This window comes from Grampus griseus, assembly GCF_964374135.1.
Source record: "Grampus griseus genome assembly, chromosome: 3".
Classification (NCBI taxonomy): domain Eukaryota; kingdom Metazoa; phylum Chordata; class Mammalia; order Artiodactyla; family Delphinidae; genus Grampus; species Grampus griseus.
In genome coordinates this window covers 26360402-26648759 of record NC_139019.1, presented here as the reverse complement: position 1 = coordinate 26648759, position 288358 = coordinate 26360402, and the positions used below count along the sequence as shown (strand labels likewise).

Sequence of the window (288358 nt, the reverse complement as noted above, 5' to 3'; positions counted from 1 at the left end):
TAAGGCCAGACACTATAAAACTCTTAAAGGAAAACACAGGAAGAACACTCTGACATAAATCACAGCAATATCTTTTTTCACCCACCTCCTAGAAAAATGGAAATAAAAACAAAAATAAACAAACGGGACCTAATGAAACTTAAAAGCTTTTGCACAGCAAAGGAAACCATGAACACGATGAAAAGACAACGCTCAGAAGGGGAGAAAGTATTTGCGAATGAAGCAACTGACAAAGGATTAATGTCTAAAATATACAAGCAGCTCATGCAGCTCAATATCAGTAAAGCAAGCCAATCCAAAAATGGGCAGAAGACCTAAACAATCTCCAAAGAAGATATAGATTGCCAACGAACACATGAAAGGATGCTCAACATCACTAATCATTAGAGAAATGCCAATCAAAACTACAATGAGGTATCACCTCACACCAGTCAGAATGGCCATCATCAAAAAATCTACAAACAATAAATGCTGGAGAGGGTGTGGAGAAAAGGGAACCTTGTTGCACTGTTGGTGGGAATGTAAATTGATACAGCCACTATGGAGAACAGTATGGAGGTTCCTTAAAAAACTAAAAATAGAACTACCACATGACCCAGCAATCCCACTACTGGGCACACACCCTGAGAAAAGCATAATTCAAGGAGAGTCATGTACCACAATGTCCTTTGCAGCACTATTTACAATACCCAGGACATGGAAGCAACCTAAGTGTCCATCGACAGATGAATGGATAAAGAAGATGTGGCATATATATACAATGGAATATTACTCAGCCATAAAAAGAAAAGAAACTGAATTATTTGTAGTGAGGTGGATGGACCCAGAGCCTGTCATACAGAGTGAAATAAGTCAGAAAGAAAAACAAATACCATATGCTAATACATATATGGCATCTAAAAAAGGTTCTCATGAACCCAGGGGCAGGACGGGAATAAAGACGCAGATGTAGAGAGTGGACTTGAGGGCACGGGGAGGGGGAAGGGTAAGCTGGGACGAAGTGAGAGAGTAGCACTGACATATATAGCTAGCGGGAAGCAGCTGCATAACACAGGGAGATCAGCTCAGTCCTTTATGACCACCTAGAGGGGTGGGATAGGGAGGGTGGGAGGGAGATGCAAGAGGGAGGGGATATGGGGATATATGTATACATATAACTGATTCACTTTGTTATAAAGAAGAAACTAACACAACATTGTAAAGCAATTATACTCCAATTAAATGTTGAAAAAAAATTATTAAAAGTACTCACAGTTCAGGTGACACTTAGAAAAAGTCACCAGAAAACAAAAGTGGGAAGTGATTGAAATTGTAGCTGACATCAAAGGTCAATTTAAACATGTACTGAACGCAGCCAACTCTGCATGTCACAGATGTTGCACACACTGTGTTTCTTTCAATCAGACACCCGCCCTTGATCCCACATGCTTCCACAGCTGCCATCCCACTTTTCATTCACAACCCAGCTAAGTCTCCAACTCCACAGTCAACCAGCTTCTAGGCCTTGTCCACCCTTGTCAACATCGCTCGTGACCTTCGAACCTCCAAGACACCAGAAACGTCAGTGTTGTAAAAGCAAGGGAAAAAGTGAAGAACTGTGTCAGAGTGAAGACTAACAACAAAATTGGTTGGAAGCTTTTTGTTATAAAGACATTACTGGAACAACTGGCAAAATCTGAATGGAATCTCTGGGTGAAGGGATATATGGGAATTCTCTGTATCATTCTTGCAATAACTCATTTGAGAAACAAAGCCAGAGCGGGAGCTATCAGTACACTGGGCTTAATTAGAAGAGGGCCAAACTGGAACTTCACACCACTTTCCAAAACACACAATTTTAGTTAAGTTCTGGCTTGGCTGGTAGGAGAAGCCCCTTGCATACAGCATTCTGTTACCAAGGTAGGTTTTAGTATCCAACTGTTGAGATTCAAGATAAGTGCTTTTTTTTTCTAGCAGAGTTTAGAAAAAGGAAGCGGCCTAAATCATTTCCATGCTAAAATAAGTTATCTAGCAGAAAGATATACTATTTAAACTCTATCAAGAGCCAAAGGGTGAAATAAGAGGAGTGCTTCACTTTAGGCAGAAACAGGAGGTCGTTGTTAGTCCAGGACTAAATGGCTGTAAAAGGAGGTCTGGGAAGGTCTGAACTCTGTGATGAATTTACACGAAGTGAGTGGGGGAAGAGGGGAATGCCTGTGTAGCAAGATCTTTGACACAGATGGCCATAAGTCTTGAATAAAATGTTATAGAGTAAATAATTTCACATCATTTTTTTAATGTTTCACACTTTTCAAACTCCTTTTCCATCCCGTAACCCCTTTGAACCATACAACAAAATTGGAAAAGTCAGTGATTAACTGTATAAATTCCAGTACTATTTTCTTCTTGACTAGATTTTTAAGTCAATGTCTTTCACTAAAATTCAAAGTGAAACAAGAGCTATAAGTAACCTTCCATGGATCTCTCTATCCCTGTGTAAATTTCCCTAAATAGAAATTTAAACAATGAGAGATCTCAATATTAACTAATAAGCAAAACTACTAATCAAGAAGGGAAAAATAGAGACTTTATACATTAATTTTAACAAGGAATAATCAGACCACAAAGCACTCATACAGGTAAAGTAAAAGAGGCCACGTACAGCTTAATATCTGCATTTTTTCATTTGGATCAAGTAGATGAAAAAAATGAGGCCACAGCACCCAGTCCCAGAGGTCCTCAGAAGATTTAACACTCAAAGGCTAATTCACATTCCAAAGCATTCACAAAGAAAGGTATCCTATTTGTTAATAAAACCCATTCAACAGATAACTTAGCGATTCATCTTTGGGTTTGTGAAACTGGGATGACACACAGGGCACATTTCTTGTTTTTATTTCAACATTTAAAATATTCACAGATGCAGTATATTCATTGACATCTCCATGGAAGATGTACCAAACAGAGCAGACAGGTATTCCACAATTACAGAATTACATATTTGTTACTATGTGAATGTTTACCCCTAGAGTTTATCTGGAAAAACACCACTTTAAAGAAAAAAAGCAAAAACTTTTGAGTGTTTCACTGGATTTTCCATAAAAAGTGAGTTGCAAAGAATTTAAGGAGAGATACCTAAATATTAGCACTTTTTTAAAATTTCAAACTTTTATAGTTCTCTTCTAACATACCGCCATCAGGAACATTTAAATAATTAATACTCAGTTCTTTCTCTTTCCCCTCAATAGCCAAGCCAGAACGAACTTACTTTTCCTGTCTTTTTTCCTAAACACATTATGAAGAATAGGCTGACCATCAGAGCATCTTGACTAGCTAATGAGGTAGGAATATTCTTCTTTCAAAAGAAGTTCTTAAGCATTTATGAAGCAAAATAAAAAAGAATAAAATTATGAGTTTTTCTTTAGTGGTTGTTCTTTAAACGCCAAGAGCATTAGAAATTGGTCAAATGCTGCTTGTACTTTAAAAAGACAAAAATCCACTAGAAAGGCCCTGCTACTGCACAGATTCGTGGGCTGGCGTGAATTAAATTCATTTTGGCATTACCAGGCTAAGAAACCATTGCCTGAAAATGTCACACTTTCTTCCTGGAAGAAATCTTACCAAGAAGGTAAAGTTTAAATAGAAAACAATATACCCTATCTTTTCTTTCCAGCACAAGTTATTTTAAAAAGTCTCTTCTTTTAACCCAGTTCTCATCCTTTTCTACACACACACAAGATTAATAATTTCTGTATATTACATATCCAGTAATGTACTGAAATGAATTAACCAAGAACATTACCAAAGTCTGCCAGAGAAACACTCCTTATTTCAAAGTTTGAATGACATAATACTAAACAGCTAGAAAATGCCTAGGTAACAGATTGCAGCACATCTCTGTATTAGCATATTGTTTCAAAATGCATACACCTTGTAATTTCACATAAACCTAGGAAATTTACCCATTACTCCCTCTTCATCTACACCAAAATCAGAGTTCTGTGTTCTAACTACCCTTTCTGTACATACAATAAGGAATACTTTACAAATCTACCCAATTCAGTTAATATGTTCCCAAATAAGGGGAAAGTTTTCAAACAAGTATGATTTGTCTAGAATACGTATTCTGAACACTTTAATATCTATTATGTGATGAAGGCTAAAATACCAGAAAAGAGGATTTATTTCCCCAATTATGCACATATTAGGGTTACTGCTAAAAAAACACTTTTTAAAAATCTTAAAAATGTAAAAGAAACACTTAGAACAGCTGCCAGAAAAAAAACTGATAACTCTGTGGCCTGGCAGATGGTTTCGAAATCAAGTCCTTGACAACTCTGCTATAAAATGTTTTAGACATAGTAATCAAACTTGTTATAATAGTGCAACTCTCTGATATGGTAGCAACCATTTGAGATTAGCTACCAAATGTCAGCAAGAATTTTTTACATGTCTTTAAACCTTTCTTTTCACTATTCTATCTAGAACTGTGTCCTATCAATGTGATCAAGATATCATGTGTTATCATTTAGTGTGAAGAGAATTCCTTCCTCTTCACGGCCACCTTTTGTAATTTCAGTTATAGTTTCTTTACATTCTTCTCCTAAGGCACACCATGTCCTATTTATTGCTGCAAAGCCCCTGAAATCTGTGCCTCAACCTATGTCTGCTTCATCATTATGGTTCAATGAAAATCACTTCAGAGTGCCTGCTAAAACTTAGTAACATTAAGTCTAGAATGCCATTGTCCCATACATGAACTGCAAAAGAACCAAGTCTACTGAAGCAAAGGCTAAAAAACACAAGTATGTGCTCTTTGTGCTCTTTCCCCTAAAAATTGACCACATTATCTACTATGACATTTAAGCTCAGTGACATCTCTGGCTATATATAATCCATACTCAATGTTATAAAATAAAATGTTAGGCCAGTAAGCTTTCACAATTTTTATTAAATCCTAGTCTAATTTAACAATATCTGATTTTATAGACATCATCCCATGGTGAATATGTTTAATAAGTGAAAGCAAATCAGACATCTAAGTCATTATTTTCTGCAGACTAAGCAATAAGATAACAACTACACAGAACACTACAGGTAATGACATACATACATTTACTTGCTCGGAGTTTTCATACAAGCCATGTTGTTTATCAAACTATATCTCCTAATATTTAATACAGTAGAATTAGTGATTGTAGTTCTCATATAATATTTTACTTACAGGTACCTTATTGAGATAAGTAACATTTTGACAGTTTCAGACTTTCCAAATTAGCATAATATACTCAAGAAAAAGCAAAAAGCGAAACGAAAACTGAACATAACAAGTTATTAAAAGGAAAATGAAGTGAAGGAAAAAAGGGGAAAGTGAAATATCATTGGGGTGGGGGGAAAAGAAAAAAAATCAAACAAGTCCAGATATTTGACTAGAAGGAAACAGATTAACCATGAATTTCACAAATTTTCTAAATTCAATGCGATGCTAATCCTTTTGAACGTAAAAGCTGAGTTGAAACTAAAAGGTCGATAAACTGTTACTTTTGGCCTTAAATAGTACCAACTTTTCTGATCAAAGAAGGCCACAACAGTTAAGATTGTATTACTTGATTTTATTTTACACTAGGTGGTGGACACAAAAGCAATCCTCCTTAATAAAACTGACAATTAGCTTCACTCAGAACATTTTTAATAATGCGCATTTAAAAAGAAGTATTCATCTTACAAATTGTTCTGCAATCCAAATATACAATAGCTTGGAAAACAATGTTTAGAAAACAAAAGCCAATGTAAAAAGACAGATTAAAACAACTAAAACAGTACAGGTTTTACATTGCTCTGATTTTACAGTTTTCTTACTGCATCATCAATGTCAGAAATCTGTTCCTTCAGCTGGCTCCACTGCTCAGGATTTAAAGAAATACCTAAAAAAAAAGTTTAAAAATCAAAAATTGAATATCTACTTAAGCTCTCTTGAGGATTTGCATACTTCCAAATAAAATACTGTTTTATCTAAATTGTCATTTTGAATGGCACAATAGTACATTAAGAATCAAATCCCTTACGTTTGTTAATTACACATTCATCACAATTACCTTAGCAGGTAAATCTTATACCCAGTTTTACTTTCAACACTGCATCCTGCATAATGCCTATTATACCCAGTGAGCGCAAATGATGATTTGAAGATTTATCTCACAAGTGCTTGCAAACTAGCAGGCTATGTGGCCAGACCCAGATTCGGTATGTGACACCCCATTTCTACAACCAGTTGTTTCCAACATTTGCTCAAAATTTCCACAGGAACTCAGCATGAATGACTGTGCTGAGCTCTTCCAGAAGCACTCACTTCACTTTGGAAAAATCCCTGAGACACGATCCAAAGAGGACTTCTTAGACTGTGCATACTGGTTAAGAGTGCACTCTGGGGCTTCCCTGGTGGTGCAGTGGTTGAGAGTCTGCCTGCCAATGCAGGGGACGTGGGTTCGAGCCCTGGTCTGGGAAGATCTCACATGCCGCGGAGCAACTGGGCCCGTGAGCCACAATTACCGAGCCTAGGCATCTGGAGCCTGTGCTCCGCAACAAGAGAGGCCGCGATAGTGAGAGGCCCGTGCACCGCGATGAAGAGTGGCCCCCGCTTGCCACAACTAGAGAAAGCCCTCGCACAGAAAGGAAGACCCAACACAGCCATAAAGAAATAAAGAAATAAATTTAAATCATATGGGCTTCTCAGACCTCTGCTTAAAAAAAAAAGAGTGCACTCTGGAGTCATGCTGCCAGGGTTCAAATCCCAGCCTGTCACTAACTCTATGGCCTTTAAAAAATTAATTACCTCTAAACCTCAGTTTCCTCATCAGTAAAATGCTGCTTATAACTCAAAGGGTTGTTGTGAATAATTAATTAGCTAATGTGAATAAAATCTCAGCCTATCACCAGACACATAAACATTTAAAACATTAGCTAATGACATGTTCCTATTTAAGACATAAAAGTATGAACAGAAAGTACTTTGTGCTTTAAACTTACAATGTTCTAATGCCTGACCCTTATAAGCACAGAAATAAACTAGAATTGGAAGATTAATGAATTTCTCAGAAAACTGCGGGGAGGTCATGAAGTTGAGAGGAAAGAGGAGAATATATTAGGGCAATACTTAGGAAGGGCTAATCAAATCATTTTAGTAAATGTTTGCAGGAAAAAGAAAAGAAATCTGGCATTGGCTACACTGGGACAACTTGAATGATCAATCCAGAAGTAGCCTGAAGAAGAAAAGGGTACGAAAGCATATAAAGGTTAAGTTTAATACAGTCAAAAATTACATGAAGCAAACAAGTGGTACTTTTCAAAATGACATGCAGGCAGAGTAGAAGAAAATAAGGAGGCATTTTTTTCATTAACTAAGGATCCATCTAAAGCAGCTAACCAGCCAAATATATGAATTTCTGTTGGTACACAAATGTTCTGTAGCTATTTGGTGAATGAATAAAGCATGCTTCTGTGATGATGACATGCTTGGGACTGGATGAAGCAAAAATGGAAGGAGGACAAAGACCCACTTAAAGGATACCACCCTAAAGAATATCTGTTTGGAGATGAACCAAAAGGAAACACTGTAAACCAGGATTTTCCATTCCTGATTTTACACCTTCCCAGTGCCCCCATTCTACTTCAGAATTGATGTAATCTTTTTAAAGGTATATTCAAGTAAATTAGCAGCCAACTGAAGTGATATTAGGGGTATTATTGGGGGGAGGGAGGGAGATATTTCAACAAGCTTTTGTTTAAGACATTTCATTAAAATAAGTTAAGTGTCTTGTCCAAAAAGGCTACAGGGACTTCCCTGGTGGTCCAGTGGTTAAGACTCCGCACTTCCACTGTAGGGGGCATAGGTTCCATCCCTGGTCAGGGAACTAAGATCCTGCATGCCGCACAGTGTAGCCAAAAAAAAAAAAAAACCAAAAAAAAAACAAAAAAGGCTACAGAAGATAAAGAGAATCAACTCAAGGAGGATCTCCCATGCCCTACGCACCATCAACATTATTTCAATTTCAAATAAAGTCCAAACAATTTCAAGCTTAGATAATTTTAAATTTAGTCCCAACATTAGGACCAAATTCAGGAAATTAAATCTTACCTTTCCTTCCTGGTTTCATTTCACCTTCCGGATCCATCCAGTATTCTCTAATATCAATTAAGACTTTCCCTTTAAAGTCCCGAACACTGACATACCTCATTTTCCCAATCTGCAAAAGAAACAAAACATAAAAAGGTGTTCAACAATGGCATCCATATTTATATTCACACTTGCTGCACACTCACTCTACTTTTAATCACAAAAATAATTACTATTCTCAATATCAAAACTACACCAAAGGAACTATCACTGTTAAAATCTTTCTAAAAAGATGAAAAAAGCCCATCTCACGTTTCCAATCACTTTTACATTAAATTGGGACATACATAACAAAGTATTATTCAGCTTTAAAAAAGCAGGAAATTCTGTCACGTGCTATTTACAACAAGGATGAACCCTGAGGACATTATGCAATGTGAAATAAGCTCATCACGAAAAGATACATACTGGATGATTCCAGTACTTAATATGAGGTACCTAGGGACTTCCCTGGTGGCCCAGTGGTCAAGAATCCACCTGCCAATGCAGGGGACATGGGTTTGATCCCTGGTCCAGGAAGATCCCACATGCCACGGAGCAACTAAGCCCTTGTGCCACAACTACTGAGCCCACACACTGCAACTACTGAAGCCCGTGTGCCTAGATCCCGTGCTTTGCACCAAGAGAAGCCAACGCAGTGAGAAGTCCACACACTGCAACAAAGAGTAGCCCCCACTCGCTGCAACTAGAGAAAGCCCCCGCTCAGCAACAAAGACCCAACGCAGCCAAAAAATAGATAAATTTTTTAAAATTTCATATACTTTAAAAAAAAAAATACGAGGTACCTAGAATAGTCAGATTAAGATAGAAAGTAGAATGATTACCAGGGGCTGGGGGGAGATCGGGAGAAAAGGGGAGTTGTTATGTAACAGTTTTACAAGATGAAAATATTCTGGAGCTCTGTTTTACAATAAAGTGAACATACTTAACATTACTGTATGCTTAAAAATGGTTAAGATGATAAGTTTTATGTTAAGTGTTTTTTTTTTACCATAAAGATCATTACAAAGCAAAATCTTGCACAAACCACAACCGTAGGAATCCATACTCAGCTAGCTACATTGCTTTAGCAACCATTCTGAATATAAGAATCCAAAGTTCCAGTCAACAGTAACATGAGATGACTTTTCCTTTTAGACATTCATTTCAAATAACATCTTTAATACACTCCACTTACAGTCGCAAACTGAAAACTTAAAACTGTCCACAGAAAACTATTTTTCAAAAACCTTCTACTGCTGTTAACACAAACTACAGATTGCACAGGGAAGGAAAAGGCTTACTCAACCAAGTGTCTATAAGCACTTTCCAGTATAGCTGATCAAAACCTCTACCTCTACCTATCTGACTCACTTTAAATCTACTCTTCAATCTTCCTGACTTAAATACTAGCTGTGATGTTGTGCTTGAAACACATCATCATGTAAAAGTTGCTTTCCCTATAAACCTGGGTCCCTTAATGATTAAATAATCCCTTTTATTGGGATATCAAGTATTGCTATAGTAGAAGGACAGTTGTGCTGATACAAGTACACATTTACGGCTTCCATCTTGCCTATGTCCTCTCAGGCTGCTTTTTCTTGTCTCAGGTCTTGTTCATTTTCGTTCTCAAATTTCTCATCCCACTGGTGTGCCCCCTATTTGCTGGGTATGCCTCATGCTTTATGGAGAAAATACAGTCCATCAGGTATGGTTAAGTGCCTTCAAATCTCTCTTCTCAGTACTTACCCACATCTTCATCAATTCTTAAGTTCTTTACCTTTTGTATCCCATTTCTTGCGTATACAGCTGACCCCTGAACAACTCAGAGGTTAATTCAAGTATAATTTATACCTCGGCCCTCCACATCCGAGGATTAACCAACCACAAACCATGCAGTATTTAGTATTGAAAAATATCTGTGTATAAGTGGACCCAGGCAGTTCAAACCTGCATTATTTGAGGGTCAACTGTACATTCTTTCCCTTTCTGTTGGTTTCTTATCTACCATTTCCAAACATGCTCATTCTCCTCTTTCTATAAGGCATTTTCCCTAATCAGCATTGTATAACTTTCCTCATGTTTCCTTCCTCCCTTTATTGCTAATCTTTGAAAGGCAAGAATTGCTGTTTCCATTGATTAAACTCCCAATGCCTATGCTAAAGTCACCAGTGATCTTACTGTCATTTTTAACGGCTTATTTTTTACAGTCCTTTGTGTCCCCTAGCAAGCAAACTGTTTTAATGGATGAACTAAATAAATAAGACCAAAATAATTATCACAGTGAAACTCCCAATAGTGATTTATAACACTGATTTAATACCTGACAGATTTTTAAGTATCTTAGGCACCTACAGCACTGAACTGAACATTGTTTCATTTTGGTTTTTTTTTTTGCGGTACGCGGGCCTCTCACTGTTGTGGCCTCTCCCGTTGCGGAGCACAGGCTCCAGACGCACAGGCTCAGCGGCCATGGCTCACGGGCCCAGCCGCTCCGCGGCATGTGGGATCTTCCCAGACCGGGGCATGAACCCGCGTCCCCTGCATCGGCAGGCGGACTCAACCACTGCGCCACCAGGGAAGCCCCATTTTGGTTTTTAAGGTAAGCCCATGTGACAGATGAATAGATAAAATTAAAATACACTGAAAACCTACTAGAGTAATACTGATTAGGTAAGTCAAGTAAGCATTCAGTGTGGGCTTGAGTACTGCAAGAGACTTCGGGTGGTGGAATTTGACCTTGAAAAATGACAGCCCATTAATTAAGCAAAAGGGAGAAAAAAGTGATGACATAGACCAAGGAAAGCAGAAAGATACAATACTGATGAGATTCAAAAGGCTGAATAGATGGAGCTATACTGAAAAGGACTTGAAAAGCCAGGAAGAGAATTCTGAAGCCTTTATAGGTCCCTGAACTATGGACAAAAAAGAAAAAAAGAAAACCAGAAGCAGAAAAACAGGGTTACAACTTTAAAATTTCACTAGAAAAAAAGTTAAAGATCAAGACTGAAAGCAACCTTTTTTAAAAAAACAGTATATGAACGGCATTTTATCAGTCTTAAATTAGTAATAACAAGTACTCAGTTATTTTATGTAAAAAGCATGGTACAATACAGTTAACACAACACATTGTTAGCTAGCTTCACTTCTACCCTCGATCCCTAGAAACTTCTAACAAGCTTCTTCACCCACAATTTCAATGAGGTGTGTATAAATGTTTGTTTGCTACAGAGGAACTTAAAAAGAGGCATGTTCTTTCTCCCAAACGTGACTGACCATCCACATACTTAAAACTTTGTGAATTTACAATTTGAAGTCCCTAATCACTCTTCAAATAACTTGTGTTTGACTATTATAAATAAGAAATTATACAAAGTAGGGAAAAGTTATAGGTCAATAAACTGACTCTCTTAAAATCTGGCAATAATGATTCAGGGAACACCAGCACCAAAGAACTGTGGGGGTGAAAGGACGGGAAGCCTGAGGACGCAGACCGATGCTGCTCTACCAACATCTGAACCCCTTATTGTAACCAAAAACTTACTGTGCGTTTTCTTTTGTATACTGCCCCTTAATATATTCAGTGTTCACTTTATTTTTTTTTAATTTTTTTCTCCAGTGTTCATTTTAGCATAAAAAGCTTTAACGTGAATTTTCAAATAAAGATGGGCCCTACAGAAAACGGCACCATGTTTATCCCATGACTTTTCATTCTCCCAGCCCAAAGCACCAAATCCACAGTATGCACATTCATTCCAGAGTTTAAGCAATAGAGGCACTAGAGGAAAAAGAAGAGTCAGAAGGATACTTTGCCCCTAACATCGGGAATAAAGCAAGGATGTCTGCTCTCACCACTTCTTTTCAATATTTCAATATTGTACTGGAAATACTAGCAATAAAGCAAGAAAAAGAATGAAAAGGATGATGTAAAAACAAAAATCATCATCAACAGAGAAATCTAAGAAGTCCTAAAAAATACATATATAACATGTAAATATATAAAATATAGAATATATATTATATGTATACTTACATATATTATGTAATATCGTACATATTGTTTAGCAATGAACAACTGGAAAATGAAGTTAAGAAACAACACATTTTAAAAAAGTGGTTCTGAAGAACCTAGGGGCAGGACAGGAGTAAAGACGTAGACATAGAGAATGGACTTGAGGACACAGGGAGGGGGAAGGGTAAGCTGGGACGAAGTGAGAGAGTGGCATGGACATATATATACTACCAAATGTAAAACAGATAGCTAGCGGAAAGCAGCTCAGTGCTCTGTAACCACCTACAGGGGTGGGATTGGGAAGGTGGGAGAGAGGGAGTCGCAAGGGGGAGGAGATATGGGGATATATGTATAGCTGGTTGACTTTATTATACAGCAGAAACTCACACACCATTGTAAAGCAACTATACTCCAATAAAGATGTTAAAAAAAATAAAATAAAATAAATCAAAAAAAAAGAAACAATACATTTGCGATAGAATCAAAACACAAAATACTTCGGAATAAATTTAGCAAAAGACATACCAGAAGAATCACAAAACAGAGAAATCAAAAAAGATCTAAATAAATGGACAGAGATACCATATTCATGAACAGGAACTTCAATATTGTCAAGTTCCGACTCTTCCCAAATTGATCTTCAGATTTACCCAATCCCAATCAAAATCCCAGTAGACTTTTTGATAAAAATTGACAAGCTGGTTATAAAATGTGTATGAAAATACAAAATACATAGAATAGCAAAAATAATTTTGAAAGTGAAGAACAGTGTTAAAGGGCTTACACTACCTGATTTCAAGACTCACCATAAAATCATAATTAAGAAAGTGTGGTACTAAAGACAGACATAGAGATCAATGGACTACAACAGAGTTTAGAAATAGATAAATATTTTGTATATTTACTGATTTTCTTTAAACATCCAAGGTGATTCAACAGGAAAAGAATAGTCTTTTGAACAAATGGTACTGGAATAACTCGATTATCTGTACAGGGGTGAAAAATGAGTCTCAAGCCCTATCTCACATTATACACAGAAGAAACTAATTCTACATGGATTAGAGACCTAAACATGAAAGTTAAAACTATAAAAAGTGCAGCAAAAAAAACACTGGCAAAATTTTTGTTTTTGGCATTGGGGTAGAGAACTATATCTTAAACAGGAAACAAAAAGCATTAACCAAAAAAGCGAAAAATTGATGAAAATGGACATTTTCAAAATCAAAGCTTTTTAAAGATACTTAAATAAAATAAGTAAACCACAGACTCAGAAAATATTCACAATACTTGTATCTGACAAAGGACTTGTATTTAAAATATTTTTTTAAAATCCCTCAAATTCAATAAATCAAATGACCTTTTAATATGCAAAAGATCTGAACAGAATCTTCAAACAAAAATATCAGACATTAGGGAAATACAAAGTAAAACTACACATCCATTAATTAAAGTGGATAAAATTTTTAAGACTGGTAATACCCAGTGACGATGTGCAGCAATTGGAATCTCATACACTGCTGGTGGGTCTGTAAAACGGTACAGCTACTTTGGAAAAGTCTGACAGCTTCTTAAAGTTAAACATACACTTGGCCTATGACCCAGCAAATACATCTGGTGTTTACCCAAAAGGCGAAAATGTCCACAAAAAGACTTGTACAAGAATATTCACAGCAGCTTTATTCCTAATATCCCCAAACTAGAAACAACCCAAATGTCCACCTAAAATGAATGGATAAACGAACTGTAGTACAATCATACAATGGAATACCAATCAGCAATAAAAAAGAACAAACCACTGATACTTGAAACAAGGAATGATCTCAAAACATTATGGTGAGCAAAGGATGTCAGACACAAAACAATACAGACTGTATGATTCCATTTATATGAGGCTCTAGAACAGACAAAATAAATCTCTAGGGACAGAAATTACATCAGTGCTTACCTGGAGAAAGGGAATGGACTATAAAGGGAGGTCTAGAGGGAACTTTCCAAGGTGATGGAAACGGCCTCACTACAAAAGCATGTACGTTTAGAGAAAGACAAATATCATATGATACTGCTTATATGTGGAATCTAAAAAAATGGTACGAATGAACATATTTACGAAACAGAAATAGAGTCACAGATGTAGAAAACAAACTTATGGTTACCAAGTGGGGGGGAGGGAGGGAAGGGATAAATTGGGAGATTGGGATTGACATATACACACTACTATATATAAAATAGATAACTAATAAGACCCTACTGTATATGTATAGCACAGGGAACTCTACTCAGTAGTCTGTAATGACCTATAGGGGAACAGAATCTATTTGGGCTGGCCAAAAAGTTCGTTCGGGTTTTTCTGTAAGATGTTAGGAAAACCCCGAAAGAACTTCTTGGCCAACCCAGTAAACAGAGTGGAGATATATATATGTACAACTGATCCACTATGCTGTACAGCAGAAACTAACACAACACTGTAAATCAACCATATTCCAATAAAAATTAAAACAAAAATAAAATTTTAAAAAGCATGTACGTTTTTTACAGCTCACCAAATTATGCTTTAAATGTGTGCATGGATTATATCTCAATAAAGTTTATTTTTAAAAAAAGAAAAGAACTTGCCCAATAGTCACCTCTTCCTTGAGGAGAAATAAAGCTGACAAATTCTTACCAAAAAAAAAAAAAAAAAACCAAAAAAACTATCACAGAAAAATGAGGAGGTAGTAGTATAGATATAATTAAAAGTAGAAAGAATAAAGATCACTGCACTTACATGTCATAGGAGAAAACAATGACACAACAGAATGCATGTATTTTCACACACACATAATCTGGAGATTAACAAGAGAAAAATAATATGTACGTCATACAGAAGAGTGATTTTTAAATTTTTTTGATTTCCTGTCCCCTTTGGGGTACTGATGGTTATAAATAATCCCTTCAATACAAAAAATCCAAAAAAAAATATTAATTTCATGGACTCCCAAAATAAACCCCCAGGTTAAGAACACCTGGCTCTGTAATAACATAATTTAAAAGTAACAGGTTTATCCTTAAAATCATCAAATCAACTAAAGCAGTATTACTGATCCTTTGTGCTGAATTTTGAAGACGAATAGGGATCCCTCTGAAGAAGAATAGGGATCAAAGTCCCCTGCCTCAATCGTTCTGACCTTTTAAGACACAGGTAGTAAGTAATTACAAGACAGTTCTCCAATCCACATCACATAAGTCATCTCAGGTAAATTATATCCCTTCGGAACCAAATTCTCAAAATTCAGAGCTGAAGAAACCAGACAAAAGCAAGCATCTAGTAGTATCCCCTCTCTACTCAGGAATCTGCCCAAATCATTCCACAGCTTAAAAGATTAGCATAGTGACTTTCCTTGGGCACAATTCTCTTCAAATTTTACATTTAGAGAGCTGCTTATGTTTGATCCACATTGCTTTACCAAAATTTAAGATCATTTCCTCCAGTTCTATTCTCAAGAGATGGGTATTTAGGTTAAAGAAAAAAAAAAAAAAAACCCTGTCTTATGGCTGCTAAGCAATACTCAAACAACTTTAAATTAGATTTGATTTGTCTTTGGTAAAGTATACCTGATAACCCAGGTCCTTAAAGATACTAGCAATGTCTAAAAAAGTTCCACTCTGGGAGCTGTCTTCAAGGCATTTTCTTGGTAAATAAAAAATATAGGAAATACATATCTCTATTTTTTTAATTAAATAAATAGATTTTTTAAAAACTTTACAGAACACAATGAGCATAACTGACTTTCCTTCCAAAAACCCCATCCTTCACCTGTCTTTCCTAAATTATCAAACCATTATTACTAATAAAAATGAAATCCTCATTTTAAATTACATAACCAATATATTCACTAGGTCCGTGAAAAGTCACTCTGAAAATCAGGCCTATATGATCCTCCTAAAGGCACTTTCAAAAGGGTGAGGAGTCTAACAGCTTTTGAGGCTTGGGAACCTCCCAAATGAGGGCTTAAGAACTGAACTCACTTCTTTTGGTGAGATAACCTCCCTATAAAAAAAGAACTGGTTTCCCAAAACTGCTCTAATAGAATAAAATCTCTAAATGTGGGCCCTAGTTTCTTTATCTGTACAATCAGGAGTAAGGGAGACAAGATGAAATCCATTAATAGACCACAGATGCTCTATTATCCAAGTACAAGCAGGCATACAGTGAACAGAATTGATCAGAGAAAAGCCCAAGATAACTGCCAAGCAAATACTTGAAAGTTTTTACCTTTAGTACAAACATTAAGTTGAAATATTCCAAAGCAGTCCTTCATTCTATATAGGAGAAAAGTCTATGAAAGGAAGGGATACTTTCTTGCAGATTTTACATTTCATTCTGCCCCTTAAAATAGCTTCCCACTGCACTTAGAATAAAACTAAAACTCCTAAAACTGGTCTCCCAACAGGAAAGCCCTGAAAGATCTGGCCTTCACCTTCCTCATCAACTAGACCTCCTACCTACACTCTCAGCCAATCTTCTAGGCTCCAGGCACAAGGGCTTCATAATTCCTGCACAATCCAAGCTCTTTCGCACTTCAAGGCATCTGCACATTCTCTGTCAAATTAATCTAATCTGCTCCTAGTTCCTCTAAAATATTCAGAAGACCAAAACCCATAAAAATCCATCTGCATTTTGTCACTTTTTTTACATAATTTTTAATTAAAAAATGTATGTATTTAAGATTTATAACATGATTCAATATACATATTCCGAGTGAAAGACTACTACACTCAAGCCAACATATCATCTCCTTATCCTTACCATTTTTTGTATGATCAGTGTGCCTGAAAATCTACTTAGTACATCTCCAATGTTCAATACAGTATTAAGCATAGCTAGCATGTGTCTATTTCTTTATCTAGAGTTATAACAAGACAAAATTGAGTAAAACTTCTATTTTCCCATTCTCACATTAATCCTGGTACTGTCTTTCAAGGACATCAGTAAGCTTTAAAAAAAAAAAAATAAGTGCACACACACACAAGCCTTACTTTCTAGTCAAGTAAATGTTTGCAGTTTCATTTTGTCCAACCTTCTGACTTCGACTAATACTAATGTCTCCTTGAAACGCTTATCTTGTTTATGCTCCCACAAAGCACTTATTTTTTTCTTCCTCCCATTACTGTACTCTTCCTATTTTCCTTCACCTTCTCTAACCTATATCCTTTTTTCCTTCCATCCTGAATATCACAAGGCATGTCCTCAGTCACCTCCTCTTCTCCCTCTGGTTTATACTTACTTCAGTGGAAGGTTCCAGTCAACCATACTAATGACCCACATGAACAGTTCCCAACTAAGCCTTCTAGGTTCTAAAGCAGAGACTCTTTTTTTTTTTTTTTTTTTTTTTTTTTGTGGTACGCGGCCCTCTCACTGTCGTGGCCTCTCTCTTTGCGGAGCACAGGCTCCGGACGCGCAGGCTCAGCGGCCATGGCTCACGGGCCCAGCCGCTCTGCAGCATGTGGGATCCTCCCGGACTGGGGCACGAACCCGTGTCCCCCGCATCGGCAGGCGGACTCTCAACCACTGCGCCACCAGAGAAGCCCCAGAGACTCTTTATCACACTTACAATCAGATCCAAAAGGCCAAACTTAACCACTTCTGCCATTAAAACTAACTTATTTTCCTCTTATCTATCAATGAAACCTTCATCTCTATTGTCTCTCAAATTTAAAACCAGTCTTCATTGATTGCTTCATTCCTCTAGTCCATTCTTCCTCACCAGCGATCTTAATCATCACTATTTCATCTTCTGGGAAAACCACCTAAGCCCTTACCACCTCACATAATTTATCCCCACTGCCTCTCCCATAAATCCTTCTTGTACCATGATGCCAATAACAAGTCTCCCTAAAACAAGATAAGAAACCCAAGGAAAGAAGCTATGCCAGTCCTGAGTAATTTCATCAAAGCCCTCTAATGAACTTCCCTCACTTTACCTCACTACTCAACCTTAATCCCCACAACAAATAAACTGAGGGCCCATTTTAGTAAACCCATTCACCCTTTCTGTTATCAAGCCAAAACTGGGCAGGTCATACTGCTGTTTCCCCTCCAGTAACATCCTATCCATACTTCACAGCCCAATACTAGACCTATCTCCTCCAAGCTGCTCTCTAAACGTGCAGTTCTCAATCTTTTTTTGCATTTCTCTAACTTTTAAATTCCCATTGTTTTAAATACAGCAAAACTACAGAATTCTAGATTTTAACAATCATCTAGCATCATATAAATTGCTTTCATTTCTACTAACTTGTTCTTATATTTCAAGGAATATCCTTAGTCAAGAGAATTGTAACATACATAAAAGATTATTATGCATTATCAGATTAAGGTACTTTTAACATTCTTTAGATCAAGCCAGGTAATAATCCCTCTGGAACTAAGGAAATAACCCACTTTACCTGAAACATGTTATCATCTCTGCTGCTGCTGCTCTGCTTAGAAGATGACAGGGCTCTTGAAGTTTCACCAGTCTTTTGCTTTTTTACAGGTTTTTCTGGAGCAACTTGCTTTTTCCTCTTTAACTTGAAAGAAAAACAAGAATATGGTTAAAATCTGCATAAGAACAAAACACATCTCAGGTTCAAAAGATTCCATTACTTTTCAAGACTTAAAGGATCAAAACACTCCATTTATTAATAAAAAAATCATAAATATATACACAAGCAAGTTTCACTTGACAACAGAACTATGAAACTAACCTAGCACTGCTATCTAGTGCAGTGTTTTCAAACTGCTCTCAGAAACCCAAAAGATACTTCAGGCATTAGAGTGGTATTCAGCAGAGAAGCAGTTATTTATAGACTGGGATCCCTCATAAAATTCCTTTGGGAGAGAAAAAAGATGGAGGTATGGGGGCTGCTGCTTTTGAATAAACTTAAACTTTTGGAAACCACTCTAGTAAATTAGTCAGTTACTTATTTTTACAAAGAAAATGTACTAATTAGGAAGAATACAACCAACTTATGATTATTTATGCCTGCTTATTCCAAAAAGGACTTAAGTTGTCTTAGCAAGTTTATGAGTAGGCAAAGCTAAGAAAGGTATTTTGTACTGGGCACCAGAGGTCAACAACTCATCACAAAACTTCCTCATCACAAAAAAATCACTTAAGATAAACAGTAATGTGTTACACTAGCATTCAAAATCAAAACAATGTTTTAAAAGCAGCATTACTCTAAAAGTTTTTCATATAGCTTCATTCTCAAAATGAGCTAACAGGGACTTCTCTGGTGGTGCAGTGGATAAGACTGCGCTCCCAATGCAGGGGGCCTGGGTTTCATCCCTGGTCAGGGAACCAGATCCCGCATACATGCTGCAACTAAGAAGCCCTGGAACCACAACTAAGGAGCCCATCTGCCACAACTAAGACCCGGTGTAACCAAATTAATTAATTAATTTTATTTATTTATTTAAAAAATGAGCCAACAGTCCATGAAATCCAGTAGAGTTCCCAATCCAAACAGTAGAGGGCAGTCATGTTCCTCAGTGGAAGGTATATAAACTATTAATGTTTTACCAAATTATGTGATGCTAGGTAAATACTGATATAATGTATGTATTTACGTACACAAACTGAAAGACTGGATTCATTTAACATAAGTCCTTACAGGATTAACAGTATTATTTGGGATAAATAGCAAAAATTACCTCAGCTCAATAAGCAGAAAGCAATTATTCTTTTTATCAGGGTCTATATAGTCCTTGTGGAATGGCACATACCTGGCACATAAAAGCTCAATAAAAAACTTGTTAAATCAATGTATTCAAATGCTATACTATGTGCAAGTTAAAAAACTAAGAGACATTCCCTTCTTGAATATAGCTATGCATGCTCTTTGAAGTTTTTGTTCAACCTTCCAGGTGATATACTACGTACTTTCCTATAAAAGTCCATCTCCTCCAAGACTCTCATATAAGCTCTCTTTTCTTTTAACTAACACTGCTAACTGAGCTCAGAGACACAACTATGTAAGGTTTTAGGAGATAAAGGACAATTCTGCGTGGAAGAAGCCCTGACTACAGTGTGAGATGCTCAGTTAAGCAGAATGCACAGTTAAGCTTATAGCACAATTATCACCTAACGCAGAAAAACCCTCTTCTATCAAAATGGGTACTTTCATGTTAGCTTTGCTGGGTGCTGATTTAATTAAAAGGAGGGGACCAGAGTAAGTAACATTCTAATTTAAAATGTACCAAGCCAAATTTTATGTAATCCTTGAAGGCTAGATAAACAACAAGGCTGAGAAGACTGTCAAACTGACATCTGCTTTCAAGGAGTTCAGATAACTTGGCTCAACAACTACACAGATACCTACAGATTAGGAAGATTACTAAATAATGGCAAATAGTGGCTTTGGCCTAAATCTAGTGCTATTCCCCTAGGAAGCCTTACAGAGTCCTAAAAAGCCACAACAGGAAGCTTGTTAATGTCAGAAGACTTGCTCAAGTCTGACGTCGGGGCTTGGCGTGTGCGTGTACAACAAGCACCCTAGGCACTTTAGTCAAGTGGTTCAGGGGCCATCTGCACTTTCAGAAACATCCATCCAGGCTCTCATTTTAAGATTCTGATATGCTGTGCAGTCCTTCAGAACTGGATGTGGGCAATACTGCTGAATTAAGTATCACAAAAATCACATGGTGTATATCACCTTTTTGTCAACTTCACTGTCAGAATCACTGCCAGAAGAGCTTGAAGAAACAAGTTCCTTTGACTTCGGCATTCTGAAAGAAAAATACATTATGTAAATAATTCATAATTTGCTCTACTACCTTCAAATTAACTCTCCCCCAATCAAAGATTCAAGAAGTTCCACAGTTCTTTCTACCATTTTTGGTACTGGAGTTGTTACACTGAGCACAGAAGTTATGCTCTTAATCTATGCTCTTCCAAGTTGAAAATAACATGCAAAGTGAAGAGTTCTGAACCCAGCAAGAAGAACTAAATGTCATACACATCTCATACTCCTACACCTCTCTCTTTCTCAAAGTCAATGGGGTTTTTTATACTTCATTTTAGCAGGGTTAGATGTTTATGTTTAGGGTAAACTGCAAAAAGGCAGCTGACAGCAATCCCTGTTAAAACCAAGAAGAAATATGAATTAATTCTCAGTACTGCTTTATACTTGCCACTGAGGAGACTTATGTACAATTATTCACTGCCGGAACTGATATCAACTTACACACAGCATGGTGAACAACTGTACTATACAGATGTCGATATTTAATTAATTTTACCATTATAATCCTATTTTTCATATTTTGTATATGTTCTTAATTTTTTTGGCTTTTTGACCATGCCAATCAAAGGAGCAAGTACTGAATCAAAGTTATACATAATTCACAGTTCATTTACATTTTACACTGATTTTCTACTCTGGAATACAACTAAAATTTGAAGAATCTGCTTATGGGAGGGGCAAAACCTTTCCTCCAACTCCTACTATGACCCTAGTTCCCCAGGTCCCCCCAGACAGAGGTACATAGGCCAGTACCTTGCTTTCCCTGTGGATGTTTACAGAGTGCCTGAGGGCAAGGCAGAGTCTTGTGCTTCTATGTTTCCCAAAATTCAAGGACTTTCACGCTGTACCTCTTTTCAAAGCACTTATAATACCAAGTGGTAAAATGCTTATTTTCAAAACAAGTATCTTTTGCTCTCTCCACCTCCATCTCAGAAGAGACTTGAGTCCTATTAACTTCTGTATGCCCTAAAGGATCCAATATACACAACATACACTATAATGTTTGCTGAAAAAAGCGGAAAAAAAGACTTCAAAAAACCCATAAACAATCCAGATCTCGACTAAACTTGCCATTAACAAGGGCACTGAATGCATCCCGAAACAGGAAGTCAAGGTAAAAGAAATGGGCCATCCCTAGCCTAGCCACTAAATTCAAAAAGCTCAAACCATGCCCAAGCCAGCCATGTTGATTTTATCTGGCACTTTCTTGATGCCAAGAGTAGTAAATTCAGAGGGGAGCAAGCAACATTTATAGCCACGTTTTATACATTAATCCTGTTACTGCTCCGCTTTCCAACCTTATCTCCAAAATCAATTTAGTTGTTTTTCATGCTAGCTAATAATGCCAAGAAGCATTTTTTTTTTAAAGGTAATCCAACTGAACGTACCCTGTTTTTCACTTTGAAACGGTCAGGCATAACTATACCATCTGTTCATGAAAGGTTCCTGGGGGCCTAAGATCATTTCAAAGAACCACCTCATGTTTAACCCACATAAGTCCATCCGACACGAAAACAAGGTAACGGTAACTAAAGCCAGCTTGTTTGAACTTGTAACAAAATATATTTTCACTTTTACTTAATGAGCCTTTACCGTTCAAGGGGAAAAAAGCGGGGGGGGGGAGGGCGGCAGGCTCGCAATTCTGGCGAGGCGCTACTAAGCGCTGGTGTGGAATATATACAAAACACAACTTAAAAATCTCCGATCTCTGATGAAGGCATGGGGAAGGAGGGATTAGAAAACAAGAGGTGAAAATAAACTAGGACTAAAAGGCACGCGAATTCGGTACAACACGAGGGTGATAAGCACCAAAACGGAGGAAGGGGGCCGCGCGACGCCAGGCAGCCGCCAGAACCCCGGGGCTGACAACGCCTTGGGCGGTGGGAGACAGGTCGGTCGGAGGGGGCGTGGGAGGCGGCGAAATGCGGAGGAGACGGCGTGGGAGAGGAGGGACTTGCACCAAGCGCCATTTTCTTCCCTCGAAGAGCTCACTGACCCCCAGCAAAGCAGCCATTCACTACCCCAGCGCCAGTCGCCCCCGCCGCACCGCCTGCCTTCCTCTGACCGGGTCCCCGCTCCTGGCGGCAGGGATGAGGACCCCGGAAAGACCTTGGGTAGACGCAGGCCCCGCACGCGCCCCCGCCCGGGCCGCCGCTGCATTGTCCCGGGGGCGCCCCGGCCCCCTTCCCGCGGCTCCTCGCCCCCGCCCGGCGCCGCCTCCCCCGCCGCCCCTGGGCCGTTCCCGGGGGCCAGCTTCGGGGGCCGAGAGGCCTGAAGCGCGTGGGGCGCGGGGTCGGGGATGAGGAGGGGTCCGGGAAGGCCGAGGAAGCATGGGGGAGATCAGGCAGCGCCGCCATTTCCCGCGGCCGTCGTCGATGAGAGGGACCGGGGCTGCAGGCGCGCAGCGGCCAGGCTGGCAAGGTGAGGGCCGAACGAGGGCGATTTCGAGGGGGTGGGGGCGGGGTCCGCGCACTCACGCTCCGCTCCGATAGCCGAACTGCCTCCAGCTCGCCCGCTCGCTACTGACAGAGAAACGGAAGTGACGGCAGCAAAGAGACGCCTGCCCCGCCCCGCTGAGACCACGCGCACGTGATGGGGCGTGGCCTCCCCGCGGAAACCAACACCGAGACCCTTTCCAGGGCCTTAAAGGGACCGCCCCTCATCCTGAACCGATGTCACGAAAGTGAGATGCAGCGAAGATTGGATTTGACTTGTGAGTGAGTGAGGGAACGAATAAAACATGAATGACAAGCACGGAGCTTTGCACTTGCTCCATAAATGTTTCTTGTAATAAAGTGAAATGTCTGAAAAAGATCAACACTTCTGGCCCATTTTCCGAGAAAGGATCCTTGCCCGCCACCCCCTACTCTGGTATTTGACCCTGGCTAACAAAATCCGAAGGAAGGAAGCCAAAGTCATAACGTTTAATGCCAGAAAGTGCGAAGAAAAGTCTTTGCAGAAGTCCTTGGCCACACACCCACACACATTCCTAAACTGAAGTCCTGGGAAATTCCCTGGCGGTCCAGTGGTTAAGACTCGGCACTTCCGCTGCCAGGGCTGGGTTCAATCCCTGGTCAGGGAACAAAGATCCGGAAAGCCGCTGGGCAAAAAAAAAAGGTACCTAAACTGAAGTCCTGGAGGTGTAAGGTAGTTCACAGAAGGCAAGAGAAATCCATACTACAAACAGGAATATGGCTAATAGAGTCTTTGAAACTATATTTAATGAATGCCGACTATAGCCAAGAATATATATTCAACACACATTTATCAGGCACTCACTATGTTCCAGGTACTGCAGTGAGGCACTTTACATATAATTTTCATCCTAACAAGCACTTTCCAACGTAGGAATGATTATTCTCTCCATCTTCTAGATGAAGAAACCAAGGGTCAAAAAGTTTAAATAAACTCTGCTCTAGGTTATACAGGGAGTGAATCATGATTCAAACCCTGCACTGCCGGAGTCACACTGCTGCAGACTGAGGCAGATTGCAAATGCTCTAGGCCACTTCTATTCATTCAGTGTCAGGTTAGATGACCACTTTTTAAAAATGAAACACTTGCTGTTTAATTCCTTTTATACAACATTCCCCAAAAAGGCAAAAATAATCCATGGGGATCTAGGTCAGGTTACCCTTGGGGGATAGCACTTGGAGTGAGTATGACAGAACCTGTGGGGATGTTGAATACATCTTGGTCTGGGTGGTGGTTAGGCATGTACGGATGTAAAAATTTCACTTAATATTCGTGCATTTTACATGATACACTTCAATGAGAAAGATGAAAGAGTCAAAAATAAAAATATGAAAATTAGACTGTAAAAAGATGAAACTCACTCAGGAACCACTGTTCCAGCATGGTAGCTTGCCAGCCTGAAGTTTACACACCCAAATGCAGTTAAGGAAGCACCTTCAATGACTATGGCCAGCTGACCTAAGTTCCCTTGGACTTTGTAGGGGGTGTCTGATTGGATGAGCTCATGCAGTGGGGTAACTAGAAGATCAGCAGGTGGCCTGGGCCCTGGTAGCCATGGATATGGTTCTTTCTCGAAATCTGGATGCTGGATGAGAAAAGACAGAGTTCAGGGCACTGGTTGGAGTCATGTGACTCACAACCTCCTCTCCCTATCTTCCAAGAAAGAGCTACAACTCTCTTTACTCAAGTGTAGGAAACTGCCCGAAGGTCCTTCCCCAGTTTATTCACTCATTTCATAAACAATGTATTCAGCACCTACTCTATGCCAGTGCTGTTCTAAGTGCTGGGAATTCAGGAATTAACAAGACTGACAGGGTCACTGTCAGTGGAGCTGACAATAAGCAAGTAAAGAATTAAATAGAGTTGGTAATTTCAGATAAGTGCTATAAGAAATAGAAGAAAAACAGGATGATGCAGAGTATTGGGATGAGGTTAATTGAGATCTGAAAGGGATGAAGTGGGAGTATTCGGGCAGGGATCCTAATGAAAAGAGCAGCCAGGGTAAAATTTGGGTGCTGGGGGTTCCAAGCAGAGAAAGCAGCTGTGCAAAGACCCCAGGGTTTAGGTGAGTCTAAAGAATGGAAAATTCTCTTGACGTAGAACTCCACTGGAGACCACGGGCTGTACAGAGGTGGAGCCCACACAGCAGCTCCCTAGGCTCAGTGCCAGGGCTGCCCAGGCCCCAAGAAGCGCTGGCTCTGCAGAGTTACAGGAGCCCAGTTCTGGCCTTTCTCCAAGATCCAAGACAGCGCCTCCTCACCTATCACTACCTGTTCCTCCTCACCTATTACTACTACTAATTAGCACCAAGGAATCCCGCAGCTTCCCTCTAGCTGGATCTGTGCTCAGAAGAATAGATCTGTGTCAGCCGAGAATTTGGTTTTTGAGGTATCACTATACATGAAATAGTGCAAGACTCTGTATAATTGTCAACTGAAAGCTACAACCATAAATGCTATCAAATGCTTCACAGAGAGCTGGACCTCTGAATTGGAATAGACTGAGGATGCTCTGAAGAGAACAGCCTTAAGCTTGACCTAGGGAGATGAGAGAGAACATTTGAAGTGGGAAAAGAGGAAAACTCTGAGCTAGGTATGACCACAAAATGAGTAAGGCACATTGAGAGTCCATGAGCAGTCAATTCTGTCAGTGTAGAGTTCGCATAGAGGAAGAGTAGGAGATTCATCTGAAAAAGTGGGGTGAAGCCAGATGGCGAAGGGCCCTAAATGAAGTCCAAGGAGTTTGGATTTTATCCCATGTGAAAAAGAAGAGAGTGAGTGTGGAATGTCTTGGGTGATATAAAGATTGCAGGCAGCCCCAAAATATGCCACTTTGGCCCATCGATTATTTTGAATTAAAATTACTTAAGAAACAGCAGATATAAGAAGGACATTCAGGGACTTCCCTGGTGGCACAGTGGTTAGGAATCCACCTGCCAATGCAGGGGACACGGGTTCGAGCCCCGGTCCAGGAAGATCCCACATGCCGCGGAGCAGCTGGGCCCGTGAGCCATGGTCGCTGAGCCTGCGCGTCCGGAGCCTGTGCTCCGCAACGGGAGAGGCTGCAACAGTGAGAGGCCCGCGTACGGCAAAAAAAAAAAAAAAGAAAAGAAAGAAAAGAAAGGCAAAGAAAGATCTGTTCTTCTAAACTTAAACCACTAGGTCCAAGTAACTCTGCTTTGAAACCCATTGGCCTGAATGCAGAGAGGAGCGAGGCAACCTTCCTTCTTTGCCACTGCTTACTGCACAGCTGTAGAATTGTGTGGGCTCAAGGCGGCCACCAAAAATAAATTCCTAGGCCCCAGTGTGCAACAAGAGAGGACTCCATACCCAGGAGAGAGAGGAGGCCGTGGACCCCAGCAGGACAACACTTGGTCAAAACAGTGTTCAGTGGTGACCACCACGCCCTGGATCAATCTCACTCCCAGCAGTGGGAGATACAAGAAGAGCCTTCTCATGGCCGCTATAGCAGTAAATGTATGTGGTGCAGAAGCCCAAAATATGAAGAGAAACAGCAGGTAGAGGGATGGTTAGGGATTTGGCAAAGTAGAAGCAGAATCCTGAGAAGCTCAGAATACAAACACGAGATGCTGTGGAAGTCTGGGAGGTGCAGGGGATGTGGGTGAATAAAGAGGTGAACAACTGAGTCTACATATGGAGCAATTATATCCATGGTGCCCATCCACCCCACCCTCATAGGAGAAAGGGAGTTGTATCTTTTCTGGAAAAGTCGGAGAGGGGATGGTATGTGTGAAGAGATAGAGGGGCAAATAGACTTGCAGGAGACTGAGTCGAAGTCTGAATATTAATGTGAAAACATCCCTCCCCAGACTCTTTCCCCTTCTAGAGCTATTTGACTTTCAAAAGAATAAATGCAGACAAAAATACAAATTAATTCCTTAAAAAATATATTTTGCGAAACTCTGAATCATAATGAAATAAAGTAACCATAAGCAGATGTAAACTATTATATATAAGATGGATAAACAGCAAGGTTCTACTGTATAGCACAGGGAACTATATTCAATATCCTGTGATAAACCATAATGGAAAAGCATATAAAAAAAAGAATGTCTATATGTGTATAACTGAGTCATTTGCTGCTGTAGAGCAGAGACTGGCCCAATGTCGTAAATCAACTATACTTCAATTAAAAAATGAAGGAAAGAAAGAAAGAAATAGGGAAGAAAAAGACCATGAAAATAAACATTGAGCTGGTCTGCTGGCTCGGGCCCCTGCACACCTTCACCCCTCTCTCACACACGCACTTACCTAAAGAAATTGTAGGAGAGGCAAAAGTTTACCTCCACCCTCCTAGGATCTTCACTGGGCCAGAGAATTAAATAAAGATAAATAAACTGGAGGGAAGCATACACATTTATTTAGCATACGATTTACATGACACAGAACCCCTCAAAAGGAAATGAAGACCCAAGGAAGTGGCAAGATCTAGATGCTTTTATACGAGGTTGAATTAGGGGTAATTGTGGCAAAATAACTAAATTACGCGGAGAGGCTAAAGGAAGATAAGAATTATTTGAACAAGTTCTATTTGTATGAATTTTCTCAGTCTCAATTTCCAGGCTTGATGACAGGTAGGCTACTTTCCTTCTGGTATAGGAAAGACACCTTCCATATGAGGGTTTTATCCCCTGCTTTTAGAAAGAAAAAGCGGAGGGAGGATCAGAGTATCCTTCTTGTACCTGCTGGTTTTTAAAGTGCCTTTAGCTCAAAATAACGTTGATATCAATTTTAAGGCATATTTTAGGGTGACATATCTGGCCCACTTCAAAATCATGGTTAACATTCGAGGTAAACCAAGAACACGTAAATGAATATAACGTCCTCGGCGCCTCCGTCTCTTGCCCCTTTAACAGCAGTTTTCATTCAGTTTCTGTGTCACTGAGGGAACTGGGCGGAGTGCCTGTGGTAGGTTTGGGTTTCAATTCTCTGAGCCCCAGGAGGTGGAGAACCGTTAAGGAAGTATGAATTTTTAGAAGCAGGGAGATGTGTTGCTTTGCATGCAAATTTAGTTGGCTCCGTTTTCCTGGGCTGTGGTTCCTGGTGAAACTATTAGCAAATCTTTGTTCAGAAGTGATTGCCATTACTTTTAAGTAAATATAATTCAAAAACTAAACAAAAATAAATGTTTACATTTGAGTGAAAGAGAAAGGGGAAATTTTATTTACAGCAAAATAGAACTGCAGTTGCTTTCAAATAAGAGGAAGGCGTAATTCACGTGCATTTGCAGAGGATGAGGGTGGGGAGTTGCTCCTTTTACAGAAAATTCCTAGAGGGAATCTTTGGATGTGAAAGGACTCCCCTCCGTCCCCACCCCATCCAGGACTGGGTCTGGAAGCAGTGAATAATACAAAAAGGAGGCTAAGTAAATGAATTGAACTTGGAGTATCTGTAGGTAGACCAGAAAGGGAGGCGGCTTGGAGAGATGGGAGGAGAAGAAAAAGAGTGAGGGCAACAGCTCAGGAACTGTGAAAGAGCAGAACTTGAGGAAGAGACAGCTAGCGAGAAATTCCTGGAGACCTGGAGAGGTTGGGGGGACTTTTAAGTGGTTCCCTGCCCTTCACTGTGCCGTTAACACCCTCCATTACTCATTTCTCCCAAAAGTTCAGAAAAAGATTTATACAAGCAGCAGGATATTGTTTTGAAACCTTACCCATTGTGGCTCCATTTCCAGCACTTCCTCCTTTCTGACCTTCCTCCTCCCACATCCCCACATTCTCAGCTCCAGCATTACACAAAGAGGAGGATGTCGGAGCAGAGCAAAGGGGTCAGATTCTTGGCTTTTGGCGTTTAAAATCTTAGGATTCCAGGCATAAATTATAGATTTTAAATAACATGTAATTAGTCAAATTCTATTCCTTCTGCCCCTACTCCCACTTCGAGATTTTCCCTATTCTCTGGACTAGGGAAAGGGAAAGTCAGAGAGAAGAGAAATGAAACTTTTCTTTAGTGCCTTTGTAAAGCAGCTCTGGACTTCCCTGGTGACTCAGTGGTTAAGAATCCTCCTGCCAATGCAGAGGATACAGGTTCGAGCCCTGGTCCGGGAAGATCCCACATGCTGCGGAGCAAATAAGCCTGTGCACCACAACTACTGAGACTACGCTCTAGAGCCCACGTGCCACAGCTACTGAGACCACATGCTGCAACTGCCGAAGGGTGTGCACATAGAGCCCGTGCTCCACAACAAGAGAAGCCACCGCGATGAGAAGCCCGCACACCGCAATGAAGAGTAGCCCCCGCTCGCCGCAACTAGAGAAAGCCCACGCGCAGCAATGAAGACGCAATACAGCTAAAAATAAATAAATATTTTAAAAAAGAAAAGAAAAACATCTCTGCTCCCTGTTCCCAGACCAGCTCTGGGGAAGATCCCCGCAGAGCTTGGGGATTGGGAGCAAAGCGAACCAGTGCCTTGCTTTCCAGATGGGCACCCTCTTAGAGGTCCTCTGCACCCCCAGGGTGTGGGTAGAGATGTCTATGTGACACATCAAGGATGCCAAGCCTAAGGCAGCCTCACTGAATCCTGGGACTCCTCGCTGCAGGACTCAGCAGAATTATCTTCCTCACTGGCCAAGAGTAGCAAAGTTGTGGCACCGACAAGCAGCAGACCTGGAAGCTTTGCAGTCAGGGCAAGGAGATCTCACCAGCTTTGATCTGAAGAGAGTGAACAGAACAAAGAACATCTCAACGAATGCCAGGGTGAAGAAGTAAGAAGGACAAAACCAGACAAGATAAGCTCAAGTGAAGACCAGTGTGAACAGATGGGGGAAGAAAGGCCACACCCCACCACCACCCTCGAAGCTCTGACACCATCTAAGCCCACCCCACCCCTGCCCAGAATTTAAAGGGGAGAAAGACAGAAGGGGATAAATCATGAGTTTAACCTGAAATGGGCTAAGATGAAGCTTCTGACTAGATAGAATGGTGATCACGAGACTCAATCGTAGAAAAATTAAGAAAGTCACCTTTCTCTTCAGCCTGAGTTTGTAACATGAGAGCCACACCTGAAACCTACAAAGAGGAGAGAACAAGAAATAAAGGAAGAGGGGCAGTGTTGTGTGCGAGGGATGGTGTGGGCACAGGGGGAGGCCAGTAGCCCCTCACTTAGGCTAAAACAGGGAAGCAGACCATAGCACCAAATGACCAGATCTTAACTCTCTCCAAAATTTTTTGGAAAACTAAGGGAGAATGCTGGAGGTCCCATGGGACACGAGGTGGAAACAACAATCATTCCGTTTGAATATTAAAGGATTGGTGGCTCTGGAAGTCTAGAGGCCTTGGGAACACCTAGGATGGGGCCAACTGGATCTTACATGCAAATGGGAAAACAAACGACAGGGAGCCCTGGGCATCCCTCCAGTGCAGTGATTCTCAAGAGTTGGGAAGGGAGAGGTACAATGTAAAGGGGTTGGTAAAAAGGAAGCATCTATCTTTGCAGGGTATGATTTACATTCCTCAGACACAGTGAAGTGAGCAAAAGCTAAGGGAAAAAAGTCATGTTTCACAGGCTTTAAAGGAGATGGGAGATCTCCCTTTCCTATCCTGCTAAAAGTCTGGAGAGTTAGGCCTAGAGACCAAATGGGAAGGAGGAACCAGCAAGAATACTTACCTGGTGTTATGTGGGCTTGGCTTCAATGGGACATAACAATTCAACTCAATGGGCCATAGCAATCAAAAGCAAAGAGAGGGCTTCCCTGGTGGCGCAGTGGTTGAGAGTCCACCTGCCGATGCAGGGGACATGGGTTCATGCCCCGGTCTGGGAAGATTCCACATGCTGCGGAGCAGCTAGGCCCGTGAGCCATGGCCGCTGAACCTGCGCGTCCGGAGCCTGTGCTCCGCAACGGGAGAGGCCGTAACAGTGAGAGGCCCGCGTACCGCAATAAAAAAAAATTAAAAAAAAAAAAAAGCAAAGAGAGCAAAATTCCTCTGTCAGCAGCTATACGTAATGCTGGTCATCTGAAGACCAAAATGAACAAGATGATATGAATGAGACAGGAGAAGGAAGGGCTGTATTTGCTCCTAAATGGGCAGGGCTAAGACCTACTCACTAAAATTCCCTTCTTATCAAACAAGCTGCTGCAGGCCTTCTATGTATCTGCTGAAATTAACTTTCATAATACACTATTAAAGTTAATAATTTGTAATTCCAAAAGTTTAATACTCCTTCTTACTCAAGTAATTATAAAGAAACATGAATTATATGTAAGGTCATATGCAACGAGTAACAGGAATATATTTAAGAAAGCTACTTAAATACAAACTGCTAAGCATTTTTCCCCTAGGGTGACTTTTCTGAACTTGGTAGTAGAGCTATCCTTAGATCCAACTTTCATTAGATCCAACTTTCATTGTCACCTTTTATAGAAGAATGCATTGTATAATGGCAAAAATAAACATACCAGTTTTACTAGGTGAATAGCATAACTCATCTTACTATCTATACCTGACTTCTTTAATGTTCAATAAAACAATATAATTAGTTTCTAGAACATATGCCATAACTTACATCCAGCTGAGTGTTTTCCTCTTCAAAAGTCATCTTCTTGGAAGCTATATAGTCATCGCAATGACTCTGAAATTGGTCAAAGTTAATTTTAGAACTCTGTTTTAAGAATAGCTGTCAGAGCTTGAGGCATGGTTTTGATTTTTTGTTGTTTTTTGTTTTGTTTTGTTTTTTCAAACATCTTTATTGGAGTATAATTGCTTTACAATGGTGTGTTAGTTTCTGCTTTATAACAAAGTGAATCAGTTATACATATACATATGTTCCCACGTGGTTTGTTTTGTTTTTTGGGGGTTTTTTGCGGCACGCGGGCGTCTCACTGTTGTGGCCTCTCCCATTGCAGAGAACAGGCTCCGGACGCGCAGGCTCAGCGGCCATGGCTCATGGGCCCAGCCGCTCTGCGGCATGTGGGATCTTCCCGGACCGGGGCACGAACCCGTGTCCCTTGCATCGGCAGGCGGACTCTCAACCACTGCACCACCAGGGAAGCCCCCCACATGGTTTTTTATATGTCACTTGTGACAGGAAATCTTTAGCTTTTGAGGTCAATTTATATTTGTAAAAAGCAAAAAAAATTTCTCAGATCCATGATCAGTAATACAAGTAATTAAGACATTCATAAAATGATATTTTTATATGGATCATTAATGGCCCTGCTGGCAATTCAAAAAAAAAATGGTGATTGTAAATGTGTTATCAGTGTTTCAACAACCTCCCAAGAGTTTACCGTGGAGGACAGTCCATTTAGATGTCATCTTGCTTAGGTAAACTTTTTGGAGTGCTCAAAACTTAACATACATCCTATGTTGCTATGCCTGTGACAGTCAATGAAACCAATATGAAAATCGAATCCAAGCATTCTCCTCTTTAGCTGGGGCCCAATGCTAGGATTTACGTGGTTGGGTAACCATCATATCCCTAGGGAGACTGTCCAGAAGCACAGCATGAACTATATCAGCCAACAAGTTAGGCACAGTGATTAAAAAGACAATCAAATACTGTCGTGGTCTCTGCTGAAACAAGAACTCAATCCACCAACAGCCCTGCAAAGGCACGTAACCCGAGACCTCAGGGCTGAATGATGCCTGTGCTGAGAAAACTCAAAAAAACCCAATCTGACAACACCTCAGAATACTGGAGTTCAGGATAGCTACATAAGATATCTGACTCTGGACCATCACAGAAACCAACAGCCCAGGGTCAAGATGACAATGCCACTTTATCTCATTCAGAACTGTGGTCTTTTCACATCACTATTTAGTAAACATGTGTTGTTCGAAAAAGTCAGCTTATTACTTTCAGTTTCAAAAATTTAGCTATGTTTAATCAAGCAAGATAAGTGTATAGCTTCTCGTGTCTGTTTTTTAAAAGGCCTACTTTTTAGTGACACCTTACAGGGACATCCTTATCCCTCAGAGACTTCTGCTAGATTACCAGGCCTAGACTGCAAGACCTAAATAGTTTTGTTCTTCCACAGTAGGATCTAGGCTTTATATCCCCAATGATGCTGAATTTGCAAAGTCAAGTATAAGTATGTCTAAGTCAGACTGGGATATAGAACCAATTAGGAAAACATGGACCTACACACAGAGGGACATAGCAAGGTGAAGAAATCAACACCATCATCTCTGTTTTAATTATTTTTGATGAAAAACGTGAATGATTTTTCTCACCCTATTTAAAAGGCTATTTTAGAAATAATGCCATTTGCAGCAACACGGATGGACCTAGAGATTATCATACTAAATGAAGTAAGTCAGAAAGAGAAAGACAAATACCATAAGATATCACTTATATGTGGAATCTAAAATATGACACAAATGAAGTTATCTACAAAACAGAAACAGACTCACAGACATAGAGAACAGACTTTGTGGTTGCCAAGGGGGAGGAGGGGTGGGGGAGGGATGTATTGGGGGTTTGGGGTTAGCAGATGCAAACTATTATATATAGAATGGATAAACAACAATGTCCTACTGTATAGCACAAGGAACTATATTCAGTATCCTCGGATGAACCATAATGGAAAAGAATACGAAAAAGAATGTATATATGTATAACTGAATCAGTTTACTGTGCAGTAGAAATTAACGCAGCACTGTAAATCAACTATACTTCAATAAAATAAATTTTAAATTTTTTAAAATTTTAGGTAAGGGCTTCCCTGGTGGCGCAGTGGTTGGGAGTCCGCCTGCCGATGCAGAGGACACAGGTTCGTGCCCTGGTCCGGGAGGGTCCCACATGCCGCGGAGCGGCTGGGCCCGTGAGCCAGGGCCGCTGAGCCTGTGCGTCTGGAGCCTGTGCTCCGCAACGGGAGAGGCCACAGCAGTGAGAGGCCCGCGTACTGCAAAAAAATAAATAAATAAATAAATAAAATTTAAAAAAATAAAATTTTAGGTAAATAATAATAAATAAAAAGCTATTTTAAATGGTTTAAAAAACATTGGTAAATAATTTCTCCCCAGATAATTTTTCAAATGTATTCTCTAAAAGAACATCAACTGTCATAATTCTGAAACAAATTCTTCAACAATTCTCCTTTCTATTAATCTACTGTTTACTTTTCTGCTTTTCCTTGTTTTTAGTTGCTGCTTAAAATTTGCCTCCAAACGAACTTCTAGAGACATCTTACCATATTAGATTCTGCTAAAATATTAGCAGATTACTCATTACTCAGACTACTAATTTCTTTGCTCTGAAAATCTAGATCATTTTTTTAAATGAGATATTTCATCTATGAATTTGAACAGTTCTTCTCCAGGAAAGTTCTCTAATAAAATTTGCCCATTTTAAACACTATACTAATTCACATTTCTTTAGGTCATTTATGCAATTTTAAAATTTATGCAATTTAAATTAATTCTTTAGTATTCTGAACCTAGACTCACCTATAAAGCCAAATTAGGAGCCCTAACTCAATAGTGCAAATGTCTTTGTGTCAGCTCTACACAGAAAGTGGAGATTTCTTCCTCATAATATAATATCAAAGTGTTGTTGCCAAATCCAAGCAGAACCTTAGATTTGCAAAAAGGATCTTATTCCATTGTGATCTGATGTAGAAAGGATGTAGAACCAGAAAATGTGTCTCAACAGCAATTCTCCAAGAGGGACTAGGAGAGTCATGCTTTGTGAAGAGACACTTAGAGAATGAATGGCTGGTCCTTCTTCAGGCCCTCTGGTGCCTAGTCTACCAGGAATTAACCATTCTGATCTGAAAAACCAAACACTAGTAAACTTACTGAGTACCTTCTATGTGTTAGTCATGGAGCTTGACTCTAGGAACAAAGAGGCCTTTGTTCCTAGAGTCAAGGGAAGTTGGTGTCATGGATAAAGGACCTACTATGTGCCAGGCACATTACACATGTTATCTCATTGAGTGTTCACATCAGCCCCTGGAAGGATGGTATTTTATCCCCTTATCCCTTCCTTACAAAGAAAGGAAAGGCAGCCAGGTTGGCAAAAGGAGTTACCCAAGTTTGTGGGTTGAGTTGTGTCCCCAAAAAGCACATGTTCAAGTCCTAACTCCCAGTACCTGTTAATGTGTCCTCATCTGGAAATAGGGTGTGTGCACATGTAACCAAGTTAAGATTAAATCATCCTAAATTAGGTAAGTCCAATGACTGGTGCCTTTATACTAAAAAGGAGGAGGAAATGTGTATATAGAGACATGGGGAAGAAAGCCTGTGACAACCGAGGCAGAGATTGAAATAAAACATCTACAAGTCAAGGAGCACCAAGGATTGCTAGAAGTAACCAGAAGCTGGAAGAGGCAAGGAATGATTCTTCCCTGAAGGAAGAGGCCTTCCCTGAAGGCTTCAGAGGTAGCATGGCTCTGCCGACACCTTGATTTTGGCTTTCAGCCTTCTAGCCTCCAGAACTGTGAGAGAATAAGTGTTTGTTATTTTAAGACACGCAGTTTGTGTCATTTGTTTTTGGCAACTCTAGGACACGTAAACACCAGCATCACGCAGCTGGTGAACAAAGGTGCTGGAATTAGATCTCAATTGCCTCTACCCAAATATCAAGCATAACCCATAGTCCATGATACCAAGAAGGGTTTTTATTGCCACCTGATTCCCAACCCTACTCAGGGCTGCTCCAGGCTTCATCAGCTGAACATAAGTACTAAGCTAGCTGAATTCAAGGTAAGAAGGCTTACAGGTACCCAAACTCTGTGTTATTGGCACTCAGAATTGATACATGGGGAGCTGTATAGAGTGACAGAAAAATGCTAAAGAGCCCAGTCCAGAGGCCAAAAGTGATATTGACCAGAAAAGGGATAGGGCAAGTCATTTCACCCCTTTGAGCCTCAATTTCCTGCTCTGTCAACAGTCAGACGACATATTCCGTGTGATTCCAGACAACTGTGTAACCAGTTGGCTGGATCCACCATGGGCTGTTTTTATTTTCACTTTTGCTTCTTTGTTTGGTGTGTAAGTTTTATTTTGATTGTACCTTTTTTTTTAATGTTTTGCCATTAGATTGGTCACATCCACAATTAAAGTTTTCTTTGTTGTATCTGTTCATTCTCAGGCACCAGGTGTTAAGATAATGGAACTACGGGCGTAACCAGTTTAATTGTACTTTGCTTTATTGTGCTTTGCCCATATTGCATTTCTTACAAATTGAAGGTTTGTGGTAACCCTGCATTGAGCAAGTCTATTGGTGCCATTTTCTAGCAACATTTGCTCACTTTACGTCTTTGTGTCACATTTTGGTAATTCTCACAATATTTCAAACCCTCCAACAGCAAAAAGATTACGACTTGCTGAAGGTTCAGATGGTTAGCACTTTTTAGCAATAAAGTATTTTAAATTAAGGTATGTACATTCTTATTTTAGACATAGTGCTATTGCACACTTAATAGACTACAGTATAGTGTAAATATAACTTTTATATGCACTGGGAAACCAAAATATTCACACGACTCGCTTTATTGCTATGGTCTGGAACTGAACCCGAAATCTCTCTGAGGTATGCTTATATTTCAATTTTCATGCAGTGCACAGTATTTCCTGCTCCTTCTAGGGTGACAGCAGCTCGCACTTTTAAGGAAGGACCCAAGCCGGAACGATGCCCTGGTAGCCACAGCAGGTGCAAAAGAGAACTGGGCTGTTTCGAAATAAGAGCAATGAACCGTCTCCAAAATAAGTATAGGACAGTGATTAACCTTTTGGAACCATCACCAGAGCAGAGTAGCATAAATACTAAAGCGGGCTGTTTTCCAGGATGACCTTTCTTTAAGAATGTAAATTGGCAAAAATGCATCTGCTTCTGCAGCTGTCACTCTGAACAGAATCAGGCAAACTCCCCCAGTGACACATCCTGTCCAGTCTGACAGGTGTGGAAAGTAAGCATTCTTAGCTAAGAAGAAGAAGTAGGCTATTTTCACTTTGACTTGCCCTTCTTTGTGTGTGCCCAAAACAGAGCTATTTATAAAATGTTCTGAAGTGAAAGATTAATACAGTTGAGGAGCTTTCGAGGTACCCTCCTGAATACTGGTTCCGTTTCTTCTCTTGCAGCCACAAGAGCTGCAGTGACTGCCAGCGGGAGAATAAGAAGGAGGTCAGTGCAGGTGAGAAGAATCTAGAAACTGGAGCTCTTCCTTCCAACCTCCCTGGGGAATTGTCTCCCCGACGTGGAGGAGGAGAGTCCCGAAGCCTCACAGCATCACAACAGCTTCCTCATGTAGTCTTCAATCCACAGCCAGGATTACTATCAATATTATTATGGCTGTTTTTACTATTTTGTCTTTTTATTATTCTGGTGTGGGAGAATCTGATTTCCTGAGCTTAAATGTGGGATGCTTGTGATTATACACACACACACACACACACACACACACAAAATTAGGTTACCCAATTGTTGAATAAACAAGGACTGTTCTTTAACCCTATAGTAGGTGCCAATAAAATCAATAAATATTGAGTGAGTCCTATGAGCCAGATATTCTCAGCCATTTTGAGACAAAGGTTATTCATTCAAGAGATAATTAAAGTGACTGCTAACTGGCTAAAATGTTTCTTTGGGGGATGATGAAAATGTCCTGGAGTTAGTGATGATTTCTGTATAACTTTATGAATAAATTAAAAACCACTGAACTGTACACTTTGAAAGGGTGAATTTTATGGTATGTGAATTATATCTCAATTTTTAAAAAGGTAATTAAGGAGTAGCTAGTATGTGCCAGAGATCCTGTGCTAGGCACAGGGTAAAAAATAATTAATCCTTTGAGCCTCCTACTGTGTGTCCTTTGCATTCACCCTCTTATTTAATCTTTATAACCTCCCTAGAGGAAGGGAGTATTAGTGCCTCATTTTACAGCTAAAGAAATGGATGTAGAGAGTCTTTTGCTTAAAATCACACATGTAAAATTGGGTAGAATCATATGAAACTGCCATTTGTAGGCTACTTTTGTGTTCAAATGTCAGTTTCTTACAACTCAATCTAATAAGTAGCTCTATCTATCCAAGTTCTTAATCGCACACATCAGAAAACCACTCTAACAAGATTAGGCATTTGTAAAGAGCTACAAGACAGTAAGGGCCTAGTTCCCTGAGTGACAGTGTGTACCACAAAGGGCTTCATAGGACCAAGAAGTGAGCTTCTATTGTTGAGGCCACAAAGACTTTGAGTTTCACCTGTTGTGGCACCTAGCACCACTCATCCTATCTGATACACCAGGTCTACAGGACCCCAGAGCCTGTGCTCCTACCCACTGGGAATTTGCCTCCTCCAAGTTGTTTAGAACCTGGTGAGAGACCCCTGCACAATGTACTAGAATACTAGAATCAGAGATAGAAATGAATAAGTTCCGCAAGAGTGGAAGAAATAATGAATCATAGAGTTAATGAAACAGAGAACATGGAAACAGGGGCTTAACCAAAGAAGGAGCTTATTCTTCTCAGGAAGCAAGACGCCTGGAGGTAAGAAGACCAGGGCTGGAACACTGTCTCCATGATTCCATTCGGGACCCAAGATATGTCTACCTTTCCACTCCACCATCTTTAGCATGTGACATTCTAAGAAGGATAAGGACAAAGGAGCATGCCAGATACATCAACCCGCAACCCCTTATTAAAGAGCTTTCTCTGAAATCCCTCCCAGAGATGACCATTGGCAAGAAGCTGCTTGTAGCCTCAGGGGAGACTGTGAAACGTGATTATTTTTAAAAGAGTCACACTTACCACCATATACAAAATTAGAGCTCTGTTTGTAATGAAAAGTGGAAAATGAACAACTAACACTGTCTGCCTTATTTAGGAAGAAAGTTAAAGCCTGGTAGACCAAACATTGGCAAAAGTCTACTACAGGGGTCAGCCAGAATTTAAACCCAGGTTTGATTGCCTCCAAACCAGTACTTTTAACCCTGGACTATGCTGATTCCTTCACTGAGTTCACGGTCTAGTAAAACCATTTACTAAAATACAAGGAGAGCATATTAGTTTCCTGTTGCTGCTGTAACAAATTTCCATAAACTTGGTGGCTTCAAACAACGCAGATTTATTTTCTTCCAGCTCTGCAGTCCAGAAGTCTGAAATCATTCTCACTGAGCTAAAGTCAAGGTGTTGGCAGGGCAGTTTCCTTCTGGAGGCTCTGAGGAGAGAATCTGTTTCCTTGTTTTCCTCACTTCTAGCTTCCGGAAGCTGCCCACATTCCTTGGCTCAAACCCCTTCCTCAAGTCACTCCAACCTCTGGCTTCTACCATCACATCTCCTACTTCTGCAGTCAAATCTCCCTCTGCCTTCCTTTTATATGGACACCTGTGATCATATTTAGAGCCCATCCGGATAATCCAGGATAACCTCCCATCTCAAGGTCCATAACTTAATCACACCCACAAAGTCCCTTCCTTTGCTACGTAAGGTAGAATGCGCAGGTTCAAGGGATTAGGACACAGATTTTTTTTTTTGTGGCCATTATTTAGCCTACTACAAACAGTAAGTTAGAAATGAATAAGTGCCAGAAAAAAAGGATGACAACATTGGCAAATGCCTTGAATAAGGAACAAACTGAGAACCACAGGGATTCAGAAGATCAAAAGAGAAATACTGCTTGGATAGTCAGAAAGAGGAGTATAAACAATTTGGAAATGGAAAGATAATACAGACATCTTAGGGAACCAAGTAAAATAATCCTGGACAAAGAATAGGATGTGTCAGAGCTGGAAGGAAGAATTTGAGAGCCGTGTTAGGGTTTATCTCCAAAGCTGGACAAAAGGAATTTTGAGATCACTCACAGTCGTGGGGAAGTCTGCTTATAAGCACCTCTGATGTTCTGCCAATGGCATAAGGCAGCTCCAGCCCCTTGTGAAGGTGGGGAACCTCAGGGTCAGGACTAGAATGAAACAAGAGAGGTGCCTGGGGCACTCTCAGGTTGGTGCTGCCCTGAACCTGAACTTGCAGGACCCTGAGACTGAGTGCCTCCATTAATTTTGTGCCCTAGACACCTCACTTTCTCTTACCCTGGTCCCAGCCCTGGGAACTTCTAGATAAGCAAGGCTTGCTTAGGCTTTGAGGAGTATACCCAGGCCTGAGCAATGTCGAGAAAGATATTTTAAGCTGTATACTTTATCAACCTCCCCCCCATCATGACTCCTGACACACGCCTTTATTTCTGAGTCTAGACAATTTAATGAGGCAAGGCATCCCCTCACCCAGGGGAGCCCTCAAACAAAAGCTGGATGTCTCCTGCCATTTGCTTTAAGTTAACTTTCCTCAAAGTTCAAATGCCTTCATAAAACGTAAAAGGGGGACTTCCCTAGTGGTGCGGTGGTTAAGAACCCACCTGCCAATGCAGGGTACATGGGTTCGAGCCCTGGTCCTGGAAGATCCCACATACCGCGGAGCAACAGAGCCCGTGACACAGCTACTGAGCCTGCGCTCTAGATCCCACGAGCCACAACTACTGAGCCCACGTGCTGCAACTACTGAAGTCCACGTGCCTAGAGCCCATGCTCCGCAACAAGAGAAACCACCGCGATGAGAAGCCTGAACAACGCAACGAAGTGTAGCCCCCGCTCACCGCAACTTGAGAAAGCCCGCGTGCAGCAACGAAGACCCAACGCAGCCCAAAAAAAGGTAAAAGGAAGCCCCAGCCTGATGGATTCCTCCCTGCACTGGGGCCTGCAGGACCCTTGCACACTTCTCTTTGAGGACCCAGGGAGGCACGTAGGAAGCCTGGCTGCTCACACCCCCACGTGACCTTGATCCCGCGGACTGCCTGTGCACGGCTCATTTGTTGATTCAGTGGCAAAACAAAGCAAGTTGAAAAAGACATAAGGGTTAAAGGTATCAAAGTCTACATAGGAGTATTTGTTTATATTCCTTTTAAAAACTGGCAGTTTCTGCTAAGGAGGCTGTCCTGGAGAAAGGAGAAGAGAGGCCAAAAATGCAGGAGAAAGAGAGAAGCCAGGGAAGTTTGTAATTACACTTTAAGTTCATGTTTCCCACAAGGACTGGGAAGAGGGACCACTATGAAGGACTGATGATTTGTTCTTGGGAAGGTTTTCTCAGCCCTGGCAGTGTTGCATGTGGAGCGGGATGAATCTTTGCTGTGGAGGCTGTCCTGTGCACTGCAGGATGTTCAGCAATGTCCCGGGTCTCTACTCCCTGGACGCTGATGGCTTCCCTCCCCAGTCACGACAACCAAAGTCTCCAAACATTGCCAAATATCCCCCCGCCAGGAGTGGGAGGGCAAAATAGTCCCTGCTTGAGAATTCCAGTTTTAGGGGGTTGTCAGGGCTTCAGCTGACTTAAGCAAAGTGACTTTCCCATTATAGGACGTTCCTGTGAATTCTGGATGCGAAGAAAGGAGATAGCATTCTTGACGATGACATATCACTGAACAGTAACTCATCATTCTAGTCATTCTAAAATGATATCCAGAAGAGTATTACAAGTGTTTATTTTACATATTATATGGGATCTTTGACCGAGTGGAGGAGGAAAGAGTAAGGGGCCCTGCTAGCCCCTCAGAGAGACCTCCAAACACCACATACTGCTCCATGCACAAAAACGCACCACAAACGTTCCCTCATCCTACACTTCTTGTCTGAAAAATGATGTCAACGGCTACAACTAATAATCTTTCAAAATTTATAAATCAGAGAATTTCAATGGAAATCATCAGCTAAGTGGTAATTTTTTAAAGTACTGAACTTTATAGATACATTAGTACATATCTATATTTATAGTATTAGATAGATAGATAGTATTGTTTGTATGTTGCTATAGCAATCCGGCGACAGGAGCTAGTTTTCCTCGGGGTACCAAAGGTAATAGTAAAATGGATGGCGTTGGTATAGCTTCGGGTGCTTCGACACAGTCATTTCACTAGATGCTCACAGTAAGGCAGGAAAGTGACACAGAAAGTGTCACTTCTGTGCACCTGGCATCCATGATGGTACAGGGATAATGGCTCCTTAACCGCCTCTATCCCCAGAAAGGATGTGCAGGGGGAGAGATTGCCTGTCAGATTTTCCCCCTCTGCAGCCCCTGTGTCTTGTCTCACGGCTTTCAACGTAATCACATTGCTCAAAAAGAGGCCCAGGCCTGCCAGGCCCACCTTCTCCCTCCCGCCCCCTGTGCCAGCCCAGTCTCCTCCCTCCCTAATTCTGCCTGCAGCTGCCACTCTGCAGCTCTCCTCTCAGGAACATCAATTTAAGTTGTTTTAAGCCAGGCGTCTGAGCATCCTTAAAGCACTTCCCCTGCTGCCTCCTATACAGCTGGCCTGGTGATGAGCTCTAGCAGAGAACAGAGATGGACCGTTGTTGCCTTGACACTCTACCCCATGAATAAGCCTGGGAGGGGGGGCTGTTATATGGCGGATTCCCCACAAGAGTGGGAAAAACAGCATCAGAAGGATGAATAGACAGAAAGCTATAATGGGGAAAAAGACTTTTAAAAAAAGGTTCTTTCAAAGCAGGCTGCTGCAGGCTGCTGTAAACATTCCTGGTACTGTTTAAATTGAGCTGTCAATGTGCATTGTATTTCTTTCCATGCCTCCTGTTGGTTTTTCCTGCAGGCTTGTCACCAGTGAGACCAGGGCTGAGAGCTAAGCCACTCCCACCAGCTGTAAATATCCTCCCTAACACCGTGTTATAGGGAGCACAAAAGCCATATATCCTTGGACTTTAGGGTAGTTGTGTTAGTCAGGGTTCTCCAAAGGAAACAGAATCAATAGTGTGTGTGGCGGGGGGGGGGGGGGGGGGGGGGGGGGGGGGAGTGGGAGGGAAAGAGTAGTGAGAGAGAGACAGAGAGAGATTGATTTATTTTAAGGAGTTGGCGCATGCAATTCTGGGGGCTGGCAAGTCTGAAAACTGCAAGGCAGGCTGGAGACCCAGGGAAGAGCTGATGCTGCAGTCTTGAGTACAACGGCAGATTGCAGGCAGAATCCCCTCTTCCTCGGGGAATTTCTGTCTTTGCCCTTAAGGCCTTCAATTGATTGGGTGAGGCCCACCCACATTATGAAGGGTAATCTGCTGTACTCAAAGTCTACTGATTTAAATGTTAATCACATCTTTAAAAAGCCTTGGGACTTCCCTGGTGGCGCAGTGGTTGAGAGTCCGCCTGCCGATGCAGCAGATACGGGTCTGTGCCCCGGGTCCGGGAAGATCCCACATGCCGCGGAGCGGCTGGGCCCATGAGCCATGGCCGCTGAGCCTGCGCGTCCGGAGCCTGTGCTCCGCAGTGGGAGAGGCCACAACAGAGAGAGGCCCGCGTACCCCCCCCCCCAAAAAAAAAAAAAAAAAGCCTTGGGACTTCTCTGGTGGTGCAGTGGTTGAGAATCTGCCTGCCAATGCAGGGGACACAGGTTCGAGCCCTGGTCTGGGAAGATCCCACATGCCACGGAGCAACTAAGCCCATGGGCCACAACTACTGAGCCTGCACTCTAGAGCCCACGAGCCACAACTACTGAGCCTGAGTGCCACAACTACTGAAGCCTGTGTGCCTAGAGCCTGAGCTCTGCAACAAGAGAAGCCACCGCGATGAGAAGCCTGCACACCACAACGAAGAGTAGACCCCACTTGCCACAACTAGAGAAAGCCTGTGTGCAGCAATGAAGACCTAACAACGAAGACCCAATGCAGCCAAAAATAAATAAATTCATTCATTCATTTTAAAAAAGCCTTTACAGCAACATCTAGACTGGTGTTTGACCTAGACATGGCCTAGTCAGGTTGACACATAAAACTGACCATCACGGCAGTCCTACAATCCTACCTAGTGGAATGGGACTAGATTCAATAGGACTTGAATTGGAGCTGAGGTACAGGCAACTGCCTCTAGGGAGCCTCTCTGTAATGGTCTGGGTTTGGGGAACCCATGGGTAAATGGGAGATTCTGCCTTCCACATGCCTTCTCCATTGCCATCTTTTTAATTTCTTTTTATAAATTTATTTATTTATTTATTTTGGACTGCGTTGGATTTTTGTTGCTGCACACGGGTTTTCTCTAGTTGCCCCAAGCAGGTCTATTCTTTGTTGTGATGTGCGAGCTTCTCATTATGGTGGCTTCTCTTGTTGCAGAGCACAGGCTCTAGGCGTGCGGGCTTCTGTAGTTGCAACACGTGGGCTCAGTATTTGTGGCTCGCAGGCTCTAGAGCACAGGCTCAGTAGTTGTGGCGCATGGGCTTAGTTGCTGCACGGCATGTGGGATCTTCCCAGACCAGGGCTTGAACCCGTGTCCCCTGCATTGGCAGGAGGATTCTTAACCACTGTGCCACCAGGGAAGTCCCTCCACTGCCATTTTGTTCAAGCCGGCTCTACAACTTAAGTCCTACTGGAGCCCCCCATTTCCTTCCCAAGTGCTCACAAAGCCTGCATAAACCCCTCCTGCATGTGGGCTTGCTAGCCTTTTCACTTGTTCAAAGTCAGGAGGGTCAGCTACAGCCTTCAAGTGATTCTAGGCCAAAAATTACTGCAGTGCTACTGTGAGGAGCCTGGAGTTATTCTGGGGTGAAGGGGTCTGGGTTGGGCTCACCAGCCAAGATAAGAAATACAGTGGAACAGAAAGACCGCTATTCTGGGAGCAGGGCAACCTAGCCCCATATTTGTCACTGACAAATGTCAGTTAAGCATTTTACATCTTTAGGCCTCAGTTTCCTTGTTTGTAAAATGATAGGGGTAGGCCCAGTGATCTGTAGCTCTAAGATTCTTTGATTCCATTAGCGCGTTGGCACGTGGCCTCTGACTACAGGATGCCCCACCCAATCCATGCCCAACCTGACCCATATTTTAGGAGGGAGCATTTTCGATAGCTATTATTTATTCTTCTGTCTATTCATGTATTAATTCAATACATTTGTGCCTACCCTATGGATGAAAACCTTCCATAGTATTATGACAGATACAAAGAAATTTAAAACAGTATCCCTGCTTCAAGGAACTTAAAACCCAGCTGGGGAATAATTCAGTTAGGATATATTTGGCTGCAAGTAACAGAATTCCTGAGCAACGGTGGCTTAAGCCTTGTAGACCTTGGTTTATCTGCAGTAACAAGAAGTCTGGAAGTCCGCAGTCCTGGAGCTGGTTTTGGGGCTCAGTGATCTCTGCTGTCATCAAGACACATCCTCTTTCTAACATCCTTTAGGCTTCTTGTCCTTAGGTTTGTCACCTCATTGTCATGCAGTGGCTGCTACAACTCCAATCTCTACATCTTCACGCTAGTGCTCTGAGAAGGAAAGTAGAGGCATGAGGAAAAAAAAGAGTTTTGCAAGATAGGCTCCAATATTTTTCTTAAAGGAAAATTTTTTTATTATTATTATTTATTATATTTTATTATATATATTTATTTAATTATATATTAATTTATTTATTAATATATATATTTATATTATATTTTATTATTATTTATTATATTATTTATTATTAATTATCAACAGACTTCCCCTTTATCTTCTCAGCTGGAATTGGGTCACACTCCCATCCCTAGTCTAATCCTGAGAAAGGGAAATGGGTTCCATCATGATTCACCTCTGGGTACCTCTGTGATAGCTGACCAAAGAAGGAAGGAAAGGGCTCACAGGGTAAATACATATATATCAGTAGAAGCGTGAATCAACAATACAATCCTAGATTAAGCAAGAATCAGCCTTGTCAATAGGCCAACGTTTAGGTCCTGGTTCCCCACCTCTCCTTGTGTGTATCTATATGACATTGGTTAAGACACAAGCTAGAGACCTGGGGTCCTTTTCCCTCCTCTGCAAAAATAGCAATGGAGAGAATGGAGGGCATCTAGGTGAATTCTCCATCCCTACCTACTTACAAATAAATTCTGCTCTAGTTCTAGATAGTGGGATGAAAGTGTATTACAGCAGACAATTAATGTGTCGAATGTGGGCCCTGGCACTGTCTGTCCTTCACCTCTGAAGGCCAGGCCAGTCCCTCCAGCCCTGCAAGATCAGGCTAACCTCATCCTCTGGTTAACAAAGAGGCTCCAGAGTGAGAGGTAGCTCACCTAGGCTTTGAACTCTGGCCTGGAAACATTTGTCAAATCACTGCGGTGTCCCAGTTTCCTGCCCTCTTAGACGGCAGCAATCGTATCTACCTCACAGGGCTGTTGAAAGGACTAAATGAGAGAAAACACATTAAGAACTTAGCACAGTGTCTGGCACATAGTAATTCATTTAAAGGGTCTCTTTCTGGATCCACTGGCATTACAGTCCACTGGCCACTGCTGGCTTCACTCCAACCATTAGATCTTTCAATGCAACTGATGATTCTCCATGTCTGGAGAGCCCCACAAGTCAGTCTTTTCCTATCCCTCTACTTTAGACTTGCTTTCTTATTATTAAGTAACAGAGATTAAAGCCATGCTACGTTGAACACCACAAGTTCCCCATGGCTGCAGAAAAGAATCTCACCACTTATATTCTATAACTCTCCCCACTACTCCCCAAGGACTTGAGGGACAAACACAGGCCATGCGAGCACGTATGGGGTCAGTTCTCTTTTCCCTCCACCTATCAGAATGGGGCAGGAGTCCCTACAGGCTCAGTTCTTCTCTCAAAGCCAAGGCTAGCGTAGAAAGTTGTAATTTTTTTTCCACTGACAGTGGACCTAGAGAGAAAAAAAGAACTCCTGACTCACCTTTACTTGCGTGCTCAAGTTTCACTTCCCCTTTTCTCCCAGAAAGAAGAAGGACTTTATCGTGTTAGCACATTTAAAGATTCTCTGGAGCTGTTCAGTTATTTATCTACAGTCAGAGGAGGCCCACAGAGTGAGGAAGACCAGGGTGTAGCAGTAGAGTTGGCCCTAAAGGCAGCGCAGGGGAAGCAGTGAGGGTGGGAGTAGGGCGTGGGTGAGGGGAGGGGAGGGTGAAGCAAGGAGGCAGCGTGGGTCTAGATGACCAGTCGGTAAAGCCCAGTCCACAGAGCACAGTATCCGTGAGGGTGTAGCAATGTCCAATCCCAGCGCAAGCAAACCACCGCCGCCGGGGACTTGAGGCGTGTCACAGAGGAGCCACGCAGACTCACACACGAGCTCTCCACGCTAGCACTTTGCCACTCAAAGTGTGGTCCTCCGACCACCAGCAGTATTTGTTAAAAATGCAGAATCTCAGGTCCCATCACCCAACTGAACAAGACCCCCGCGTGATCTGAACACATTAAATGGTGCTCAGAACCAGCTTGAGAAAAAGTACAACTCGGGAATAGGTGATTCTGACTCCAGAGGTTCCAACTGGTTTAGTCCTGGGATGAGGACATGAGGTTCCCACCTCCATGTGTGCAGAATAATACTTTGAAGCCTTAACTAATTTTTCCACATATTTTTCTCTTTTGCCCCTTCCCCATTTCCAGCAGATAATTTATTTCATGCCCATGGCCATCTGGCAGGGATATGAGAGGATGGAAAGCTATAGACAATGAGAGACAGACAGACTTCTTCCTGACAGTGGCTTCTGAAAGCCTAAAGCCCATGGTGATGCTGAATGTTTGGAAGTGGGTTTGGGGGAGAAGGGGACGCTCCACACCAGAAAGAATTTGCTTCATGCTGGGGGAAAGGAGGGACAAGCAGTTGTCACTGGACAGATGTCCCTGAGGCCCAGAGACTGAGGCTCTGTGTCCTGATTGCTGCAGAGAGGAAGCTCCTGTGTTGGGGGATTCCTATTCCTTCACAGAATAGCATAGAAAAGGCCCTGGGACTTGAAGGAACCAAGTGGACAGAAACGAGGAGCATCCCAGGGGCAACCTGCATGAACCTGCATGTTGGAGGGACAGTCCGGGCAGACACCTACCGGACAGAGACCTTGAAGATCACACAGGCCTTCGCTGCCACCATCAAAAGTCCTGCAGGGGCTTCCCTGGTGGCGCAGTGGTTGAGAGTCCGCCTGCCGATGCAGGGGACACGGGTTCGTGCCCCGGTCCGGGAAGATCCCACATGCCGCGGAGCGGCTGGGCCCGTGAGCCATGGCCGCTGAGCCTGTGCGTCCGGAGCCTGTGCTCCCCAACGGGAGAGGCCATAATGGTGAGAGGCCTGTCAACCACAAAAACAAAACAAAACAAAACAAGTCCTGCAGATGCAGATTTAAATAAATAATCAAAACAATGGCGGGCGCCAGTAGAAGCGGAGGGGTATTAAGTGTGAAGCCCCAGAGGATTAGGCACTTAGAATTAAGTTGTTATAGAAAATAAAGGAAGCCAGAATGTGTGGTGAAAACTGTATGAGCTACATGGAAGGCTGGCAAGACTTGAACTCAAGAACAGCCTCCAAATGGCCCTTTTCTGGGGGCCCCTCACGTGACACCTCTTAACAGCCACTCCTCTCACCACTACCTCCAGATTTTCTCCTCCGAATCCCCAGCTCTGCCCCCTGAACATCTTATTTTCTTTCTCTCTTCCTTTCTTTCCTTCTTTTAAAAAATTTTTTTAAATTGAAGTATAGTTGATTTACGATGTTGGGCCAATCTCTGCTGTACAACAAAGTGACTCAGTTATACACATAGAGACATTCTTTCTTTCTATTTCCTTCTTTCCTTCCTCCCTCTCTCTCTCCCTTTCTTCCTTCCTTCCTTCCTTCCATCCTTTCTTTCTTTCCTTCTTTCATTCTCCTCAAAATTGCCTTTAACACCCCAGCAGGAACGACCTCCATAACCCTTTCAAATAAAGATCCTAAACAACAGCAAGAAACAGCGCTTCCCCCCGCAGGGCAGGGAGAAGCCAGTTTTTAAAAACACAGGGCTTCACCTTCCCTCCCTGGAGGGGAAAGGAGACCCTGTGAATTCCCTCCCAGGTAAGGCGGGCCTGAGATGCTCCTGACAGCCGAGAAAGGGGGCAATGTTTCCATGTTAAAACAAAATAAGTTTTCTCATCTACTCTACCCAAGTATTCTTACCAACATCATTTTTAATGAAGTTGAGGTGAAATACATGTTAGCTTTTGGGAGAAATGCCAGCTAATCACAGCTAAGATGGTGTCCCCATTTCTACCCCTCTCACCTTCTCCAATGACAAAGGTCAGCTTTCCTAAAGATTCAGGGCCTTTGCAACCTGAAATGTCTACCCACAAAAGACTAATTCCTACTAAAAGCATTTGCCTTGTAATTGGTCCTGGAAGTGAAACTTGTACACAAGCTCCAGAAATAACAGTGGCCTGCTAGCAGCAACAGTACTGCAACCTCCTCCTTCCTGAAGTGAGGCCAGGGTGGAGGTAGAGACGTGCTGAGGGTAAGAGAAAATCCCACACACACTCTCCAGTCTCTCTTATTTCTGGGCAGGAACTTTTCCTACTGGATCCAAAAAAAAACCACAGGCTCTGGCTTTGTGCCAGCCCCCATCTCTACACTGGCCCTGAGCCTCCACATGGCAGCCTCTGTTGGTGCCCCCTAGAGAGAGCAGTGGGCGGCTCCCTCCTCCTCCAAACCCAGCAAGGTCTTTTTTCACTCTTTTCCAGGCTCAAAGAAGTGAAGTGAGCTGCCTGAAAGTGGGTACAGACAGCTAACTTAAGTGGCTCAGCTTACAACCCCTGCCTCTGCCTGTCCTCCACTTCCTCTTCCCCTTTCATCATCTCTGAGAGGTACCTGTGGGTGCCTTTCAAGCCTCCTGCTTTGGCTGTAGCATCTGTAGTATAGTATGACCTCACCACACTATAGTGGGACAGCCCACTGTAGGGGGGCCCATTAGTTGTAAGGCGGCTGGACAGAGAAAGAGAAAGGGAAAGAAGGCATGGAGGGAAGAAACCATGAAATGGGAAAGTGAGAAATGACCCTCCAGTCCTGGTTCCTGATACTTCATTTCCTGCTTCCATACTTCTTGAAGTTTGACAACACTTGGGTTCCACAAATCATCATTGTGCATCACCCCAGCGTCTTCTGTCTCCATCAGAGCTGTGCTCTTCCTTCACTTAGATCGTCTGTCTCTCTCACAATGATCCAGGACCTCCTTGACACCAGGGATCTTTTCTTATTCATATTTGTAACTTCAGCCCTTGAGGAGAAGTCTGGCACAGAGAAGGTGATTCAAATGCTGGTTGAATCAATAAAAGGACAACTTGATTGTCACACTTTATCCTTGTGTTTAGTGACCAAAATTGTTAGACTTTATGTTTGTGCTTTGCATATATGCACACACACACACACACACACACACACACACACACCAATATTAAACATCTTTTCTTCCATTCATCGTTGACGGTTAAATAGAATATTCTTTTGTAAATACAGTAAACGTGATTATCTTCTGGGCACATGTGCTTTTCATGGCTGTCCAGAGACAAGGGCTCTTTGGTGATGCTCATGCTTGTGGAAACTCGTGCAGGACTTTCAGGAGTGAGTAGTTACCTCTCCAGCTGTTATTCTCCCTCTTGGAAGCAGCACCCATGTCCTGCTGTAGATGTTAAACATGCCAGGCCAGCAAATTGTCAGGCTCATTTGCAGCTAGATCACAGGCAGGTGACCTAGTCTTGGGACCTGCTGTGGCTTCTGCTGAGAAGCTCTGAGAAAGCAGGTCCTCCTTAATAATGGAAGAGGCAGGATGGGAATGCCTTGCTGCTGGAGACAAGGCCTGGTGAGGATGTGATGCTTGGAACCCAAAGTGATTTTAAAACCACGAAGGGAGATAGCACCAAAACACTGAGAATGGCAGAGTCGGAAAATGAGAAGAGCCTGGGTGCTTAACAACTGTGGCAGACTGAGTGTTCAAGTAAGATACCTTAAAGATATCCATGATCTGATCCCTAGAACTTGTAAATCTTACCTTACATAAGGAAAAGGACTTTGCAGGTGTGATTAAGTTACGGATCTTGAGATGAAGAGGTTATCCTGAATTATCTGGGCGGGTCCTAAAGGTAATCACAAGGGTCCATAGAAGAGGAATGCAGAGGGAGATTTGAGTACAGAAATAGAAAGCAAGAGGTGGAGTGATTCAAGGAAGGGGCCATGAGCTGAGGAAAGCAGAAGGCCTCCAGAAGCTAAGGAAGATAAGGAAACAGATTCTCCCCTAAAGCCTCCAGAAAAAAACCAGCCCTGCCAACTGACCTTAATCCAGTGAAACTGATTTCAGACGTCTGGCCTCCAGAGCTGTAAGAGAATAAATTTGGTTGCTTTAAGCCACCAAGTGTGTGATAATTTGTCATAGCAGCAGTTTGTCAACAGCAACCTAACAGTGAACCAACCCTGGGAACTCCCTACCTCAGGATTTCTTGTGAAATGACATCATTTTTTTTTTTTTTTTTTTTTTTTGCGGTACGCGGGCCTCTCACTGCTGTGGCCTCTCCCGTTGCGGAGCACAGGCTCCGGACGCGCAGGCTCAGCGGCCATGGCTCACGGGCCTAGCCGCTCCGCGGCATGTGGGATCTTCCCAGACCGGGGCACGAACCCGTGTCCCCTGCATCGGCAGGCGGACTCTCAACCACTGCGCCACCAGGGAAGCCCCGACATCATTTTTTAAATTCCTATGTTCTTAAGCTACTTTTCAGCACGACTGGATGTTAGCGATACTTATAGCCCAAAGCATCCTAAATAATACTTTTAGCACGAGCATTGGCAGTTTGGGTAAGGGCGTTATAGGATATTGGTTCTGCTGCTAACACAGAATGAATTTAAGTACCTATATAGAGAGAGGGCTGGCAGGGCAGTTCAGGTTCAAGAGCTTTGCCCAGAACCAAGCTTCACCTACCTAGCACATTGGGTACCTCCCACTTAATTTTTTTTTTTAGTAGTGATCAAATAAGTAGCTTTTTGAATTATCATTAGAGTATGTCTGATTGCTCCGCCATTCTTGTGGGGTTGCCCTCATCCTCATGGCCCACGTGCCTTGTCACCACTGCAATGCAAAACCAGCCAAAGAGAAGAGGGGCGGGTCCCAGGATGAGGGACCTGGAAAGCTACACCTCCACTCACAGAGCAATAGTCAGAACTGGTCACAGGGCCATGCTTACGTGTCAGCGAAGCTGGAAGTCTTTATTCCAATGTGCCCAATTAGAAACTCAGAAAAAGAAGGGAGATCATATATTGGGGGATGCCAAATGACCTGTTTCAGGAGTTCCACTGACAGACTACATGAGCATTCAAGTTAAAATCAAGAAGGAGGTGTCAGCATCTCAGTACTATGGCCTATATAATCAATCGTACTGGTGAAGTTTAACTCAGTCCAGACCTCTCCTGGTCTGCTGCTCTGGTTCATGATTTTTTTTTGGGGGGAGGGGGTAGCAGCAGAACCTTCAGTGTGTAAGGAAGATACCAGCGGTGGTGTCCCTCCCCCTTACCTGTCCCTCATCATCTAGGGCATGTCTTTGGAACATTGTTGTTCCAGGAACACACTTTGAAATTGTCTCTAAAAGGAAACAAAACCATACTGCCAGACACAGTGATTCCTGGGGATTCCCAAGGCTGCTGAGTTTATTTCTTCTGTGAGAAACCCCCCAACCCTTGGTAAAGAAGCTGGACGGGTCCTGTTTCTGAACTCAGCACTTGGTCTATTTTAGAGTCACTCACTGCAGGAGAAACAGAACCTTGAGCATGCGCTCCTCTCAGCACGTGAGAAGCCATTTTCAATTACACTCCAGAGCACACAGTGCTGTCTGGGGCCAGAGTGAATGCTGGTTGCCATGGCACTGCTTTAAATTATGTCTGTGCTGACACACTGTCACATGCTGTTCCCATACACGGGGGCCACGTCTATCTCTTCCCACTGTTTGTTGCTCGATGCTTGAGCTCTGCACCAGGAATAGAGATATATGAGCAAGAAAGCAAATGCATGTGGTCGCCACACCTTCTACCTAAATAATATATAAGATACCATGGATTGGAAATACTTTAACTATGAAACAAAAGATCCAGGTTCTGTTCACAGTTCTCTGCTGTGTAGCTTTGGGCAAATCCTTTACTCTCTCTGTGCCTTGGTTTCCTTACCTGTACAATGAAAGAGATGCAATAGCAGGTCTCCAAGGTCTCCTCCTGATGTAACTGGCTTTGCTTCCTGTGCGCTGTTGTGAAGCCACAGAGATGAGCAGAGCTCTGCAGAGGATGAACATCAAAGCGTGAGTGAGGCAGTTCCTATAAGCTGTTGCACAGTCGTCTCCATGCTGACTGTTTCTGAAACTCTCCTCCAGCACCTCTGGGCCGCTAGGGATTTGTTTTGAGTCAATTTCCTGGCAAGATGCCACTTGCCAAAAGGTCCCTTCTGAGCTACTAAGGGGACTGTTTTCAGCTTACGTTGAGTCATTATTTGCCTTGGAGTTGATAGTCCCTGGTTCAATGCTCAGGACTTTGGTCCCTAAAATTGTTAGACCACCTCCCCCCCAATAAAGTCAATTCTAAAACCAGAGAAAGATACACGTGTGAGGCTAGGCTCTGGACCTGTTTCACAGAGTAGCATCTCATGGGACCGAGAGAGTTGTGAGGAAACAGCTCTGATACTTGTCTAACCAGTGTGCAGCTGGTTTCATTGGGTGGGATATGAACGAGGTTATCTTTACATTTCTGCTTACATTGTCCTGACCCCTGCCCAGCCCTCACCTGTTGATGGCAGGGATGGGACTCCCACCTTCAAAGTCTCCTCTCTACCCCACCTCAATTATTTCTGGGACTCCCCAGAGAGCGTCTCATGTATATCCACAAAACAAAAGTACGAGCTGGGAAACCAGGATTACAACGGGAGCAGGGTGTCTTGCCATAAACCAGGGCTAAATGTGTCATAGGAAAAAAATCTAGGGCCTCGATAACAACCACCGTCTTAATAGCAAGGATTGAGTACCTTAGTTTGCCTGACAGGGGATGAGAGAAAACTTTAGGCAGACTTCACAGAGAATGTGAAACACTGGCTGACTCTTAAAATGGATGCTAGATCAAATGATGATGGCTTGCGGGAGGATATGATGAAACAGATGTTTAGTTCCTTGCTCTCCAACTGACTGAGCCCTCCCCCTTTCAATTGCAACATTTGTTCATTCATTTGGTGGGCGTTTTTTTACATTGTCCAAAACTTAGAATAAAGGAAAAAAGATAATTGCATATCTTTTCAATGTCATGCTGGAGTGTTGCCTAACTGACCTACCTAAGCAGTATTTCTCTAAAGAATGTACCTTTGGGACTTTCCTGGAGATCCAATGGTTAAGACTCGGCGCTTCCTCTGCAGGGACACAGGTTCTATCCCTGGTCAGGGAATTAACATCCTGCCTGCCACGAGGCCAAAAAAAAAAAAAAAAAAAATAGTGTAAAAGAAAAAAAAAAGAATGTATTTTTGTTTGACTTGTTAATTATTATTATTAAGGTCCAGATTCAGTGAAGTTACCTGTTAATTTATAGGTTTTCTTCTGTTAGAGATCCAAATGATTCCTATTCAGTAGAAAAGACAACCCCAAAGATGACAGTTTATTGCCCCGTAGGATATTAACCAGATTTACCTCTAACCAAGCTAACTTATCTCAGCACACTTCCTGACTCTATAAAAACCTCTGTTCTTAGAGTATTCCTTGGACCAGTTTTGTTATTTTGCTGCTTCCTTCACTGAGTGAGTTAAATAAATATTTGACACGAGCTCACTATATGTTTAATGAGAGTCAGATTTTTAACTTTTAGAAAATTATCCTTCGGCATTCATTTAACAAGTATTTGTTGAACAACTGTTACAGGAAAGGCACCATGCTAGGGGCAGGGAATGTAACAGACAGCAAGACAGACAAGGTCTCTGCCCTCATGAAGCAAACATTCTGGAGGGGAGTAAACCAGTAACAAATCAATACCTTATAGATTGTGATTAGGGCAATGAAGAAAAATGCATAAAGTGCCGTGACAGAGATTAATGGAACAGGTGGTTCAAGGAGACCTCTCCTTCCTTGAGGACATTAAGCTGAGGTGACATTAAGCTGGGACTTGGAGGAGAGGAGCCAGCCGTGCAAAGAGGCAGAGGAAGCGTTCCAAGACAAAGGAAATGACAAGCACAAGGACGCTGCTGTAGGGCCAGGTCAGCGTGTCCTGAGAACTGGAAGAAGGCCACGGTGGCTGTGGTAGAGTGCACCAAAGGAAAGATGGCGCGAGATAAGATCAAAGGACTAGTACCAGGGCTTCCTTGGTGGCGCAGTGGTTGAGAGTCCGCCTGCCGATGCAAGGGACATGGGTTCGTGCCCCAGTCCGGGAAGATCCCACATGCCGCGGAGCAGTTGGGCCCGTGAGCCATGGCTGCTGAGCCTGCACGTCCGGAGCCTGTGCTCCGCAACGGGAGAGGCCACAGCAGTGAGAGGCCCACGTACTGCAAAAAAAAAAAAAAAAAGGACTAGTACCAGAACCTGGGTGACCCCCGTATCTTAATTATTTTAATATATCAAATTATGGGTTTTATTTTCACTTTCTCAGTGTTAACATCTTACATACTGTGGTACAGGTCTCAAAAATAAGAAATTAACATTGGGACAGTACTATTAATTCAATTACCGTTTATTTGGATGTTCATGGTTTCCTACTAAATCATTTCTTCCGTTCCAGGATCCAATCCAGGATCCCCTTTTGCATCATCTATGTCCCCTTAGTCTCCTCCAGTCTGTAACAGTTCCTCAGTCTTTCTTTGTTTCTTTGCTTGTTTCTCTTGATTTTGACAGTGTCCGAGTCCCAGGTATTTGGTAGAATGGTTCTGAATTTGGGTCTGACCGATGTCTTCTCAGGATTAGACTGAGGTTACGGGTCTGGGAGAAGAAAACAGCAGGGATGATCTGACACGATTTCTTTTAACATAGATACAACTTAAGAACCTGGTTGCAAATTGTCCTGTGAAACTCAGGGGAAGAGGGATTTTGTGACATTTCGGCAAAGAAGGGGAAGTTTCATGCAACTGGTGACTTCATTCTGGACCTTGGTCCCAAACCCAGCCTATCCAATTATCTTGCAAGTTCAAGTCACTGATTGTACGGAATCATCAGGCAAATGAGTAGGTAAAATGCTGCAAATTCATCATCTGCTCGACGACACTCCTTATCACTGTCAAGAGTATTAGCTAATGTGTTATGAAGAATAGCACATTATTGCCATTAGGTCAGCCATCTCCAATATTTAATTTGTTTGCCCTATTGAAAGGAGTGATTGTGTGGCTCAGACATCCTCCCTCGTCTCCCTATACTAACTGTGTGGTAACCATGTTCACTTTTCCTTTAGATCTACCTGTTCTTTTATCGTTGCTTTGTTACCTTCCACCATTAAATGTTGCTTCTGTCTCAGGCCCTATTCTCACCCTATGCTCTTTCTCTCTGCTATCCATATCCTGAAAACTCCAAAATCTATACCACCTGAATTGTCACCTGATCTCCAGACTATATTTCCACTGTCTCTTGGCCTCTGACCTTTCCATGATACATGCATCCCAAACTCAGCACATCAGAAACAAAACCCTTTGGGTGTTCCCTTGCGGCCAAGTGGTTAGGATTCCTTAATTTCACTGCCAAGGCCCGGGTTTAATCCCTGGTCGGGGAACTGAGATGCCACGTGCCACACTGAACAGCAAAGAAAAGGAAAAAAAACCCTTTATCTTCCTCTCTCCCACCAAAATCTGCTCTTCCTTTTGTGTTCCTTACTACAGTTATTGGGACCATCATCCGCCTAATCCCCTGAACTAGAAGTCATCTTTGACTTTTCCTTTTTTGTCACTTCCCACGTCTAATCTGCTGCTAGATCTTGTCCATTTTTGAACAATTTTAAATCATTTTTCTTCCATTTGCCTCAAGTACTTCATGTCTTCCTATCAGCCCAAACTAACACTATATTCTATCATCCTTGTTTAACCATCCTCCAATTCATTCTAAGAAACATCACCGGGACTTTTTTTTTTTTTTTGCGGTACGCGGGCCTCTCACTCTTGTGGGCCTCTCCCGTTGCGGAGCACAGGCTCCGGACGTGCAGGCTCAGCGGCCATGGCTCACGGGCCCAGCCGCTCTGCGGCATGTGGGATCTTCCCAGACCGGGGCACGAACCCGCGTCCCCTGCATCGGCAGGCGGAATCTCAACCACTGCGCCACCAGGGAAGCCCACTGGGACTTTTTAAAATGTAAATAAGCAATGGATTACCCCATGTGTAGAGCTACTGTTCCCCTCATTGCTGCGGTGTTTGGGTGGGTGAATGGAGCCCTTACACTGGTCACCTCCAGCTAGAAGCAATCTCATCTGTGTAAATCTCATCATCTTCTATTATCATTTCCTGGCTCATTTTACACCCTCTCTGCCCCACCGTGCTCTACTCCAGGCCAAGCTGTATTTAGATTGTAGTTACTGGCATAGTAAAGTAAGAAGCAAGGCATGAAACAATTCCGACTCCAAAAGAGGAACTGCCTCAGGTACCTCTCTGGAGGCAGGGAAGGCTCAGAGTGTTGGGTTTCAGAAGACTTTGAGGCTTGGGATATTACCCTCTCCACCCCTTTTCTTTTTTTTGGTTGATCTAATTGTTGATTTTTTTCTTTCTAATTTAATCCATTGCTTTTCAACTTTTGTTTTTGAATTTTATTTTATTTATTGTTTTATACAGCAGGTTCAACTTTTTTTATATCATGGCACAGTCTAACCCGTACTGCCTCTAGGTCATGATACCAAAGTATGTGCTCTTACCCAGAGGCGCCAAACTCTGTCATGTCCTTGGACTACCGTCTGTGCCATTTCCTCCGGATGATGTGTTCTTAAGATCAGTTAAGCCCCACAAACGTATGGGTACACACTATACACCAGGCTCTAGCCCAACACTTTCCCCCCACCCAGTATCAGCTCCAAGTGGCCTGGCCCAAACATCACTTCCTACACAAATTTTTCCTTAACTTCACCCAGGTAGTTAATGGTTTCTTCATTCTCTGTTCCCATGCAGTATTTTATACATGAAACTAGTTTAGCTAGTTCAAAAGTTACTCTATAAAATGAGTCCATAAAGTGTCATCATCTGTCATTTTGCCAAAGCACAAATGGGAACCATTCTCCCTGAAGAACTGGGGAGCAAGAATGAGACACTTCCTCTTGGAAGCCTTTCCTGATACTCCATCCCACTCAGGCTCAGACTGGTGGCCTCTGAATCAGTTGGGATACTTCCAGCTCTAAGTGAAATAGGAATAACAGCATTTAATCACTTCACACAACAAAGAGTCTGAAGGTGAGTGGTTACAGGGTTTGCTTAACTCCTCAACAATGTCACAGCTCTGGGTCAGGATTTCTGTAAGTCGTTCTGCCATGTCCACACAGTGACAATATGATAACAGCAGCTCCGCACAGCAGCTCCTCACATAACTCCACTCGAAGTGGGATCAAAGGGCAGGGCTCCTGCCACTGTACTTTTCCCGAGGAAGCAAACATTCTTCCTGGGAGTCCTCCATAGCCTTCCTCTTTTACTTCGTTGGCCAGAATTTGGTGGTGTGGCCAACTGTAAACCAAACACCAGAACAGATGAACCAAGTAATCATGTTTGATTTAGATAAGTGGTCCTCAGGCCAAGAGCATCTACATCACCCAGGAACTTGTTAGAAATATAAATTCTAGGGCCTCACCTAGACCTGCTGAATCAGAAACTTTGGGGATGAGGTCCAGGATTCTGAGTTTTGAATGCCCTCAGTGATTCTGACGCATACCAAAATTTTAGAATCACTGGCTTAGGACGAAACGTGGTTCGTCCTCAGCCTGGGGAAGGGTTCACCTGCCTGAGCATCTTGCTTCCTAGAACAAAATCAGGATTCTGTGAACTAAGGAAGAAGAGAAGGACGCTGCTGAGCTGGCATCACCCTTCTATTATTTCCATTTAAAGTACCATGAATTACATTACTAATCCATCGATTTTTTTTTTCCTGACTCCCTGACCCACCTGCAACCTTCCTGAGAGTATGAACTTTGTCTTTTATTAGTGTTTCTATCCCTAGAACAATAGAAGTCACTCCATTAATGTTTGCAGGGCAAACAAATAAATATTAAAGTGGCCTCTCCTTTCTAATTGCCCATCCCCTTCACAGCTGCTTCCTGCTGCCTTCCACTCAAGGAACATTTTCACATCAGCTCATGTCAGTGAGCCAAGAGCAGTCTCTTCCAGAGGATCTGAGAACAATTATTCCTTTGCACATGGGTGTAAGTGGAGCCTCTGGCTTTCCGAACACACGTTGGACCTTTATGACATTCATTTCTGTTCAGGAGTGTCCTCAGAGAACACCGCTGTACAACGGCACAGAATTGAACATGTTGATTGTTCAGCTGAGTTCTGGCGGCCGAATCCTGACTGGCAATCTTTCCCAGAGGCAGTTGTGTCCTCCAAGTCGAATATGACCTGGAAATAAGCCTGCAAGCTTCATCCTCTGCAAGAGCTGCATAACAAGAGGCAACGGCACAGCAATAACACTCATTTTGTTGTGCCCCACAGTAACCTCGACAAGCCGCTTTCCTGAGCTTTCTGAAGCCACTTGTATTAGGTAGGACTCTTTTGGCTGCAAGTGACAGAAACCCAAGCGCAGAATGGCGAAAACAGAGGGGTAAGGAGAAAACTACAGGTGCACGTAACTACAAAGTCTTGGGGTAGCTCAGTTTCCAGCTGCAGTTGGCTGCAGATGCTCAGACAACATCCTCAGAGCTTTCTCTCTTCATCCCACAACTGGATGTCTTCTACTTGACCCCTTTCTCAGGCAAGCTTTCACCAAACCAGCCAGGAGCCACTTCAGAATTATATCCCAGCCATTTAGCGCCTGCAGCAGAAAGCAAGCCCCTCTTTCACGAAAGTGATAGCAAAAGTCCTGGGGTTGACTCTCATCCTAACAAGTCACGTGGACCTTCCATTACAATCACGGTGACCACTTGCTTACAGTAGGGGCCCTGGGGCGAGTGAGGGGCGTGGACTGGGAATGAGGAAAGATGCTCCCACACACAATCACGGGGCTGTTACCAGAGGAGGGGGAATGGCTGCAGAAGAGACAAAATCTACACCAGCCCCATCTACTTCTTTTCCTTACTTTGAGTCTCCCAGTAACACTTCATGGAAAAGGCACCCACAGACATGCAGAGCTGGGTGTCGTTTTCCAAAGCAAGGAAGAAAATTAAGTGTCTCCTTAAGACAAATAGTGCAGACTCTTTCTCTTTCCCACTGGCTTGAAACACCTCGCAGCCCTACTGAGCAGGGCTGGGGGCATGGCACCAACAACCTCCTTCTCTGTAATTTTATCTCCCTAGCACCTGCCCTGAACATGCACTCAGCCTGCACCCCGCCCCCCATAATATTCTTGGCCTGCTTTGTCGTCTTTTGTAATCATCACTTAGCATCTGCGATATTTTTTATGCAGCAGGAAAGACTTTTCTCCTTTACCCTTCTTCCTCCTGGGGTTGAATACAAAATAGATCAGAATAACAAAATGAGGCAGATGTGCTTCTTAATGTAATAGCCTAAAGCCCCCTTAAGCTCAGAAGTGTCAGTGGTTGGGATCCCTCCCTCCAGTCCCGAGGGCAGGACTTGTAGAGGCCTCTCCGTTCCTTTCCCCAGCACTCTCCTGGCCCAAAGCCCTGGATCCACCCAGGAAAGAACCAGAGGAAGCTGAGGGACTGAATTCAAACTGAGGGAGAGGGCAAAGGCGGGAAGGGAAGAAAGAGCCATGGTGCAGAGGTAGAGGAGATAAGAAATCCAACGGGGGAGAAAGTGAAGGCAAAGATTTATTTATCATCTTCTAAGGGACTTATAGTTTTCCACCTGCAAGTAGCCAATGCTGTTGTATGTGGAGACACAGTCTTTAGATCAATGACAAAATCAAGGACTTAGCCCCTCTCCCCACCTAGTTTTGACCGGAAGTGTGAGAACCAAAAGATGACTTAGAGGGTGGCTAGCAAATGAAGATGAGGCAATCTGGCTCAGACATTTCTAAATTGAGGTTTTTCACGACAGGAAGGAAAACCAGCAGAGAAGCTGGTAAAGAGAGGAAAGAAGCCACCCCCAGATCTCCAACCCGCACCCCCAGGGGGCCCTCTAACGGACATTCTTCCAGACTCCGCATCTGTGCTTCATCAGCACATATCCTTTTGTGGCGTGGATCAGACAGCTACTTCCTTTCCAACACAGGGGTAAACCGGTGGGATCACATGTTTATTTATGTCAAAAGCGTTCAACTAGTACATTGCAAAGTATGATACATCTGAAGAAGGGATATTTTGCTGATTTTAAAATCTCTAGTGAATTCATTTCTCAAATAAATACACTTCTTCTCCTGTATTGAACCGATAACCCTTTCCTATATGTGTATATTATGAGTTCTTTTCAAGGAATTCACTGCATTCCTAGCAGTTAAGTGGAAGTTGACTTCTCCATTTTTGGTTTTCTTCCTAAGAGGCCCTTCTTCTCCCTACAGACCCCAAAGACTCCTTTGATTTTCTTCTTCCCTTCCTCACAGCTGGTAGCTTCTCTGTCTTTTGTGTATGCCTTGATCAGTGTTAGTGGCCGACAAGAACCCTCTCTAGCTAGTTTATGCAGAAAGGGATTCATTAAAGGGTATTAGCTAGACTTATATACACTCCCTAGGGAGAAAAGCCACCTTGGCCGAGGGAACCACCCCTGTAAATAACCTCACTGTTGCCACCACAGGCCACTAAGCATCTCTAACCGGGATTCTGTTTATAATCCCCAGGGCTTGCTACTCACATTACAGACATCTTAGATTTGTTTACTACAATTTTCAGCAGATGGTAAAATCAGCAGGTGTCTGATTCTAATATATTAGTATACTAGTGACAATTTTTAAGCATTTCTTATTGAGGTATAATTGACGTATAACATTATGTTAGTTCCAGGTGTATAACATAATGATTCGATGTTCGCATGTACTGCCAACTGATCATCACAATAAGTCTAGTTAACATCCATCACCATACATAGTTACAGAATTTTTTTCAGTATACTAATGACAATTTTTTTACTGAAGGAATGAAAGTGCTTTAGGAGCAATAGGTATCTTTTTCTAATACCAAGATGCTATATGGGTGAGCAGTAACCATGCCCATGACATCAGATATTAAACAACAGAAACCCCATCACAGCTGTTCCAGAAGAACCGAAAATGTCCACAGGGGTGCTTTCCGAAAGACGCAGTCCTCTCGCCCTCAGCCAGGGTCTCACTTGCACCCTGAAATGTCACCCAGGTGACCTGTCTGAGGAACCTTAGCTGCACAGGAGTCTAGTAATTGTAGGCTTCTCCTGCTCCTGTGTACAAGAACATGTGGAATGGTGTTCTATGAACCAATCCACCAGGCCACCTCCAAGGTTCACCGTGGAGCGCATCACTCCCTGCTTTCCCGTCTTTGCTGCTGCTGAAAACACCACTTAGCCTCTGATCTGTAAAAGGTTCTGTTGATCCCTATGGTGAAAATCTGAGAAGCCATGCAGGAGGGAGGGATTTGGAATCAGCAAAAACATCCCTCTTTATGGTTGCATTATGCTTTGCAATTTACAAGTAGAATGTTGTACGATATTTACAAAGCTACTGACATCTCAGAAAGCTTTCTCCATATTCTTTCTTCAGTCTATATAGAAATGCAAATAGAGTTTTTATTCCAATTAGGTAATCTGAGCACACACATAAATAATCTACCACCCCCCAAACCTGACACCTCATCTGAATGACAGTCAGAGGCATCCACTGTGAAGAGGTTTTGGAGGTGTGAGAACAGAGGAAGACTCTCCCTTGAATAAATGGGGAGGCTCTGACTCCCAGGAGGAAGCCCGCAGCTCCATAGAGGGTCTGTATCCAGGTGGACAAGCCTAAACAGCAATGACTGCACAGCTGCTAGTCTACTGCCTTGTCTCATTTCACAGACGGCAAGGAAACAACCAGTCCAAAGAGCTTTAGATAGTTTATTACTCATGGCGCGGTGGCAGCCCTGTTTGCATCAGATTCGCCTGTCCCCCAAACCTCAGGGCGCGATGCAGAGCTGGCCAGGGTGAATGCTGCCCACACAGAGCTGAGGAAACCGCCGATGCTGCCCACGTCACAGCTGAGGAAACCTCCCAACCCTTTAAGGAAACCACTAGCGAACCTGCCCTGCCCCGCCTATGCCCCAGGGGAAGCCAGTACCTTTATTACACTGGTCGGAAACAAAACTGTCCTCCAACCCAGACAGAGACATTATCTCTAGCTTCCAAGGATGTTTGCAAACAATCTTGAAACGGTTGTCTGGACAAAAGCGGTCATAAAATGTGTAGAAATGCCATGGAGACTGGCCTCCCAGCAAGGAGGCAGCTGCAGGCCAGGGGGGGAGGGGCAATGGCTAAAGCAGGTGGGGAGCGGGGAGTCTGAAGCTGGTACCTGGGCACTCCCTCAAATTCCAGGGCCAATGCAGGGGGTTTCCCCTGATGAGTTTTAAGCCTCCTTTGGGGGACTTATTGATGTCCCAGGATGTTATGAAATGAGGGTGAGCCATATAGGATAAGTCACATAGGGGCTGCACAAAGGTTTAGGGATGGACCGGAGTCATCAGGCTGCAGGTAAGGTGCTGCTTACTGTGGAAGAGAAGTTCTCAAAGCACAGCCCCCTGTGCTGGTAATGACCACCGCCCGGCAGGTGATGACTCAGCTCCCACTCACTTCCTGGGTCCTCGAATAAAGCCCTTTAATGAAAAGCCCCTTATTCCTGTGCAGGTGGCCCCTTCAGGTCAGACCCTGTCTCAAGGGAACTACTAAACCTCTCTCCTCACTCCTCTCCATTCCCCCCCGCCCCCCGCCCCACCCCACGCTGAGATTTTCACCTTTTAGATTCAAGCTAGATAGGGTATGTAAGAACAAATTATGGTTACAACACAGAATGTAAACCTTACCAGCCTTGACAATGGGAAAGTAAAATTACAATGTCAGAAATTGGGAAGTAGGGCATGGAGAGAAGAGTTTAAGGGAAAGGCAAGTGTTTGGGGGTTTTAATAAAGGGAGTAGTCAAGAAGGTATTGCTTACTATTTACAATAGCCAGGACATGGATGCAACCTAAGTGTCCATCGACAGATGAATGGATAAAGAAGATGTGGCGCATATATACAATGGAATATTAGCCATAAAAAGGAACGATACTGGGTTATTTGTAGAGATGTGGTGGATGGACCTAGAGTCTGTCATACAGAGTGAAGTAAGTCAGAAAGAGAAAAACAAATGTCGGTTATTAACACATATATGTGGAATCTAGAAAAATGGTACAGATGAACCTATTTACAGGGCAGAGATAGACACACAGATGTAGAGAACAGATGTGTGGACACGGGGCGGGGAGGAGAGAGATGAACTGGGTGGTTGGGATTGACATATATACACTACTATGTGTAAAACAGATAGCTAGTGGGAACCTGCTGTATAGGGCAGGGAGCTCAACTCAGCGCTCTGGGGTGACCTAGATGGGTGGGAAGGGACGGGTGGCAGGGAGGTTCAAGAGGGAGGAGATATATGTATACATATAGCTGATTCACTTCATTGTATAGCAGAAACTAACGCAACATTGTAAAGCAACTATACCCCAATTAAAGAAAAAAAAAGGTATTGCTTAAAGTCATTAGAACAAAAAAGAGAGATTTAAGTCCATTAGTTAATGTTAAAACAGCAAGAGATAATGTCTAAAGTTGATAAATCAAGAAATAGCACTGTAAGCATAGTATTTAGACACATAGAGGTAACTACCTAAAATGGAAACCAAGTAGCTGCCTCTGGGTAGCAGAGAATATTCCTGGTGGGAATGTAAATTGGTGCAACCAGATGGAGAACAGTATGGAGGTTCATTTAAAAACTAAAAATAGAGTTACCATATGATCCTGCAATCCCACTCCTGGGCAGATACCTGGAGAAAACCATAATTCGAAAAGATCATGTACCACAATGTTCATTGCAGCACAGTTTACAATAGCCAAGATAGGAAGCAACCTAAATGTCCACCAATATAGGAATGGATAAAGAAGATGTAGTACATATATATACAATGGAATATTACTCAGCCATAAAAAAGAATGAAATAATGCCATTTGCAGGAACATGGGTGGATCTAGAGATTATCATACTAAGTGAAGTAAGCCAAAGACAAATATCATATGATATTGCTTATATGTGGAATCTAAAAAAAAACAAACAAAAAAGATACAAATGAACTTATTTACAAAACAGAAATAGACCCACAGACATAGAAAACAAACTTATGGTTACCAAAGGGAAAAGAGGAGGGGAGGGATAAATTAGGAGGTTGGGATTAACATCTACACACTAGTATATATAATATAAAGTAGATAACAAACAAGGACCTACTATGTAGTACAGGGAACTATAACTGATTCACTGTGCTGTACATCTGAAACTAACACAACATTGTAAATCAACTGTAATTCAATTTAAAAAAAAACAACTGAATTTGCAACAGGGCTGGTTGGTAGGTATTTTTTTCCTGATACAACTTAAAAAAAAATTTAAGAACTATAAATGGGACCATATGTGTCTTCCCTTTCCTCCTCTGTGGTTCCATGAATAAAATGTTTCTTAAGCTTCTTTTCTTCTTTTATTTTTGGGAAGACTCATCAATCTTCTTTCTAGTTCCACAGCACTGATTTTAAGGATGTTCAGTGTATCAAACACTTTTAAGGCTGAACTAAATGCCTGAGACCCAAATGAGGAATTTCCATCTTATTTGTTTATGTACATATTCGTTCATTCATACATTCATTCATTCAATATGTTCCCTGTGACTGCGTCACATGTGCCAGGCACTGGGGATATTATAGTGAATTTCACAGATTAATAGAGTCCCTTCAAGGAGATTACACTTTATTAGGAGAAGCCTGATTAATTAATTATACACATATATTTACTGTGGTATCATGACGTAAAAACAAAAGAGTAGGGAGCCATGAAAGGTAGAGGCAGGGGGAGATGTTAGGTGGGCAATGAATTCTAAATCATTTAAACCGCTGTTTCTGTACTTTGGGGCACTCACAGATCAACCTGATCTTTAACACAACTGCCTCAGGTACACCTCTATCTGTGTAGCACACCTTGTAACATGTCTTTCTCTCTGGGCCTTGACACATCCCTGGGGCTGAATCTGGGAAGAAAGGCAGATTTCCCTCTGCTCCCAGGGTTTGTGTCTCCTGTCACCCACCCCCATCCCTGCGGAGCCCAAGGTCCTCTTACTTGGGAATCCATCAACCTCCGTGCACCCAGGGCATCTACTCCACCTACTCCAGTGGAGGAATCTTTATCGAGTCCAGAGAGGTGTAGCATTGCTTTTATATCGGATTATTTCTTAGTCCTTTCTGCTCCTTCAGTACTAGACTGCTCCAACTCAAAAGCTGAACTGAATGTGGAAGAGGATGGCAAAAACATTACAGGAAATACAGGATAAATAAATTACTATTACCCTGCCCTATATTTTAAGGGTGATAATTCACCACTGATAATAAATGCTTGTAATATTAAATAGTTCTTTTTTGCTGCTCTTACAGTTTAATATTTTTAAACAATGTTTTTTGTTTTTTAATAATTTTATTTATTTATTTGTTTATTTATTTATTTATTTATTTTTGGCTGCGTTGGGTCTTCCCTATGGTGCGCCGGCTCCTCATTGCGGTGGCTTCTCTTGTTGTGGAGCACAGGCTCTAGGCACATGGGCTTCAGTAGTTGTGGCTCGCGGGCTCAGTAGTTGTGGCTCACAGGCTCTAGAGCGCAGGCTCAGTAGTTGTGGTGCATGGGCTTAGTTGCTCTGCGGCATGTGGGATCTTCCCGGACCAGGGCTCGAACCTGTGTCCCCTGCATTGGCAGGCGGATTCTTAACCACTGTGCCACCAGGGAAGCCCCAGTTTAATTTTTTATATCAGCTACATGTTTATTTTACACAATTTAAAAAATACCTTTAATCACAATAGAAAAGAAAAACCTTTAACACTTTGGTATAATGATGATGACCCTCTAATGTTGCCAGGATCCAGTCTGAGTAACCTGAGTCCCTCCTCCCTACCCCATTAGGCTTAGGGCCAACTCATCCCAAACACAGAGTTGGCAAAGCACGCCGTTAATGGCTTCCCGCCCCTGCTGACATCATTCCATTTTTTCCCTTCTAGATTCTGATGTCTAACCCAGGCGTCAATCCCATTAGTCTCTGTTAACTGTTTTTTTTTTTTAATTAATTAATTTATTTTATTTTTGGCCGCGTTGGGTCTTCGTTGCTGCGCGCGGGCTTTCTCTACTTGCGGCGAGCAGGGGCTACTCTTCCTTGTGGTGCGCAGGCTTCTCATTGCGGTGGCTTCTCGTTGTGGAGCCCGGGCTCTAGGCGCGCAGGCTTCAGTAGTTGTAGCATGTGGGCTCAGTAGTTGTGGCTCGCAGGCTCTAGAGAACAGGCTCAGTAGTTGTGGCACACGGGCTTAGTTGCTCCACAGCTTGTGGGATCTTCCTGGACCAGGGCTCGAACCCATGTCCCCTGCATTGGCAGAAGGATTCTTAACTACTGTGCCACCAGGGAAGCCCTCTGTTAACTGTTTTTGTTTTTTGTTTTTTGTTTTTTAATTTTTAAGCCCTTTCTTTAGAATATAAAAATGTATATAGTTGGATATACATTATATGTAACAGAAGTTCATGACATACTGAACAATCTTAAACAAAAGAGCATATTTTCTTAGCACTCAGACTTATAATGGTACAAAGGAGTTAATATAGGAACTTAGCATTCCTCTAAAGCAGTGGTTCGAAATCAGGGGCATTTTTTTTGCCCCACAAGGAGCATTTTGCAATGTCTGAAGACATTCCTTGTTGTCACATCTGGAGGAGTGGGTGCTACTGACATATAATGGTAGAGGCCGAGGATGCTGCTAGACATCCTGCAATGTAGAGGACAGACTCCACGACGAAGCCTCAAATGTCAGTAACACTGAAATTGAGAAACCCTGTTTGACAGTTTTAAAAAATTGTTTTAATAAATGAGTCATAAGGATGTAATGTATACCATGAAGCCTATAGTAAACAGTATTTTATTGCAAATTTGAATGTTACTAAGAAAGTAAGTCTTAAAAGTTCTCATCACAAGAAAAAAAATTATATAAAAAAATTTGGGGACTTCCCTGGTGGCGCAGTGGTTAAGAATCCACCTGCCAATGCAGGGGACACGGGTTCGAGCCCTGGTCAGGGAAGATTCCACATGCCGCGGAGCAAGTAAGCCCATGTGCCACAACTACTGAGCCTGCGCTCTAGAGCCCGCGTGCCTAGACCCTGTGCTCCACAACAAGAGAAGCCACCCCAATGAGAAGCCCATGCACCGCAACAAAGAATAGTCCCCGCTCACCACAACTAGAGAAAGCCCACGTGCAGCAATGAAGACCCAGTACAGCCAAAAATAAAATAAATTTATTTTTTAACAACATTTGTATGGTGACCGATGGTAACTATACTTATTGTAGTGATCATTTAGCAATGTACACAAATGTCAAATCACTACGTAGTATACCTGAAACTAATAGAATGTCATAGGTCAATTACACTTCAGTTAAAAAATTGTTTTATAACATTATATTCGTTTCATACTGTAAAATTTATCCTTTTTGGTACACTATTCTGTGAATTTTTATCATTTAAGTTTGTGATTATCTGGCATGTTTAGTAGATAAGGAATGCTGTGGTTTTCAGGTTTTTATTTTTGTGTTTGGTTTTGTTTTGTTTGCATTGTCCCTGTAAGTCAGGGAGAGTCCTGCTCCCTTGGGAAAATCAGATTTAGAAGTGAGCTTATAGGAATGACTTAATGTGACTTTTGCCAGATAAATTATGAGAGGGGAGGAGCTCAGTATCTGAAAGGGCCTAACAGTCCCTGACACATGGGAGAAATTCATTAACTATGGATCTCAGGTGTGAACGACAGAAGCGATGTTCTGTTCATGCTGGAAATCCAGACGTCCTTCTCCATACGCTCCTGGATTTCCCTATTCAAGTCATCACCCAATCCTACTGAGTTTACATGTTCTCTCTCTCGTATCAGCCCTTCTGTGTCTCTAACACTCCCCCCAACCCAGACACCATTATTTCCCGTGTGGACTATGTAGTAGCCCACGGCCAGGATTGCTGTAGGCCTGATGTGGACAACACTACACTTAACTGGGAACAAGACCCAAAGATGACAAGAAAAAAGGAGCTGGGGAGCTAAAGAGCAACCTATGAATGTGTAAAAAATTAATAAAGAGGGCTTTCCTGGTGGCACAGTGGTTGAGAGTCCGCCTGCCGATGCAGGGCACACGGGTTCGTGCCCCGGTCCAGGAAGCTCCCACATGCCGCGGAGCGGCTGGGCCCGTGAGCCATGGCCGCTGAGCCTGCATGTCCGGAGCCTGTGCTCCGCAACGGGAGAGGCCACAACGGTGAGAGGCCCGCGTACCGAAAAACAAAAATTAATAAAGAGAAACCTCAAATAAGTAGAGTGGGGCGATCAGAAGGGGGGCTCTCGCGTCCTACGCCGATAGCAGAGCCTGATAGGAGGAAGAAAGACTTCCTCTTCCTGCCTGGCAAGAGCTCAGCCAGTGAGAGAATGTCACAACCCAGCCAAAGAAAATCCTTGGACTCTGTTTCCCGTAGCCCTCCAACCTCCTTTCCCCTTTATAAAAGAGTTCTCCTTCCCATTTTTGCTGAGGACTTGTACATGGCTCACCATGTTGTGGACCCCAAATTGCAATTCTTCGCTGCTCAAAAAAAAAAAAAAAAATTTTTTTTTTTTTTGGTGAGAAAATAACTGGCAGTCTATTTGTTTTAGGTCAACAAGTGCATTGCCACTAAGGAATACACGGTCTTCAACCTTCGCCATGTTGCATGACTTCCTGCAATTATGTAGCATCAAGCTCATCCAAGAATGGGGCCATTTCATGGGAATTCCCTGGTGGTCCAGTGGTTAGGACTCCACGCTCTCACTGCCGAGGGCCTGGGTTCAATCCCTGGTCGGGGAACTAAGGTCCCACAAGCCACATGGCCAAAAAACAAAAACAAAAGCAAGAATGGGTCCATTTCACCTTAAAAACAGAAGGGCTCTCAGGCACTTCAGAGAGAAACAGCTCTAATTTTCTTGAAGCATCAGGAGTCAGAGGGAGGATAAAACCCAGAAAAAAAGCAGGGGGAGGAAAATAAAATCTGAGTTAGAAACTTTGAACTTGGACTAACAGAGCTTCCAAGGAAGCCTACAACTTACAAAGTATTGTGAAACTCCAGTGAGTCCAATGCATCGTTGCCTAGGCTCCCACGCACAGAAGGGTCCAGTGCTCAGTTAAGGCTCTGCTATCACCACCTTGACCTTCTTAATAATTTTTAAACAAGAACTCTGCATTTTTATTTTGCATGAGGCCACATATTATGCAGCTTGTCCTGACCAGGGCAATTGACTGTATGGAACCTGAAAAACAGAAGTTCTAAGTAGTTATTTCAATTCAAGCAGGGGGTATAGCTCAGGGGTAGAACATTTGACTGTAATGGAAGTAAATTCCTTTCTTAAAGGAGAGATTCTCTTTTTCCTTTCTGAGGTAATGTGACTTCACAGTGGGGAATGTGATGGAGGAGAGTCGGAGCGGACACGAGTGCCCGCCCACCTCCCCTGGGCATGTTCCACTGTACTCTGAGGGCTGCATACTGCTAACACCCACCTGGAGACTCTTCTGGCCACAGGAGGCTGCTTGGGCTGCCCGTGGGGCAATCCTGAGTGCTGGGGAATAGCGAGTTAGTGGGTATGGCCCTCACCTTCCTCGCCCCTCAGGAACAGGGATGTTTGGGATCCTTCGGAGGCATGTTCCACTCTACTCCCAGCGTCCCCTCGGGGAGTCAGCGCCAGCTGCCCATGGGAGAGACTTGCTTGCTGATGCACACTTTATCGCTCCCTTCCTCTCCCCATCTCAAATCTCCATTCCCCTGTTGGAGTTTCCTGGAATTACCTCCTGAATAAACTACATGCACCCGAATCCTCATATCGGGGATACTTCCAGGGGAACTCAAAGACAGCAAGTCATTTCATGAAAATCCAGGACAGGTTCAAAGAGTGACGTGAATGACAACTTATACACAGTTTGGGGGCTGCTTTCTCTTCACTTTGCCTCTAAGCCAGCAAATAAGACTGCGAAGGATACATACTAGGTAAGGATTCAAGCGGGTGAGTGGATGGCTCCTGAGCTCCTCTCTGAGCAGTGGCTTTAGAGTTGGGAACCTGCCAGGTCAGAGAGGTCTGGAGCTGCAGACTCACTACCTGTTAGGCCATTAAGTTGAAAGAGAGGCCTCATCAGTCTCAAGGACCTACCTCTTGCCATGTAAAGAAATTCTTGCTATGCTGTCATTACTTCACGTTCTTCAAGGGACGGAAAACCTAGGAATGTAGCTTAAACAAGTAAGAGGTTAATTTGTCTTTCACATAGCAGATTGATGGGAGGTGGTCGAGGGTTGGAATGATACGCCTAAGTTTTTCTTCACTCTGTGAGACCTCCATCCTCAAAGTCTCCTCATTCTCCAAAATGGCTGCTCACAGTACAGCCATCTCATCCACGTCCCAGACAGCACACCGTTTCCCTTTAAATCTCCTTGGCAGATGTTGTACATATTCTCTTCTGCCTATATCCCAATGGCCAGAATCTAGTCTCATGACTCTACCAAGGTGCACAGAATTCTGGGAAACATGTGTCCAGCTGAAATATAGGTGTTCTATAGAAGAGCAGACTTTGAGGGGCAACTAATAGGCCCTAACACCCGAGCCTCGAAGAGTTTCTTGGGACCTAGTTTAGCCCAGAAAGTACAGAATAATTCCCATTTGCTCCAGAGAGGCACAGATGTGGCCAAAAAGTCACTGGCTCTGATGGAGTCAGGCAAACTAGAATGAGGTGGGCAGACAACTACAGACCAGATGAGTGCCTCAGGACATGCCAACCGGAATAGATGATGACTGAGGTTCAGATGTTCTCCACTGTGGTGGCATATGTAAGTTCCCCATAGATGGAACCCAGGAAAAGAGAGGAACTCCAAGGTGGCTTAGATCAGGTTTCTACTCCCTTAATGAAATGAGGATTATGGTGACCATTAGAGCTACTTACAGATATCCTGGTTCTCCTCCTCCTGGGTAGATGATAGGATTTGCCTTTCCCTGCCCCTTTGAAGTTAGCTGCGGTCATGTGATATACATGGGCACAAGTGATACTTGAGCACAAGTGAGAGGTATCCTGTCTTGGCTGAAGGGTAAGAGTCGGTGATGGTTAATTTTGTGTGTCAACTCGGCTGGGCCATGGACCCCAGTTTTTGGTCAAACACCAGTCTAGATGTTGCTGTGAAAGTATTTTTTTTGTGATTAACATTTAAATAAGTAGACTTTGAGCAAAATAGATTACCCTTCATAATGTGAGTGGGCCTCATCCAATCAGCTGAAGGCTTTAAGAGAAAAAGGCTAAGATCCCCAAGAAAAAAGGAATTCCGCCTCCAGAATGCCTTTGGACTCAAGCTATAACATTATCTCTTCCCTGGGTCTCCAGTCTGCCCTGCAGATTTTGGATTTTCCAGCCCCTGCAATTGTGTGAACCAATTCCTTAAGGAAAATCTCTGTGTGTCTGTCTCTGTCTCTATCTCTCTCTGTACACACACACACACACACACACACACACATTCTATTAGCTTTGTTTCTCTGGGGAACCCGGACCAATGCAGAGCCTATGTGCAATTTGTCACATTTTCTTTTTTTCTCTGCCACAGTGACCTTGAAACACGTGTGGAGATGAGGTCCCCAGCCTGGATCCATAAGTGACAGTAGCAACTAGGGGTCCCTCTGCTGATGGTGGACAGGGAACATAAGCAAGAAATAGCCTCCAATGTGTTAAACCACTGAGATGTGGGGACCGTTTGTTGTCACAGCATAATCTATTCTACAGACCGGTACAGGGAGGCGAAATAGAAATTAGGGTGACATAGAATCATACGGAAAGTTCTATGTCTTCTATTCTAGAATTACAGGCTAAGATTTCATTTCCAAGTACTCACTATTTCTTATTTCTTCTGGCCAAGATTACCACAGGGCTTGAAGCCCTGCAAGGCCATAAGAAGCTCTTGGAGTTTTCCCTGTTTAGAATGTCCCTATTCCCACTCTTCTGTCCTTCATTTAAGCTTCCCTGGTGCTAAAATTCTTTTTCCTCTCAATTCAATAAAAATGTTTCCTTTTCTTCTCAGTGCGAGAGATCACAATTAGGCAACAAGAGGTAATAAGCAAATTCCCTCCAATGTGTGAATAGAAGCTTCATTTTCCCAAGGGAATTTGCATTTGAAAAAGAGATTTAAAAACAAAACAAAAATCCCACACAAATGAAGCTATACTTGGTGAAATTCCAGGAAGCACAACTGAGTGAGATTTCCTGTAGTAAGGGAGACATTTGGGAACAAGAAAAGTCTTTCACAGGTGCTCTGCAGAAGGTACCAATATGGTTGAATTTTATTTCTTGGGATTTCTGGGTGCTTCTGAGTGATGGAGAACAGGGATTCCTCAGCAATGCTTCAGAGCAGCTTCCTGTACTGTCCAATAATCCCCATTTCTCCTTCCAAATGCTTCCCAATGACTAGCACTGTCCAGCTCTTACAGCCTCACAGCCTTTCCCGGCATCCTCAGGCCAAGCTGCCAGCCAATTTGTTTTCCACAGGGAGCAGCTTCCTGGGATATGTGACCTTTACCCCAGGGTAAGGTCCTTGAAATCTGATACAGAAATACCCCCCGGGTGTCACATCTCCCTCTCTTATTTCACCCCAGGAGGCTTACCTCTAATCTCAAATGTAATGTATATTCATACGAAATCAAGGAGGCAACTCGTTTAAAAATGTAGATTCAGAGATCCAGATTCTGATTCAATCGCTTGGGATGCAGCCCAGAAAGCCGGATTTTTACAAGCCTCCTTCCCCCAGGTGGTTCAAATGTACGTGGTAGGCGGACTATAGGTGGCGAAGTAGTGCCCAAGGGAGATGGGGTGAGTTCTGAGCACAGCCTGCCCTCCTGAATCCCCTGCTAACTCTTTTCTAGTAAGCTCTGAGTTTGTGTGCATTTGATGTATCTGGGCCATCTGTTCACAACCTTAAAACAAAACAAACAAAACAGACAAACAAAAGATGGAATGTTGCTGCTAGGAATTTCTGTGCCATTTGTCTCTTTTCTTTCGGCTTACAAGAGGATAGGTCTTTTTTGTGATTTAGTTTTTGATGACAAAAATGAGGACAAATGGTTGTCTCCTCCTGCACTCGATTTTTGCCATATTTGCAGAGGACTTAAAAGTGAACACATATGAAAGAAGCAACTAGCTCCAAGAGCTCTCAAATGAAAGTTGGGATAATCAAGAGTTAAAGGGGAAAAAAAAAGAGTTAAATGACATTTGTTAACACAGTGTCTTTATACACCTGGTTTAGAGCCAATAGTCCTAGGGCAGAAACCAATACTCAAAAAGAAAATTCAATTGGCCAGTTGAAGGGTTAATTTCTATGGCCTCCGAGAAGAGGCCGCAGAGTTCCGCAAGCTTGGAAGTAATTATCCTTCCCCTCCCCCAACACCACCCCAGCTCCCGCCCAGTCCCAAGCCAGATCTTTGACCGAAATGCGTGTGCCCCCTGGTGGGTTCGAAGGTAAACTACACTTTACCTTAGAGGGAAAGAGAACCTCGGGAGTTTATCTTTGCGTTTCACCACTCGACAGGCACAGAGAGCTTTTTCAGGAACAGATCTGCAGGTGAAGAGTCCTCTTCAAAGGTGCATCAAGACTGACAGGTAAAGATATCGTAGCTCTAGTGGCACCCTCACCCTTTATTCTACACACATCAAACATGTGGGTGCTTTGATACTTCACAAATGCAGACATGTAGCAACCCCTTAAAAGCACAGTTCTTGCCCGGCCCAGCTCTTTCCACTGAACCAGGCCAAGCCACCAGTGCCTGTCACGGAAAGCACTCGATAAAAATCAAGCCCCAAGTTCAGCGTTGTCCCTCGGGCTCCACCAGCGTCCACGCTTCAACTCCAGGCCTGGGACAGAGCTTGCATTCACCCTGTGGCCCCTAGGCTCCACCTGGTTTGCACGTCCACTCCATCCCCACCACCCTAATTAGGGAAAATCTGACAACTCTTCACCAGGAAATAATAGAAAAAGGCCTCTGGACCTTCAAAAGGGGCTGCTGGCCTTCAGCCAGACCCTCTACACACATGCAAGATTCTTTTCATTTTATTTTATTTTTGAGGATATTCCTTTTTTAAAAAAAAATTTATTTATTTGGCTGTGTCAGGCCTTAGTTGTGGCACACGGGATCATCGTTGAGGCACATGGGATCTTTTGTTGTGGCGCGCGGGCATCTCTCTAGTTGTGGCAAGCACTCTCTCTAGTTGTGGTGTGTGGGTTCCAGACCACGTGGGCTCTGTAGTAGTTTGTGGCACGCGGGCTCACCAGTTGTGGCTCGAGAGCTCAGTAGTTGTGGCACGCAGGCTTAGTTGCCCCATGGCATGTGGGATCCTACTTCCCGGACCAGAGATCGGAACCTGTGTCCCCTGCATTGGAAGGCTGATTCTTTACCACTGGACCACCAGGGAAGTCCCAAGATTCTTTTTATTTTTAACTATAAATTATACAGATATATCCTCTTGTTTAAAACATCCAATACAGCATACAGATGCCATTGTTATTAATTTGGAGCATGTCCTTCCAGAACTTTCTATAATGTATTTACATATATAAGTGTACATAGACAAATATAGAGATTTATAAGCCGTGGAGCTTTTTTTAAAAAAAGCAAATAGACAACAAACAGGATCATATTGTACCTATCTTCTTTTGCAGCATGATTTTCTTAGTTAACAATAAGATTTCTTCTGGCAATAAATCTTTCTAGTGCATACATATGGAGCCATTTAGTTCTGTTTAACTCTGCACACTATTCCATTTTCCTAAGTCTGGGCTCAATGGAGAAAGAAGGCAATGGACGCAGCAGATATAAACCAAAAAAACTGACAGAAATAAAAATGTTCATATTGTTAGCAAGTTGATTGGAAAATATGGCTTAAGGGCATATCTAGAAGGACTTGCTAATATTTCACCCCTGAATGAGTATAGACTGACTTGTTGAGTCACAGGCATCCCTGGACACCCCATGTGTCCTCTGGCTGAAGAGCTTGCTACAGAGCAGAGCACAGGCTAGCATGGCCTCAGGGCAGACACCTTGGAAGATGGCAGTGAAAAGCCTGAGCTAAGGTGCCCAGCCCCTTCTCCTTAACTCACCAGCTGGGTAAACTAGTCCTTTCCTCACAGGGATGAATAAGCAAATGGAGGGTGGCAGGGAGGACAGGAGTGTACTCTAGAATCTAAGGCCAGGGAAATGGAGATTCCCCTGAACACTTTCTAGCCTTTTGTTCTCGTGACCCTGTTGGCCCAAAATCCACAGGGGCATAACTGACTCCTGCTTCCCCCCTGGAGAAGAGGTCAGGCATTTATCAGAACACTCCTGGCATCTACCTTCATGAATCCATTACCTCGATACCAACCACTGTTCTTTTGTAGATCTGTCTTGTGAACAGTTTATATTTTGACCTCGGAAGACTCTAACATGGGTTAGGACAGTCCATTTGTTATTAACTCCTAGGCCTTGATGTTGTCTAAACAGTAATCGGCTCTATATTCTGTTTCCCACCAAAAACATGCCCTATCACATGGTCCAATGACACCCATCAAAGGTTATACAGCAAAAAGATGCTCCTTTCAAAAATGCAATATCTAACATAATAAAGGTCATATATTAAAACCCAGAGCTAACATCATACTGAACAGCGAAAGAATGGAAGCTTTTCTCTAAGATCAGGAACAAAACAAGAATGCATGCTTTTGCCACTTCTGTTCCACATAGTGTTGAAAACCCTAGCCAGAGCAATTAGGCAAGCAAAATAAATAAAAGGCATTCAAATCAGAAAAGAAGAAATAAGGGAATTCCCTGGCAGTCCAGTGGTTAGTACTTGGCGCTTTCACGGCAGGGGCCCAGGTTCGATCCCTGGTCAGGGAACTAAGATCCCACAGCCTCCCAGTGCGTCTAAAAAAGAAAAGAAGAAGTAAAACTGTCACTGTTTGCAGATGACATGATATTATATATAGAAAACCCTAAAGACTCCACCAAAAACACTGTTAGAACTAATAAACAAATTCAGTAAAGTTGCAGGATACAGAATCAATTGATACAAAATCAATACACAAAAATCTATTTACCCTAAGAATGAACTCTCAGAAAGAGAAATTAAGAAAACAATACCATTTATGATTGCATCAAAAAGAATAAAATACCGAGGAATAAATTTAACCAAGGAGATGAAAGACTAGTACACTGAAAACTGTAATACACTAATGACAGAAATTGAAGAAGACACTGATAAATGGAAAGATATTCCATGCTCATGAATTGGAAGAATTAATATCGTAAAAATGTCCATACTACCTGAAGTGATCTACAGATTCAATGCAATCCCTACCAAAATTCCAATGGCATTTTTCACAGACATAGAACAAACAATCCTAAGGACTTCCCTGGTGGCGCAGTGGTTAAGAATCCACCTGCCAATTCAGGGGACACGGGTTCAATCCCTCGTCTGGGAAGATCCCACATGCCATGGAGTGGCTGAGACCGTGGGCCACAACTACTGAAGCCCGCATGCCTAGAGCCTGTGCTCTGCAGCAGGAGAAGCCACCACAATGAGAGGCCCACATACCGCAGCAAAGAGTAGCCCCCACTCGCTGCAACTAGAGAAAAGCCCGCACGCAGCAACAAAGACCCAATACAGCCAAATAAATAAATAGAACAAACAATCCTAAAATTCTTATGGAACCACAAAAGACCCTGAATAGCCAAAGCAAACTTGAGAAAGTAAAACAGAGCTGGAGGCATAATGCTCCCTGATTTCAAACTATATTATAAAACTATAGTAATAAAAATAGTGTGGTATTGGCATAAAAATAGACACGTGGATCAATGGAACAGACTAGAGACTCCAGATATAAACCCACATATATATGGTCGATTAATTTACGACAAAGGAGCCAAGAATATACAATGAGGAAAGGACAGTCTCCTCAATAAATGTTGTTGGGAAAACTGGACAGCCAAATACAAAAGAGTGAAACTGGACCACTATCTTACACCACACACAAAAATCAACTCAAAATAGATTGAAGACTTCAACATAAGACCTGAAACCATAAGACTTCTGGAAGAAAACAGGGGTGAGCTCTTTGATATCATTCTTGGCAATGATTTTTTTTTTTTGGCCGTGCCACGCGGCTTGCAGAATCTTAGTTCCCTCACCAGGGATTGAACACAAACCACGGCAGTAAAGTACCAAGTCCTAACACTGGACCACCATTTCCCTAGCAATGATTTTTTTGGATTTAACACCAAAAGTAAAGGTAACAAGAGAAAAACAAACAAGTGGGAATACATCATCTAAAAAGCTTCTGCATAGCAAAGGGAACCATTAACAAAATGAAAAGGCAACCTACCAAATGGGAGAAAATATTTGCAAATCATGTATCGATAAAGGGTTAATATCCAAAATATATAAAGAACTCATACAACTCTATAAGCAAAAAACCCCAAAAATTCAATTTAAAAATGGGCAGAGGAACTGAATATACGTTTTTCCCAAGAAGACATACAAATGGCCAACAGGTGCATGATAATGTGCTCAAAATCATAATCATCAGGGAAATGCAAATCAAAATCAAAATGAGATATCACTTGACACATTAGGATGGCTATCATCAAAAAGACAGAAATAACAAGGGTTGGTGAGGATGTGGAGAAAAGGGAACCCTTATACACCTTTGGTGGGAATGTAAATTGGTACAGCTGCTATGGAAAACAGTATGGAGGTTCCTCAAAAATTAAAAATAGAACTATCATATGATTCAGCAATGCCACTTGTTGGTATATATCCAAAGGAAATGAAAACAGAATATCAAAGAGATATCTGCACTCCCATGTTCACTGCAGCATTATTCATAATAGCCAGTATATGGAAACAACTGAAGTATCCATCAGGAGGTGAATGGAGATATATATATATATATCTCCATTCACACACGCACACATACACACACAATGGAATATTATTCAGTCGTGAGACCGAAGGATATCCTGCCATTTGTGACAACATGGATGGACCTTGAGGGCATTATGCTAGGTAAAGTAAGCCAAACAAAGAAAAATAAACGCTGCATGATATCACTTATATGTGGAATCTTTTAAAAAAAAAAGTCAAATTCATAGAAACAGAGAGCAGAAACATGGTTGCCAGGAAGTAGAGATAGGTTGGTAAAAGGGTACAAACTTTCAGCTATAAGATGAATAAGGTCTGAGGATCTAATGTAAAACAGGTGACTGTAGTTGATATATAGTATTATATAATTGAAATACACTATCGTATAATTGAAATTTGCCAAGAGAGTAGAACATAAATGTTCTCACGAATAAAAGAAAAAGACGAACATGTGAGGTTATGGATGTGTTAATTAACTAGATGGAGAGAATCCTTTCACAATGTATATGTACATCAAATCACTACGATATATAATTTAAATATCTTACAATTTTATATGTGAATTATATCTCAATAAAGCTGAAATTTAAAAAAAATACTACAAAGTTACAGTAATCAAAAACAGTGTAGCAACGGCATAAAGACAGACATATAGACCAAGGGCACAGAATATAGAGCCCAGAAATAAACCCTTGAATATATGGTCAAGTGATTTTCAACAAGGGTATGAAGACCATTCAATGGGAAAAGAACATCTTTTCAACAGATAGTTCTGCAAAAAATTGGATATCCACATGCAAAGGAATAAAATTGCACCCTAACAAAATTAGGGAATAAAACTGCACCCTAATTTTGATTTTACCTAACACTGTATACAAAAATTAACTCAAAATGGAGCAATGGCCTAAATGTAAGAGTTAAACTATAACACTCCTAGTAGAAAAAATACGGAAAAGCTTTATGACATTGGATTTGGCAATAACTTCTTAAATATGACACCAAAAGCATAGGCAACAACAAAAATAAAAGTAGATAAATTAGATTTCATCAAAATTAAAACCATTTGTGCATCAAAGGATATTATCAACAGAGTGAAAAGGCAACCTATGGAATTGCAAATCATATATCTGACAAGGGATTCACATTCAGAATATACAAAGAACTCCTACAACTCAACAACAAAAACAAACAACCCAATTAAAAATGGGCAAAGGACTTTGTGATGGTTAAAGTTATGTCTCAGCTTGACTGGGTTAAGGGATACCCAGATAGCCTGTAAACACGATTTCTGGGTGTGTCTATGAGGATTTCTTCAGAAGAGATGAGCATTCAAATCAGTAGACTGAATTAAGAAGATCAGTCCTTACCAATGTAGGCTGGCATCATCCAATTCTTTGAGGGCTGGGAAGTCTGTCTTCTTTTGCCATCGGACATGAAATCTCCTGGTTCTCAGGTCTTGAGATTCAGACTCAATTTTAACCACTGGATTTCCTGGTTCTCTAGCTTGCATACAGCAGATCATGGGACTTCTTGGCCTCCACAGAGCGTGAGCCAATTCCAGTAATAAATCTCCTCTTATATCTGTCTATAATATCCTATTGCTTGTTTCTTTAGAGAACCCTAACAGGCTTTTTTTTTTCTTCTTTTTATGTTTGGCTGTTTTGGGTCTTCGTTGCTGCAGATGGGCTTTCTCTAGTTGCAGTGAGCGGGGTCTACTCTTCGTTGCAGTGGACTTCTCATTGTGGTGGCTTCTCTTGTTGCGGAGCACGGGATCTAGGCGCGCAGAGCTTCTGTAGTTGTGGCTTGTGGGCTCTAGAGCTCAGGCTCAGTAGTTGCAGCTTGCGGGCTTAGTTGCTCCGCAGCATGTGGGATCTTCCTGGACCAGGGATCAAACCCATGACCCCTGCATTGGCAGGCAGATTCTTAACCACTGTGCCACCAGGGAAGTTCCTGACTAACAGACTTGAATAGACATTTCTACAAAGAAGATATATAGAAGGCCAATAAGCACATGAAAAGATGCTCAACATCACTAATCATTCGGGAAATACAAATCAAAACTACAAAGAGTTACCACTTCACACCCATTAGGATGGCTATTACTATAAAACAAACAAAAACAGAAAATAAATGTTGGTGAGGATATGGAAAAATTGGAACTCTTGGCATTGCTGGTGAGTGTATGAAATGGTACATCTGCTATGGAAAACAGCATGAGTTTGCTCAAAAAATTAAAAATAGAATTACATATGATCCAGCAATGTCACTTCTGAGTATAAACCCAAAAGAATGGAAAGCAGGGACTCAGGTATTTTTACACCCAAGTACATAGCAGCACAATACATAAGAGCCGAAAGGTGAAAACAACCTTAATGTCCATTGATGGGTGAATGGATACACAAAATGTGATATATACATACAATGGAATATTATTCAGCCTTCAAAAGGAAGGAAATTCTGAAACATGCTACAACATGGATGAATCTTGAAGGCATTATATACTCCAGGGGAAGAAAAATAATTTTCCCTCTACCCTTCTGAGTTCTTAGCTGAAACTCCTGTAATAAAAGACAGATTAACAAGAGAAAAAAAAAATTTATTAACATATATACCTCATTTATATATGGGAGATAATCAGGGGGAAATGAGTAACTCTCCAAGGTGGCTTTAGAATTCAGGATTTAATACCATCTTAAAAGGGAAAGGGGAATCCAGAGGTACAAACCTCCAGTTATATAGTAAATAAGCCATGGGGATGTAATAATGTAGAGCATAAGGAATATGGTTGATACCGTAATAGCTTTGGGAACAGATGGTGACTAGACTTATTGTGGTGGTCATTTCATAATGCATGCAAATGTCAAATCACTATGTAGTACACCTGAAACTAATGTAATATTGTCCACTACATTTTAATTTTTTAAAAAAATAGGGAAAGGGGAGAGGATATGTAGGCCTCAGAGAGAGTAAATAACTTTTAGGAAAGATGAATGAGCCCTTAGAAGAATAGATGGAAGTATGATAGTTTGTGGAAAAGTTTGTCTTCATTTTATCATTCAGTTCCACCTAGCCTATGTGCTCAGTTAGTTCTCAAACCTTTAGAAGGCATCAGAATCACCTGGAGGGCTTGTTAACACAGGGATTGCTAGGCCCTACCTGTGGAGCTTTGATGAAATAGGTCTGGAGTATTTGCATTTCTAACAAGTTCCCAGCGATGCCCTTGCTGGTCTGGGGACCACACACTGAGGCCGCAGCTCGCTGACCTCAACCTTCTCTGAAGGGAATCTCTTTATTTTATTTTATTATTCCACTGTTCCACCCTAAGGCATATTTTTCAAACCTACACTAATTCCCCCTTGACTCTCTGACTCCTAGGTGCAGGCCTTTTAATCCCCTTCTTTGCTTTTGGGCCTTACAATAATTTTATTGAGCTGTTTCTCCACCTCAACCCAAGAAACTGGCATTATTGTTTATTTTTTAAATTATTTTTTAAAAATTATTATTATTTTGGCCATGCTGCGAGGCCTGTGGGATCTTAGTTCCCCAGCCAGGGACTGAACCCAGGCCCACCGCAGTGAAAACACAGAGTCCTAACCACTGGACCGCCAGGGAATTCCCACATTATTGTTTATTAATAAAACACATTTCTGTTCTTGATCTGGTGGTGGATGTGGGTAGTATTCAGTTTGTAATCATTCACTGAGTGGGTACTCTTAGGTTTGAGCACGTTTTTGCATGCATGTTATGCTTTTTTTTTAATGTTTATTAAACACACACACACACACACACACACACACACACACACACACATCCATGCTGATAAGGAAGCCATAGTTTTTGAGTCTCTAAAGTCCAAAGCTGCTCATGGCCAGAGGTTATATAATTGGCAACACTGTGGGCTGTAACTCAACCTGCAGATAAGCCAAATGAATCAGAGAGGTTACTTTCCTGCTTGGCCCTAAAAGCAGATGTAAAAAGTGGCCACTTTTCAAACCATATTTCAAACAGTCAAGGACAGCCCCCTGCACTGCCCCGCTCCACCCCAGCCCAGCCCTGTCCTTCCTACAGCAGCAAAAAAGCCTGCCACCAGCAGCCCCGGCCCTGCCAGGAGCACACTCTCTCCTCATGTGATTTCTGCTCTCAGGGCCAGTCCTGTTATATTGTCCAAAGTTCCAAGTGGTCGGGTTTTTAGAAGGCCACTATATTACAGTTCTTTATTCCCACCCCAAAACAGGACCAGCTAAAAAAACAGGCAGCAGACCATGGTGTCTGCTTTTTCACTGATAAGCATTGGGCTGGACATGGATTCAAGTCTTTGACTAAAAGTATTTCAGCCGACAATTAGACAGGGTCAAATTAGATAGGCTCCCTCACTCAGTCACAACTAGTCCTGGAGGACTAGAACTTGCCACATAGTAGATAACAGGTCAAAATGCAGTGTCCCTGAGAGTCATCAAAAAAGAGAAAAAGGAAAGGACTTAGCTGAGCATGCCCAGTTCGTCCTCCCAAATTCATTAATCCTAGGTGTCCCCTATTCCCATAGAGAGGTGTGAATAAAGGGACAGGGGTGTTACTCGAATTTAATACTGTTTCATTAGAAATATGAAACCAGAAAAAAATGGAGGTCCCCCCAACATATAGTATGGGTTTACCAGAGTTTAACGATTTCCCTGTTCATGGATATTTAAGTTGTTTCTAATCTTTCCACAGTGAATATCCTCAGGGAAGATCTTGTATATGTTTCATAGCGTACATGTGCAAGTTTTCCTCTAGGCTAGCTACCTGGAAGTGGATTTCTAGGTGGAATGTATAAACATTTAAAATTTTAATAAATACTGACAATTTGCTTTCCAAAAAGGCTGTACATGATTTGCATTTGAGCTAGAATGTGTGCAAATACCTGTTTCCCCGCATCTTCATCATTACTGGTTACTATCGATCCTTTTAATTTTTGTCAATATGGTAGGTAAAAAGCATGTCTCTGTTTTGTTTTGCTATATATGATTCTATCACTGGGGAGAATGAACATCTTTCTATATGTTTGCTGGCCGTTTGTATTTCCTTTTTACAGAGTTGCCTGTTCATTTCCTTTGCCCATATTTCTATTAGGTTATCTTTTCCTTATTAATTTGTGGGCATTCTTTATACATTTTGGATACTAATATTTTGCCTTTTCTATTTGTGGCAATTATTCTTTCCAGTCTTTTGCTTGTCTTTTAAGTTGAGTGTGTATCTATGGTAATACAGAAAATTTTATTTTTTGAGGTTACTGTTTTTTTCTTTGCGTCTGCATTTTGTTTCTTGGTTAAGAAAGTCTTCACTATTTCAAGATTCTTCTATATTTTATTCTTCCACAGTTTGTTCAAATACTTTTGTTTCTTTGTTTTTGAAATAAATGTAAAAATCCATCTGGAACTTACAAAGGAGTTGTCGACTTAAAGAAAAATGCACAACATGAGATCTGTGAGTTTAAGTTTTATTCAGGGTCTTACTGAGGACTATTGTCTGGGAGACAGCTCTGATGAATTGCTCCAAAGAGGTAGGGGAGGAGTCAGTATATACCTGCATTTTTTGGCTAGGAAATATGGGCATTCAAGCATACAGTCTGGCAAAAGATTACTACTCTTCACAAAGAACACATATCTCAAGCTAATGATTTTAGTGCTTTTCTATGTATAGGAAGAGACAAGAATCTGGAGTCATTGAAATTCTTCCTGTCTAACTATCTAGGGGTCCATTTATCTAAAGTACAGAGTGCCTCATCCTGTTTTTTCATCCTGAATTCCCCTCAGGATGCACTACTGGAGGGCCACTGCAGTGGGTTTTGACTTAACCTTTATATAACTGGTTGATGAATGACACTATTTTGTTCCTTTTTTTTTGTTCACAGAGTTAAGGAGGTCAGTTTACTATTTTTTTCCCAAATGAATAGCTAATTTTCCATTTGTTCCCTACTGATAAAATGCCATCTTTATCAACTACTGTCTTCCCTTGCATGTATGGGTCTTAACATATGTTTCTTTTTTTAAAATTTATTTTATTTATTTATTTTTGGCTGCATTAGGTCTTCATTGCTCTGCACGGGCTTTCTCTAGTTGGGGCAATCTGGGGCTACTCTTCACTGCAGTTCATGGGCTTCTCATTGTGGTGGTTTCTCTTGTTGTGGAGCACGGGCTCTAGGCACACGGGCTTCAGTAGTTGTGGCACGTGAGCTCAGTAGTTGTGGCTCACTGGCTTAGTTGCTCTGCGACATGTGGGATCTTCCCGGACCAGGGCTTGAACCTGTGTCCCTGCATTGGCAGGCGGATTCTTAACCACTGTGCCACCAGGGAAGCCCCAACATATGTTTCTAATAAAGCTAGATAACTAGGTTCCTTGCCTACCATAGATTGGAAGCAAGGAAATAAACTGAGGAATTTGTTTCTTGAGAAATGAATCAAATGATACAAAAAGGAAGTGAAAGCTGAACACAAAAAAGAATACAGATAAATAGAGGAGGAGAAATTGTGTTGCGTTGCACAATAATGGGCAAAGAAATATTCTGAGTCTTTAAAAAAGGGTTGAATTATGTTTGGGCTCATTTGATTTTTAAGACAGGTAATAAATTTTATATTTTAGAACAATTTCTATTTTTAAAAAGTGATAAAAATACACACTGTTTTGGCACTTGAAGGGGCAAGTTTCCATTACGTGGAAATAGCAGTTACACAGAACCTTGATTCCCATGCAATGTTGGGTACACTGAGTGTTGCTATAATTTTTAGATATAAAAACAAGCCACTGCAGAACCAAGCTCATAAATGCAGAGAAAGGAAGATCTTACCTATAATTTTAAGCAAACCTGAAAACCCGGGTGCTTCTTTTCCCACACCACGCCTCGTTCCTGCATTGGACTGCACGGACATGTAGCCCTTTATCTTACAAGCTGCAAGCTCTGTGTGTTCAAGTCCTCAGCCTTGTGGCTTCCTGCTGAAGATAGAAGTTCATGGTCCTGTAATTTGAGCTTCTGTGGGCTCATATTTAGCCTGGGGGGTAAAAATCAAGGAGGCTGGAAATTTAGCCTGGAGGGTAAAATCGAGGAATATGAATCCAAAGTAACAGTAACAAAGGAGCAATCTTCCGCTGCATGCCCTTACCATTGAGATATCACTCTTCTTGCGCAAGGTGTCTCCATGGTAACTCACTTTTGCCTCCAAACAGCCTTGATGGGCCCTGTGGGAGATTGGGTTCCTGTTCCTTTACTCCCTCCCTGCAGTAGAATGAAACATCCACAGCCTTTGCCATTTGACTTTGTAGGGTCTCCCACTGCAGTACATTTTCATGCCCCATGGATGTGGGGCTTGACTATGTGATTTGTCAGTGGAATATTCATGGATATCACCTAAGCAGAGGTTATAAATGTGCTTGCATGGTTTGGTTTTTTCTTCCAGTTTTATTGAAATATAATTGACATACAGCACTGTATAAGTTTAAGGTGTACAGCATAATGATTTGACTTATGGTTTGACTTCTTGAACTTCTGTCATCCTCCATGACATGAGAGTCGTGAAGCCACAGGCTGAAGCAGAACAACCAGCCTGAAACTGAAGACCTAGAGTGAGAAACATGAATGTGGTGCTGATGTTGCTGCAAGCCATCGAAATCTGGGTTTGTTTCTTTGTTTAAACAGGATCATTGGGCGTCCCTGGTGGCGCAGTCGTTGAGAATCCGCCTGCCGATGCAGGGGACAGGGGTTCGAGTCCTGGCCTGGGAAGATCCCACATGCCGCGGAGCAACTAGAGCCCGTGCGCCACAACTACTGAGCCTGCGCTCTAGAGCCGCGAGCCACAACTACTGAGCCCACGTGCCACAGCTCCTGAAGCCCGTGTGCCTAGAGCCCGTGCTCTGCAACAAGAGAAGCCACCGCAATGAGAAGCCTGCGCACCGCAACGAAAAGTAGCCCCCGCTCGCGGCAACTAGAGAAAAGCCCGCGTGCAACAACAAAGACCCAACGCAGGCATAAATAAATAAATAAATTTATTTTTTAAAAAAACCAGAATCATTGCAGTGAAAACTGACTGATCCACTCCCCTTCTTTGGCACCCCCAGACCCAGTGTTAGCCGTGCAGCTCCCCTGTCCTTCCAACAGTCACTCCTCGCCTGACAGGCACTGTGACTCTTGTGCCTTGGTTTCCACTCTCCTGCTGTGCCAGGTGCCCCCATCAGCCCCTCTGAGAGCTCCCATGTCTCTGGGGTCAGAGGCAAGGCACAGCTCCCCTCAGTTGCTGATGAAGTGAAACACTTTCTTCCAACCTCAGTTAGACACTGTGAGGCCATAAAACAGAACCACCCTGTGCTGTATTTACAGCTCTTAAACTTGACTAATTTTTTCATTTTAGTACAAGACTCCTCTCCCCAGGAGACAGATACAAGACAGCTGGGCCTAAAGATCATTTGGGACTCTCCTCAGAGATGCATTGGCTCTTGTTGGGGTGAGTTGCTTTCCTTTTAGAACACCACCGAGAAGGTTAAGGTAAAGTCATTGCTCTCTGATTGAATGTGGATTACAGTCCTGGGGGCCAGCTGTCAGTCCCAGTGCACCAGGTACAAGGCTCTTGGGAGAAAAAGATCCGTGGGAGCCCATGTGGAAATTTACATGAGCTCCATAGCTTGTGCCTGCCCTATGGGATGCTAAGTAGACTAAGTGGCTGGTAAATAGTATTTTCACTTTCCTATCCTCTAGAGAAGATAGGTGTGTATCATACCACTTCTGGAAGATTCACTCACTAACTCATTCAGAAAATACTTATTCAACTACAGTGCTAAGCACTAGAGATACAAAGGTGAAAGAGACAAAATTCTTGCCCTCATGAAACTTCCATTCCTGAGAGGAGGAGAGGAAGGAAACAGAAAATAAAGAGAAAAACACATAAATGTGTAATTTCAATCAGTGATAAGTGCTATGAAAATCTCAAAAGCAGGGTAAATGGTGGGAAGAAGTAGGGCTCTTTATATAGGGCAGAGAGAAGGCATCTCTGAAATCCTAACATTTAAGTAGACACCTAAATCAAGGGGGGATAAAAGCCATTAAAAGTTTTAAGGAAGGACAATCTAGAATAGGAAAAATGAATATAGAGATCCTGAGGAAGGGCTTCCCTGGTGGCGCAGTGGTTGAGAGACCGCCTGCAAATGCAGGGGACGCGGGTTCAATCTCTGGTCTGGGAAAATCCCACATGCTGTGAAGCAGCTGGGCCTGTGTGCCACAGCTGCTGAGGCTGCACTCTGGAGCCTGCGAGCCACAACTACTGAGCCCACGAGCCACAACTACTGAGCCCGCGCACCTAGAGTCTGTGCTCCGCAACAAGAGAAGCCACCGCAATGAGAAGCCTGCGCACCACAACAAAGAGTAGCCCCTGCTCACCACAACTAGAGAAAGCCCGTCCACAGCAATGAAGACCCAATGCAGCCAAAAATAAGTAAATGAAATAAATAAATTTATAAAAAAGAAAAAAAAAGATCTTGAGGCTGGAACAAACATTCAAAGACTATCTTGAAGGCCAGTGGCTAGAGGAAAGTTAGCCAAGAAGAGTGGGAAATCCCTTAATAGTGCCAAATGTTATGTCAGTGTTTAAATTTTCAATTGTCTCCTAAATGCTGTGAATTTTTCTTCTTTCATTTTGTGGAGTTTTTTTTTTTAATGGAATCCAAATAATATCCACACATTACAAATGGTTGTTGTTTTTTAAATCTCTTTTAATCACAGGTTTTCCCTCCACTTCTTTTTATAACACTTGGAATTTATCTGTTGAAGAAACAAGGTTGTTTATCCTAAATAGTTTCCAATAGTCATGGATTTTGTGTACTGCATCGTGTGGTTTACAAATATCTTCCTCGGTCTTCTGTATTGTCGATAACAGGTATCAAAAGTTGGAATTAGGGCTTCCCTTGTGGCGCAGTGGTTGAGAGTCCGCCTGCCGATGCAGGGGACACGGGTTCATGCCCCGGTTCGGGAAGATCCCACATGCCGCGGAGCGGCTGGGCCCATGAGCCATGGCCGCTGGGCCTGCGCGTCCGGAGCCTGTGCTCCGCAACGGGGGAGGCCACAACGGTAGAGGCCGCAACGGTGAGAGGCCCGCGTACTGTTAAAAAAAAAAAAAAAGTTGGAATTAAATCTATTTTAAAAATACAGGCAACCCTCAGTATCTGCCAAGGATTGGTCCCAGGACTCTCACAGATACCAAAATCCTCCAATGCTCAAGTCCCTTATACAAAATGGCGTAGTATTTGCATATAACCTATGCATATCCTCCCATATACTTTAAATTATCTCTAGATTACTCATAATACCTGATACAATGTAAATGCTATGTAAATAGCTGTCTATGTGCAGCAAATTGAAGTTTTGCTTTTTGGAACTTTTTTATTTTATATTAGATCAAATGTTTAATTAAATGGTTCTGTTGATTAGCTCTTATTTTCAACCTGCTAAGATTATATTGAATTTGATTATCCAATTCATTCCATTTGTTTTTTTCTTTGTTTGGTTTTTGTTGGTTTATTTTTACATCTTTATTGGGGTAAAATTGCTTTACAATGTTGTGTTAGTTTCTGCTGTATAACAAAGTGAATCAGCTATACATATACATATATCCCCATATGCCCTCCCTCTTGCATCTCCCTCCCACCCTCCCTATCCCACCCCTCTAGGTGGTCACAAAGCACTGAGCTGATCTCCCTGTGCTATGCAGCTGCTTCCCACTAGCTATCTATTTTACATTTGGTAGTGTGTATATGTCCATGCCACTCTCTCACTTCATCCCAGCTTACCCTTCCCCCTCCCCGTGTCCTCAAGTCCATTCTCTCCCTCCCCGTGTCCTCAAGTCCATTCTCTATGTCTGCGTCTTTATTCCCATCTGCCCCTAGGTGCAACAGAATCATTTTTTTTTAGATTCCATATATATGTGTTAGCATACAGTATTTGTTTTTCTCTTTCTGACTTACTTCACCCTGTACAACAGACTCCAGATCCATCCAACATGCTACAAATAACTCCATTTCATTTCTTTTTATGACTGAGCAATATTCCATTGTATATATGTGCCACATCTTCTTTATCCAGTCATCTGTTGATGACAATTAGGTTACTTCCATAACCTGGCTATTGTAAATAGTGCTGCAATGAACATTGTGGTACCTGTCTTTTTTTGCATTATGGTTTTCTCAGGGTATATGCCCAGTAGTGGGATTGCTGGGTCATATGGTAGTTCTGTTTTTAGTTTTTTAAGGAACTTCCTTACTGTTCTCCATAGTGGCTGTATCAATTTACATTCCACCAACAGTGCAAGAGGGTTCCCTTTTCTCCACACCCTCTCCAACATTTATTGTTCGTAGATCTTTTGATGATGGCCATTCCGACTGGTGTGAGGTGATACCTCATGGTGGTTTTGATTTGCATTTCTCTAATGATTAGAGATGTTGAGCATCCTTTCATGTGTTTGTTGGTAATCTGTATATCTTCTTTGGAGGAATGTCTATTTAGGTCTTCTACACACTTCTTTTTTAAAAAATTATTTATTTATTTATTTTTGTCTGCATTGGGTCTTCGTTGCTGCATGCAGGCTTTCTCTGGTTGCAACGAGTGGGGGCTACTCTTTGCTGTGGTGTGCAGCCTTCTCATTGTGATGGTTTCTCTTGTTGCGGAGCACAGGCTCTAGGCACGCAAACTTCAGGAGTTGTGGCTCACGGGCTCTAGAGCAGAGGCTCAGTAGATGTGGCGCCCTGGCTTAGTTGCTCTGTGGCATGAGGGATCTTCCCAGGCCAGGGATTGAACCCGTGTCCCCTGCATTGGCAGGCGGACTCCCAACCACTGCACCACGAGGGAAGCCTCTTCCACTCATTTTTGGATTGGGTTGTTTGCCTTTTTTGATATTGAGGTGTATGAGCTGCTTGTATATTTTGGAGATTAATCCTTTGTCAGTTGCTTCGTTTGCAAATATTTTCTCTCATTCTGAGGGTTGTCTTTTCATCTTGTTTATGGTTTCCTTTGCTGTGCAAAAGCTTTTAAGTTTCACTAGGTCCCATTTATTAATTTTTGTTTTTACTCCCATTACTCTAGGAGGTGGGTCAAAAAGGATCTCACTGTGATTTATGTCATAGAATGTTCCGCCTATGTTTTCCTCTAAGAGTTTTAGAGTGTCTGGCCTTACATTTAGGTCTTTAATCCATTTTGAGTTTATTTTTGTGTATGGTGTTAGGGAGTGTTCTAATTTCATCCTTTTACATGTAGCTGTCCGGTTTTCTCAGCACCACTTATTGAAGAGGCTTTCTTTTCTTCATTGTATATTCTTGCCTCCTTTGTCAAAGATAACGTGACCATATGTGCGTGGGTTTATCTCTGGGATTTCTATCTTGTTCCATTAATCTAGATTTCTGTTTTTGTGCCAATACCATATTGTCTTGATTACTGTAGTTTTGTACTATAGTCTGAAGTCAGGGAGCCTGATTCCTCTGGCTCCTTTTTTCTTTCTTAAGATTGCTTTGGGGGGCTTCCCTGGTGGCGCAGTTGTTGAGAGTCCACCTGCCGATGCAGGGGACGCTGGTTCATGCCCCGGTCTGGGAACATCCCACGTGCCGCGGAGCAGCTGGGCCCGTGAGCCATGGTTGCTGAGCCTGCGCGTCCAGAGCCTGTGCTCCGCAGTGGGAGAGGCCGCAGCAGTGAGAGGCCCGCGTACCGCAAAAAAAAAAAAAAAAAAAAAAGATTTCTTTGGCTATTTGGGGTCTTGTATGTTTCCATACAAACTGTAAAATTTTTTGTTCTAGTTCTGTGAAAAATGCCATTGGTAGTTTAATAGGGCTTACATTGAATCTGTAGATTGCTTTCCATCTGTTTGTGTCATCTTTGATTTCTTTCATCAGTGTCTTATAGTTTTCTGCATACAGGTCTTTTGCCTCCTTAGGTAGGTTTATTCCTAGGCATTTTATTCTTTTTGTTGCTGTGGTAAATGGGAGTGTTTCCTTAACTTCTCTTTCAGAGTTTTCATTGTTAGTGTATAGGAATGCAAGAGATTTCTGTGCAGTAATTTTGTATCCTGCTGCTTTACCAAATTCATTGATTAGCTCTAGTAGTATTCTGGCAGCATCTTTAGGATTCTCTCTGTGTAGTATCATGTCATCTGCAAACAGTGACAGTTTTACTTCTTTTTTTCCGATTTGGATTCCTTTTATTTCTTTTTCTTCTGTGATTGCCATGGCTAAAACTTCCAAAACTATGTTGAATAATAGTGGTGATAGGGGGCACCCTTTTCTTGTTCCTGATCTTAGAGGAAATGGTTTCAGTTTTTCACCATTGAAAATGATGTTTGCTGTGAGTTTGTTGTATATGGCCTTTATTATGTTGAGGTAGGTTCCATCTGTCCCCACTTTCTGGAGAGTTTTTAATCACAAATTGGTGTTGAATTTTGTCAATAGCTTTTTCTGCATCTATTGAGACGATTATATGGCTTTTATCCCTCAGTTTGTTAATATGGTGTATCACATTGATTGATTTGTGTATATTAAAGAATCCTTGCATTCCTGGGATAAATTCCACTTGATCATGGTGTATGATCCTTTTAATGTGCTGCTGGATTCTATTTGTTGATATTTTGTTCAGGATTTTTGCATCTATGTTCAACAGTGATATTGGCCTGTAGTTTTCTTTCTTTGTGACATCCTTGTCTGGTTTTGGTATCAAGGTGATGGTGGCCTCGTAGAATGAGTTTGGGAGTGTTCCTCCCTCTGCTATATTTTGGAAGAGCTTAAGAAGGATAGGTGTTAGCTCTTCTCTAAATGTTTGTTAGAGTTCACCTGTGAGGCCCTCTGGTCCTGGGCTTTTGTTTGTTGGAAGACTTTTAATAACAGTTTCAATTTCAGTGTTTGTGAATGGTCAGTTCATATTTTCAATTTCTTCCTGTTCAGTCTTGGAAGCTTGTACTTTTCTAAGAATTTGTCCATTTCTTCCAGGTTGTCCATTTTATTGGCATAAAGTTGCTTGTAGTAATCTCTCTTGATCCTTTGTATTTCTGCAGTGTCAGTTGTTACTTCTCCTTTTTCATTTCTAATTCTGTTGATTTGAGGCTTCTCCCTTTTTTTCTTGATGATTCTGCCTATTTATCAATTTTGTTTATCTTCTAAAACAACCAGCTTTTCGTTTTATTTATCATTGCTGTTGTTCCCTTCATTTCTTTTTCATTTATTTCTGATCTGATCTTTATGATTTCTTTCCTTCTGCTAACTTTGGGGGTTTTTTGTTGTTTTTGTTGTTGTTGTTGCTCTTCTTCTTTTTCTTTTCTTCTTCTTTTTCTTCTTATTTCTCTAATTGTTTTAGGTGTAAGGTTAGGTTGTTCATTTGAGATTTTTCTTGTTTCTTGAGGTAGGATTGTATTGCTATTAACTTCCCTCTTAGAACTGCTTTTGCTGCATCCCACAGGTTTTGGGTCATCATGTTTTCATTGTCATTTGTTTCTAGGTATTTTTTGATTTCCTCTTTGATTTCTTCAGTGATATCTTGGTTATTTAGTAGCATATTGTTTAGCCTCCGTTTGTTTCTATTTTTTACAGTTTATTTTCCTGTAATTGATATCTAGTCTCATGGCATTGTTGTCGGAAAAGATACTTGATGAAATTTCAGTTTTCTTAAATTTACCATGGCTTGATTTGTGACCCAAGACATGATCTATCCTGGAGAATGTTCTACGAGCACTTGAGAAGAAAGTGTATTCTGTTGTTTTTGGATGGAATGTCCTATAAATATCAATAAAGTCCATCTTTGTTAATGTGTCATTCAAAGCTTGTGTTTCCTTATATATGTTCATTTTGGATGATCTGTCCACTGGTGAAAGTGGGGTGTTAAAGTCCCCTACTATGATTGTGTTACTGTGGATTTCCCCTTTTATGGCTGTTAGCATTTGCCATATGTATTGAGGTGCTCCTATGTTGGGTGCATAAATATTTACAATTTTTATATATTCTTCTTGGATTGATCCCTTGATCATTATGTAGTGTCCTTCTTTGTCTCTTGTAATAGTCTTTATTTTAAAGTCTATTTTGTCTGATATGAGTATTGCTATTCCGGCTTTCTTTTGATTTCCATTTGCATGATATATCGTTTTCCAACCCCTCACTTTCAGTCTGTATGTGTCCCTAGGTCTGAAGTGGGTCTCTTGTAGACAGCATATATACAGGTCTTCTTTTTGTATCCATTCAGCCAATCTGTGTCTTTTTTTGATATGTATGTTCAATATATCAATACATATTGATACGTATGTTCCTATTCCCATTTTCTTAATTGTTTTGGGTTTGTTTTTGTAAGTCTTTTCCTTCTCTTGTGTTTCCTGCCTAGAGAAGTTCCTTTAGCATTTGTTGTAAAGCTGGTTTGGTGGTGCTGAATTCTCTTAACTTTTGCTTGTCTGTAAAGGTTTTAATTTCTCCGTCGAATCTGAATGAAATCCTTGCTAAGTAGAGTAATCTTGGTTGTAGTTTTTTCCCTTTCATCACTTTAAATATGTCTTGCCACTCCCTCTGGCTTGCAGAGTTTCTGCTGGAAGATCAGCTGTTAACCTTATGGGGATTTCCTTTTATGTTATTTGTTGCTTTTCCCTTGCTGCTTTCTTTATATTTTTCTTTGTAGTTAATTTTTGATAGTTTGATTAATATGTGTTTTGGCGTGTTTCTCCTTGGATTTAACCTCTATGGGACTCTCTGCTCTTTCTGGACTTGATTGACTACTTCCTTTCCCATGTTAGGGTAGTTTTTGACTATAATCTCTTCAAATATTTTCTCAGAGCCTTTCTTTTTCTCTTCTTCTTCTGGGACCCCTATAATTTGAATGTTGGTGTGTTCAATGTTGTCCCAGAGGTTCTGACACTGTCGTCTATTCTTTTCATTCTTATTCTTTATTCTGTTCTGTGGCAGTTATTTCCACCATTTTATCTTCCAGGTCACTTATCCTTTCTTCTGCCTCAGTTATTCTGCTATTGATTCCTTCTAGAGTATTTTTAATTTCATTTATTGTGTTGCTCATCATTGTTTGTTTACTCTTTAGTTCTTCTAGGTCCTTGTTAAACATTTCTTGAATTTTCTCCATTCTATTTCCGAGATTTTAGTTCATCTTTATTATCATTACTCTAAATTCTTTTTCAGGTAGACTGCCTATTTCCTCTTCATTTGTTTGGTCTGGTGGGTTTTTACCTTGCTCTTTAATCTGCTACATATTTCTCCATTTTCCGTTGTTTAACTAACTGTGTCTGGGGTCTCCTTTTTGCAGGCTGCAGGTTTGTAGTTCCCGTTGTTTTTGATGTCTTCCCCCAGTGGGTGAAGTTGGTTCAGTGGTTTGTGTAGGCTTCCTGGTGCCTGTGTTCTGGTGGGTGGGGCTGGATCTTGTTTTTCTGGTGGGTAGCGCCGTGCCTGGTGGTGTGTTTTGGGGTGTCTCTGAGCTTACTATGACTTTAGGCAGCCTCTCTGCTAATGAGTGGGGTTGTGTTCCTGTCTTGCTAGTTGTTTGGCATGGGGCATGCAACACTGGAGCTTGCTGGCCATTGTATGGAGCTCAGTCTTAGTGTTGAGATGGAGATCTCAGGGAGAGCTCTTGCCGATTGATATTACATGGACCTGGGAGGTCTCTGGTGGTCCAATGTCCTGGACTCGGCTCTCCCACCTCGGATGCTCAGGCCTGACACCAACAGGAGCACAAATACCCTACCAACTGCACTGCATGGAAGAAAAGGAAGAAAAAGAAAATGAACAGACAGAAGCCCAAAACAAATTGTAAAAGCAAAACTGAACAGACAAAATCACACAAAGAAACATACACATGCACACTCACAAAAAGAGAAAAATAAAAAAGGAAGAGAGCAACCAAACCAATAAACAATCCCACCAATGAAAACAAGCACTAAAAACTAAACTAAGATAAACATGAAACTAAAAACAAATCAAATGCAGAAAGTAAACCCCAAGTCTACAGTTGCTCCCGAAGTCCGCTGCCTCAGTTTTGGGAACATTCGTTGTCTATGCAGATAGTGCACAGATGCAGGGTTTATCAAGCCGACTGTGGGGATTTTATCCGCTGCTCCTGAGGCTGCTGGGAGAGATTTCCCTTTCTCTTCTTTGTTTGAACAGTTCCTGGGGTTCAGCTTTTGTTTTGGCACCGCCTCTGAATGTAGGCCACCCTCAGGCATCTGTTCTCAGCCCAGACAGGAAGGGGTTAAAGCAGTGGCTGATTAGGGCTCTCTTGCTCACTCAGGCTGGCGGGAGGGAGGGGTACGGTAGTCGTAATTGGAATGCAGGGTGTGCCTGCAGTGGCAGGCCTGCATGACATTGCAACAGCCTGAGGCATGCCATCTGTTCTACCAGGGAGGTTGGCCCTGGATCACAGGACCCTGGCAGTGGCGGGCTGCACAGGCTCCCAGGGGGGTGTGGGTAGTGACCTGTGCTTGCACACAGGATTCTTGGTGACAGCGGCGGCAGCAGTAGTGGTCTGTGCCCGTCTCTGGGGTCCAAGATGATAGCTGTGGCTCGTACCCTTCTCTGGAGCTTCTTAGGCAGTGCTCTGCCATCTATGGGCACACAGAGCAGGAAGCCTCTCTCCTCGCACACCCCAAAACAATGGTTTCTTTCCTCTCTGGTAGGTCCAGACATTTTCCCGGACTCCCTCCCGGCTAGCTGTGGCACACTAGCCCCCTTCAGGCTGTGTTCACACAGCCAACCCCAGCCCTCTCCCTGGGGTCTGACCTCCAAAGCCCAAGGCTCAGCTCCCAGTCCCACCCCACCCTGGTGGGGGAGCAGACAAGCATCTTGGGCTGGTGAGTGCTGGTCGCCACAGATCCTCTATGTGGGTATCTCTCCGCTTTTCCCTCTGCACCCCTGTTGCTGCACTCTCCTCTGTTGTTCCGAAGCTTCCCCTCCCCATCCCGGTTAGTGAAGGGGCTTCCTAGTCTTTGGACACTTTTCCTCCCACACATCTCCCTCCCAGAGGTGCAGGTCCCGTCCATATTTTTTGTCTGTTTTTTCTTCTTTCTTTTGCCCTACCCAGGTACGTGGGGAGTTTCTTACCTTTTGGGAAGTCTGAGGTCTTCTGCCAGCATTCAGTAGATGTTCTGTACGTGTTGTTCTGCATGTAGATGTACTTCTGATGTATTTGTGAAGAAGAAGGTGATCTCCATGTCTGACTCCTCTGCCATCTTGAAGGTCTCCCCCTGTTGATTAGTTTTTGATCAGATTGTTTTCTTTTTTTTTAAGATTTATTTATTTATTTAATTTATTTTTGGGGGCTGCATTGGGTCTTCGTTGCTGTGCGAGGACATTCTCTAGTTGTGGTGAGCGGGGGCTACTCTTCACTGCAGTGCACGGACTTCTCATGGCGGTGGCTTCTCTTGCTGCAGAGCATGGACTCTAGGTACATGGGCTTCAGTAGCTGCAGCATGTGGGACTTTCCTGGACCAGGGATCGAACCCATGTCCCCTGCATTGGAAGGCAGATTCTTAACCACTGCACCACCAGGGAAGTCCCCAGATTGTTTTCTGATATGGAACTTTCTTTTTCTAATTTTGGGTGATCATTTTATTAATTAATTTATTTTTGCTGTGTTGGGTCTTCGTTTCTGTGCGAGGGCTTTCTCCAGTTGCGGCTAGCGGGGGCCACTCTTCATTGCGGTGCGTGGGCCTCTCACTGTTGCAGCCTCTCTTGTTGTGGAGCACAGGCTCCAGACACACAGGCTCAGTAGTTGTGGTTCACGGGCCTAGTTGCTCCGTGGCATGTGGGATCCTCCCAGACCAGGGCTCTAACCTGTGTCCCCTGCATTAGCAGGCAGATTCTCAACCACTTTGCCACCAGGGAAGCCCCTGATATGGAACTTTCTGGAAAAAAAATGTTTTTGATATCTTCTATCTATAGTTGATTGAATCTGTGGATTTGGAACTTGCAGATACAGAGGGCTGACTGTATAGATGATTTGGAAAAGCACAAATGGAAGGTAATATAGAAAAGCAACAAAAGAAGAAAGTACAATTTATTCAAAATTCACCACTTTTAACCCTCTTTTTGAATAGTAAAGAGTAAAAATGGGAGTTCTCCCTTCGCCTCCTGGAATCCCATCCCTCAAGAGTAACCACAGGTAACAATTTGGGGCTTGGAGGACATAGTTTAAATTAAAAAATGAGGAAAGGTGTGTTGGTTAATGTATGTGTCAACTTAACTGGGCCATGGGGTGCCCAGACATTTGGTCAAAATTTATTCTGGGTGTGTCTGCAATGGTGTTTTTGGATGAGAGTAACAATTCAATCCATGGACTGGGTAAAGCAGATTGCCTTCCCTAATGTGGGTGAGGTTCATCCAATCAGTTGAAGGCCTTGAACAGAACAAAAAGATTGACCCTCCCTGGAAAGGAAACTCCTCTTGCCTGAGAGCTTGCTGGGGCGTTAGTCTTTTTCCAGCCTTTGGACCCAAAGTGAAACACTGGCCCTTCTTGGGTCTTGAGCTTGCCAGCTTTTGGACTAGAACTTACACCATCAGTTCTCCTGGTTCCCAAGCCTGCGGACCTGGCCAGGAGCTACACATCAGCTCTCCTGGGCCTCTAGCTTGCTGACTACAGATATTGGGAATTCTTATCTTCCCGATTGCATAAGCCAATTCCTTATAGCTAATTTATATATGCATATTCTGTTTTTATATTCTGGTTCTAGTTCTGGTTCTGGCTCTCTGGAGAACCCTGATTAACACAGAAGATTAAGTGGAGGTGTTGGAATTTGAGCTAAGCGGTGAAGGATTGGTGCTATTTCAACGGTTAAAGACAAGGGGAAGGGGTATGCCAGGAAAACAAAGTGGAAGAGTCTGGAATATGAATTTGTTATGTGGGTCTCAGTGGGGAGATTGGGCAGACTACAGCTGAGACTTGGGGTTGTTGAGTAACGCAGGGTTTTGGAGGCCAGGGTAAGGAATAGGTACACAGTCCTACAGGCAAGCAACAACCATGTCCACCGTCACCAAGATAAGAGGCAAGTGTCGAAGAAATTCGATGTGTGTGCAAAACAGCTCAAAGCAGCAGGATTTGCTGGACAAGTTCCACTGTGGAATTCTGAAGGAACCCAAGATTCTCATTATCAACCTGGTGTCAGAAGTCCCACGTGGAACCTCTAAAAATCACATTTGGGAGCCCTCCAAAAGGGAGGTGCAGGGCTGTACAGCATTTACCTCAACACAGTCACACCCTAACTCTCTGACACTCCCTCCTGCTCGCCACCGCATTTGGCTCTCTGGTTCTCATCCTTGAAATGCACCTGTGTCTGTGTCTCCTTGACTTCTCATGCATTCTGGTTCCCAGCACTTGCTCAGAGAGTCAGCTTCAGGGCTATGTTTATCTGCCTGGCTTATGTAAGAGGCAATGTAAGGTGCAGAATGTATCTCTGGAGCCATATTGCCAACATTTAAACCCCAGATCTGCCTCTTTAAATAGCTGTGTGACCTGGGGCAAGTGCCTTAAACTTTCTGATCCTGTTTTCTCATCTATAAAATGAAGAGAGTAATAGCAATTTACATGAGAGTTATTAGGAGGATTAAGTAAGATGGCACGTGTAGAGTGCTTAGAACAGGCCTGGCACAATAGTAATAGTTGGGGTTTTTGAAATTAATTTTTTCATTAAAAATTTTTTTTTAAGTTTATTTATTTTATTTATTTTTGGCTGCGTTGGGTCTTCGTTGCTGAGTGGGGGCTTTCTCTAGTTGTGGTGAGCAGGAGCGACTCTTCATTGTGGTGAGCAGGCTTTTCCTTGCGGTGACTTCCGTTGTTGCAGAGCATAGGCTCTAGGGCATGCGGGCTTCAGTAGCTGTGGCTCGCGGTCTCTAGAGCGCAGGCTCAGTAGTTGTGGCGAAGGGGCTTAGTTGCTCTGCGGCATGTGGGATTTTCCTGGACCAGGGCTCAAACCCGTGTCTCCTGCATTGGCAAGCGGATTCTTAACCACTGGGCCACCAGGGAAGCCCTTTTTAATAAATTTTTATTGGAGTATAGTTGATTTACAATGTCGTGTTAGTTTCTGCAGTACAGCAAAGTGAGTCAGTTATACACATCCATATATCCACTCTTTTTTAGATTCTATTCCCATATATGTCATTACAGAGTATTGAGTAGAGTTCCCTGTGCTAAACAGTTGTTTTTTCTTTATTGAAACATAAAGCACAAGGTCTCTGCTTCCACTGCTCTATCCCCTGTTGAGGTCACCAGTGGCCCTGAATTTCAACCTCTGGACCTCAGAGCTGTGTACCGCACTCTCTTTGAGAACTCCCCCAGGAACACTGGATTTCCACACTGCTAAACTCCCAATCTGGCTCCTTAGCCCTTGCCCCAGCTAGTTAAGCACCTTCATTGGGAGAAGAGATGCATGAGCCCCTACCTGTTCTTGCTCAGCTGTGGGCCCTGAGACCCTTTCCCAGCAGGCTGAACTGGCCTTGACCAAGAAGGAGGTGCAGTGGGAAAACCTGAGCCACAGTAGAAGGGATCTGCAATCCTTCCGTGGCTGCCATGTATATTCTGTGCTTGAGCTTCTCAAACCCCTAAGCCACAGGCATGCCCCACCCTCCAAACCTCTGGGCTCTGCCTCCACTCCCCATTCCTGGTCTAGACCAGGAGTCTTCCCTTTGGCAAACCAGGCTTGTGTTTGATACCCTGCCCTGCCCCCTCTGGCCCAAAGAGGCTATCTTCTGTTTTCCTCTAAAGGCTTTATTGATTTTTCCATGCACATTTAAATTTGCAATCCATCTAAAATTGATCCTGCCTCCAGTTTGAATGTTCTGCAGAGAACCGAATTGAAAATGGTTGGTTTTCATTATTTAGGCAGTGGTGTCCATCCAGGCTGTTCCTGCCTCTCCTGCTTCCTTATCCTCCAGAGCTTACTGTTCCTGCCCAATTCCAAGCCTGATTTTCCAGCCTTCCTGTTAAGTATATGAGCTTTCTAAAACCTCTTCTAAAGTCCCCTATTAACTCCCTGGTGGCACGGTGGTTAAGAATCCGCCTGCCAATACAGGCGACATGGGTTCGATCCCTAATCTGGGAAGATCCCACATGCCACGGAGCAACTAAGCCTGTGAGCCACAACTACTGAGCCTGCATGCTGCAACTACTGAAGCCTGCACACCTAGAGCCCATGCTCCACAACAAGAGAAGCCACCGGCAAGAGAAGCCCGCGCACCACAAGGAAGAGTAGCCCCCACTTGCCACAATTAGAGAAAGCCCGCGCTCAGCAACAAAGACCCAACACAGCCAAAAATAAAAATAAATAAATATATATATATATATATATATATTTTTTTAAGTCCCCTATTAGTTGTATCATCCAGTGTTGGTTTCTATTGCTTGCAGTTAAAGATCCCTAATTTTTACACCCCAGAGAAGTGGATGGCTCATGTCTAGCTATCTGGGGTGAAGGTGGCGGAAATGAAGACCTTTTGGGATATCAAAGGAATACTAATGGTGAAATAGTAATCTGTCACATTTACTTCCTTTACGCAGGAGACTAGAAATGACCATCCCCAGGCCTTGCCTAGAAACTGGGCAGTATGGCCAGCCGTAAGTTTGTTGGTGGTGGAGACACTGGCCACAGGCAGACAAAGATTGCATGTGTAGGATATTCAGGAAACTGCCAATAGGCTACTGTACATCTCCATAGATTCTGGACCCTTTGGGATAAACCAGGTCATGTTCTGACAGAAGCAATGCCCCACCACCACTCAGCCTGTCCCATGATGGCTGAGATGATCTACAACACACTCTGTGCACAGAGCCCATGACTAGTTGTTTCAGGCTCTAGAGGTCTGTGAGGGAGCATGTGTGAGAATGTGTCTGGGCTGAGTGGCTAGACACACATGATTTCACTTTTACTGAGAGCACCATAATCATAATTTTGGTGTCCCCTGCAACCAACATAATCCCCAGTCTGCTGCCCAAGCTGGGACCACCTAATCATCCCACAGAGAAGGAATGGCAGGTATTGTTTGTTGCCTACTTGGCAGGTGTGATGGGCTGAATATGTGTTTTCCCCCAAAATTCACATGTCAGAGCCCTAACTCCCAAATGTGATAGTATTTGGAGCTGAGAACTTTGGGAGGTAATTAGGGTTAAGTGAGGTCAGGAGGTGGGACCCTCATGATGGGATTAGTGCCCTTATAAGAAGAGATACCAGAGAGCTTGCTCTTTTTCCTCTCTCCCACTGTCTCTCTCTCCCAGCACACACCTCAGGAAAGCCACGTGGGCACACAGCAATATGATGGCCATGTCCAAACAGGAAGACAGTCTTCACCTGAAATGAACCCTGCTGGGCCATGATATTGGACTTTTCAGCCTCCAGTTTCCTGTTGTTTAAACCACCCAGTCTATGGAATTTTGTATTAGATGACTAATACAACAGCAATTCCCTTTCTTTCCTAACAGAACCCTTATTTAGTAATAGGTGGAAACCTCTCGTAACAGAATCCCAGGGGATGAATAATGATTTGTCTAAGGCAATCATTGTAATACCATCCCCCCTTTCCAATAATGGGTTTAAGAGTGGGTATGTCTAGCACAGTAGAAGAAAATTGACACCTGTAGTAACCCATAGGAAATAAACTGTAGAGTTCCATATTCTGGTATTGTGGTTATATTGTTTTATATTAAAAAAGAAAAGAAAAGAATTTTTTAAAATTTTATTTTTCCCCATCTTGCAAAGTATAGTGACCCCTGTTTCCATTAAATTTGAACAAACACTGTTTTTGCTTGACAAAAAAAAGAAGAATGGGCATGTCAATCTCTTGATTCTCAGTTATGGCCAATGAGAATCAAAAGAAAGTCGGGATAGAAAGCCATAAAAAATCCTTTTTCCTCTGCCCCTTCCTTTCTCTTGTGCAGTTGGAGCAGCAGCAGCCATCTTGTAACCAGGAGATAACATACATGAGGAAGCAAAGATAATACCCTGATGATGGTGAGGCCAAGGATGCTTAACGATATTACTGAGCCATTTAACCAACCCTGGGATTTCATGTTGAGTAAGTAACAAATGTCCTTATTGTTCACACTCACCAGTCATTTTCTGTTATTTGAAACTGAATGTAATAATCTCATTGATACGGGAGGAGGTCACTGGACTTCTCCCCAGACAGGCTGAATTCCAAAAGGCATTTAGCCAATGGAAAGCTGTACCATTTCTAGATGTCCAGGGTACAGGTCCTTGGCAAAAGCGTATTCTCCCCCGTTGGGGGCAGAATACCATAAAAGTTAAGAGCTCCAGCTTTGGAAACAGATGCATGTGTTCAAATCCTGGCTTTTAAGCTGATTAACTATGTGACCCTAAGAATGTTACTTAACCTCTGTGCCTCAGTTTCCTTCCCCATCAAAACCTAGGAATAATAGCAGGGACTACCTCATAAGGTTGTTGTAAGACTATAATGAGATGATACCTGTGAAGTGCCTAGCACAAGGTTGGTATAGAGCCTGGCATATAATAATCACTCAAATATTTACTATGTTCCATGACAGAAGATGAAATCTTCAGTAGAAGATGAAGGTCTTCAGTGTTCAGTGGACAAGAATGTCCAACATGGATTCATGCCACTCTTGATTGTACAGGCTGACAAACCAGGGAGACGCTCTGCTCTGGAATGTCTAAGGAGTCATTTATAAAGGGAGTGAGTCTCTTAGGGCAGAGGGAGGGATACAGCTTGAAATTACAGGCATAATTTTCAACTGTTTATTTAGGAACATTAGTCATCTCCTTATTGGACTTTAACCTCAGGCATCAACTACAGAACACCCAATTCTTCATTAAGCAAGTACCTTAGAGAGCCTAATTTTGGGACAGATCAGCAGGGCAATGAGCAGAGAAGACTGAAGACCTGAGAGAGTTTATTCAAATTGTTATGCCCATCAGATTACTTTGATGCAGGTACTTCAAGGGTTTCATGAATGAGAACATTAATGGCTTGTAGCCTAGAAGTTATCCTCTACACAGATGGTTCTCCACCAAAGTGACCCTGTTCCCGGGGGAATATTGGAAGTTTGTGGATGTTGCAATGACACCCCTGGCATTTAATGGTCAGGGGCCACGGATATTAAACATCCTGCAATACACAGGACAGTCCTATAGGACAATGGATTATGTCAGTATCAAATTGGACATTCGTGTGCATGCAAATTATGTTTATAAGCGTAGAATCTAAGCCTAGAATCTAAGTTGGCTTTGATATATAAAAACAAAGTATTTTTACATTTTAACATGCTCTAGATTTGAAAGGAATGTCATTATTGTGGAAATGGAAGGATGGTTGCACTGTGTTCTGTTTAAAATGTTAGCACAGATTGTTTACCATTTCAGAAAATTCCATCACCAGTGCCTTAGTAATTAACTAGTACATTACCTGATGCCATTTGCACTTGCAAATGTTGCATTCATGGAGATTTGCACACTAGGTGCAAGCCCCTGCTGTACTCAGTGTCTTCCAGAGTAGTCCTAACCAAATATCAACACACTGAAATACACATTTTTTTATTATAAAGTTTTTCCCTCTCCTTTTTTTTTAAATATTTCTACTAAGGCACTATGTTGATTTTAATTATAAAATTAAAATTTTATTTTAAAAAGAAAAAATTTTAATTATACATGTAGTATGTACAATTATCTACAACTTTCATTTCAGGAGAGTACAGAGGATGTCACAAAACATTTGTTATAAAAGGGGGGCATTTGGGGGCTTCCCTGGTGGCGCAGTGGTTGAGAGTCTGCCTGCCGATGCAGGGGACGCAGGTTCGTGCCCCAGTCGGGGAAGATCCCACATGCCGCGGAGCGGCTGGGCCCATGAGCCATAGCCGCTGAGCCTGCGCGTCCGGAGCCTGTGCTCCGCAATGGGAGAGGCTACAACAGTGAGAGGCCCGCGAACCGCAAAAAAAAAAAAAAAGTGTGGGGGGCATTTGGGTTTGATAAAGTGAAGAACCACCACTCTATGGGGACTATTTTTTTTTAAGTAAACGTTACATTGAAATAAACATATATACAGAAAAGTGTAACTTAATTTATAAATTAAATTTTCATAAGTTACCCATCTCCTCTGATGAACCCTAGTATTACCAGGTCCACAGAACTCCGCCTCATACTCCTCCCAGTCACTTCCCACTTACTATCCTGACTTATCATACAAGAGATTAATGTTGCCCAACCAGGAACTGAACCTGGACCATGGCAGTGAAAGCCTGGAATCCTAACCACTAGGCCACCAGGGAAGTCCCAATGTTGCCTGTTTTTAATTAAAACTTCATGTTTATGTGAAGTGATGGCTATGTTAAGTAACCTTACTGTGGTAATCATTTCACAATATATACACTATTCAATAAGTGTATCCAGTCATCTCATACACCTTAAACTTGCACAGCACAATATGTCAATTATATCTCAATAAAACTGGGGGGAGGGACTTCCCTGGTGGCACAGTGGTTAAGAATCCACCTGTCGGGCTTCCCTGGTGGCGCAGTGGTTGAGAGTCCGCCTGCCAATGCAGGGGACACGGGTTCGTGCCCCGGTCCGGGAAGATCCCACATGCCGCGGAGCTGCTGGGCCCGTGAGCCATGGCCGCTGAGCTTGCGTGTCCAGAGCCTGTGCTCCGCAATGTGAGAGGTCACAACAGTGAGAGGCCCGCGTACCACACACACACACACACACACACAAAAAGAATCCGCCTGTCAATGCAGGGGACACGGGTTCAATCCCTGGTTCAGGACGATCACACATGCCGCGGAGCAACTAAGCTGGTGTGCCACAACTACTGAGCCTGTGCTCTAGAGCCCATGAGCCACAACTACTGAGCCTGTGTGCCACAACTACTGAAGCCCGCGCGCCTGGAGCCCGTGCTCACAACAGGAGAGGCCACCGCAATGAGAAGCCGGCACACTGCAACGAAAAGTAATAGCCCCTGCTCGCCACAAGTACAGAAAGCCTGTATGCCTCAAAGACCCAACACAATCAAAAATAAATAACTAAATAAAATTGATTCTTTAAAAAAAAAACTGGGGGAAAAAAGAAAAAAACCTCATGTAAGTGACTTCGTAAAATTCTGTATTTATTTATGTATGGCTTTTTTCCCCTCAGCATTGTATTTCTGAGAACCATCTATGCTGCTACACATATCAGTCATTCATTCTCATTGCTGTTACTATTCTTTTTTTTTTAATAAATTTTTTTAAATAAATTAATTTGTTTTATTTTATTTACTTTTGGCTGTGCGGGCTCTAGAGCACAGGCTCAGTAGCTGTGGCGCACGGGCTTAGTTGTTCCGCAGCATGTGGGATCTTCCTGGACCAGGGCTCGAACCCATGTCTCCTGCATCGGCAGTCGGATTCTTTTTTTTTTCTCTGCCATACGCGGGCCTCTCACTGTTGTGACCTCTCCCGTTGCGGAGCACAGGCTCCGGACGCGCAGGCTCAGCGGCCATGGCTCACGGGCCCAGCTGCTCCGCGGCATGTGGGATCTTCCCGGACCGGGGCACGAACCCGCGTCCCCTGCATCGGCAGGCGGACTCCCAACCACTGCGCCACCAGGGAAGCCCGGCAGTCGGATTCTTAACCACTGCACCACCAGGGGAGCCCTGATACTCTTCTTTTGTACAAATGTAAGAGAATTTATTTTACCCATTTGACTATTGAAGAATATTCCGGTAGTTTCCAATTTTGGACTGTATGAATAGTTGCTTCTCTGAAGATTCTTGTACATATTTTTTATAAAACATATAAACATGTATATACAGATACACATTTCTGTAAGTGTACCTAGGAGTAGTATTGCTGGATTGTAAGTTTGCGTTTGTTGAGCTTTAATGGATTCTGCCAGTTTTGCAAAGTGGTGGAAATGATCTGCACTCCCTCTGAAGCTATGACAGTTCCACGTGCTCTACATCCTCATATCTATATTCTTCTAACCCCACTGACACAGAATCTTGCCCTCCAGGCTTTGAGCAACTAGCAAGGTAGGAAGGTGACCTGCCTCTCTGAATGTGCTCCAGGCTGAGCGCTGCTGAGGGGCATAGCTAGCAAGTGCTATGATCAAGGCCTTGGCTGAGTGACAGCCAAGCCTCGCCACCTCTGGAGCTCTGGAGCTCCCACTGCATCTCAGGGGGAGGATGACTTCACACCAAGGCCCTTGAGGCAGAGAAGGAGTTTTTCGAACGCCCCTGGCCACCAGCCTCGTTGGGCTGCACAGGTAGTGCATGGAGTAGGCAGAGGGAAGGGAAATGAGCAGGCTGCCTGTCAGCTGGAAAGCAGACTCAAGGTAGGTGGGAGTGGGGGAAGTCAGGGTACAAATGACTGCATTTCCAAGGTGTTTGCCAATCAGATATAACTCAGAACTAGGTTTTTAATTAAAAAGTTAATTCAGGGGCTTCCCTGGTGGTGCAGTGGTTGAGAGTCCGCCTGCCGATGCAGGGGACATGGGTTCGTGCCCCGGTCCGGGAAGATCCCACATGCTGTGGAGCGGCTGGGCCCATGAGCCACGGCCGCTGAGCCTGCGCGTCCAGAGCTTGTGCTCCGCAACGGGAGAGGCCACAACAGTGAGAGGCCCAAGTACAGCAAAAAAAAAAAAAAAAAAGTTAATTCACTATACAGGGAAAACTTTTTTTTCCAACCACCACAAGCAGGCATGTTAAAAAAAAAAGTCTCTTCTGTCTCTTAGATTGCCAATCCTCCAGGCCCCTTCCCCAAAGACAGGTATGGTCCTCCAGAAGCAGCCTGTGCTTACACAAGAATAGACACAGAGCTATCTTCAATAAGTTACTCAACTTCTTTGGGCTTCATCATCTTCATCCTTAGCATGAAGGGGCTGGGCATAGTGTTCCCCAAAGTTCCTTGTTGATAAGAATCACTTGAGGAAACTTGTTCAACGTATAGTTTCCCAGACCACATGTCCTGGGATTCTGATTTAGTGGGTCTGCAATTGGATCCAAGAATTTAAATTTTTGGAAGACTCCTTAGGTGATTCTTATTATCAGAAAGCTGAGGAGAACACTGGATTTAGAGTAATTTTATTGTAATTTTACTTGGTTTTGCCTGGGGCAAAGGGGTGGTGGGGATGAGGGGTGCCAACCCCAAAGATCCAGCCTCTATTTTTCCTGGTATCCCCGACATAAAGCAAAATAAGGGCACTTAGAACATTTATTTTGAAAAGTTGGGGGTTTATTATTCATACTGATCATGAATAATAAATTTATATGATGAAATGAAACTGGCTTTGGGCTGAAAGTCAGGAGATATATCTGGACATGGCACTAAGGAGCTGTGTGATCTTGGAAAAGTCACTTAATTCTCTAGACCTGTTTCCTTATGTATGCGGTGGAAGGGTGGATTAATGATTCTAAGGTATACACATAGTTTGGATTTTGTTTTGTTTTGTTTTGTTTTCATGTTTTGACATCTCTGAACTTGGAATGCATCTTATAATCAATGGTGTCTTACAAATCTTATTGGCAGAATTTTTTTCTTTGCTGCTTTCACAATCTATAGCAGATTGGAATCAATTAAACACCATATCTAGAAATTTACTTCTAGCCTGGGAGCCTTCTGGGCCCTGGTAAAGATGGAACACGTGACCATGGGACACCAACTGACTAGGAGAACTGTCTGTCATGAACTGGGTATTATCTTACCTTCCAAGCCGTAAAACTAAACCCATACAGCGGTCTTCCAAAACAGAAGCAGCATATATAAGAGACCAGGCTGGAGTAGTCCAGCAGGCACAAATAAACTCTCACAAGCTGGTGGCCCAGAATCCCATGTTACCTGCTCCCATTAGCTTGCACTCTCTCCCTCCAGCCATCCTTATAGTCCATGGGAATTCCCCACGACCAGTTAAAGAAGGAAGCGAATAAGGAAGAGTCAAACACCTGAATCATTGATTGATCTGCATGGTATACTAGTTCCAGCTGAAATTGGACACCTGCTGCCCTACTGTCCCACTCAGGGTGACCCTGAAATACGGTGGAAAAGAGAAGTCCTCTGAGAGGGCAGGATTTGGGTTGTACACTTTATTGTCTACTTCATATGTAAGTAAAGATAGACTGAGTACAGATCTATACTTATTAATAAGCACTCACAGCTGATCAGGGACTGGGAAAGAACAAGGCTAGAAAATGTGACATGAAGGTCTGGAGGAGAGGTACGTGGATAGACCTTCCAGAATGGTCACTGAATGTGAAAATGTTCATACCTCATGTGCAGCGGTCAGAATAATGACCCTCAAACCTAATATATGTTCTCTTACATGGCAAAAGGAACTTTGCAGATGTGAATAAGTTAAGGATCGTGAGATGGAGAGATTATCCTAGATTATCCAGGTGGGCTTAATGTAACCACAAGGGTCCTTATAAGAGGAAGACAGCAGTGTCTGAATCAGAGGGAGATGTGAAGATGTTCTGCCCGTGGCTTTGAGGACAAAGGAAGGAGTCGTGAGCCAGGATTGTAGGTGACCTCTAGAAGCTGGAAAAGGCAAGGAAATGGATTCTCCTCTCGAGCCTTCAGAAGGAATGTGGTCCTGTTGGCAATTTGATTTCGGCCCAGTGAGATTTCTGAACTACATTATTATAATGCATAAATGTGTTGTTTTAAGCCAGGAAGTCTGTGGTAATTTGTTATAGCAGCAATAGGAAACTAATACATCATGGAAATGCTCACCAGAGGGTGTTCCCAGAGGACGAGGCACTCTATTAATCAGGGGGACAGATGACCCATTTATGGATGTGGGTCAGCCTCTTTCCCCAGCCACCCAAGTGCTAGCTTGATAGACCCATGTACAAAGTGTATATTTAGCCATTTAATCCTCACATCAAATTTACAAGTTAGTACTACTATTATTTTTCCTATTTCATAGATAAGGAGACCAGGGCATAAGGAGTTTAAGTAAATTGGCCAAAGTCATACACTCAGTAAACGGTGGAGCCAGGATTTGAACCTAGATCATCTGACTCTAGTACTGTACTATCCAATAGGGTAGTCACTAGCCATATATGTGTAGTTAGATTTAAATTAAAGAAAATTAAAATTTTAATTTCTGTCCCACGAGCCACATTTCAAGTGCTCAACAGCTACATGTGGCTAGTGGCTGCCCTATTGGAGAGTACAGATATAAAACATCTCTATCTTTGAAGAAATTTCTACAGGGCAGTGTTGCTCTAGAGTGTGCGCTCTAAACCAATGTGCCCTTCAGCATCTCCCATTAATGATTTTATCAAGCTCTAAACCGGGTCACAGTGTGGCTCGGACTCTTCTCCAGTCCCCTAAATAGCTATTCCTTGTGGCTGCCTTGATTTCTGCAGGTTCTTTGGATTCCAAAGAATATATTATTGACACAAAGAAACGCTTACAACACTGGCATTAGGTGTTGAGACCTGGCAGCAGATTACATGTGCTAGAGGGTCAAGGTTGCTGGGAGGACTAAAATAGGTTGGCATTTGCTTATGTGCCTGGTACCATGCTGGGTGGCAGTTGGAACAGGGTGGAGGAAGATACCAAATTTATATCGTAAAACCATTGTTCTCAGGAAATGAAGGACACAGGATTAAGCTCATCTATACCACAAACCGTTATTTAAGACCTACTATGTTATTGTCATGGTTCTAGGCATTGGGAATTTTGTGGCAGATAAAACAAAGTTCCTGACCCTATGGAACTTACGTTCTTTCCTTGGGGAAAGAAAGACATTGAGTAAGAAATAGCAAGTCTGATGTGTGTTAGGAAATACAAAGTATGGCATACTTTGGGATGAAGTAATTAAAGAGCTGATAATATAAGTGTTCCGGTAGTTTATAAATGAGAAATAGCCATGTACACTAATAGGACATGTTCTTACTTTAGGCAGGTACGAATCTTTGTAACATTTTCAGCAAGGTAGTGACATGTTGGTCAGAGGTGTTCTAGGGAGGTGGCATGTCATGCAGGTTAGGCATTCTGGAATCACGTTGGCCGAGATGTAAATCCTGCCTCTACCACTTATTAACTTCATGAACTCAGTTTTATCATCTCTAAATGGCATAAACATAATAGTCCCTACCTCATAGGTTTCTTTCTTTCTCATAGGTTTCTTTTTAACACCTTTATTGGAGTATAATAGTGTTAGTTTCTGCCTTATAACAAAGTGAATCATCTATACATATAAGTATATCCCCATATCTCTTCCCTCTTGCATCTCCCTCCATCCCACCCTCCCTATCCCACCCCTCTAGGTGGTCACAAAGCACCAAGCTGATCTCCCTGTGCTTTGCGGCTGCTTCCCACTAGCTATCGATTTCACATTTGGTAGTGTACACATGTCCATGCCACACTCTCACTTCATCCCAGCTTACCTTTCCAACTCCCCGTGTCCTCAAGTCCATTCTCTAGTAGGTCTGCGTCTTTATTCCCGTCCTGCCCCTAGGTTCTTCTCTCATAGGTTTTTATGAAGAATAAATGATTGTAATGTACATTGATGTTCTTCTTACTATTACTACTATTTTTTAAATTTTATATCCTTTGAGAATTTTTAAGAAGATGGGTTTGAGAGAGTTAGATCCTTAGGAAGAGAGACCAATTAGTGGGCTGCTGAAGTGGCTCTGGGCAAAAGGCTGTGAAGAGGAACAGAATTAGACATTTTTAAAAAGTGGTGGTGAAGGGGGGCGGTATTTACCAGCAATCCCATTAAGGAGAATTGAAAAAATATATATATATATACACAAAAACTTGTATTAGTCAGCGTTCTCCAGAGAAAAGAACCAATGAGATATACAGCGATATGTATAAGAGATATATTACAGGAAGTGGCTCATGCCGTCACGGAGGCTGAGAAGTCCCTTGATATGCCATCTGCAAGTTGGAGAACCAGGAAAACTGGTGATGAAATTCAGTCTGAGGCCAAAGGCCTGAGAATCAGAACCAACAGTGTAAGTCCCTGTGGGAGCCAAAAGGCCTAAGAACCAGGAACTCCAAGTCCGAGGGCAGGGGAAGATGGATGTCTCAGCTCCGGCAGAGAGTGAATTTGCCCAGCCTCCACCTTTTTGCTCTATTCAGGGCCTCGATAGATTGGATGGTGGTCACCCACAATGGTGAGGGCATCTACTGATTCAAATGCTAATCTTTTCCAGAGACACTCTCACAGACACGCCCAGAAAAAAACTGTTCAACCAGCTATCTGGGCATCACTTAGCTCAGTCAAACTGACACATACGGGGGCTTCCCTGGTGGCGCAGTGGTTGAGAGTCCACCTGCCGATGCAGGGGACACGGGTTCGTGCCCCGCCGCGAATAATCCCACATGCCACGGAGCGGCTAGGCCCATGAGCCATGGCCGCTGAGCCTACACGTCCGGATACTGTGCTCCGCAACTGGAGAGGCCACAACAGTGAGAGGCCTGCATACCACAAAAAAATAAAATAAAAATAAAAAAAATTGACACATATGAATAAATGTTCATAGTAGCATTATTCTTTTTTTTATTTGATGTGGACCATTTTAAAGTCTTTATTGAATTTGTTACAATATTGCTTCTGTTTTATTTTTATTTTATTTATTTATTTTTTGAATTTTATTTTTTTATACAGCAGGTCCTTATTAGTTATCTATTTTATACATATTAGTGTATATATGTCAATCCCAATCTCCCAATTCATTACACAACCGCCAACCCCCACTTTCCCCCCTTGGTGTCCATACGTTTGTTCTCTACATCTGTGTCTCTATTTCTGCCCTGCAAACTGGTTCATCTGTACCATTTTTCTAGATTCCACATATATGCGTTAATATACGGTATTTGTTTTTCACTTTCTGACTTACTTCATTCTGTATGACAGTCTGTAGATCCATCCACATCTCTACAAATGACCCAATTTCATTCCTTTTTATGGCTGAGTAATATTCCATTGTATATATGTACCACAACTTCTTTATCCATTCGTCTGTCGATGGGCATTTAGGTTGCTTCCATGATCTGACTATTGTCAATAGTGCTGCAACGAACATTGGGGTGCATGTGTCTTTTTTTTTTTTTTTTTGGCGTACGCAGGCCTCTCACTGTTGTGGCCTTTCCCGTTGCGGAGCACAGGCTCCAGACGCGCAGGCTCAGTAGCCATGGCTCACAGGCCTAGCCGCTCCGCGGCATGTGGGATCTTCCCGGACCAGGGCACGAACCCGTGTCCCCTACATTGGCAGGCGGACTCTCAACCACTGCACCACCAGGGAAGCCCTGCATGTGTCTTTTTGAATAATGGTTTCCTCTGGGTATATGCCCAGTAGTGGGATTGCTGGGTCATACGGTAATTCTATTTTTAGTTTTTTAAGGAATCTCCATATTGTTCTCCATAGTGGCTGTATCAATTTACATTCCCACAAACAGTGCAAGAGGGTTTCCTTTTCTCCACGCCCTCTCCAACATTTATTGTTTGTAGATTTTCTGATGATGCCCATTCTAACTGATGTGAGGTGATACATCATTGTGGTTTTGATTTGCATTTCTCTAATAATTAGTGATGTCGAGCAGCTCTTCATGTGCTTCTTGGCCATCTGTATGTCTTCTTTGGAGAAATGTCTATTTAGGTCTTCTGCCCATTTTTTGATTGGGTTGTTTGTTTTTTTAATATTGAGCTGCATGAGCTGCTTGTAAATTTTGGACATTAATCCTTTGTCAGTTGATTCATTTGCAAATATTTTCTCCCATTCTGAAGGTTGTCTTTTCGTCTTGTTTGTAGTTTCCTTTGCTTTCCAAAAGCTATTAAATTTCATTATGTCCCAATTGTTTATTTTTATTTTTATTTCCCTTACTCTAGGAGGTGGATCAAAAAAGATCTTCCTGTGATTTATGTTGAAGAGTGTTCTTCCTAAGTTTTCCTCTAAGAGTTTTATAGTGTCTGGTCTTACATTTAGGTCTCTAATCCATTCTAATTTGTTCTAATTTCATTCTTTTAAATGTAGCTGTCCAGTTTTCCCAGCACCACTTATTGAAGAGACTGTCTTTTCTCCATTGTATATCCTTGCCTCCTTTGTCATAGATTGGTTGACCATAGGTGCGTGGGTTTTTCTCTGGGCTTTCTATCCTGTTCCATTGATCTATATTTCTGTTTTTATGCCAGTACCATATTGTTTTGATTACTGTACCTTTGTAGTATAGTCAGAAGTCAGGGAGTCTGATCTCTCCAGCTCCATTTTTTTCCCTCAAGACTACTTTGGCTATTCGGGGTCTTTTGTGTCTCCATACAGATTTTAAGATTTTTTGTTCTAGTTCTGTAAAAAATGTCACTGGTAATTTGATAGGGATTGCATTGAATCTGTAGCTTGCTTTGGGTAGTATAGTCATTTTCATAATATTGATTCTTCCAATCCAAGAACATGGTATATCTCTCCATCTGTTTGTGTCATCTTTGATTTCTTTCATCAGTGTCTTATAGTTTTCTGAGTACAGGCATTTTACCTCCTTAGGTAGGTTTATTCCTAGGTATTTTATTCTTTTTGTTTCAGTGGTGAATGGGATTGTTTCCTTAATTCCTCTTTCTGTTCTTTCGTTGTTAGTGTATAGGAATGCAAGAGATTTCTGTGCATTAATTTTGTATCCTGCAACTTTACCAAATTCATTGATTAGCTCTAGTAGTTTTCTGGTGGCATCTTTAGGATTCTCTATGTATAGTGTCATGTTATCTGCACACAGTGACAGTTTTACTTCTTCTTTTCCAATTTGTATTCCTTTTATTTCTTTTTCTTCTCTGATTGCCGTGGGTAGGACTTCCACAACTATGTTGAATAAGAGTGGTGAGAGTGGACATCCTTGTCTTGTTTCTGATCTTAGAGGAAGTGCTTTCAGTTTCTCACCATTGAGAATGATGTTTGCTGTGGGTTTGTCATATATGGCCTTTATTATGTTGAGGTAGGTTCCCTCTATTCCCACTTTCTGGAGAGTTTTTATCATAAATTGGTGTTGAGTTTCGTCAATAGCTTTTTCTGCATCTACTGAGATGATCATATGGTTTTTATTCTTCAATTTGTTAGTATGGTGTATCACATTGATTGATTTGCATATACTGAAGAATCCTTGCATCCCTGGGTTAAATCCCACTTGACCATGGTGTATGATCCTTTTAATGTGTTGTTGGATTCTGTTTGCTAGTATTTTGTCAAGGAGTTTTGCATCTATATTCATCAGTAATATTGGTGTGTAATTTTCTTTTTTTGTAGTATCTTTGTCTGGTTTTGGTATCAGGGTGATGGTGACCTCATAGAATGAGTTTGGGAGTGTTCCTTCCTCTGCAATTTTTTGGAAGAGTTTGAGAAGGATGGGTGTTAGCTCGTCTCTAAATGTTTGATGGAGTTCACCTGTGAAGCCTTCTGGTCCTGGGGTTTTGTTTGTTGGAAGATTTTTTTTTTTTTTTTTTTTTTGGTACACGGGCCTCTCACTGTTGTGGCCTCTCCCGTTGCGGAGCACAGGCTCCGGATGCACAGGCTCAGCAGCCATGGCTCATGGACCTAGCCGCTCCGCGGCATGTGGGAACTTCCCGGACCGGGGCACGAACCCGTGTTCCCTGCATCGGCAGGTGGACTCTCAACCACTGCGCCACCAGGGAAGCCCTGTTGGAAGATTTTTAATCATAGTTTCAATTTCATTACTTGTGATTGGTCTGTTCATATTTTCTATTTCTTCCTGGTTCAGTCTTGGAAGGTTATACCTTTCTAAGAATTTGTCCATTTCTTCCAGGTTGCCTATTTTATTGGCATAGAGTTGCTTATAGTAGTATCTTATGATGGTTTGTATTTCTCCTGAGTCTGTTGTAACTCTTTCATTTCTAATTTTATTGATTTGAGTCCTCTCCCTCTTTTTCTTGATGAATCTGGCTAAACGTTTATCAATTTTGTTTATCTTCTCAAAGAACCAGCTTTTAGTTTTATTGATCTTTGCAATTATTTTCTTTGTTTCTATTTCATTTATTTCTGCTCTGATCTTTATGATTTCTTTCCTTCTACTAACTTTGGGTTTTGTTTGTTCTTCTTTCTCTAGTTCCTTTAGGTGTAAGATTAGATTGTTTATTTGAGATTTTTCTTGTTTCTTGAGGTAGGATTGTATTGCTATAAACTTCTCTCTTAGAATTGCTTTTGCTCCATCCCAGAAGTTTTGGATCATTGTGTTTTCGTTGTCATTTGTCTCCAGGTATTTTTTGATTTCCTCTTTGAGTTCTTCAGTGATCTCTTGGTTATTTAGTAACATATTGTTTAGCCTCCATGTGTTTGTGTTTCTTAAGTTTTTTTCCCCTGTAACTGATTTCTAATCTTATAGCGTTGTGGTCGGAAAAGATGCTTGGTATGATTTCAATTTTCTTAAATTTACTGAGGCTTGATTTGTGACCCAAGATGTGATCTATCCTGGAGAACGTTCCATGTGCACTTGAGAAGAAAGTGTAATCTGCTGTTTTGGGATGGAATGTCCTATAAATATCAATTAAATCTATCTGGTCTGTTGTGTCATTTAAAGCTTGTGTTTCCTTATTAATTTTCCGTGTGGATGATCTGTCCATTGGTGTAAGTGAGGTGTTAAAGTCTCCCACTCTTATTGTGTTACTGTCAATTTCCTCTTTTATAGCTGTTAGCAGTTGCCTTATGTATTGAGGTGCTCCTATGTTGGGTGCATATATGTTTATAATTGTTATATCTTCTTCTTGGATTGATCCCTTGATCATTATGTAGTGTTCTTCCTTGTCTCTTGTAACATTCTTTCTTTTAAAGTCTATTTTATCTGATATGAGTATTGCTACTCCAGCTTTCTTTGGATTTCCATTTGCATGGAATATCTTTTTCCATCCCCTCACTTTCAGTCTGTATGTGTCCCTAGGTCTGAAGTGGGTCTCTTGTAGACAGCATATATATGGGTCTTGTTTTTGTATCCATTCAGCAAGCCTGTGTCTTTTGGTTGGAGCATTTAATCCATTCACGTTTAAGGTAATTATCGATATGTATGTTCCTATTACCATTTTCTTAATTGTTATGGGTTTTTTTGAAGGTCCTTTTCCTCTTTTGTGTTTCCCACTTAGAGAAGTTCCTTTAGCATTTGTTGTAGAGTTGGTTTGGTGGTGCTGAATTCTCTCAGCTTTTGCTTGTCTGTAAAGCTTTTGATTTCTCAATCGAATCTGAATGAGATCCTTGCTGGGTAGAGTAATCTTTGTTGTAGGTTCTTCCCTTTCATCAGTTTAAATATATTGTGCCATTCCCTTCTGGCTTGTAGAGTTTCTGCTGAGAAATCAGCTGTTAACCTTATGGGAGTTCCCTTGTATGTTATTTGTCATTTTTCCCTTGCTGCTTTCAATAATTTTTCTTTGCCTTTAATTTTTGTCAGTTTGATTGCTCTGTGTCTTGGCATGTTTCTCCTTGGGTTTATCCTGCCTGGGACGGGACTCTCTGTGCTTCCTGGACTTGGGTGGTTATTTCCTATCCAATGTTAGGGAAGTTTTCAACTGTAATATCTTCAAATATTTTCTTGAGTCCTTTCTCTCTCTCTTCTCCTTCTGGGACCCCTACAATGCGAATATTGTTGCTTTTAGTGTTGTCCCAGAGGTCTCTTAATGTCTTCATTTCTTTACAGTCATTTTTCTTTATTCTGTTCTGCAACAGTGAATTCCACCATTCTGTCTTCCAGGTCACTTACGCATTCTTCTGCCTCAGTTATTCTGCTATTCAGTCCCTCTAGTGTATTTTTCATTTCAGGTATTTTATTTTTCATCTCTGTTTGTTTGTTCTTTAATTCTCCTAGGTCTTTGTTCTTTAATTCTTCTAGGTCTTTGTTAAACTTTTCTTGCTTCTTCTCAATCTTTGCCTCCGTTCTTTTTCCGAGGTCCTGGATCATCTTCACTATCACTATTCTGAATTCTTTTTCTTTTTCTCCACTTCATTTAGTTGTTTTTCTGGGGTTTTATCTTGTTCCTTCATCTGGTACAAAGTCCTCTGCCTTTTCATTTTGTCTATCTTTCTGTGAATGTGGTTTTCCTTCCACAGGCTGCAGAATTGTAGTTCTTCTTGCTTCTGCTGTCTGCCCTCTGGTGATGAGGCTATCTAAGAGACTTGTGCAAGCTTCATGATAGGAGGGACTGGTGGTGGGTAGAGCTGGGTGTTGCTCTGGTGGGAAGAGCTCAGTAAAACTTTAATCCGCTTGTCTGCTGATGGGTGGGGCTGGGTTCCCTCCCTGTTGGTTGTTTGGCCTGAGGCAAACCAGCACTGGAGCCTACCAAGCTCTTTGGTGAGGCTAATGGCGGACTCTGGGAGGGCTCATGCCAAGGAGTACTTCCCAGAACTTCTGCTGCCAGTGTCCTTGTCCCCATGGTAAGCCACAGCCACCCCCCGCCTCTACAGGAGACCCTCCAACACTGGCAGGTAGGTCTGGTTCAGTCTCCTATGGGGTCACTGCTCCTTCCCCTGGGTCCCAATGTGCACACTACTTTGTGTGTGCCCTCCAAGAATGGAGTCTCTGTTTCCCCCAGTCCTGTCGAAGTCCTGCAGTCAAATCCCGCTAGCCTTCAAAGTCTGCTTCTCTAGGAATTCCTCCTCCCATTGCCAGACCCCCAGGTTGGGAAGACTGATAAGTGTTTTCCAGTTTGTGAGTCACCCACCCAGCAGTTACAGGGTTTGATTTTATTGTGATTGTCCCCCTCCTACCGTCTATTGTGGCTTCTCCTTTGTCTTTGGATGTGGGGTATCTTTTTTGGTGAGCTCCAGTGTCTTCCCCTCAGTGATTATTCAGCAGTTCATTGTGATTCTCGTGCCCTCACAAGAGGAACTGAGCACACGTCACCCTACTTTGCCATCTTGAACCAATCTAGTAGCATTATTCTTAATAGCCAAATAGTGGAATCAAACCAAACATCCAGCAACTTATGAATGATAAACAAGATGTGGTATATCCAAACAATGGAATATTATTGTCATAAAAAGTAATGAAGTACTAATGCATGCTACGACATAGATGAAACTTGAAAACATAAGACTAAATGAAAGAAGCCAGCTAAAAATGCCACATATTGTATAAGTCCATTTATATTAAATGTCCAGTATAGGCAGATCCACAAAGACAGAAAGTAGATTTGTGGTTTCCAACCACTCAGAAGAGGAGCATAGGAAGTGACTGCTAATGGGTACAGGATTTACTATTGGGGTGATGATAATATTCTGAAATTAGACAGTCGTGAGAGTTGCACAATTTTGTGAATCTACAAAAAGCCACTGAATTGAATATTTTAAAAGGGTGAATCTTATGGTATGTGAATTATATCTCAAAAATTTAAATTGAAAAAAATTAGTATAATAGGGTGAGAGAAATCAGAGACTGACTGTCTATGCCAAGAAATCCTTTAATATCTATTCTGTCTGGTATTAACCAAAGGATTGCATTGAGCACTTGCCATGTGCCAAGTAATGCTCCAGGAATACTTTACATGTATTCATTCGTGTAATGCCCACAACAATCATGTAAAGTAGGCGTCATTAATTCCTGAAGAAACTGAGGTCCAGAGAGGTTATATAAATTGCCCTAGATCTACACAACTAGTAAGTGGTGCAGGTAGGATTTGAACCCGTAAAACCTGGTCCTAGGGCCTTCCCTAGTGGCACAGTGGTTAGGAATCCACCTGACAATGCAGGGTACATGGGTCCAAGCCCTGGTCTGGGAAGATCCCACATTCTGTGGAGCAGCTAAGCCTGTGCGCCACAACTACTGAACCTGTGCTCTAGAGCCCGTGAGCCACAACTACTGAGCCCACGTGCCACAACTACTGAAGCCCATGCATAGAGCCCGTGCTCCACAAAAAGAGAAGCCACCGCAATGAGAAGCCCGCACACCGCAACAAAGAGTAGCCCCTGCTCACCGCAACTAGGGAAAGCCTGTGCTCAGCAATGAAGACCCAACGCAGGCAAAAATAAATAAATTTATTTATTAAAAAAAAAAACCTGGCCCTAGAAGAAACCACTGTATCATAAACTCTCTTACTGAGATAAATACGTCATCTTCTGCACTAAATTTCCCTTTCACAACAGCAGCTGTCGCTGTGTTTATCAAGGATACATGTTATCTCTGTGGATTACCCTACTATCTGATCCTGGATCACGGTTCTCAGTTTGTACCTTAATCCTTTTAAAGGCCTTCATGTATCCATCAATCTATCCACCATCCAACATCCATTGGCCAAAACTCAAGAAAAAACTTCAACTGGATTCTAAAGAATATCTCTCAGCATGTCTCCCAGACCACAGAGTTATTCCTCCAAGGGAGAGGAGGAGAGCAGAGGGGAAGGGAGGGGAGAGAAGGAGAGAAAGGATGGGGAAGGAAGAATTTAGATGGGCCTGCTTCCTGGTCTTTCACCTTTGGCTCTTTTTTTTTTTTTTTTTTGTGGTACGCGGGCCTCTCACTGTTGTGGCCTCTCCCGTTGCAGAGCACAGGCTCCGGACGCGCAGGCTCAGCGGCCATGGCTCACGGGCCCAGCCGCTCCGTGGCATGTGGGATCTTCCCAGACCGGGGCTCGAACCCGTGTCCCCTGCATTTGGCTCATTTTTGATTGTAATAAGAATGGGTGGTGGTTGGAATAATAGCCAACACTCACAAAGTGCTTAGAGTGGGCAGGCACTAATCTAGGAGCTTCACATCTAGGATGATGTTAAGCCCCCTGCTGTAGGTAGTACTTTCATCATCTCTATTTACAGAGGAGAAAAATGAGGCACAAAGAGGTTGTGACAGAGGTGAGTTACGGAGCCGAGATCTGAAGCCAGCTGAGTCCGGCATCAGAGTCTTTTTCACTATCATACTCCTCATAGTACAGAGTAGCTTATATATTATTCTTTCTGGCTGACATGTTTGTATTGTAAGAAGGCCTTTCAGGATACCAGTTCTTGACTCAAAGGTGTGAGGAAAGGCAAACAGATGTATTTTGGGTGAGTTTAGGTGCAGGCCTTCTCAGGCTGGCTCCACCTCTTCTGGGTCTGCCAATTGACATTTCCTCATTTGGCCTCAGATGCTAATTAAGGTTTCTCTTGATGATGCTGAGGCAGATACTACAGGTTCCTGAACTGCCTTCTGAGTCATCCAAGAAAGATTAAGCTGTGCGCAGCCTGGTTCATTCATTAAATAAGTTCTATCACCAGGCACCCAATATTAGCGCCCTGCATTCAACAAGCTGCAGCTTGATGGGGGAAGTACATATTAATCAAATAATCACGCAATAAGTGTAAGATTGCAACTGTGACAAAGGCAGCTAAGTGTGAAGCATAGTAAGGGTCTGATCCATTCAGGGGGTCAGGGAATTGACTGAGGCTGAGGAGTTGACTGAGTGGAGATCTTTCTTTAAAAATAAATTTACTTATTTATGGCTGTGTTGGGTCTTCGTTGCTGCTCACGGGCTTTCTCTAGTTGCGGAGAGCAGAGGCTACTCTTCGTTGCAGTGCGCAGGCTTTTCATTGCAGTGGCTTCTCTTGTTGCAGAGCACGGGCTCTAGGCGCACAGGCTTCAGTAGTTGTGGCACATGGGTTTACGTGCTCCGCGGCATGTGGGATCTTTCGGGACCAGGGCTCGAACCCGTGTCCCCTGCATTGGCAAGTGGATTCTTAACCACTGTGCCACCAGGGAAGTCCTGAGTGGAGATCTTGAAGCACAAGGGTCAACTAGGTGAAGAGAGGAGGGAAGAACATTCTAGGCAGAGAGAACATGCAAAGCCCTGGGGTGGGACAGAGCATGGTAAATAGGAGGCCAAGGAAGCTGGAATGGAGAGAATAAAGAGGAAGATGCTGAAAAGGTGGGGAGGACAAACTACACAGGGCTTGTAGACCACATGGAAGTTTTGCTTTATGCTAAGAGGGAGAAGCACAGAAGCGTTAGATCAGATTTTCATTTTGAACTCATCACTCTGGCTGAAGTATGAATGACTGTTGTTTTACAGAAATGCTACCTCATTTAATCCCCACCACAATCCCGTGAGCGTTATTGTTATTCCTGTCATACAGGTTCAGAAAGGTTAAATAATGTACCCAGGTCATTCCACTACTAAATGCCCAGGAAAAGGACCCAAGTTTTCTTGATTCCAAGCCCTGTCCAAAACTCCTTCCTTAAATAATCCCAAATCAGGGGCAGGTTGAGGCCATTCCTGCTGCCACACCTACCCTTAGATCTGGGAACAGTTACCAAAGAGAAGAGGCATGCCTCCCTCTTTCTAGTTACCTGACTGCTCATTGGGGTGTGCCTGCAGCCCAGTCCTCTTCCATCCTCTAAATACCTGCCAAGCAACCAAGCACAAAATTGGCCAGAAAAGAATCCTCTTGGGCGGGTGATTAACACCTGACTTTTCTCCTCCAGTTTTAGTCAAATAGCCCAGTAACTAACAGTGCAAATTTATCAAAGCAGTTACAGTCAGCGCCTTGAAGGCTTGATTGCTCCGTGAAGTTCAAGGCAAATTACCTTTAAAATGCAGTTCTAATATCTTATGTGTAGATTTTTTTTTTTTTCCTAGCAACACACTTGGAGCACAAATAACTTTTGCCTGGAGAAACATCGGTATTCTGAAAAACAATGACATTGATTTTTCTCAAATAGTCTACACTTTCTCTCTTTTGAAATGAATAAGAGGATAATTCAGACAGGATTTTAGAAACTGTACCTTTCTAGGAGGTATGGGGGAGCAGGGTTGGCACAAATAAGAACTGAGGTACTGTCTCTGCTCTGGCATGAGAAGGTGGGATAAGGCCCTAAACTTAGTGAGTCAGTTCTGATTCACCCTTTGTGTTTCTTTTTAATGCTCATATCCAGCTCAGATCCAATAGAGAGGCGAGTAGCAGAGGGTCTGGGGGATGGCTGTGGACTAGGTGAGGAAGAGGTGAAATGGATCACTTAGGCACTGATGGAAGGCGGGAAAGATGTAAGGTGGGAGAAATAGTCAGAAGAGGAACTGCAGGAGGAAAGAGAATGGTTGAAAATGCACAGGGAAAGTAAAGACAAAACAGTGAGAAAGCAGAGGGAACAAAGACACGGCTGCACGGTGGGGAGAGTATCCTTCTGTCCTTACCATGAAAGATTCACCACTCTTACCAAGGACTTCTGTGATCTGGACTCCCCGTCACTCGACTCCAGCCAGCCTAACTCCCTCGCTGCTCTTGAGCACGCCTGCCTTAGGACCCTCCATTTTCTGTCTTTTCCCCCCGACTGTCAACTAGGTTTGCCCCCTCACCTCCTTCACAACTCTACCCGTTGGCTGCACTAACCACGCCCTACATAAAGTAGCACCTCTCTCGCTCTCTAACTTCTTTACCACGCTTTATTCTTCAAGCTGCAATCACCAGCCGACATCGTATTTATTTGGCTATTGTCTGAACCTCCTGCCGCCCACCCTCCCCTTTCCCAGAAGGTAAATTCCGTGTGAACAGGGACTTTGTTTTGCTCACTGCTCTATCTCCCTCACCCAGAAGAGCGCCTGACGTTTTGTGAGGGCTCCGTACACGCTGTAGGAGTCAAGCGGTGGGTGCGGGTGGGAGAAGGGACCAGAAGAGAAGTGCTCGGAAGGGGTATCCAACGCAATAGCACACCTGCCGTTCTTTTTCTCTTTCTCTTCTCCCCGTCTTTCCTTCTCCACTTTAAAGGCTAAGGACAAGAACCGGGAATGCGAGAAATAAGGAAAAATCCAAATTAGTCCAGCTCAAGTCCTGGTGAAAAGTGCACAATGGAGAAGGGCAAAAGGGAGAGAACAAATGGACACGCAAAAGTGAAAGAAGTGAAAAGTAAGAAGAAAAGGCTGGTAGACGTCACTCTCTCGGGTCACTCTCCCCGACTCCCTCTCCCGGCCGGCGCGGCTCGTCTCGCCTTCGCCACCACCGCGGAGGAGACCAAGCCCGCCTTCCACGGAGGGCGCCCCAGGCCCGCCTCGGCCGAGGCATGGCACGCGCCCGTCGGAGCCGCGAAGGCGGCGGGACTACAGCTCCCAGGGTGCCGAGCGCGGGGGCGCCTGCGCAGTGCGGCGGGAGGCGGCGGTCTGTTCTCCGCTGAGGAGGAGCGGGGCAGAGGAGGGAGGCAGCGGGTGAGAGTTCAGAGTTCAGCAGCAGCAGCCCGAGCCCATGATTCCCATATGCCCTGTAGTTTCTTTCACCTATGGTGAGTATAATGTGCCCCGTCGGGGTCCCCGTGTGGCCCCTTCCCCGGCCCGGGGCGGCGGGGAGGCGCGGGGGGTTGGGGCAGGCTCTGGGGAGGAGGCGGCGGCCGCCACCCGGGCGTGCGAGTGAGTGAGGGAGTGCGAGGCGGGAGGGGGAGGCGGCGCGGCCGCGGCCCGGCCCGGCGAGGGCGGCTTCTCACGGAGCCTCTCTCTCTCTCTCCCCTTCCCTCCCTCGGCGTCTCTGCTCCTCCGCGCCTCTCCTCCCGCCATGGGACCCGACTCTCCGTGCCCGTCGCAGTGCCCAGCCGGCTGGGGGAAGATGCCAAAATGGCGACCGGCAACTACTTTGGATTCACCCACAGCGGGGCGGCGGCGGCGGCGGCTGCGGCCCAGTATAGGTAACGGCTCCCCGCCCTCTCCCTCCTCTCCCCCTGCTCGCCCATCCGCCCGGATCCCGCCGACACGACGCCCACACGCCCGCCGCCCCCCCGTGCCCCCCCCCTCCGAGCGCCGGCCGGCGGCAGGCCGAGCCCCGCGGCCTCGCCCGGCCCGGGGCGGGCAGCGGCCCCGGTGGGGGCGGGAGCGGGAGACGGTGAGGCGGAGGGCCTCCCGGGCCTTTGGCGGCCCCGCAGCTAAAATGGCCTCCCGCGGCCTCGGAGCCGAGCCGCCACCCCCGCCGGGCTGGGAGGGAGGGAGCCGAGGCCGCGGCCCCTGCGGTGCCTCCGGTCCCGCCCCCGCCGGGCCGGTCCCCACCTCCGATATCCCTCCCACTTGGGGAAAGAGACGGTGGGCGAGGGCACCTTTCGGGGAGTGCGGAGTCGCGCCGCCGCCCGGGCACCGGTCCTCGCCCGGTGCTCCGGCCCCCCGAGCCCAGATAACGTGTTGTTTTCTTGGGTGCCTTCTCCTGCGTCCCGTGGTCTCCCCTGGCCTTCCACCCGATCCCCGCAAACAGACTGTGGGTGTCATCGCATTCGTTTGGTTCCTTTAGTTCTCCCTTCAAGGAGAGAGGTAAACACACCAACCACCTGTGAATTGTGTAGCTGGTAGGCTGGAAGAGATGTGCGAAGTTTCTAGTGCTGATAAATGAGTCCACAGCTTTGTTCTGGCTGTTGCGTTTAGGCTCCAGGTGGGCCAGTAATTTCCCTTGGCGGGTCTTTCCCCTCCAGGGAAATGAAAAGTGCAAGTGAGGTGCCGTGAAATGCACCCTATGAAATCTCTTACTTAAGGGAAGCTCTAATTTCTGAAGTTTCTGTACTTCGTTATATATCTTATCAAAAGAAAGAAAAACACTAGATTCTGTTGTTGTTACTTTTGAGTCAGCCTGAGACAGTCTCTTTAGACTCAGGCCGTAAGCGTTCAGGGCTCCTAAGTGATCAGCTTTTTATAGAGAGAGATTATATTAGATATCTGTGTACTAGGTAAATTAGCTATTGGTTAATAAACCCAGGTAGTTTTCTCACCTCATTCACTTCAGGCGGCGGGTTGTCTAAAGGAAAGGACATCACTGGGAACCAGAAGACCTGGGTTCCAGTCTTTTTTGCTCCGGATTTTAATGACGTTGGGGACATCTCTTATTTGGTCTTTCATTTTCCTCATCTGTAAAATTGGGCTATCTTTTTTGGTTAAAACGTGTAATTCTGAGGAACAGAGTTGCCATATTTCATGGAATTATAAGATAGCATTTATTATAAAGGAAGGGTATCATTATTTTATGTATCACTGAAAAAATCACCACCAGTTAAAATATGACTCAATGCTTAAGACCCCATTGATTTTTAAGAGATATTAAAATGTGTAAATGTGTTTTATTGATGAAATTAATATTCTACTAATTGTCAAATGCGTTGAACACATGTGGCATTTTTTTACAAGTCTCTTTTACTTTGAAGCTTATTTCCAGAAAAAGAACTGAGATGACAAATTATTGGGGCATGATCTTGGGGCTTTTCAAACTTTAAAAAAATTCTTTACTTACAAATTGTGATAATTAAACAACTAACAAAGTCCCAGCCACTTTAATAAAGAGCAAATAATTTTCGTGGAGAGAAAAATCAAGCCATTTTCTTTTTCTGGGAAACAAGATACAGCTAATCAGCACTGAGCTGTAAATCTACTGCTACCAAGTACTGTGTGTCCTACACAAGGCTGTATTTAACCATTTAAGTTTTAATTGTTTTACACAGTATTTTTCTGTTACTGTGGGCAGAGTGATAGATTTGTTGGATTATTAACTGTTTACTGAAAATGTAGTGGGTTTGTTCTTTGTGGCAGTTTTGAAATATTTTTTCGAATGCAAACCTATAGATAGAAATGAGGGGAGGAAATGCCAATTTAAAGATAATCATTTTTTGATCAAATATTTGCATGTATGTATTTTATCCCAGTATAGGAAGCTATTACAGAATTTCTGTACCTAGTTTTTCTTTGGCTTTGAATCTTATAAAGTTTCAGTAAACTGTAACAGCAATCCAAAGTATTAAATTGCTTGTTAATATGTGTGTCTAATGAGAAAAGACTAGTCTTTTGACATCACTTATTTATGCATGTATTGGCAAAACTAATTGTTAAGATGCTCTGTCCTTGTATATAACATACTATATAGAATTGTTTGTTTTTAATGGAAAGAAATCAGGTCCAGTAATGCTAATACCTTGGTTCAAGGAAGATGAACAAATAGCATTAATAATAAAAGCATATGCAAAAAATGCAGTGATGGTGCTCATCTTTCTTCCTGTCTGGAAATCATTAAAATGTAACTTTGAGACATGGAAGACCAAGGCTTACTTTGCAAAAAAGAATTTTTTTTGAAGGATGTAAACTTAAGGAGATCTTAAACATTTATCTGTAGATTATGTGAATAGTTGCTTCACCTGTCGTTGAGTGCAGATAACTGAGAGTAACTATTCTAAGTCTAGATTTAATTCCGGTTCTTAGTTTTCTTGGTTACCACTATGTGAGGTATTTGATTAAATTTATTTTAAATTTAGACTTTCTTTTTGCTTGTTAATATTTGAGATTTATAATGGCATACTAAGTATCAAAGTTCTTTAAGAGATGTTGTAAAGATCTCTTATAAGTTCTACTACTAATAACCTTTAGATAAACCAGGTTTTTCTTTTGTATAATACATATTAAATATTTTTGTGGTAAGCATTTATTCAGTCTTTGTGCTACACGTTCCATCAGCTACTGATTGCTTTTCTTCCTGCTTCTGTATTTTTTTAAGGCTAGTAAATAAACCTATTGGTGCCATTTGCCACTATTGCAAATGTAATCTTTTCTTACCTTTCATGTGCTTTTTTCCCCTTGGCAGTGACAAAATCAGAAAGGTTTTAAGTATTAATTATTGTGTTTATAAGTATATATTTCTGGTAGAATGTTAATTTGGGGTGTGTAGGACAAGGCAGATCTCAAGCATGATGAAAAAACAGGAATGGCTTCATGGCAGAAAGGGAACTTGGTTAGATAGGTAACTACTTCAGTAGAGTACCTTTTTTGTTTGAGAAGATATACTTAAAAACTTTTAGACAGACATTAATTTTATAATAAATTTTGAAAAAAATGATTTCAACAGTTGTAAGAACTTACGGTAGCAAAGAATGTGAGAAAGATAATTCTCAGTGGAAAAAACTTTCTAACTAACTATCATAGGATCAAATGAGTTTTTTTGTCTCCTTCATTGGCAGTTTTACAGAAGTTCTCATAGGAGTTCTTCAGTTTTTGAAGGGGATTTGTGGCATAAACAAATATGCTATGTATATGTAATATAAACTAAAGTAATCCCATTATATCCCACTATGAATAGGACATAACTTTTTCTTGGAGAGTTTTAAACAGCTAGTTTCTTGTATTCTTTAGAAAAACCTTGGTCATATCTTTCTTGTCACCTTTCTATCTACTCAAGATGCTTGTCTGTTAACCTGCATAACCTAAATGTTTAGCTTGTGCTTAAACTAATTTTCTTTGTTCTATCTATAGCTCTTAGTGTATCATTGGTATCTGAATGTTATTCTACCTTCAATAAAGTTAGCTATTTAAAATAATCATTCGCCAACATTTTTTTACCCTTTTAATATCTAGAATTAATTGAGTTCAAAAATTTTATAGAGTAATGATTGTATAAAGGTACAAAATAATTGCCCCCATATTCTTAGGATCTCAGCAAATGTTGTTAAATAATAAATGTTTAAGTGGATTTCGACTGTTGTCTGGACATTAGCTTAAATTAAGTATCTGTTAGTCAAAAGAAGGCATCTCATCTAGTGATTCTTGAGATGTCTTTAGGACATCTGTTCCTAAAGGATAAGTATCTTTTCACATCACTAAGATAACTTGGGTAGGTTGATTGGCCAGTGAATTTTCCTCCTCTTTTTTGCTTTTTATTTGAATGTAGAGTTAAGAATATTGTATCTTGAAGGAAAGAATAAAAGTAACACTAGTAAGGTAGAAAGAAGTAATCACTAACTGAGATGGTGAGAAAACCAGGTGAACAGGTTTTTGAAACCGATCTTAGTGATGGAAATTTACTGGCTCTACCAAAAAAAAAATTACTGCAACTGCTAATTATATCAGCTCCTCCACTGTTGAATCAGAGATCTTAGGATTCATATTGCATGAATGAATTTGAAATAATGAAAATTTTCTTTCCAAAAGGATTAGTGCTTTTACAATGATGATATATATCCTGTATATGTTATTAATAGCCTTAAGAGTAGGATGAGGGAGACTAGCCCTGTATAGAATGCTTAAAGTGTATGCTTGACTGTGTTTTTATAACGTGCCTCACAGTATACTATAATGAAAAGGCTTTGGATTTGAATCTCAACTCTATCTCTTTAGACACTTATGCAAGTCACCTAATCTTTCTACAACTCAGTTTCCTCAACTTACTTGCTTTGAGGTGAAGTTATTAAATATAAACCTTCCTAGCCTAGTGCTTGATTTTCAGTAGGCATTTTACCAATGCTAGTTTTCTATAGAGATTTGTATAATAATACTAAAAGGGTTTTAAAAGCTCTCCATAGTTGATGGCTATCATACACTTAATACATAGAGCTTCATAATCTCAAATGTTTTAAAAGTAGGTACTTGAGTATCAATTGGAGGCCTCAGTTTCAGTGTCAGTTTAATAGGGACCTCCAAGTTTTTAATTGTTTGCAAGCAACATGATTATAATCAACAGACTAATATGAGAAATAATAAGAGTTCAAATTTTCTGGATCTAAGATCACTCCTGTTTCAGCAATGTTGAATTAATTAGATTATCAAATTTCAAATAAGTCCTTTTTATATAGACACAGAATCTATTAAGTAGAAATAAAACTAATGAGATATACAAAACACTTTAAGAAAAAAATACAGTAGGCTATAAAGGGCATAAAAGAAGACAAATAATTGAAGATGGGCTGTGTTCATGCAGTGAAAAAAATCAATACTATCAAGTTATCAATTTTCTCCTAAGTAGTCTATATGTTTAATGTAATTGCAATAAAAATCACAACAGGCTTTTTGGGGTAACTTGATAAAGGAGTTCTCATGTTGATAGTGAAGAGAGTATTTGTCCAAAAGTAGTCATGACAGTCTTGTAAGATCATAAGGAAGGTCTTGTATTAGCGGGGACCAAAAGATGTTATTAAACAGGAAAATGAGGTATTGGTAGAGGGATAGACAAATAGATCATTGGCTTAAAATAGCCCAGAAATAGATGTATGCTTATGGGCAGTTGGATTAGAATATATAGCTGTTTAAGTAGAGGTATTTGTCAAAAAAAAGCAAATCAACCAAATTATTATTCAGAAGTACACCATCAGGATAATCAGAAGACAGTCCTTGGGCTTATAAATGTAGTAATTGACAAAGTATGTTAGAATTACTAGAATGAGATTAAAGGTGAGGAGTGCGCCAACAACATTGTCCTTGGCATCACTCTATCAGAATTAGGTTCGTTGTTCCGAGTATAACATTTCTTAGTGTTTTGTGAAAGCTGTGTGCAGTGCAGCTCTTAATTCATCCTTACAGAGGGCGAATTAATGAAGCAAAGAACACTGGGCTTTTTTGTTGTTTTAGTATTAGTCTCCTCATGTAATATATACATTAAAATACGTTCATAGGGAGTAACTTACAGTATGCATAGTCCCTGCTTTCAAGGAGTTTACACTCCTGGGGGATGAGGGTAGGGGCAGGTATACCTCCAGGTAACTATGCCATGATAGCGATCATAACTGAGTTTTAATGAAATACTAAAATGGGGAATTGGAGGATTCTGACTATGGAGTTTGGGGTAGGCTTCATGGTCTTTAATTCTGAAAATGGAGGGAAGGTCATTTTAGACAAAATGTGTTGAACCAAGATAGGAATGAATTAAATCCACCCCCCACTCCTCCCCGCTGGCTGCACTGTGTGGCATGTGGGATCTTAGTTCCCAGACCAGGGATTGAACCCTAGCCCTCGGCTGTGAAAGTGCTGAGTCCTAACCACTGGACTGCCAGGGAATTACCTAAATTAAATTCTTGATATGGTTGATAGTTGGTGGGTTCTGAAGTCAGGCTAGCTGAGCTGAATCCAGGATCCCTCTACTATTTGTCATGTGACATTGGGCAAACAGTCCTTTGGTCCTTGAGTTTCTTCATCTGTAAATTAGAGATAATACTAATAATTACCTCATAGGATTGAAATTTTAAAAAAATTCTCCGTCGAAGAATGGTATATATAAAAAGAACTGCACATATAATAAGAATATAGCTTGATGAAATGTCATAAGCTGGACACACCTGTATAACCAGCACCCAATCAAAAAAACAACACTATCAGCATCCCTGGAGGCCTCTACAGTCTCCATTGTGATTTGAGAATTCAATGAGATAAAATTTGTAAAGTGCTCAGAATAGCCCCTGCATACATATATCTCCATCAATGTTAATATCATATTGAGTAGACATTTGGAAATTGAGCTCAGAAGAGGGATAAGGGTCGTAGTGTAAATCCGAATATCATCCATATGGTGGTGATCCACCATTATAGGTGTGAGCATGGATGAAACCAGAGAAAGTACAGTGCCTGTCGTACATCAAACATTTAGTAAACGTTTTTTGAATGAGTGGGAAAAAAAATAGAACAAAGCCATGGTTACAAACTTGGGGGACATCTGTGTTTAAAGTAGGGGCAAAGAAAGAAGCAAATACTGAGACAGGGTCGGGGTGGGCAGAGAGCTGGGAGAATGTAGTGTTCATAAAAACCAAAAGAAGATGGAGTAATCAGCAATGTTAGGGTTTTAGAGAGGCTGGATAAAGGATTGATAGTTAGCAAGATCTTTGGTATAATTTTCATGGGCAGCCAGTATAGAAAAACTAGAATCTGATCGTTTGGAGCTACAGAAAGACAAGCATAAAATTTCGCATAAGATAGGTCTTGTAGTCGAATTTAGTATTCAAATAAATTTTTTTGTTGCTGTTGTTGACGTGTAGTTGATTTACAGTGTTGTGTGAATTTCTGCTGTATAGCAAAGCGGCTCAATTATACACATGTATACATTCTTTTCCATTATGATTTATCCCAGGATATTGAATATAGTTCCCTGTGCTATACAGTTGTTTATCCACAGATAAATTCTTGAGCGTTCTAGAGGTTAAATGGGCTTAAAGTATTTGGAAGCACTGTTTTTGAAGATGGATTAAATGAAAATAAAATTTTTAATTCATTTTTTATTTCTGGGAAAAGATACTGTGCCTGAACCACCCCCTCCCGTCCTTGGAAAAATTGTCTTCCACGAAACCAGTCCCTGGTGCCAAAAACGTTGGGGACCACTGACCTAAAAGGATAGTAAAATAGTGAAATAATTGGAGGATGTTGCATTGTCTAAAGTATTGCATTGTCTATCAAGAAGGTATGAAAGAAAGGAGAGATGCTGTCTTTAATAGTTGGCTTTTAGTTTTCCTTCAACACAGTTGAGGAGTCAGAATTACTAATTCTCTGTTCATACTGGCAAAGGGAAGAAAGTTAACACAAGACGATATTTGACAACTCTTAGCTAAATAAGATAAATACAAAAATAGCACCACTCTAGACAAATGATAATGGTGAAATTAATTGTATAAGCAAAATCTCAGCCTAAGAGTCTACAGATACAATGTCCTAGATGATTTTTTTCAAACTGAAGAATCAGTGAGTGAAAAATATATTTATAAGGATAAAAAAGGAAAGTAAGGTATTCTCATCTAGTTAACAGGAAGAACTTCATTATGTAATATTCTGTGACAAGTTCCAGAACATCCCATTTTGCTAAAAGTATATGTGGCAGAAATCTTTCATGTTTTGTGATGTTTGTGAACCAAAATTTACTCGATATGGTTCATTAGTGGACAGATGCTTAAGGCAGATATGTATACAAAGGTAGTTGGAAGGAAATAGATGGTGTAAAATTTTAAAAATTCTTTAGATCATTCCAAAGGAAAAAACTGATAATGTTTTACAGTTATGGAGCAAAGTAGATGACCATCTCTCTTCAACAAAATATGAGCCATAAAACATTTCAAAACTTTTTTAAGCATTGCATTTTGACAATTCAAATGCAGGAAGATGAACCCAAAGTAATGACGGGTTAGAACTTATTAGAAAAATATTTGAAATGTGGAATTAGCATTTATGGGATGGACATGTTCCATGTTCATGCATGAAAGTTGATGAGCAGTTATGTTCAGAGAACATGGTGCATTTTGTGTATATGTGGAATAAAAATTTGGGTTTATTGTACTCTGTATTTAAAATTTTCTAATAGTATTTTCATTATCCCTTATTCTTATGTAAATTGTCAAATGACCTCAAAAATACAGAAAATGTAAGAGGTCCAATGGACCCAAATGATATTTCTCCTGGCATGTTGAGAGTTAAAAGATGTCAAGAAAACTGTCAACGGTTTTCATATGTTATTTAACCACCCTCCCTCCCTTGTAGTCTACCCATCTAAAGAGTTGGTAGAAATTTTAGGATTAGTTATTTTATTTGTTCTAGTTTTTAAGAAGAAAATAGAGCCTGAATTTAAATTTCTTCTAAAATTCTACAATGATGCAGTTATTGTTTTAATAGCACTGTGAAGGTTAATGGGAGCATGACATTACAATAACAAGTTTAGGGAATATTTAAAGGTGGTTTGTCTTTGGGATTATTCCATGAGAAAGTTTAATTTTGCATCATTCTCAACATTATAAAATACTAAATGTAAAGATAAATTTGTCAGTGATTTTGTAGATACGTAAAACGCCATAATTTGACCTAGAAAAGTCCAGCAATGTTGAGCATTAAATTTGGACTAATGGAAAGGTTAAATTTTGTTTTGTGTGCCAAGAGAAAGACAGAAAAAAAGTTTTGTCAGTTACTTTACCATTTTATGCAAAATTGAAACAAACACATACAAAGTATGTTTTCCAGGGGAGTAAAAGCACATTTAATAATGTAAGTGACAGGAGCTGCCTACATTTTCTTGCCTGAGACTTGTTTCCCTCATGACCTTTCAGAAATGAAACATTCCGCATTTGTCCTATAGTGGTTCCTTTAGAAATTTAGCATATTTCACTTAGTCTAAAGTTAATCATCACCTTTATTCTCCTAAACAATACGAGGACTTAAAATGTTTTAACTTTGGTCAGTCCACTCCTGATTTTTGTGCTTTTGTTGTACTATATTTCAGATGTTCTTAACCCCACAACTGTTGTTGAACAAAATTATTGTTTTATATAGCTAGTATTTAAATTTGCCTTCGTATTTACCACTTTTTTTATTATTATTTAATATTCATTCCCTCAGATCATTTTCATTCTTCCTAAAGTAAATCTTTGAGAATGTCCTTTAATGTGGGTCTACTGATAACAATGTTTTTTTGGTTTTTCTCTGTTTTTTAATCTCAAAATATCTTCATTTCACCCTTCTCATTCTTGAGAAGTCATCACTTAGTTTCTAGGGATTTTTTTTCCTCAAGCTACTCGTGCTTCTCTCTCTTTGGTGTTTACAGTTTCACTCAGATGCGTCTTGGTGAGAACTCCTTATTTAATCCTACTTAGGGTTAGTTGGGGGCTCCTGGATCTGAGGATTGTTATATCAGACATTCTATTTAGATGTTTCCTCTCTCCCTTTTTCTTCATTTGCAACTCCAATGAGTTGTAAGTTACCATTTTTTATTCTTTTCTCTTGGTCTTTTAACCTCTTTAATATCTTTCATCTCTTTGTGTGCCTTCTGAGTAATTTTTATAGATTTTTTTTTTGCCAGCTATGTCTAATCAGTTGCATAATGCCTTTCTGAGTTTCTGATTATAATTTTTATATACTGTATTTCATTTCTGGAAATTCTGTTTTTTTTTTTTTTTAATTCATCTGGTTGTTTTTGATTGAACTCTTAGTTCTTGGTCTTGGTTTTCATAGTCTCTTTAAGTGTACTTATTTTATATTTCGTATCCAATACTAATACTTGTAGTCTTTTTTTTTTTTTTTTCCAAACTCTTGCTCCTAGTATCTTGTTTCCTTATGGGTTTTGTTTGTGATTTTTGATTGAGATCTCCTCTTTTTTGGAACATGGTAGCATTAGAGAGGAATGAGCATTTTGTGGTACCTGGAAGGAAATAAATAAATAAACGCCAAACCAAGTAGTTAGTTTTCCTGGTCAGCTAATGTGAATTCCAGAGCCCAAAGTAGAGGAGTGCTGGCTTTTTGTTAAGAATTATCAGGAGAGGGCTTCCCTGGTGGCACAGTGGTTGAGAGTCCGCCTGCCAATGCAGGGGACGTGGGTTCATGCCTCGGTCTGGGAAGATCCCACATGCCACAGAGTGGCTGGGACCGTGAGCCATGGCCGCTGAGCCTGCACGTCTGGAGCCTGTGCTCTGCACAGTGAGAGGCCCACGTACAGCAAAAAAAAAAAAAAAAGAATTATCAGGAGAGGCTTTTCTCTCTTTTACTTGGAGCCAAGGCTGAAACAGGAAAGTTTCCTTACAGTTCTCCCTTAAAGGGGGAAGTGAGCTTTTTCCTAATTCACCTTCTGTTAGTTTTGTGTGGGAGTTCCAAAATTCTAAGCCATTACTTCCCTATGCCTTTGATGTCTCTGCTAACATAGAAAATATTTGTACAGCAGCACACCAGGTAAACTGGGAGGAGATTTGGAGCCCTAGATAAGACTGTTACACAGCTGTAGGCAGCATACTTGGGGCTCTGGCCACTTTTTCAGTGCTCATTTTACCAGAGAACAAGTACTGTTTCCATGTCATAAGATAGAAGGAAACATTTTGCTTAAAGGGGCAGTAAGTAAAGAGCAGGAAAATGAATGGTGAATACCATTACAGACTCTAAGTTAATGTTCTGTATCGTAAAATGGTGGTTCTCAAACTTTTTGGTTTGGGGACCCTTCTAACCTCTAATTATTAAAAACCCCCAAAAGCTTTTGCTTATGCAGATTATATAATATTTACTATTTTAGAAATTTTTAAAATATTTATTAAATTGTTTTAAAATAGTAAAAATACCACTACATGCTAACCAGAAATATCTTTATGCAAAATAACTATATTCCAACCACTGAAAAAGTAGTAAGATGAGAAGCATTGTTTAACATTTCTACAAATCGTTTTTTTTTTTTTTTTTTGGTGGTACGCGGGCCTCTTACTGTTGTGGCCTCTCCCGTTGTGGAGCACAGGCTCCGGACGCACAGGCTCTGGACGTGCAGGCTCAGCGGCCACAGCTTACGTGCCTAGCTGCTCCGTGGCATGTGGGATCTTCCCGGACCGGGGCACAAACCCGTGTCCCCTGCATCGGCAGGCGGACTCAACCACTGCGCCACCAGGGAAGCCGCCTCTACAAATCTTTTTAATATCTCAATTAAGATGGTTGGATTCTCATACCTGCTTCTGCATTGTCTGTTGCAGTAAATTGTTTGGATTAAAATATATGAAGGCAATCTGTAATTGAAAAGGGAGAACCAACCTCCTGAGCCCTCTGAAACGGTCTTAGGGACCCTCAGCGGTCCTTGGATCACATTTTGAGAACCACTGTTGTATAGAAACTAACGGAGGTGTAGGATACCGCTTATGCGGATGAGCCATTTGTACACATAAGTTATTTTAATTTCAGTAGTGACTATAAATTTAGTAGTGTAGTATGAAGCCAGGTCATATTAATGGAATTCAAAAGCACTTAGAGATGGGCCTGAAGTTGGATATAGATTAGGGTTGAGGCCAGAAATGTAGATATTAGAGTTGTGTTGGGATAACTAAAAAGGAGTATTTAAATTCGGGGTTGGTTTTTTGGTCATTGAAGTTGCCAGCTTGAGAATTCTATTCTGATATCTTTCTGCTTATCTTTCATTACTCCCAGAGTAATGCATTAATTAATTAAAAATAGTATAGAAGGGCTTAATGAAAACAACAGTCCCTTATTTTCCTTCTCCCTGCCTCCCAGTTCCCCACCTTTAACGCATTTTGGTTTTATTTCTAACCTCCATATCACTAAATAGTATGCTGCTTTTTTATGTCTTAATTTATCAACTTTATGCATTATAGTTTGATTTCTTACAGTCATGGTTAGGATTTCATACATACTCTCTCATGCTTCTCATTTCTCCTCCCAGATTCAGTGATAATGATTATTTCTGTTGCTTCAAACAATACACACCAATTCTAGTTCCATCAAAGGTAGACAGTATCTTGGTACTCTCTAAGAATCTTGAAACCCTTGTGCTTTACTTTCCCTCTCTCTCCACCCCATCCCCCAACTCAGCTCTCGTTTTCCTTGTGATAACACTTATATTGTGTTCTGTAATCATAGTTTATCTTCCGTGATTTAGGTTGATTCTAAAACCTTAAAGCAGAAAACTGTTTCATTATTATGACTGTAAATAGTATTTACTCTGGAACCAAGTACTGTTCTAGGATTAGAATTCCTCATGTATTCCATTTTTACAACCCTGTATCACTTAATAGAGAATTTTTGCAGGGTCAATTTCAAACAGATTTTTCCTTTTTTACACCCTACTAATTGCTCAACTGAGATCATGACTTTTCTTGAGCAGTTTCATATTTCCTGAAGTCTTTCATTACCCTTTTTTCACACAAATCTTCTTGGTGCCTTGATTATATCATGAGATTTTCCCAGGCTCTTGGTCTGCTGTCTATTGTCCAGTCATCTGTTTTCCTAGACATCCTTCTCCTGGAGGCTTCTGTCCTTCCTTTGATTTCAGTCTCATAAACTTACTGCCTTTCTGGGCCTGCTGCATAGCTGCCGACCTGGGCTTTTATCTGTCTCCTGAGTTTGAATCCACTGTGTGTAGGATCCCATTATATCTTTCTTGTTTTATTTTTTGCTGAAGTACATTTTCATGTAGCTTCCTAAGAAAAGGCATGTGGGAGGTAAACTCCTTCATACCTTGAATGTCAAAATCATTATTCTGTGTTAATAGTTTAACTGGGTGCAGAATTGTACATTGATAATCATTTTCCCTTGAATTTTGAAGATATTACCCTATTGGCCTCCAGCCACTGGTGTTATCAGTAAGTCTGATTTTCATTTACTTGTATGTAGGTGATCTGTTTTTCTTCTCTCCCGGAGATTTAAAGGATCTTTTTTTTTGTCTTGTGTTATGAAATGCTATCAATATATGTCTCTCAGTGTTGTTCTTTCATTTCTGTTTTATACTCCGTAGATATTTGAATTTGAAAATACGGGCCTCCCTTCAATAGTGGGCAATTTCTTAATTTCTTCCATCTGCTTTTTTTCTTTACTCTAGAATTCCTTTTTGTTGGAATATTAGACCTGCTATATTTATCCATTCTCTTTTCTTTTGTCTTTATCTTGTCCATGTCCTTCAACTTTATCTTCTAACTAGTGTAAAATTCTTGTTTTATGGATACAAATTAGAGATTTTTAAAATTCTTATCTGTTGCTTTGAGATATCCATTTCCCATGGGTTCATTCTTATTTCTTTTGCAGTTTATAGTAGGTTTTCTTTAAACATCTGGTGATTTTAGCTGGCTGTTTATTTCGGTAAGGCTTCTGGCTGGCCTCACTTTTTGGTAAGCAAGTAGGGAGCAGACCATTAACCTCCAGCTTAAGTTCAGAAATATGAAGGATGTTTTTACTCTTCAATATTAATAATTTCCTAAATACTCTCCCCCCCGCCTCCCACCGCCAAGAGAAATACCCTTCCATTTTATGTCTGATTGTTTCTTTTTCTTTTTGGTATCTTTTTGTTTGTTTGTTTGTTTATTTATTTTTGGTGGCATTGCGTCTTCGTTGCTGCGCACACGGGCTTTCTCTAGTTGTGGCGAGCGGGGGGCTGCTCTTCATTGCGGTACACAGGCTTCTCATTGCGGTGGCTTTTCTTGTTGCAGCATGTGGGCTCAGTATTTGTGGCTTGCGGGCTGTAGAGTGCAGGCTCAGTAGTTGTGGCGCACTGGCTTAGTTGCTCCGTGGCATGTGGGATCTTCCCGGACCAGGGCTCAAACCCGTGTCCCCTGCATTGGCAGGTGGATTCTTTTTTGTGGTATGCGGGCCTCTCACTGTTGTGGTTTCTCCCGTTGCGGAGCACAGGCTCCGGATGCGCAGGCTCAGCGGCCATGGCTCACGGGCCTAGCCGCTCTGCGGCATGTGGGATCTTCCCAGACCGGGGCACGAACTCGTGTTCCCTGCATCGGCAGGTGGACTCTGAACCACTGCACCACCAGGGAAGTCCCTGTCTGATTGTTTCTTAAACTTTCTTACCCATGTTGTTTATATATTTGTTTCATAATTTATTATTTAATTTGTCCCAGTTTAAAACTGACTGAAGCTGATATGATTTAATTTATTCACAAAAGGATATTACCATCTAAGTAAAAGCTTCTGCTCTACTGGATGCTTAGTAAATGAAAATCTTCTCATATTTCACAAATTATTTTTAATGGCACAAGATTTGGGATTTTATGTCCTGTTCTATTTAAGTTAAAAAATATATATTTATTTTTGGCCACACGGCTTGTGGGATTTTAGTTCCACAACCAGGGGTTGAACTGAGGCCCTTGGCAGTGAGAGCACGGAGTCCTAACCACTGGACCGCCAGGGAATTCCCTATTTAAGAAATCATTTAAAGACAGTTAAAAGTCTTACATTTTATGTAGGGATATAATTTAACACCTTTTATTCTCACACCCCAGACTAGGCAAAAACCTTGATTTGAACTGTTTCAACTTAAGACTAATTTTTATGTAAACTAATTTGAACTTGACCTGAATTTTTAAAAATTAATTTACTTATTTAGACTTAGCTACTTGATACTTAATTGAACGGCTATAGTCCAGTGTAGTCATCTATGTCATGTGAAAGGCAGTTTTCCTAAAGGTATTTGAAATTGGAAGAGAATTTCCCAGATGGGTCTAAGATAACAAATCAGAGAATCTTTATTCTGAATAGTAGTCAGCTGCCCTAGCCCTTGACCCCCTGGGAACTGGGACTGGATCATCATTCTTCATGATGCTTTGGTGGAGCATGTTTTTGCAGCCCGGATGATGGTTAGGGACCTGGCTCTACAGAGCAAGTTAGGTTAGACAGCCCTAGGGATGTGTATGGTAATTGCTAAATGCGCTGGCATCTTTTTATATGATTCCTGGGAAGGGTGACTATAAAATTTATTGTTCAAACTGAGACACATAGGAGAGTGAGAATACTATTAATAATTATGCTGGGGCAATAAGCATAAACCAGAGCACAAGGTCATCCCTTCCTGAGTCGCATGGACTTTTAAAGATCAGTGGCAGGCTTCCCTGGTGGCGCAGTGGTTGAGAGTCCGCCTGCCAATGCAGGGGATGCGGGTTCGTGCCCTGGTCCGTGAAGATCCCACATGCCACGGAGCGGCTGGGCCCGTGAGCCATGGCCACTGAGCCTGCACGTCCGGAGCCTGTGCTCCGCAACGGGAGAGGCCACAACAGTGAGAGGCCCACGTACCGCAAAAAAAAAAAAAGATCAGTGGCAGTTTAAGTCAAATTGCCTGCCTAGTGTACTTGACATTCCTATTCTACTCCAACTTTTGTTTTTTGTCCTATAGGACATGTCTTGGGGACCATGAAATGTGAACAGATACTCGATAAAGAGCAGTGGGATGAATGAAAAGAGTATAGGAATTCAAGACTGTCTGAATTTTACATAACCATGTAGCCTCTACGTGGGAAATCTTATCAGTAAATGTTAAATACAAGTTTTGCCGAACTGGTGTATTTATATTTTAAACATAATTCTTTTTCTCAGTTCTAGGAATTTTGAAGAAGTATATGTTATTGGAATTTTTCTTAAGGACGTGGAATTATCCATTGAAAATGTCAATGCCCAACCAATTTCCCACTATTACCGTTTAAACTTCCCTTTTCCTGTCTTATAATTGGCATATATGTAGGAAATGTTAGCTAATTTTAGTATCAAAATGTGGAAAACCTCATCCAAATAGAAATTATAAGAGTTTCTTTGGACTCTGTTCTAAGTTTTTGTTTTTTTTTCTTTTTCATATTGGGCTGAAATCTGCCACCCTTCCATCCATTGGTTCTAGTTCTGTTCTCTGGAGCAGCATGGAGTAAGTCTCTTCTATTAGAAGGCAGCTATCATATCTTCCAAGGTCACTTTTTCTAGACTGAATGTCCCTAGGTCCTCTACTTTTATGTGAAATAATACCCATACTTATAAACTTCATATTGATTCCCTTTGAACACATCCTAATTATCAGTGTTTTCCATAATACAGTTAAAATATGATGGCCCCAGATTTTAATTCTGTGCCATATTTTTTTTTGGTATTGTGCATACCAGTGAAGAATACCCTGTACTATAACCCATGAATCAAACACTCTAGTTTATTAGTGCAGCTTCAGCTTACGTCAGGTATTTTTTTCTTAGCTATTCTTAACTGTTGGCTCATATTAAAACTTATGGTCAGGGCTTCCCTGGTGGCGCAGTGGTTGAGAGTCCGCCTGCCGATGCAGGGGACACGGGTTCGTGCCCCGGTCTGGGAAGATCCCGCATGCCGCGGAGCAGCTGGGCTCGTGAGCCATGGCCGCTGAGCCTGCGCGTCCGGAGCCTGTGCTCCGCAACGGGAGAGGCCACAACAGTGAGAGGCCCGCGTACCGCCAAAAAAAAAAAAAAAAAACTTATGGTCAGGTAAATAACTGTTGGGGCTCTCCTTTTTTCAAGAAGGCATTTTTCTGCCTTGGTAATACAGATTTAGCAAGTGTGATTGTGAATGTATTACTTACTCAAGAGAACCTAAAACAACAAAAACGTTTTCATTTGCTAACATTTGTGGGCCTGGTTTTATGTGATATAGGCTCTCAATTTAAAAATTAAAGTAAATGCTATTTTAACTTTAGCTGAAGATTCATTTGATTTACAGTTTTAGAAACTTTTTGTCTCTCTGAGGTTTAAATGTTATGATTGCAAAGCATCTGACTTAGGTCTCCTTTTGCAACATGTGCTACTTTTTAAGAGAAAAAGAAATGTGTGTAATGAATTGCTGCCTGAAACCTGGAAAATTTATCTAAAATAATAGATATTCCATTGTAAATTCTGTACCTTAGAGCAGGATTTCTCAACCTCAGCACTGTTGACATTCTTCGGATAATTCTTTGTTGTGGATAGCTGTCCTTTATGTAACAGCATCACTGGCCTCTACCCACTAAATACCAGTAGCACACATCACCACCTCCTCCGCAGTTTAACCATCAAAAATATCTCCAGACATGGCCAGATATCTCCTGGAGGGCAAAATCTCCCCTAGCGGAGAACCACTGCCTTACAGCATCAGAAGTATTTAAGTCATCTCGGTAATAGTTTCTACCTTAAACGTTTTCCATAATTGGAGTTAGAATACAATATTTTTCTTGATATGATTTCCTTGTAGAGATTTTTTTTAACTATAGTACATAATAAAGAACTATACATATAACAAATACTTTCTTAAGTTCCTAGGTTGATCAGTTTTTTCTTTCTTCCTAATACTTCTTATCCCAGTTTGTCCTCCCTGCTTTGTGATATGATCTTTGATCTGAAACATATGTGTGACCATCTAATTTATTCAGATTAAGGAATGAAAATTATGCAACAATAACAAATAGGGTGTTGGTTAGGTGGTTTATTAAGCTCAAATACCTGTTCTTTTGTAGTCCATGATTAAATTATTGGGAAATGTGCTTTTGATTTAAGTTGATTAAACTCCTAGATTTTAAAAATTAAATTGTATTATGTTTATTCTTCTACTCCACGATATAGCCAGCAGCCAGCTTCGGGTGTAGCCTACTCTCATCCAACTACGGTTGCTAGCTACACTGTCCATCAGGCTCCAGTAGCTGCTCACACAGTTACTGCTGCCTATGCACCAGCAGCCGCCACAGTTGCAGTTGCCAGGCCTGCTCCAGTAGCTGTTGCAGCTGCTGCAACAGCTGCTGCATATGGAGGGTACCCCACTGCACACACAGCAACTGACTATGGTTATACACAGAGGCAACAAGAAGCACCTCCACCACCGCCCCCAGCTACTACACAAAACTACCAGGTAAGAAAACTACTTTCATTAGCCTTAACATATAGGTTCAGTGGCTTCAGTATTTAATGTAATGTCCAAGCCAATGCTTCTCAAATTTGGGTCTTCCAAAATATACCTCTAATGATACAGAAAAGTGAGTGTGTATTCCTATAATTTGGGGGTATACTCCAAGCATTAAGTTTCCTTGCAGTGAGTTTTATATTAATAATCCCCCAGTGCATTGCACTCCACTCTATATATATGTTTGCTTTAATTAAAAAAATATAGTAATTGGGACTTCCCTGGCAGTCCAGTGGTTAAGATTCTGCGCTTCCACTGCAGGGGGCACAGGTTCAATCCCTGGTCAGGGAACTAAGGTTGCACATGCCACATGGCGTGGCCAGAAAAAAAAAGATACATTAATTACTGGTTAAGTATTTTAATTTCATTACAAGTTTTTGAGAAAAATTAAGACATATAGGGTCTTCTGCCCCTTCTTTAAAATTTTTATTTATTTATTTTAGGGTCTTCTGCCTCTTGTTGGTACTATGGCATTATTTATCCACTTGGGACACCCCTGTGTCTCCTATTTTGAGAACCATGAGCCTCAGCTGAATAGGACAAATTACATAGTGTCTTCTTGAAACTTATCAAGGGTGGAAATTCTATTGCCTAAATGTACATTCTTCCCTCAAGGTGTTCTTTCTTAGTTTGTAATAGAAATTGATCCTGCTCTTAATTCATCTAATTGCTTCTTGTTAGGTTTATAGGGACATAAAGATCTAAGTCTGTTTATGGTAATATAATTCTCTTTATGTCTGATATGACACTAAATTACTACCTGCTTATTTAATTAAATTTGGCCCTAATCCTTTATCCCATTTTTTGTTTGTTTGCTTTTAGGATCTGTTTTTTAAACTTTGGTCCTTCTGGACTTTGCCTGGTTTTTAAATATTCTTTCTAAAATACGGGGATTTATTTTGTTAACTAAGAAACTGACATGAATCAACAATATTAGTATTTGCTATTAATATTTAGCAGGTTACTAAACTCAGGATTACTTTAACATGTGTGATTGTTTTCATTATGTCCAGAGACAGAATATAATAAATTTTATTGGTTTTGATAGGATGTATGAAGCCCATCATTTTCTGGGCCCTGCCAACTCTTTCTGCCTTTCCTCCTGCATACATCAGGTGTACCTCCCCAGTTCTCCTCATTATATGCAGTGCCAGAATTCACCCAGCTCTCCGTGATCTTCGTTGCCTTGGAGATTTATATTTAGCGTTCCTTTCCCTTGGAACCTCTGTTCCCCTTTCCTCCACCTGGAAGCTCCTACTCATCATTATGTTAATGAATAGTAGTAAATAAGGAAGAATGAAAAGAAAGCTGGAACAGTCACAAAGCTTAGAACACCCAGGTGTTCTTTACTGTGGCATCCATCTTTAAGGCAGATCCGCCAAGCAATTTTTTAATAAAATTAATTTTAAAAAAAAATAATGCTTATTTTAAAATTTTGATGATTTTTCTGATTGTAAAAGTTAAGCATACTGCTTAAAATGGTTTTGACCTTATTTGATGAAGTCCAAAATGAATGCCCTTTGTATTGAATTTGAATCTTCTGTCTCTGTTCATACATATTTAGGCTTTTGTTTTCTTTTATTGCGTTTTTAATATAGTAAAGATGAAGGTTTTTTTCCGTCTGCCACTTCACTCATAGCAAGATTTTCTTTCATTCTCTTTCTTTAGGACTCGTACTCATATGTAAGATCCACAGCTCCTGCTGTAGCTTATGATAGTAAGCAGTACTACCAACAACCAACAGCAACTGCAGCTGCTGTAGCTGCTGCCGCCCAGCCTCAGCCTTCTGTTGCTGAGACCTACTATCAGACAGGTGGGTTTTATTAACATATGCCCTTTCATTGTACACTATTGAAACATATTATTCAAGGTGTTTTTTAACGAAAATATGCTTTTGAATCCATCTAAACTCATTGTGTTATATTACCTTGAGGGGCAGGTTCTAACCATGTCCTTCTCTTTCTCCACAAGAATGCCTTTGAGTCCCAAAGAGAGAAGATCTTGGAGGCAATTCATAATCATGTCCTTCCTTCCTGAAAGTGTATTTCATATCTGTTCTTCAGATTATAGTTCTTTTCCTGTTGAAATAAGCTGTACAAAAGAAGTTGTGGCAATAACTTCTGGCCACCTTCTTCTCGTTGTCTGAAATGCCCAGACATAACTGCTGACTGCCTTTGTAACTAGTGGAGGCCCTAATATGGTTTCCGTTTTGTGGACCCTTTTTTTTTTGGCCATGCCGTGCAGCTTGTGGGATTAATAGTTCCCCAACCGGGGATTGAATCCGGGCCCTCAGCAGTGAAAGCTCGGAGTCTTAACCACTCCGACTGCCAGGGAATTCCTGTGGACCCATACTTTTAACTCATCTTTCTCTGATCTGTAATGACAGTTGGTTCCGTTACCAGCCATTGATATTACAGTATGTATTAATGGTTTGAATGCAGGAAGTATTTTGTTTGCAAAGAAGCCTACATATTTGTAGTCTTTAAAAGATAGGTTTTTTTCATAGAGATTTAATTGAGAACTTTTAAAGCAAAGCTCTCTTAGTTCTGAAAAATAGCAACTCCTTTACTTTAATTTTTTTTTTTTTTTTTTTTTTTGCGGTATGCGGACCTCTCACTGTTGTGGCCTCTCCCGTTGCGGAGCACAGGCTTCGGACGCGCAGGCTCAGCGGCCATGGCTCACGGGCCCAGCCGCTCCGTGGCATGTGGGATCTTCCCGGACTGGGGCACGAACCTGTGTCCCCTGCATCAGCAGGCGGACTCTCAACCACTGCGCCACCAGGGAAGCCCTGATTTATTTTTGAGTAATACTTTTTTATTACTATTTATTTTATTTTATTATTTTTTGGCTGCATTGGGTCTTCATTGCTGTGCACGGGCTTTCTCTAGTTGTGGCGAGCGGGGGCTGCTCTTTGTTTTGGTGCACAGGTTTCTCATTGTGGTAGCTTCTCTTGTTGCAGAACGTGGGCTCTAGGCGCATGGGCTTCAGTAGTTGTGGCTCACAGCCTCAGTAGTTGTGGCTCACGGGATCTAGAGCTCAGGCTCAGTAGTTGTGGTGCACAGGCTCAGTTGCTCCGCAGCATGTGGGATCTTCCCAGCCCAGGGCTCAAACCCATGTACCCTACATTAGCAAGTGGATTCTTTTTTTTTTTTTTCTGTACACTGGCCTCTCACTGTTGTGGCCTCTCCCGTTGTGGAGCACAGGCTTCGGGCGTGCAGGCCCAGCGGCCACGCCTCACGGGCCCAGCCGCTCCGCGGCAAGTGGGATCCTCCCGGACCGGGGCATGAACCCGCATCCCCTGCATCGGCAGGTGGACTCTCAACCACTGCGCCACCAGGGAAGCCCAGCAGGTGGATTCTTAACCACTGGGCCACCAGGGAAGTCCTGACTCAGATCTTTCTAGGGTACTTTTAGTTCTAAGATTGATTTTATGAGTCCCTTAAAAGTGGTTTAAAAATATTTTGCATTATAATGACCCTGACTTTTCTTATCGTCTCTTTTCTAATGATTTGTGGGTACAGTGAACTATAATGAACTTCCTGATTAGTTACCAAGGTTAAATAGATTGTGCTTAAGAGTACTAAAGTGATCTAAGAGTCAGAAGACCTTGGTGTAGTCTGAACTCTGACATTGACCATGTGACTTCTGTGAATCATTTAGCTCCTGGACATCAGGGTTTTTTGGTAAAATGTTGTACTCTTCTATATGTTGTGTGGATCAAATTTCATGCTATGTGTAGGAAAAGTTTTATAAACTCTTAAGTGCTATTTATTTCAAATACTTTTACTTAACTAGGCATGAAATGAGTTTGGCCCCTGATATTTGGGCCTTTCTCAGAAAATTACATTTGTATGCTTTACTGATTATTAATAACAGATTAATTATTAATTTAGTGATAATAAGTCTCATAGATTCTTAAAGTATACATTTGTTTTAATATGTTCAGGGGCAGTGGAAAGTTTAGCAGAGACATTAATGGTAGCCATTTAAGAACAGCTGACTCATGCTATTGACATTTGAAGAATTAAGTCAGTAGCACCTTGTGGGTTGTAATTAGATTGAAGTTCACTATGGATAAAATCAGTAAAATGCCATGAATAGTATATGAAAAAGTTCCATGTAATTAAACATTGAAAACTTCACTGTGACTTAAATTATACTTTGAGGCTCTCTCTATTCTGTTCCCAATATTAAGCATAACTCTCAAGTAGACTGACTAGCCCAAATACACACATACACACACATACCCTTTTCTAAAAACTTTGTTTATTGCTAACATGTTTTAAATAGTGCTGGTGTTTTAGTTGGAAATTTTGAACAATGTCATTTTGGAAATATGTAAAAAGCATATGTGGAGGGATAGTAAATTTATACAGATGCTATATTTTATTAAGTTGGTGATAAGAATTTTATCAAGAAGAAATTGCTAACATAAAATTTACAGTTAATGATGTTTACATTTTTTTTCTAGGATACTGGTACAGTAACTATAGTGGTTCACCCTTCTAATTTTCTGATGTCTCTTTCCCAATTTAGCCCCTAAAGCAGGTTATAGCCAAGGTGCAACTCAATATACACAAGCCCAGCAAACTCGACAAGTGACGGCCATAAAACCAGCCACACCAAGTCCAGCTACCACTACTTTCTCCATTTATCCTGTATCCTCCACCGTACAGCCAGTAGCAGCTGCAGCTACTGTGGTGCCGTCCTATACCCAGAGTGCTACTTATAGTACCACGGCAGTTACTTATTCTGGTAAGGCTGATAAACTGTGTTTAAATGAGTAACCAAATTAAAAAGAGACTCACCAAGAAACTATCTTGATTTTCTATGGAATGATCTTACTCCCAGTAGCAAGAATTGGATTAATTGATAGGCGTTAATACAAATATATGTGCATAATGTGACAAATGAACCATAATCGAAGTTGTAAGGGTTTTTTTGGTTTGTTTTTTATTAATTAGATAAAATAACACCTAGTATTCTACAGGGTCATTTCCTGTCTGACTTTTCCAAATGAGTTTGAAAGTTCAAAGTTAACTTCAGGAAATAACCACTGACAGATTCTTTATATTGTTTTTTCCAGCTCTCAAGAAGCTATATCTTCATATTTATCCTCAGGAATAAGTAACCTTGAAAATATTGGGGGCCTTTATAAACATCCATAAGATGATGGTTATATAACACATCTCTTGGAAGGACAGAGCAGATTTATTTTCCTTAAATAATCATATATTTTCCCTGGAGAAGAATAATTACTAAAACCTTCTTGCTGTGCCCACTGCTCTTCCTAATTTCCAGCTGAGGTACTTTGTAGTGTTGCAGTGATGAAAGTCACACATGGCTTTTTTGAAGACACTTAGCCTTGTATTACTGCATGGTTTGTTGTTGTTTTGCATTTTATTTATTCCTTAATATGCTGTCTTGTTCCATGGAGGATTTAAGGTGACATAGGCCGTTGCATTTCTTACCTCTTGATGTTTTTGTGGTAGCCTAGCTACTGAATTTCTAAACTATTTTTTTATTTTTTAGAGATTTTTTTATCTCTTACCCTATGTCAAATCCTGTGCTTGGTGCTAGGGATAGAAATCAGGCAGGCATGATGTATTTGGGATCAACAGTTATTGTGGCTGGAATACAGGATACATGGGGTAACTATCAGGAGCTGAGGCTGGAAATGTCAGTGTGGAAAGTTTTGTAGGGTCTGCTGTGGTGTCTGTGTTTATCCTGTGGGCAGACAGGGTGCTAAAGAGGAGATCTCAAGAAGGGGAGCAATGGGAACACATTTATAAGTTAATTAAGACAGCCATGTGGAAATGAACTGGCATGAGGAGATGTTGTTATTCGGGATTGCCCAGTTACAACTTTTCTGCCTTTCTCTGATTAGCTAGTTATAAGTGTAAATGGAGTTATTTCAATGAAATCTGTTTGGACACTAAAAAAAAAATCCACATTAGCTTTAACAAAATAAGGAATACGATAGTATCCTTTCCTACTCCTTGTTTCTCTCTTGACTGTGCTCCTTCTCCCACTATCTTTTCTCTGTCTCAGTGTTTGTCTCTCTCAGTTGCTTGAATATACCTTACACAGAATGAAGATAATTATTTTTATTTACTGCTTTATTATGTAAGTAATACATCATTTTAAACCTTGAAAGTATGGATTAAAAAAGGAGAAAAAATTAAATTACTAGACATCTACCCCTAGACATTAATTACCATTAACATTTTAGTGCATGTCCTTCTAGACTTTCTTCCATGGGACTATGCATATATAAACATGGTTTCTTTATAAAAATGAATTTGTCTTGTATCTACTGTAGTGTAAACTCCTTTCCTCATTGTGAATGTTCTTTCTAAGTATAGAAATATACCATTCCTTGGTTTCATGTTTTTTCCCCAATTTTAGAAAATTTTAATTCTGCAGAAAAGTGAAAAAATATTATAGTACAACAAATGCCCGCACAACATTTACCTAGACTCACCAAGTATTATTTTAATACATTTGCTTTATCTCGCCTCTCTTTAAACATATTTTCAAATGGTTCAGCAGTGTTTTATAAGTTGCAGGCAACATGGTGCTTTGCCTAGAATTCTTCCACATGTATTTCCTAAGAATAGGGGCATTCTTTTATATAGCCACAATTCAGATAAGGAATTGGACATGGATATTATCTAATAAATTTTCTCCAGTTGTCCACAAATGTCTTTTATGGCTGGGCTTTCTCTGTGGTTAATGTATTTGTGTTTGTGCTTTGTTTTAAATTTAGGGTCCAGTCAAGGATTATGGGTTGTATTTGGTTGTTAGTTTCAGTTTCCTTTAATGTAGAATAACCCCTGTTTTTATCTTGTCTTTCATGACCTTGATGTTTTTGAAGAGTTCAGACCAGTCTTGTAGAATATCCCACAATCTAGATTTACCTGATTGCTTTTATGTTTAGATTCTGGCAGCTTTTTAGTTAATTAAACTACCTATGTGAGCATTACATTTCAGCACATCAGGTGCACAAAATAAATGTCAGTTTATTCCTTATTGATGGTGCCAAGTATAATCACTGATTAAAGTGGTGACTACCAGATCTTTCCATTGTAAAGTTACCTTTTTCCATTTTATAATTAACCAAGTAATCTGTGGGCCTATTGCTCAACTACCTTTCTCTCTAAGGTGTTAGATCCTATGAAAATCTGAGTAACTGAATCAGGTTCTCCAATGGTGAATGCAAAATCCTTTTACTAAGAATCAATGTAAAAGGATTTGGATTCTTAGACATTCTTCCCTAAAAAGGAGTCCCCTCACCCCTTCTTTTTTAGTATTACTGTGGGCTCCTTTTTTATTCAGTGTAGTATCCATTGCTTTCATTTTTCTTTCTGAGGCACACAGTGTCCCAAATTTGGCCAGTGGGATCCTTTTTAAACCAACTCTGAGTCTTTTGAATTTGGCATCATTTGTCTTTGAGCACTTCTTTCCTTTCTGGCACAGTAAGATGTTATTCTGCCTGGTTCACCATTGTATCCCTAGCATCCAGCATAGCATTTGACATAGGGTAAGAGATAAAAAACCTCTGAGAAATAAAAAAATATTTTTAAAATTCAGTAGCTAGGCTTCTAACAGCCAAGATGCAACAAAACATCAAGAGATAAGAACTGAAATTGCCCATATCACCCTAAATCCTGCGCAGAACAAGACAGTGTATTAAGGAATAAATAAAATGCAAAACCACAACAAACTTTGAGCCTTTCCTGCCTTAGACTCACAATTAGCCATTTCACAAAGGAGCGCCTTGGTTTCTGCATGGCATTGGTATTTAGAAACCAAGATCTATGCTTAGAAAAACATAGTTTTTAATGACTAATACTGTCTTATTGTATGCATGTACCACATTTTAAAGGTTCTTTTTGGGGACACTTAGTTTCATATTAAGGAAAAACTAGAAACGACACTAGGTAAACATCCTTTTATGTAAAGATTTGTGTGTTTGCCAGTTGTTTCCCTAGGATAAATTCCTAGATTTGGAACTGTTACATCAGAGTATATACACTTTTTAAGGAACATGTGATACACAATGTGAAATTGCCATCCAGAGAGATCATTATTAGGGCTTCTGAATTCTGTATCTGCAATTTTATATCAGCTACAACTTAAGTCAGCTATTCTTCTTATCTCATTAAAAATGAGTTCTAGAGTATTGGTACCTACGAAATGATGACTTGTAGTATGATGCATTTACTGTTGAAGTGATAATTTTTGTTTCTGATACCATACCTTTAAAAATTATATTTTAACTGCTATAATTATGCAACTTTCTAATTGACAGGTATTTATAATAAAGGTGCTTTTTAAGTGAAACTGTTTTAGCATTTCCAGATTGAGCTTTTACTTAATTTAGAGACACATCCTTATATTTATTTTCCCATAGTGCTTTATAAGAAATGTACGTTTGTTTCCTAGTAGTTATAGGAGATTTAAAGGTGTTCCTTAGCAGAATTCCAGAACCTTCAGCCTACCTTTCAGTTTATGCTTTGATTTTTTTTTTAAAAAGCTAAGTAGTAAGCTATAATTAAGCTTACCTTTTTATTAGTTTTAGACTACATGTGTACAAATGAAGGAGGTTATTTTGTAAATATTATGCTTAACCTAGTGATTTTTGTTGTTTAAATAACACAGAGGACCTTATGATCTCTTAGCCTCAGTTTTTTCATCTCTAAAGTAAGTATAGTAATACCTGCAATACCTAACTTATAGTTCTGTTGTGAGACTTCACTGTGTCTGGAACACTGCCTCCCATATTGTGAATTCTCAATTTTAAACCTAGGGAATTCCCTGGCGTTTCCAATGGTTAGTACTCAGCGCTCTCACTGCTGTAGGCCTGGGTTCAATCCCTGGTTGGGGAACTAAGATCCCGCAAGCCGTGAGAGGTGCTGCCAAAGGAACAAAAAAAAAACCCTAGAAGTCCTGGTCATCCAGCATTGTAGGATGCTGCTGCCCTTATTCTCCTTTTTATTTTCTTGATACATAATTCCTGAAGTTATATTTTAAGTGGCATGTTTACAGTTCCTACACACAACTAGTCATTTGGAAATTTTATATTAATAAAGATTTTATATAGAAATTATGGTCCTAACCAGTAATAATCCACAAGTAGCTTTGTTATTTTAAAAATCAGACAATTTTATGGTGTTGTTTAAAGAGCGAAATTTAAACTGTACATGTTTCCGACTATAAATGTGCAAGTATTTGGCTGAGCTTAATTATATTCTTTTATCACAAACTTCAGTAATAGAGGCCACTGGTAGGACTGACAAAGAATTTATTGATTTTTATAGAATTTTTCTTTTAACCAATTATACCAAGTGTTTTCTAATTTTTAGAACTCTGTTCATATGCTTATTATTGATGTGTTTACCTGCTTCTTTCTACTTTCATTTTTAGGTGTTTTCTTCGTTACCACATTTTCTTTCTTTATATCTTCGTAAGCATTTATATAATTCAATAACCTGACATAAAAGTCTATGAAGGTTTTTCATAAAAGTTGCCCAACTACTTTCTCTCTCCCTCTCTCTCCCTCTCCCTCTCTCTCTCTCTCTCTCTCTCTCTCTCTCAATCTGTCCGCTTTCAGATTCCTATGATTCTGATTTCCCATGCATCTTAACCTTCACCTTTCCAATTCTTATTTTCTCCCCTGTGTGTGTAATATATATTGGAGTCAATGTGTCATAAGTCTTTACTCCTCAGTATAGCAGCCTGCATTTGAGATACCAAAAAGTTCAGTTTTCCTTAAGTCGTTCTCCTGTGCCATCATGGCAACTAGGAATCTCTCTCTTGAGCCTTAACTTTTGGCCCACTCATTTCCACTTTAGGGGAAAGGATGATAATTAGGGAGTCCAGCAAATTTCCAGAGATCTTAGTTTAGGAAGCAGTAAGTTTTCCAGTTTTGTGATAACATAATCATAACATTACACCATGTATATATTATATCAATAACTAGTCTAATGTGTTACTCATCAAAGACTTTGAACAATGGAAATGGATAGAATCCATACATTTAACCAGAAAATTCAGTGCTTTTTCACCTTTTGGAAGATGAGAACCAGTGTATTTGGTTCTTTATTTCAAAATCTTTTCTTTGTCGTCCTAGATGTTCATCTGAACTCCAACTCCATATTATGGACTTCTGCTAAGCTTCATTCACCTTGCCTCTCCAGACCAGCTTCTATCAGCTCCTTGCTTTTGTTGGTTGCACAACCCATCAGTCAGTCCCTGGGATTCAGAATCTTGGTGTCATCTTTGTGTGTTTTCCTCTTCTTTCACATATTTTTATCCTCTAAGCCACCAAGCATGTAAAATCTTACTTTCATGACTTCCTTCTTTTTTCCTTTCTAGTATCCTAGTTCAGACTCTTCCTCAAATCCAGCACTTCCCAAATTATTCAGAGGAATTCTGCTTGGGGAAATACTAATGATAGGTTCTATAACCACATAAGTTTATCAAGCCTATCACTTCCCTCCAACGGAACTATAAGCCTTCTTGAAAGCAGTGTCCAAGTCTTATTCTTACTTCATATCTCCATGACACCTGGCACGTATTGCGTAAATACTATGTTGGTTGACTTACATTAAAAGGAAGATAAGTGAGATTTTTTTCCCCCAGGTTTTGTAAATAGGCACATGAAAACCTACCTTTATTAGCAGCATTTATTGGATTTACATTCACAGCATTTATCTTGGCCTTTTATAATTATGTAATATAACCTTTGTTTGATTTTATCTGTAAGGTACATCTTATTCAGGTTACGAAGCAGCCGTCTATTCAGCTGCATCCTCCTACTACCAACAACAGCAGCAGCAACAGAAGCAGGCGGCGGCGGCGGCGGCAGCAGCTGCTGCAACAGCTGCTTGGACAGGGACCACCTTCACTAAAAAAGCACCATTCCAAAATAAACAACTGAAACCAAAACAGCCTCCCAAACCACCCCAGATTCACTATTGTGATGTTTGTAAGATCAGCTGTGCTGGACCACAGGTACTTATGTTGTATGCTTTACCATGAGTCTTCAGTGGTTGGGTTTTTTGTTTTTTGGTTTTTTTCCTGTTGGTAAACTTAAAATAAGTGATTTAGGGAAGAGTCTATTTATAAAATCTAGTGAGTTCAGCTCCCTTCCCAACTTTATTTGTTAATACTTTATTTAAGGGTATCTAGTTTTCATATAAAACTTTGATAAGCAGTTTGGTGGACAAAAGGCATAGTATTTGAAAAGATCAGATTTTGACTCTTTAGTAGTTTCTTCCAGTTATATCCAGTCCCACCCTTGCCCAACCTGTGTACCTTCTTTTTAATTTACTAGATTAGTTCTGTCTACTTTTCAAAACAGAATTTGTAGGGTATTTTCAGTTACCAGCATTTGCTGAATTACACCAAATTAGGGAATATTTTAATATATGTGGCTAGTAACATAAAACCTTCTTTTTTCCTATTTTCAGTATGATAGGAAACAGGTTCATTGTGATTACTTGGTTGGGGGAGAGGAGACAGGTGGGGAATGTTTGCAGCAACCCAAGATTAAACCTGAACTGGAACAAGAATGTTGGTTTTAGGATTTGAGGAGTGTATCTTACTCAGTAGTGACTGTTTTAAAGGTAATGATGCTAAGAGTGGCAAATGCAAACCGTAAGAGACTTGTTGAATATGTGGTACCATGTAAAAGGATAGACCATGGCTGTAGGGTGATAGGTTAATTGCAGCATTTAGAATGAGTATATATATAAGGCTGACCATTGATCTGGGGGAGCTGGATGGTTACGCAAGAACAGGCCAAGGGTACTTCTGCAAGTCAGAGGCAGTGCCATAAGGGATTAACGAGCCTTAGAGAAAAATACCATTGAGGTGGTGAGGTAGAGTGAGTTAGAGTCTAGTGTAGACATAAGGAGGGAGAATAAGTTGGTATATAAGGGACCATGGTTCCAGTCCTCTCTGCAACTAACTTGTGGCCCTGGGCAACTTGGAGACCTTAACTTCTTTGGGCTTTTGTTTCCTCAGTTCTGTAATAAGGACTTGTCCTAAATAATTGAGGTTCAGACTGCTTCACAGAGCCACTTTAGACTGCCGCAGATAGTGAGAGGAGAATCAGATGGCTAGGTCTTATGCCTTCCTCTTTTGTTTCAAAAACAGTAACTTTCCTTACTTGTGCACAAGATTTCATTTTGAGGAAGGATTCTCTTGTTTAAAATTTAGAAAATTGTTGTTTTAGTTAATCTCCAAAGTCTCATCGAGCTCTGAGATTCTATGCTGTATATATAATTTTATGCTAATCATATGTCTGTATTAAAACAATTTTTTAAATAATACAGGAAAGAGTAACTATCTAGCCCCACTCAAGAAAAAACAAACTACCCAGCAGTCCTTATTGACCTCCTCTCATTTTAATAAAGCTACCTTCTTCAGTCATCTGCATTGAAGACGATTTTTTTTTAATGGTTTTTTGTTTTGTTTTGTTTTTTATTTTTGGCTGCATTGGGTCTTTGTTGCTGCGTGCCGGCTTTTCTCTGGTTGTAGCGAGCAGGGGATACTCTTGGTTGCAGTGAGTGGGCTTCTCATTGCGGTGGCTTCTCTTGTTGCGGAGCACAGGCTCTAGGCGCACGGGCTCAGTAGTTGTGGCTCGTGGGCTCTAGAGCGCAGGCCCAGTTGTTGTGGCGCACGGGCTTAGTTGCTCTGCAGCATGTGGGATCTTCCCGGACCAGGGCTCGAACCCATGTCCCCTGCATTAGCATGTGGATTCTTAACCACTGCACCACCAGGGAAGCCCTGAAGACAATTTTTAATGTATAATTTCACTATTTTGATGGGTAGTATTACAATAATACTATTTTTCCTTCGAAAGAGATAAAATTTTGGCTGTTAAATATTTTAAATAGGCTTTTGTTTATTAGGGTGGCATGGATTCTAACACAGATCCTATGTGAAAATGCATTCTGTGTTTGAAAAATAAAAGAAAGTGTTAGGTAAATGTATTCTTGGAAAACAAGGTACAGAGAACCACTGATGTATCATATATGTAGGGAAACCACATGCTGTTGTTCAGTTGCGTTTAAAAAATGTGTAGTGCTGATTTTTTAATGAGTATTAGAGATTTGAGAATTGAATAATTTCAAATGATGCAGATAGAAAATTAGTGAAGCAAAATTTATTCTTTTTGTTTGAAACAGACTTACAAAGAACATTTAGAAGGGCAGAAACATAAAAAAAAAGAAGCTGCATTGAAAGCCTCACAGAATACCAGCAGCAGCAACAACTCCACTCGTGGGACTCAAAATCAGCTACGTTGTGAGCTCTGCGATGTGTCTTGTACAGGAGCAGATGCGTATGCTGCCCACATTCGTGGTGCTAAGCATCAGAAAGTAGGTGTTTTTTTCCCACACACCCTTATGTCTTACTCTGTTTTCTTCTCCTTTTTCAGTGGGGGGTTTAAAGTAAAGGTGGCTTCAAAATTTGAAAACTTTGAGTGCATTATACACCTTGCTTACATGTATATAAAGGTGACATCAAATACTCTTTGCTTAAGGAAGGAAAGACTGGAGACCTTTCTTCTTTAAATTTAACTAGATCGTTTTTTTCCACCAACTGGACATTGAGTCATGTGATTGTTTTCTGCCTTTTGTCATGCTTACAACTAGGTTGGTAAGCATGTGGCCAAGTCATTTCCTTACCTGGTGGTAGATGGAATATGTATCCATATCTGCTTCACGGAGATTATTTTGAAAGTAATAAGTTTTTATCTAAAAATGTATAACAAAAATACAAAAAAGAAAAATATAGTTAAGATTTTCATTTTATAGTGTCTTTTAGACAAACTTTTTTAAAAACTTTTATATTCTCCGAGTTTCCTGACAAATAAATATGCTTTTATTTTGTAGGTGGTTAAATTACACACAAAACTTGGCAAACCCATTCCTTCAACAGAACCAAACGTTGTTAGCCAAGCTACTTCTTCAACAGCCGTGTCTGCTTCAAAACCAACTGCCTCTCCTTCAAGCATTGCAGCAAGCAATTGTACTGTGAATACTTCATCAATTGCAACTTCTTCAGTGAAAGGTCTTACAACTACAGGAAACTCGTCTCTTAATAGCACAGCCAACGCTAAAGTATCAGCAGTGCCTGCAAATATGGCTGCCAAGAAAACATCTACACCCAAAATAAACTTTGTTGGCAAGTACTGAAGATTCTCTGTGTTCCTTCTAACTCTGTTAAAGTGATGTTTCTCTTCCATTCCAGGACTAACCCTTCTACTTTTGCTGTTGTATCAGTCTTCTCCTTTCCTGGGACCTTATTCAATCATATATCTGTATTTTTTTCTTGAAATTTTTTCAGTTCCCTTTTCTTCAGCCAGCAGGTATACCTGTGTCTTTCATAATCTTAAAAAAATATATGTATATATTTTCCCATTTCTCAGGCTGCTAACCTAATTCTTATTTTCTCTACTTACTATCCAGTCCTCAGTCTCTTACAGTGTTTCGACTCTGTGCTTTTCTGAAACTGCTTTCAGGAGTCACCAAAGACCTACTTGCCTGATTGATTGAGTGGCCAGTTTTCTGTTTCATGCTTTTGACCTCTCTAACATTTGACACAGTTGACTGCTATACCTTAAAGCTTAAGATATGTCTCTGTCTCTATTCCATGTCCACTCACCTCTTCCTCGGGTATCTTTATTGGTTCTCCTGCCTTCATGTTCATTAACTGGTGGTGTTCCTAAGATTCTGATTTTGGCCCTCATCTCACTTACCTAGTATTCATGAGTGGTCTCATCTATTCCACTGTGTATGCAGTGAGTTTAAACTCAGTTGGGCCAATTCAAAACCCCCACCTGAGTTCTAGAGCCATATTTTAGGTATTTACTGGTCACTATCTGTATGGTTCTGTTGATGCCTACTAGTGTCTCATTCTAACTTTTTATCTCATCACAAGAGTACCATGAAATAATCTCATAAACTGCTGCTTTTTCACATGGAGAACTTCACTGACATCATTTCTTCTTATTTATTGCCTCTTCCAGTCGTTTATCTAGTCCTTTTGTTTCTGTCACTACAGTATTTCTCCAAAAAGTGTTGTTTCCTCTTCAGAGCCACTGCCTTGGTTTTTTGGGGTTTTTTGTGGTATGCGGGCCTCTCACTGTTGTGGCCTCTCCCGTTGCGGAGCACAGGCTCAGCGGCCATGGCTCACGGGCCCAGCCGCTCCGCGGCATGTGGGATCTTCCCGGACCGGGGCACAAACCCGCGTCCCCTGCATTGGCAGGCGGACTCTCAACCACTGCGCCACCAGGGAAGCCCCATAGTCTTTTTAACGCCATGTTTTTGTGCTTTTCTTGTACATACCACTGTTTCTGTTTAGACATCATTCTCTTTTTTTCTGCCTGACAGTTCATACTCATTGCTCTTCTTTCAAAGCCCAGCTCAAGTGTCACACCCTTGGTAAAGCCATTCTTAACTGGGTCAGTTTAAAGGGTTGTGGCTCCTTTCCTTTACATTCCCACAATACTGTTAATACTTATAACAGCACTTGCCACATTGTACTCTAATGACTTATATATTCCCTTAAATTGTTGGCACCTCAAAGACAGCCACACTGTCTTATTCTTATTATATTACTAGAACTTAGGACAGTGCCCCATCCCATCCCATAAGAGCCATGGTGGGGACAGAGAGCACCACTGGATATTGGGACGTAGAGAAGGGGAAAGAAAATTCAGACATGTATTTAATTAATAAGATAAAAAAGCCAAGTGGTTTACGTGGCTTTTCAAACTTCTGACCTGCTCTGTGTCAGGCAGGAGTTTGACAATTGGTAGAAAAGATCAGAACTTTATCTGAAGTTCTTGTTGTATCAAGCCGTACATTATACAAAAAGAAAATTTAAATCACTATAATTCTTTTATGCTCTTCTAGGTGGTAATAAGCTGCAATCAACAGGAAATAAAACAGAAGACTTAAAAGGAACCGAATGTGCTAAAAGCACTCCTGTCACTGCTGTACAGATCCCGGAAGTAAAGCCAGACACAGTGTCAGAACCAGTCACACCTGCGTCCCTTGCTGCTTTGCAGAGTGATGTGCAGCCGGTGGGCCATGATTATGTGGAGGAGGTATTGATTTGAGAATACTACTGCTGTGAGATCAGATAAAGGGAAGACGTGTGTCTTTGTTACAAGCATGCTTTACATGTATAATGATATTGAATTATATTTTAGGTTTAGATTATTTAAAAAGGAATATCAAAGGCATCTTCGTTGAAGGTTTTTTTTTTAAGCTTGCCTAAGTGACATCACAATTTTTTTGTTAACTTCTCTCTTTCCCTGCTGACAGCCATCACTGTGGTGTGAAGTAACTTTCCATCTATTTGGCAGGCATTCTTTTAATATAACCCTTCTACTGTTCTTCTGAACAGAAAAAGTAATAAAAATTGTGAGCAGCAGAAATGACAAAGACAGCAAATATTTCCTTCCGAACAGTCAGTTTCATGTGTAAAATTAAGGTTGCTGATTTAACAGATACTGTTTATTTGATTTCCCAAGCTGATTAGAAAACTATTCCTGTTTTACAGACTAAGTAACTCAATAAATGGAGGATGAGGGAACGTCAGAGGGGCTTGATAAATATTTGCTGTTAGCAGAAAGACTAACATACAGTGGTGTAGCCCTACTCTTTACTTTTGCTGTATTGTAGAACAATTGTAGAGAACAAGTTCTCTGAGCTTCAGTGTCTACATCTATAAAATTTGGTTATCTCCTAGCAAAGTTACGAAGCTTAGATGAAGTAAAGTACCTAGCACAGTGCCTAGCCTACAGTAGATTTTTAGCAAGTATTTATTTGTTCCTTCATCCTTTTCCGCATCAAGAAAAATTACATATTGAGTTCTTTGTTTACAGGGTGGAAAATTGGGCTATGCAGTTTGAAAGTAGTTCATATACAATTTTAATTTAAAGTTATACCTCTTGGGAATTCCCTGGTGGTCCAGTGATGGAGGCTTCATGCTTCCACTGCTGGAGGCATGGGTTTGATCCCTGGTTGGGGAACTAAGATTCCACAATGCCGTGCATAGCGCAGCCAAAAAAAAGGACATTTAAAGGTTAATAAACTTCTTTAAAAATAAATTAACTAATTAAAGTTATAGCTCTTAAAAGAGTAAGACTTGGTTGTCTAAAAAAAAAAAAAAATGTACAGCCAGAACACCTTAATTGCCAGTGATGTTGGGTAAAATAATCTTAAACTTCAGAGAATTGAGTTCAGAACCAATTTTTAAAACTTGCACCGTTTGAACTTAGAATTCACTGTAGACTTTTTAATAACATTCTAGCCTACTTGTCTTCCTAACTGGTTGTGCAGTTAGAAAAAAATTGATACTGGTTTTCTATAAAGTTACATGTATAAAGTCTTGGGCTTTATAGAAATAAATGTGAATAATGCCTTTCATCATCTTTATCTCCATTTCCAAGAACAGTACCTGGCCAGTAGCAAGTATTGAGTAAATATTTATTATAGAATTTAAGGTATCTAATTGCATTTAAATCTAAATGTTTATATATAGACACAAGTATTAAAAGTTAATTACAAGAGCCAAATACATGCTAACACGTCTTGCATGCTACAGTTAAAAATTCTAACCTTTAGTTCATTTCTGTAGATTATCCTTTTTAAAAAGTATAGACATAGCCCTGTTTTCTTCTCACTTCAAATTCTAAAAGTTATTTACAACCCATGAGGGTTTATAATTGAAAACTTCAACTGTAACATTCCTGTTGTGATTCTTGAATTTTTTTTTTTTCCACATCAAGGTACGAAATGATGAAGGAAAAGTAATTCGATTCCATTGCAAATTGTGCGAGTGCAGCTTTAATGATCCCAATGCTAAGGAGATGCACTTAAAAGGGCGAAGACACAGACTTCAATATAAAGTGAGTAAAATTTCAGCTGTTTTCCCTTTTTATATGTCTTGGAACATTCTAGATTCAAAAACAAGGCATCTAAATATAACTAAGTCCATGAACTCCCACTCCAGAACTGGCATGTAATGTCTCACATAGAGTCAGATGTTTAGTCTTTATTGACTAGTTTGTTATACTTAGGAAAAAATGATATCATATTTCATTACTTGTAGTGGCAAAATAAAGCTATAACATTATTTGGATCAAGTAATCATGTAAAGACAATTGCATCACAGGAAGTGTTTGAAAGAAGTGTCAGGTCTCCATTCTTTTCCTTTATCTTGGCAGAATCCCCACTAAAATGAATTATGAGATGAGGAATTCTTCATTGAAAACACTTCAAGTGATAAGTTAAATCTAAATAGTGTATTCAGAGTTTTTAATTAGGTTGGACTAATGCACTAGATTCATGTTTTCTAAACACAGAAGTGAAAGTTAAAATAATAGTCTGTTAAAGGGCAATACATTTATATGAAAAGAAACTTTTTGACCCCACACTCAGGTATCTAGAATCATTTACTTACAAACAAAGGAAAATTAATATCTATCAGTCTTCTAAGGATTTCTTTTATTGGTTAGCACTAAGTTATGTACGTTTTACATACTAAATGTATAACTTTAAACTTTAACAACTAAGAATTTTGGGAGTGGGAAGGAAAGAAGAATGTTTATGAATGTATTCTGAATTTTTCCTCTGATTCAACTTATTTTACTGCATTTACTCTTAAAATAGGAAATTTGCAAATAAAAGCCCCTACAATGAAAGAATATGTGGGATTGTATGATTTAAAGATACGTGTAGTAGGTTGTTGGAGGGGTTGCTGGTTTTTCAAATATCTTGTCTGTATTAACAGAAAAAAGTAAATCCAGATCTGCAAGTAGAAGTAAAACCCAGTATTCGAGCAAGAAAGATTCAAGAAGAGAAAATGAGGAAGCAAATGCAGAAAGAGGAGTATTGGCGAAGAAGAGAAGAAGAGGAACGCTGGAGAATGGAAATGAGGTTAGTATCTTTAATAGCACGATAAGTGGTGTAGCCTTTCTAAAAAACGTAGCTATTCTGAGTATGTGACATCCATTCAGAGCAATCCAGATTTATTTAATATACTTTTTTTTAGATTTATTTATTATTTTATTTATTTATTTATTTTTGGCTTTGTCAGGTCTTAGTTGTGGCACACGGGATCTTCATTGAGGCGTGCAGGATCTTCGTTGTGGCACGTGGGATCTTCGTTGTGGCGCACAGGCTTCTCTCTAGTTGTGGCATGTGGGTTTTCTCTTCTCTAGTTGTGACACACAGGCTCCAGGGCACACGGGCTCTGTAGTTGTGGCACGCAGGTTCCAGAGCATGTGTGGGCTCTGTAGTTTGCGGCACGCAGGCTCTCTAGTTGAGGCACGCGAGCTCAGTAGTTGAGGCGCGTGAGCTCAGTAGTTGTGGTGTGCAGGCTTAATTGCCCTGTAGCATGTGGGATCTTAGTTCCCTGACCAAGGATCGAACCTGCGTACCCTGCATTGTAAGGTGGATTCTTTACTACTGGACCACCAGGGATGTCCCTATTTAATATACTTTTAGTTTTCACTTCTCAGGAAGATCTTAGGTCTAGGAGAGAAATGCATTAAAACTAAGTTATTGACTATTCTAATATTTAACTGTGTCCTTGGTATTAGGAATTAAGTTGGAAATGGTATCTTATATATATTTAAATACATAAATAGTTTAATACTATAAATAAGTGCCTCAGTTTAAAACAAGCAAAATAGAACATTTGGTTACATGATGAAAATATCCAGAATATCAGATTTAGTAGCTTCTAGACATTAATAATGTGTGGGTTTTGGGGTGTTTTTGTTTTTGTATCTCAGGAAACATCTATTATAAAAACTTCAGAGGCTCCAGGGAAGGAGAAATGAGAAACATGTTCAAGAGATATGTAAATGTTTCGTTTTACTGATGTAATTGGCATATCTTTAAATGGTAACAATTAACTGGTTTTTATTATATTCGCAGAGTTGTGCAGTCATTACCACAATCAATTTTAGAACATTTTCATGACCTGCAAGAGAAACCACAAACCCATTAGCAGTCAATCCTTATTCCCCCCCACAACTCCTCCCTCTACCCCCTAGGCAACCACTAATAAACTTTGTCTCAATAGATTCACCTATTCTGGAGATTTCATATAAATGGAATCACAAAATATGTTGTCTTTTGTGTCTGGCTACTTTCACTTAGCATAACGTTTTCAAGGTTCATGCACGTTATAGCATATATCAGCACTTCTTTTTTATAGGTGAATAATATTCCATTATGTGTATGTATCATATTTTGTTTATTCATCAGTTGATGGACATTTGTGTCATCTCCACTTTTGGGCTATCATGAATACTACTGCTATGAGGATTTGTGTACAAGTTTTAAAATATAATTAAGATAAATATAAACAAGTGTAATATATGTGTATTCTATAACCTACTTTTTTCATTTACATACCAACTCTTTTAAAAAGTAAGCTAGAATTATTTTATCTTATTTTCCATGGCTACATAGTATTCTCTTGTGCAGATGTAAAATTTTCCTTATAACCAATTACATATTGTTAGATATTTAGGTTTTTTACAGTATTTCTCTATTATAATTATTACATTGACCATCCTTGAGGCTATATTATTGCATAAATCATGATTAGTTGCTAATAATAAAGTCTCAGAAACGAAAATGTTTGACTGGCAGATACCCATACGTTTTGCCTGTACTGGATAGTTTAACTGGTTCTCAAACTTTTTGGTCTCAGGACCTTTTATACTCAATAATTACAAAACTCCAAAGAGCTTTTGTGTATATGGGTTATAGCTGTCAACATTTACTGTATTAGAAATGAAAACTGAGAAGTTTAAATATTTATGAATTAATTTTTAAATGACTTTATGTTTGTTAAAATGTAGTTAAATATTGATAATTATAGTATTAGATCAACCATATTTATTAATGTGGATAAATATAATATGCTAACTATAAAATAACTATATTTCTCCCCCAGAATAATGAGAATGACATTGTTTTATATTTTTTCAAATCTCTTTAATGTCTAGCTTAAGGTAGCCTGATTTTTCTATCTACTTCTCTGCTCAACAGGTTGTGATAACACATTTTGCCTCTGGATAACTCCAGTGTACACTCATAAGAGAATGAGAATGGAGAAAGCAAATGTCTTGTTATTATTATGAAAGTAATTTTGATGTCATGGATCCCCCTGAAGGTGTCTCAGGAACCACCTAGGGTCCCTGGACCACACTTTGAGAACTGCTTCTATAACTTATTAAAATTTCTGCCAATGAGAGAGTGAAACATGAAAGACAGTTTTGTTTCAACTTTAATTGTTTGTATTGCAGGCAAATTAAATTTTTATTTCATGCTTAACCACTTACATTTCTTCTGTGGTGAATTGCCTGTTTATTTGTTTAACTTACCTGTTGTTGATTTGTACAGATACTTCTTATAGCTATTAACACATTATTAACATGTTACCTTTAAATAATCTTTGTTGTTATGTATGTATCGATTTTTATTTAGGTATCTAAATCTATTTTTCTTATTCTTTATGAAGTTTCTGCCTTTGTAATGCAGTGGAAATTTTTCTCTATACCTAGATTACACAGTTACTTCCTCTTTTATTGTTATATCAAATATTTATTAAGCACTTACAGTTTGCCAGGAAGTAGCACGTAGTGTGTTAGACACCAAGTATGAATTGGTAAACAATGGATAAAGGTCCCTGCCCTTATTTAACATAAACAGCTTTAGTAATAACAAAGTATTCAGTACTGGAATGAACATGGTTTTCCAGAGCCTTCAAGCTCAAGACCTAAATAACATAGAAGTATGGTTCTTCCTGTCCTTAGTGGGATGACCTAAAAAGCACTGCTTATTCCCGACTGAAGAAATTGGTGGTTTCTGCAGTGCTACTTGAGAAACATACTTCTTTCTTATGTTTTGTGTTAAACAAATTTGTCTGGTAAAAAGTTAGTTGTTACAAAACTTTGCTATGAAGACAGGACTACCTTGGGAGTTATTGGTATCCTAGTTTGAAGCTGAAAGCGAAGATAGAACTGAGAAGGAGAGAGTGACATGGTAAAAAAGAAACTAGATTCTGAAAATGTTGACTATTAAAACAGAGGCTACACACAGGCTACACACTAGCTGCCCACAGTCCAAGTTCAGTCCGTGGGTGTTTCATTTGGTACACATGGTATTTTTTGGATACCAACATGAACCAACACTTACCATGTATTACCATCTGTATTCCCTTATGGCAATAATTAATAGCTGTGCTGTGGCTCAGAGCATGTGCTTTCTTCTTTACCATAGTTCCTGTCACCCTTAACATGTCCCCAAAAGTGAAACACGGTGTGAGTTGCCATTTATCTCAGTTGTTTTTCCTCATTGTAGAGAAGTGTCTTTGTCTCTCTGCCTGTATCAGTTGAGGAAATTAAAGGTAGTCTTCAGAAGTTCTCTCTTAGAAAAATTAGGAGAGAGCACATTTCTTTGGAGACATGAAGAAAATTTCTGAATGTATGCTTTGAGTCTTTCACTCACACACATTGTTGGTCTGGTCACATTAGGTAGGCATTTAAGTTTACAGTCTCCTGTAAAGAGGGAGAGGTTAGAAGGAACTCTGAGGTTTCTGGTGCTTGTTCTTTCAACCCTGTCTTCAGGCTGTGAAATGTTGTTTTGCTTTTATCTTTGTTTACTTATTCTCTTTTCACTGGGATTCACTTCCATTTACTGCTAAAGCAAATAAAGGTAATCAGATATAGTAGGAGAAAAGAGATGTAAGCTAGACTGTTTTGGGCTATTTTTTAAATTGCTTTTTATATCATTATTGATTTAAATTCTTGGGTTGTATTTTTCTTATAGACTTACAGTATCATTCTCTATGTTTCAGACGTTATGAAGAGGACATGTACTGGAGAAGAATGGAGGAAGAACAGCATCATTGGGATGATCGCCGCCGAATGCCTGACGGAGGCTATCCTCATGGTCCCCCAGGCCCACTAGGCCTCCTGGGAGTCCGACCAGGCATGCCTCCTCAGCCACAGGGGCCTGCAGTGAGTGTCCACTTTGTTTACATAGGGGGTGAAAGTGTAAGACTGGCTCAGCATTGGAAGATAACAGTTTGGGGAGCTAATTTTTAGACCTAATAATATCCAAGTCCCAATGTAAGTTTTTCATCTGATTTAGAATTTTCCCTCCTTTTATTACAGGTTCTCAACTTGTGTCCTTATTTATGAGGACTTCATAGAATTTCCATGCATCTTTCTTACTTTCACTATGAGTTAAGGGAGCAGAGCTTCTTTTGCCAACTCTTCTTTCACATAAGAGATTTTCTTGCCTTTGTTCTTTAGATCGTCAAGAACAACTAATTTTGAAGGCAGTTGCTTTGCTTTCAGAATTATTCTTATCTTCCCATTACCAGTGGTTTAGAGTCTTTTTTCCTTTTTCAAATTATGAAAAAAAACCTACCACTACTTCTAAATTAAGTGCAGGACAAGGGGTAAGTAAATGGTCCAAGATGAGCACACAGTGGATGTATTAGGAGAACTGTAGGCAAGAGCTGCATCTTGAGAGTTTGTGTTCTGTGGAAGCTAGATAAAAGAAGACATACTGGGCTTCCTTGGTGGTGCAGTGGTTGAGAGTCCGCCTGCCGATGCAGGGGACACGGGTTCGTGCCCCGGTCCAGGAAGATCCCACATGCCGCGGAGCGGCTGGGCCCATGAGCCACGGCCGCTGAGCCTGCGTGTCCGGAGCCTGTGCTCCGCAATGGGAGAGGCCACAACAGTGAGAGGCCCACGTACTGCAAAAAAAAAAGAAGACATACCTGGGTTATGAGGAATATTTCATATAAGTTCAGACTGCAGAAAACAAGATGATTTTATTCTTTGTTCTGTTTTCTAGAGGGCACTTAGAAGGGAACAGCAACAAATTCCTGCTCTTAAACTATTCTTTCTCATTTGTCTTTCCATAGAATAAGTATTTGTGAAACTTGTTTTATTAAAAGCAAAACATTTCAGAATCGCTGGTTGTTAAAGTTGAGTAGAAAGTATTTTTATAACCTTAGATGGTGTGTATTATAATTTTACTTGTTTTGAGGCAAAGCATGCATATATATACATAGATGCATACTCATTCTTGATAGTGTAACTTTCCATAGTTTACATGTTTGTTTTTACTGAGATGGAAAGAAGGGAAAAGATGGCTTTAAATGGACATTTTGCATAATTGACTTTTTTATTGAAAAGGTGTCACAAACATATGTATAGTTGAAAAATAATAATTTACTTTTGCTTGGGAAGCATTTTTTTTTAATGAAGTTATCTTTTTTGTCTTCTCCAGCCCTTACGTCGTCCTGACTCATCTGATGATCGATATGTAATGACAAAACATGCAACCATTTATCCAACTGAAGAGGAATTACAGGCAGTTCAGAAAATTGTTTCTATCACTGAACGTGCTTTAAAACTTGTTTCAGACAGCTTGTCTGAGCATGAGAAGAGCAAGAGCAAAGAGGGAGATGATAAGAAAGAGGGAGGTAAAGACAGGTGTGTTTTCAGAGTTTTTTACTTTTGTGTAATTTTGGTTTCCCTTATGTGGACTTCTTATACTTGAAATAAAAGTTACAAAGACTGAAAATTCTCTGTTGTCAGTCTACATGTGTTATGCTTGTGTTAGATATTTAATGTATTCAGCTGTTTTTTGCTGAAATGAAAAATAACAGAATTTCATACAGTCTCCAACCTTGTAATTTTACTCATTTTATTTAAATTTATATAAAACTATTTCAAGTCTGTTTTCAAAGCAGCCTTTATAGTTTTCAGTTGCATTTAGCTGCTCTTCAGTTTTTATTTATCTGTTGCATCTGTTTACTCTTTGTTTTAGCAGCTTAATTTTCCTTAACACATTGACCCATAAGTGAATAAGCTCAAGCTTTAGCAACATCTTTCATATCAAGTTTGCATTATGATCTATAACTTTTCATTTTCCCCTTAACCATTTGGAAATATCTTTGTATATATTGAACATGACTTTTGTTCTAATTTGTAAAGTGAGACGCAGAAAAGTGTTAGATGGCCTTCGCGTTGCAGTTGTCCTTGTGAGAACTTATCTCTTGATTTATTAATTTATCCATATTTCTTATCTAAGTGAAGGACACTTCTAAAAATATTGAATGTTTTTATACTGTAGTTGATTGAGAATTTTAACGGTGTAAAAGTTATTTCACTTACTATTGTGTGTTGAGAGATTATCGTGGTTCTGGTTGAGAAGGGAAATGTCATAATATAACTTGATTTCACTGCAGAGCTTTAAAAGGAGTTTTGCGAGTGGGAGTATTGGCAAAAGGATTACTTCTCCGAGGAGATAGAAATGTCAACCTTGTTTTGCTGTGCTCAGAGAAACCTTCAAAGACATTATTAAGCCGTATTGCAGAAAACCTACCCAAGCAGCTTGCTGTAAGTATTATGGAAATGTTCATTTTTACCCCTTGTCTGGTTCAAAAGTTTTTGGCAGGACTAACTGTGCTTCAGCTTAATCTTAAGCCTGCCTTTAAAGTTTTGGTTTGACTTTCCGAATTGAATTTTTTCCTGATTGTACAAATTGGTAGAACTGTTTTCTACTTTGTCTTTTTAGGTTTTATAGTGCTCCTCTTTGGCATGAAGCCATCTTGCTAATTTATTTTAAAATATAAAATTGCAGCACATGTCCTCTTCCTGTTCTTTTTTCCAAGAGTTGAATCATTAAGAGATGAGACTTTAGGGAAAAAAATGGGGGTTTTTTGTTTTGTTTTTTAAACAAAGCCCATGTATGTAAAGCAAGCTTAAATTTTTAGAATTCATGAACTTCTTGCCTATTTAGTTGAATATATGTTTTTAATAAAGTATAGTAACTAAAATAGAGACTCTTTCTGATTTGAATTTCCCCAGTTTTATTATGATTACTTTCAGTTTTCTACGTGTTATAGTCGTAGGTCTTAGCTCTCACTGTCTCTCTTCAGCAAATTGTGGCAATGCACAATTAGTAGAATATCCCCTTTTGGTCCTACAAAAAAAACTTTTTTAAGTTTGAATTTTTAAAATTTTTATATAGTATCTTGTCAGAATCACAGACTGGGATTTAAAATAAAGATTTCTTGAATAACTTAATGTATAAAACTTAGTTAGATATTTGAAATCCAAGAATTGACATTTCATTGGTAATATGTATTCCACAGTAATGTCAGAATAAATAGTACCTGACCACAGCAGAGCAACCGATACCAAAAGGGATAGTGAAGCATGCTATTAAACTTGAGCTCTGGGCTTCCCTGGTGGCACAGTGGTTGAGAGTCCGCCTGCCGATGCAGGGGACACAGGTTCGTGCCCCGGTCCGGGAAGATCCCACAGGCCGTGGAGGGGCTGGGCCCGTGAGCCATGGCCGCTGAGCCTGCGCGTCCAGAGCCTGTGCTCCGCAACGGGAGAGGCCACAACAGTGAGCGGCCCGCGTACGGCAAAAAAAAAAAAAACTTGAGCTCTGACGACTGTGGCACTTACTGTTGTTTGCTTTATATTACCATTGTTCCAGATGTGAAGTTTCTTACTGTAGATTAGTCTTTTTAAGTATTAGGAGCCAAGAGAATTGTCATTGTGTGTCTACTTGTTACCCTTTGTTGACGCTGCTAGAGCAATGAAGGGGAGGAGACTCAGAAGAGGTTTGAGGACTTTGAAAAAATTATATAATTTGCGAGAAACATCTTGATCCTAAATTGTGGTGTTTAGTAAATCTACAAAGCAGGGGGGCTTCCCTGGTGGTGCAGTGGTTAAGAATCCACCTGCCAGTGCAGGGGACATGGGTTCGAGCCCTGGTCTGGGAAGATCCCATATGCTGCAGAGCAACTAAGCCCGTGCGCCACAACTACTCAGCCTGCGCTCTAGAGTCCGCAAGCCACGACTTCTGAGCCCGCATGTTGCAACTACTGAAGCCCACGCGCCTGGAGCCTGTGCTCTGCAGCAAGAGAAGCCACAGCAGTGAGAAGCCCTCACACCACAAGGAAGAATAGCCCCCACTCGCCGCAACTAGAGAAAGCCCGCGCGCAGCAATGAAGACCCAACACAGCCCCAAAAAACTACAAAGCAGAAAATACTATATCCTAACTAAGTAATTAACAATTACACTAAAAGCAGCATACTCTTTCCAAATCATTCTATGTACTTACTGTACAAGTGGATAAGCAAGAGAAATAGAATTTATTATCATCATCATTGTCATAGTTAATGTTTATATAATTATTACTATGTACCAGGCACTGTTTTAAGTGCTTTATATAGTTAATTCATTTATTCTTCCAACAATCCTATAGGTTAGATAAAATTACTGTCCCTATTTTATAAAAACAGGTAAAGGGGAGTTAAATAATTTGCCCATCTTCATATCATTAGTAAAGTAGCAGAGCTAGGATTTGAACCTAGATACTGTGCTGTAAACAATCCGTGTAATTTCTGTGGAGTCTTCATTTGTTCATATATACTGAGACTTATTTCATGTGTACTGAATTGCAGTGAATCCTGGTTTTTCTTCTGTTGATCAGGACTTTCTGCTCCCTGATAAAATGTAGATCTGTTGAGTTCACAGACAGGGTACACTGGGAATGTTTGAATTATGGCTCCTGTTAGTTTCAGATATCTATTTTAGTCTCATTCATATTCTGCAAGTACTTAACTACCCAAGATGCTATTAGGAAGGTACGGTAATAAATAGGGCAGTGTTTCTTTTATCCAAGAACTCATCATCTAAGAGAGACATACACACATACAAATAACTCATATGATACAAGTAATGGTAAATATTAGTTCAACAAAATTCTAAAAGGAAAGAGGAGCAAGAGATTTATAATATTTGCATGTATTACAAGGCTTCTTGGGGGAGTAATATATGATCTAGTCCTTATAAAATGGTTAAGGTAGTGAGAAAATGAAAGAGACATAGTGAAACTGCTTTGTTTGATAATGTTAAAAGGTCCATCTAATTTCCTGTACTCTTCATTACATAGGTTATAAGTCCTGAGAAGTATGACATAAAATGTGCAATTTCTGAAGCGGCAATAATTTTGAACTCATGTGTGGAACCCAAAATGCAAGTCACTATCACCCTGACGTCTCCAATTATTCGAGAAGAGAACATGAGGGAAGGAGGTTGGAAAGCCATTAAACATTCTACTTTCTATGAACTTTTTTTTTTCCCATTTACCTACTCTTTAAGATGGCATTAAGCCCTAGAAGGCAACATGCTGGCATTACATATGAATTCGATAGATTTGACGTATATAGCAACCAGTTTTGCTTAAGATCATTTCCCAGATCTTTTATTAATGTCTTTTTAGCAATGTACTTTTATATAAAACACTCATGGTATTATTGATTTTCTTGATTTTTTTTTCTTTTCTTGCTAACCTCAGATTTCTGGAAAAAAAAAAAAAGTTCAAAATTATTCTTACCAGCATAGTTGACCCATGAACAAATTAAAGAAATGTTGCTAGTGAGGGGCCACAAATTTAACTTCTGTTAAGTTCTTGTTCTTGTCTTAAAAAAAGACAAGAGAGTTCCATAAATAAAATTGGTTAAATATTCATAACACAGTTTAAGAGGCATTGTTATGTATGTAATCATGGATTTGGCTTGTCCTGAGGTAAATATTTCTGGTTCTCTGAGGTTGCTCTTTGGTTTGAAGCGTTTTCATAAATGCAGAGCATCCTAATGCACGTAGATTTGGGCATCTGACCCCACTATTATACTAGAGATATTGAAAACTAAATGGTGTTGGCATAGCTAGTGAGTTACAGCACAATTCAGGGTTTTTAAACTTACTTTACAATTGTAGAATATGAAATCCTGCTGGTGCCAGCAATGTTGCTTTAGGGACTATTGTGTAACATTTTCAAAGCTTCAAAAGCTTTTAAGCCAAAAAGCATGGTCAGTGTCTGCCGTATGTTGGTTCTGTTGTTTTATGGGTCAGATAAAATTTACTTTGTTTCCTTTCATGTTGTTTTTGTACATCTTAATTTGTTGATATGGAGTTATAGTCTACACTAATATTTCTTTGTGATACAGATAGAGGAGAAAAGAATACTTAATTTGTCTAATAGCATAAGTAGGCTCTCAATTACTGTCCCTTTAAATTTGTTTTCTTACAGCAAAGCAATTTTTTTTAAGGCACTGGGCTTTCCACAACCCAGGAAAAGATAATTTTTACTAAAAATGCGATCATTGGGAGACATGTCTAACTTTGCATACATTATACATACACGATGTATCAGGACTTGTATGTTGTGTAAGCTTTGCATCTTAAAAATGGGTTTGTGTAGAGGATCTTTTATATGAGCATGAGTTTTCCCACTCAAGGTCTGGCTGTGGATATTGCTGGAAAAACAGTGTCTGAGTCAATCTGGTCAATTCATATGCAGCATATGACTCTTAGGATTTGAAAAAGAAATCTTTGAGATTATGTTATAAATAATAGTTGCTGTATTTCATATGAAATTATACTCATATAACCATTTAACTTTATTTCAGAGCACATCTTGTCCAGTCATATTTAGGCTTGCTTAAATTGGTGCAGTATCAAGTAATTTTATTTTGTTGCAAAAGTCTAAAGTTAATAGTATCATATTTGTAGTAGTCTTTAATAATCTATCCCTTCTAAAGGAAACAAAATTATACTTTTGTCTGACCCAGACTTGAGTTATTGTTCTGAATTTCATAAATATTATGGTGAGAGAAGTGGTCAGTCCAAAATTGAAAGATTTTACTTCAAGACACTGAGCTGAAAAGTTGGATGTGCAAAAAGTGTAGAAACATTGATAGTGTTCTTTGCTGCAGATAACTGCAGTAAATCATGTCTTTAGCTTCATTATGAAGATTGCTGCAGAATAACGGTATGTATTCTCTCTCACTGCAGCTCTGAATGCTCTGTGTCTTAAAATCATTTAAAGCCTATAGCTTGCTTTGGGGAGTTAGTACAGGGGTAAGGAAGGCTTTGCCGGAAGAGCACTTGTAAATCGTGAGACTGGCGACTTGCGCATAGTTGTGGTAGCCTCTTAATGCGTAATGGTCCTGTTTGATACCAAAAATTATTTAAAGGAGATGATTAAATTGCCCAAATAACTGTTAAACACATTACAGATCTATTTTATGTTACTGTGTTTGACAGTTAAACATTAAGTAAACATTTAATTGACTTGAAGCTTGAAATGTACAAAATGCTCTAACCCTTGCTACAGCGTCTCTTCTGTAGCAAGTCAAGTATTATGTGTGTTTTTTTCCACCTTTAGCTTATCAGGCCCGGTCCAAAGCCTTCTAGCAGAGGGAATTGATTCCTGTCAGGGGTTGCTGCCAAGACATCGGAAGGATTTTTGACCAAGGTTTTCAAAAGCTCAGTGTCACACCTGCCATTTGATTAAGGAGGGATTTTGGATGCAGAGTCTGGCATTTATTGTCCTTTGTGTGGCTGTTTTGTTTGTTTTGTCTTTGTCTCTCCTAGAATTGAGCAGTGTTCACACTAGTTTTTAAATTGTTGGGTGGATTACATATTTTACATAACCATGTTAATTTAAATTAATATATTCCCATTAACTTTTAATCATAAAATAGTGTGGACACAGCATGTCTTCTAACTGGTGATTAACCCCTTAAAATTTATGAAACACACTTTTGTAGGGTAAGAATTTGCTTTCTTTTAAATAAATTAACTGGTTTTGTTTTGTTAACTGGGTATTAGGAAGAAAGTATGATCTTAGCACAATATATCTAAGGGGTTAATCCACTTGAAATATAGAATGGGTGCAAAAATCCACACTCTAAATTTGCCAGAAATTTCCTACTTATAGCTCTTAAGTTGTTTTTAAATTGCAATAGGTGTCTTGGCATCTTTGAAATTATATCATTAATTTAAATTTCCAAAGTTATGAATGCTTGTGTGCAAAAGGAAAACTTTTCTTCCGTATTGGAGGAAATTAAAACATGAATTAACATTAAAAATTCAGAAACTTTTAGAAAGAGATTGCACATTATCACCTATTTGCATTTTAGCTTTAGCAGATAATGTAAATAAATAAGGGACATGGAAAGGGTTCTTCAGCATGTTCTGTAACCTTGCTTTGGGGAGTGGTTTTTTGTTGTTGTTGTTTCTTGCTTTTTTTTACTTCTTTAATTAGCTGTGCTTTCCTGTGTTCCTTTTCCTTCTCTCAGAATAGCCCATTTCTTATGTTCATTATATTTCTGGATTCAGTAGTTGGTTTTTCAGGTTTTGAGATTGTTTATTAGTTTTTAAAAATTACTACTATTTCTGACTTGATACTTTTCTTTTTAGTACCCACATTCCTCTTTCAGTGTTCATTTTCAGAATGCCACACAGTGTTCTTTGATTATCTGTAAAATTCCCTTCTAATATGTATTCTGAAAATTTGTGCCATCTGATTATGTAAGGAGTAGGAACTAAGAATAAAAAGCCCAGACAAGGGATGAAATTCTTTATTACTTTTTAAATATGCTTTTTAATATGTCATCTACTCAAAATAAGGACAGATATCTTTTAAGATTTCTGAATGCTCATATAAAAATAGACAAATAATTTGCCCAGCGTTGCTAGTACTCTTAAAGTAAAATCATCTTCATGTTTTCTTTTATCGTATATTTCATCTTTTGTCCCACATATTCATTTGGTGCCCTCAATGATTTATAAAATTATATCCTAAATGTCCCATAATTTTGGTGCTTTTTATCTAGAAGACTGTTTTCAGTAGCTTACTTGCCTGGTATGTAATTTTCCTATATTTAGAAAATATTTTAAAATCACCACAGTTGTGAATTAGATTGACTTATACCTATGAATAGTTTGATTAGCAAATTTGATTAGCAACTTTTATACACAGTTTACAGATATGTTTTAGATGAACGTAAAGCTGGCCTTTTATGAATGAAAAGTTAACTTCTTGTCCTGATTTAGGTTCAGATTTTCTTAAGTTTTATATAGCTCATTTATGTTTTAATACAATAATCTGATTAAAATCAGTTATTATAACTGACTTGCAACTTAAAAGATTCTACAGATATATCATCAAACCATTCTGCTTACTGCATCTGTTCTATTTCTATACTTATTCTATTTAACCATGCTAGTTCCTATTGCCCTTTTCTACTTTACTCATTGTTTCTCTCCAATTATTCTTTGAATTACTTCATGGGAACTTTGAATTTTAAAGGGCATTTCATATTCCCTTAATTCTTAAAGCTAAAATTCTCTTGTGGAAGAGAAGTCATTGAACTCTTAGAAATGCCTATTTTTGGCTCTTTATTTTTTTTCTATGATTATTACTTCATTGATCATCCCATATTTATTGTTAGTTCTTTGACATATTAGCCCCAGAATAACCTATGACCATTTAAAATACTGAACAAACTCAGTAGTTTATTGTACATTCTCATTTATTAAGGTGGATTTTTGTGTTCCCTTTTGTCTTGTCGTCTTTGTGCTGGTGCGCTGTGTCCAGTAATCCTTCCTTTTGATTTTACTTTGGTGGGTAGGGTTTATATTTGCAGAAATTATTTATTATATTTCTAAAATAAAGAGCTTAATTCTCATCTTGATCTTCATATTAGATTATGTGAATTTGTTGAAAATAACTCCCTGGGTACTTTAAAGTGTTGACAGACTCTCAAATGGCTCATGTGACACTGATGCTACTTTAAGGAAGTGTCTTGCTCACCTGGTCAAACACCCATTCCTCACTGCATTTTGCCAATTCAATCCATTTTAGATGTAACCTCGGGTATGGTGAAAGACCCACCGGACGTCTTGGACAGGCAAAAATGCCTTGACGCTCTGGCTGCTCTACGCCACGCTAAGTGGTTCCAGGTTCGGAACATCATTTTACTTTTTTCTTGTAGCCTTATGAGAGAGTAGTTCAGTACAACATGTTTAACTGTGTTTAAACATTTCAAAAGATTGCCCAAGCAATACTATTTTAAATTAAATATCAGAAAATGTTAACATAGAAAGCTGGGTGTGAAGATCTGCATATTGCAGTTACTATTAATTTGACAATAAACTCAGGTTTTGGGGGTGTTTTGTAGTTTGGGTTTTTTTATTTTTATTTTTAGTGGCTATATTTAAAGTTGACTTGTTTAGGAACATCACAAGTTTGTGTACATATATTATATTCCATAAGGCTGCAGATTAACTTTGCTTTAAATAATGGAATATGTGTTTAAAGCTTTGTGTATAGTTTTAAGATTTTCCCCCCCTCTTTCTCTAAGTTAATAAGTGTAGGGAATGAAAGGTGAGGAAGCAGCTGTTTGGTTTAGTGACTTTGCAGTTATGCAAAGGCACAGAAAGGAAACCAAACAGATTTCCTTAATCTTTCAGTCCCTAGACAAACTTTTTAGCTCTTTACTTTTTCTTTTATTTCTAATGTAGGCAGACTTTTTTTTGAAGTTTACTGTTTTAAATGAACACAGGTCAAGGTTCACAGGGGATCAAGAACAATTATTCTTGTATAATCTGTTTACTTTGACCTAAAATATCAGCTTTTAAATACTAACCCTGGCATAAAATATTGCTGTAAATGGCAGCTCATTGAATCCAATTTTAAGCGTGGTTATTTTTGTTTTATTTTTATCTGAGCTTCCATTGAACAGTGGTATTTTAACTTTTTTTTCATCAAGGGATACTTTCAGTATTTCTAAGATTAATTCAGTTGGTTTTTGTGTTGCTCTCAAGGCTAGAGCTAATGGTCTGCAGTCCTGTGTGATTATCATACGTATTCTTCGGGACCTCTGTCAGCGAGTTCCAACTTGGTCTGATTTTCCAAGCTGGGTGAGTAATATGTAATTGTATGGTGTGAAAAATAAACATATAGGAAATATTTATGCAGTTTTTTAATAGACTCATCTTACATCTAATTATCAACTTTCTTTTCATTTCCTAAATGTAGTTTTTTTCTTCTAGTGAGAAATCCTGGGGTCTTAATTTTCTGAGAATTCCACTTGATTTTCTTTCTGTATTTTCCTCTCTTTTTTTTTTAACTCTTCTCACAGTGTTTATTACTTTCTTTAAAATAGGACCGATTATGAGTTGTACATACATAAAGGTACAAAGAAAACTAAAAATGAGCTATTAATCTACCTATGCAAGGTTTTGTTGACATTTTAACAAAATAATTTAAAAGGAATTTTTAAGATTTAGAAATATACATTATTCAAAAATGCATAAAATTAGGAAATTCGAATAATGCAGAAAGGCATGAAGTAGAAATGAAAGCCTTCTCGTCATTTAAAGGCAAACCATCTTGACACAGTTTGTTGTGATTTTTTTCCTAGGGGAAAACATGCATGCATATATATCGCGTATGTTCCTTTTTTAAAAAAATATTTATTTGTTTGGTTGTGCTGGGTCTTAGTTGTGGCAAGCGGGCTCCTTAGTTGGGGCTTGCCGGCTCCTTAGTTGCAGCACACCAGCTCCTTAGTTGCGTCACGTGGACTCCTTAATTGTGGCGTGTGAACTCTTAGTTGCAACATGCATGTGGGATCTAGTTCCCTGACCAGGGATCGAACCCAGGCCCCCTGCATTGGGAGCATGGAGTTTTAACCACTGCGCCACCAAGGAAGTCCCATGTATGTTCCTATTATTATTTATGTACATAAATCCCTTTGATATTGAACCGTTTGGGTTCCTACAAGAATTCAGATAGAGAGGGATTCATTCAGAAATATAACTGAAACTACTGATTCCAGAGTTGGGTTAGAGAGAGTTGAATAGCCAGGGTTATCTTAAATTCTTTTTTTTAACACTGGAGTGGGTCATGCTGTTTACATTGTTTGCATCTTTCTCAACAAAATGCATCTTGGAGCTCTTTGAGAGCTGTATTGACTATATGGTGTTGCCTTTGTATGGACATGCAGTATTTTATTTAACTGGTATCCATTTAATGGACAGTTGCATTGTTTGCAGTCTTTTGCTATTAAATTTTCATTGTATTGTTATCAGGCTTTTATGAGTATTATATACATGTGATAAATGGCTAGGGTCAATTGCTATAGAATTCCAAGGTCAAAGGACATGTGTTGATTGTTACCGGAAAGGTAGATCATTTAAAACTTCCAAAAATTGTTGAATTGATCATTTCCTTCACACCCTCGCTAACTTTGGGATATCATCACGCTTCTTTAACATGATAGGTAAAAAAAACGGTGTCTCATTTTTTATTTAGATTTCTTTATGTGATTATTGGCATTTGTAATTCTTTTTCTCTTAACTGCCAGTTCCTTTATTATTCGTTTTCTCAATTTATAACTCTATAAGAAATTAACTCTTATCTGTATTAAAAAATAAGTTTTTCCAGTTGTTCATCTGCTTTTCAACTTAATTTTTGCTGTTTTATAAAAGCTTTAAAAGCTTTGCAAATTTTAATCCATTAATGTTTTATGACTTAACGGTTTTATTTCTGCTTACAAGATTCTTTCATATTTTAGGTTATAAATTATTCACACATGCTTTCTTCTAGAGCTTTTTTTCCCCCCATCATATGATATTTTCTACAGATGATTGCTTGCTTGTTTATTTAGTTCTTTAGTCGTAATATATAGCAAACCTCCTGGAAGGATGTATTTCATATTACAACAGTGGTTATCTCTCAGTAGTGAGTAGTGAGATTGGTAGAGATCTGTAATGTTTGGATTTTACTAGGATGAAATATATATTTTATTACTTGTATAATTAAAAATTAATTTAAAAATCATACATGGATTAAAGGTGGATCCAGCTATATGTTTTTCCAGACCAATTACCAATTATTCCAGTACCATTTAACATTTTATTTAGTAGTGATGTTTGTTCTCCCAACCCCACTTTGAAATATCACCATTATCATAAACCAGTGGTTCTCAGCCACCATCAGTTTTGCCCTCTAGGGGACATTTGGCAATGTTTGGGGATAACTTTGGTTGTCAAAACTGGTTATCAGTAGCACTGAGGAAGAGAAACCCTGTCACAAACCAAAGTTCCTTTTTTGCAGGCCTACTTCTGCAGCCCTCTTTCATTGCTCGGTCTTTTCTAGTACCAAACTCTTTTAATTTTTAAAGCTTCATAGTGTGTTTTAAAATGCTGATAGTCCTCTTCATCAGAAGTCTTCCCTCTTCATTCTCTGCTATTCATTATAAACACCATCTTACACAGAAGATTTTTTGGGGGGTGGTGCTTTTCTCATGCTTCTTTTTCTGAAAGAACTTGACTACTGTTTTGTTCAGTTTCTCCGGTTCTCTTGATGATTTTTAAGTAGCACTGTATTGAATTAATAATTGGTGGAATGTCATCACTTTTATAATACTGACTCTTCTTTATGGGATGTCCTACTTATTGGAATGAATGTTACACACTTATTTAGATTTGAATGGGTTCTGAGCATAGTTGTTTGTACCTAGGTATTTATCTTTTAGAGTTTTTTAAAATACCATTTTCTGGTTATTGTTTATATATATTAAATATATTAATTTTGTAACCCATCACCTGACTGCATTCCTTTATTTGTAGTAATTTTTTTCATGTGATTCTCTTGGCTTGGAATCATATCTACCAATCTCTTTCCTAATTTAGTTGGTTGATACTCCTAGAATAATTATGGAATAAAAGAAATAATACTTTACATGCACGTTATGTTTTAATTGCTTTGGAAATGTTTCTAGTATGTAAAGTCTGTTAAGCATGGTGGTATAGCCTTTTATTTGAGATCCTTATTTCTTTGTAATGTTAGAAATGTCAACCCTCTCTTAGTTTACTAAGTAATTTTGAATCAGGAATGTAAATTGAACTTTATCGATAATTTTTCAAGGTTTCTTGACATGAATGTATAGTTTTTCTCCTTCACCCTGTTAATATTGTATATTTACAAATATATCTACTGATATTGAGCTACCTTTGCATTCCAGAGATGGATTCTCCTATATTTGAGAATAATCTCAATGAACTGTTAAGTTCTGTTTGCTGATAGTCTATTTAGGAATTTTGCAGTGACATAAAGGAAATTTTTGTGGTTTTATTTTTGTCTTCTTTGTTAGATTTAGGATCACACTAACTGTGTAATGATACACTAACTCTATAAGAATAACTTAGAAGCTTTTGTTCTTTCTCTAAACTCTGAAACAGTTTTTAGTAGCATCAAAACTATATGTTTTTTGGGACTTCCCTGGTGATCCAGTGGTAAAGAATCCGCCTTACAATGCAGGGGACACAGGTTCAATCTCTGGTCAGGGAACTAAGATCCCACATGCCGCAGGACAACTAAGCCCATGAGCCACAACTACTGAGCTTGCACGCCTCAGCTAGAAAGCCCACGTGCCTCAACTAAGACCCAGCACAGCCAAAAAATAAAAAAATATATATATAGTTTTTTAAAAAACTTTTTTGATAATTTATAAAATTCATGTGACATCATCAGTCATTTATAAAAGGGGTCACGCTTTCTTGGTTTCTTTTATTGTGATTAATTGGTTTGTTTAGTTTTTCTTTCTCTTGGGGTAATTTTTGGCAACTTATCTTTTCCTAGAAAAATTGACCAATTCAGCCAGATAACTCAGATTTTTAGACTTTTAAAAATACCTGTAGCATCTTTTTTATTTTAATTCTTTGATTAGACTAGCCAGTAATAGCAGTTGCTATATAGGAACAAAATAGCAAATGGGTGTTCAGTATTTATTTGTGATGAGAATTCACTGAATTCTTAATAGATTTTAAATATAAAAATTTATGAGCATTATATAACTTTAAATTTTTTAAATGTTCAAAAATATAAGCATTATGCATTATCATTTTACTTCCTGATTCCTTCAACTTCAGTCCCTTCAACCCAGGTGCCCTTGAGGCTATTTCTGTTGTAGTAAGTCTAAGCTTCAGTACTTTCGAGACTGAACTCTCAGGCCACTCCTGGGCTACTCTTGGAGTTTGGAAGTCCAACACTACAGATGGCCCTTTGCCTACACCTAACTTTTCCTCTTTATCAGAGCCATAAACTTCAAGGGACCCTCTCTCCTTTGAGGGTGCAGAGATCTAAGAACTGAGTGGAAGAGAGGATGCACAGGTGAAAGGAACTGAGGGAAGATAGGCCATGACAGGGTAATGATGGGAGAATCAGGGAGGGCAAACAAAGCTGCTGGACGATCTTTGAAATCATGTACATATAACATAAAATACACAAGTATTTTAGTAGGTTAAAGCACACCAAAATGTCAGTATTTTGACATTTAAAAATCTCTCCTAGTATTATATTCTTTAGGCAGTAGTTTATCCAATTTATTATTTTTTTCCTCCCCTCAAAGAGCCAGCTCCTTGGATTTAGCTGCCAGATCTGCCATTTTCCTTCTTAAGTAATTCATTAATTTTTTACTTCATCTCTAATTTTCTGTTTTCCTTGGGTTTATTTTTGTTCTTTTACAAACTTCATGAGTTGGATACTTGTTTCATTCACTCACTCTTTAATTATAGAGGTTTTAAAGCTGTAGTTTAAGGCTGGACATAGGTTTTGGCCATATATACATGTGTATATATATATACGTGTGTGTGTGTGTATAATATTTTTTCTTTTTTTTCTATGCAGTCCGAAATTCATTTTAATATCGTCTTTAAGCCAGGAGTAGTTTTGAGGGAATTTTTTAATTCTACATGACTGAAGAAGAGTTGCTTTTGTAAATAACTTCTAGTTTTTATAGCATATAAAAATAATGCAATAAATATATTCTACTATTTGCAACTTTGGAAATTTAAAGTTTTCTTTGTGGTCTCATATGTACAGTTTTTGTGAAGTGTGGGCACTTAAAAAATGTGTTCTCAGCAAGGTATAGCATTTAATATATATCCCTTAGTTCAACTTCATCAATTCTGTTCATACATTCTATCTCCTTTGCTTCATATTTTTTGTCTACTTTATCTGTCCATGGACTGACAAAGATAAATTAAAGTCTGGTATTTTGTTGTGTTTTCTACAGTTCTTTATTGTTTTGTTGCAGTAGTATTTTGGACATAGACATTTAATACAACTATGTCGTAATTGTGAATTTGAACCTTTTGCCATTATAAAGGCCATTTAATTAATACTTTCTGCTATTAGTTAATAAGCCTTGTCCATTTATTAATATCAAAACTCTAGCTTTGGGCTTCCCTGGTGGCGCAGTGGTTGAGAGTCCGCCTGCCGATGCAGGCGACACAGGTTCGTGCCCCGGTCCAGGAAGATCCCACATGCCGTGGAGTGGCTGGGCCCTTGAGCCATGGCCGTTGAGCCTGCGCGTCCAGAGCCTGTGCTCCGCAACAGAAGAGGCCACAACAGTTAGAGGCCCACATACCGCAAAAAAAAAAAAACTCTAGCTTTAAAAAAAAGAATTACAACTAACTTACAAATTATATTAGTTTCAGGTGTACAACATAGTGATTTGATATTTTTATACATTATGAAATGATTACTGAAATAATGACCAGTTATGATTTGTTACCAAAGTTATTACAGTATTATTGACCATATTCCCTATGTGCACTTACCTCCCCTCTGACTTACTTACCTTAAAGCTGGAAGTTTGTACCTCTAAATCCCCTTCACTTATTTTGTCTGTACCCCCAGCCTCCTAAACTCTAGCTTTTTATATTAACATTTGTCTGGTATGATTCTGTTTGTTTCCTTTGTTTTCTTCTGCCCTTTCCCATAATTCTTACCCTTTTCTTGTTCTTTTTTATGTGTGAATGGGTTTCCCTCTGACTATTTATACAATTAGTTGTTGCCCTGTTTACAGTTTTTTTGTGGTATTTTCATCTATTTGTTTAACCATTTTAGGTAATGTTTGTTAACCTCTCATCTATAAAAGCTGAGAAAATTATCACTTCTTCGTACTCCTCACGTCCTCTTTTGCGTTTTTTGTTATATTTTCTTTTTTTCATTCGTTCCTTTAAGAATGTATTAAAACCTGTTTCTTGATTTATGTCTTAATGTATGCTGATTCCACTTAGAAAACAAGGAAAGTTTACACTTAATGCTTTTTTAAACCTTGAAGGTTTAAAAATAACTACATTTACCTTCTGTAGTCATATTCCCTTTGTTTAATTTTCTGTATCTGAATGGTTTGATGCCAACCGTTAGATCTTTTACTGGGGCTTCCTCTTTTTATTTCTTGATTGTCTGCATTATATCATCATATAGTTTTTATCAAAAAGTGTTCTAAGTTTTTAAAATTTCTTTCATGTTTGAGAATCTTTGCCAGTTACCATTACTTTATTGAGAAATATATTGTTAGGTCACAATTTTTCCTCCTCCATTTATTGGTGTTGCTCCATTATCTTCCGGCACTGAGTATTACTAAATCTAAGTCCAGCCTAATTTTTTTGCCTTTACTTTTTCTACAGGCTGCTGAAAAATTCTTTATCCTTGAATTTTAGTAACTTAACCAAATTATGTCTTGGAATCTGTTGTTCAATATCAGCATTTCATTGAAAACTTTGTCCTTTTTGCCCTGCAGATTTGACAAATTATTAATATGATTCTCTATTTTCAGGGGCACCAATTATCCTTATATTGCATTGCCATTGTCCTACGTATCTGTTATCTTTGTGATTGTTTTAATCTTTGTTCTCTTTCCTCTTTTGTCCCCTATTATTGTCTCTTTGGCAGTAATTTAGTTTCCAACTGTGTCCTAATCTTCTTTGCTATTTATAATTCATTATTCCATAATAATGTTATTTTGCATTTCAGTTTGCTTAATTAGCTCTGCAGTCTTCCTTTTCATCTCAACTTTGAGCTCTTTTATTGGCTTTTTGTATTTATCAAGTTCTCGATTACTCAGAATGTTAGCAGGTTATATCTTCATTTCCTTAAATTAAGATTCTTCCAGAATAGATTATATTTTAATAGATATTTTTTAAAACACTTTTTGGTTCACAGCAAAACTGAGCAGAAAGTACAGAGTTCTCACCTACCCTCCTCCACTATACATAGATAGCCTCCCCCTCAATATTTGCACCAGAGTGATACATTTGTTGTAACAAGTGATACTACTTGTTACAAGCAGTGACATACTATTGTTGCTCGAAGTCCACATGGCTGGGTTGGATCTTTGTTGCTGCACGCAGGCTTTCTCTAGTTGTGGCAGGCGGGGGATATTCTTTCTCTAGTTACAGTGCACGGGCTTCTCATTGTGGTGGCTTCTCTTGTTGTGGAGCATGGGCTCTAGGCATGAGGGCTTCAGTAGTTGTGGCACGTGGGCTCAGTAGTTGTGGCGCACGGGCTTAGTTGCTCCTTGGCACGTGGGATCTTTCTGGACCAGGACTCACACCCATGTCCCCTGCATTGGCAGGCGGATTCTTAACCACCGCACCAGCAGGGAAGTCCCAAGAATAGATTTTTCAACTCTATTTTTCATGCTGTGTTCCTCCCAAATGCACAGATGTTGCGTCTGGTTTGTTTCAGTTTTTTCATCTCGTTAGTGCTTAGCATTGTCAGTTCCATTACAAAATCATCCTTTTATGCTGAGACAACCAAACAAGAACTGTCTTTGAATGTATCCACACCTTTTAAAATACTTCTCCTTTTTCTTCCCCCATGAGCTCTGCTTTGAGGATTGCTTATGGAAAGGAGTAGGGTTTGGCTGCATGTAAACCTTGGGCTTTTTTTTGGCCACGTTACATGACTTGCGGGATCTTAGTTCCCGAACCAGGGATTGAACCCAGGCCCCAGCAGTGAACGCACTGAGTCCTAACCACTGGACCACCAGGGAATTCCCAGACATGGGCTTTGTCTCTCCTGTGTCCTGATTGAATGTGCTGTGATAGTCTGTGAGGTGGATTCCATTGGCACACCTTTATGCTTCAGGTTTCAAACCCAGGATGGCTTCCTAGAGGCTTTGCTTATGCAGAATCTGCTCTGTTTGTTTCCTAAACCTATTTACCATTTCCTTTCAAAAACAATTTCTCTTTCCCTGAACCAACAGAGGGTTTTGGGTATGTGAAGCCTCTTTGGGACACTTGTGTTGAGAATTCACAGCCACCTTTGATATTAATTTTCCCCTGCATCTTACTCCTTTGGAAGATCTTACTCCTTTGGAAGATCTTACATTATTTATTTTTTTCTTTTATCTACATGTTAGATGTCTATTTATTATTAGATATAATTAGATGTGGATAATTGGAATTTTTCTACTCTTCCTTTCCTGTCTTCCACAAAGAGTCTTCAACTTGGTAAATACCATTACAAGCACTTGTCTGAATAAAAGATGTTTTAAGTGATAGAACACTGACACAAAGGGCAAATAACTAACATTCTTTTAGCTTGCAGGAGAATCAGCAAGTTGTACTTGGACTGTATCATCTCACTCACTTTAGCTTAAAAATAATAACTCAGCACTTAGCTACCCCATAACAGAAACCATCTACTTGAGTAAATACACATCCCCAAATCACCAAAAGCTGTTAGTAAACTTTTTTTAAGAAGACTTGACAGTTCTGGGACTTCCCTGGTGGTCCAGGGGCTAAGACTCTGTGCTCCCAATGCAGGGGGCCCGGGTTTGATCCCTGCTTAGGGAACTAGATCCCACATGCTGCAACTAGGAGCCCACATGCCACAACTTAAAAGATCCTGCATGCCTCAACTAAGACCCAGCATAGCCAAATAAATAGAAAAATTTTTTTAAAAAGGACTTCCCTGGTGGCTCACTGGTTAAGAATCCGCCTGCCATCGCAGGGTACATGGGTTCAATCCCTGGTCCGGGAAGATCCCACATGCCGCGGAGCAACTAAACCTGTGTGCCACAACTACTGAAGCCCGCGTGCCTAGAGCCTGTGCTCAACAACAAGAGAAGCCCATGCGCTGCAATGAAGAGTAGCCCCTGCTCGCCGCAACTAGAGAAAGGCCACGTGCAGCAACAAACACCCAATGTGGCCAAAAATAAATAAATTAAAAAAAAAAAAAGGCTTGACAGTTTTTATTAAGAATTGTTGAGTATGAAATAAAGTGCTGTGCATCAACATGTGTATGAGTATGAAATAAAGTGCTGTGCATGTGCAAAGATATAACATCCTACACATGGACTTAGGAGTCAGAAGTTTGTCATGCATGTATCAACCTTCACCTGTGTCCACTGGAATACAGAAATGGCTTTTATACAGACAAGTGCTTGTAATGGTATTCATAAAATCCTATTTTAGTAGCATAAACATTTTTATCTGTAAAATTGGAATAATAGTTGTATCTACCACCAAGAGGTGATTATGATGATTAAAATTGCTTAATGTATGTAAAGGCTTAGAACAGTGTTTAGCATCTAATAAGCACTCACTCAGTAAGTGTTAGTTATATAATGATGAAGAGGCTAACTTCACTACTATTACAATTAGTTGACTAAACTTCCTAGGGTTTGATATTTAGATTGTTTCCAGTGCATTGCAGATAAACAGCTTCACTGAATATTTTTTGTGTTTTCAGTAAGTGTAAGAGCCCTATTGTAAATCTTTAGTACTGACATTACTGGGTTCATTAGTATGTGGTTTTGAACTTGTCAACTGTGTGATTTTTTTTTTTTTTTTTTAAAGAAGGTTTTACAGGCATACACTACCACCAAATGAAAGTACCTGTGTTACCATAATCTCCCAAAGTATTTTTTTTTTCATAGCCCTTTACCTCTATCAGAACTAGAAACTACTGTCCAAGGAAACTAGTAATGTTATCTGTCTGGATCAATTGTAAAGGATATTTATTGAAATACAGTTGTCTTTAAAAAAAAAAAACAAAAAACCAGGTTTGAGTCAGTAAGACCTGGGTTTAAATCCTAGCCCCTTAAGCTTCTAGTTGTATGACCTTTTAACCTCTTTAAGGTTTTCTGTTTTTTTAATCTTTAAAATTGTGGTATAGTGGCATCTAGTTATGAGAAATTAAATGAAATCATTTATTTAAAAGTGCTTAGCATGGTGCCTGCCCCTTACTAAGCATTGTTCTTCTTACTACTATTAAAGATGGGAAAGAAAAATATATACACATGAATGTTTTTTTAAGCAAATATTATAATCCTAGGTTTCACATCATTTAATAGGTAATATTTAAGAGACCTTTTTTCTTTAAATAACTTCAGCCACCAAGATGCTTCACATTGCAACCTAAATAATCATTTTCTTAATTTGATTCTGTTCATCTTTGATGTTGTCCTTCTACTTGTTTCTTTTTTTCCACATCTTTTTTGGAGTATAAATGCTTTATAATGTTGTGTTAGTTTCTACTGTACAATGTGAATCAACTGTATGTATACGTATATCCCCATATCCTCTCCCTCTTTAGCCTCCCTCCCACCCTCCCTATCCCATCCCTCTAGGTCATCACAAAGCACCAAGCTGATCTCCCTGTTCTGTGCAGCAGCTTCCCACTAGTCATCCATTTTACATTTGGTAGTGTATATACGTCAGGGCTACTCTCTCACTTCATCCCAGCTTCCCCTTCACCACCCTGTGCCCTCAAGTCTGTTCTCTACGTCTGCGTCTTTATTCCTGCCCTGCCACTAGGTTCATCAGTACTGCTTTTTAAAATTCCATATATATGCATTAGCATACAGCGTTTGTTTTTCTCTTTCTGGCTTACTTCACTCTGTATGACAGATTCTAGGTCCATCCACCTCACTACAAGTAACTCAATTTCTTTTCTTTTTATGGCTGAGTAATATTCCATTGTATGTATGTGCCACATTCTTTATCCAGTCATCTGTTGATGGACATTTAGGTTGTTTCCATGTCCTGGCTATTGTAAATAGAGCTGCAGTGAACATTGTGGTGCATGTAGGTTGTTGTTGTTTTTAACATCTTTATTGGAGTATAATTGCTTTACAGTGGTGTGTTAGTTTCTGCTTTATAACAAAGTGAATCAGTTATACATCTACGTGTATCCCCGTATCTCCTCCCTCTTGCGTCTCCCTCCCACCCTCCCTATCCCACCCCTCTAGGTGGTCACAGAGTACCGAGCTGATCTCCCTATGCTATGCGGCTGCTTCCCACTAGCTGTCTCTTTTACATTTGGTAGTATATAAGTCCATGCCACTCTCTCACTTCGTACCATCTTACCCTTCCCCCTCCCCATGTCCTCAAGTGCATTCTCCACATCTGCGTCTTTATTCCTGTCCTGCCCCTAGGTTCTTCATAACTATTTTTTTTAGATTCCATATATATGTGTTAGCATACGGCATTTGTTTTTCTCTTTCTGACTTACTTCACTCTGTATGACAGACTCGAGGTCCATCCACCTCACTACAAATAACTCAGTTTCGTTTCTTTTTATGGCTAATATTCCATTGTATATATGTGCCACATTCTTTATCCAGTCATCTGTTGATGGACATTTAGGTTGGTTCCATGTCCTGGCTATTGTAAATAGAGCTGCAGTGAACATTGTGCTACATGACTCTTTTTGAATTATGGTTTTCTCAGGGTATATGCCCAGTAGTGGGATTGCTGGGCTGTATGGTAGTTCTACTTTTAGTTTTTTAAGGAACCTCCATACTGTTCTCCATAGTGACTGTATCAATTTACATTCCCACCAGCAGTGCAAGAGGGTTCCCTTTTCTCCACACCCTCTCCAGCATTTATTGTTTGTAGATTTTTTGATGATGGCCATTCTGACTGGTGTTAGGTGATACCTCATTGTACTTTTGATTTGCATTTCTCTAATGATTAGTGATGTTGAGCATCTTTTCATGCATTTGTTGGCCATCTGTATGTCTTCTTTGTAAAAATGTCTGTTTAGGTCTTCTGCCCATTTTTGAACTGGGTTGTTTGTTTTTGTGATATTGAGCTGCATGAGCTGTTTATATATTTTGGAGATTAATCCTTTGTCAGTTGCTTCATTTGCAACTGTTTTCTCCCATTCTGACGATTGTCTTTTCATCTTGTTTATGGTTTCCTTTGCTGTACAAAAGCTTTTAAGTTTCATTAGGTCCCGTTTGTTTATTTTTGTTTTTGTTTCCATTTCTCTAGGAGGTGAGTCAAAAAGGATCTTGCTGTGATTTATGTCATAGAGTGTTCTGCCTATGTTTTCCTCTAAGAGTTTGATAGTGTCTGGACTTATATTGAGGTCTTTAATCCATTTTGAGTTTATTTTTGTGTATGGTGCTAGGGAGTGTTCTAATTTCATACTTTTACATGTACCTGTCTAGTTTTCCCAGCACCACTTATTGAAGAGGCTGTCTTTTCTCCACTGTACATTCTTGCCTCCTTTATCAAAGATAAGGTGACCATATGTGCGTGGGTTTATCTCTGGGCTTTCTATCTTGTTCCATTGATTTAGATTTCTGTTTTTGTGTCAGTACCACACTGTCTTGATTACTGTAGCTTTGTAGTATAGTCTGAAGTCGGGAAGCCTGATTCCTCCATCTCCGTTTTTGTTTCTCAAGATTGCTTTGACTCTTCGGGTTCTCTTGTGTTTCCATGCAAATTGTAAAATTTCTTATTCTAGTTCTGTGAAAAATGCTATTGGTAGTTTGATAGGGATTACATTGAACCTGTAGGTTGTTTTGGGTAGTATAGTCATTTCCACAATATAGATTCTTCCTGTCCAGGAGCATGGAATATCTCTCCATCAATTCATGTTATCTTTGATTTCTTTCATCAGTGTTTTATAGTTTTCTGAGTACAGGTCTTTTGCCTCCTTAAGTAGGTTTATACCTAGGTATTTTATTCTTTTTGTTGCGATGGTAAATGGGATTGTTTCCTTAATTTCTCTTTCTGATCTTTCGTTGTTAGTGTATAAGAATTCAAGAGATTGCTCTGCATTACTTTTGTATCCTGCAACCTTACCAAATTCATTGATTAGTTCTAGTAGTTTTCTAGTGGCATCTTTAGGATTTTCTGTGTATAGTGTCATGTCATCGGCAAACTGACAGTTTTACTTCTTCTTTTCCAGTTTGTATTCCTTTTATTTCTTTTTCTTCTCTGATTGCTGTGGCTAGGACTTCCAATACTATATTGAATAAGAGTGGTGAGAGTGGACATCGTTGTCTTGTTCCTGATCTTAGAGGAAATACTTTCAGGTTTTCACCATTGATAACAATGTTTACTGTGGGTTTGTAGTATATGGCCTTTATTATGTTGAGGTAGGTTCCCTCTGTGCCCACTTTCTGGAGAGTTTTCATCATAAATGGGTGTTGAATTTTGTCAAAAGCTTTTTCTGAATCTGTTGAGATGATCATATGGTTTTTATTCCTTATTTTGTTAATATGGTGTATCACATTGATTGTTTTCCCTATATTGAAGTTTCCTTGCATCCCTGGGATAAATCCCACTTGATCATGGTGTATGATCCTTCTAATGTGTTGCTGGATTCTGTTTGCTAGTATTTGTTGAGGATTTTCACGTCTGTGTTCATCAGTGATTTTGGTCTATAATTTTCTTTTTTTGTGACCTCTTTGTCTGGTTTTGATATCAGGGTGGTGGTGGCCTCGTAGACTGAGTTTGGGGAGTGATCCTCCCTCTGTAATTTTTTGGAAGAGCTTGAGAAGGATAGGTGTTAACTCTTCTATAAATGTTTGATAGCGTTTGCCTGTGAAGCCATCTGGTCCTGGACTTTTGTTTGTTGGAAGATTTTTAATTACAGTTTCAATTTCATTACCTGTGATTAGCCGGTTTATGTTTTCTAATTCTTCCTGGATCAGTCTTGTAAGGTTGTACTTTTCCAAGAATTTGTCCATTTCTTTCAGGTTGTCCATTTTATTGGCATATAGTTGCTTGTAGTAGTGTCTTAACGATCTTTTGTATTTCTGCAGTGTCAGTTGTGATCTCTCCTTTTTCATTTCTTTTTTTTTTTTTTTTTTTTTTTTTTTGTGGTACATGGGCCTCTCACTGTTGTGGCCTCTCCTGTTGTGGAGCACAGGCTCTGTATGCGCAGGCTCAGTGGCCATGGGTCACGGGCCCAGCCGCTCCACAGCATGTGGGATCTTCCCAGACCGGGGCACGAACCCGTGTCCCCTGCATCGGCAGGTGGACTCTCAACCACTGCACCACCAGGGAAGCCCTCCCTTGCTGCTTTTAATACTTTTTCTTTGTATTTAATTTTTGATAGTTTGATTAATGTGTCTAGGCATGTTTCTCTTTGGGCTTATCCTGTATGGGAGACTCTGTCCTTCCTGGACTTGATTGACTATTTCCTTTCCCATGTTAGGGAAGTTTTTGACTATAATCTCTTCAAATATTTTCTCAGACCTTTTCTTTTTCTCTTCTTTGGGACCCCTGTAATTCAAATGTTGGTGTGTTTAATGTTGTCTCAGAGGTCTCTGAGAATGTCCTCAATTCCTTTCATTCTTTTTTCTTTATTCTGCTCCCTCACAGTTATTTCCACCATTTTATCTTCCAGCTCACTTATCCGTTCTTCTGCCTCAGTTATTCTGCTATTCCTTTTAGAGTATTTTAAATTTCATTTATTGTGTTTTTCATCACTGTTTGTTTGCTCTTTAGTTCTTCTAGATCCTTGTTAAATGTTTCTTGTATTTTCTCCATTCTTTTTCCGAGATTTTGGGTCATCTTTACTGTCATTACTCTGAATTCTTTTTCAGATAGGTTGCCTATTTCGTCTTTATTTATTTGGTCTTGTAGGTTTTTACCTTGCTCCTTCATCTGTAACATATCTTTTTGTCGTTTCGTTTTTTGGGTTTTTTTTGTTTTTGATGGGTTGGGCTGTAATCCTGTCTTACTAGTTATTTGGCCTGAGGTTTCCAGCATTGGAGTTTGCAGGCTGTTGGATAGAGCGGGGTCTTCCTGCTGAGATGAGTACCTCTGGGAGGCCTCACTCGGATTAATATTCCCTGGGGTCTGAGGTTCTCTGTTAGTCCAGCGGTTTGGACTCGGAGGTCCCACTGCAGGAGCTCGGGCCTGACCTCCAGCCTGAGAACCAAGATCCCACAAGCTGTGTAGCACGCCAAAAAAAAAAAAAAAGAAAGAAAGGGAGGGAGGGAGGGAGGAAGAAAGAAAGAAAGAAAGGAGCAATACAATAACAAAGAATAAAAAACAAAATCAGAAAGATAAAAAAACATATTAGGAAAAATAAAAATATAATTGAAGCAACCAATTGCCGGGGGTTCCTCCCATTCCCTTAGGTGTCTGTGGTCCCTCACGGGTGCCTGTTAGGTGCCCTAGTTTTCTGTCCTTTTACTTTTGAATGCGTACATTTCAGAGTATATAAACCTCTTGTGTTCTACTTTTGTTGCTTTCTTAACTGTAGACCTCTGCTTGTAGAACAACCATGTTCTATAGAAAATTAACATTTTTCAATTGCTTCCTTCAGAGCAAATGATGTCAAGGCAGATAGTTGACTTAGTTTTATTGTGTGATTAAATATATGGACTTTCTGTATTCCATAAATCATTCATTTCTTTCTTGGTTTTTAGTCAGTTTCTACCTTAATATATAAGTTTAAATTACAAATTCCCACTTCTAAGGTCAGTCAGTAAGCAGATTTTGAAAAAGCTTTGAATTACTTGTAACATTTTATATCTTGACATAGCTATATTATAGCTGATTATTTAATACTTATTTTTCTCTTAACATTCTCTAAAAGTACTTAGTATAAATTAGAATTATTTTCGGAAAGTTGCATATATTAGGACATCAATTTTGTATTTTAGTAACTTGTTAATTATAAGCCTTGATTTCTTTTATTAGCAGGATTATTTTCATATTTCTTTCCAAAAGTATTCTGTTTCATAAACATTTATTGAGTGTTTTATTTATTTATTTACTTACTTCGTTGCTGTGCACAGGCTTCTCATTGCGTTGGCTTCTCTTGTTGCAGAGCACAGGCTCTAGGCATGCGGGCTTCAGTAGTTGTGGCATGCGGGCTCAGTAGTTGTGGCTCGCGGGCTCTAGAGCACAGACTCAGTAGTTGTGGCGCATGGGCTTAGTTGCTCCGTGGCCTGTGAGATCTTCCCGGACCAGGGCTCGAACCCGTGTCCCCTGCATTGGCAGGCGGATTCTTAACCACTGTGCCACCAGGGAAGTCCTATTGAGTATTTTCTACATACTGGCCACTTAGGTTACGCAGAGGGGTTCAAAATAAATGACATCTGGGGGACTTCCCTGGTGGTCCTGTGGTAAAGAATCCACCTTCCAATGCAGGGGACGCAGGTTTGACCCCTGGTTGGGGAACTAAGGTCCCACATGCCACGGGGCAACTAAGCCCAGCACCACAACTACTGAGCTCGTGCACCTCAACGAGAGAGCCCGCGTGCCGCAGACTACAGAGCCCACGCACTCTGGAGCCGCCTGCCCTGGAGCCTGTGCTCCACAACTAGAGGAAAACCCGCACGCCACAATGAAGAGCCTGCAACCAGACGAAAGACCCCATGTGCCTCAACGCAGACCCCGCCTGCCACAACTAAGACCTGACGAAGCCAAAAAACTAAATAAAGTAGAATTTTTAAAAATCCAAAATAAATGACACTTGAAAGTCCTTTAATCTTCAAAGATTTCAGTCTTTTGGACATCTTGAAATAATACTTGACTTGTCTGGAAAGGAAAGGTGTTTATTCTACATTCATAGAGTTGTCTAGATAAGTGAAGCTGATTCCTTAAAATACTAAAATTTTAAAATGAAAATCCTTAAAAATTGTCTTGAACATCTTACTGCATTCTTCAGTTGAATAAACTGAAGCATCTTAATTTTTTTGTTGTAATTTACATTTATCATTATTAACATTCATTATTCTCAGATTTTTTTAACTTCTTGCTTCCAGCTATCATTTTTTTATAGCTCTTAATGTGCACTATCTCTTTTAATTCACATCTCTCTTACAGTTTATTCCTAATTTGTTTGGGACTGAAGCCTCCAAATGTCCAGCCTTTTAAGAATTACTCTTACTTCAGAGATCTTAGTAATGGCCTCGGGGTGAATAGGTGGATGTAGTTTTTACCTCTGATTAAATTTATGAGTTTTTTAAGTATATAGCTAAAAATGGATTCTCCCTAAGGTATTTTCAGTTTCAGTATCATTTTAAGGATTTCATTCTAGTTGCAATCTATTTAATTTCTTTGAAGTGTTATTGGTGGTTTTATTTATAATTTAAGTAAAGGCTACAACTTGGACAAACCTTAAACATTATGCTAAGTGAAAGAAACCAACCAGATACAAAAAGTCACATATGGTTCTTTGTATGAAGTATCTAGAAGAGGCAAATCTATAGAAATAGAAAGTGGTTTAGTGGTTGCCAGGGGATGGAAGAAAGGGAGGATGGAGAATGACTGCTAATAGGTATGGAGTTTTTTGGGGGGGTGATGAAAATGTTCTGGAATTAGAGAGTGGTTATGGTTGAACAACTTTGTAAATGTACTAAAAACCACTGAGTGGTACATTATATCTCAATTTTTAAACTCTAAGTGGAAACAGATTTTTCTAATAGACCCTTCAAAACACTTTCTGGATCTAAATCTGTACTTCTTTCTTTTATTCATTGGTTTAGATTTTGAGTCTCTCAAATGTAATTTACAGTGAAAGCATAAGTTGTGTTTTCCTTAAGGATAATAGAAGTACAGTTGTATGGTAAATGAAAATTAGATAATTGTTCGTAAAGAAAACAAAAGTCTTCTTAGTAGAATACTGTCTTGCTCTAACGACTTAGTATCATCAGTATGTAGGTGTTAAAGAACATATGTATGTGAGTCCTAAATATCGAAAGAATTTTAAGGACTATCATATTTTAATAGGAAAGGATAACAACTAAAAATAACAAAAAACCTATTAATCTATTTTTCATTTAGCATAAATTATAAAATATTTTTAAGATGTCAATTATATAGTCTTATTATTTTTGTTTTCATTACTTATTATTTAATTTTGAGTGTTTTTATACTATATGTAATTTTTTTCTAATTTTGTGACTCGGTCTATGTAACCTTTTCAATCTTTAAATTTTTTATTGACAGTTTTGCAGGTAGTTTGTCATTCTGGTATTTGAAAATGAATAATTCCTTGGGGCTGTAAGCTGTTAAGCACATTTTTATTTTTTTGTTTTTAGGCTATGGAGTTACTAGTAGAGAAAGCAATCAGTAGTGCTTCCAGTCCTCAGAGTCCTGGAGATGCACTGAGAAGAGTGTTTGAGTGCATTTCTTCAGGGATTATTCTTAAAGGTAAGTTTTACTTCATTTTTAATGTTTGTTTTTGTGTTTGATGGTTGAATGAGAACTCTTCTTTATTTTACAAATGGATGATGGTAATGCTTTTTTCTCCCTACGGTGATTGCTGTAGGTAGTCCTGGACTTCTGGATCCTTGTGAGAAGGATCCCTTTGATACCTTGGCAACAATGACTGACCAGCAGCGTGAAGACATCACATCCAGTGCACAGGTACCAGTGTGTTCCCAATCCCAAAGCTTTGTTCTATCACTGCCCTTAAAGTTTTGGTTTTTTATAATTGTCCTTTAGAAAAAATCACTGTAAGTAAACCCTTAGAGAGGATATAATTTAAACTAGATTTCATCAATGTAATCTTCAAGTTTATTATTTTAACTATGTGCGTGTCTCTTTAAGTATTATGTAAATATAAAAATACAGCAGTATTTTCAGTGTCTCTAAATCTTGGTATTACGTTGTATATCAGGGTCAGTAGAGAAGCTATTTATGTCCTCTGTATGTACAGAAGTGATACGTTGTATGGTTTATGGAAATTTTTGTTATGATTTAGCCTTTCCTGCCACTGAAAAAGCCAGCGAATGTGGTAATTAAAAGTGTGGGCCCTGAAGTCAAGACTCCCTGAGTTTGAATAGCAGCTCTGCCCGCTCATCTGTAAGGGATAAGAGCAGTGTCTGTCTCAAATAGGATTGTTGGGAAGATTAAATAAGTTAATATTTCAATCAGTCTAAAATTGCTATTGCTTTCTTTTTTTGAGTCCAGAAGTATACGAAGAGGAGAATAAGGTTAATCTGCCCCCTCAAAAAAGGAATTAAGTAAACCTTGTCTCCTTTGATATTGTTTAAAAATTCCAAGGTGACTTTTTATGGGAATAATTTCAGTATCCTCAAATTTTGTTTGCTGCTAAATAATTTACAGTTACACAGTAGAAATCTCTCTTCTTGTTAGAATTTAGGAATATATATCAATCACATGCAGAACAAGAGCTTACAGTGTGCACTCCATCCCCAGATGCTATTTTAGTTTTCCTTACTGGAGTACTCTTCTATTTAGAAACTCCTAGTATTAGAAAAAGCTGATGATCAGTAGCAATATGTCTGTGGTAGAAGTGTATTACTATTCATTATTATACACCAGATATCTTTGGATATTTTCTTTTAATACAGAAGAAAACATTATTCTGTTTATCTTTGGGAAGGACCTTTTGTAAGTATCTCTAAATAAAGAATCAGTATTCTGTTATGATAAATATTCCTAGTTTCACTTCAGAAAGTTAACAGCCTTATAACTTAGATGAGATAGAGAAGTACCCAGTACTGCCAAAGATCCAGAACTGCAGGCTTACACAGAATGCTGTATCAAGTTCCAACCAAGGTGATTTGGGGACTTTTGAAGGTTTGAAAAGCCAATCAATGTATGAGGAGACTTCTAAGGAACTAGAATCATCTAATCTGGAAAAAAGTTTTAGAACAGTAAATTCTCACTTGGATGATTGTAGTCAATAACTGTATCTCAGCTGAAGAAGATAAACAGGGATTAAAAATAGTCTGAATAGCAGCCACTGTGGAAAACAGTTTGGCACTTTCTCAATAAGTTAAACATAGAGTTACCAGATGACTCAGCAGTTTGACTCCTAAGTATATTCAAAGGACTGCAAATATATGTTCATTAAAAAGTTATACACAAAAAATAAAAAAAAATTTTAATTTATGCACAAATATTCGTAGAAGCATTGTGCATAATTGCCAAAAAGTGGAAACATCCCAAGTGTATATCAGTTGATGGATAGGTGGATAAACAAATGCGGTATATTCATACAGTGGAAAATTACTCAGCCATTAAAAGGAATGAAGTGCTGATACATAGTATAATGTAGATGAATCTTGAAAACCTTAATGTAAGTAAAAGAAGCCAGACACAAAAAGTCATATTGTATGATTTTATTTATATGAAATGTCCGTAGTAGACAAATCTATCAAGATAGAAAAGTAGTGGTTGTGAGGGCCTCAGGGTAGAGGAATTGAGGAATGACTGCTGTTGGGCCATGGGGTTTTTTTACGGGTGAGAGGTGGTGATGAAAATGTTCTGGAATTAGAGAGTGGTTATGGTTGAAAAACTTTGTAAGTATACTAAAAAAAACCCACTGAATTGTACACTTTAAGAGGACAAATTTTATATGTGAATTATATCTCAAGAAATAGTCTAAACAGTTATATTGAAGGTTTAACTATGTAGTGAAAATTGCCATTTGATCAAATGACTGTAAAATTTCCTTATATTAGTTTAAAGGGTATATATCCCCCAGAAAACTGGGGAATTATGTCTCAAATATCTTGTGACACATAGGTCTTGTGACATTGATGCCTAACATATTCCTATGTATACATAGCCACATAGTGAAAAATCTTTTTTTTAGTTCATGAAGTAACAAGTTGTAGAAGTATAATCCTCATTTTGTAAACCTGGGGGGAGGTGTGTGTGTGTGCGCACACGTGTACCCCATGCCTGAGCCTGTGTGCATGGGCATCCACAGGAAAAGTAGGAAGATGAGTGAATATGAACCAAAGAGATGTTCATTCAATAAGTGAGACACTTTTTCTTTTGCTGTATATTGTTTTAGGATTTTTTTAATGAACATTATACTAATTTTTTTTAAGAATTATTTTTTTAACTTATGCTTTAAAAAACAAAACAGCATGTACACATTAAAGCCTGAAAATAAAAACATCAGAACATATGGAGTATTTCATTTGTGAAATTTAATATCGTTCAAGATGTTTCTTTCATTAAACATGCTTTTTTATATTGTCATTTGGGGCTATAAACCTAATAAGAATTAATACTGGTTTTTTAAATTAACTAAATGCTGACTCTTTTTGTTGTTGTAGTTTGCATTGAGACTCCTTGCATTCCGCCAGATACACAAAGTTCTGGGCATGGATCCACTACCCCAAATGAGCCAACGTTTTAACATCCACAACAACAGGAAGCGAAGAAGGGATAGTGATGGAGTTGATGGATTTGAAGCTGAGGGGAAAAAAGACAAAAAGGATTATGATAACTTTTAAAAAGTTTCTGTAAAATCTGCAGTGTTAAAAGGCAACAGGTGCCCATTTGTTGGCTGTTTTTCATTCATAATGATGTCTACTTTGAAAAAATTATCAAGAATTTAAAGAATTTCATGGAAGAACCAAGTTTTTCTATGATATTAAAATCTTTTAATGTACAGTGTTAGGTATTATATGAATGGAAAGACACCCCCCCAAAATTGTGCTCCAACTAGGGGAAAAACAATTGTTCTGATTTTTTTTCCCATTATTTTTGGTTTTATTTACTGGTTGCCCTAGCTCCCCTTATATTTGTGTCTTTTATTAACTAGTCCTATTAAATCTTTACTATATTTAATGCAGTATTTGTGCTCAGTTGCTATGTGTATTTTGATATTTTTATTTAGAGGTTTTGTTTGCTGTTTGATACTAGTTGTTACTTTGTGTTACAGATATCCTTTACCCTCTCTTAATATTTTACAGCAGTACGTTTTTTTGTAACGTGAGACTGCAGAATTTCCTCCTTTTGTTATTCTTTATGTGATAGATTACAACACAAAAAAGTTATCCTGCCATTTAAGTGCTCAGAACTCAATGTTTCTGCAGATCTTGTGGCATTTGTCTCTCTAGTGTGATATATAAAGGTGTAATTAAGACAGATTTCTGTTAATCTAATCAAGTTTGCTGTTAGTTGTGCATTAGCAGTATAAAAGCTAATATATACTATATGGTCTTGCGACAGTTTTAAAGCCTCTGCATAATTGATAATAAAAATGCATGACATTTTTGTTTTTAATACTTTTAAAATTATAATTTTAGGTTTGACACGTAGATCTTTGTACAGTTGACTTTTTGACATAGCAAGGCCAAAAATAACTTTCTGAATATTTTTTTCTTCTGCATAAGTGGAAAGGGCATTTTTCATATATAAGTGGGCTAACCAATATTTTCAAAAGGAACTGTATCATTGTGCAACTAACAACAGTAACTAGCCCTTAATTATGAAGACAGTTCATTATTGGTGTGTGTGAGATTACTCTAGCGACTATTACAGTATAATAATAGTTGAATTATCCCTCCCCCCTGTCCCCACACCCCATCACCCAGATAATTTACAGTTCTATTAACAGTGAGGTTGATAGAGTATTACTGATTTTAAAAAATTAAGGTTATCTAAGGGAAAAAAAACAAAATTATTTGGTGTGGCCATCTTACCTGCTTATGTGTCCTACAAAAAGCTAAATATTCTAGCAGTGGTGTAATGAAAAGTTACATCTTACTGTGGATATATGTATGCTCTGGTACACAAATGTCATTTTGTCACAGCACTACAGTGAAATACACAAATAAAAACTTAAATTCATATAATGACTTAACTGTATTATATGTTAGAATTGACATAAATACTTCTGCTTTGAAATGACGTATGCTTCAGTAAAACCATATTCAAATTTATTGGCTACTTACATCTTGTTATTTCTGACAAATGATGTTTCCTGGGCACGTAATTTCCAGAAAATTGTGTAATTCAATACCATATTCGTTCAATTTCTTTCTTGGGTCAGAATCTTCCCCCAGGCTCTTAGAGGACCAGGAGACTGTAGGAGACAACCGCTGGGGAAGTAGAACAGGAGACTCTGTTTTTTCTCCCAAATTTTGTCACATACTATCTTTGTAACTCAAGCAAGCATCTTTTCTTTTCTTTTTTTTTTTAATCTTTCCGGGTCTCATTTTAGTCACCCAGTAAAAAAAATTTGGAATTTTGTTTCTCACAGTTTTCTTACTTAAGAGAGAAGAAAAGAACTGACATTTATCACTCACTAATGACAGACACCATGCTAGGTCTTTCACACGTTTTCCTGTTTAAAACTATCATAACAAATTAAGAATAAGTAAGATGCTGTATTTCTTATTTTTTAGGTGAGGAAACTAAAGCCCAGAGTGGCTAATTAAAGTTAGTACATCAATTTAGTGACACAGTTGAAATTGAAAGTCAGGTATCAAAGTCTATGCTCAGCACTTTGCCAGCCTGCTCCCTTCATCTTGCAATTAGTTATGTTCTAAAAATGTTCTCAGCCTAAGTTCCAAATTTTTGCATTTAGTTTCAGGTGTCTTCATCCAGATATACAAGTGGTGACACTTAAATTTTTTTTACAAAGATAATTATTTCAGTATTATTTATTTTTTGCATGGCTTAATGGTTTTCACAGCTGTAGCTAGATTCACATTAACCATCTTATATGAAATAAAGCTGACTTGAGTATTTGTTAGTATCTCTTCTGCTTTGGTCAAAAGAAGCATTGGTTATCATGCTAATGCGTTCTTGAACCAGTTGTTTCGGCAACTAATTTACTTATCAGTTTTCTCTGCATCTCAAACTAGCTCTCCTTGTTATAGTGCATGCTTATGTTTCAGTAATGATATTCCAGATAAAACAAATTAATTCAACCATCCCCCAATTACATGATGCATTACAAATTAGATTTTTGTCTTCACCACTATTGTTTCTTCTATTTCTTTAAATAAGCTAGTATTAAAAATGAAAACTTCATCTCTATCCAAAATGATTGTTCCCTTTCTTGTCCAATATCTGTCCTCAAGATTGAGGAGTATCAATGAAAAGGGTGGAGTGAAACTGAGTGAGGCCCTATAGGGCTCCCGGGCATGGAGGCCCCTTTGTCTCCCATTTTCTGTAGTCAAGACTCCAGCCTCCATGACCTTCCCTGAGTTCCAAAGGGCAGATTCGAACAGAGAAATGTAGTTTTCTTCAAGGTCAGAAGCCCACTGTGTCCCCCTTTGCCTGGCAAAGAAATAAAGCTATCCTTTTCTACTTCACCCAAAAAAAGGAAAAGGAAACTTGCATAAACAGCATAAGAAAGGATCTCTGATTATTTTAAGTCAACAGTATTTTAAATCATTTTTTTTGCTTATTGACAAAGCATCAAATCTTTTGCATGGTCATCATATTATGTTGTCAGTATATGTTGTGAATTTAAGTTATAAACAGTTACTTTAATGGATTCACCATCTTTTGTACTGAATTTGGCAGAGCTAACTTAAAAATTTTTTCCCAATAAAGGGCAAATTTTAGTGTCATAGATAATATTCATAGCAGTGATCTCAAATTTGTTCATGAGAGTCATGTGGGGACCATTCTAGAAATTAAGATTCCTAAACCCTAATTCCAGAAATTCTAAGGAGGGCCAGAATAAGCCTGAGAATGTGCATTCTAAGATGGACTTTCTCTTAGTTGTTTGAATGGATTGTTCATAACATGTTACAAAAGTCAAAAATTGTAAAGGGGTTTACAGCATAAAATACCTTCTACCTCCCCCTGTTTTCCCATTACGTGGTTCCCCTTTCCAGAGGCAGTGTTATCCATTTGTATATCCTTCCACACGTGGTCTGTGCACATGTCAGCATCAACATGTGCTCCCCTTTGTCTTTATACAAATGGCTGGATACTGCGTACGTTGTTCTGAACCTTGCCTTTTCTCATTTAATGTATCTTGGAGTCTTGGAGGTTGTTCTGTATCAGTACACATAGGGAAACTGCATTTTTAACAAGCACTGTAGGATCATCCCAAATCAATTTTTTTCTTCAATTATAGGTGGTTCTGATGCAAGTTGTACATGGATCATGCTTTAATAAACATGCTTTACAGTTCAGAATTATATTTTAAGTTTAGTATTAAAGGTATTTTATGATCAGCTATGCAATATGGCAATAAGTTTATTGCAGTATTTAGCAAATCATAATATCCCTATTCCGTAAGCAATTTTATTGATCAGTTGTTTAGGTAATTTTAGTAAGCTATAGTCTAGTTAATTTTAGTCCTCCTTTATCTTTTATTTTCATAGTAATCTTTATTCACACATTTGATAAAAATGTCACAGGCAGGCATGAAATCATTACAATGACATAAGTACAGACCAACCCCAAGTGCAGAGTCAAATGTCCAAAAAGCACATGAGCAGCACACAGCTCCGTAACGTATGTACTCACACTACTCTCCCCACACCACCCACGTCCCAGCAGTCACAGGCACTACGTTCCGTTAGTCCTCCTTTATCTTGCTTAGTGTAATAATAGTAGATGTAAAATAAAATCTGCAAAGAGGAAACAATTCTGTAACTAACTTAAAACTTTGAGTAATATTTTTGAACAATACTTAAACTGGTTCCATGTTAAATACAGAGCTACTCTTATTCACTTTAATATAGTAAGATACTGGTACTAGAGACAAAGGGTCTTCAGTTTGGAAAGGACTGTTTAATCAGTAACCTAATGTGAAATATTTTTTTTTAAAGTAAGTAATTTGTTGCATGAAAGTACGAAAAGGCAGTTAAGTTGATCCCAGCTAATTAATCACTCATAAAATATGTTAATGTTAAGAGAGTTCACAAGTAGAAAGGGAAAATGGCAGAGAACATAACTAGGGCTTGGATCAATATAGGCCCTATATTAAATAAATACAGGATAATGCAGTACGACAGGTTCCTGATGGGAAGAAGTCCAGAGTGTTGTAATTTACCTTGAGCTTTGCCATAAGCTGTTTAAAAAGAGCAAGTTGTACTTCAGTGTGATATAGTATGCATTATACTGTAGACAAAAACAGAAGGCCTGCCTTTTGCTAATGCATAATGTGGAGGGCTGGAAGGAAGTTAAAACCTGCATTACCAATCACAGCTAATTTTAGTGAGCACTGGAAGCCTTTTTTTTTTTGCGGTACGCGGGCCTCTCACTGTTGTGGCCTTTCCCGTTGCGGAGCACAGGCTCTGGACACGCAGGCTCAGCGGCCATGGCTCACGGGCCCAGCCGCTCCGCGGCATGTGCAATCTTCCCGGACCGGGGCACGAACCCATGTCCCCTGCATCGGCAGGCGGACTCTCAACCACTGCACCACCAGGGAAGCCCTGCAAGCCTTTTAACAGCGAAGGCACATCCTTGTATCCTTTGTCTTAGTGATATCCAAAATTGAGAGATACACAGTCCTCCTACACTAGGCATTAGCCACACCATATCTGGAATCTGTTGTTCAGTTCTGGGCATTAATTTTAATGTGATATTCAAAAAAGAGTGACCAAGATAGTGAATTTGTTCAAAATTATGGCATGTAGTTGGAACCACAGAGCAGGAGGGACAAAAGATGATATGGAAGAGAGAAAGGATTATAAGTACCTTCTAATATGAATAGCTATAGGAAAAAACTGAACAATTGAAGAAATGGCATTTTTAAAAATATTAACTGCAACAGTAAAATGAACAGGGTTACTTACAGAGAAGTTGTTGCCGACCCCTTACGTTGTTCAAGGGTCAGCTGTAGCACTTTCCATGGTTCTATCATTGGCATCTTATATGTACATGCTATTGATAATCTCATCCACCTTCCAAGTTTCATCAGGTACTCCTTCTGTTACGTTTATTTCCAAATCCTTTCTCTCAGTCCAAACTCCAGTCTTGCCTTTTTTCTTTCTGCCTCCAGTCTCTACGCTATTCAACCTACAGCCCCCAGAATATTTTTCCTAAGGCACCAATTTGATCATGTCATTGCTCCTCAAAAGAACTTCAAGCAGCTCCACATCACTGTGCTAAAATGGTACATGTGGTTTCATCCTTGGGATATCACTAGGTGATAGGTATCATTACACATGAGAAAACCAGGGTTTTGAGATGAAGTACTTTGCTGTTGCTATAATAAAGATCATTTGAATATCTCTTCTTTAATGTGTCTGGTCATCAGAAAGCTGTGTACTTGGAGAGTCCTGTTGACTTCGAATCCTGAACTTTTAACCTTTATGCTATGTACCTCCTATAGATTTGTCCCTTTAAAAAAATTTTTTTAATTGAAGTATAGTTGATTTACAAAGTGTTAATTTTTGCTTTAGTCAAACCTCTTTCTGCAGAATTTTAATGCTTAAGACGTAATGTACAAATAGATCTTAAGTATCCCAATTTTGGTCCACTCCAAAGACCTGCCCATTAACCTTTTTTTCTCCTTGTAATTCTAAAGAACCTACAAAGCTATAGCTCTTTCAAAGGTCAATGCTTAAGTAAGGATAGGAAAAAAGGAGGAAAACTTTTACCTGAGCCGGGAGTCAAAAATGACATCTAATATACTATACCCAGGATGTAGCTGTCTCATTTGGCCCAAAGACTGTTAGAAACTTTGAGCCAATAGTAAAGATTTCACATGAAAATCCCAATTTGACTTCTCTTGAAAAACTGGAAGATCTGATGACATAGAGCATGTGTTCCTATGATGAGAGTAATGGCTACTCCCTCTAGAGGATAAATTTAAGACAAAGCCTGTTCTGGACAGTTTACCAAAGCCTCTACTGTTCCCTATTTTGTCTACCAGCCTGGCCCTGTGGGCATTTGGTTTTATTATATTTCAGATCGTGGACTTTTTACCAATGGACTCTTCCAATCTGCATGTGCAACCACATATGTTAAACTGAGGGGCAGACCATCTCTAAAATTACTGTCAGTTCCAAAATTCTTTGATTCTGTAATCATGTGTTTCTCTCCTATATACTAGGATACGTGATGTCTCCCACACCTAATGTAAAGGACAGTCGTAAAGAAACACTTGATGCACTTCCTTCATTGACTGTTTCAAGAGAAATGTCAGGAAGGAGGCCTGAAATTGGAGCAAGCTACAGCCTCAAAGGAATCCTTTATTTCAGAGCAGACACTAAAACCTATCTCCTAAAAATCTCACAGTAACATTGGAGCAGCCTGCCTGTCTTCCTGTCTGCTCTTTGGTTGGATTAAGAGAAGCAGGGAAAAGATTTCAGATGGCAAAATTCTTAATTATATGTGTTCTTAATTTTTTCCTTTTTATGAAATAGTACATATCAAAAGAGATAAAAAAGGAGATGGCTTAGTATATGGTGAAGTGGGAGGGGGGATACAACTAAATTATTAATTGAAACCAAATTTATGAGTTCCAGGTACTGATAAGATGAAGTAAACACCCTCCTCCCCGTCTCTTCCTCGGAATTCAACTATAAAAACTGGATAAAATGCATAGAACAGCAATTTGAGGACCCTGAACCATAGTTAGTAGCAGGCATATTGGAGAAGACCAGAACTGAAGTATATCAAACTGACAATTTTGCCATCTTTCCCCCTCCAGCAGTAAACTCACTGCTTAGCCTTGGACATGAATACAGCCATAGAAGTGTCTGGTAGAATTCAATAACTAAAGCTGCAGGTTTCTGGCCAGAGGATTGAAAAAGGGAGTCCTGGGGAACTGAACATACTGGGCAGACTGGGGAGAGGAAGGAGCTAGGGCAAGTGACCCCATAAAGTTATTTATGAATAATACGATAATAATTACAGTAATTTTTTTTTCTGGAGCTCAACCCCGACTTACTTTATGAGGCCAACATTACCCTGATACCAAAACTAGGTAGAAACAGTTCAAAGAAACTCAGACCAATATACCTGATGAAATTAGACTGAAGAATCCTTAACAGAAGATTTATCAAATCAAATCTAGCAATATATATAAAGAATAATCACCACAACCAAGTGGAGTCTATCTTGGGAATGCAAGGCTGGTTCAATATGAAAATATGTGAATTTTAGTACTAAAAATATAAAACTATAAAGACAAATAACTGGGGAAACCATTATAATATATCAGAGTTGATATTAATAAATATGTTCAAATCATTTTTTAAATAAACATTTTTTATTTTTGGCTGCATTGGGTCTTTGTTGCTGCATGCAGACTTTCTCTAGTTGCCGTGAGCGGGGCTACTCTTCATTGCAGTGCGTGGGCTTCTGATTGCAGTGGCCTCTCCTGCTGTGGAGCACGTGCTCTAGGCACGTGGGCTTCAGTAGCTGCAGCACGTGGGCTCAGTAGTTGTGGCACACGGGCCCAGTTGCCCCGCGGCATGTGGGATCTTCCCGGACCAGGGATCGAACCTGTGTCACCTGCATTGGCAGGTGGATTCCCAACCACTGTGCCACCAGGGAAATACCTGTTCAAATCATTTGAATCTGATTCCACTAAGAAAAGAATTGGACACAGGAATAAAGATTTACTACTTGAATTGTCAAGAATTAGAAAAATGGGACATCTGTGTAGTGGATCATTACAAATAATGATGTAGCTGTGTGTTTATTGACATACTGAGATTTTCATAAATCATATATGTAAAACCAATATCTGTATAAAAGTCCACATTTGTGGGCTTCCCTGGTGGCACAGTGATTAAGAATCCCCCTACCAATGCCCGGGACACGTTGTCGAGCCCTGGTCCAGGAAGACCCCACATGTTGTGGAGCAACTAAGCCCGTGCGCCACAACTACTGAGCCTGCGCTCTAGAGCCCACAAGCCACAACTACTGAAGCCCACGTGCCACAACTACTGACGCCTGTGCGCCTAGAGACCATGCTCCACAACAAGAGAAGCCACTGCAATGAGAAGCCCATGCACCGCAACAAAGAGTAGCCCCTGCTTGCCACAACTAGAGAAAGCCCGCACCCAGCAAGGAAGACACACGTAGCTAAAAATAAATAAATTGATTTTTTTTTTTAAGTCCACATTTGGGGTTTCCCTGGTGGCGCAGTGGTTGAGAGTCCGCCTGCCGATGCAGGGGACACGGGTTCGTGCCCCGGTCCGGGAAGATCCCACATGCCGCGGAGCGGCTGGGCCCGTGAGCCATGGCCGCTGAGCCTGCGCATCCGGAGCCTGTGCTCCACAACGGGAGAGGCCACAACAGTGAGAGGCCCGCGTACCGCAAAAAAAACAAAAACAAACAAAAAAGTCCACATTTGTGATACATGCATCCACATATGCAGACACACACATACACACACACACAGAAAAAGTCCTAACTCAAAACTATTACATTGGGTATATGTATAACTGAATCACTTTGCTGTACACCTGAAACTAATACAATATTGTAAATCTGCTATTCTCCAATATAAAATAAAAACATTTTTTTAAACTATTAACATTGGTTATCTCTGGATTATGAGATCTTGAGTGACTTTTTCCACTGATTTAGATGATTTGACAATGAATATGGAATACCTTGGTAATAAATTATAAGATATAATCTTCCTTTAAAAGGATAAGTGGGCAATGTACATGGCTGGACAATTCTTAAGAAATATATATTCTCAAAAGAAATATAAATAGCCAATAGTCATATGAAAACAAAATTTCAACCTTACTAGTAATCAAATAAATAGAAATTTTTAAAAAGTAATAAGCCTTTTGTCAACCAGATTGACAAAGGTTATAAAGATTGAAAATATCAAGTAATACCAAGATCTCAAAGGCAAAGGCAAGGGCACCAGCTCAGTCAACATCTGAATTACCTTTTTTTTAAATGCAAATATACAGAGAGAGATTTTGACCCAGCAACTGAACTGCAAAGAAGTTATCTTGGGGCTTCCCTGGTGGCACAGTGGTTGAGAATCTGCCTGCTGATGCAGGGGACACGGGTTCGAGCCCTGGTCTGGGAGGATCCCACATGCCACGGAGCAACTAGGCCCGTGAGCCACAACTACTGAGCCTGTGCGTCTGGAGCCTGTGCTCCGCAACAAGAGAGGCCGCGATAGTGAGAAGCCTGCACACCGCGATGAAGAGTGGCCCCCGCTTGCCACAACTAGAGATAGCCCTCGCACAGGAATGAAGACCCAACAGAGGAAAAATAAATAAATTAATAAACTACCCCCAACATCTTCTTAAAACAAAACAAACAAAAAAAAGAAGTTATCTTAAAGTATTAAATCTAGGGAACAGTTCTCGGAGTTTTCTGAGATGCTGTTTGTGGTTTACTATCCTCAAATTTGGCTCGAATAGAATTTTCCACTTCTTTCACGAAAAAAAAGAATTAAACCTAACCAGATAAGTATAGAAAACTATAAATTCAAATATATTTACAGAAGCATTATTGGCAAGTGGGTAAGATTAGAAACAAAATGTCCAATAAGTATTTTAATGAAATACAGCTCAATCATCTAAGTGATGTTATAGACCAGTGATTCTTTTTTTTTTTTTTTTTTTTTTTTTTTTTTTTTTTAATTTATTTTTGGCTGCGTTGGATCTTCGTTGCTGCACGCGGGCTTTCTCCAGTTGCCTCAAGCGGGGACTCCTCTTTGCTGCGGTGCATGGGCTTCTCACTGCAGTGGCCTCTCTCGCTGCGGAGCACAGGCTCTAAGTGCACGGGCTTCAGTAGTTGTGACGCACGGGTTCAGTTGCTCTGCGGCACATGGGATCTTCCCAGACCAGGGATCAGATCAAACCCGTGTCCCCTGCATTGGCAGGTAGATTCTTAACCACTGCACCACCAGGGAAGTCCCTAGACCAGTGATTCTAAAGAGGAGTGCCCCCTCCTTAAAAACCACTCATTCAGGGCTTCCTGGTGGCGCAGTGGTTAGGAATCCACCTGCCAATGCAGGGGACACAGGTTTGAACCCTGGTCCAGGAAGATTCCACATGCCACAGAGCAATTAAGCCCATGCGCCACAACTACTAAGCCTGCGCTCTAGAGCCCGCAAGCCACAAGTACTGAAGCCCACGTGCCACAGCTACTGAAGCCCACGCGCCTAGACGTGCTCTGCAACAAGAGAAGCCACCGCAATGAGAAGCCCGCGCACCGCAACGAAGAGTAGTCCCCGCTCACTGCAACTAAAGAAAGCCTGCGCGCAGCAACGAAGACCCAACACAGCCAAAAATAAAAATAAATAAATTTATTTTTAAAACCACTCATTCAACCCCTGCTACTCATGATACTCATGAGACAGTGTTAGTTCCCTCAAGAATGTTAGGTCAGGGGACTTCCCTGGTGGCACAGCCGGAGTCTGCCTGCCGATGCAGCGGACACGGGTTCGTGCCCCGGTCCGGGAAGATCCCACATGCCACGGAGCGGCTGGGCCCGTGAGCCATGGCCGCTGAGCCTGCACGTCTGGAGCCTTTGCTCCGCAACGGGAGAGGCCACAACAGTGATAGGCCCACGTATCGCAAAAAAAAAAAAAAAAAAAAAAAAGAATGTTAGGTCAGGAAAAAAGCTGAAAATAACTATGTAGGAGCCTAACACATAAAGAAAGTTACTTTATAATGTTTAATGAAAAAAATCAGACTATAAAACCATGTGTGAAGAATGATCCCTTTTTGTTTTAATAGGAAAGCATGTATATATAGGCCGTTCTTCCCCAAAATGTTTCCAGTGGTTATCCCTGTGAAGCATGATTATGGTCTGTTCAGTTTGGGGGGTTTATTTCTATTTGATTAGGAGATTTGCTACTCTCTATATTTCTGTAACTTTTACTATGTAATAGGAAATGATTACTTAATAATTCTTAAATAATTACTACATAATAATTCTTTAAAAAGAAAAAAAATGGTGTAAACCGCCCCCCCCCCCATTAGCTCCACACGCCTAAGGATAAATGCTGAAGTCCTTAGCATGGCATTGGGTCCATAAACTATACCTCCGGCCTGTCCCTCAAGCCTCCTCTCCCGTCACTCCCCATACCAGGACCTGCCCTGTCACCAGTGGAGCAAAGCGCTTGCTCTCACCTCTCCATGTAGTGCATGTGCCGCTGCTTTGAGGTCACCTTCATAGGCTTATGAGGGGCTCCTTCTATGACCGAGAGGGACAGAGCCCTTCCTTTGGGATGCAGAAGGTGTCACCCTGGTAATATGAGCAAACCAGGAAAAAGGCAGAGCAGAGAGCTTCTTTCTAAAAATGAATTGACTATTTTTCTGAGCACATAAGTGGTTCCAAATTAAGTTTCTCTTTGTATGTTGTCTTTACTTGATGTTGTCTCACATGAGGCGAGAGAACGAGTTGCTTTTTTCCCCCTCTCTTTCTGGGTCCCCCGTTCAGCTGAGCTGTAAAACTTCTTTTCAGGCTTCTTAAACCTGCGTCAGATATTTGCAAAGTCTGAGATTGCCTCGCTTGGTGCTTTGCTTGGCTGCCCTCATATTCTCTTCCAGAGACCAGGTGAATGAATGGTGAATAGACTCCAGTGTTCTGGAGGGAAATGGGGAAATGCGGAAATGGCCGATTATTAACAGTACTCAAGCAGAAAATTGATTCTAAAAAATATTGAGATGTTTCTTTGAAGCTCAGCCATTTCCATTCCTTACGCTATTTTCTTGTTGCCTTTGGACAAAAAGGATTTTTTAAAAACAATTTTGATTACATTTTAACCTTGGGACAGATGACTATTTCTAACAGAAAACAGTGGGCCTTTCACACCCTCTGTGTCCTTTCACGGCACCTGAACAATAAGTCTTTCAGGTTTTCAGTGAGTGTGGATAGGTTAGCCAAGCTCAAAAGAGGCCTGGTTGCACTTTGAGCAAAGCTCAAATAACCCATTGAGGAAGCATGCTTGCTTGTTCTTATTTGAGAAGGTTCTCTCGGCCCTTAGGACAGCTACAGCTTCCTTCTTCCCTCAGAGATCATGAGGTTCCAAATGCGAATGGCCCTCCTCTGTGGAATAGAGGTGTCTTCCCACTGTTCAACCAGATTTTCAAACCAGATTCAGCCCCAAGCAAAACTTGGAAGGAAGAGAAGATTCTCTCAGTGCCATCTCCCTTCAAATTAGAGAATAAACAGCCTGGATGCCAGGTCCCTCATTTCTCCCCAACCAGCTCTGAAGTAGCAGAAATTCTAAGATCTAAACTTGATACTTTGATCTCAGTTAAAATTCTAGAAGGAATAACACACTTTTGAGTTTGTGATATCCAGCCTTTGAGACACCGACAGGCTTTTTTCATTGTTCTCTCCTGGAGATCATCCCTGAATCAGATGCCAGATCTTGATTTCTACTATCCTGGAATGAGTCAAGAGAAATTTGAAACGAAAAGCCAACCAAAATAACAGGTTTTTCTGCTTGCTGCTTCCTCCCTCCCACTCCAGACACACACACACACACACACACACAGAGACCAGAGCTCTGAGATGGGAAGAGACTAGCTTGGGAGTGAAAGGGCAGAGTGAGCGCGCAAAGTGTCCCTGCACTTACCCCCAGCCCACCCCCTGCCCCAGTTACCCTATCATCAGGGGACCTGAGAGAAGAGTGGGCCTGGGTCCAGCCACCCTGCATGGGACTTCTGGCTTGTGGAAGCCCTGCCGATGCTCTCCCTTCCCCTGACCCCAGGGAATGGGGTAGTTGAAATGGTGGCATGGCCTCTCCAGGTGCTGGAGAGCTTGCAGAAGCCGCTTGGCTCTTCTAGTCTCCCAAGGGGGTTGGAAATGACCACAGTTTTCCACGGCTCCCAAGTGAGACCTAAAAAGTAATTAGGAGAGAGAGCCAAGGTGCTGCTGGGAGGCTGCCCGGCAGAGGAAACGGGCACCCCCATTCGAGGATAGGGCACAGACCATCCCAGGGATGAGGACTTAGCTTCATCTCTGAGGAATCGCCGTGCCAGCCACCTGCGCAGGGGCAGGATGGAGTGACTGCAGCCCCAAGCTGACACCCTCTGAACCAGGCACCTTCCGTGCTCAGGGACACACAGGCCATGCAATGGGACCAGGTCAGGAGATGGGCAGCCTGCCCTGCCCCACCCCAGGCTTGCCTGGGGCTTTGTGCACCCGGAGCTTCAACTCAGGCCAGAGAGCAGGGGAGAAACATGGAATGGAGCTCTGAGACGGACTTGAAGTGGCAAAGATAAAGGTCAGTAATAACCAGATTAAGTCGCCTGCGTCAGAACTCATGTTCAGAAATCAGCCTGCGTGACAGAAGTCAGTCCCAGGGCGGCACTGACCAGCAATGTGACCTCGGGCAGGTGGTTTCATTTCTCTGGATTTTGTTTTTTTGTTTTGTTTTTTGTGGTACGCGGGCCTCTCACTGTTGTGGCCTCTCCCGTTGCGGAGCACAGGCTCCAGACGCGCAGGCTCAGCGGCCATGGCTCACGGGCCCAGCTGCTCCGCGGCATGTGGGACCTTCCCGGACCGGGGCACGAACCCGTGTCCCCTGCATCGGCAGGCGGACCCTCAACCACTGCTCCACCAGGGAAGCCCTCTCTGGGTTTTGTGACAACTCCTCCCCACCCCCGAACCCCATGACTCTTCAAAATGAAATTTTTCCAGCTCTGGGAGTCTTTCTACAGCATCTGGGGGTGGTCCAGCCGCTGACCTAAGCCGAGTTTCTACTGCATGTTTCATGCGGTCGTGGATTCGGAAAATGAGTACATCGGTGGAGGAGGACAGCGAGTTGGGGGGCTCTGCCTCTTCCTCTGTCATTTCCCTTCAGCCCGTGCCCCAGCTCCCCAGCTGACGTTAACTCCCCACCCTGCGCTGAGAACACCTGCCTCATCACCACTTTTAAAATAGTCCTGTAGAGGGCACAGTTTCCTTGTCCAGAGGCTGCCAGGGTTCAGCCAGGTCCTGAAGCCTCTTCCATCCATCCATCCATCCGTCCGTCCATCCATCCAATAATCTCGTCAAATCACCAAGGATAGCACTGCAGGGAATATGGAGAAGCATGGGGACCACCTCTGGCTGCAATAAGCTCCTGGCACAGCTCTAGGGAAGAAGACAAAGACGCGGAGCCATTGCACTGACTCCAGGACATATTCAAGTCAAAGCAGCATACAGATTCCAGGTGCTTAGAAATTCAGAAGACGTCTAGACTGGTGTCAGCAGTCTCCAAGGAAGATGTCAAAATGTGGTGGCACTGGAAGTAGACCTTGCTGGATTTGGAGACCAGTGCCAAGCCAACAGAGACAGAAAATGGCAAGGTCTTATTAAAAACTCTTATTTTTAAATTAAAATTCAATGTGTTTTAATTGTTCACTTTAAAATGGCTAATTTTATGTTATGGACTTTCATTTTAAAAAAATTGCATGAGATAGTTCTGTGCGTGTGCGCATATATATACATATATATATGCACACACACATATATATGTTTTAATTTATTGTTGCACTAGGTAATAATTCTCATGGTTCAAAATCCAAAGATAAAAGGAGTGTACAGCAAAAACTCTTCTTTCAGTCTTTCCTCCAAATGCCCACTTTCCCCTTCCAAAACCACTAATGCCATAGTTCCTTTTGTATCTATCCAAAGATGTTCTATGGAGACATAAAGAGCTGGGTATATGTAGTCTTTATTTCCATTCTTTTTTACACAAAAGGTAGCCTACTCTGTATACTTTAGGGCACCTTGCTTTGATCACTGAATGTGCATTCATACCTTACGTACCAACTCTCTAAACACTTTATATTTATTAACTCATTTAATCATCACAACATGCCTATGATACATCATCTACAGGTACCACTATAATCTTCATCACCTTCATTTTTTTAAAATTTATTTTTGGCTGCATTGGGTCTTTGTTTCTGTCCGTAGGCTTTCTCTAGTTGCGGCAAACGGGGGCTACTCTTCCTTGCAGTGCGTGGGGCTCTCATCGCAGTGGCTTCTCTTGTTGCAGAGCACAGGCTCTGGGTGTGCTGGCTTCAGCAGTTGTGGCACGCGGGCTCTAGAGCGCAGACTCAGTAGTCGTGGTGCACGAGCTTAGTTGCTTCGTGACGTGGGATCTTCCCGGACCAGGGCTCAAACCCATGTCCCCTGCATTGGCAGACGGATTCTTAACCACTGCGCCACCAGGGAAGCCCATCCTCATTTTTATAGGCAAGAAAATTGAGGTCCAAGAAGATAAATGCCTACAGGTCATGCATCTAGTAACTGGGGGAGGCAGGACTTAAACCCAGGCAGTCTGACTCCAGAATATTTGCTTTTTTAAAAAAAATTAATTTTATTGGAGTAGAGTTGATTTACATTGTTGTGTTAATTTCTACTGTACAGCAAAGTGATTCAGTTATGCATATATATATATACATTCTTTTTCATCAGAATATTTGCTTTTAACCACTCAACTTTACAGCTTCTACCTAGAGAACTTTCTCATTCTTTCTTACAGATGCATAGTGTCCCATTCTATGGCTGTACCATAATTTATTCAACCTAACTCTACTGATGAACATTTAGGATTTTCCCCAATCTTCTGCTGCTACAAAAATTGCTGCAGTGAGTAAGCTTGGATAGATGGCATTTCACATGTGTGACTCTTCACGATACATTTTTAGAAGTGAAATTCCTAACACAATTTTTGATGGCTATTGCACAATTGCCCTCCTTCTTGCCCAGGAGTTATAGAGGAGACCATCCCTGCTTTCAAGAACTTCCAGTCTTATTGGGAGAGGCTGGGAGACAAGTCACGACAGACCATCAGTAAACCTTTATTTAATGAATAAATGAGGATTAAAGACCTAAATGTAAGGCCAGACACTATAAAACTCTTAGAGGAAAACATAGGCAGAACACTCTATGACATAAATCACAGCAAGATCCTTTTTTTTTTTTTTTTTTTTGCGGTACGCGGGCCTCTCACTGCTGTGGCTTCTCCCGTTGTGTAGCACAGGCTCCGGACGCGCAGGCCCAGTGGCCACAGCTCACGGGCCCAGCCGCTCCACAGCATGTGGGATCTCCCCGAACCTGCGTCCCCTGCATCAGCAGGCGGACTCCCAACCACTGCGCCACCAGGGAAGCCCCAGCAAGATCCTTTTTGACCCACCTCCTAGAGGAATGGAAATAAAAGCATAAATAAACAAATGGGACCTAATGAAACTTAAAAGCTTTTGCACAGCAAAGGAAACCAAAAACAAGATGAAAAGACGACCCTCAGAATGGGAGAAAATATTTGCAAATGAAGTAACTGACAAAGGCTTAATCTCCAAAATATACAAGCAGCTCATGCAGCTCAATATCAAAAAAACAAACAACCCAAAAAATGGGCAGAAGACGTAAATAGACATTTCTCCAAAGAAGATATACAGATTGCCAACAAACACATGAAAGAATGCTCAACATCATTAATCATTAGAGAAATGCCAATCAAAACTACAATGAGATATCACCTCACACCGGTCAGAATGGCCATCATCAAAAAATCTACGGGCTTCCCTGGTGGCGCAGTGGTTGCGAATCTGCCTGCTAATGCAGGGGACACGGGTTCAAGCCCTGGTCTGGGAGGATCCCACATGCCGCAGAGCAACTAGGCCCGTGAGCCACAACTACTGAGCCTGCGCGTCTGGAGCCTGTGCTCTGCAACAAGAGAGGCCGCGATTGTGAGAGGCCTGCGCACCGCGATGAAGAGTGGCCCCCACTTGCCACAACTAGAGAAAGCCCTCGCACAGAAACAAAGACACAACACAGCAAAAATAAATAAATTAATTAAAGTCTTAAAAAAAAATTAAAAGAAAATCTACAAACAATAAATGCTGGAGAGGGTATGGAGAAAAGGGAAACCTCTTGTACTGTTCGTGGGAATGTAAATTGATACAGCCACTATGGAGAACAGTATGGAGGTTCCTTAAAAAACTAAAAATAGAACTACCATACGACCCAGTAATCTCACTACTGGGCATATATCTTGAGAAAACCATAATTCAAAAAGAGTCATGTACCACAGTGTTCATTGCAGCTCTATTTACAATAGCCAGGACATGGAACCAACCTAAGTGTCCATCGACAGATGAATGGATAAAGAAGATGTGGCACATATATACAATGGAATATTACTCAGCCATAAAGAGAAATGAAACTGAGTTATTTGTAGTGAGGTGGATGGACCTAGAGTCTGTCATACAAAGTGAAGTAAGTCAGAAAGAGACAAACAAATACTGTATGCTAACAGATATATACGGAATCTAAAAAAAAAAAAAAAAAAGATTCTGAAGAACCTCGGGGCAGGACAGGAATAAAGACGCAGACCTACTAGAGCATGAACTTGAGGACACAGGGAGGGGGAAGGGCAAGCTGGGACAAAGTGAGAGAGTGGCATGGACATATATACACTACCAAATGTAAAATAGATAGCTAGTGGGAAGCAGCCGCGTAGCACAGGGAGATCAGATCGGTACTTTGTGACCACCTAGAGGGGTGGGATAGGGAGGGTGGGAGGGAGACGCAACAGGGAGGAGATATGGGGATATATGTATACGTATAGCTGATTCACTTTGTTATAAAGCAGAAACTAACACACCATTGTAAAGCAATTATAACTCCAAAAAAGATGTTAAAAAAATAATAATAAATAAATGAATCAGACTGTTAACTTGTGTATTTGTTACCAACCCAGGTTCTTGGACTCTTTAAGCAATAGAAGTTGATACGAGGCCAGACGAGAGAGCGAGAGCAAGTGGCACGTCCTCTTGCTTGCTCCCTGAGTGCGGGGCGAGCTGGCCTGTAGACGGCGTGAGGGTAGCGATGGGTGGGTGGGTAGCCAGAGGGGTAGCGTGGGTGGTCTGCCCACCCCGTTGGTGGTGGTGTGTGTAGAGTACATGCGCAGAGCCCTGCTTTTGCTCTGCCACCTCAGAAGTGGCAGTTGGGTTTTGGCCTTTTTGTATGTTGTTCAAAATATGCCCCAACTGCCCATGCCTGTAGTTGTTTTTAGTCCCTTAATGTTTCTTTGTATTCAGATCCACGAGGAGATGCTTGTCCAGGTGCAAGCACTGCAGTAAAGGGTCCCAGGGCCCAGCCTGTCTCATTTTGAAGAAGACAGAATACAGTTCATAGAGTAGGCTCATCAGGCCCCCTACCATGTGGCCAGTTTAGGCTGTGTGTTTGTGAAAGAAAAAAAATCACCAGGAAGCCCTTGTTCACAATCACTGGGTCTCCCCAGCAGGCCCTCATTTTATTGCACCACAAAGTAGAGAACGATGCAAATGCTTCTTAATCCAGATCTATTCCTCACCATCTTCAGGGGAGGGTTGGAAGACGCATGGATGCAGCAAGAGGTTAAGGAATTTTCTATTTTCAGTGAAAGAAGAAGGCAAGTCTTCGCCATTTGCTAAAATTGGAATTTGGCAAGCAGCCATTAAATAACACGTGCATTTTAGTCCTCGACTTTTATTTATTTATTCACTCATTCATTCATTTTTATTTTTTAAAAAATCAAGTCTGGGACTTCCCTGGTGGTCCAGTGGTAAAGAATTGGCCTTCCAATGCAGGCGACATGGGTTCGATCCCTGGTCAGGGCACTAAGATCCCATATGCCATGGGGCAACTGAGCCCACGTGCCTCAACTAGAGAGACTGCGTGCCGCAAGCTACAGAGCCAACGTGCTCTGGAGCCTGTGCACCACAACTAGAGAAGAGAAAACCTGCACACCACAACTAGAGAGAAGCCCGTGTGCTGCAACGAAAGATCCCGTGTGCCTCAATGAAGATCCCACGTGCCGCAACTAAGACCCAATGCAGCCAAACAAACAAACAAATAAATCTTCAAAAAAAAAATCAGATCTTAGTTTGTATCCAAGCGATTTTAAAAGTGCAGCCTCTAACCCGGATGCTAGAGTTTGAATTCTTGCTTCCCCTTCTTACTAATCAATTGCTGGCCAGGCTGCTTTTCAGCAAATACCCTTTCACTCAGGTGCAAATATTTATTGAATCCCTACTATGTTCCTGGTACCTATCAGATAAAGATGAATAACACACACACGTAGGCTGCTTCAAGTGACTCCCAGGAGAAGGAAATGCAAATATCCAGGCTTAACTACCTGCCGGAGGAAGAATGTTCCCCCCTTGTGGGAGTACACACTTGGCTTCAGTTTGTGGGAAGCAACGGCACTGTCTTTGGTCTGGCACTCATTTCTTTGTGAGCTAAGATTTGTTCATATTTATAATTCTCCAAGAGAGCTCAGGGCAGCATTAGGAGAAAGGAGTGACCTTAAACTAATATGTGTAAATTAAAATATTTGAAGGTCTAGGGGCCACCATCTGCGGTTATTAATAGATGGAGAATTATTTGACCTCAGCATGACAGGGATTTTTCAGTCAGTTGGGAGGGACTCTCCCAAGGAGATTTGATCCACACCCTAAAGATCAAGTGAAAAATATGCTGATAGCTGGAGAACCTTAAGAGCGAGATGGAAACGGATGTTAGCTTATTCTCTGTCCTCACCCGCTTCCTGCTCCTTAAAGAAAGTGCGGGTTTTCATCAGTGAGCAGAAAACGCCCCCGCCCCCGGAAGCAGCAGCCGCCCTCCATCTTCTTCTTTTTTTTTTTTTTTTTTTTTTGCGGTACGCGGGCCTCTCACCGTTGTGGCCTCTCCCGTTGCGGAGCACAGGTTCCGGACGCACAGGCTCAGCGGCCATGGCTCACGGGCCCAGCCGCTCCGCGGCATGTGGGATCTTTCCGGACCGGGGCACGAACCCGTGTCCCCTGCATCGGCAGGCGGACTCTCAACCACTGCGCCACCAGGGAAGCCCCACCCTCCATCTCTAACACCGTTCCTCACTTGCTGGCTGTGATTTCTGAAACTGTATGGACGCAGTGGCTGCATCAAGTTTCCAGAGTCGTCACGTTGCAGAGCCATTGGATGCTGAAGAGCAGGATAAAGTCATTATTACACCGCAGGATGATTTCAGGAAAATTTGATGTGGTGGATTAAAAATAAAAGCCATTATCTCTAGTCCAAGGATTGGGCCAGAGGTTAAAAACAAAAACAAACAAGGACACAAACAAAACTCCTTTGTTTAACAAGGTGCCGCAGAGCATCATCAGAAGTCACTTTTCTTCTCCTTCTACAGTCCTGGAAAGGGGGTAAATTATGTCTTCCTTGGTGGGATTGTACTGTCAGCCAGCACCTGTTTAGTTCTTGCTGCCTACCAGGCATCGCCTGGATTACCTCGTTTAATCTTCATAATAGTCCTCAGCCACACTGACATAGTTATTATTGTTGTTATTATCATCCCAGACAGAATCACAGGCACAGAGGGATGAAGTAACTTGCCCAAGAACACAAATAATAAAGGGCATAGTTATGGAGCTGCCAGCCTAGGGCAGGGATGCCTGCTTACCCCACCCAGAGACATGGGAAGGGGTTGGGGAGCTGTGCCTGACCCTGATCATCTCCTTGTCCGTGTCCAGGCACCCGTGGGCGGGAGGGGTGGATGGCGATGGCAGAACTCAAGACCTCCCGCTCACTACTCCCCCTCTGATGATGAGGCCAGGTTGCTGCCCCGACAGAGGTAAGCAGGAGACTTAGGTTTGGCTGGGGAGGGCCAGGGTGCCAGGACAGGGTGGGCACCCAAGAGGACTGTGCAGGAGCTGAGGCTTCAAGACCCCTGGGCTTGTTCCATCGTACCATCACACCTCACTTAAAAAACACAAATTTGAAGATAAAATGATTCAGAATTTGAAGGCCGCGACCGCAGAGCATTAAGCCCCAAGCCCTTCTAGCTGCGGGCCTGTGTGACTGCACTAGTTGCATGTCCAGGAAGCAAGCCCTGGCCACAGGCACCCACACCAACATACTGACTATGGTCAGTGCAAGATCATGGAAAACTGAAAAGTCAGAATGTAAAGATTTGTTCAGACTGTAAAAATCTGCCCTGCCGTTTCACTTTGAAAAGTAAAAACTGCTGTGAAATATAAAGTGCTACTATTAGTCCCCACAAATAACTTCATTCCGGACACCTCCCTAAGGAGCGTCTTTCTTCATGAAGCCTGACTTAGCCTTCCTAAATAGAATTGACCGCTCTTTTATCGTGCTCCTTCCTAATTTGTGTAATTATAATAATGTTCGGATCTTGGGCTTAGGAATCAGACACACCTGGGCTGGAATCCCAGCTCTGTCAGTGACCTGTTGCGAGACCAGGGCAAATTACTTGCTTCTGCTCTTCTTGAGGACTGGGATAGTGCAACTCTGGTAGCTCCAGCCATGCTGTACTGGATAGGCTGAAGGATGGCAATCAGGTTGAAATGAGACCACAGGACTTGTCCTGACCTATGTTTTCAAAAGTAAGCACATTCGGGGATATGGGGACATGTGTATGCATATGGCTGATTCGCTTTGTTGTGCAACAGAAACTAACACGGTATTGTGAAGCAATTATACTCCAATAAAGATCTATTAAAATAAATATATGAAAGCTTGAGAGATGAAAAAAAAGTAACCACATTCGTTTTCACTCAGATTTTATGTTTATTTGGCCTGGCTTTGGTGCGCGGGAGGGGGGAGGGGGCGGTCATGGAGATGAAGAGGGTAAAGGGCATTAGCCATTGACGAGACTAATGCTTACCAGGGTCTGACACGGAGAAAGTTAACTGCAAATATTTATTATTAGTTTTTTCCACTAGACTGAGTTTCTTGAGAGCTGAAACTGTTTTATTCATCTGTGTCTAATACAATGCTTCGTACCAAATGTCGAATTTAAATGAATTTTCTTTGCAATCTTCACTAAAAATGAGGGTTTTATCGATAACTTGGGAGGGTGAATAAAAGAAATTTCTTAAGGCCTTTTGATATTCTGTTAGAAACGGAAAGATTAAAAACAAAAAAGTTTCAGAAAATGAGGTCGACAAGGCCTTTTATGATCATTCAAACCCATTCCTAAGTGCCTAGCACTTGGTTTGTCTCATTTTTGTCTGCACTTAAAACAGTAAGCCCGAACATCATTGATGGGGGTTTGAAACTCACTCATTCAATCGGTGAGATTCGATACACTACACTTTCGGAAGTTTTATTCCAAAACGGCAAGGAAAAAGACGAGAACGACGGCAGTGAACCAATGCTCACAACTTAGTGACTGCAGGATCACTTGGCGGCGGCGACATTTTTGCTATCCAATCGCCGGGGAGTCCGGAGAGAACGCTCTCTGGATTGGTCAGAAGAAACATCTGTCCAGGTTCATTCAAGAAGGGACTTGACGTGGGGCTCGGCCGGCAGAGGCTTCTGGCCAATCAGAGAACGCATGGGGGCGGGCTTTGCCGCAAACGGTGGAATGGAGCCTATCTCGGAAGGCTAGTAGCCGCCAGGCAGACCGGCCTGTCGCCAGCGGAGGAGGCGTGGCCTCCGGCCGCGGGTTCCCGACTGCTTGGGCCTGCGCGTGGAGTGGGTGGGGCCCGCGTGCCTGGGCGGGGCGAGCGGTGTCAGCGGCGGAGCCGGATGCGGGCGGTGCCGCGGCCGCCGCTGCCCTGGGGATGGGCGGAGCCCCGGCCGCCAGTGCTGGTGGCCGCTGCGAGCGGCCGCCTCTTATCCCGCGCGTCGCTGCTTCCCAGAGCGGCGGTATGCTGGGGAAAGGTGTAGTCGGCGGTGGCGGCGGCACCAAGGCGCCCAAGCCCTCCTTCGTGTCGTACGTACGCCCCGAGGTAAGGGGGCGCCGCGCGGGCGGGGCGTCTTACTGGAGCGGCAGGGGCGAGGGGCGCCTGCAGCCCCTTACCCGTCGCAGGAAGAGCCGCGGGCGCTTCCTGCCCGGGTGCCGGAGGGAAGCCGAGCGGAGTGAGGCCCCCAGGGGCGCGCTGGGCTTCCCGGCGGGCCCGGCTGAGGATCCCCGACGCGGGCAGGCAGGTGCTCGAGTGCAGGGCCCGGCTTGCTGGCGACCAGGTGAAGGGGCCCGAGCCGGGAAGGTACTGCGGCCCGGCACGCTCCTGGCTACAGTGGAGGGGAGCTGGGTTTGGGGCACCGAGAGAGGGGAAGAGCAGGGACGTCTGGACCCCCTTGGGGACCTGCCCAGAGCCTGCAGTCCGGGCGGGTCTGCCCTGCCCTTGGAATTTCTCAGTGAGTCTGTAGAGCTTGCTTATCTCAGCTGCTTGCTTCTAAGAGTGCTATTTGATGCCGCTGGCGGGATACCGTGCACTGCCTCTCGCTTCCCGTCAGCACTGCAGGGAGAAAGTGTGGGTCGGTCCCGGCCTCAGTCAACCTCTACCTCTTCCTTGTAAATTCCCCTCTGTCGCTTTTTCCCCCTTTTATTTCACCGCCTCACCATCACCCTTTCGACTCCCCGGCTGCTTTCCTCCTGGAGTTTTACTGTCAAGTTCATTCATTCATTCAGAAAATATTTTTTGAGCTCCTACTCAGTGCCAGGCACTGTTCTAAAACTGCTTGGGGGTATACATCAATGAACAAAACAAAGATCCCCGTTCTCCCGGAGCTTATCTGAGGGAGAGAGGGGTAAACAATGAATAAAATAGGTATAAGTAAATTATATGGTATCTTAGAAGTTGAAAGCATCATGGGAAAAGAAAAGACCTCCTTCTCCTTGCGCAGTGGCATTTGAGCAAAGCTTTGAAGGATGCTTGGGATCTGAGGGAAGAGTCTGGAGTGTTGGAGGGCCATCACGGAAACCAGCCCTGCAGAATCCAGGGGAGGAGGGGGAGAGTCCTAGGAGAGGAGGTGAGAGAGGTTACAACCTGTAGGCCTTGCTGAGAGCTTCTTGAGCTATAGCTCCCAATCCAAATGCCTAATTAGATGCATTTTCATTTTGGATTTCTGAAGGTTTTTTCCTGCTCCTCTCTCAGCACTTTAAACAGCAATGTGCAGAAGCATCAGCAAACTCTTCGGCTGTCTTCACACCTCTGTAGAGCAAAGGCAGGTGGGCTGTGGGTGAGAGGGCTTGATCAAGGACCGCTTCTCTAAGACCACCTGTGGCCTGAAGCCTTTGCATATATATCTTTAAATTCAAATGTGTGTCTTTTTTTCCAGTGGAGAGTACTCTTGAAATGGGTCTTATTTTTAGTCCTGATTTTTAAATAAAAACCACTTCCTCTGTAAGTGCTTGATAAGGAGTCAGGGTCATCTTGCATATTCAGCAGGCTCTCCTGTAGTATGGAGGGTAAGAAATGTGGTCAGTTTCTCTTTGTGTCTTTTTTGATGGAGACCTGGTTGAAACACAACTGATCTTTTAACCTTTCCTCTTTAGGGAGACTAAACTACAAGTGGAAGGTCTTCTGAAATGTGGCCAGAGTTCAAGAATGTTCAAATTTTTTATCCACCAAGAGCACATGTTGTAATTAGACATGTTTACCCTCTTTGCCCACAGCTCCTGATATGTTTCCTTTGAGGGATAATTAGGGAAGGGGAGTGGTTCAGCCCCAAAATAAGCCTGAAGTGGTCACATTTTTCAGATCCGTATAGTTGGCAGTTTTGTTTTCTTGCAAGAAAATAGTGCTGTGTAGACACTATGCTTCTTTGTTGAAATCTGTCTCAAAAAATATTTTGTGACAGGATAAGGCTCTGACCTAAATCATGGATGGTTTTTAGAAGATAAGGGATTGAGGGAGTAAGGAGACAATTTGCTGTTCAGTACAGTATAGCTTTTGCTAGCTATTACGTTATGGGAGATGCATGTGAGCAGCTTCAAGGTATAGCCTATGTGCCTCTGAGAGCACTGGGTCTGGTAACCTTCTCTTGACTCGGGAGGAGGAATCCTTCAGAACACTTTTCTGAAGACTGTCATTCTGCTGTTTCTATTCCTTTCCCTCACACTGCCCTCATCTTTACTGCTTGTCACGTGTGTTTTCCTATCACTGTCTTCTTTGTATGCTCTTTGTTTTTGTTAGCTGGGAAGTCGCGATTTCTCACACACCTTTTTGCTGGTAGATCACTAAGCTTCCAGAACACCCTTCACGCCTTCACGGTGCAAAGTGCCTTATGATACCTGTGCCTGGTGATGAACGTGTTCTAGGCTGATCAGATCTTAGAAGATTTATCAACAGCTGCATTCTGTATGCCGAAGAGGCTATCAAGAGCCAGCACTTTCTATTAAAAACAAGGCTTAACTGGATAAAGTATTTGAAGATGATGCTTATAGACATGATGGCTTATTTTTTTTGTTTTGTGATCAGAAAGGATTGGCATTGGACAGCCTAAAGTGAGGGGCGGGAGTTAACTTCACCTGTTAAAACTGGATCTCTGCCACAGTAACTTGGCTCTTCTGTCATTGATTCTCCTAAATCAGTGAATGTGAAAGTTAAAATCCTGAACTGTAATTTAGGATCTTTGGTCATGTTTTGTGAACTCTGCCCAGAGGGTTGCAGATCAGTAAATTGCGTAAATGGGAAGCTGATGGTTCTGGAGGCTGAGGTGAACAGGAGGGAGAGAGGTGGGCCTATCTTGGTGGTACCCGATGGCTGGTACTTAAAAACATCTCAACACCTCCACCCCAGCTTAGCCTTAGACACAAGGTGCCTCTGTGCAGGGGAACCCTGGATGCTGAGCTCTGCTTCAGGGAGGTGTTTGGTTATAGTTTGGGTGCCAGATCCACTTTTCTTATTAAATAAAACACCTGTTTGAATTATTATTATTTCAGAAGTCGAAGTGGTCATTGTAGAAAAATAGGACAATATAGATAAGCAAACAAATTTTTTACAGAAAAATTATAAGCTTATTGACGACTTGGAATGTATCCTGTCAGATACGTGTGTAGATGTATGCATATGTTTTTTACCAAAACGGGACTAATATTGCTGATCACATTATTTTGTAATCTGCCCATTTCACCAGAAATGTATATTGTAAATGTCTTTCTATGCCCATTGTTAACCTATAACTTCATTTTAATTAGACCCCTTTTCCTCAACAGAGACAGTGTGATGGGGAGATGTTAGGTAGCGCGAAGAGCCCAAGAAAATATTGTGGTTTTTTTTTTTTATAAATGTATTTATTTGTTTGTTTGTTTATTTTGGCTGTGTTGGGTCTTTGTTGCTGTGCACAGGCTTTCTCTAGTTGCAGCGAGCGGGGGCTGCTCTTCGTTGCGGTGTGCAGGCTTCTCATTGCGGTGGCCTCGTTCGTTGCGGAGCATGGGCTCTAGGCGTGCGGGCCTCAGCAGTTGTGGCGTGTGGACTCAGTAGTTGTGGCTCGCAGGCCCTAGAGCGCAGGCTCAGTAGTTGTGGTGCACAGGCCCAGTTGCTCTGTGGCATGTGGGATCTTCCCGGACTGGGGCTCGAACCCATGTCCCCTGCATTGGCAGGCGGACTCCTAACCACTGCGCCACCAGGGAAACCCCAGTAGTGTGGTTTTTAAATGGTTTTCTAGTTAGTCACCTTCTCTGCTGCCGAATGACAATTCTGATTCTTTAAGACTGTCAGTTTTCTGCTCAGTTACCTGGAAATTGTAAGCACGGGTTTGGTAATTCATAGTGGTTAGAAATGCTTAGTGTCTGTACCTGGCAGCTTGTAAATAAAGGACCCTTAGGTGATCCTAAGAGAAAGTTCTGATTTAATAAGAGCCGGTTCCATTGTGATAAGGGAGCCAAATAAAAGCCTCAGGGTACTTGTGTGTTGTTCTCAGAAACTAAGACCAGGAAAAATTCAGCTTTTAGAGTTTGCTGTACTTCTGCCCGTGTTTGTGTGGTATTCCAAATATGGTTAAGATGTACTTTCTAGTTGAGTTTAGGTCAGTGCTTGACTTGAATGCACTAATAATAGTTATTAATTACTTAGTTGTGGATTTTCAGACTTGGAAGAGAATTTAAAGATGATCCACTCCACCCCTGAACTCTTCCTCTGTTATGTCGATGTGAATGAGGCCCAGCGGGGTTAATTGCCCTGCCCGGGGTACAGTGTTATTGTAGAACACAGTTAAGAGCTGTCTCTGGAGGCCAGCAGTGCCTGTGGCTAAGCCAGACCCACAGCAGTTCAGGAAAGGTTTTATATAGACGTGGGAGAAAAGGCAAGAAGAGACATGAAGATTGAGAAGGGTCCAAAAAACCCAGATTTAAGAGCCGGTTTTTTTTCCTTCTTATTGATCCCTCAGGGAAAAGAATGCATTCGATTGCCTCTTCCTCATTTAAGGCCATTTCTTTTGGTGGGGAGAAGTGAACCCATGATCCTGAATTCTTCCCAGAGATAGAACTGCAGGTATATATCAAAATAAACAAGCCAAGAATTCACTGGTATTCATTAGGCACTTCTGTGTCCCAGAAACTGCTTATCTCATTTCATCTTCATCTGTCTTATGTGGCAGATACTACCATTACCTCTCTTTTTTGTGTCTAGATGTGGAAAGTGAGACCCAGAGAGGTTAAGCACCTTACTCAGGGTCACAGCTGGCGAAGGTTGCTGCCAGAATGTAAACCAGGGCCTTCTGACTCCAGGGCCATGCTCTTATCCCTCTATTTGTGAGTGCAGGGATATCATTAGTGAAACATGCTTGTAGGCATGCCTGGTGTTTGCACGCTGGAGTGCTTTCTCATTCGCGTTCTCTAGCAGAGGTTTCTTTCTTGGCTTTTTTAGGTTCTCCACCAGGGGATTGTGAGCAGATATGGGGCTCGCTGGCGATACGGTTAATTTGTTCAACAGATATTTATTCAGCACCTACTAGTACCAGGCACTATTCTAAGATGTTGGGGATCCAAAACAGATGAAATGATTGAGATGATTTTTTGGTGGAACCCTCTGGTATTGGACCGCTAATTTTGATGACTTTGATGGATCGATGATGAGAGGAGATTGGCTTAGCCTAAAACAGACCTCCTTCCTCAGTCCTAGCCGTAAAAAATGCCTTTTAAAGCAAAATCTAGACCCATTACTTTAAGACTGTATAACTTTTTCTCCATTCCAAACTAATTTTTTAATGGCAGAATTTTCTCCTTCAGCTTAGAGGTCATCCATAGTGATTTAACAGGCCATTAAAGGACATTCAAAGTTCTTCCTAAAATGACCACTTTCTTAGCTGTGGCTTGAGCCTGACGATCTGTCCAAATCTTCCGCTTTTTCTCTCCTGCATGTGCTTCCTGCGGCATCTCCCTGGGTCCCATCCAACACCACACAGCTTCTGCAGATAGAGCACCAAAGATGTCATGAGGCTATTGTCAAGCAACACTTCCTGCAGCCCATCAAGCAGCTGCCACACAGACAGCCCCCGTCTTAGCCAGCCTCTCTCTGCGCCCTGCTTCCGTCTCTGAAGCTAAAACCAGCACTGCTGTCAAAATCTTAGGCTGTGGGGAACGCATGCTTAGAAATTTAAAGTTCTAGATCCTTCTCTGAACATCCTCAACAGAATGTTTGATATCCTTTGACTGCTTCCACGTGAAGCCATTCTATGTCACAGCGTGCTTTAGAGAGAACTCAATTTTAGGGGGTCAGAAAATTTTTTTATCACTATAAAAGATGTATACCTTATTTTTATGATAAAGACAATGTTGCAGACTTTGGAAGTTAGAAAAATAAAACTACCCGTAATTGTGCTACCCTAACCAAAGCAGTTATTTCCATTTTTTAGTTGTCTAGGCTTTGTGTCTTATATGGTTGCACTCATAATATGTGTAAAAATTGATAGCCTCCCCTGCGGTGGTTGTGTTTGAAGGTGGTACCGCTGATTCGCGTCAGCAGAGCAGAAACTTCGAGTCGTTTTTCCAGCAGGAAGCCTCCCTCAGTTTCTCATCAAGTTAAGCTTGTGACTTCTTATGTGCTTTATTTGGAGAACAGTGGGTTTGCAGTTTAATGAATCACTTACAATAAACTTCTTGAGGTAGATTAGGAGGTAGGATTGAACTGGAATAATTCGGCTAACCTCGAATATTCTGCTGCTTTGGAAGGCAGAAGAGAGGAGGTGGAAATGGGAGAGGGACTCCAGGAGGGAGCGAAGCTGCCTGAGAACGGGAAGGGCTGCAGGGCTTCCCCCTTTCCTTAATCCCCTCTGCATACCTGGGGTGTCACCCTCCAAGGAGAGCAAGCACTTGTCTTTGCTCTCCCTAGCTAGCTGTGTGTGAGGCCAGTCCTTTAAGCCTTGGTCATATTTCTACCCGAACAGTGGGAATAATAATACCCATCTTATCTGATAGGTGTATGTGAACATTTATGAGTCTGCACTGTGACTGTGCACAGAGCCCTCAGCGGAGTGCTTGGCGCCTGGGTAGCCTTCAGGAGATGTGGGCTTTCATTGTTACTGTTACTCAGGAGCCATCTGGATGGTTTCAGAAAGTACTTAATCGTCAATCTTAGAATACAGGATCTTTCCCAGCTAAGGTATTAATGACAGTGGAATATTTAGTTGTTGCGGTTGTTGCCATGGTATCATGCCGGGAAAGTTCACGGTGGTAGCTCTTCCTTAGAGTATTTTTCACTATCTCCGAAAGTTTCTTTTCTTCTTCTCTTTGTTCTTTTATACATTTGAGAATGATTTGATTATGTTTTAAATTCCAAACCTAATGAGAACATTTAGCAGTTGACTTTTTTCATTGTTAACATTTGGCCTTTGACATTTTGCTAGATTCTTTCTGTGGACTTATTTTTTTCTCTTCCCTCATTTCTGAGCCTCTCTATCATAGGCCAGACTTTGTCCATCACATCTGGTCAATGACTTACTTAAGATACGAGTAAATAAAATCAAATTACCTCTGGGAGTAATAATTCTCTTTACCTACATCAAAGGCAGTTGCCAGACTGTGCTGTTTTGATTACATATGTAAACGCTTTTCCCTCCTGTGCCCCTTCGTCATTCCTTGTAGACCTGGCTGGTGGGCAGCCTTTCAGAGGTGGCATCTAAACCGTCACTTGTTTGCTTTGGGGGGAGAGAATGGCTTCAGCCACGAGAAAAGCAGGGCCTGTGTATGAAAGCGCTGGCCACAGTGGTGAAATATTTTGAAGTCTACCTTTCCCTTGTGACAGATTGCCAACCCCTGTTTTAGGCAGTGGTCCTGAGCTGCCGGGGTTTTTTTCCTTTTGTTTTTGCTGAGAGAGTTTTTTAAGATTTCTGAGAATACATTTGAAGGGAATGATCCCAGTTTTTTAGATGAAAAATCTCACTGTGTTCCTACCTTTTCTCCGTATATAAAATTGAATTCGTGTTTTGCTTTAATTCCTTGAGACCCACTTCCCAGTGTGACTTCACCTCTCCGAGCCTCCCTTTCCTCACCTGTGACGCTGGATGCCCAGCTTCCCGGCAGGCTTATTTTGAGCATGAGAAGAAATACCATGTACACCCAGCTTGGGATGTGATACGTGGCAGATACTCAACAACTGCTAGGTGCTTTTATTATTATTAACAAGAACTTGAATCAGAAGAATTACTGAGTGTGTCACTGCCATTTGCTAAGCACCGTGTTAGAATTAGGCGTGAAAAATAAAATCGGCAGTCTGTGCACTCTGGAGGCTGACATTCTGCTGGAGAGATGGCAGGTCGACAGATGGCCGTGACGTGCAGAGGTAGGTGCTGCCTGTTGCTGAGCGGGAGCACACGACGCTCTCGGGCACGGAGGAGGGCCCACTGCTGCCTCTCCGCAGCATCTGGCCTCATTGGAAGGTTGCGTGGGACTTGGAAAGGGCAGCGTTGACGTGGGCTCTGCTCTGGGGAGGTGGGGGAGGGTGCAGTGGGCAGGTAGGAGGCACAACTTGAAAGGCTTACCGGTGCGTGGGGACCAGGTGGTCAGACCATCTGTCCTCTCCCCTTGTATAAGGTGCCCGCAGAGGTGCAAGTGAGGCAGGTCCTGAAGAGTAGAATCCAGGGGCACCACTGGGACACGCCTGTTGTTCCCCACTTTCTGCGGATGCTGCTTCGCGCGTCCGTCTGGCTCTCGGTGAGCCTGTAGGCAGCTTCTCATTTGCCCCAGTTCCTCTTGCTCCAAGACGATGGAAAAGCTACTGCCCCAAGGCTTTTAGCTCCCTGCCAGCTCCTCGGCTGACCTGGTATTTACATAGCAGCTCTGGAGGGGGACCAGGAGGGGAGGCACAGAAGGCAGCGCCATGTGTTTCTGCAGCTGCTGTTGGTCCCATCAGTTAGCTTCAGTGATAAGACTCTGACAGCCCCATGACTGCTCCCTGACACCTTTCCTCTAGCGCTGTGCACATTCCAGCGCTGCCCTCTTCACTTTCAGTGTGATATGCGGGTTAGCAGCATGGCTTTGGAATTAGAGCTTTACCCCTTGCTGTATGGATTTAAGCTGGGTATGTAACTTCTCTGAGCCTCAGTTTCCTGACCTGTGAGATGGGAATGAAAGTAATAGTATCTAACCCATACAAGTGACATTAGTCTTAAGTGAGACAATCCGTGGAGAGCTGCTAAGTCAGCACAACTCGGCACGTACTAAACACTTATGAAATGTTAACTGCTGTAGTTGCGTTACTCTTCACCCCAGAAGCTGCAGCTGTGTGTCTTCATTCATGTGTTTGTTTCTTGGGCCACCAGGGCAGGTCCCGATAATGGCAAGACTTGACCTACGTTCCCTTCGAGCATTGTTCGTTGCTTGCACTCTCAGAGGCTTGTGTCTGGAGCCAGGGGTGCTGTCCCTCTTATTGAACCCTGCCATACCCACTGTGGGCGCCCTTTCCATTTCCCCTCCGGCACCGATTTCTTTTCCAGTGAGTTGTTTCGTGGATTCCCTCTCTGTCCTCCTGTGACAGTATCTTCCCTTGTCTCAAGGGCTTCCAGGAGGACCTGGGGTTTGGGCAGCATGCTAGGTCCTGGGCCTGAAACTCCAGTTCAGCTCCACTTCCCACCTTCCTAGCTGCTGCCAGTGGCCCCCTCCTTCCCCAGTCACGTGTGGTCCAAACCAGTTGCAGTCCCCAGGGTGCCCTTTGAGAGGGGCCTCTGTGGTGGTCTGTCTTCATTTCCATTGCCACTCTTCCTGCTAGCATCTCCTCTCATGCCCGGGACCACCGACCACAGCTGCTTACCTGGTCTCTCCACCTGCCACTGCTCCCTTCTGCATCCCCCTCCCCGAGACACTCCTCCCATCATGGCCAGGCTCCTTTTGGACGCAGCCTTCACGTGTCATTTTCCTGTTAAGAGTCCTCCATGCCCCCTGCCCCTTCCACTGGTCCAAATCTTAACGCACTTTCCAGGCTAACCCCAGGTTCTGACTGCTTCTGGTTTGTTGAAAGATAAGTAGCTTGGATTTGGGAGCCCTGGGCTCTGGCTGTTTCTTTTCTGTGTGTCCCTGAGGGAGCCCCTTCAACCTCTTTGGGTCTCATTTCCTGATTTATAGAGTTGGATTAGGCAAGTGTTTTTTTTTTTTTGCGGTACACGGGCCTCTCCCTGTTGTGGCCTCTCCCGTTGCGGAGCACAGGCTCCGGACGCGCAGGCTCAGCGGCCATGGCTCCCGGGCCCAGCTGCTCCGCGGCATGTGGGATCTTCCCGGACCGGGACACGAACCCGTGTCCTCTGCATCGGCAGGCGGACTCCCAACCACTGCGCCACCAGGGAAGCCCATAGGCAAGTGTTTTTAAACATATTTTGTGCAAGGAACTTTTTTTTTTAAACAGCGCGGTTCTTGAACAACCTTTTCAAACGCACTGTACCACGCGCTGCTCTGGAGGTTGAGACAGGCCCCAGGGGTGGGGAGGGGTGTGTGTGTGTCAGGGTGGGAGCGGGGACCTGCAGCAGGGACCTGTGTTCTTTCTGTTAACCATGATCTCTTCCTTCAGCCCCTGTGGAGAACTGCTATTTCAAATGAAATCATAAAGGAAACCCCAAAATAGAGAAAGACCAGAAGAGAGAGAGTATGAGAGGTACAGTGTGAAAAGCCGCAGACCAGGCAGTACCGAAGCCTCTTGTTACTTCAGCCTCTTTGCATTCTCAAGGCTTTGCTCGTAACTAGCTGCCGTCCTCCTTTTAGCCGTGATACAGGCTGTCTATAGCTCTGGGTTTTGGTGATGCCATTTGAGTGTTTATTCTCTACTCCTTTGTGTATAATTGTTCTATGTCTGTGGCTCGTATTTCCCCAACAGAGCTGTAAGCTCCTTGAGGGCAGGGCTGTAGTGCTGGCCACTCAGTGTGGCCTTGCGGAGCTCAGGCTGGCTTCAGAGAGGGCTGAATGGACTGTGGCCCAGGGCCGTCCCTGGAGAGGGCCTCAGAGGGTAGCTGGTGGGAGCTTCACTCAGAGGTCATTTTTTGTTTGTTTGTTTTTAGAATACAACATTTGAACATTTATTTAATTTTCTTTTATACTTACCTAGGGTTATAAATTCCAAATATATCACTTTTAATTTTTGTTTACATCCCTGTCATTGAAGATGGCAAATGTTAACCAAAACAAGTCCCTGCAAAGTCACATGACCAAGGGCCTGGCTACAGGAAAGAACAAAGAGTTAAAGTCCATGATGCAGTTTACCAGACAATGATGCAGAGATGAGTTTGCAAGGAGCTAGCATTCTGGCTGGAGTGGTGGATGGAGGACAGTGGGCACTGATTGTGGTATGTGCTACAAAGAAGTACAAAGAAACAAAAACAAAATACATGACTGTGGACTCCATTTACTCAGAGGTCGTTTTTATTTCTCCTGCAGAGTGATTTGGGGGAGTTGAGGTTGAGAACTAGGTGAGGAACTTCAGTGTGATTGCTGACTCTACCCTTGGTCTTTGTGCCCCAAGAGTCTGCTTTGGCCTGAGATGCTTTGCCTAAAAATACCCCTTTTCGCTGTCACTGTGGCGCTTAGTTTGGTAAACTGGTGACCTGTGTGGACACCTGAAGCCCAGCTGTTCCCCATGGTGTGTCTCCAGCTGCTCTTTGCTTCCTTAGGCAGCTTCCGTTCCAACAAGCGAGCAGACCCTCTCTGTTGGAATTAAGCCAGCTTTTTGTTGCGGTCAGATCTGTGGGTTCTGAGGCTTACACTGCTGCGATGGGTCTTACCATTTACTCTCTAGCCTGAGGTTCTTACTAGGGAGAATGTGCTAAAGTGTTTGGATTATTTAAAGGCCTGGGGAATGCCTGGTAAGAGTGATCCTTGCTAAGAAGCACGAGTAATCCTTTCACTGCTGTTCAGTAAATGATGAGCTGTCAAAACAGGTGAGGGCTTTAGTTTGGATCTTGGTGAGCAGTTACTTTCTTCCTTCAAAAAGAAAAAGTCTGAGGTAGGGGAAAAAAGCAGCAAATCTAAATGTGAGAGAAAGGACTTAGAATGACACATGAGTAAGTTTTTTTTTTCACACACACATACTGTATTTTATTTTTTACAAGAATGAGTAAGTATTGCTTAGCTCTTGGGGTGAGGGTGCTGTCTGAGGTTGTTGCCTATTTCCCTGTCCTGGAGACTTGTTACAGTTGAAGGGACACTTGATGGTGTATATATATATATATATATATATATATATATATATATATATATATTATTTTTTTTTTGCAGTACGCAGGCCTCTCACTGCTGTGGCCTCTCCTGTTGCGGAGCACAGGCTCCGGACGCATGGGCTCGGCGGCCAAGGCTCACGGGCCCAGCCGCTCTGCGGCACGTGGGATCTTCCCGGACCGGGGCACGAACCCATGTCCCCTGCATCAGCAGGCGGACTCTCAACCACTGCGCCACCAGGGAAGCCCGAGTTATGTCTTAATAAAGCTTTTACAAAACACAGTTTAAGAATCAGGACTGAACTTGGTGTCAGAAGTCCTGAGTTCTGGCTTCATCACCTGTTTAGCCCTGTGAGCCCAGGCACATTATTTACCCTCTTGGAGCTTCAGTGGCCTTATCTGTAAAGTGGGGATGAGAATTCCTTACAGGACTGTTGTCAAAATAAATGACGTAGAACATGTGAAACAGGACATAGGAAAACCTCCAGCAAATTATATATTTCCGTGTTTAAGTTAGACGTATATTTTTGCGGATAACAGATGCTTAGTCTGAAGTGCTCTTGAGCGTTCCCAGCTCGCCCTGTGGAGTGAACATGTATTGTGGCTGAGAACTGATTTGCATGATGAGTAAACAGCAGAGTCCTTAAGGACTAGGTCCCAACCCTGCCCCGCATCTGTGGTCTTGGAACCTTGAGTCCAGACAGAGATCGTTAGTTTGCCTCTTACTGCATGTCTGCTCCCCTGGCTTCAGGTGCTGCTGACGTGCTTTATTGTCAGAGTAGTCGTTGCTTGTATCCAACTGCCAAGGCAGTGTAAGGTTAGTAGAGTGGAGCTGTGGTCAGTGGCAAAGCTGGTACCTGATCAGGCTGGCTCGGAAGGGAGCGGAGCCCCCTGGCCAGGAGCGGGGAACCAGCAGCCCTGGGAATCAGCTCCAGGAACAAATCTTATTTTGATTTCTCTAGCTTCCTGGACCAGGACAGTAGATAGATTCACTTAGTCTCTAGTCTCTATCCTCAGTGATAAGGCTTCCAATTTAAAGTCTGTCTTTGAACGTGCCCCTGCCCTATTCATGAGACTAGAATGTGTTTCAGGAAGCCAGCTAACGGAGAGGTGTGGGAAAGGTCAGTAATACCTGCCACTAATCACATACTTAGGTAGTAATTTTTATTTATTTAATTTATTTATTTTTGGCTGCGTTGGGTCTTGGTGCTGCGCGTGGACTTTCTCTAGTTGCGGTGAGCGGGGGCTACTCTTTGTTGTGGTGCGCGGGCTTCTCATTGCCGTGGCTTCTCTTTGTTGCGGAGCATGGGCTCTAGGCGCACGGGCTCAGTAGCTGTGGCTCGTGAGCTCTAGAGCGCAGGCTCAGCAGTTGTGGTGCACATGCTTAGTTGCTCCGTGGCATGTGGGGTCTTCCTGGACCAGGGCTCGAACCTGTGTCCCTGGCATTGGCAGGCGAATTCTTAATCACTGCGCCACCAGGGAAGCCCTACTTATTTATTTATTTATTTATTTATTTATTTAGTTGGCTCTTAGTTGCGGAACACGGGATCTTTTAGTTATGGCATGTGGGCTCTTAGTTGTGGCATTCAGGATCTAGTTCCCTGACCAGGGATTGAACCTGAGCCCCCTGCACTGGGAGTGCAGAGTCTTAACTGCTGGACCACCAGGGAAGGCCCGAGAAAGCTTTGCAGAGGACTTGAACTATGTGGACAGTGGACTGGACGAATTGGGTGGGCGGGACAGGGGAGAGCGGACTGTGGGGTCCAGCGGCTGCGCCGGGGGCTGGATGGCGGGAGCAAGACCCTGATCGTGGGGGTGCGCAAGGTGCGTGCTGGCGGCTGGAAGGAAGAGCAGCAGCAGGGAAGGACGGGCGTGGACGGACTCTGGAACCGTTAAGGAAGCAGAGCAGACAGGATCATGAGAGGCAGGGGATAGCTGAGAATGACTGCTGGGTGTACGGTAGGGCCAGAGTCCAGAGGACAGCAGGTTCGGCGAGGGGCGGGGGAAAATGATGAGCTGACTTAGAAATGTGAATTTGGAGGATCTGAGGGACATTACAGTACATGAGGCCAGGAGGCTGTTTGGGGTCCAGATCTGGAGCTCTGAAGAGAGATCTGGAGTAAAGATACATTTGAAGGGAGGAGGGTTGTCAGCATATGTTGTGGGAGAGCTGCCCCAAGGAACAGAGGTCCTGTGGACCCTGCCCAGAAAGGAGATGAGGAAGAGCAGCCAGCCAGAGTGTCGGTCGTTTGGCCCAGACGCATTTCTGCTGATTTTCAGGGCTCTAAATGACACTTCCTGAGGGTAGCAGTCTTTGCTGACCCGCTCCGAATGCGGTTAGGTGTGTCTGCTGTGTTGCTGTTGTGGCCTCCTGCACAGCGTAGCAGCGTACACGAGTCATTACTGTTGCTTGTGCTGTGGTCAGACTCCCATGTACTCTGAGGAGGTCAGGGCTGTGCCTTGTGTTCACATCTGCTTTTGCTGTGCTGGTACAGCAGGTGCCTGAGAAATGACAGTTCGGTCAGTGAAAGAGTGTCTGAAAGGCCGGGGAGAGGAAACGGTGTCCTTGGGGAGGATGTGGTCGGCGGACAGGAGCAGGCTTATTGTAGTGAAGGGCATGGCTCTAGACAGGCAAACCCAGGCTCAAGTCTCGCTTCACTTAACCTTGGTCAACCTCATTTTCCCCATCTCTAAAATGGGAACAGTAACGGCAGTTAAGAGTTGTAAGGATTAAGTGAGATGATGCGTAGAGATAACCTTCTGCAGGTGTCTAATGTTTATTGCACTGAATACCCAGTTTTCCAGTTATTATTTTTTTGTCTGTCTGAACATCTTAAGGGCAGAAGTCAGTTCTTCATCTTTCTACACCGGGCATTTGGTAGGTAGGTTACTCAGGAGCTGTTGAAATGAATTGGTATCTATTGGCAGTGGGTCATCTTGCACCCCTGAGTAACCAGACATACAGCTCGAGTGTTGACTCACTGGTTTCGCTGCACAGGCTCACGGGAACCCTGTGCTTTGGGCCACGCCTTCTCAGAGACGTAGTTCTGAGAGGAGATCAGATGGACACCTCGTAATTGCTGGGCCACCTGTATGAGGTGGGTCGCAGTGGGTGTGTCTCCTTTGGGCCACAGGCTTGCTGGAGAATGGGTGGCAGTTCTCACGTCTCGTCTGGCACAGACGTGGCCAGAATAAGAGTGCTCCTGACTCCGCACGGGGCGAGTTTCTTAGATGTGAGGGCAGTGGCAGCTGCGTGTCCTGGGAATTGTTGATACTCACCGCGGCAGCAGGAACAGACGTAGGTCCTTTTGACCTGTGGGGTAAAATGTGCGGAAACTGGAAGACTTGCTGTTCATGCCCTTTATCTTCTTTTTAAGCTAAAAGAAACAAACATAAAAAAGTAGCCATAGCATTGGGGTAAATGTTGAAATAGGAATTAACCCCCAAACCCCAACCTTGATCCTCGCACTCTGGCAGAACTACCCTCCACTTATGTTCATGCCGCTGTTCTAACTGAATTCAGGCCACTGAGATACCCTAGTTTTGAAGACTTGGACGTTCTTTGACCAGTGCCAGCCGTCTCTGCTGTTCTTTTGTGCCATAATAGCAAGCTTTGTCCACACTCAGATGGAGTAGCAAGAGGCGCTGCACAAACCACAGGGATGGTGTTTAACGCCCCAGTTGTTGAAAATTTGCATCATTTTCAAATGAGTTCCTTTTCAGGCCTCTTGCAGGGAAAAGTCTGTCAGCATAACTAGTGGAACCCGTTCTGCTTGATTGTTAAAGAACTGTACTTTTCTAGCCCTCTTTTCTTACACATTGAGCATGATACTTAATTGGGGTCAGTAAGGACTTTTGTCCCACGTGTCACAGCTCTGGAAGTACAGTTGTGACCATTTGCTGATGAGGCAGCTGGGCAGGGAGGATCAGAGTTGAAGGGTAGTGGGATAGAAGGAGCAAAGGGTTAAGGGGGACTCCGGGCCCTTCCCCGAAACCAGGTGACAGTTTCAGAAGCTCCCGCTGCTCCAGAGAACAGGGCTGGTGCAGAGGCAGCTGTCCCTGGATGCTGGTTGAATTTCCTGGGAGATCCTGGGATGATGCCAGGCCCATCCACGGCACCTGCTCTCCTGCAGTTCTTACTGGACAGGCTTCATGACTTCTAGTCTTTCTGGATTAATACCACGTACATGACAGCCTTTAATGGAATGTTCTTTACAGTATGATGAGAGCATTTGGTGATGCCACCCACGTCAAAGCCCAAGCCTAGATATTGTCTCTTAATTTCCCTCCCATGTGTCTCTCTGGTTCCTGCTGGAGTGTTTTTAAAAACCTCTCATTACCTAAAGCCATTATTAATTAAATTACTCAACGAAATCTTCTGAGCACTTACTGTTTGCAAGGCCTGTATTGGATTCTGGGACAATATGGCAAGCAAAAAACCAGACAGAGGACCTGCCCTCAAAGAGTTTATAGATTGGTGGGGAGATAGACTTAAATAATTACATAAATAAATGTGAAATTGCAGTTATGACAAGTGCTAGGAGGGAGAGATACACAGGGCTGTAAGAACGTGGAAACAGAGAGGGCTCCCCAGAGGAAATGACCCTTGTCCTGAGGTCCAATGGATACTTAAAATTCACAGGGCAAGGAGGGAAAGGAGAAGCATTCCAAGCAGAAGGAACCTGGACTTCAGATAGGAAGGGGCTTGGCAGGTACGAGAGGCTGAAGGAAGACCAGTGTGGCCAACATGCAGACTGAGGAGGAGGTTGGTGGGAGAGCAGGGCGGACAAGGAGGTGGGGACCAGGCTGTGCAGGGCCTCCTTGCAGGCTTTATCAGGTTGTTGCCCTCCTGCCACCAGTAATCCAGAGCAGACCGTGCTGTGAAAGGAGCACTGCCACTTTAGGTGGAGAATGCATAAGAAAGAGGCAGATGCAGGTCGAGCAGGTGCAAAGCTGTTGCAGTGGTCCGGGTGGGAGATGATGGTAGCTTGGACCAGGGTGGTGCTGTGGAGGTGAGAGAGGAGCATGGGTTGTGGGCATATGTAATGGGTCTTACTGATTGGATTTGGTGGTGAAGGACTGGGTACTGAGGGTGAAGGAGAAGGAGGTGTAAGGGAGGCTCTTAGGATGACATGCTCTTGAAGGGGGAAGCACCGGGTAGCCCAGACTGTACATAGCAGTGTTATTTGCGGTTGGAGCCTTCCCTGGAGTGTGGTACATCGAAGATTCCTGCTGAACTCTCGCGGGTTGGTTGGGGTGACACCCAAGAGACTAAGGCCTTGGAGGACCCAGTGGAGTGAGTCATAGGAGGTGAACTCTCAGCTGGTGTTGAGGAAGCCCCCGAGTTCTTTCCCACGTAGCGGCCATTACTCCTGGGGGGTACATGTATTTTGTTTTTTTGCTTCTGTCCTTTCAGCCTCTGTTTGCCTCTCCAAAACAATTTTAGGCTTTCCCTGGGCTCTTTTATTGATGCTTGCTTTGACCTGGTTTCAGGTGGGTATAGCAGATACATTCACTGATCTTTCTGTCCTGTTTTCCTTTTTTTTTTTGTTCCACAGAAGAGGTAGTGTGGCATCATGTAAGAACACAGGCTGAGCCAGCTACCAGGTTTGACCTCTGCTTCCACCACATTCTAGCCGGGTGTCTGCTTTGTCTGCAGAGTTGGAGGTAACAGTGGCTATAAGAGCCCTACTCCAAGGCTTGCTGTGAGAATTAACTGAGTTGATAAGTATAAAGCCCTTTCAACGATGCCTGCCCCAAAGGCTCTAGAAATGTGTCATCATTATTCACCTCTCAGCCTCAGTACGCGTTGGCCCTTGAAAGTAGCCACTTTGGCATTCATAGCGTGGACACTTGTGATTTCTGCAGTCTGTAAGCGACCCCTGAGTCATGATGTAGTCATCTGTGATGTCAGTAAGGAAGAGATTGTATTTATTTATTTATTTTTTGTGGTACGCGGGCCTCTCACTGCCGTGGCCTCTCCCGCTGCGGAGCACAGGCTCCGAACGCGCAGGCTCAGTGGCCATGGCTCACGGGCCCAGCCGCTCTGCGGCATGTGGGGTCTTCCCGGACCGGGGCGCGAACCCATGTCCCCTGCATCGGCAGGCGGACGAAGAGATTGTATTTACTCATCCAATTGTAAAGGTCAGGTTGGACAGCGTTTAATCACTCATCCAGTAAATTTGCCCATGAAGACAACAGCTTATACACATTGAGAACTCAGCATGGTCAGGAGTAGGACATGCACGTGGGAATCTCATCATGTCCTGTAACCCACTTTAAGATCCATGTCCAGGGCTTCCCTGGTGGCGCAGTGGTTGAGAGTCCGCCTGCCGATGCAGGGGACGCGGGTTCGTGCCCCGGTCCAGGAAGATCCCACATGCCGCGGAGCGGCTGGGCCCGTGAGCCATGGCCGCTGAGCGTGCGTCTCCGGAGCCTGTGCTCCGCAACGGGAGAGGCCACAATAGTGAGAGGTCCGCGTACCGCAAAAAAAAAAAAAAAAAAAAGATCCATGTCCAGATTCAGTGCATCCAGACGTGGGCTGTACCTTACTGTTAACCCTTTCCCCTCTTCTCCATTCAACTATGCTCGTTCTCCCCGGATCAACAACAAAAACTTTGAAATATTATCTCCGTATTTGTTCTTTCTGTGTTTTTCTTGTGGAGTTCAAAAAGCTACTGTAAAAATACGGAGGCAAAGGAACTGTGGGACATAGCTGATGAGTACTCTCCATTCTGTGCTCCCTACCTTCTCTCTACCACCCATACAGGTCGCTTCCCAAAGTAAAGGAAAAAATTCACATTTTTTGAGGGGAGGGTTTCTTTATGATTCCTCTTTGCATACCCTGACTTACTGGAGTCCTCTAGGTTATTTCTCTTCTCAGGACTGGTGTATGTTTTGATTTGGGGAGTGGAGGATGGTTGATGGTAGTGGCGATGGTGCTTATTTTTTTTCCTGAGTTGATTATCTTGTAAGAATTGATAGTGAACATTTATACTTGTTTTGAAGTGTTAACCAGAGACAGGTTAGATATTAGTGATGATTGCCTGCAGCATGGCTCCTTTCTTCCAGTGCGCAAGTGCTTGTATAGGTTTTTATTCACAATTTGTTGCCATCTTTCAGTAGCGTAATCTACTTTGTTTGGTTGTTTTTCTGGCCACGCCCCGCAGCTTGTGGGATCTTAGCTCCCTGACCAGGGATTGAACCCAGGCCTATGGCAGTGAAAGCTCTGAGTCTTAACCACTGGACCGTCAGGGAATTCCCAGCTTAATCTACTTTGAATAAATTCAGCAGTCGGGAAAGCTTACCTTTTGTCGGCATGCCTGAGCAGTCCCTTCCTCAGATGCGGTGTTCTCTTAAGAAAGCCATTAGTTTACTCTTTTGGTCTTTTTTTTTTTTTTTTTTTTTTTTTTGCGTTACGCGGGCCTCTCACTGTTGTTGTGGCCTCTCCCATTGCGGAGCACAGGCTCCGGACGCGCAGGCCCAGTGGCCATGGCTCACGGGCCCAGCCCCTCCGCGACATGTGGGATCTTCCCGGACCGGGGCACGAACCCGTGTCCCCTGCATCAGCAGGCGGACTCTCAACCACTGCGCCACCAGGGAAGCCCTACTGTTTTGGTCTTATAGTGGGTTCAAAGTACTTTCTATTGCAGAAGAAAAGACAGCAAAGGACAGGACCTAAGTCATTGTAGAAAACAAATCCTATTAACAGAAAAGTGCCGTTTCTTTTTCTACGACTTCAGGTATTACTGTGCAGTCCAAGTCTAATGGAATTAGGACCAACCTGGATGTTGTGAATTGCAGGAGCTTCTGATCCACAATAAAAAAAAAAGAATTGAGAAGCCTCCTGAGTGGTGTCAATTTAGTTTCATGTGGGAAACAGGATTGAGAGAGAAGCAGAAATTATTGTACTCAGAGTCTTGAATCATTGCAACTCTTAAGTAGTATGTTGGAATTCTTTGCTTAGTCATCAAAAGAAAGGAGGAGAAAAAAGAAAGGAATCAAGAAGCATAGATTCTGCTGGGTCCAACAATTGTAACAACTCCCATTTACTGAATATGTATGCCAGGTGTTTACACCTGTTTCTCTTCATATCCTCATACTGAGGTGGTATTGTTTCCACTCACACAGGAGGAAACCAAAGCTCAGGTTAAATGGCAAGCCCAAGTTCATGTCTGTAGGTACCAGAGCTGGGTTTGGACTGTGGTCTCAAGTCTGTATTATTTGTTTTCAGTACATGCACAGAGAGAAGTTTGGAGAAGCCAGGGGAAAGACAAAACTTAAATTGTCAGTACTAGGCTGTGTTAAAAATACAACTCTCTGCTTTAAAAAAAGGGAAATTTTGTTCTAAGATACACATGGATTCCCACCTAATATGTAGATGCAAATGAATTTCTCCCCTCAGATTTTCTGTTTTAGCGGAGAAAACAGAGTGTTAAGTGTCCATTTTAGACCAGTGGAGCGACTTGGAGGAAATAAAATGTTTGTGTTATGTCTTTTTAGCACTTGGTGCCAGATGTGATAGAAGGAAATTGTGTTTTGGAACCTTTAGGGATGTTATGTTGCCTCTTGGAATTTGCCCTTCTGGCTGGATAAAATTAAACCGAGAATAACAACTTCAGTTTTTGACTCAGAGCCCTTGTAAGCAGTGAAGGGTTGATGTGAACATTTATAAGCATTTTGGCCTACGAGAGCTTCATTGTAGAGACCCCCGCTCCATTCTTCTCAAAGTCAGTGATCATCTGGCAGGGCCCTTCCCTTTTTGTGCCTTTGCTGAGGGGCCGTAGGTCCATCACACTTTCGAGATGTGCGCATTCTGAATGTGAACTTGGTAAGAAACTAGTTTTTGAGAACCAGTGGAATGGAAACGACCAGGCTGCTTTGCAGCTTCTCAGCAGATTCTTAGGAGTGTAGCTGGTGTTAGCTTTCACATGCTTTTGTCCTGTATGAGGCAAATCCTTGTACAGTGGAGTACAGTTTTCTTAAGGGAATTTTTCTGATTTGTTCTAATCAGTTTTGTAACAGGAGACTGGTTTTCTGTTATACGCAATGGCTGTGATGACTTTTTTTCTTTTGTGGTAGGAAACTGGAGACCATGTTTATTGGAACTAGGACACAGCAGCGAGGAATGTGGGCTCTGGAGTTAGTCGGGGCTTGGGCCGAACCCTTGGTTAGTGACTTATTTTCCTATAAAAGGGAAGTTCTTGAACCTCTTTAAGCCTAAGTTTCTTCACCTGTAAAATGGAGATAACGCCAGTCCTAGAGTTGTTGTGAGGATTAATGAGGTACTAATGAAGTATACTCACCTGGCACATCATAGAGCTTAATAAATGCTGGCTCTTATCATTATAGTTAAAAGCAGCTGGTCGAAGTGGAAGCTGGGACTGACAGCTTGGGGAGGCCTTTGATTGCTGTGCACAAACTTGGACACACCTGTCTTTACTGCTCAGAAGTCTTTTTCACTTTGTGATTTTCAGCAGTGTTCCAAATAGATGAGGTTGCTGCACGATCTGTGTTTCGGATAAGTAAAGTCTTGTGATCTGTTTCATGGCATTCGAGGCAGGGGCTCACATGCACTGGATGGTTAGATTATTTTTGGAGGCTGGCTTGTCAGCAGCGGTGTATATCTTACTGCATTATTCTGCCCTCTCCTTTCCCTCTCTGCAGCTGAAGGAAGTCTGATGAATAGTGGCAGCTTTAGTAGGAAGTCGAGCACTGTTAGGAATCTTGGTGGTTTTTCTGTCCCCCTAGCCAGTGTTGAAATTCCCACATGCTTCATGAGATATGTGACTCCTCCATGACTTAGCTGCTTGGTGGGTTTTCCCTTTTCACAGATCAATTTTTGGTCAGCAGCTTGTTGCCAACATCAGAACGTATTTAACATTATTCTAGAGAAGAGGAGTCCCTACTTTTAAAATGAAAAATGTGTACTAAGCTTCTGGGGCGTTTTACAAAGACGAGGGTGAGTGGGGAAAATGTCTCCAGTCATTTCCTTTTTTTCTCCCAGGAAATGCTTCTGGTGGATTCATTTTCATCCCTTTGAGAACATGCCATGTTGTGACAGTGTTTTAGAATGGAGAGCAGGTCTGTGGGAGTCTTCCTTTGCCATTTCTAGTGAGGGAAGGCCACCAGGGACCCTGCCTCCTTCCTGGGCGCGAATACTCAGGCTCACGAAGCAGGCAGTGCAGCTCCCGCTTCCCTTCTCCCCTGCCAGTCTTACTCGTGAGATTGGTGGCTCTGACATTGATTCCTAATCCTGCGGCCCCGGATATATTGCACGTTGACATGCTGCATGACGTGTTTCTGTCATCTGTGGTTTTTCAGTTGTTAGTGCAGTTGGTCTAAGTTGATGCCGTTGGTGACAATCAGCAGAACCACTGTAGGTAGTTTTTGCTAACGAGGGGATCCATTTATAAAGATACAGGTGTGGTTCATGGAACTGTGGGCCAGAGGCGAGGGTGGGCCTCGCTAGAGCCTGGAAAGCCATGGAGTCCAGGCTGTGACTGCTTGTGTGTCTGGGTTGGGCTTTTATCTCCACGTATCTTCTTCACGTGTCTCATTCTTTGCAGAACAGCTTTCTCTGTGGCTCCATATTTGTGGCCAAATCTGCAGGTCTGTAGTTGAAGCAGCCAGTTTGATTAGCTTCTCTTGGCCCTTCAGCCAAATTAATGGGGAGATAAAACGATTAGCCATTTGCTGGTACTGCTGTCTGTCAGCCCACGCAGGTAATGGGGAGGCGGTGACTCTCTCCTGGAGGTGGGGCACAGGGGACAGTTGTCTGCGGAAGGGGCGTTTGGGGTAGGACAGAGTTCTAAAAGATGTCTCCTAATTGTCTTGTTTATGGAATGTAAACAAAGAATATCACTAACCATTTCAAGAATTGATGTATGTAGGTAGTTTGGGGTAGTATAACATCTTTATTATCGGAAGATGATACTTCCTCGGACGTAACAATAGGGTAGTCTTCTCCGTGCTGGCTTCAGTTCCAAGCGCTAAAGATGATTGCTAGAGTTTTCTAACAGCTGATTGAATTTAATGAATAGCTTTGCTTTCCTCAGAGAAAGATGATAAACCTGTCAAAAATACTTGTGCTTTAATTCAGTTCTTTGTCAATGACAGATGATGAAAACTCTCAATGAGAATTTCTAAGTTACCAAAACACTCATAGCATTTACATATGCAAAAACAGTCCCTCTCGTGTAACCTAGAGCAATGCATCAGGGTCATCTGGGGAGCTTCTACAAAACCTGAGGCTGAGCTGCATCCCCCGCACTCTGATTCCTCGGGCTTGTGTTGGGGCCTGAGTGTCTGCAGGCTCCCCAGATGACCTGACGCTGCACAGCTTTGAGAACTCTGCCTCAGAGAGGCTTGATTTATTGGCATCTCCTGGGGTGGAAATCACAGTCGTCTCCAAAACAGACCACACGCAAAGCAGGTTCTGTGAAGACACCGTGACTTTGCTCTTGTTCCTCAGCCTCAGGACGGGCTGTCTGGGCTCTCCCTGCCTCAGACGTACCCAGGTTTCTTCTAGTGCCCTGCTTCAGTCTGAATCAACAAATTCAGAAAACTCATGCCAACCAGACACTTCTACCCAAAACAGACCAAAAATATTCCATTTTTATTTGTTCACAGAGCTGGTTGTGTGTTGTAGAATTTCCCACAGTCAGGATTTGATTGGTTGCATCCCCATGGTGTCATTTAACATGTTTCTCTGTCCCGGTATTCAACCTGTAAATTGGTAGGTTGATATAGCAGCTCAAGCAGATTGAGATCAGATATTTTGGCAAGAATTCTTCATAGATGGTGTGGTAGGTTGATGAGGGGGCCCAACATGCCTCTCTTTTTGTTACGTTAACAGTCATTCTTTTTCCAGTGTTTTACTTTATGATATTTTTTATTCTCATTATGGAAAAATTTGATTTTGACCCACGAAATTGATTTACAACCCACTAATAGATACAAGCCCTAGTTGAAGAAACACTGTCCTAGAGCGGGAGATAAGCATGCACATGGGTACTTAAAAAATAATATTATAGGTGCTAACAGAAGAATGTATAACATGAATATTCTAGTATGGGGATAAATTTGTTTATGAAAGTAACGAAAATCTACATAAAGATGTAACCCCTGTTGAACGTCTTAAAGTTAACAGCCATTTATGATTGTTGTTTTGGTCCATTAATTCATTAAGCATTGCTAATTATCTTTGAATATCTGATAAACACTGAACCCAGCATAGAAGCATTTGAAGATATTTTTATTGAGAAACAGTGACACAGAACCTGGCCTTGATTCCTTATTAGAAGTGATTGCATCCCATTGCACTGCCGTATGGTTTTAGGTAACTTAGAATGAGGAAATATGTTCCCGGCCTCCTTTACTGAGCCCTGGTATGCTGCAGAGTAGATGGCTCACTATTGACTTGATACATTCATATTGGGTTGGCCAAAAAGTGCCTTTGGTTTTTAAGTAAAACTAAAAGACTTATTTTTCATTTTCACAAAGAACTTTATTGAATAACATATTCACCCTTTGTTCCACTACCTTCTGCCATTTTTCAGGCAACTTCATAATTCCATCTTCCCAAAACCTTTTATCTTTTTGAGCAAAGAACTGTTCCAGTTGCCTTTTACAGTCTTCCAGGGAATTGAAATTTTTTCCACTAAGAGAATTTTATAAAGACCAAAATAAGTGGACATTCGAAGGTGCAGTGTCTGGTGAATATGGCAGATGAATCAGAACTTCCCAGCCAAGCTGTAACAGTTTTTGCCTGGTCATCAAAGAAACATGCAGTCTTGCGTTATCCTGATGGAAGATGATGTGTTTTCTGTTGAGTAATTCTGGACGCTTTTCATCAAGTGCTGCTTTCAGTTGATCTAACTGGGAGCAGTACTTGTTGGAATTAATTGTTTGGTTTTCCAGAAGGAGCTCATCATAAAGGACTCCCTTCCAGTTCCACCATATACACATCACCTTCTTTGTTGTTTTTTTAAATTACTATTATTATTTTTATTTTTGGCTGCATTGGGTCTTCATTGCTGCGTGCGGGCTTTCTCTAGTTGCGGTGAGCGGGGGCTACTCTTTGTTGCGGTGCGCGGGCTTCTCACTGCGGTGGCTTCTCTTGTTGTGGAGCACAGGGTCTAGGTGCGCGGGCTCATAGAGCACAGGCTCAGTAGTTGTGACGCACGGGCTTAGTTGCTCTGCGGCCTGTGGGATCTTCCCGGACCAAGGCTGGAACCCGTGTACCCTGCATTGGCAGGCGGATTCTTAACCACTGCACCACCAGGGAAGTCCCAACATCACCTTCTTTGGTTGAAGACCAGCCTTTGGTGTGGTTGGTGGTGGTTCATTTTGCTTACCCCACGATCTCTTCAGTTCCACATTATTGTACAGTATCCACTTTTCATCGCCCGTCACAATTTGTTTTAAAAACAGAACATTTTCGTTACATTTAAGTAGAGAATCGCATGCAGAAATACGGTCAAGAAGGTATTTTTCCGCTTAACTTACGTGGAACCCACACAATCAAAGTGATTAACATAACCAAGCTGGTGCAAATGATTTTCAACGCTTGATTTGGGTATTTTGAGTATGTTGGCTATCTCCCGCGTGGTATAACATTGATTGTTTTCAATTAATGTCTTAATTGGATCGCTGTCAACTTCAACTGGTCTACCTGACCATGGAGCATCGTCCAGCAAGAAATTTCCAGCACGAAACTTCACAAACCACTTTTGACACGTTTGATCAGTCACAGCACCTTCTCCATACACTGCACAAATCTTTTTTTGCATTTCAGTTGCATTTTTACCTTTCTTGAAATAATAAAGCATAATATGCTGAAAATGTTGCTTTTTTCTTCCATCTTCAATATTAAAATGGCTACACAAAAATTCACCAATTTTGGTAAGTCTCTTTAAATGCACGCTGATATGACAGCTGTCACATACAATCTAGCAGAATTATTTCAAATGAAGTTAAAGACAACTAAGTGCTACTAGAGCCATCTTCTAGAAAAAAACCGAACAAACCTTTTGGCCAGTCCAGTAGTTTCCTGTTCTTACCTTCAAGCCCTTTACGCAGGTTCATTTTCTCTCAAAAGCACACAACAATCTTCTTTTGTTTTCGATCCTTGATTCTCACTGGAGAAAGAGGGGAATCATTCTGTGGACTGTCTTCTATTCTCTTTCTGACTCTGCTTAAGCTGCTTTCCTTTGCTCTGTGACTTTTGTTCCTTTATATGGGGAGTGCCCATCCCTGTCCCTCCACTTGGGACAACTGATAGTTGTCAATTCTAAATAATTAGTGTAATACATTGAACCAACTTGTTGAAATTTTCTGACTTCCTTTAGTTAAAAATACTTAAAAAAAAAACTTAACACTGTAAAAATCAACTATACTTCAATTAAAAAACAAAACAAAACTTAGCTTTTCACATAAACAAAAAGCTCCTGAGTGAATATGATGTTCTAGTGTGTATTATGAAAGTGTGGCTTTATGTTATTCATTTTGAGCCCTTAAATAAACAAAAATATTACCCCTTTCTCTTCTCTTTTAGGAAATTCACACAAATGAAAAGGAACTAACAGAGAAGGAAGTAACTCTTCACTTGTTGCCAGGTAACAGTCATCTTAGCATCTTACCTCATGTGCAATTCAAAGCCAGTGATAAATTGTGTCATCCCTAGTAGCACTATATATAAACTCCTTTGTTTTCATCTAGACAGTGTGTGACAGTAATGAGTTGGACAAAAATATCAATGTCTTTAGTTCAGTAACTGCGCACCTGGGACTGAGTATTCCAACAGCTACAAAGAATTTTTGTTTCCCCTTCCCCATAGCTGATGAAAATAAACATGGGAAATTCTCACCTCTTTTGTAAGCAAATGAGGTCTTTTTCCAGGGTGCCTTACTTGGCCCCATCCAGTATTCTGGTCCCCTGTCAGGAAGATCCTGGTCCCCTGCAGATCCCTACACCCAACCCCTGCTGGGGTTTAATCAAACGCTGGGGCTGCCAGGGCTTTGCTCTTCGGTCATCACCAAGGAGCCTGGATTGGTTGGATTCCTTCCTTCCTTTCTCCCTCCCTCCCTCCCTCCTTCCTTCCTTCCTTCCTTTCTTTCTTTCTTTCTTTCTCTCTCTCTTTCTTTCTTTCTTTCTTTCTCTCTCTCTCTCTTTCTTCCTTTCTTTCTTTCTTTCTTTCTTTCTTTCCTTCTTTCTTTCTTTCTTTCTTTCTTTCTTTCTTTCTTTCTTTCTTTCTTTCTTTCCTTCCTTCCTTCCTTCTTTCTTTCTTTCTTTCTTTCTTTCTTTCTTTCTTTCTTTCTTTCTTTCTTTCTTTCTTTCTTTCTTTCTTTCTTTCTTTCTCTTTCTCTCTTTCTCTCTCTCTTCCCTCTCTCTCTCTCTTCCCTCTCTCTCTCTCTTCCCTCTCTCTTTCTCTCTCTCTCTCTTTCTCTCTTTCTGATGGAGGAGAGTGACTCTGTAGCTTAAGCCAAGTTTTAATCATTTCTGAATTCAGAAACAAACTTCTTGGTGGTGTAGCCTCCATATATGGGGCTATCCAGTGAGTTGTGCGTTCGATTGTTTTGCTACTTTCTTTTTTCCAGTCCCAAATAGCTTTTTTCATAAGTATTTTTAGATACATTTCCCAAAACAATTGAGTCCTCATTCTGGTTCTTTTAATTTTATTCCATTTTATTGAGAGGATATGAATATGTACAAGTTTCTGACTGATCCACCTTATTTGGTAAACATATCAGAATCTCTGACTTTTTAAAAAAATGTTTTTAAGTTTCAAAGGCTTTTCCCTATAATAATGGCCTAAACCTCAATCCATATATCCTATTGTATTTCCTCTTCTTGGGTTATATTGTAGATTCTGAAATTTACTTTTGTCTTTAGCTTAGTGTTATGTACATTCTCCATTCCCCTGGATTCCTGACGGCCTCTTCTAGGTGTGCAGCCCGGGTTTCCTAGACTAGACTGTGATCTTTTCCAGCTCGTGCCTCCCATGACCTGAGACTTTGAACGTACAAACTGACAAGTGTGGTGCAGGTCGCCATGCTTGCAGATCATCTCCTGGATGTCGTTTTAGCCCCTGTGTGCCAACTTCTGGTCTCCATTGCCTGACCATGGACCCATATGGCTTGCCTGGTCTTGGGAGAGGCTCACCATTAAAGTTGTTTTACACCAGGAGTTGAAAGCACAGGAAGCCTTGCTCACGTGTCTTCTACCTCGGATTCAGCTGAAGCACTTTTTCTGGGACTATTTTAAACCCTAATGAGGCCCTGACTTCACTGTTTTCTTCAAGCCCGGTGGTCTCTATAGAGGCTGACCTGGTGACAGAGCCATCTTCTTGTATTTCCATTGTAATTAACCCCTTGGAAGAGAGAAAAAAAACAAGGTTAAATATAATATGTGTCCCCTGATAATCTCAGTGTCTGGAATTCTTCTTTGTTTTCATATTCAAAGTTAGAATAAATCAATTTTGAGCCAAATGGTAAATTTAAAGACATTGAAGGAAGTATCCAGAGGGAGATTCTAAGGAGAAGATGGTTACCTGTTGGATGAGAAGAAAATTCCTTTTTCCTTCTTGTCACAAAGTATTTACACTTAGTCTTCTTTTTTTTTTTTTTAAATTTTACACTTAGTTTTTCATTTCCCCTGTATCCGTCTTTTTTTCCTGCCCTTACGCAGGCATCCAGCCCTCATGAGCCTCTCCACTTCCTGCCTATCCCTAAATCCTCATCTTTTTGACTATAGTGAGAAGTACTCTCTATCACCAGGAAATACAGCTCTCATGCTGCTGGGCGTCTGCAGATAGAGCAGGAAAGGTGACACACTGAGAGGAAATACTCTCAACTAAGAAAGAGAGGAAACAGGTTTTTTTCCCATAAACCTCTGACCTCCCTTTTCCTCCCATCCTTGTCCGTGGAGCCAGAATGAGTGCAGTCGTGCTGCACCCTCTGTGCCTGAGGAAGCTGCCTTAGGGCCCCGGGCCAGGGAGGCACCCGCCCTCTTTCCGCAGTTCCGGGGTGAGGAATGGCCCACCCTCACAGGAAGGGGGGCTCCAGAGCTACGTGCCAGAGCTCACTGGCCAGCCCTTCTGGCTTTGCTCACTTGGGTACCGCTTCTCCAGAACTTCTGCTTGGGTCCAGGTGATGAAAGCACTAAGATCTGAGTTTGTAAGTGTAGCCGAGATCATTTCTACCTGTTTGGACACGTCCATTATTCACAGTGAGAAGATAGAGAAGTGCCCCATGTAGAAGTGTATCTGAGTCATTGTGATTTCACTTCTCTGCAGTCCCCACTCTGCTTCATCCTCTCCCCTAGGTTTTGCAGCTCCCGTGTGCTGTGTTGTAGTGTGTGTCTGTCTTACAGGAATAGAGCCGGGAAGCTTGTACTGTTTGCGTTCTGCATGTTGCCTGAGGACTCTAAGGAGGACTTGTTTTGGTTTTGATCAGGTGAACAGCTGCTCTGTGAAGCCAGCACAGTACTGAAGTGTGTCCAGGAAGACTCCTGTCAGCGTGGAATCTATGGGAGGCTTGTCTGCACAGACTTCAAGATTGCTTTCTTGGGCGATGACGAATCTGCATTGGATAATGATGTATGTGTGAGCTGCACTTGGTTGAGTTTGTGGGAGCACTGCATTGGTGGCCCCATTGTCTTTTCTCCCAGCTTCTCAATAACTCACCCCTAACGCATGTAAACACAAAGGCCAGAATCTTTCTCACCACTAGTCTGCTCTCTCTCCTTTGGGATCTCCTTTCGGCGGAGGACCACCCTGCAGTTTCCCACCAGTGCCTCACGTCACGCTGGCTTGCGTTTGACCTCGTAGGTTGACGCCGTCAGCTTTTAATTTTCTTCTGTATTTCAGCACAGTACCTCTCACTCATGGGAATCACATCTCCCCAAATATACTAGTTCCCCATGTTTTCTCTATACTGGACTCTTCCTCAAATTTAGGAACTGAATTCAGTTGTGACACTGGTGCTGAATGCAGCACTGAGTTTGGGTTTACTTCGTGTTTGCTCTGTGCTTGTAAGACTTGTCCTCCTTAGGAAGAGTGAGCAGTGGAGTGAGGAGGGAACACCCGCACCCCTCAGGGTGCGCTGGTGGTAATGGGAACCGGCTGGCCCGGCCACGCCAGCACCCTGCCACCTGACAACGTGGGCTTCTGTGCAGCTGTTGCTGTAGCAGCCTGGTTCCTAGTCCTGTACAGAGGCAGCATTTACAGAGCTTGAATCTCATGGGGTTTTCTTCCTGCCTTCTCGTAGCTCTGTCACTCACCTGTCTACATTTGTGTGGAGAAATCTGAACCTATGCACCACCTGCCAGCATCTCTCAGGGTGTTGTGCATGCGGCCTGTGGGTTGGCCTGGGAGCAGCTGGCAATGGCATGTCCTGCCTGGGTTTGAAGACAAGTGTTGCGCAGCATTTCTCACACACTTCACTCCATCGTCCCTTTCCTAGGGATGTGACTACATTTCCCTGTTTGTTTGTGTAGGATGTATACCTTTTCATTTATTTTTTCTAGCTTTACTGAGATATAATTGACATTTAACGTTGTATTAGTTTAAGATGTACAACGTGATGAATTTGGTGTATGTAAATATTGTGAAATGATCATCGCAATATGTTTAGTTAACATCCATCACATCACATAGTTAAACAATTTTTTTCTTGTGATGAGAACTTTTAAGATCTACCCTCTTAGCAACTTTCAAATGTACAATGCAGTATTATTAACTCTAGTCACCATGCTGTACATTACATCTCCAGGACTTGTTTTATAATTGAATTTGTACCTTTTGACCACCTTCATCCATTTCCCCCACCCACTCCCCATTTTTCTTTATATGCACGTGGAGGATGGTGATTTGCTTTACCTGTAAATGTCACAGTGCATAGCAAGGAATCACAGTTGTTTCCTTTTGAATTTTTTAGGAAACGCAGTTTAAGAATAAGGTTATAGGAGAAAATGACATTACCCTCCACTGTGTTGATCAGATTTATGGAGGTGAGTATGTTTTCCCCTGGGGTGTTGCCAGCCTTTGAAAGTATAGCTGTTAATGATGAGTTTTTTTTTTTTTTTTGGTCCTTTATAGTTTACTGAAATTTCTTCATATTTATCTTATTTAAATCAGTTTTATGGATGATAAAATTGAGATGCGAAGTGGCTTATTTGGGGTCGCTTAGCTGGAGGAGCTTGGACTTGAACATGGAACCTGTTCTTTCTAATACTCCACCGTGCTATTACATGATAGATATTGATCATATGTCAATGTTAGCTGTGCAGATCTCACTTTAAAGGCTCACCTGATAAAGGTCTGTCATACCACACTCGGGTGTCTTTTCTTCTGACTAAACAAAGCCTCTCTGGGCTCCACTTCTCTGTTTTTGTAGTCAGGGCTTTGTCAGAAATCATTCAGTAGCCATTTATGGTGTTCCCAGCACCAAGAGGTGCTGTGTGGTGCAAACTCTGGGAAAGGGAGGAGGGTGTCAGGAAGGGCCCTAGCTATAAACCTGGGAGTTGACTGTCCCAAAAGCAGATCCCTAGTGATCTCCCATCTTTCGTAATCTCAGCTTTCAGAGCTGGGTTTTCTGCAGGAGTCAGTTCTGCCAACAGTGGCCAGTCCATTTGGGTCTGTGCTTCCTGGGGAGGAGTGAGGAACCCTGGCTGTTCCAGAGAACAGGGCCCCTGCTGGATGGGACTGGGCCCTGCTGACAGTTACTTAGAAGCTGGTGCCTTTCCTCTCACTTTTGAGAGGCGCCCTTGGAAGTTAATAGTCTACCTTGTTTCTTTAGCATTTAATTGTTGTCTTATAACATGATTTCCCTTCTTGATTTCATTGTTGATGTGTAGTGTTTGATGAGAAAAAAAAGACTCTCTTTGGACAGCTGAAGAAATACCCTGAGAAACTCATCATCCACTGCAAAGACCTCCGGGTATTCCACTTTTGTCTGAGGTACACAAAAGAAGAGGAAGTCAAAAGGGTAACTAGTCGCATGTGTTTTTAGGTTTTATTTCCCATCAGGTTTTCCCCACTTCAGTTCTTGCTTCCATTGCACGAAGGTTGAGGGGAGCCTTTCATTCTGTAAAGTTGACATTGGTTATACTCGCATGTGCTTTGATTAGAATTGAGACAGAATTTGGTAGAGCAGGACTATATTATCTTGGCACATGGCTGCGTTTAATCCTTCAGTTCATAATGTGTTCATTCCCAGAGCCTGCAGAGGGTGGGAGGTGGTAAACCAGGATCAGAAGGCCGTCAGGGGAAGGGGAGGATGGAGCAGCTAGAAGCAACCCCCTTTCCCCACCTCTGACAGCCTTTCCAGAAGGCAGCAGCAGTGACCCCCAGCTCCCGGCATGAAGGAGTGGACATCTGGGAGGTCGTGGTTACGTGTGGAAGGAGGGGGAGGTACACGGTCATGGGCAAAGTGAGTCACCAAATGAGCCTGTGCTTTTGGTCCCTTACTTAATCAGGTTGCTGCAGCAAATTGAGACGTGTAACTGGGCAAACTGGTCACAATGGTTATTGTAGCTTCCAAGATTTCTCTTAAGGTATTGAAGGTCTCAGACTTGCCACTGTCATGGTAGATACATCAGGGGGAAATCTAGGGAGAGACCAGTTTATCTGTTGTCTTTGGCTGCAGTGAGTTAAACCTTCTTTTCAGGTATACTCTTAGTTTTCTTTCAGGTAGTGTGGTAGATCAGTTAGAGTAATAAACATGACTCCAGTATCTGTTCTGAGCAGGAAAAAGAGTGGTGTAGACTTGGAAATTCCCTGAGAAGCCAGAAACTTTATTTTGAATGATGATTTTAGTCATCTATCCGAACATACTTTTGTTTGGAACTTCAAACAAAAAGCATGAGGGATTGATTGCCTTATCTTCTAGAAGAAGATCCTTAAGGCCACAACAAGTAGAACAGAATAGCTAAGCATCTTGGTTATTATCTGGTCAGCTATATATCTTTGACATGTCAGATTTTTGGAGTATCTGAAAATGGGACTTAAGTTTTTTTAGTGCTTTGTTTTTGAGAAATTAGACTGTGTTTTAAAAATTGCCCTAGAAACTCAAAGCTCTTGAAAACCTGACAAAATGGTTAGCGTTCTGTTTACTTGGCATTATTTCAAGAGATCACATCACAGATACAGACCTCAATGAGAGTTAGTTAGCATGCTGCTCATCGGAGCCCATTAGCATTACGGAGACCTAGACAACTTGGATCTTGTCTCTCAGTGTTTATCTGCCAAAAGCATGACTGTATCCATCGCTTGGTTCTTTTCCAGATTGTCAGTGGCATAATCCATCATACCCAGGCCCCTAAACTGCTGAAACGATTGTTTCTGTTTTCCTACGCGACTGCAGCACAAAACCACACAGGTAAGCTTTCATCCGCAGGTAGACAGGCCCCTTCCAGTTCCTACCTGCAACTTCTGGGATAAAACCCATCCATGGGTTTTGTTCCCCTCTTCTCTAGCAGTGGGTCGCCTCTTGCTTGGGTGAGTCATTCAGATTTCTTTTAAAAAAAGGTTTCTATTTCTTTCCTGTGACCTTTGTTTCTTTAACTTATCTTTTAGGTTTGTTTGCTTTTTGTGAGGGATTATTTGTTTGTTGCTTATGAAAGAAAATCAATATATTATGATTGGGAATGTGAGGCTATAGAGAAGCAAAACTGAGACAAGTTTAAAATCACTCTGTCTGCCCCTGGATTCTGTTTTTCACTTTAATACACTTGGTTTCATTTCATGAGACCCTAAAAAATGTCTTGCATTCTAGAAAGTTTTTAAACAACCAGAACATGCCTTATAGCAAATGTTTGGGGGATGGGGAATGGAACAGTTGTACCTAAGAGAGCACATCAGAAAAGTAGTTTGGTTAGAAAACTTAAAATTCCAAATGTTTTCCATTCGATTCCCTGAAAAAGAGAGCAGTCTTTTAAGTAAGAAACTGTGGTCATCTGAATTAGCTATTAATAATGCCTAGCTTTGTACAGTGTTTCCACAGATGTCTGTCTTCTTCCTTCTCTGGATCTCTCCTCCTCCATCTGTCCACTTGCTCTGTCCATTCCTCTTTTTTTTTAATTCCAAATTATTAACAGTATTTTTATTTTTTCTTCCCGTTTTATTGAGATATAATTGACACATTACTGTATAAGTGTAAGGTGTACAGCATAATAATTCCATTCACATACATCTTGAAATGATGGCCACAGTAAGTTTAGTGAACATCCATCATCTCATATAAATATAATATTAAAGAAATAGAAAAAATTTTTTTCCTTGTGATGAGAACTCTTAGGATTTACTCTAAAAGCTTTTGTGTATAACGTACAACAGTGTTAATTATATTTATCATGTTGTGCATTACCTTCCTATCTGCCCATTACTCTTAACGTGAAGTTGATGTTTACTGATCCTGAGTGCCATGTGCCTTTCATCGGGGAGGTGGCGTGTTAGTTTAACTGCATGTATCATGCTTTCTGGAATGCAGAGTAGCTTTGTCACTAACTGCTCATTTGGTAAATGTTTATCGAACGCTTGCTGTGGGTCACACACCCTGGGGATATGAACAGGACTAAATCCCTGCCCTCTAAGAGCTTTAAGTCAAACAGAGTGATGTGTCCTGTGGTGGGAGGGAACGACCACGCTGGGGGAGGGAGGGCTGTCAGAGGGCGAAGGCTGGTCCTGAACTGCTGGTGAAGGATGTGGAGTGGCCGGTAGGCAGACAGGAGTATTTGAGGCAGCAGGACTGGCGTGTGCAGAGATGCAGATATCTGAGAGAGTAGCTTGCATTTGGGGGACTATGGTGGTCTAGTAGAAAAGGTGTGAATTTCCAGGTCTGTCCCACCTGAGTTCAAATCCTCGTCCAGCTGCCTAGTAGCTGTGTGATCCTGGGGATGGCACTTAACTCTTGGGCCTCTGTTTTCTCATTTCAAAAAATAGTGTTGTTAATGCTTCCCTTGAAGTGTTGTGAAAATTACAAATTGTTAAATGCATGGCACACAGGCGCAGTCATTAAATGAGGGTTAATTGAGAGTGTAACTGCTTACTCAGGACAGATTACGCTCAGAGAGCTCCACTGACGTAAAATATACTTAGCACTACTCTCAGGCCAACACAAAATTTGTTCCTTAATTCAGTAAGTTCATCTTTGTGAATGGTCTTTTCACTGTAGCCGTATGTATAAGTGCTGATTAGCTGGGTGCTGGCTGACAACAGCTTGTTACAATATGAGATACACAAAATATGACTTCTTTGTTGATTGCTATAATTTACATAAACATTTATTGGGTCTACATTTGAAAATCATACTGTATTTTTAGGAATTCTGCCACTTCCTTATATCCTGATGCTTGGTCTGGACCCAGCACAGGACGGTTTCTCGGCTTCCCAGCATGTGTTGATCTGTGTGCCGAAACCCTTACCTTGGCTGACCCTGGCAGTAAGATCCCACATGCTGCGGGGCAACTAAGCCCGCGCGCCACAACTACTGAGCTCAGTACCTTGTGGTGGCTTTTTGTGCCAGAAAGCCCAGGATATATAGCATCTTCTATTCTATCTGAATTCTAGACTTCTTTTCTCCTTCCACCCTCCATTTTTTTTGATGAGTAAAGGTTATAACTGATAGATGCGAGTTGATCAATTTGCTTTTTGATTGAGTAGGGGTTTCTAGAGGTGGGTGCCAGTCTGAACATCTTTCATTTTACTCAGGTTTAATAATTCACAAATGTACTTTGGCTAAAAGGTCCTAGGAGTATTGTTACTACTTATGTCCATGGGGGAATTTATTAATATTTGCATTTATTACTTTATGGAAATTTACTGCTGCCTGGGTTTGAATTGCATTTCTGCCATTGCCTAGCTCTGTGACCTTGTGCAAGTTAATTGGCCATTCTGTGCCATATCTGTAAAATGGAGGAAATAATATTACCTACCCTGTAGGGTTGTGAGGATTGAGTTATTATATGTAATATGCTCAGGATAGTGCCTGGTGTACTAAGTGCTATGTAAGCTTAACTGTTGTTGTTGTTGTTGTTGTTCTGTGGTACGCGGGCCTCTCACTGTTGTGGCCTCTCCGGTTGCGGAGCACAGGCTCCAGACGCACAGGCTCAGTGGCCATGGCTCACGGGCCCAGCCGCTCCGCGGCACGTGGGATCTTCCCGGACTGGGGCACGAACCCGTGTCCCCTGCATCGGCAGGCGGACTCTCAACCACTGCGCCACCAGGGAAGCCCCTTAACTGTTGTTTTTTAATCATTATTTGTCTTATCATCCTTTGTACTATGATCTGTTTGTATTAAAAGGATTAGGTGGGAGTTTTATTAAACACTTTGTTTTTCCAGGAAGGCTTGATTTTTTTTTTGATATTTTTGTTTATTTTAAAAATTTGTTTATTTTTTTGGCTGTGTCGGGTCTTCATTGCGGCACACGGGCTTCTCTCTAGTTGTGGCACGCAGGTTTTCTCTCTCTAGTTGTGGCACGCAGGCTCCAGAGCGTGTGGGCTTTGTAGTTTGTGGCACGTGGCCTCTCTCGTTGAGGCGTGCGAGCTCAGTAGTTGTGGCGCGCAGGCTTAGTTGCCCTGTGGCATGTGGGATCTTAGTTTCCCGACCAGGTATCAAACCCATGTCCCCTGCATTGGAAAGTGGATTCTTTACCACTGGACCACCAGGGAGGTCCCAAGGCTTGTTTTTTTAAGATGTGCACAGGTTTGAATGAACTGATTTGTGTAAATACCCAGGGGTTGGGCTTCCCTGGTGGCGCAGTGGTTGAGAGTCCGTCTGCCGCTGCAGGGGACACGGGTTCGTGCCCCGGTCCGGGAGGATCCCACATGCCGCGGAGCGGCTGGGCCCATGAGCCATGGCCGCTGAGCCTGCGCGTCCGGAGCCTGTGCTCCGCAACCGGAGAGGCCACAACGCTGAGAGGCCCGCGTACCACACACACAAAAAAAAAATACCCAAGCGTGTTTGGCACCCGTCACCCCCATCAAGCTGTTCTGTGGCTTGGGAGAGGACCAAGGACACACCTGCTGGGCTGCAAGAGTAGTGCTACTGGGCACTTCCTCCTAGCAGGTAGCGGCAAGGTTAGGGACAGAAGTCCCCGTCACTGTGATGTGGCCCTTGGCTTGCAGGCCCTGACCTTCACCATAGCTGTCTGATTTGTTTCTAGCCCTCAGAAACCAGGTGTCACACTGAAAACGCCTCTTTGGGCAGTGCATCTTCACACTGAAGGAGGCTTCACACTCAGCAATCTGGCATGCTGTTCAAATGAGTTTGCCATCTTATGCACACATTGGTAGGGCTAAAAATATTTTATTATTTTAGCATTTGTGCCAAGCCTGTCTTTTAGTGCTGCACAGGATCTTTTTATGTTATATAAATTATCTCATGGTCAGATGACTGAAAATGGAGCTATAAATTACTTTTGCACGGAATGGAACAAGAACAGCTGCTTTCGCCCAGCACAAAAGACAGAGCCTCACTCATAATTTTGGTTGAATGACAGAAAAAAGGAACAAGGTTAGGATGAAGCAGTGAGTTCATTCTGTGGGGATAAAAGTGGGCTTAGTGGAGGAAGTTGGGGCCCGAGGAGCCACTTTCACACCATTAAAATACCAGGGCTTCCCGACAAGATTTTACTGTCTTTCTCAATTTGTTTTGTTAGCTACTGATCCCAAGAACCATGCCGTAATGTTTGACACACTTCAGGACTGGTGTTGGGAGCTGGAGCGGACCAAAGGCAACATGAAGTACAAAGCAGTGAGTGTCAATGAAGGCTATAAAGTCTGTGAAAGGTAAGCTCTCAGTGTTGTGCTTTGCTTTTTGAACAGCTTTGTTGAGATTTAATTCACATGCCATACAATTCACCTGTTTGAAGTGTGCAGTGTTTTTTAGCACATACACAGGGTTGTGCAACCATCACTGCGGTCAATTTTAGAATATCTTCGTCATCCCCCAAATAACCCCTTACCCCTTAGTAGTCACTCCCCATTCCCCCGCTCCCCACTGCCCCAGCCCTAGACAGCCACTAACTACTTTCTGTCTCTATAGATTTGCCCATTCTTGGCATTTCACATAAATGGAACCATATAATACGTGGTCTTTGTGCCTGGCTTTGTTCACTTAACATAATGTTGTCAAGGCTCAGCCATGTTTAGCATGTATCAGGATTTCATTGTTTTATTACTGCTGAATAATATCCCAGGATATGGGTATACCATATTTTATTTATCCATTCATCAGTTGATGGACACTGGCTTCTTTTCGCGTTTTGGCTACTATGAATATGCTGCTACAAACATTAGTATACAAGGTTTCATGTGGACATGTATTTTCAGTTCTCTTGGGTATATTCCTAGGGGTGGAATTGGTGGGTCATATAGTAACTCTGCGTTTAACCTTTTGAGGAACTGTCAGACTGTTTTCCATAGCCACTGAACCATTTTTACACTCCCGTCAGCAACGTTATGAGGGTTCCACTTTCTCCACATTGATACTGTGCTTTTTTAAGAAACCCTTAAAGTATCCCTTAAAACATTCAGAAGTGAATTTGTCTTTTCCTTCCCATTATTATATCTGTATTCTAAATGTATAACTTTTAGAGGCATTTCTGAATTTATATCATATTTGCTTTCCTTTTATCAAGCGTTTTATTTATTCATTCAATAAACATTTTTTTAATGTAAATTTATTTATTTATTTTTGGCCGCATTGGGTCCTCGTTGCTACGCACGGGCCCCCTCTAGTTGCGGTGAGCGGGGGCCACTCTTTGTCACGGTGCGCAGGCTTCTCATTGCAGTGGCTTCTCTTGTTGTGGAGCATGGGCTCTAGGCACGCGGGCTCAGTAGTTGTGGCACGTGGGCTCAGTAGTTGTGGCTCACGGGCTCCAGAGCACAGGCTCAGCAGTTGTGGCGCACAGGCTTAGTTGCTCCACGGCAGGTGGGATCTTCCTGGACCAGGGCTCGAATCCGTGTCCCCTGCTTTGGCAGGCAGATTCCTAACCACTGCGCCACCAGGGAAGTCCCTCAATAAACATTTCTGAGGGTCTCCTATGTGCCTGACAGTGTCCTGGCTACTGAAGATAGAGCCTAAAAATCCCTGCCCTCATGGAGCTTTTGTTCTAGAGGAGGAAAATGATGATAGAATAAGTGAGTAATTATAGTGTATTAAGAGGTAATAAGTGCTATGGAGAAAAATAGATCAGGCCAGGGACTGGGGCGTGCTGGAGATGTTGGCAGGAGGGTTGGTCAGGCAGAGGGAACAGCAGGTGCAAAGGCCCTGAGGTGGAATCTTGTCTGGCTTGTGTGAGGAACAGTGAGGAGCCCAGGGGTTGGAGAGGAGTGAGCAGGGGACAGAGCAGTAAGGAGGTGTGATCAGGGAGGAGAGGGCCGGCTGGGTGCTGATGGGCAGGGAGGGTTTCAGAATTTATAGTGCAGTGTGGAGGAGTTTGAGCAGAGGCGTGATGTGATCTCACCTACATTTTTAAAGGATGACTCTGTTGTAATCCTTTTTTTGAAACTTGAATCTTACTGTTTTGGAACATAATCCTCAACACCCTGCTGACAGTTTCAAAAAATTAGTATTTTCCTAGAGCATTTTGTACTTACGGTTCCAACGGGCCTTTTCAGTAGATCAGTTTTTTTGGGTTTTTTTGTTTTTTTTGCGGTACGCGGCCCTCTCACTGTTGCGGCCTCTCCCGTTGCGGAGCACAGGCTCTGGATGCACAGGCCCAGCGGCCATGGCTCACGGGCTCAGCCGCTCCGCGGCATGTGGGATCTTCCCGGACCGGGGCACGAACCCATGTCCCCTGCGTCGGCAGGCGGACTCTCAACCACTGCGCCACCAGGGAAGCCCCAGTAGATCAGTTTTGATTTTGATCAGTCTCAGGCACTTATAAGGTTAGCCCTCTCGTTACAGCACAAACCAGGGTGACAGTGGGGAGGGGCCTGCAGGGCAGGTGTCGGATCACACCCCCCATGCCCACGCTGCCCCTCCTCCCCCTTTATAGTCACAAAGCTTGGAAAGGGAGAACAAGCGCTCAGTCAGGAGGAGGTCAGAAAGCCCTGCTCCTAGGAGGTGATATTTTGTAATGTGATGTTGACACTGATAGCAGGCATGCCCATTCCCAGGATCCTGCCACATACTGATTAAATTCATTGGTATTTGCATAGGTGGCAGCACATCAGAAATATACCAGGTAGAGAAGGTGGGTGGAGTGGGGTGTCAGGGGGTTCTAATTAGTGGTCAGGGGGGAGAATGGAGCCTCAGCGAGATTTTGCTGCTCAGAGCACTCGGTGCAGACTCACTCCCCCTGGACTGCCCCAGCCATGCACTCGCCCCTGCGCTTCTGCCCCACAGGGATGAGACAGGAAAAGCTGTGCTTTGTTTCTTACCTGGCACTGTGGTAGCTGCCTGCATGGTCTCCCCCACCCACTCTGGCCCGCGGCATCCATTCTTCCCCTGCTTCATTGGCTCCTTGCTGTTCATGGTAGAGAGGATAAAACTTCGAACAGGCCCTTCATGGCTTGCCTCATGCCTAACTCGCCAGCTTTGCGTGTACCCCTCCAGCCACCCTGAGTCCCTCCTGTGGGCCTTGCCTGTGTGCTCTGTCTAGGATGCTCCTTTTGCGTCCAGCTTTACTAGTGAGTTACCTCCACTTCATCGGTCAGATCTCTGCCCAGGTGTCTCTTTTAGGGAGTCTTCCCAAGACTAGATGAGGTCTCCCGTGAGAGCTTTCATTGCACTGTGTGCCTCTCTCCTTAGCACCTCTTCCGATCGTGAGTTTATTCTTATCTGTATCACCATTTGGTTAATGTTTGTTTCTGCAGCCCATCAGTCCTGGGGAATCAAGGACACTGTTTTGGTTCATCTTTATATCCTCAGTACCAAGTATAGTGCCTGACTTATAAGACCCACTCAATAAATTGGGAACAGTGAATAAATTAATGAAAGCCCCAGTGGTAAGAGAAGACCCCGGCCAGTTTGGATAAGAATAAGAAACTGAGTGTCTACTTTGCCTTCTCCTGAAAAGGCTTTCTTCATGCCACCTCCCTGTGAAGGTATAAGAAGGTCCTCAGCCCTGTCGGGACTGTGTAACACAGGGGAACCTAGGAATTGATGCAGCCACAGGAAGACACTGCTGCTCTGGTGGTGTCGCTCTGGGGGTTCCCTCACCCTAACTGAGGTGGCGCCTAAGAGGATCATACAACCTTCCTTGAATAAGGTCAGCTTATATGTGGAGAGGCTGTTTACTTTGTATTCAAAACTCCTCCTGGTGACTAAAATGAGTGCTGTCCCAGGTGGGAGGGTCAGTTGCTTGTAGACATCGGGAGTCTCCCAGCAGAGCCTCCGTAGAACCACCTTGAGTTCACTGGGACAGGAGGGGACATCACAAACCTCCCCACTGGTGCGGAGCTGTCCCTCTCTTTGCAGCCTCCTTTCTTCAGTGACTGCATGGTACACACGCTAGTACACTGGGTTCTGACATTTTTTTCCCCGTTGGTGAAACACTGTTCATGAGGCACAATTAACTTGTGAAATGTTCAACCACACTAGTAGAGGAAGTCATGGAAATTTTTTAAAGCAGTGTGGCCCCATCCCAACTTTGTCGAATGAGCCTCTGGGGAAGGAGCTGAGAATCTGGTTTACACAGAGCCCACGGGCGACTCTCCTCTGAGGGCTGGGAAACACTTGTCTGTTTGTAAGTTGCCATCTAAGGCGCTGCTTCTCATGGTTGACTGTGCAGCCCAGTCCCCTGGGGAGCTTGTGAAAGTGCAGAGTCTGCTCCTGTAGGCCGGGGCTGCTCTCCTTCTAAGTGTCCCGGTAATGCTGCTGTACACTTTGACTAGCAGGACCTTCTAGAACAACAGCTGTCATCCTGATTACACACCTGGAGAGCTTTGACACCTCTGATATTTCATAGTTCTGCGGTGGAGCCTGGACACTGGGAATTTTTAAATCTTCCTGTGTGATTTTAACAGGCAGCCTGCGTTTGAGAGTCATTGATCTGTGAAGAGGTTTTTGCTTCAGTGACAGCACCTGAAGAAGGGATAGTAAGCCCACCCACTCAAGCGGACGTGAAAGAAAATATTCCAAGCACTTCGGAACCTCTAAAGCCAAATAACTCTTCTACGTTTTAATGGTCTGAGGTATCTTAGCCTTGACCAGTTGTTCCCAAACCTGGTTTCACATCACAATATTATGGGAGCTTTGTTCCTTTTAATTACCTTTAAGATTTTTTTTTTAAGTGGAAAATTTCAAGCAGTATAAAAGAAAAGAGAATTTGATGAATTCCTTTAACCCGTCACCCAGCTTCAACAGTTACTAACTCATGGCTAGTCTCTGTGCCTCTACCTACTCCGACCCTCCCCCTCCCCCGTCCTGCCCAACTATTTTGAAATAAATCCTAGAGCTCATCACATTTCATTCATAAATATTTAAGTTTTACATCTCTAAGAATGAAGGACTCTTTTTATAAACATAAAAGCATTATCACACCTTTCACATTTAGCATTTGATTCCTTAATATCATTCAGTACCCAGTCAAGTGTTGAGATTTTTCCCATTGTTTTATAAATTCTCAAAACAATTTATTTTTCATCGTTTTATCTGTTTTATCATTAATCAAGATTCAGTGAGGGACTTCCCTGATGGCTCAGTGGTTAAGAATCCACCTGCCAATGCAGGGGACACGAGTTCAATCCTGGTCTGGAAAGGTCCCACATGTTGTGGAGCAACTAAGCCCGTGTGCCACAACTGCTGAGCCTGTGCTCTAGAGCCCGCGAGCCACAACTACTGAGCCCATGCGCTGTAACTACTGAAGCCCGCGTGCTCTAGGGCCCATGTGCCGCAGCTACTGAAGGCTGCGTGCCTAGAGCCTGTGCTCCACAACAAGAGAAGCCACCACAATAAGAAGCCTGCCCACTGCAACGAAGAGTACCCCTTGCTCGCCACAAGTAGAGAAAGCCCACATGCAGCAACGAAGACCCAACGCAGCCAAAAAAAAAAGATTCGATGAGATTGATATCTTGAAAACTGATAGGTTTCTTAAACTTCTTAATCTATAGAGTCTCACACTATTAGCTTTTTCTTGCAGTTTATTTGAAGAAACCAGGCCACTTGACTGATAGTTAGTTTCCTACGGTCTGGATTTTGATGAGTACATTGCCATGGTGATTTTATTCATGAGGAAACAGACCCAGAGAGGTGGGGCAACTTACCTAGGGTTACACAGAATCAGAGGCAGAGCTAGGATTTAGATTCCTGATTGATTTCGACAGAGACGGTTCATCTGCACTGGTTCTTCTTAAGAGGGAAACGTGGTCCATGTCATGACACTCTGCTTAACTTCCTGTGTTCATTGACGTTGAGCTTTCATATTTAATGAATTAACTCCAGCACTAAAACCGATGACATCTCTTTCTTCTAGGTTGCCAGCATACTTTGTTGTCCCCACCCCTCTTCCTGAGGAGGACGTGCCACGCTTCCATGGTCATGGCATACCAGTAAGTGCATCTGGAAACCCTAAATGCATGGCTTGCTCATTGGCCCATCCTGGCAGATTATCCTACTTAAAGCCCTTGGCTTTGGTATTAAAGAGTTTGTCCTCAGTCCAAGAGCAATCTAAAAATATCTTAGGGACTCCCTAGAGGAGCCTCTTTGATAATGAGGCTCCTGGGGTCAGAGTTCTAAAGTTTTCACAGATGCACTGGAGTTCTTAGCAGAGACATCTTTAAAGAGCTTTTGGGGGATTACAGGCCAGTCTGGTGTTGAAAGCCAGCCTAATTTAACACCTAAATTGTTTTGAGGCTGAGCCGACCCGTAAGGGTAGTAGAGTTTAAGGTTCCTCTTGGCCCACACCATTAATCTTGAATGGGCATGGCCGGGTTTCCTCCCAGAGACAACATGCAGAGCTTGCTTAGTTTTCACAGAATAGACTGGGATGGGAGCCATATTTAGTGTGTCACTGATCAGAGAAAGCAAGACCCTGGCAGTTATTCCAGTTTCTGATTGGCAGTTGGGAGTTGCCAAGCCTGCAGGGAATTGAGTACAGAATGAGAATTACAGACAAATGCTGTGCTATGCACATGGCTGGTTCACCAAAAAGGTCACTCCTGTAATGGGAGGTGACATGTCTAAGCAGGGGTCACATGCCCAGAAGTGTATGCAGGCCAGGTGGGTAATGAGTGTGGTCCTTGCAATGAAGCAGAGACCCTCTGCCTGGATGAAGGGCTGGCTGCTCTTCTCTGCCGGCCCGTTTGTGCCATGTGGGAATACGGGCCTGGTCTTGCCAGATGTCCAGACTTCTCAGGAGAAATCAGAGACATGGATTTTTATGTGAGTTTTCCCGATCTCTAAATGTGTGCAGCTGTTCACAACTGATTCAGATGTTTAAAAAACATGTCTTTGGGCCAGAGTCGGTTCACGTGCCACCAGTGTGCCACCTTTGATTTAGAGCAGTGGTTCTCAAACTTTCTGGTCTCAGGACTCTTTACACTCTTAAAAAGCATTGAGGGTCTCAAAGAGTTTTTGTTTATGTGGTTGTATCTGTTGATATTTGCCATATTAGAAATTAAAACTGAAAAACTGCTTAATGTTTATTTTAGTAAAAAACTCATTACATGTTAACATAAAAATTTCTGTGAAAAATAACTATATTGTCCAAAACAAAAAAATAGAATAGTACTGTTTTACATTTTTGAAAATAGAAGACAGCTACATTCTCACATCTTCTCACTTCCTTCAGTCTGTTGTGGTATATTAGGGTGTGGTTGAAGTACATGAAGAGAATCCAGCCTCACACAGATGTGTATTTGGGAAAGGGAGGAGTATTTAATAGCCTTTTCAGAGAATATGAAAATATTATTCTTTGACAGTATAACGAAAAATTGCTAAGTGGTGGTTTCATAAAGATTAATTGCAATAAGGAAACTGAAAACATAGTCAATGAACTTTTCATTCACTGCTAAATTAAAATCCATTGGTCTGTCTTGTACTTTGAATGGGTCTTAAAACATGCATGATTTAAAAACATAATACATTGGTCGTTTAGAAAGTATTAGCTCACTAGGTTATACAGGTCATACAAATTTTTTTTAAAAAATAAATTTATTTATTTTTATTTTTGGCTGCGTTGGGTCTTCGTTGCTGCACGCGGGCTTTCTCTAGTTGCGGTGAGCGGGGGCTACTCTTTGTTACAGCGCGCAGGCTTCTCATTGCAGTGGCTTCTCTTGTTGCTGAGCACGGGCTCTAGGCGCACGGGCTTCAGTAGTTGTGGTACGTGGGCTCAGTTGTTGTGGCTCACGGGCTCTAGAGCACAGGCTCAGTAGTTGTGGCACACGGGCTTAGTTGCTCCGCAGCATGTGGGATCTTCCCGGACCAGGGCTCAAACCCATGTCCCCTGCATTGGCAGGCAGATTCTTAACCACTGCGCCACCAGGGAAGTCCCAGGTCATCCAAATATTGACATGCTTTCTTAGATAAAAATCACGTTTGTTAATATCATCCCTGTCTCATCAGGAAAGTCTTTAAATATTGGGAATTTGTCCAGCTAAAAAGGCAGAGACTAGTTTTACAAAATTCTAATTTTTGCTTGAAAGTTCAACTTTTATCATTGGCAACAAATTGTCAGTTGTTTTCCTTAAGGGGATAGGCTTACTTCATTCTTGTTTTTTGTTTTTTTTTCCCCTAAAGAATGAATGTCTGCCAGATACCAAAGTCTGAACACCCGTAGTTTGTCTGTCATTCACTCTTTTTTTTTTTTTTGCGTTACGCGGGCTTCTCACTATTGTGGCCTCTCCCGTTGCGGAGCACAGGCTCCAGACGCGCAGGCTCAGCGGCCATGGCCCATGGGCCCAGCCGCTTCGCGGCATGTGGGATCTTCCCAGACCGGGGCATGAACCCGTGTCCCCTGTATCGGCAGGCGGACTCTCAACCACTGCGCCACCAGGGAAGCCCTGTCATTCACTCTTTCAGTTACAAGAATACAGCAGGTAGCTCAGCTCTCGAGTCAGTCTCATAGGTGCTTTTCCCTGAGACAAACACTTCCATGCTTTGTTTCCATTCCATCACACAGAATATAAAAAATATTAAATATTAAATGTAATGATCAAGATTAATATAATTCATAATGTTTAGTTCTTCATTATGGACATTCTGAAGTGAAACAATTATTTTTCTTCAAGTTTGTGGCAGTGAAGAATACAGTGGCGACCAGTGCTGTTGGTAGCAATACCTTGGTTGGTACCAAGGCACCAGCAGTTGTAACACTATCAGTGCCAATGTCAACACAGTGAAAAAGAGAAATTATATCTTAGTAATATTCTCAGACCACCTGTAAGGGAGGGTCTTGGGATCTGTAGACAACATTTTGAGAATGTTTTAGAAGAATAAACATGAGGGTCTTCATCCGTCAACCTTTCATAGATGACTCTAGGAGAAGGGGTATGCTCTGTGGGAAGAAACCAAGATGAATTGTCTACACACTTGGGAATAGGCTGCTTCTCCATCCAGCATTATATGAAATTTCACTACTCCCTGTTCTAGCCAGGCCTTGGGGCTGAGAAGTAGAAACTGTCCTGAGAAGACCTGTCCTGAGGAGTCAGCAACAGAACTTTGATAGAAACTGTAGGAAGGCGTTCTCATTTTATTAGATCAGCCTTAATGATGTGTCCTGAAAGTCGTAGTGGAGCTTGTGATGCACGGACAGTGGAAAAATATTACACAAAATGGAGTTTACACATTCACTCAGGGAGCACAGCTCTCAATACACATCACGTAAAATTTACCACTGGTGACAGTGAATATGTTCACAACGTTGTACAGCCGTTATCGCTAGTCTGAGAACATTTCCGTATCTCTGCTTTTTCACCCTGACTTTTCATCTAGTCTGGTCTTTCCTGCCTCCACTTAACTCCTGTTCGGAGAAGACCTGCATCATTTGTGATTTCAGTCATGCCCTTGCTGCCATTCTAGAGACTGTGGCCTCCTGGACCCTCTGCTGTACTCCAGTCCTGAGTATTTATGCTTTTGCTGCGGGGCTAGTGAACATTGCTACAGATTGTTCAGACCAAACAGCAGAGCGTTTTAATGGGATACGTGAAAACTGTTACCTTGCTTCACTTGGGCCCCTGTTCTGCTCAGCAGCCTGTCAGTGAACTCCCTCTGGTTCCTGTGTCGTTCTTCCCTGGGGCCAGGGTAGCCGTTTTTTCATTCTCTTTAAGTTGGCAATCCCACCCTTAACTCTCTTACTGTCATCGACCACCTTTCCCTTAGTCCCGAGGGGTCTTGGAGAGCGAGCGACAAGACCTCCCTCCTCCTCCTGTGGTCTCTCTATGCTCCTTCATCTCCGACCCAGACCTCTGCCCGGGCTCTTGATCTCCTCTGCCCTGGATTTGTCTTCCGTCGCTCTGCCCCTTCCGCGTGTATCTCCAGAGATTCTGCTCTCTTGAAGGCATTCTCAAGTCTCCCTCACCTGAAGAAGCCCTTCCTTAACAGTTGTGCGTGGGCTTGTTCTCCTTGCCTGCACTGCCTGTACTTCAGGACTGTACTGATTCTCTCTGCTTGCCTCTACCCGCTTTCCTCTTGCAGCAGGGCTTCTGCCCGCTCCCACTCTGCTGTTGACGCTCAGAGTCACTGAGCCTGGGTGGCCCCCGTTCTCCACACCGTCAGTCACTGTAGTTCTGGGTGAACCCCCCCCCCCCGCCTTTTTTGCCTTTTAAATTCCTATCTTGGCTTTGGAAACACGATGCTGTCTTGGTCCTCTTACCTCCTTAGTGGTTCCTTTCCTTCTTTCTTACGCTGCTTTCTAGCCTCCAATTGTAGAGGCTCCCCTAAAGCTCTTTGGCTCTATTAAGAGAGACACCTTAAGATGTACCAAATGTACAAGCTATTAGGTATAAAATAAGCTGCAAGGGTATATTGAACACCATGGGTAATATAGCCAACGTTTTATAGTAACTATAAATGGAGTATAAGCTTTAAAAATTGTGACTCACTATATCGTACACCTGTAACTTATATGGTACATCAGCTATACTTCAATTTAAAAAAGACCAAAAAAAAAGATCTACCAAATAATGAATAATGAAAAAAAATGATCTACCAAATAAACAGGATTATCACACTGATTCTTGTGTGTTGTCAAGTCATTCTTGCTAAGAACCCTGTGGCTCTTTCTCAGACAGAAATTGTACATATTACAATAGGAGAAGACATATGTCTTTTGCTAAATTCCTGTGAGAAGTCTCTCTCGGACCAAGAATTTTGCTTGTTTTCTATTTACTGTTTCAAACAGCGAGTGTAAGGGAATTGTCCCTTTGTGCCTCAGCTGGGAGGTGACAGTTGAGCCCCAAATAGGAAATGAGCTGTGGTTGAATGTCACCAAGAGCAGATTCTTTCTGCCCCAGGAGAGGAGATAAAAAGGCTTAAGAACACTTAACTTCCTAGAACGTGTCACGAGTCATGGCTAAGAGTGTCCCCCCCATCTCAGAGTGAGCTGCACCCACCGGGGGGCAGGAGTGCCTGGGCGTGACGTTGGAAAAGGGGGTAAGAGGGAAGCAAGGGGCCCGCTGATTTGTCTCACTGTTCCAACACTTCCGTCTCGTTAGGAGCTTACAGAGTCGGTGCTCTTTGGGCAGCTCCTGAAGCAGTTCTGCGTCCCTCTGGCCTCGCTCCGGGGTGGGCTCACGTCTCTTCCACTGAAGCTGGCAGGCAGCTCCTGTGTCCAGAGCTGCAGTCCTGCCTTCTTCTCCTAAGTCATAATCCTCATCTTGGGAGTCTCCTCAGTATCTTCACACAGATGTCCTGTGGGCACTAGGCACCCAGCATACCCAATACTGATTCATCCTCTTCCCCTGGAACCCCAAACCGGTTCCTCTTTCTGACTTTCTAAGCGTAGTGCAGAATATCGCCTGGGTTTGCTGATCTCTGATCTCCAGCCCAGGATGCTGCTGGCACACCAGTGTGTGGTCTCTACGGTGCAGATGACTGGCAAGAGGGGGCCTCTCTGGGCAGCTGAAATCCTCCTGGTCTGCCTTTGAGCCAGGGCCCGAAGGCTTGGTCAGCAGAGCAGTGCTGGGCTTTCGCCACCGTTGAACGCTTAACCAGACCTTTATACGGGGCACAAAATCCACAGCCGTACTCCCCGGCCCCAACCAATCTTCCCCTCTTCTCCATTACAGGCTCTCCTGGCAGGTTACTTTGCCCCCTAGTCAGTTCTAATCTCCTTGTGTTCCTATACAGCAGAGCAAACAAATGAAACTCCCACTGTATCCAGAAAAATGCCTGAACACTTGAATCAGTCACTTACGGGCATTCATATGATTTCTTTCTCTGTTGCCGTCCCTTTGTTGTTCATTGAAATTCCCTTCTCCTGTGGTTTGCCACATTCTACTTCCTATTATATTTGCAAATTTATTTCCCCTTTTAGGATATAAGCACCTTGAAGGTAGACGAAGTGCCTTAGCCCTCTTTCCATCCTCTCACAACCTAATTCAGTGCCTTGCATGTACAAGTCTCTTACCAATGTATGTTGAATAACCAACTTCCCATGCTTTCTTGCGTGGACTTTCTCTAATGGTGGGAGCTGCCCCCTTTTGGCCACCCAAGTGGAGCACGGCCTTGAGAAGTCACTGCCGCACTGTCTGTGCACCTTGTGGAAGTTATGCGGTCTCTCCAAGCCTCAGTTTCTTGTCGTTAGTGGGGATAATACTTATACCTGTCTCAGAGTGTGACTGTGAGAATTAAATGACTTAATTCATGTAAAATCCTGAGATAATGAGCTGCACTCCAGTGATAGTTTCTATCCTAATAATCCTAATAATAATGATGATGATGTTGTTTTTATCATCATCATCCAGGTTCCCAGCACTAAAGCCAAGTCAAAAGGTAATGTTAGGCTATAAGCGAGTCTGAGTGTTACCACCTAGACCTGAGTTTCTGTTGTTGTTGTCTTTAAGACTAAAGCAGCCTTTTTCATTATGAGTATAACACATTTATTCCTTGGCATAACAAAGTTGCATATATTCAGCTATTTCATATTGAAGGTGTACATTTCCCTGTATGAATTCAAATGCTAAGCTTACCTGTCCTCTGTTAGGTGGTTTACGTTACATCTGGAAAACCTTTATTCCCCTTTGCAGATATGGTGTTGGTCCTGCCACAGCGGATGTGCCCTTTTGAAAATGTCAGCACTGCCCAAAGAACAGGATGATGGCATTTTACAAATCCAAAAGAACTTCTTGGATGGGTCGGTACTGTTGTACATTTTGTTATCGTTTAGTTAGCTCAGTTTTTGTCTTCCGAGAAGCAGGGAACAGTTCTTGGTAGTTGGTCCATTTCAGTTTACCTGCTGATAAAGCACTTAGTGCTGGGGATACAGTTTAGAGTGGTCGTCTTTAATTTGAAAGGAGTGAGTGTAACATAATCATGAAGCACCTCAGCTGCATTGTTTTTAGAGATGCACGATGAAGCATTTGGGGGAAGTGGCATGATTTCTGTAATGTTGACAGCTGTCAAATCTAGGTCAAGGTATACGTCACTGTGTTATTCTTTTCTGCTTTTCTGCATGTTTGAAAATTTTCAAAATTAAAAGTTTAAAAAAAAACTAAACTGGATGAATTTAAAAACAGAAAAGGAGTAGACTTTGGAGTTAAATTGCCTTGGTTCAAATCCTGGCTCTTTCAGGTGATAAACTTTGTAATCTTGGGCCGGGTGGCTCTGCCCTTTGTTCCTGCATCCCCACCTCTGCTGGCTGGGAGCGGCAGCGGGCAGTAGTTGCCTCGTTGGGGAGGATTCAGTGGGACAGACCTGGGCGCCCAGGAAGTGCTCAGGAAAAACGAACTCTTTCTAACTCATGCCTGCTCTTCTAATCTCTTGTTACTTTTTGTTACCTAGAGTTTATAAGACCATCCACAGGCCACCCTATGAAATTGTTAAAACTGAAGACCTGTCAAGCAACTTCCTATCCCTGCAGGAAATCCAGACGGCCTACTCTAAATTTAAACAGCTGTTTCTGATAGGTGAGAAGAATGCCGAGCAAAAACTTTCTGTCACATGGGGAAAGACATGCCACGTGGATCAGGTGAAAGTCGGTGCCATTCCCCTGGGTTCCTCATGGCTGTACACAGAGGTTCCCAGCCGTGAGGGCTGGTGTCACGGAGCGGAGGGGCCAGTCACCACGGGGCCAGCTGCCCTCGGTACACTTGCTGCCGCCATTCTGCTCCAGGCTCTTGCCCTACTGCTGCTTCTCAGGGCAGTGAACACAGAGCCACCGTCCTCCTCTCTTCCTTCCCCAGTGGTGAGCGTTGAGCTTCTCCCTTAAAAGTTGTAGAACTGTGCAGTACCTGTATTCACCGGCTACTTTGTAAAGTGAATCATCTGTTTGTTTTCCTTAGTGGCTTATTAAATGGACTCCTCCCTCACCAAGTGGAAATATTTTATTTATTTTTTTTCCGATTGAGCATATATATATATATATTTTTACAGTGTAAAAAACATTCAGTTAATCTGAAATGTGCAAAGTAGAAAATGAAATATGCCCATCCTAGCCACCACCACTTCCCTGCCCAGGCTGCCCAGTGTGAACAGTTCAGAACTTGAATCAGATGTAATCAAAGTCAGTCACCTGTTGATCCTCTTCACTCTTGAATGAGTGTTTACCCTCAGATTTGTCACACTTATAGGTAGCTTTTCCTGACTTTGACTTTTTAGCCTAGTGGTCTGATTTAGGATTTATTCATTCATTCAGTCAACATTTGTTGAATTTCCATTATACACACTAACTATGCTAGGCATTGGAGATAAAGATGAATATGACACCAAGGGAAACAAGTGTGTACCTCTAATTAGAACACACTGTGCTATGTGTTATAAAATAGGTTTATAAAAAGCAGGCACCTGGCGGAGAAGTAAGAAATTGCACTAGTTGATCCAGGACTGTGATTCTCCGCTTCTGTTTTCACCATCCAGTACTTTGCAGGGGTATCTGCCTTCTCAGTGATTTGAGTTTGCAACTCTGACATGCAGTAGACTTCTGTAAAATGCAGGGCTTCTGTATCAAGGTGGATTGGGGGGATATTGTCTGGCGTGCAAGGTAAACGTGTGTGTTTAGTGTTCCAGCAGAAGCTAGCTCTTCCCTCAGGCCTCCTTGGCATTAGGACGTGGCCTGTTGCATCTTCCTCTTCTAAGAGCAGCAGCCTGGATGTCGACTCTGTCTGCCTAAAGCATGTTACTCTCCTTGTTGAGTTACAGGGTGGACTGTGGCTTAGTATACAGATTGTAGGGCACTTTTTACTTGAGCAATGCAAGTCTATTTTTGACTACCACACCATTCCAGGGGTTTACAATTCAAAAACAATTTCAGCTGAAGGTTTGAAATGCTGGATTCTCAGCCTAGTCTGGGGCAGCGCCTCTGAACAGCACAGGTTTTACAGCAGAGGCACAGCTGCAAACAGTGCCTGACTTCTTTACTCTTTTTCCTTTTTTCAGATAATAGTACCGAATTTTGGGACACAGATATAAAATGGTTTTCCCTGCTGGAAAGTAGCAGCTGGCTTGACATAATCAGGTATTTCAAGGCGTTGTTTTGCTCATGAATTACACAGTTCTCTAAGCCAAAGTAGTAGAGCAGGACTTCCCTGGTGGCACAGTGGTTAAGAATCCACCTGCCAAATGCAGGGGACACGGGTTCGAGAAGATCCCACATGCCGCGGAGCAACTAAGCCCATGCACCACAACTACTGAGCCTGCACTCTAGAGCCCACGAGCCACAACTACTGAAGCCCGCACGCCTAGAGCCCGTGCTCTGCAACAAGAGAAGCCACTGCAGTGAGAAGCCCGCACACTGCAACAAAGAGTAGCCCCTGCTCACCGCAATTGGAGAAAGCTCACGCTCAGCAATGAAGACCCAAGGCAGCCAGAAATTTAAAAAAAGTAGTAAAGCAACCTGACAAATAATTTAACTGTTTTCTATTTCACGGTTAAATATTCTTAGATCACATATTCTGTTCAGGGCTCAGCTGGATTTTACATTCATTATTTATTATTTCTGTGCACATCTGATAAGAATTTACAGACATGCTACCTGCCCATACAGAGATCTGCTCCATAGACTATAGACTAGGGATGGGAAGCCTACAAAAAAGGGGACGTGGCAACCCAGCGTTCTAATTGAGCAGCAGCGCTCACCCCCAGGGAGGAATCTGGGGATTGAGAAGGGGAGGGATGCTGAGTTTCTGGGTTTGTTTTTGTTTTTGGCCGAGACCAGGGATGGAACCCACACCCTTGCAGTGAAAGTGCGGAGTCCTAACCACTAGACCTCCAGGGAATTCCCCGGATGCTGAGTTTTTACTGAATACCTTTTTAGAAGAATTCTGTATCTTATATGTCTCTTACCTATTAAAATTTTTTTTTTACTGTCATTAATGCCAATTAGTTATTTTTCATTTCGGAGTTAAGTAGAGATTCCGAGAAAACAGAATTTTATTCCCTTTCCTACTTCCCATTTTGAATAGCTTCTGTCTGTTGCCCTTAAGTAGAGGAGAGGGCAAAGGGAGGCGCAAAACAGAAATGATGACAGGGTGAGAGCAGGGGAGAGAACAGCTCCGAAGAGAAGACTCCTCCCTTCCACCTAGCTCGGCATCCTCTCTCACATCTGCCTGGGAGTTTGTGCAAAGGAGCCTCAGGCCTCCAAAAACTTTTTAACAAATAGGTTTTGAGGAGCCTGCTGCATGTCCTTAATTTGAATATATAATTGCAAGTATTGTGATGAATGTTATAAAATAAAAGGACCTTTCCTTCCATGGGGTGGGTAGAGGTGAGTGTCCCTAAGCCGGTGAAGAGCCCAGGGAGGCGCCACTGCTGCAGGGTTACCAGTGCAGAAGGCAGAGCTGCTGGCAGCGGCAACAGTCTCAAACGGAGCTGCGTCGAGAGAGACAAAGGGGTTTCAGGGCACACTGGGCCTTTCCAGCCACACCAACACATTTAGCCCATGACCTTGAGTTAACAAAATGGACCTGCAGCACAGCCTCCAGATGTGGGCCTTTCTGGGTCTTACTGGGACTCACCAACACACTCAGATACGAATTTGCAGTAAGTATTTCTAGTTTAGGCGTCACGTAGCAACATTTTTACATCCATTTTGGAAATCCCTTCTGAAAATTTTAAGTTTCTAGTAAGCAGATGAGTGTCTTGCAGTATCTGAATAGCATGAATGATAATTTGTTTCTTTTTGGAGATCTTCAGCATGAAACAGTAAATGAGATAGAAAACTGAAGATCATGTCAGATGCCTCTAAATTTCTTATTGTTCATGATACTAAGCTCAGGAACTAATATCTGTTTTTCTTGCCTCTCTCCTATGTAGACGCTGCCTGAAAAAAGCAATAGAGATTATAGAATGTCTAGAAGCGCAAAACATGAATGTTCTTCTTTTAGGTAATATATTTAAAGCACAAAGGGTGGTTTCCTTTTTCCTTTACTTGGGATTCTGTTTCTGTATATAGAGATTTATGTAAGTGGAATTGTCTTGTGGAAGGAACGAGCTGGTGTAGAAATCCTTCCATTCTTTTTACCCTGACCTTGGAATGCTCTGCTTTGGAGTTCATTGTTATAGTTTAAAAATAAATTCTTTCACTTGGAACTCGGCAGACCTATTCGCAGCCCAAGAAGGAATTGTTTGGTATCTTTACCAAAGCTCACATTTCCTCATATTTTGAGGTTTTGTTTTATATTAACTCAAAGTTAAAATCTTTGGATGATCGTTTTTGTATGAAGAGACCCATGGATGGTTTAATTGTTATTTTTACATCTTTGTGTCTGACAACTTCGTGCAGTTGCCACCACGATTGGTGTGGACCGCGATTCCCTTTTCTTCCGTGGACTTAACTTCCTGTACATGTGGACAGGATATACACACCCAGAATGTGTAAAAGAAGTGTAAACCTCATGCAACAAAGATTGTTGGTGGAATTGGTTAGATCTGAGCTAAAATATTATCTGCTGTTTTGAATATTTAAAGTTTCTTATAGCCCCATGCTTTACATTAAGTAGACTGTCTCATGCTTTCATCCCCTCAGGCTTTTATCATTTTTCTGACACTCTCCATGACTGCTAGAATTTAGCTTCTGTGAGCAGACTGGAAATGTGTCCACCTGTGATTTCTGTACCTTCTGACTTAAATTTTAATACATGCACTGAGCACCTCCCATGTACAGAGCTCTATGCCTCTGCCTTCTAGAAGTTTGAGAGAGCAGGCCTAAGGGTGTTATTGAAAAAGATCTAATTAACAATGGCAGAACAGAGTACTGAGTAACTGGTGAAAAGGAGAGATGAAGATTGGGGGGCTGAGAGGTGCAAGTACCCAGGGCCAGACTGCACCAATCCCAGAGTTGCGTAGAATGAAATGGGGATCTTTAGCGGGTGAGGCTGAGCTCTCCTCACTCCCCGAAGGACTGCTGAGTTGTACCTCTGAAGTCTCATTCTCTAGCTGCTCTTCCTAGGACTCGCATGTGTACTGTTAACACCCTTCATACGCAAGAAGGAAGATTCTCTTAAAAAATGAAACTTGTTTTGGAAGGTGATAGCACAAGAAAGACAAATATAAAAATCTGCTTCTTCTGAACCCATGTGTCCCCATTGTTTAGGCTTGTTTCCTGGAGGAGAAGTAGGAGCACAGTGTAAGCGTGGCTCTGTAGTGCTTCGTGACCCCGGGGTCAGGAGGAGAGTTTAACAGTGCAAACACCTCCCTACGTAGAATTCGTTCTGAAGTTTCTCTAAACCCACTGCTACCAGCACCATTGTCCTCGTGGACATTTTAAAATAGCACCTTGAGTTGCACTTCTTGTGTAAAGTAGAAACCACAGGGCTGTAGACCTTGACTTTTAGGACCTTAAAACTAAGACAAATGCACGGATGTAGATGTATGTTTTTATTTGCTATGAGTCATTTATGGTGAACCGGGATGTGAGCAGAATTTTCATTGTGTGGTTTTGTACCGTGCACCCCAGGGGTGGGCACATGGCTTATACTTTGGAGAGTTTCTCCTCTAGGCTAGGCAGAAAGAAGCGGGCCCCTCTGTGCTCCCAGACAGAAATGGAAAGAGCCGTAGAGCTGAGAATCAGAGCATTTTGGTGCAATCCAGGAATGCTACCCTTTCTCCGAAGCAGAGGTAGTGGAGGAAAGGTGGCTGAGAAGCAGTTTTGCCTTGGAACAATGAGTTCAGTGATGGAGACCCTGACACACCAGCTGGAAGGGTTTTGAACTTGGTCTGTGGACCCAGCGAGTGCCATGATGTATCTGATTGTGCCCTCATCGTGTAGCACATTTGGACCCCGCATTCTGACAGTGGGTTTGCCATGCTGCATTTATTCATCAGTAACCAATCCATCTTTAGTGCCAGTGTGTGCTGGAACCAGCGCCAGCCAGGCTAGAAGCTATTTGTCTCTCAATCTGAAAACATTACCGTTTTTTCCCCACTGGCCCTGGCCTTTGGAGAATTAGCGCTTGACCGTCAGTGGGAGGCGCTGGTGTTGAGGCCCCTGCTGTTACCTGTGCCTGTGCGAGCCCTCTGCAGCTCTTTAACACTTGGTACCCTCCTTCCTCTCCGCGCTGCTGCTGGGCCTCCCTCCACCCCAGAGGAGAACGCTTCCGACCTCTGCTGCCTCGTTTCCTCTCTGGTGCAAGTGATGATGGACCCCCACTGTCGAACCAGGTTCGGTTTCCAGAGCCTTGTCCAGAAGGAGTGGATCGTGGGCGGACACTGCTTCCTGGACCGCTGCAACCATCTACGTCAGAGTGACAAGGAGGAGGTGAGTGTCCCCATCACAGACCCGGCAGCCATGGGGAAGCAGAGCCCCGTCTCTTCATTCATCTGTCTTCCGACCGAGGGCTCCTGCCTGCAAAGTGCTCGCCTTTTAGGGGCTTGTCAGGAAGGCTGAGGTCAGTGCACTGCTAGATGCCTTTCAATGCTTGAAACACTATTGAAACTCTTCCCAGGGGAGAGGGGTGTTTATTAACAGGTGTGTTCAGAGTCTTCTCTTCTAAATTGTGTACCCCAGGGGGCTATTATATTTCATGGTGGAAGTAATACTGATTTGTAAAACTTAAATAAAAATGAACTCAGTGAGAGAGACTCCCACAGTTTCTGTTAATTTAGTCTTTGCAAAAAAAAAAATGAACATTTAGGCTACAAGTTTCCTACAGAAAATACATAATAACGCAAAGTAAATTTTCCTTGCAGTAAACCCTTTCAAAATAAAGCACAGGGTTATGTGAATGCTATCCAGTACCAGGGCCTTCGCCATGGTAGCTGCAGGTCTGGGCCTCCGAATTCAAGCACTGGAGAGTTAGTGTTACAGTTCAGTTAGTGAAAATGAGCCCCCCAGGTTGGGGTGTACTTGTCTAGGTTACAGCGGTGCAAACTCCTTTGGCTGCATTATTAACGACTGTGGAAAGAAAAATGAAAACAGGTGAACTTTAATTAGATCACCTGCAGAGGTAACGTATGCTAGCAGGGCGACTGGTGGTTTTTCTTACCCCAGGTAATAAGCATGTCTGTCTGCGGTGCTGGACAGCTTGACACAGCGGCTGTGGAAACAGAGACGTGGCTCTTGCCCATAAGGGCTTGGTGTGTCCTGGGAGACCCAGCCCCCTCTCACTAGGCCTGCAGTTTCTTTCAGGACAGTTCTGTACTCATCCGTGTCCCATTGGGCTGAATGGACATCACCATCTTTCAGTCTTGAAAGGGACCTTGCGTTTCTGAGATACTAATTTGAAAGGTTAATGGGACTCAAATAACGTGACGGGCAGAAAGAGCTGATACTGTGTGGGGAAGAGTGTGCTTTTGTATATCTCGTATAGTTTGTATATCTTGAGAAAAGGGGGACTGACAGGCACCGTGTCTAGTGGAGCAAGAGCCCGAGAGCAGATCAGGTCTGTTTACCCAGTGCTGGGAGGAGTCACCCGTACTTTGTGAGCCCATTTCCCTGACTGTACAATGAGGTCCAAACATTTTACGCTCTATTTAAGTATGCTCTTGAACATAAAATGAGGTGTGAAATAAAGTTGCCCATGTAGACCTTTCTTTTCATCTCAACACTGACATACTGGAGTTTTGATAGAAAACTGGGTGGTCTACTTTGTGATGTAATTGACACGGCACTGGACTTTGATTCAAGAGCTGGCTTCCGGGCTTCCCTGGTGGTGCAGTGGTTGAGAGTCCGCCTGCAGATGCAGGGGACACGGGTTCGTGCCCCGGTCTGGGAAGATCCCACATGCCGCGGAGCGGCTGGGCCCGTGAGCCATGGCCGCTGAGCCTGCGCTTCCGGAGCCTGTGCTCCGCAACGGGAGAGGCCGCAGCAGTGAGAGGCCCGCGTACTGCAAAAAAAAAAAAGAGCTGGCTTCCCAGCTCCCGCCTCTCAGGAGCTGTGTGTGAGACCTTGGCCAAGCTCGGGAAGGGAGAGACTGTGACGTGGCCTGTCCTGTCCACCTGACAGGGTCACTGGTGATTGGACAAGGAGTAGTTGGGGATGACAAGGCACCCTCGAAAACTCTCATCTCTGCTATTAGAGGGCTTGCCTCTGAAGCTAATAAAAGAGGCCATCGCTTAAAAAAGTGCATTTGTGAAAAATGTTAGAAACTCATTTTTGCTGCTTCTGCCTTCTCTCCCGTCCTTTTTCTCTTCTGCGCCCTCATTGTCAGGGGTGTGGAGAAGGGAGTATCCACAGTATTTGAAGTAATGGAGTAGTATTTCTTTGTAACAGAGTGCTACTAATGAGAAGAGTGGAATTCTTCTGTGGGGAACAGCATTTCATTTGTTGAGGTTCAGAGCTACTGTTCCCTGTTACCAGGATCAGTTGCAAGTGCTCATCTGTCAGTGCTGATTGACAAGGAGATTTTTACATCATCTCAGGAATGTCTTTCACGCAGAGAGGTCCTGCCAAGTCCTGATGTTAATCCACGGGTGTGTGGTTTCAGTTGACCATATTTATCGCTGGGAATGGGATGGAGTTGAGAATGTGAATCGCCTGGAATGCGTTTCCCAGAGAATATAGTGCCCGGGAGAGGTTATTCCCCAGCTGTCGAGGTGGCTGCCCCGAACCCAGGACCGCCGGTGCCCCTCAGTCACGTGTATCTCGTTTTCACGTAGGTTCCCGTGTTCCTGCTCTTCTTAGACTGTGTCTGGCAGCTGGTGCACCAGCATCCCCCAGCGTTTGAGTTCACGGAGACGTACCTGACCGTTTTGTCAGATAGCCTGTACATACCTATCTTTAGCACCTTCTTCTTCAATTCGCCTCATCAGAAAGATACAAACATGGTAAGAGTCCCTCTTAGGAACCTGTGTATTGAAGAAGCCAGGTCTCACAGGTAGGGTGCAAGAAGATTGATGATAAAAATGATAATTTTGTAACAGTGATTATATGCTGGGCCCTGTTCTGAGTGCTTTCCGGGTATTGATATTTAATCCTCAAGCACCCTGTGGGTCTGAATTATTATTATCCCTGAGGAGCTGAGGCACTGAGACAGTGAGTAACTCGCCCCAGGTCACATGGTAAATATTGGAGCCGGGAGCAAGTGTCAGAGCCAGGAATGAAGCAGATTAAAAGTTGTCTTTGTGAACAGGTCAGATGCCTTCTCTTCCACTTGCCCGATGCCTGGAGTGACTCTGAAGAGAGCTGTGGCGGAGCAGGGAAGCTAGGCTTTCACTTTCCGTCTTAAACGTCTTTAGTCTCCCTTGAGGCCGCGCTCCCAGGGCCTTAAGTCTGCGCCATCGGTGCTCTGACCGGCCCTCTGGGGGCCTCGGGGTTTGCTGGAGCTGGCCCTCCAGTGGGATTTTACCAGGCTCCACTCACACAGCCTCGCTGCTCACCAGCTTCGTGACCTCAGGCGGTCACTTCCATTTTCTGAGCCTCAGTTTCCCCAAAGGTGAATTGGAAAACTAGGAGTGACCTCACAAGGGTGCTGTCCTGGGAGACCGCGGCTGGCATGCGGCCCGCTGGAAGCAGCGCGTCCTGCCCCTCCCCACGCAGAGCCATTAGTGCAGTGAGCAGCCCCTGGAAGGCTGGCTCTCAGGGCAGGCGGGGTGCGCCTTCCTGGGGCCCGTCTCCAGCGCCGTGTTTGCTTTCCTCAGCCCCGCTGGAAGCGCCGTGACCTGTGCTTGTTTTGGCAGGGCCGGGAAGGCCAGGGCGCACAAAGCAAGCCTTTGAATCTCCTCACCGTGTGGGACTGGTCTGTGCAGTTCGAACCCAAAGCCCAGACGTTGCTCAAAAACCCTCTTTACGTGGAAAAGCCAAAACTGGACAAAGGCCAGCGGAAAGGAACGCATTTCAAAGTAAGATGTGCACATGTCTAACCCCCTTCGTCTGCGCAGAGATCCCCATGTCTGTAAGGATGAGAGATACACGGACACAGTCTGCAGTTGAGATCGTGACGGGCAGATTGTCAGGGCCCCTGAGAATCCTTTGCCTTCAGCAGGCCAGCGTCTGTCCTGATGAGACGTAGCCATTAGCTGAGTGTCGCCGGGGCTGCTGCGTGGAGTCGAGCATCTCGCCCCTGCCCGCGTGCGGTTGGTGGAGTAGAGGGGACGGCGATCACGGTGTGGGCTCTACTGTGCCATCTGTACCGGTTCACATCTTTAATAGCCAGGCCTCTCTTCACGCTAACAATGGTGTTTGCGACTAACGTGTTCTGTCAGGGGCCACAAAGTCTCTGGCACAACTTCCCGCATGCTGTTGGAGCTCGAAAACAGCCACAGATGCCCCGTAAGCAGACAGGCCTGGCTGTGTTCCAGTATTTACAAAAGCAGGCACCAGGCCAGATTGGGCCCGCGGGCTGTTGTTTGCAGACCTGGGCTGAAAACGACAGGCATCAAATTATTTGGGCCTCCCTTTAGATATTTGTTCCTGACCTTACTAGTTATTAACCCCGACGCTCCCTGGGTGATGCGTGATTTACATGGCATTTCCCGTTCAGTCTCCTGACCTGGACCCCCTGCCAGCCCCCCGACCCCATGAAAGGGAGAGCGGGGTGGCCAGTGGTGGCCAGTCACAAGTCGGTGCGCGTCACTGCCTTCTCCACCGCCATCCTTCTGATCCCGCCATCCCACGGGGCTCCTGGGAGCCCAGCCCGTCCTGCTGTGGGAGCTGGCTCCGTTCTAAAGGGGCTTGGGGACCCAGGTGAGCCAAAGCCAGCACTCGCAGAAGGCACAGCTGCTGGATAACTTAGAGCTGATGCTTCGCCCTTCAAGGGTCCTCAAGCCCAGGCTGGGTGTTTGCCCTCCTGGCTCAACCTCTTTCCTGTCTGTTGGGCCAGAACTGCCCTGCGCTCCAGAACAGTTTGGTCGGAGGTCAGTTTTTGTCAGCGTGCTGTGCCCCCTGGTGGCCGCACACACACTTCCCGCCTGGTCAGGATTGCAGAGCTGCTCCAGGCCCTCAGAGACTCAGAGACGGAAGGGAGGAAATAAAAGCTCCACTCGGTAAGACTAGAGTCCATTTCTCTGCCCAGGCCCCGTTGTTCTAAGTGTCCCTTCTTGTAGATGGGAGCAGAGGACCTAGGTTCCAGGAGCTGGCCAGTGGGAGAGACTTAAGCTGCAGGGTTGGGGCATCTCGGCTTGTACTAGCTAATGCAGAGCTGGCGCTGGGCCAACGAGGACCTGTGAAGCCGTTTGGTGAGGCATCTGGGCGTCAGGCTCGGGGCCTCTTGTTGAGTGGACAGGTGACCTTGGAGTAGTTCTGTAGAGACCAAAGAGCCGTGGCCGGCCAGCACGATGCACTGCCCTGGGAATTACCACTCGTGACCACGGGGTCCACTCAGGTGTGGGGTCCCAGCCTCAGCCCTAGGCCTTGACCAGGCTCTGGGGGCACAGTGCTGTTCACACCTGGCCTGTCTGGAACGCTCCGTTCACTTAGGGCTTCAGAGAGGGGCTTGCAAGACAAGGAGAGCTCTGTTAAGAGTCCAGGCTCTGGAGCCAGACCGTGGTCGTGAAACCACGTCTGGCACTTGGTAGCTGGGGCCTTTGCAGTTACTTAACCTCTGTGCCTTAGTTTTCTCATCTGTAAAATGGGGGCAGTAATAGTGACTTTGAGAACTGGGTAAGTGGTTGCACGTTAAGCGCTGAGCACAGAACCCAGTAGGCAGTGAACACTCTGTGGCTGTTAGGTTCCACCTGCTTCCCCTGATCCCTGACTCACCTGGATCACTGGGGAGAAGAGGCCGGCCCCCGACTCCTGGCCTTCGGCTCTCCTGCCCCCAGATGGAAAGTCAAAAATCCTGGTCATCTCTGACTTGGGGTATTGTGAATGGTTTTGCTTTCTACTTTGTATTTTTATTGTTGTTCTACATTCCATAATAAGGAAATATTTTTTATAAGGAAGAACCACTGGCAGGAGCATGTTAGAGAGTTAGGAGACTAGCCCCAGAATAAAACTTTTATCTATTCTGATTTCAAATGGATACCTCAGGGGCAGAAGAGCTGGAGAGAAACAGCTTCTCCTCAGCTTTTTACCTTCTCCTTTGGGCACCAGGGGTCCCTCGTAACCGTCTTGACCATCTTCACAGCCCTTTCGCAGTGCATCCCCAAACGCAACACGTTGCTTTGGCTGCAGGTGGAGTTACCGACGAGGGCAAAAGTGTAAATGCTCTCACGTTTTCTACTCCGTACAGCTCATCAGAGAGGCACATCCAGCCTGCTTAGCCAGTCCTCAGGTTTCTTTTGCTCCCGTCTGTCTCTGTCCAGAATCTTTTTGACTTAGGCTTGACCTCCCACTGGATGCCCAGTAGCCTACAAGTTAAGCCTACACATTATTTCAGTGGAGTGACAGGCTCTTCAGGTTGTCGGCAGCACTTCCTCACAGGTGGTGTTCAGACTATTGTGAAAGCGAACACTGTAAATTTCTCAAAGAAGAAACATATTGCTCCTTTCAAAAATGAATAGGCCTCATCCCCAAACTCCCCTAAATCATCATCAGCCTATCTTAACTTAAGCTTGTCCTTCACAAGTACTTAACGCCCCGCACCTGGTTTCACCCATTTGTTTATACACCCAGTGTGCACCTGACACGTGCATTGTGGCATAAACAAGAAACCCCCGCCCGCCGCTGCTTTCTCTCTGCGTGTGATAGCGTTGCAATGAACTTAACGTTCACGGGGCAGTTCTGATATCTCATGACTTCTGTTAAAGCAGGATTCTGCCTTGATGGGAGCAGCTGTCACCGTGCTGTCCAGCTAACCAGAGATTTTTATTTGTGTTTTCTCTCAAAGCATCAACGACAACTTTCTTTGCCACTCACCCAATCTAAATCATCTCCCAAAAGAGGATTTTTCAGGGAAGAAACAGATCATTTAATTAAAAACCTTCTGGGCAAGAGAATTAGCAAACTGATTAATTCCTCTGAGGAGCTGCAGGACAACTTCCGAGAGTTCTACGACAGCTGGCGCAGCAAGCCCCCCAACTACCACGGGCTACTGCTGCCTCACATCGAGGGGCCAGAGATCAAAGTGTGGGCCCAGCGCTACTTGCGGTGGATTCCAGAGGCCCAAATCCTGGGTGGTGGCAGAGTGGCCACCCTGAGCAAACTCTTGGAGACGATGGAGGAAGTCCAGCGCCTACAGGAGAAAATCGAGGAGAGACACCACAGCCAGGAGGCCCTCCAGGCAGAGGCCGCCTCGCTGCTGAGGACCTCGGCCCGCCTGTCCTCCTTGTTCCCTTTTGCGCTGCTGCAGCGCCATTCCTCCAAGCCAGTCCTGCCCACCAGCGGGTGGAAAGCTCTGGGAGATGAAGAAGACTTGGCCAAGCGAGAAGATGAGTTTGTGGATCTAGGGGATGTGTGACTGGTCTGCTCAGTGGAGGTAAGAGAGGCGTGTCACAGGCTGAGGCAGGAGCCAGACACGTCTGCTGTCTGCATCGGGCTGTCACGCTGAAGCTGACTGCTGGGAGGAAGCCTGGGCCTTCAGGAAAAGAGCTGGTCCTCATTTCCCTCTCCAACCCCCATGATTCTGAAAGACTATGCAATTAAAACCATAGCTCTAGTATTATTAGTGGAAAGGAGTTACTGCTTGACCCATAATACAACTGTGGCCAGTGTCTTCTGCATTAGTATCATACAGACCCTGCGGTAGCTGGTTTACTACTTAGAAAGGGCCTTGGTAAGATGTGCTTGGACTCCATACTGTCTTCAGATCTTTGCTGTGCCAGCGTGATTTATCCAGTCGTCGGGAGTAGTAAGTGTCTCTCTAGCCCATCTCGGCTTGGAACAAGTCCAACTTTACCTGATGTGTGTGTGGCGAGTTGAGAGATTCAAACAGAGGCGTTTAGATGTATGGCCTTCACTTCCAAACCTTAGCGTCTTTCCTTTCTGCGTCCTCTTGCCACGCGTGTCACCATCCTGACGTTTCCGAGCATCCTCAGGCTGTGTCACTTTATGTGGGACGGGGGACTGGCTCGGGGGCCGGCAGCCCCGGGTCCCCCGCCTGCTCTGTATCACTCGCCACTGCCCCTGCACGCTGCCCACCTTGGTGCACGTGGTCCCGGGATCTTGCTGCTAAACCTTTTGGGCAAACTGGGGGACTCCCTTTGGTTTGCCCAGAAGAGCTTCCACTTTTCTGGAGGCGTGCAGTGTTTGAAAGCAGTTGCTTTGCCTTTTCCTAATAGCACGCCGGGGCGTCAAGCGTCTGTGCCCGCCGTCCTCAGGACGGTTTCCCCAGATTCTGTTACCTTATAGACTGATGAGTAGGATCGCTGTTGAGCGTAGCTTTCATAGGGAAGCGGTCAAGCAGAAATATCAGAAGTGATGGTGATCACATAGTACCTCAGCGATTTAAAAAGCCATAGAAGAAACTTGACTATGCCTGGTAACCTTCCTGGATCTGCTGTCTAAATGATATATATTTTTTAAATGCAGGAAAGTACACTTTGTAAGGACCAGTTTTTTCATTCTCCATGGAACCCTGTTCAATTCCACAAAAGGAAGGGGAAAGAAATTATCTCGCATTAGAATGTTTCCTATCGAAAGTTTGCCTTTTATATCCATTCGTTCTCCAGTGTAGATCCCAATTTGAATATTGCCTGTTTAGAAAAACTTTCAGTTGCTTAAGGGCAATAAGAAATTTTGAAACTATTGACAAAGAGGAGTTTCTCGGTTTGCACTGAATCGTCTTTTGTACACACAAGAAATTGCTTTGCAGTCCTCCCCACGCCATGACAGTGGAGATTGAGGGGAGGGTAGGATTCATGCATCTGGGGCCAAACACATGCCCAGTCTTGGTTGCCTTAAGAGTCTCACTAGTAAGGTCAGTGTTGGGCTTGCAGTGGGGATTTTAAAATGACCCTAGTTCGTTGGCTACCTTCTTGTACGTTCTGTGGGCCTTCTTAAACTAGCACTAACCTCCCTTCCCTGCCCCACTGCCTCCCAGGTACACTATGGAGCTAACTAGTTTTGTTACCATATTATAATGGGAATATTTATACAGTAGCCTCTTCAGTCTTAAGATCTTAGTAATTTTCATTCCAAAAATGCCTGGTGTGATGCTTTACACTCCATAAGGTATGGTTTAAAGGCACAAGGTCACGGCCCCTGTCATAGTGGTTGAATGTGCATTGAAATATTTTTCTATGATTTTTTTTTTTTATAAAATTACGATAGAAAAATAAGCTGTTGTAACACGTAAGGTCATGACAGTTTATGTATTTATATTTGAAATCAGATTTCTATAAAGCCGTATTTGTGTACAGGATTCTCAGTGGGTTTATATATTGTGACGTTTTTATTCAAGATTGAGATGTGGATTATGCTTACCAGTAAAAGCTGAAATGAGACCATTTACTTTGTCTGAAATGCTGCACTGTGCACGTTTGGAAATGTACATTAACTTCCTGTATGTAATATCTTGAGTTTGTTTATACCTCCAAGTTTTTACACTGAAGATAAATTAGCTTTAATTACATTCAAAACGTTTTTTAAAAAAGGGAATAAGCTGTTGGGCTAAATCTGTATAAATGTGCTTTTTATTTTCTGGATGTACAATGAGAGTTTATACTTGTATTTCACTGCATCATATCCGATTGCAGAAATTAAAGCACAATTTACAATACTGTATTTGCTGTGGTGGATATAACATGGAATAATTACTTTCATTTAGTCAGTGTGTGTGTGTCTGTGGGTGGTCGATTGGTTGGTGGGTGGGTGGGAAACCAATAACCAAATAAAGATTTGGAATTTCAGGAGGAGATAAAATCCTGTGACGAAAAATAAAATAGGGTAGGAGCCCTACAGGGTGAGTAAAGGGAAAAGGTTTTTTTAGTCCCTGGAATTAAATATCACTGCCTCTTTGCTTTTGTGGGGATGTGTAAAATGATGATTCTGTTACTTTGTGGCTGGAAGGGATCTGAGTTCAGTTAAACCATGGAAGAGAGAAGCCTTCGCTTTTCCTCCCAGAGAGGATAAGCACGCTGGCCTGGCTGTGATGGTGTGTATGAGTAGGATTTTGTTCCTCATTCGCCAGTTTAGCGTTTACTAGATTGAGACCTGTGACTTGTGGTGGTTGGGAAGTTCCTCCCTCCTCTGCCCTTTCCTGCCCGTGGCCCTCTCCCTCTCCATAGCCCTGCTCTGCTTGCCCTTCCCCTGCTGTCGGCCAGGCCCAGCCTCCTGTGCGGCAGAGCTGACTCTGAGCCATCCCTGGAACTTTATAAGCCCTCACTGCTGCCCCACTCCCTTCGGATGTGTCAGTTCTTTGATACTTGTATTAAACTCCCAAGTATTTAGCAGTTCTGGCTCTACAGGCTCGCAGACTCCAGTCCTGTTTTCCACATTTGTTAACCAGCTCTTGGACTTGGGATGACTCGGCTGTCTCTCTCTCTGGGTTTTACTTGTTCCTTGGTTTCCAGGTGAGGGTCGGGGAGGGACCGGAGGGCAGGGGAGGGGAAGAGTGGGGCATTTTCCATCCAGTGTGAAACAGGACTGTGGGGAGAGGTGGCTCCCGTTGAGAACAGACTCCTGGCTCGCCTGCCTTCGTGTCACCTCCTGTCCTGGAAGGTGAGTCGAGGGGCAGAGGGAGCCTGGACTCCAGCCTGATTTCTCAGCCCCTCCAATGGTTGTGGTCAACGTTGCTCAACAGGAGGAGAGGCTCCTCAGCTGTGCTTGTGCCCCCCTGGGCTCTAGAGCATTGGTGGAGCCCGCCCTGGGGCAGGACCACTGCAGGGACAGGGCCTGTAGTGACACAGCCTTCCACGTTGACCCTTCCAGCAACCTCCCCCAAACACACATACACTCTCTCGCCCTTAAAAATATTAGATGGGGATGGGAGACGCAAGACCCTGTTTGTGCCGTGGGCTCCAGTGAAACCAGGGATC

The 288358-nt window shown here is 42.0% G+C and overlaps 3 protein-coding genes across 6 annotated transcripts; 2 read left to right on the top strand and 1 right to left on the bottom strand.

Moving 5' to 3' along the window:
- Nucleotides 1-4910: 4910 nt before the first annotated feature.
- SUB1 (SUB1 regulator of transcription) lies at nucleotides 4911-23462 on the bottom strand. The gene is made up of 5 exons (XM_082651030.1): nucleotides 23387-23462; nucleotides 20820-20892; nucleotides 18570-18692; nucleotides 8114-8222; nucleotides 4911-5903 (listed from the first exon to the last, which is right to left on the bottom strand). The coding sequence occupies exons 2-5, from the start codon at nucleotides 20889-20891 to the stop codon at nucleotides 5824-5826; spliced, it is 384 nt and encodes a 127-aa protein (XP_082507156.1). The 5' UTR covers nucleotide 20892; nucleotides 23387-23462; the 3' UTR covers nucleotides 4911-5823.
- A 100871-nt stretch (nucleotides 23463-124333) lies between these two features.
- On the top strand, nucleotides 124334-201446 carry ZFR (zinc finger RNA binding protein). 2 transcript variants are annotated; one of them, XM_082652595.1, is made up of 20 exons: nucleotides 124334-124466; nucleotides 124763-124862; nucleotides 142719-143001; nucleotides 144721-144865; nucleotides 147589-147807; nucleotides 153824-154071; nucleotides 156252-156443; nucleotides 156960-157251; nucleotides 158985-159178; nucleotides 160868-160987; nucleotides 161872-162017; nucleotides 165958-166120; nucleotides 167406-167611; nucleotides 168370-168520; nucleotides 171094-171235; nucleotides 175855-175952; nucleotides 176817-176912; nucleotides 195095-195206; nucleotides 195325-195422; nucleotides 198095-201446. In XM_082652595.1, exons 1-20 carry the CDS (start codon nucleotides 124430-124432, stop codon nucleotides 198272-198274), a joined length of 3222 nt encoding a protein of 1073 aa, XP_082508721.1. In that variant the 5' UTR covers nucleotides 124334-124429; the 3' UTR covers nucleotides 198275-201446. The 2 variants fall into 2 exon arrangements, with proteins under 2 accessions (XP_082508721.1, XP_082508722.1); XM_082652596.1 differs by lacking the exons at nucleotides 124334-124466; nucleotides 124763-124862 and adding an exon at nucleotides 141020-141031.
- A 19853-nt stretch (nucleotides 201447-221299) lies between these two features.
- On the top strand, nucleotides 221300-285138 carry MTMR12 (myotubularin related protein 12; the record flags this gene model as incomplete). Of its 3 annotated transcripts, XM_082652502.1 has the most annotated exons (16): nucleotides 221300-221395; nucleotides 247582-247642; nucleotides 250481-250623; nucleotides 251963-252035; nucleotides 252882-253012; nucleotides 254311-254404; nucleotides 258684-258813; nucleotides 264447-264522; nucleotides 271159-271265; nucleotides 271913-272037; nucleotides 273506-273584; nucleotides 275381-275451; nucleotides 277651-277823; nucleotides 280163-280330; nucleotides 281183-281344; nucleotides 284272-285138. In XM_082652502.1, the coding sequence occupies 16 exons, from the start codon at nucleotides 221315-221317 to the stop codon at nucleotides 284839-284841; spliced, it is 2244 nt and encodes a 747-aa protein (XP_082508628.1). In that variant the 3' UTR covers nucleotides 284842-285138. The 3 variants fall into 3 exon arrangements, with proteins under 3 accessions (XP_082508628.1, XP_082508629.1, XP_082508630.1); XM_082652503.1 differs by lacking the exon at nucleotides 281183-281344 and having other exon boundaries at nucleotides 221315-221395; XM_082652504.1 differs by lacking the exons at nucleotides 280163-280330; nucleotides 281183-281344 and having other exon boundaries at nucleotides 221315-221395.
- Between the last annotated feature and the right edge of the window lie 3220 nt (nucleotides 285139-288358).

Excerpts from the sequence above, each read along its gene's own strand:
- SUB1 (XM_082651030.1), bottom strand. The coding sequence starts at position 20,891 with ATGCCGAAGTCAAAGGAACTTGTTTCTTCAAGCTCTTCTGGCAGTGAT. Across the intron at positions 18,693-20,819 it reads ACAGTGAAGTTGACAAAAAG|TTAAAGAGGAAAAAGCAAGT; the intron begins GTGATATACACC and ends TTTTCTTTCAAG. Across the intron at positions 5,904-8,113 it reads AATGAAACCAGGAAGGAAAG|GTATTTCTTTAAATCCTGAG; the intron begins GTAAGATTTAAT and ends CTTTTTTTTTAG.
- ZFR (XM_082652595.1), top strand. The coding sequence starts at position 124,430 with ATGATTCCCATATGCCCTGTAGTTTCTTTCACCTATG. Across the intron at positions 159,179-160,867 it reads GCCATGATTATGTGGAGGAG|GTACGAAATGATGAAGGAAA; the intron begins GTATTGATTTGA and ends TTCCACATCAAG. Across the intron at positions 195,207-195,324 it reads TTCAGGGATTATTCTTAAAG|GTAGTCCTGGACTTCTGGAT; the intron begins GTAAGTTTTACT and ends TGATTGCTGTAG.